Source organism: Engystomops pustulosus, chromosome 3, assembly GCF_040894005.1.
Source record: "Engystomops pustulosus chromosome 3, aEngPut4.maternal, whole genome shotgun sequence".
Taxonomy (NCBI): Eukaryota; Metazoa; Chordata; class Amphibia; order Anura; family Leptodactylidae; genus Engystomops; species Engystomops pustulosus.
In genome coordinates this window covers 111331954-111620311 of record NC_092413.1, presented here as the reverse complement: position 1 = coordinate 111620311, position 288358 = coordinate 111331954, and the positions used below count along the sequence as shown (strand labels likewise).

The window sequence follows — 288358 nt, the reverse complement described above, 5'->3', positions numbered from 1 at the left end:
GGTGGAATTCTACATTAACCATGTTATCCAGTGTTTACCAGCAGCGCAGAGCGATTGTAGACTGCCAGATGTCAACTTCCACCAGAACTGCTAGTCAGGTCAGTCAGCTTCCTCAAGTCTACAATCAGGAATGGACGTGGATGTCTGATATCTGTCAGGTGCTGAGTAACTTTGAGGAGTCAACACAGATGGTCAGTGGCGATGCCGCCATCATCAGCCTCGCCATCCCGCTGCTTGGCCTGTTGAAAAACTCTCTGGTCAGCATGAAGTCGGAAGCTTTGCGCTCGTCACAAGAGACGGGGGAAGAAGATTCCCTTGTTGATAGCCAGAGCACCCTCCGGTCTGTTTCTCAGCACGTATCGGAGGAGGTGGAGGAGGATGAGGAGAAGAATGTCGTCGAGACAGAAGAGGGGACCATTGCTCAGTCCTTATTAAGAGGAAGAGGAGTTGGAGGAGGAAATGGAGAGTCAGGCCAGTGAGGGGAGTGAATTGTTGCGCGTTGGGACTCTGGCGCATTTGGCAGATAGACATGCTAGGCTGCCTATTCCCGTGACCGTCGCGTTCAAAGATTTTTTTCAGCACCAATTACTGGGTATTCACTCTCCTGGACCCACAGTACAAGCAAAATCTTTCCACTCTCATCCCTGTAGAGGAAAGGAGTGTGAGAGTGCATGAATACCAGCAGGCCCTGGTGCACAAGTTGAAACAGTCTTTCCCATCTGACAGCATTAGCTGTATATAAATAAAGTTTTGTTTTTTAGAATGCAAGGATGGGGGCCACTGCAGCTCAGTGCAGCGTCAGACAGGAGAACAATATATCCACCCGACCCTAAAGTCAGAAGATTCAAAGTCATGTCCAGGGGCAAATGGAATTGTGTACACCAGGACTAATAGAGACAGATAGGAATTATATCTGTGAGATGCTTTATTTCTGTTAATAACAGTGAATTAGAGAATGTGTTATTTTATTATCCTGAGTATATTTAAGAATTTTGTCTTCGTGGAAATACTCCTTTAAGGCTGAGTCCCATTTTTTGTAATCTTACAAGCGTCGCTTTATATGGTTATAACTTTTGAACAATTTAACTTACCAAAGTGATTTTGTTACAAAATATAAAGGGAGCCACATAAAACGAGAAAACCCTTAAAGTGTGCTTCCTGGGTATTACAGGACTTTAGGTAAGAGCACTAAATAAATAAATAAATATCAGAACCAACTAAGATAATATGGACATGGTTTTCCTGATTAAGGCAAACCATCCTGTATATAAGCTCACCTATGCTGCTAGAGGGGCCTTAGATCACTTTTCCCTGCTTTGGGATTTCTAGGTTTCCGCACAGACTGCTTTAGATGTAAGAGTGTACTGGTTTCCCTTTTGTGTCTTGCATTGGCCTCTTAGTGGTGAGGTAATCTGATTTGGATCCATGATATATTTCATCTCTTTTATCCTTTGGTCTTTTTAACAACATTTCATATTATATTGACTTGATTTCAGTGGAGGTCATTGTATACGTTAGAAAATTTCTAAATAAAGGCCCACATTTACGAAAGGCTGTGCGCCAGTTTTCTGTCGGACTTTGCACATTCTTTTCAGTACAGTCCTGGCATGAGTATTTGAGATTGTGGTGCATGCAGCACTTTGGGGCACACGCTGCACTATGCCTGATACACAAGATTCGGTACTGAAATGGACGTTCCAGTGGTCAGTCGGACCACATTTAGCATGCAAAGTCCAACAGAAATGTGTTGCACTCCCATGTTAAAGATGCACCAAAAACAATGGTGCGCATTGCAAGAAGGGCCAGATTCATGAATAAGGAGTGCCAGAAATCATGCCTTTTGCACTATAAAAGGGCAAACTACACATAGTGCAGCTTGCACTGTTCTTCGTAAATTGATAAATGTGGACAAATGGGGGTGAAATTCAGATCTAATTCTGGTCTAATTTTGTTGGTACACATTCACAAAAGATAAGAAGAGAAAACCCATCTTAAAATTTATTATGCAGTACAGAGGCACCCCACATGTGGATGCTACTTGTTGTATGGGCGCACAGCCAGGTGCAGAAGGGAAGCATAGCCATGCAGAAGACAGTTTTGCCCAACAGGATTAAGCAGTTTTAGTTGGTTCTTTTTCACTCTTTTGTGAGCTATAAAATGTCACCATGTGCTTATTTTTTGTGGATTTAGGTTAATTTTTCAGTGATACTATTTTGGGGTGGATGTGCCCTTTTGATGAAAATGTATTAACATTTTTTTGTGGGGGGAGTAGAAAAAACATTAGTTCTGTAATTGATTTTTGAAAATTTTTTTTTTGGTGTTTACTGTATACCCCAAGTCATATTTTACATGCATAACATTTCTTTTTTTTAGTCTATAGAGCTGGGTGAGAGCTTGTTTTTGCAGGACATATTGTTGTTTGCAATAGTAATAATAATAGTTAATAAGTTTATTTCATCACTTTTTATAGCATTTTTGTGGGAAAGGATAGGTAAAAATCATACGTGATAGTTAAAAATTCTTGATGTAAAGCCAATAACGATTTAGTTTTATTTATATGGGTCTTTATCAATGCAGCGATACTATATATGTGGGGTTTGTATTGTGATTTTCAGTTTTTAATGTTATATGTCAATTTTATATGTACTTTATATGTACTAAAGGAACTTTAGGAGCATTTTACTGATTTATTAGTTAAATTTTAATTTGAAAACATTTTTATTTCCTTTTTTATATGCCCCACTATGGGACATGAATAAGCCATTGTCTGATTGTTTGTTCATTATAATACCATGCAATACCTATCTATTGCAGGGTATTAGAACAATGCCTATAAGGTCCTGTCTGTGACAGGATCATACAGGCATTTACTATGGACAGCCCCGGAGTTCAGATCCTGGGGTTTGCCATAGCAATGATCAGCACTCACTGGAAATGCTATGGGTGTTGCCAATGGTGGGGCTTAATGGGTTTACATCTGTGGCCGAAGCTCAATCAAACTGCTCTGGCACAGTGGCAGTAGTACTGACGATTAGTCCTAGTCACCACGCCAGTCCCATTTGCCACTGCATCCCTGAGAGTTCTCTCCTCTCACAGAATGGGCTGAGTGATCTGTGAGATAGTAAACCTAACTTTGATTGGCTAGGACTTGGCTGGCAACCAGTTCAGTCAACCATTGTTAGGTACTAAGGAGATGGGGATCAGGTGTCCCTCTGCATGCATAGTAGTTCCTGAAAAGCATGCTGCATGTGGGCAGGCTGAGTGGGCACATTCTCCCTGATAGAGCCAATGAGACACATCTTGGAAGCAGGTGCACATGCACCTTATTGGGACAGGCACTTTGCATCACTCCCAGAGAGAGTCAGCTGGAGGGGGCACCCTTATGAGTAAAGTGGTGATGGCCCCAGGGCACCTGCCCATGGAGCACTCCATATAATCCGTCCTGCTACTATGTCTGGTTTGTAGAGTTGCTCTCTTTTTCACGCTATGTATAAGTGCCTCAGGCTCTAGTGATCGCTGCCTCCTCCTCGCCCTGCTCCGGCAGTACAGTGTTGATGTGAGAGGAATCTGACCAGACTGGAAGACCTGCCCGACCATAATCAGAGCTTAGTTTATGGTCACATCCCAAGCTAACCAAAACACACAATAGAAATACTTATAGAGACAGATACTAGTAGAAAGTTCAGAAGCCATATGAGAGTGTATATAATCCTGTACCCTGATAATTTAACCACATTGTCAGCTCTAAATTGTTAGAACTAGATCATAATGGGGTTTATTTACTAAGGGTCCCGCAAACCGCACTTTAGTCAGATATTCTGACGTTTTCGAATTTGCGAAACAGGCATTTAGAAGGGGATTTTGGCGCATGCAATCAAATTTTGGCGCAGCGACGCCGGCTTTCATGCGACACAAATCTGGGGGATTTAACTTGAAAATTGTGTCGCATACAATGCCCTTACATACACCGGGAGGACGATGGGGAACTCTGGGGGACCTGACCGGGGACGGAAATCGGGCGCACAATCTTATTTAAGTAACTTAAGTAAATGTGCCCCAATGTGGTAAATAAATGTGCCCCAATGTGTCTGCTTAAAGAGCAATAGGAGCTAAAAGAGCAATAAAACTGAGTAAGATTGTGAAGTAAAAGGTTAAAATTATCTTTATTGTGTTAACATCACTAGAGGATTTAAATTTGAGAAATTAATTTAAATGGAAAACCCATTTACAGAGCTGTATTACCTGTCATAGAAAGCAGAGTCTAATTCAGATGCAACATATAAATTAAAAAGGAAAAAATTAAAAAATGGAAGAAAAAAGTTAAAAAATAAAAACATTCAAAATATCCCCCTTTCTATAGAACACAAATAAAAATAATCAAACATACTCATAAATTCCTTCTTACCAAGTGCCCTAGTGATCCAAATAATATTTTAACATAATAAAAACTAAAATAAACCATCAGGACAGACCTGCCCACTCACATCTTTCAGGAGCCCTTGGGCCATAAAAATCTAATAGACATACGCTAGACCACGCTCTTATGAGTCATGAGCAGACTGCTAGACATCCACCAGGGCAGTTCTGCTCCACCGATACAACTCCTACTGCATCTGTCTTGAGGGACCCAACCTGCATGGAACGCTACCTGCTGCATACCACTCAGAAAATCGAAATCTGGTAGTATCCCTAGTAAAACGCCGTTGGAGTCTTCCCCAATGCAACAACCAAAGGATATTACTGTTCCAACCATGTCCCCTCTAACTGATGGTGACTCAATAGCCAGCGCAGAGGCAGCCAATATTGCCCAAAGCAACCTAAGCCTGAACTACCAATTGCAGGCAGCAGAAGTGGCCACAAAATTAGCCCCAGATATCCAGAAAGCATTTATATCTTCAATGCATGCGGCTATCCAGTCCTTACAAAATAGCATTACTTTTTGTCACACACTGAATAAACTACAGTAGGCCTGAAATGGGTCTAGAGCAGTGATGGCGAACCTTTTAGGGACTAAGTGCCCAAACTCGTTTTATTTATTGCAAAGTGCCAGCATTCAAATTTCTTTCTCCATTCTCTGTCATAGATTTCAATCGTATCAGTATTCTGAGAACACCAATATAGTAGAACGAAGGAGGACAAATTCAGGTTCCCCTGAATAGGAAGTATTTTCTGGCCTTGAGCCGGAGCTACAATGATAATCCAGATCTGCCCACATCTTCTCATTCCTCCTGTAGTCTTAGGCAGCGCTGAGATAGCACTGAGCTCAGCAAGTCCTGGGCTGTCTGGGAATCCAAAAAGATACTTTGGTGATGGCCTGAGTGCCCACAGAGAGGGCTCTGAGTGCCACCTCTGGCACCCGTGCCATAGGTTCGCTATCACTGGTCTAGAGGATGTCACGTTGAAAACTAGGAGACTTTCAGAAAATTAGATGACATAGAAAATGTAATAATCTCCACCTTCCTGGCCTACCAGAAGTAATTAGGCCGAATGACATCCAGTCATTTTGTGAATTGGATCTCCCAAAAGCCTTGAGACTTAAAGGCAACTGTAGAGTGGAGGGGGCACAGCATCTGGGGCCTGACCCAAAGCTTACAAACTCACAACTCAATGTCAGATACTTAGGGACCATGCGATGATAATGACAAAGTGGACACTATCAAGGCGTTCTGCCAATGAGCTCTGCACATGTTCTGCAGGTCCACGCTTCTCCTAATTGAGGAATACTCAGCAAAAGTTTAAAACTAAGGAGGGCTTTCAGCTTAATATGTTCTGCATTGGCCCACAGAAGTGTCCTCTTCCAACTGGCATTTCCTGCAAATTTCCATGTTTTCTACGATGACGACTTGATGGTAGTCTACGTCTTGCCTACAGAGGCTGAAAACTCCTTGATGAAGCATCTAATTCTCTCATCTTCAGCGCAAAGCAATGAGACAGCGTTTTTGAAGCATGGACTCTCATTCCTCCTCCCCTGGCCAAGTTCCTTGCTTTATACTCTTGACTATTACAATCTATTAAAATCCACACCATAACACATGCTCTGCACCCCCATATAAAATGAAAATATGGGGGGAATGTGAATTGACTTCGTGCCCCCCACAAAAGAACAAAAATCTTAGGTCATCTGGGGCAAGCCAGCCCTGACATAGTGCTATTACAGGAAACCCATTTAGAAGAAGCTGACTATTTTTAAGTTTAGAGATTCTAAGTGGGTCAGGTATTGGGCTTTATGATTTCATAAATAAGATTTTACCTTATTAAATGGAATTGTGGTTGGGGATGAAAGCCTAAAGTTGTCATTATTCGCTGATGACGTCATACTGTTCCCTCTAAACACAAAGCACACCTTCAAAGGGTTCTGAGAAAACATTACTCATTTTAGATTTCTTTGGTGGTTTCCACATTAATGTGGAAAAAAGTGAATTCCTGGGTCTTTTACCCACACCACTTAGAACAGAGGGTAACTTATCAGAATTGGGCATCAAGAATCACCTCTCATCTGGAGATCCACATTGGCTCCACATTGACACCCAAGCCTATTTACCCACTCATCTACCCACCGATGATCACTAAAATGGTAACAAAGCTTCATCAGTGGCAACAATTAACACTGACCACTCTAGGAATATGTCATCTAATTAAAATGATCACCGTCCCGAAGTTGCTCTACCCACTACAAACCATCCCTGTATTACTAAGACATTTAGACTTAACATGGTTAAAGAAGGCCTTCAACTTTCGGGTAAAAGGCCACGCATAATGTTACAAAGAATTATGTTTAGTAGATTTGAGGGAAGCATTAATATGCCAAACTTTAGGGGATACAATCTAGCAAGCCTCTTCAGACTTGTAAAAGACTAGATTCACAACACAAACAATTACTCCAACACAATCTTGGAGTAAGCTCTGGCAGCTCCCCATAACCTGATAACCCAGTTACATACATAATACTCCAAATGGCCCTCCAGTATCAAAAACTCACTCATGGAAAGAGAAACCATATAATTTACCCTGCTGCTCACAGAACGGGAACTCACAACCAGTTGCTCCCTAAAAGGATGTGTGACTTTCACGTACTACATCAGCTACATCATTTTCTATCCACAAAAGTCAGATATTACAAGAGAAGCCTCTGAAAACTCATTCACATCATTGCTAGGGAGTAGCCAAAGTACTCAAATCCTGTCTACCCTATACTGGGATATAAAAAAAATCCTTATTCAATAAAACATCACAGAAAGTGGGCAATTGCTTGGCCCAAATTCCCTGATAGAAAAATCACTGAGAGCATTCATATTTACAGGATAGGCGTAGTAGTACTTTGCTATTCCTATATATACAGTATAGGGGTAATGGTAGGTCATCTGCCCATATATACAGTGCCCATATATACAGTATAAGGATAATAGTACTGATCTGTGCCCATATATACAGGATAAGGGTAGTAGTACTGATCTGTGCCCATTTATACAGTATTAGGTTAATAGTACCGATCTGTGCCCATATATACAGGATAGAAGTAGAAGTAATGAGTTGTGCCCATATATTCAGGATAGGGGTAGTAGTACTGATCTGTACCCATATACAGTGCCTTGCGAAAGTATTTGCCCCCCTCCCCCCCCAGAACTTTTCTACTTTTTGCCACATGTCAGGCCTCAAATATAAAGTTATAAAATTGTAATTTTTGGGTGAAGAATCAACAACAAGTGGGACACAATTATGAAGTGGAACAAAATATACTGGATATTTTAAACTTTTGTAAAAAATAATAAACTGAAAAGTGGGTCATGCAATATTATTCAGCCCCTTTGCTTTCAGTGCAGCGAACTCACTCCAGAAGTTCGGTGGGGATCTCTGAATGATCCAATGTTGTCCTAAATGACTGATTATGATAAATATAATCCACATGTGTGTAATCAAGTCTCCGTATAAATCCACCTGCTCTGTGATGGTCTCAGGGTTCTGCATCATGAAGACCTAGGAACACACCAGGCAGGTCCGTGATACTGTTGTGGAGAAATAGAAAGCCGGATTTGGATATATAAAGATTTCACAAACTTTAACCCCTTAAGGACGTAGCCAGTTTATAGCTTAAGGCTCAGCCCCATTTTTTCTATTCTGACTTGCGTCACTTCATATGGTTATAACTCACTTTAAGTAACACTATTACTTATCAATGCAATTATGAGATAGTTTTTTCCTCACGTTGTACTTCATTTTGGTGGTTAATTTTGTCTGATAAGTTTTGCGTTTATTTCCAAAAAGAAGAAAAAATGATGAATTTTTTTGAAAAATATGCCATTTTCGTAATTCAAAATCATAGCTTTTTCCATATTTTCAGAATTTACTATTTTGGGGGATAATTACTGTTTGGAATGAAATTTTACATATTTAATATTAAATGTATGTATGTATCTATGAACCCATTTAAAAAAAAGATCAGCCAGTGAACCCTCTTCATACATCCTTACCGCATTACGGGGTACATGTGTGGTTAAGTGACAAAATGCACTGCAAAGTTTGATACCCAATGTGCCCAGAGAATGCCATTACTCATATGTGGTGGTCAACTTCTGTAAGGACAAGCAACAGGCCATTGAACGGAAAGAGCACCATTGCAATGCAGTGCAATGCATTGCATTTGCATTGTCAGCTATAAAAAAAATATTTTTTTATTAATGTGGACATTATTTTTGAGATGTTGCAACTTAATTTTCATATACATCATTTTGAGATGTGTAAAGCCTATTGATGATATTTTATTTACTCTATTTTGGATGTTTAGGAATTTTGCCCTTTCATTTTACCATGAAAATAATAAATTATCTATATTCTATGGTTCACTACAATTACAGCGATGCATCATTTATATCGTTTTTTTTTATATTTGCCCAATTTTACTGCATAAAAACAAAATCGGAGAAAATCTCATTTGTTCTAGCATCGCTATCTTTTTGAAGCATAACTTTTTTATTTTTCTTTGCTGTATTTGACCAAATCCAAGGGCAAATATAGCAGCCTCTAAGGATGAGGTGTAAGAGTGCTGAGCAATCAGAGTGAGAAAAACAGCAAGAGTAAAGATGCACCAGGATACATATATTAGTAATCCAAGGCTGGAAGCCCTTCTCCATATTATCTCTACATGGCAGTATCTAACTTTGAGGCCAGATTGGATGGCCATGGGTACCTAGGAGCCATGGCCCGGGGCAGCCACCAAAACTCTCCATATTATAATCCATTATTGCTGTCATAAACATCCGATTAACATTAGAATTTAATTTTAATTTGCTTTATAGGAGGTTTATAGATTTACCATATAATAAACACATATGGAAATTAATGAACTACATTAACTGTAATGGGATATGTTAGGTTCTCAGTACAGGACCCAGCATTTTACCAAAATGCTATTGTTGTCTCTGGTATTTTTTTTAAACTGTGTGCAAGGAGCCTCTAACACTGATACCATGTTTGCCCGAAAATAAGACAGTGTCTTATATTAATTTTTTAACGTAAAGAGGCACTAGGTCTTATTTTCAAGGGGTGAGTTATTTTTTTCCATGACCAAAAATTCACATTTATTAATATACTGTAGTCATGTCATCATATACATCAGAATAACCATCTGAATTCCATAAAGAAAGTCTTGTGACTTTATTTCCTTGTACAACATCCTTATAACTCTCCAAACTGTGTGCAGTTTGCAAAATTTTTCCATTTCCGTTTAGAATTATTAGTTTGAATCTCTCATGTTTAGCAAAAGGACTTACCTTCAATGAGCACTTTTTGTCCAGGTAGCTGCTTATAACACATTTGTAACACATTTGTCAGTGATTCTATCCCATGTTATTTAATGACTGCAACTAGGTCTTATTTTCATGGGAGGCCTTATATTTATAAGCTTGAAAAAAATTGCACTTGGTATTATTTTTGGAGACAGGATATGTGCATAGCCTAAAGCAGTGGCGGCGAACCTTTTAGCGACTAAATGCCCAAATTGCAACCCAAAGCCCCCCTTATTTATCCCAAGGTGCCAACCAAAAATTAAAGAAGTAACATATTGTTGCACTGTACATGGAGAATTGTGGGGCTAGCAGGAGGACCTCCAAAGATAATTTGGCCCTCTCCCCACATTCTCCGTCTTCCTACAGTCACAAGCAGCCAAGTAAGTATCACTTTAAAATATCACTGAAAGCAGCATATTTTAAGTTGCTTGGAACTGCAATAAGATTCTTTAAGTACTGTCTGATGTGATGGAGTGGTGGCCTGGGTGCCCACAGAAAGGGCTCTGAGTGCCGCCTCTGGCACCCGTGCCATAGGTTCTCCACCACCGGCCTAAAGTATATAAATATTACTGTAGCAAGTAGATGCATGCAGATTGATAGACTAATGCAGATACATGGCTCATGGAGCCCTAACACAGGAGAAAGATAGCACATGTCCTATCTTTTCCCCGTGTACAGGGTGATACGGTGCCACATGTGTGCTGCGTCGCAACACTCAGTGCGTCCATTGCCAGCCTATGGTGATGTATGTACAGCTGCAAGCTTGTGGCCCTACATACATCCCCTTATGGTCATGTGAATATAGCCTCAGTGTTTGTCACAAATCTTTTAAGATGAGTTTTATGTAAGGGGTATTCATTGTAATCATTGTACAGAATTAAGTATGTTAATTAACAAAAAAAACAAAGGATGCAGAGGACAAAAAAAAAAATAATGCCACCATGTAGAACAAGTTACCATTTTCGCTCAGACACGTGGTAGACCATATAAGTACTTACAGTATAATTAAATCTGATGGCTTACAGGGGACGTCTCTCTTCATTAGTACAGTAGTGCCTGGTGGTGTACAGTGGAATCCCAATATTCTCTACAGTATCTCTTATAGCCCTGATGTTGCTCCCCATGGTTTTGTAGTCCCCTTGCAGAAAAGTACCCTAGTATAGGTCTTCCTTACCCCTTGTATAGTGTCTCTTAGTATAGTGTCCCCTAGTATAGTGCCACCTAGATTAGTGCCTTTTAGTAAAGTATAATGTTTTATAATAAAACATAATATTTTGTTCTCTTTGTATGGTTCCTCAAGATAGTGCCCTCTAATCTAACCCCTCCAGTATAGCGCCCTTTAGCATTGTGTCTCCAAGATCATTCCCACCACTTTAGTTCCTCCAGGATAGTGATTCCTAGAATAGTATCCACTAGGACAGTGTCTCCAGTATAGTGTCTTCTGGTTAGTGTACTAGGATAGTACCCCCAGCATAGTGTCCGCTTCAGTAGTAATACTGAAAAATAAACATTACTTACCAAACCTTGATCCCTAACAGGCTCAGCACAGGCAGCATGATACAGTTTTAGCTTCCTGCTCCTGATGTAGCTTAAAACATACGATTGGCAGAGGCGTCAAGTGTGGCCCCTTCTGGATCACCTGTTAGTGACCTACCCTAGGGATAGGCCATTAATAGTTTTAGGTAGCACATTCCACAGTTTAGATAAAATTAATTGAAAAGACACAACAAAAGTGCAAAAACAGCAGTGTCTTCAAAAGATGGCACTCATGTAAATTACTCATTTAACTACTTGTTCATTCTAGCAGTATTTGTGCTGAAAAAAGAAATATTAAATATGTTTTTGTTAGCTTTTTTAAACATTAATATGCTAGCACACTTAAGTTGATAAATATATGTTACGCTTTTGGGGTGAGCTCCTACATTATTTGTCATCTGTGCTGGTAGTGTTAGACAGACCCAGGGGTTTGGTAAGGAGCAACACACAATTATTATTTCATAAGAAATGCAAGTATTTACTTATGCGAAGATATCAGGGGAGGTAACAGGTAAACAGGTATTACATAAGATTATTTTTTTACCCATTGTTTTTTTTAAATAACAATTGATTCCAGTCTGTCGTAGCTAAGCATTATTTATATAACACATAGTCACCCAAGGATAACAGTGCAAAGATATTGGCCAAATGGAACATTTTATTTGTAATACATAGCGAATTTGAAGATTGGCAGTAGGACTAATGCTTCATTTCCATAGGTTTGTAAATAGTTTTTACATGATACAAAATTATCATCATTGTTATTGTCACTATGTATTGATTTTCTGATCATATCATAATGTGGTTCTGTTGATTATAAAAGTTGTAACTCTTTCAGCTTGCCTGTACTGGGAACTAAACATTACAAGTCATTATAGCAGGAGAGATCTATGTGCCTGTAAGTTAAGATGTAGTATCATCTATCTATTATAAAACGTGCATAACCTAAGATGTGACTGTGAACAGTGATGTTGCTTACACTGCAGCTTGTGTTCAGAGCCATTCACATACAGCCAGTAAAGTAATGAAGTAGTTCTTCTAGGATGAACTTAATCTTTTATAGCTCCTGGACTGAGCAGAATTGTGTCTGGTGCCTTACAGCAATCACTTGACCCTATGCCATGGCATTTATGAATTTATGAATGATGAAAACAATAAATGACTTCTCAGTACTAAGTGATTTTACAGATTCATGGGGATGGTGTCCTATAGACAACTGTAATGGAGCAATGTACATATAGCATAGATTGTGTTTGTAGTATAATAATTATAGCAGACAGTTTGGATCACAGTGTTATAATACTTATTGAAAATATTTTATTGCTGCTTGTAATAATGAAAGTGAATTAATCCTATTAGCATCCAACAAATCAGCAATTAACTTATCCCAGCCAGCACATGGCAGTGATAGCATAGGGTGGTACTGGAGATAATGAGATCCCGAGCAGCAGGGGCATCCTCTGACACTACACTCAAGGATCGGGAGCAGCTGGGGGAGGCCACTGCAGTGGGTTCTACCTACTGCCTATACAATACCCTGGGACATATATCTATGCTATATCATAATAGGGTTTACAACAGCTGTGTTGTGTGTTCACATTGAACTGTGCCGTATATAGAATACACATTGGATATCAATGTTTTATATTCAATACACATTATATACCAGACTATGCATACTCAATGTATATTATAGATCAAAATAGTACAAAAATATGTGTCATAGGTAGATGGTATAAGTGTTGTGTCGTCAATATAGAGCAAAATGTCTAAATGTATGCAATATTAAAGAATAATTTTCTATAATTTAATTTATTTTAATCATTAATTTTATTATATAACATTCATAATTTGATACAGACTTTATTCAGTATATACTATATCCCAGCAAAGCATCTTCTATTTCACATGCACTATATATCCTAATATTCAGATACCGTGCACTGTATGTTCGCTATGCTGTATAATACATTGCACTGTAATAAGCAGTGAGGTTATACACGGCTTTTGTCATCTGTGTCTTACTAGTAAGTTAGTTATAACATTAAGGTCCCATTTACAGGAGATGGAATATGCGCCATTTGTCCCCTCTAGACTCTAGTTTTCCAATTTAATTAGGGTAAAATATTCCCAGAGCTAATAATCTTGTCTGCATATCAATGACAGTTCCTCATTGTAGGACTAACAAGTGACATTTGCATATCCCTAGTACAATTTCAGCCAAGTCGAGTATTAGCTCTGTTAAGGTAAATAAAATAATGAGAGCTGGATGTATGCAGCAAACAAGAAAAAATCCGCAACTAAATCCAATCTAGTAAGAATAACTCAAGAGTACACAGACATGGATCCATATCATGCAGCATTTGTGTAATTTCTCTAGGTATTGATGATGATGATGATGATGATGATGAGTGAAAGACATTCATATCCGCGAATGCCCTCCATATATCTGAATACATATAAATTTATTTTTCAAAGCAACAAAGTCTACCTACACATTCATATTCCTACTCTAATGTAGCGGAAAATAGCGGATTTTGTGTTTTGAATATTTTAAATGCTTATGGTATTATAATTAATTGTTCAAACATCTGGTAAACGAGCACTTGTATATATATATATATATATATATATATATATATATATATATATATATATATATATATATACTCATTTTTTGCAGAAAAGATATAGCCCCAAAATTAATTTACCTTTTGAGTTACCTTATCTGTTGTTTTTCACTGTCTCTCCATTTAAATCATTTAAATGTTACAAATGAAAATTGCATCTTCTTACACATCATACACGCCTCTATATGATTTTGTTTATAATGTATATATATATATATATATATATACGTTCACAGGCAGGTGTGCTCAATGCTATGGCCTTAAAAGGTGGGAAAGTCCTCATGTATAGATGACAGACAGATAGGTGGATTGATAGATATTTGTTCTCTAGTGATCAGGCATTACATATCACTTAGAAAGTTTCTATAGACGTTTATTCAGAACAAGTGTTAAGGGTGGTAGTGAACAGGGCCTGGGGTACAACAGGTGGGTGCTGCCTCCTTACTGTCATAGTGCGCTGTATGGAAGCCTTTCAGGTCAGCAGGCATTCACTGGAGATAACTGGATGTGCTGTACATTCATGAATTCATAGTAACAAATAAAACTCTGTGTCTTGGTGAAATAAAGGTAACATAAAACAGTAATATCAAAGCTCACACACTGCACAGATAGAGCAGGCAGACACACACAAGTACCTGAAGTGCTCCACAGCCTGAGCAGTGCCATGGCATAGCAGGAGGGCACAGTATATACCTGCACTTCTTGACCAGCACATAGAAGGAGCATGTAGGGTTTCCTCAGGGAGGTCCATATCATGAATCTCATCCTACCCCCTTCCCCTGGGCTGTGCTGACGTCACGCTCCTCCAGGACTGGGGAAGAGCAGGGCAGCGCTAAAGTGGGCACAGGGCGCATTTCCCTCCTCCTCCCTAGTGTCCTGTCACTTGCTCCTGTCTCCAAATTATTCTAAGGGCTGCAGCACAAAGTCACTCAGTGCATTCAACTTCCCAATCCCTCCAGAGAGCCAGGCACTGCCTAGTGTCACACTCCCTCAGCTGTTAGCCCCTCACACAAGTCTAACAACCTGGCAGTGAATGCTGAGACCACTGACTGGTACAAGGAGCATTGACACTTGCTTTGGGCACTCACATATATTTTTGTTGGCATTGGAAATATCTGATAAAATCAAGACCAGAACAAAAGACAAAGACATTGATTCTTCTTTTCCTTGAGACTTTTAATTAAAAATTTCCAAGTCCTGACTGTGGTGTTTGGAGGATGCTTGGACTGTCCTGGAGGGGAGAGCACTGAGCTCTGGAAGGCACCTGTCACTGGACCTTGCCTCTGGCTGCTGGACCTTCTGCCAACATGAGTAAACCTGCCGGATCAACAAGTGGGTAACGCATTCTGCTTTGTATGAATTCAATAGAATATGTGTAGATAGATAGATGATTGAGAGATAGATAGATAGATAGATAGATAGATAGATAGATAGATAGATAGATAGATAGATGATATATAACTGATAGATGATTTACAAAGGATATATAACTGATAGATTATTGATATATAGATAGATAATTGATAAAGGATATATAACAGATGGTTTATAGATATATAACTGATAGATGATAGATAGATAGATAGATAGATAGATAGATGATATATAACTGATAGATGATTAATAGAGGATATATAACTGATAGATCATTGATAGAGAGATAGATAAATAGATAGATAGAACTGTACCTTCTTAGAGCAGCTGTTGTCATGAACACTCATTACAAGTTTACTTTGAGACTTTTGTGATAAGTTAGAATAGTTTGTGCAGAACAAGGAGGGATTTGACAAGCGCGAGCATAATGAAGGGAAAGCGGATTTGAGCTCAGTCTATTGCACCCAGAATGACTAATGAAACAATGCTAGAAACCATGGATAGCAGAGCAGAAAACAACTTTAAAGTCACATTGCCCCTAATCCTGGATGCAGGCTCCATACACTGCGACTGATTGTGTATAGGGAAAGTCGCTGCAGCTAATCCTCAGCACAGGTTACTGGGGAGAAAGACACATTCTTCTGGGCAAGTGTGCCAAAAGTCATTTGTGCTGGTGCAATCCTTCTCAGGGGATACATAGTCATAGATTCAGATAATTATTGAAAAATTTCAGAGATTTATTGTGGGTTTTTTTTTCTGTAGAAAAATAAGTACTGTGTTCTATATATGTTTAAACATATATATTTAATTAGTAGATGAACACACCAAGTCTTTACCTTGTGTTGCCAAACTTCATAACAGGCAATCGCATAGACGGATAAGTTGATAAAAAGATCGATAATATAGATAGAATATAGACATCGATAATGTCTGATTTATTTTTCAAAATGTCAAAGTAGATAAATGTAACAGATATAATTGTTTTATACATTAGATTCATAGGAGTATAAGATATGGAATAGATAAGAGTAGAATATAAATGGAGTAGAATAAAAATTATAGATATATCGATGCATACAATACATACAATAGAAAACAGATATACAAAGCAAAAATAGGTTCATGGTTAAAAAAAAAAAACATTAAAAAATACCTATCTAGATAAAACTTTTTGGAGAAAGATGACATAAAAAAAGAATGAAATTGATACATTGTTCATAAATAGATGAAAAAAAGTAGTTAGATACATAGATAATGCCAAAATAGTACATATAGATACATAGCTAGATAGACTGACAAATGACAGGGTTGGGACTAATGACAGAGTGCCCAGGTGCCCAGTGTAATTGTGGCCCCTATAGTCCAGGCTGGCTGAGTGTATAGTTATGTGAACTGATCTCTGCCTGGGTGGTAATAAGAAGCCAAGCTGCAGTCCCTTCTACCCAGACTAACTTCTTTCAGCAGCCTCTGATGGTAATTACAGTAATCTAAGCTGCCATATATCTTTAAGCAATTATAACACACAAAAAGTCCCAGGGCTCCCCTGCTGCGGGATGTTCACAACGGTTTCCCAGTTCAATAAAAATCTGCTTTCTCTGGTTGTACTGTCAAGACCATGCTGCCTGGAGGAAGAGATTCTGCCCAAACACAGGCCTCCCCTGAGCCTAATGAATGACCCTGGGTCACAGTCACATGGTTGGCACAGCTCCTAGCACTATTCTTATCATCATGTTCCCCATTTTTTTGCACTGAATATAGTGTTCTTCATTTCTACACATTCCTCTTTAATACTATTTGTGTGTGGTGGACCACTCTGATAATATTCTGTCTATGGATGTGATGTGATGCAGCAGTCATGTTGTAATGTGAGTGTGGGGTTCAGAGGTGGAGTCTGTATCAGTGGATGCTAAGCCTGCAGGAGGAAGGGGGGTGAGTGCTCTCCCTGTTGGCATTGTGTGATACCAGAATTCCCATGCTACTCTTTTTGACGGGTCACTGGTGAATCAATAGGTAGGTAGCAAAAGACCTTGTAATTACACATGAATATAAACAGGGGAATTTACCATGTACTGCCAGTGCCAGGGGTACAGCATACCTGGGGACTGGCACATGGCATCTGGCCCTTACCTGCCCCCTGTGAAAGTAAGCTGAATTATGACTAATATTAATTGTAGGAAAGTAACTTCATAGCCCCCCTCACTCCCACCCAAGCTTAATCCCTCTTTCCCCTGGCCCTGTTGTATATAGCAGCTGTCGGGTTTCATTTAGTAGGAGATGTGGCAGCTTGCGCTGGCTGGAGGCAGTCAAACCACATTCAATGGGGAAATCATTAAGTTAACACTTTATGTAATGTCTCCCTTGTTGTTCCCTGGGCATTGTTTTACCCCTACTCTCCACTCCATGCTGCCCCCTTGGGAAATTGAGTAGCTGTCAAGTTATCAACCCGGTTCCTCAGATGACACCTTCCCATAAGCCTTAGATATTGCTTCACTTGTGCTAGACTAAGGGTTCTCACACGTACCCCAGAAATATGCCCATTCATGTCGTGCCCGTGTATATACACTGTGACCAGGTCTTAAGTTTCTTTCATTTCCTTTATTTTTAGGTTATGTATCTGCATTATCTATCTTCCCACCCCCCCATAGAGAACTATTGTAAACTATAGTGACAGTAGTACAGTAGTAGTATAGTCACTGTAGTACAGTAGTAGTAATCACTGTAGTACAGCCACTATCTTGCATGTTACTGCTTCATATTCTTACATTCTTTTAATTCTCTGTGTCTGTTCATATAAAAGATGAACAAAGTCACATAGCAATTAATCAGGTACTTTACAGGTTGACTATCCACTTTATAAATATTCCACGATGAGATAAAACTCATGATGAGATAAAACATAAACATGGACGAGTGTGTGTTTTATATGAAATTCATGAGAGAAATAGATAGATACATTTGAGATACATACACCTAGATAAATAGATGATATAATGATATATAAATAGATAAAAAAATAAAATAGCGATTGATAAATATAGATAGATCTGTTTAAAATTAATTTACTCGATGTACCGGTAAAACTTAACTTTATTTGGGATGTTTCCAACTATCCTATTGCATATTTATACCGTTGCTCCGTCTATACCGAAAATTTGACTTATTTTTTAAGAAATCGAACAACGATTCCTTCAATGTATCCTATAAATATCGATGCACATTCCTGGTAAACTTCATACGTGATATCAACCACCTGCAACATGGATTCGTTTTGATAGGAGTCACACTTAATGGGAAACTTTAAAAGTTTGAATGCCAGTTAATGAAGGAGGATTGAATGTAGGAAGAGAATATTATTTATTTAAATTAGTGTTTTGTTTTTCAATAAAAAATTCATGTTGAAAAGAAAATATAGATTTTGTTAAATAAATTTTACACCAGCCCTGGTGATCAGTCAATAGAATTATTTTATTGTTTTGTATAGTTAATCTCTGCTGTTTATTATATATCTAAATTATAATTATTAAGTAGTAGACTAAAGGCAAGTATCTGTATACACAATAAATATTTTTGTGTAGATTTCTCATCTATCTATCTATCTATCTATCTATCTATCTATCTATCTATCTATCTATCTATATCTGTATATAATATACAGTATGTGCACAATGTATTATACATCCATCTATATATTATCTATCTACAACCCTAACATTATGTTAATGATATATATATATATATATATATATATCTTTATTGTTTGCTGGTTGGTTTAAAAAGTAATAGTAGTAATAGTAATTTGATAAGAAATCAAGGTTTTAAACATACCTGTGAAAGTTCAACTTTAAGCACATACAGCTTAAGTTTTCTACTTTTATTACAGTATCTCCCCTGCACCATGTATATTAATGTAAATAGTTACCTCTAAAGATTATGCATAGAAATCATCAATAATTTAAAAACTGTTTCTTTAGTATTGGTTAGAAATGACACTTTGAGGTAAAATGCGAGCATGGATATGGACGGATACTATTTCAAGTGTTCTAGGAGGTATAATGTAGTAACCAAAATAATACTATAACATGTAATAAATCTAATACCACTTTATAATATCTCCTCTAAAATAATTTAATATGAGCTATTCATACAGAAGAGCAACTGAGACAAAAGTTTGTCCTAAAGTATGAACATGTATAAAAACATACAATTAACTCTTCAAAAGCAAGTGAGAGATAATAAATTGTAGATATACAGAGCCGAATATTTCCATATTTTTCTCTTAGGCCCTTTCCCATATTTTCATGTACCGCTGCATATTTATTATAAAAGTAATTAGAAATTAAGCTGTCGGTCCATACATTCATCACAATAGACCCAAAATAATCTTCATTTGCCATTAAATACCATAAAAATGACTTCCAATAGTAAGTTAAAGTGGTTTTCACATATGAAAACCTATAATTATGGCCTTTTGTTGGACAGTGCTCATTTGCTTCCCATGTATGGTGTTATGCTACCATCACAAACTGCATTAGTATTGTAACATACCTCATAATAGGGACAATCTTATGGGTAGACCATAGTTTTATGGGCAGATTTATAGACTGCATCTTTTAAGCTGAGTTACAGAAAAGATCACATGGGCATGTCATGACTGTGTTACACCAAAATCTTTACTCATGCACTCAGTGATGTATTCTTGTGTGTAAAAATCCAGGAACTGTGGTATTAAATCACTAAAACCTGAACTTCACAAACTTAACTTATACATGTGTATATGTTAGTAAAATTATAATAGTATCTATTTTATTCTTATTTGCATTGCTGTAAGATTGATTTTATCCTCCTTAATTCTTACTATAAGTTTGTTGAATGTACCACATTCACATTTAATGATTCTGTGCACTGCATTAGTCAAAGGCTAGTGTCACAAGTTATGCCATCTTGATGAACTTTATCTCAAACCACCCAGCTGCACTGGACATACTAAAGGGCTATCGCTTACATAATGTTTTAGCTTAGACCAATGAGTGATCACAGTTAATATTTTATAGTACATGGCATTTTAGCATGGGTGGTCCATGTTACTAGAAGAATTCACTGTACTCAGGCTGGAAAGTAAAGAGTTATAACTAAATTCTAATCTCGTGAGCTTGTCAAACAGGCACTGAACCTGGCTGCACAGTTTGTTTAGTCCTTTGTTTTATAGTTGGTGCTTTTTTTCTTGTATTTAAAATACAACACCAAATACATTTTAAGGAAATAAAACGAAGCATTATAACATTAGACCTTATTATGGCTCAGGGCAAAGGATGGTGTAAATAACAAAATAAGCATTGACCTCTACCCTGCTTCCCACCGGTCAGTAATTGGCAGAACTGATGATTTGTTGACGTGACGTCACTTTTCCAGCACTGTACACAAACTCCAGCAAGAAGCAGCATTAGACCATTCTCTGCATGTGGCCCAATTATATCCATTCTCAACCACCCCTTAAATACAGACATTTTATATCTCTGTTATATTGTATGTGTATTCAGCGTATAGAGATGTTTACAATCAGTGTTGTGAAGGCATTTGGAACTGTGTAGACTCCATCAAAGCCTACATCTCATATTCACAGATGTTCAATATCCACAAAGTATAGTGCATAATGCTCATAAATGTTAATATTATATATGGATTTTTTAAATCTATGCTAATTGAGTTACATGCTAGTCCTAATTATTGTTAATTATCACATATTACACATAATTGCAACAGTCTTCTATTAAGCTTTGATGATATTTTGGTTTATTCTTTAGTGACCTGTAAATGTCAAGGTACCATGAAACGTATTATAAATATACTGAAGGTGTGACCTTTACAGGGTAAACCCATCTATATGGCCCATTAGGATACATGGATGTCATAGAAAGGGTTTCTAGGGACCCCACAGTGTAAAACTGCTGTGCAGTGCATAGAGGGAAGTGTATGGTTGAACACAACTTTCCTCTGGGCTGGGGCTACAGAAGCCGGATCAGCTTAATTTCTAACAGAGGGTGTTGTGGTTATTAGGCTACATTCCCACTGCCGTATGGGGGACATATATACGGCCGGCATATATACGGTGTATATACATCCCCCAAAGACGGCAATGGACGGTATGGTACGGCGGGCAACGGCAGTGTGAATGTAGCCTTACTCTACTTTCTGGTACATTTTATTATATACATGCAAAATGTTTATGTGCTAAATATGAAAGATAAAATGAATTACCATATTGTACTATATATGACAGAAAACATTGGGGGAGATATATCCAAAGGATCTGAGAGGAAAACTGTTCTAGTTGCTCATGGCAACCAATCAGATCTTTGTTTTTATTCTAGAAACTGCTGTGAGAAAATGAAAGCTGAGTTCTGATTTTGTTGCTCTTTTCTTTAAGAAACCTCATACAAACGACAGTGGGTGTAGGTCCAGTTCATAGCCCCTACAGAGACCTATTGGGCGCAGGCATGGTGTGGTGTCCCTATGGAGGTGGGAGGAGTGAAAATTGCTCACCCATCCCATCGTCAACTGGCCAGGTGTAACACACGTTCATGTGCACATTGCTTTAATATTATTAGTTATTTATTAATGTACAGCACAATTAATTCCAAGGTGCTGTACATTCAAGAGGAGTTATCATACATTGCAAAAAAACAAGCACAAACAAGTATTAGACACAAAACAAGGCTGAACTAGCACAAGTGGCAGAAGGACCCTCACAGAAAAGACTAATAATATATATGTCAGGGGAGGTGGAAACCCAAAGTGAAGATTCATTAATTTATTATATTAAAATCATTTTTTTTTTTATATGTAACTAATGCAAACTTAATAGGAATATAAAAGCAAAAAAGAATCAAGAGTATTCAGGTCCAATTAAATCAATACTTTATTAAGAAAAAAGACATAAAAATAAATATGAATAACACACATATTAAAAAACATCAGTGATGGTACTCCAAAATGGACTATATTGCTATCTAGACTGATTGAAACCCAGGAAATATATTACAGAAAAAAGTGCAAGTGCAGAATATATATAAATACTAATGGGTAACCATTACTCTTTCAACATAAAAATCATTATGGCACCATGGCCATGTTGAAATTGTGCTCAGTATACATCAACATATAGAGACTAGTTACCCATTCAAGAAAGACTCCTGGGTCCTGGACTGTGGTCAATATCTCCCCATTGTGCGTTTCGCGTTGTTGTCGCTTCCTCAGGGGGCAATAGGAAACTGGTAAAATGACAACAGATGAAATGTGCTGACTTGGTACAAGTTCTGACCCCTTGGTAATTCAAGCACAGAACTTGTGTGCCAGAATCAAAATCTACACCAGGTCTGACCTGGTATACACTTCAGCTGTAAACAGCTAAAATATGCCCAGGTTATAGTTAACTTTCCTGGCCAAGCTAAAAATGAGGTTCTAGGGTTTTCAGTATTTGTTCAAGATTTCCAGTATCTACATAGAGCCATTTCACGAGTATCTGAAAGAAACCTAAACCTGTCCAATCCTAAACATGCAAGCTTAAAGTGGTTTAAAGCATTTATGAGATCTGAAGCGTTCCTAGGAATCTTACTGTACCTACACTTGTTGCAGTTGGCAAATGCTTTTAATCATCACAAACACTGAAATGACAATTAATAACTGGCATCTTAGTCTTTTTTTTTACCTCTTATTTTATAACAACTCATTACAACTTTTTTGGTGAATTTGTATATTTGTGGCAAAATTTGCAACTTTTCTAGCAAAGTTTTCCTGCATAAATCTTTAAAATCCATATTTGGACATATAGAGAAATCACAATTTTGGCACTAATACATACCTCTCCTGAGCAGGCATAGTAAAAAGTCACAAAAACCCAACAGATTCACATGGCGTATATATCACCTTCTAAGATAAATCAAACAAGCCCAAACCCCATATAAAAAAATACTAAATAAGACACAAATGAGCAAAACCCCCTAAGGCTCTTTCTTTTTATCTGTGGTCTAAAATAAAATATAATATTTACTATCTTAGGGCCCTGCATGTGCATGCAGATGGAAGCATTTCAAGACCAGGAAAAGGCTGCAGCTTTCAAAGGAGCACAGGTGCATATACATGGACAAATATGTCTAATAGAAGAGATTTATTGAAAAGTGGTAAACCTTCTAAATCAGAAGGAAAGGCAAGGAAAAAACACAGGAAGATATTTACATAACATAATTAGCTGTATTACAAAGTTTACTATTATCATCTGTAATATTAATTCATAAAAGTGTGTTGATAGTTCTGTTATGCTTTAAACCTGCTTTTATCACACGGCTGTTCACACATAATAGTTAACATCATCATCATCATAAACCACTGGCAATGTGGGCCAATAAGGACGTTAAAAATTAGAGCACATATCACTACCGTTCAAGACTTCTTACTATTACAGTACATTTCTACAAATGGACTAGTAGAAACAAGGTGCCTCATGTTTGGTCAGAAAACTTTAAAAGGGTTTTCCCACTAAAGAAAATTCTCAAATTTCAATCCCCTAGTGATGTTAAAACAATAAAGATCATTTTAACCCCCTACTTTACACTTTTACTCAATTTATTTCTGTTTCACTCCCTAAACTGCTAAAACTCAATGGTGTGGGCGGGAACTCTCTAAGCAGTCACTTTATGATCCATCTAGTGCTGTGAGCTGACAGTGTGATTACATTATCAGGGTACAGATGTATATGCACTTTCATCTGGCTTCTGTACTAACACACTGACACATAGAGAGATGAGACAGATCAGAGATGAGATGATGAGATGCCTATTACACACTGTCAGCTCTGCTACATATGTGTTATCACAGATATGTGCCTGCCTCCTTCCCCTGGATCACTTATCTGCATGTAGTTTATAGTTTGCTGCTTGTCTCTGCTCACAATGTGCTGGCAGGAAGTGATGAGTGTCTGTGAACTCCGTGCTGCACTGCAGAGGCAGAAAGACAATGAAACTCAGCAAGCATGGCCATCACACAGAAATCTAAGATGGCGGCCCGACCCTAAGTCAGAAGTTACAGGGTCGTGTCTAGGGACAACTGAAATTGTGTACAACAGGACTGATAGAGACAGGTTGGACTTAAATATGTGAAATACTGTATTTATGTTAATAACAGTGAATTAGAAAATGTGTTATTTTGTTATCCTGAGTGCATTTAAGAAACTTGTCTTTGTAGGAATACCCCTTTAATGAATGAGGCAGGCATTTTTATAAACCCAATATAAAGATAAAACTGTGATGACCACTGTAGCAGTCAGTTACATGATTATATTTATTACAGGCCGGATCTTGGATATTCCGTGTAAAGTATGTGGTGATCGCAGTTCCGGTAAACATTATGGAGTTTATGCTTGTGATGGGTGCTCAGGATTCTTCAAGAGAAGCATTCGGAGGAACAGGACTTATGTGTGCAAATCTGGAAATCAGGTTAGTATTGTGGTATTTATACAGAGTTTTGGTTGTACCAAGTATTATAAATAATATTGATCCAATATTAAACTGCATTACACTGCAGCCCAAAAGGAAAGCTTTGACACAAGCCCTTGAGTGTAACTGATACATCAACTTTCTGAGATAAATGCAACTGCTTGTTCTTGCATTAGCATTAGCGAGCAAATACAGGTGTATATATTCTTTGTGATAATAATACCACTGAATAAAAATGTTGTAAGATATACTTGATAGGTATATGTGGGAAGCAGGGAATTAAGAATTTGAAATCTATAACCAGCTCAGCTTTTTATTTTCTCATAATGTAACTGGAAAACTACAGTTTCTGATTGACTGCTAAGGATTGTAACATCTCCCAGTGGTAGGAAAATATTTTCTGAAAATTAATAAGGAAGCCCTTACATAAACTCTCCAGTGAAAACACTAGAGCAGGGGTGCACAACTAACTGGCTGGTTATGGCCTGCAGAGCCTTTGGTTAGGGCCCGCGCCCTGTTGTCCGCAGATCCCAGCATATGACATGAGGTAATAAAACATGTGTGCCCTAAGCACCCTAGACCTGGGGGGCTGGGGCTTGCTTTGTGAGACCTGGGGAGCTTGCTGTGTAAGGAGGAGCGAGGGAGCAGTATTATAGTAGTTATATTCTTGTACATAGGGAGCAGTATTATAGTAGTTATATTCTTGTACATAGGGGAGCAGTATTATAGTAGTTATATCCTTGTACATAGGGGCAGTATTATAGTAGTTATATTCTTGTACATATGGAGCAGTATTATAGTAGTTATATTCTTGTACATAGGGGGCAGTATTATAGTAGTTATATTCTTGTACACAAGGGGCAGTATTATAGTAATTTTATTCTTGTACATAGGGAGCAGTGTTATATAGTAGTTATATTCTTGTACATAGGGGACAGTATTATAGTAGTTATATTTTTGTACATAGGGGGCAGTATTATTGTAATTAGAGTCTTGTACATAGGGGACAGTATTATAGTAGTTATATTCTTGTACATAGGGGCAGTATTATAGTAGTCATATTCTTGTACATAGGGGGCGGTATTATCGTAGTTATATTCTTGTACATAGGGGGCAGTATTATAGTAGTTATATTCTTGTACATAGGGGGCAGTATTATAGTAGTTATATGCTTGTACATATGGGCAGTATTGTAGTAGGTATATTCTTGTACATAGGGGCAGTGTTATAGTAGATTTATTCTTCTACATAGGGGCAGTATTATAGTAGTTATATTATTTTACATAGGGGGTAATATTATAGTAGTTATATTCTTATACATTAGAGGCGGTATTATAGTAGTTATATTCTTCTACAAAGGGGCAGTATTATAGTAGCTATATTCTTGTACATAGGGGGCAGTATTATAGTAGTTATATTCCTGTACATAGGGGGCAGTATTATAGTAGTTATATTCTTGTAAATACGGGCAGTATTATAGTAGTTATATTCTTGTACATAGCGGGCAGTATTATAGTAGTTATATTCTTGTACATAGGGGACAGTATTATAGTAGTTATATTATTTTACATAGGGGGTAATATTATAGTAGTTATATTCTTATACATTACAGGCAGTATTATAGTAGTTATGAATGAAAAAGTGATGTCCATCGGCAGCAGGCAAAAAAAGTCAGTGGCTGGTAAAAAAAGGCTTTATTGAAAAAACAATGGTTAAAACAAGGATACTATGGTAGCAGGTTATGCGTTTCAGACCCTAGAGAGGTAAAGCAATGAACTGGTATTTAAAGGAAAAAGAAGTAAACCATTGAGGGTTACGCCCCTTCAATACTCAGTAACAGGTGATGATATTCAAATGAGCTCAGGCACTGAATATACAAAAGATGCAAAAATTATGCGTAAAAAAACAACAGTGTATGACCACAAAGACCAAAGCACTTATATAGGGAGGCAGAGAAAATAATACATTTAGTAAATATATAGAAGGTCACTTTTGTAGTTAAGACCAAAATCTTACCTCCAAAGAGAGACGCGCTATATGAGAATTGAGAACCAATCCATACATACTTGTAAGACCTTCAGACAAAGGAGGAAGCATCACAGTTCTTGACAAAGAGTTATATCGCACTCAAGCTCACATGATGCTGACTGATAAGAGTACCTACCATTGCCTATCTTCTGATCCCACCAATCGCATAAAAAACCAAATGACATCCCTAATTCATGAGGGATTACATCTAGGAATCATTGATACCCGGACTGCAGAATACCTCATTCCCGAGAAACCTACGTGTGCAAATTTCTACATGCTTCCAAAGACGCACAAACAAGGCTTTCCACCAGCCTTTCGTCCAATAGTGTCTTGTACCGGTTCTGTCTTGGAAAAACTTGGAACTTGGTTGGACGATCTTCTACAACGTCACCCATTTGCCTGGCTACATCAGAGACACAAAAGCCGTCTTATCGGCTATGACCGAATTCACATGGAACCCTAAAGATACCTGGCTATCTTGTGACGTCGCTTCGCTTTACACATCCATCCCGCACAGACTAGCATGCCATGCTGTAGCCGATCATCTACAAAAAAAACAGCATGTATTCTGCATCACTACAGGACTACATTGTATCAGTTTTGGCTATTTTGTTGCATAATAACTTTTTTCTTTTTGATGATGTTTTCTATCTGCAGGTCACAGGCTGCCCTATGGATGCTGGCTTCTCCCCATCCTTAGTCAATCTCTACATGGCTTTTTGGGAGGAAAGACACCTATACAATGCCAACAACCCATTTGTTTACATGATAAAATGGTACGGTAGATACATTGACAACTGCCTCCTGGTGTGGCCTGGGCACCGGGAGGCAGTCGTCGACTTTATTTCCTACATCAATGCCAACGATCTTAACTTATCTTTTACTTTTGAACTTGGCAACAATTCTATTTCCTACTTGGACGTCATGCTCACTGGTAACCCGGACGATGGTACAGTTCACACAGCCCTTTACCGCAAGCCCACCAGTGGTAACACACTCCTCAGAAAAGATAGCTGCCATCCAGGTCACATTACAAAAAATCTACCTATTGGAGAGTTTATTAGAGCCAAACGTGCGTGTTCTGACAATATTTCTTATGAAACCGAGGCCATTAATATGACATCTCGCCTACATCAAAGAGGCTATTCTAATTCTGATTGTCTACGAGCCCAAAATATTGTGAACGCAAAACCTCGTTCACACTACTTAACTGAAAAAACAAATAAGAGTAATACTGCCATCTCCAAACCGGTGTTTTGCACTCGTTTTTCTCCTATGTACACTCAAATTGTAAATACTGTAAAAAAATACTTACCCATCTTACAATGCGATCCCACGCTTAATCAAATCCTTCAAGAAGGCATCATGTGTACATCCAGACGCGCTCCGATTCTGGCCAATATTATCTCTCCAAACACTTTCACTGCTTCTACCAAGGGCAGTACGTGGCTATCGTATAAGGGCAGTTTCTGCTGCGGGGGCTCTCGATGCAATATTTGCAAATATATGAAAAAAACATCTACTTTCACATCCGTGTCCACCAATACTAATTACAGCATCAACAGACACATGAATTGTGAAACCTCGCATGTTGTTTATTTAGCTGAGTGTGTTACCCGTAAACTGCAATACGTAGGCTGCACTTACAGGAAGCTTAAAGATAGGCTTTCTGAACATATTACCGGTGCCAACCCAAATACCATCGCCAGCACCCGCAATTTAACAGGCCTATTGAAGCATTTCCGAGACACACATCTGGGAAATATGACGTCCCTCAAAGTGTGTGCCATCGATCATGTCCCTCCACAGAAACGTGGCGGTGACAGGGTTAAAACCTTACATCTTAAAGAAGCCTGCTTGATACCAGACATCCTCTTGGTCTTAACTACAAAAGTGACCTTCTATATATTTACTAAATTTATTATTTTCTCTGCCTCTCTGTAAAAGTGCTTTGGTCTTCGTGGTCATACACTGTTATTTTTTTGCGCATTATTTTTGCATCTTTTGTATATTCTGTGCCTGTGCTCATTTGAATATCATCACCTATTACTGAGTATTGAAGGGGCGTAACCCTCAATGGTTTACTTCCTTTTTCTTTAAACACCAGTTCATTGCTTTGCCTCTTAGGTATGACTAAGGACCCACTCTCTAGGGTCTGAAACGCGTAACCTGCTACCATGGTATCCTTGTTTTAACGATTGTTTTTTCAATAAAGCCTTTTTTTACCAGCCACTGACTTTTTTAGCCTGCTGCCGATGGACATCACTTTTTCATTCATTCTCATTTCATGTGCTTGGAACCGGACCAGCAACCAAACCATCTGTGCACGGCATACACAAGCTTACTACAAACTCAGGGGTGAGCATATACCACTGCATTTTTTGCTTTGTTATTTGTACATTATAGTAGTTATATTCTTCTACAAAGTGGCGGTATTATAGTAGTTATATTCTTGTACATAGGGGGCAGTATTATAGTAGTTATATTCATGTACATAGGGGACAGTGTTATAGTAGTTATATTCTTGTACATAGGGAGAAGTATTATACAGTGTGTGCAGAATAATTAGACAAGTTTTATTTGAGAGGATAATTTTTATTACTGAACAACAACTATGATTCAAACTATGACATCAACCCAAAAGACTCACTTAATATTTTTGGAAGTTGGGGTGTTTTTTTTTTATGTTTCACAATGTTTTTATTAGTTTTTAAACTTTTTTTTGAAGGGGTACAGAAATAAAAAGGGGATGAAGGGGAGATGCACAATAAAAGCCAGTAAGAGCCTTTAACATAGTATCTCTCAGACCCTACTTGGTCTGGTAATTCCACATGTTACAAATTATAGACCCTTTGGGTCCGCTATACGTTCTTTAAAACAAATTATCTCCAATATATGACAGGAGGGAAGGGGAAACACAAATAGGAAAGGAATATCGGGTGGGGAAGGGGGTCCTGTTTGGATGAGAAATTGTCTATCTATATTAAACTCTTGATTGATATGTAATCCACAACTGCCATGTTTCATTAAACAGTGTCATTTTATCATGTACTGTACAATAAAGCTTATCATTAACCATTATCCACATTAGTTTGTTTTTTATCAGTTCCAGGGGAACCATGGCCTTTTTCCAAGAGGCTGCAATCGCAATCTTAGCTGCTAGAAAGAAAAAGGATAGAAATCTCCTCATGGGAGCAGATATATCTGGGATCCTTTCGTTGAGTAAAGCTTGACTGGGGGATAGTGTCAGGTTTATCAAGGTTATCGAGTATAACATGTTATAAATACGCCTCCAGTATCTACGGATTTTTGGACACTCCCACCACACATGGAAGTGAGTGCCCCTAGCACCACAGCCTCTGAAACACAGGGGAGAGTAAGCAGGGGCAGCTTGCGCAATACGTACTGGGACTAAATACCACCTAAGTAGTACTTTATAATTCGCTTCAACAAGTGCCATATTAATAGAAATTTTCGCCGTATTTTCTGCCATGTCCTGCCATTCCCGTAAAGAAAAGGATTTATTTAAGTCACTTTCCCATGCCAGCATATAGCCCAGTTTCCCCTGTTGGTCATTTAAAATTTGATAAATATTCGATAGAGTGTGGGGTAGGTCCGCTGTTTTTAGACAAAGGTCTTCGAACAAGGTATGAACTGTTATATCTTGACAAGAATTTTTCAGATTTTGGAGGAAATGATATATTTGTTGAAATCTGTATGATTCTGTCTCTGGCATATCGTATTTTGTTTTAAAGTACTCCTTTGATCGAAGGCCTTGTCTATCATAAAAGTCCCCTATACGATACAACCCCTTGTCTGTCCACCACTTAAATTGGCCACGTTGAAGGCCTGGGGAGAAGCTAGGATTGTTTAGTATTCTTGCAACAGGAGTATGTGGCGACTGTAATCTATAGCTACGTTTAATTCTATCCCATATCGAAAGCATAGAAGAGAGGAGTGGGCACATAATCAGCGGCCTTTCTCTGGGTTTCAACCAGGGTAGGGCGTCAATCGGTATCTGTGGGCATGCAGATTGTTCAATTTGCGCCCAAAGTGGTAAAGCTACCTTTTTGTGAGAGGTAACCAAAGGTACTAATCTGGAGGCATAATAATATTTTAATATATTCACCGCCCCTAAGCCACCTTGAATCTTGGATGAGTACATCGTTCTAGCAGAGATCCTACTTCTTTTGGGTCCCCAAATGAATTTATTTATGTCTCTTTGAAGGGATTTTAAACTAGCTAAAGGTATATCAATTGGAACCGTTTGAAAACAATATAATAGTTTGGGTAATAGAGTCATTTTTACCGCGGCAATTCTCCCCAGCCACGAGAGGCTTAGGTTTGCTCACCTATTCATGTCCCTTCGCAGTCCTCCGAAGAGCGGGTTATAATTAGCCGCTAACAAGGTGTCAAGAGAAGGGGTTAAAAACATGCCCAGGTAAGGAATCTTATCCTCCTTCCACTGAAAGTTAAAGTTTAGCTGCAAGTGTTTGGCCATATCCGGGGGTACAGATATATTCAAGGCTAGAGATTTATCGTGGTTAACTTTTAATCCCGATATGGCTGAAAATTCCTTCAATATTTGGAACAAGTTGGGAATAGAAGTGAGTGGAGACGATAGCGTCAATAAGATATCATCAGCAAAAAATGCACACTTATGCATCACCCCTCCAACCTCTAAGCCCCTCACATTCTTGTTTGCCCTGATCAGATAGGCCAGGGGTTCTATTGCTAATATAAAAAGTATAGGAGACAGGGGGCATCCCTGACGCGTGCCCCTGAGTATTGGGAAGGGTGTAGATAAGTGACCCGCTATATTAACTCTTGCCGATGGAGAGGAATATAAAACCTGAAGAAGACCTATAAATTTATCTCCGAAGCCCCATTTACCCAGAGTATACCTCAGGTAGTTCCAATCTATAGAGTCAAAGGCTTTATGTAGGTCGAGCGATAGACACATAATATTATCTAGCGGTTGTTTACCCCACCCACTCCTTGCTAAAGAGATTAAATCAATTAATCTACGGGTTTGGTCTCCTGCTTTACGGCCTGGTACGAATCCTACCTGATCGAGGTGAATATAATGTGAGAGAAAAGAATTGATTCTGGTAGCCATAATTTTTGTCAATATTTTGATATCTACATTAATCAGAGATATTGGTCTAAAATTTTTGCATGTGGAGTGGTCTCTATCGGGTTTAGGTATAACAGAGATTAAAGCCTGCAAAGAGTCAGGTATCGGCAGACGTCCATTAAAAATCTGATTGTAATATTTTACCATATGGGGTCCTAAAATTGCACTGAGCTTTTTAAAGTACAGTCCCGTGAAGCCATCAGGGCCAGGTGCTTTAGAGGGCTTAAGATTTTTAATTGCATCCTCAACCTCCTGTAGGGTGATAGGATTATCTACTATTTGTCTATGGGTATGTGATAAAGAAGGTAAAGAGAGGCCCTCAAACACTTCCTCGGCTTTTGCAGAGTCAAATCCATTGCTATTGCTATATAATTTGGAGTAGAACCTGGCGAATTCTGCCACCACTTTCCTCGGATGTTGGGATAGAGCGCCCGATGGAAGGCGTAATCTCGATACAGTATAGGACCTAGGCAGGGGATTAAGGTTTCTAGCCAATAACGTCCCTGGCTTATTCCCTTGAGAGTAGAACCGGTATTGTGACCATCTCAAGCTCCTTTCTGCCGAGGTGGTAAGGCAGAGATTTAACTCTGTTCTAGCTACCTCTATTTCCTTGCTTAAGTCTATCGTAGGATTGACTTTGTGTTTCTGTATTATCTCAATATAAGCTTTCTCCTTTTCTCTTAGTAGCGCATTTTTCTTTTTTTTAAATCTTGCGGCTATTTCCATAAGTTTTCCTCTAACTACAATTTTGTGCGATTCCCAGAATGAGACTAAAGAGTCCTCTACTGGCTCTTTCTCAGTAAAATAGGAATTCACTGCTTCTGTCACTTCTGAAAACATACTAGGGTCAGTCATAATATATTCATTCAAGCGCCACATAAAGTGGGGGGATCTGAACCACATAGGGTCCAAGGAGACCAACACCGGATCATGATCAGACCATGCAGTCGGGACAATAGCAGCTTTTCTAATTTTAGGAATTAGGTGAGGACCTAGAAACATATGGTCTATACGTGAGTAAGTCTTATGTGCCACCGAAAAATATGTGTAGTCACGATCAGTAGGGTGACATGATCTCCAGGCATCTATTAAATTGTGGGAGTGAAGAATGGAGGCTAGCTCAGTACTAGACTGAGATGGGCCACGGAGAATAGAGCGAGGTGCGGACCTATCCAGGGCCTCATCAAGAGCCAAATTGGAATCGCCTCCTACAAACACGGCTCCTTGTAAGTGTGCTGACAGTTTTTGAAACATTCCCCGGAAGAACCGCACCTGATCCACATTCGGGGCATAATAATTTAGGAAAGTTACCTCCTGTTCATGTATGGTTCCTGCCACCAAAATATAACGACCTTCCGAGTCTGCTATGGTGATACGGTGTACAAATGGTACATTTTTGGACATAAAAATACCCACTCCTCTCTTCTTTTCTCTAGCCAACGCTAGGAACACTAGGGGATAGTTAGCTGCCACATATTTTGGGCATGATGTTCTGGAAAAATGCAATTCCTGCAAGAATACAATATCAGCCTGCAACGCTTTATAAGATTTGAAAGCCATTTTCCTTTTAGCTGGCGCATTAAATCCCTGGACATTATGAGATAAAATAGTAAAAGCATCATTAACCATTACCTTTCCAGTATGGGCAAGGCTGACTAGTTCCTTTCAGTGACCCTCTTTCTGAAGGGGAAGAGGTGGGGAAAGACAGGGAAGGAAAAAGGGAGGGGAAAAGACACACAAGATTCACTTTTAGTTTCAAAACTTTTCCAAGTAAACAAACGTTAACAATCTGGATAATAATCCAGAATTCTTCGAGGTCAGGGGAGAACCAGCCCCGAGCCAGCTCAAGGCTGCTAGTCCCTTGTGACATCACAAGAGAGGGCATGCGACCCCCTGAGGCCCAGCGGCCGAACTTAACCTCTGATACCAAACGGAAAACATTACCTATGCAGAAAACAGTGCAATTAGATACTTATGCAAACTAACTACCACCTAGTTGGTGGTCACGCAAACACTTAGACATCAACTAATCTACATTCCCCAGATTAACCATGGGGTTGTGCCCAGTGACTCCTTCTAACTGAATAGAAAAATTATGCGCCCATAATTTTTATCATTTCTTTTTCTTAGCCCCTGTACGCCATAGAGGTTGAAGAGGTGGATCCGAGTCCAATGCGTTATTTGTAGAAGATGAGGAAGACTTTTGATGCTCCTTTGTAATTAGACCAAGCTTCAATAGTAGAGATTCCCCTTCTGTGAAGGTGGTAAAGCCATGTGACCTATTTTGGTGTTGAAAGATTAGCCGAAAAGGAAATGCCCATCGATATCTGATTTCATTTTCCTGTAGCACACGTAGTAATGGTTTAAGTGATCTACGCCTTTGGATGGTTCTCGGGGCTATATCTGCGAAAACTTGAATGTCTGAGTCATATAGTCGTAAGGATTCCGCATCCCGGGACGCTTGCATAACCTTTTCCTTTACAGAAAAAAAGTGAGGCTTCACAACAATGTCCCTTGGTAAGCCGTCCGCCCTTGGCGCTGTCAACGCACGGTGTGCTCGATCAATTTCACTAAAAGGATCAGTCAAATCTGGGATAAGTATCTGAAGCAGATCTTTAACCACTTTAGTTGCGTCTGTATAGGTCTCAGGAATACCTCTGATACGGAAGTTGCCCCTTCTGGATCTGTTTTCTAGATCCTCTATCTTAAGTTGCGCCTCCTCCAATTGCATATATATATCAGCAATGCGGTCACAATTCTGATTCACCCTAGTTCCAGTTTCACCCACTTTATTTTCAATTGCCTCTATTCTGGACCCTATTGCCTGAAAGTCTCCTTTAAGATCAGAAGTAATTTGTGAGCATGCCTTCGCTAATTCACTTTGTAGCATATGTGAGAAACGGGCTAGTAATACATTATCTGCAGAGTACAGAGGGGCTTGCATCACTGTAGGGGCTTGCTGTAGCTCCATAGATTGTTGGCTAAAAATGGCTGCCGCCATAGCTTGGTCCAATGAGGACATAGTGGAGGCCGGGGAGGCTATAAATAAATCAGGGGTATTTGTTATACCTTGGGGGTCCGGGGTTCCACCAGACCCTGTTAGGCTTTCCTCCTCATGGTGCGATGAGGCCGGGCTGTGTGTGTCCCGCTGCTGGGAGTGATGCCTCATGGCCTTCACATTCTGGCGGGAGCGCTGTGCTTCCTCCCGTGCCAGGGTCGGCTGTGCGTTGCCAGCTCCTGTCTCCTTCTTTCTATTTCCCCCGGGCATACTTCCTCCCCCGCGACCTTCCGCCTCTTTTTCCAGCCGGTCTCCGCTCCGTTCGGCGCTTATAATAGCTCTTAGTCGCCGCGGGCCTTCAGCGGTAGCGGAGCTCAAGGAGACACGTCCGCCATTAAGCCCGCGCGCATGCGCTCTCTGGGGTGTTTTTTTAATTTGGCTATCTTAGGAGGATATCTGTTTGTGCAGGTAACATTTACTGTGAAAAATTATTAAGCAACTTAATAAAAAAACAAATATATACCCATCTCACTTGCTTATTTTCACAAGGTAAACCAATATAACAACAGAAAATGTAGAAATAAAGATTTCTGAGATTCAAAAACAAAACCAAAAACAAATCAATTACGAATGTAGCCACCTTATTTCACGATAACTCTCAAAAGCCTTCCATCCATAGATTCTGTCAGTTGCTTAATCTGTTTACGATCACAGCCTCCCAGACACTGCCAAGAGAGATGTACTGTTTTCTCTCCCTGTAGATATCAAATTTTATGGTGGACCACAGGTTCTCTATGGGGTTAAGATCAGGCGACCAAGGGGGCCATGTCATTATTTTTTTTCTTTTAGAGCTTTACTGGCCAGCCACATTCTAGAGTATTTGGATACATGTGATGGAGCATTGTCCTACATGAAAACCTGCTTGAACAATAGGTTAATAATAACAACAGGACTTCTTCCTGTACCACTGCACTGCACACTGACAGCTTGGTCCCTCTTGTGAAATGCTGCCAGCAACCTGTACCATAGAAGGCGGTGGAAGAGAGACCTGGTATTGAAATCAGCAGGACAGGGACGAGAAGACACAGGCAGGCGCCTGTATTACAGTCAGCTCTAGGAGGGGGGGGGGGGGATCTTCAGTAATATAGTCTCCAGTATTATAGTCCATTATTATATACATCTGCCCATTGGTCTCCATTATTATACACACTTGGACAAAATTGTTGGTGCCCCTTGTTTAGTGAAGGAAAAAAACAACAATGGTCAAAGAAATGACTTGAATCTGACAAAAGTAAAAAATAAATAACATTTCTATGAAAGTGAATAAATGAAAGACAGACATTTCTTTTCAACCATGCTTCAACAGAATGTTAAAAAATAATAAAAGTCAAGAAACAGGCCTGTATAGAAATGATTGTACCCCTGAAAAAAAAATGTGAGCAAAGGGACATTAAATCAAGGTGTGTCCTCTACAGTGGTCTGTATATAGGGCTACGCTACTCACTGTGCTGTTTCGTGACATGGTGTGTAACATGCTCAACATGGACCATAGTGAGTGAAGGAAGGAAGGAGTTGTCTCAGGAGCTTACCTTTAAAGGTAAAGATAAGATAAGATCATCTCCAAGCATCTCAATGTTCGTGTGACTACAGTTGCAAATATTATTCTGAATTTTAAAATCTATAGGACTGTAGCCAACCTCCCTGAACATGGCCGCAGGAGGAAAATTGATGACAAATCAAAGAGACGAATAATACTAACTTCTGAAGAGATAAAAGTCGATAAACTTCGAGCTCAAGGAACATTAATGTCTGATCGCACCATCCGTCATTGTTTGAGCCAAAGCTGACTTAATGGGAGACGACCAAGGGGGGACCCCATTGCTGAAAAGAAATCATAAAAAAGCAAGACAGAAATTAGCACAACTACATGTTGATAAGCCACAAAGTTTATGGAAGATGAGACTAAAATCAAACTTTTTGCCAAGGCGCATCAGCTCTATGTTCAAAAGCAGAAATATGAAGCATATCTTGAAAAAAACACATGGAGGAGGCTCTGTTATGTTCTGGGGCTGCTTTGCTGCATTGGAACAGGGTGTCTTGAATCTGTGCAGAGTACATTGAAATCTTCAGACTATCAAGGGGTTCTAGAGAGAAATATGCTGGTCAGTATCACAAAGCTTGGTCTCAGTCGAAGGTCACGAGTTCTGCAACAGGATAATTACCCAAAACACATAGCTAAAACACTCAAAAATGGCAAAAGAGGAAAACATTGGACTATTCTGAAGTGACCTCCTATGAGCCCCTCCTATTGAGCATCTTTGGAAAAGGCCCCCTTCAAACCCTAGACAACTGGAGCAGTTTGCTCTTGAGGAGTGCGTCAAAATACCTGTTGAGAGGTGCAGAAATCTCATTGACAGTTACTGAAATCGTTTAATTGCAGTGATTACCTCAAAAGGTTGTGCAACAAAATATTAATTTGAGGGAACCATCATTTCTGTCCAGGCCTTTTTCATGAGTTTCATTATTTTTTTTAAACCTCAGTTGAAGCATAATTGAAAACCTTCCTTTCATTTGTCAATTTTCATAGAAATTAAATTCATTTTTACTCGTCAAATTCAAGTTATTTCTGTGACCATTATGTCTTTTTTCTTTCATTAACCGGTTCGCGACCGCCCGCCGTGTATTCACGGCGGCGGTCGCGGCGCGCTGCATGGAGAGGGCTCACGGGCTGAGCCCTCTCCATAGCCGGTAAGTCTTTGCTGCATATTGCAGCAAAGGCTTACCGGTAACATCCGCGATCGGTGCTAGCACCGATCGCGGGTGTTTTTACAGCGTGGGCGCCGCCATCTTACCTCGGATCGCCGCTCCCCGTGACGTCATCGGGGGGCGGCGATCCGTCTCCATGGTAGCCTCGGGTCTTCCGAAGACCCGAGGCTATTTCGTTTTAACCCCTTCATTACAATGTGCTGATAGCACATTGTAATGAATGAGTTAGAAAATCCCCATATACTGCCATACTGTAGTATGGCAGTATATGATAGGATCGATCAGACAACCTAGGGTTAAAGTACCCTAGGGAGTCTGAAAAGTAGTATAAATAAAAATTAAAAAAAGTTAAAAAAAAAAAAAATTATAATAAAAAAACCTAAAATTTCAAATCACCCCCCTTTCCCTAGAACTGACATAAATATAAATAAACAGTAAAAATCATAAACACATCAGGTATCGACGCGTCCGAAAATGCCCGATCTATCAAAATATGATAACGGTTTTTCAATGCGTTTAACCCCGTAACGGAAAATAGCGCCCAAAGTCGAAAATGGCACTTTTTTGCCATTTTGAAAAATCTAAAAAAATCTATAAAAAGTGATCAAAAGGTCGTACAGTCCTAAAAATGATATCATTGAAAATATTATCAAATTTCGCAAAAAATGACGCCACCCACAGCTCCGTACACCAAAGTATAAAAAAGTTATTAGCGCCAGAAGTTGGCAAAATCAAAAAAATTATTTTTGTACAGGAGGTTTTAATTTTTGTAAATGTATGAAAACATTATAAAACCTATACAAATTTGGTATCCCCTTAATCGTACCGACCCAAAGAATAAAGTAGACATGTCATTTGGGGCGCTCAGTGAAAGACGTAATATCCAAGCCCACAAGAAAATGGCGCAAATGCGTTTTTTCACCATTTTCATTGCATTTGGAATTTTTTTCCCGCTTCCGAGTACATGGCATGGAATATTTAATACCATCATTATGAAGTGCAATTTGTTACGCAGAAAACAAGCCGTCACACAGCTCTTTACGTGTAAAAATAAAAAAGTTATAGATTTTTGAAGGTGGGGAGTGAAAAATGGACATGAAAAAACAGGAAAGGGCCCGGTCCTTAACCGGTTAAACAAGTGGTATCAACAATTTTGTGCATGTGGTGGATGGTGCTCCAGATAATTATTATGGTCTGGTTTGTCCACTGTATTTGTAGTCTGCTCTGGGGGTCTATATTAGTTATTGTACAAATGCATTCTTTGGTGTCTATTTGTGCTGTACTGTGGTTGTGGCCCTAAAACCGAAAAAAATTGTGCATCCCTGGTCTATAGTTTGGGAGGCTGCAGAGATTACTTTTTTATTATAACTATGTGATGGGAGTTCATCTAATGAACAGGAATAACAGTGATAACAGTTTGTGAGTTTGTTTTGTATAAACATGAGATGGTGACCCCCTTTTAAAATAACAGAAATATATGACAAGAAGACCCATTGGCAGAGAAGGAACCAATTAATTTTCGAAGATGGAGAAATTGTCTGAACGTTATGTATTTGGGGGAATGGGAACATAGAATAAAATATATACTTAGGAGTCATTTAATCATATATAAAGTTATATTTAGTTATTACTAAAATAAGTCAGTCCTCTTCTTACTAAGTTATATAATGTAATGATCAGCAGGTGTGGGCCCACTGTGTCACCAAACCAATTTTTCCACAGATCCCCTGGGTTTCACCCTTACACCTCAGTACAGTGATCTTAATGACATGGTAACCACCTCTGGAACCATTCCCAGTGTTGGTGAAGCCTCCCTCGGCAGGACAGAAATATGGTACCAAGGGTCAAGCAGGATGTAGTTAGTGAGCAATCTTGGTTCAGGCAGAGTTTGTATATAGTCAGAGTTCATGTGATAGGTAAGGAAAGACAAATAAGATACACCTTAACAGCACAGTAGCAAGCTAAGAGTCTTTGCTTGTGTGGTGTCCTGTGAGAGAAGATGCCTTATAAAGCCTATTAGTGCACAAAGCTGGACTTATGTTCTACCGAACTTTGCTTCTAAACCTTTAACAGAAATAATGTGGACAAAGAGTTATCACATTGATATTATCCCAAAATTGAAAAAATAATAGATTAAAATTATAAATAAGAGGAAATTGTACACAAACAGCAATGTAGCAAGCAATAGGGTCGAACATACAGATATGTTAAGTAATAAAAACTATACAACATTAAGGGGAATGTGTTGCCAATTTTCTTCTTGATTTGTATAAATCACATATCAATCCATAGCAATTTTCTAATCTGTTTTTAATTCTGGATATGGATATGGAGGCTTCCATTGTACCCGAGTTCTAGTAACAGCATTTTGTGATACTCTTTAACACTTATCTTATGGCTATGGGCAGCATTTGGAGGTGTATAATTTGTGACATCATCTACAGGCTGTTACAAAAAAGGTAGGGACGGTGGAATATCTGGTAAAATACACATCGAAAAGAAAAACTTAAAACATATGTGTCAAATATTTTTCAAAAATCTATCCAATCATATCAAGTTTGGACTCCTACACCCACCCTCAGGGGGGCAACTTAAAAGTCTTAAATGAGAAACCCTATTTTGTGTTGGATTCCCTAAGGAAAAATTACATTGATTCAATCTGTGATTCAAGTAATTTTTATTGACAGATGGCGCTGTAATCACCGAAAATCAAAATGGGTAAAAACATGTTTAAAAATATCTCAAGAAATACACATTGGATCGGAAAACAAAAAAATATGTGACAATTATTTCTTAAAAATATATCCAACGATAGATAAGTTGAGCCTGTATTTTTACCCCTTGGGTGAGGTGGGGGGAATCTAATTTTTTATGTAGAATCTACATTCAGCATAACTGAGGAACAATGACGTGGATGCTGTAATTTTCTGTTCTATTCGGGTGCTGCTTTAAATTGAGTCCCTGGCTTCTAACACATCAGATAACTTGATTAACTTGATTCCCATCTGGGCATTTAAATTTAATTTAATTCATTTTCCATGAGTAAACATTTCTTTAATTGGATGTTATTAAAGAAAATGTTCCCGTGTGAAGATATTTTCTCATAAATGTAGTCATGTTGTCCCTAAGAACCAAGATGGCTTCCCCGGATACGACCACCTCACATGTTGGCAGCAGTGGCCAGACATGCGATATTGAGCCCTGCCTGACCTCCTGGCTTCAGTGTTCATTACTACATAGCCGCTGTGGTACATGCAGTAACTCCCGGACATTTAATATTCAGAAACCTTTTGTTTCTTTGTGTAATCCCCCCAGCAGAGGTGGCCATATCCAGGGACACAGTCTTGTTTCTAAGGGACCATATGACTACATTTATGAGAAATTATCTTCACACAGGGAACATTATTTTAATGGCATCTAATTAAAGAAATGTTTATATATGGCAGATTAATGAAACTGGATGTGAATGCCCAGACGAGAATACCCCTTTAAGTCTCCTCCCCTAATGATGGAGATTTTTCTTGATACCTACTAAGTTTTCAAATATCGAATACTCTACATTAAGTGCTTGAATTTGGTAACATTAGATAGCTTTTACAAAAACATTGCATATGTCTATTTTCAGATTTTGGATGTGATGTGTATTTATCGAAATATCCTCTTTTTCAACGTTTTTACACACATTTTGATTTTTGTCGATTACAGCTCCAACTGTCACCAAAATTGAAAAAGACTAAGGTTAAGTAAATGTAATTTTCCTGGGGAATCTGCAATAAAAAATGGGGGTTCCCATTTAAGATTTCAAAGGGGGTAGGGGAAGGAGGTTGAATTGGGTTCCATTGGACTGTATTTTACACATATATTTTTAGTTTTTCGATCCAATAGTATTTCGAGAGATATTCCACCATCCCAACCTTTTTGTTACACCCTGTACATCATTAGAAGTGTATGCAATGATTGTGTTTTCTATATAGGTTATCTATAAGTAATCCATTTGAATCCTGTATGTGATAAGGTGACTGCTGCATTGAAAATCCCTGTACAATTAGCAAGTTATATTAATATTTATGTAATGTTAATGTTACAGACCACTACAATGATAGCATATGGTACTTTTTATGAAATATAAATGCAAAAATAATTTCAAAAATCCTCAAGATTATATTTAACATAAAAAGTTGGTTACAAATTAGGTAATTTTGTGGTGATAAGTTCTATTTCTATATAAAATATGGATGGTTAATTGGTAAACCATGTCTTAAATCTAAACGCTCCCAAAGTGCTATTTCCTCAAAGTCATATATCTATACATATATATACTGTATTATTTTAAAATATGATCACCGTAAAATGAACATAGCAGTAAACCAAAATGTTAACATTTAAATCATGAACATTACAAAAGGAAAACTTTTGTTTAGTTTGCTCTAGGGCAGTGATGGTGAACCTTTTAGAGCCTGAGTGCCCAAACTTCAACCAAAAGCCACTTATTTATTGCAAAGTGCCAGCACACCAATTTAAGCAGTAATGTATTTCTCCTTGTTCTTTGACAACTTTCAAATGTTCAGCCTCCTAAAGACACCAATGCAGTTAAAAGGAGGAGGGCAAATCCGCCTCTCATTGTAGGAAGATTCTGTAGGAAGATTCTTTGAGTCCTGTCTGGTGAACTTCATGCTGGGATGATGGCCTGGGTGCCCACAGAGAGGGCTCCGAGTGCCGCAGGTTCGCCACCACTGCCTGTTTTTCATTTTATTTTATTCTTGTGGAATCACCTACTTGTTTTATATAAGCTACTTTTTAGACTTTCCCATGGCATACAAAAAATATGGCTTTTCACAGCATTCAAAGAAGCCTAATAAGTGGATTGTAGTTTCACCAGTCAAAATGATAAATGTAGAAGACATAAAGCTAATGTAAGTATAAGCAATGAATAATAAAGAAATCAAGACGCATTCTTGCCTTTTGAATATATCAATAGTTATTGAGAAACGATCTTACCATACTGGTTCTGTGGTGTATACTTTAAGCTATGTGATACTTATACTGGAAGCTTTATGTTTTGCTTTGCTGTAAATTTGATATCTTTCTCATGTTTCAGCCACACTGAAAGTAATAAATAGTGAAATAAGAACAGCATATGATATGATTGTCAACCATTCATTTCCACAAGTGGCTGTATAATAGGACTTGCAGATTGACACTATGAGTACTATAATGAGTTATTTAAGTATTTTGTTTTACAAATGATAGGTTTATACACGTTTTCAGAAACATACCAAGGTGCATTCATGAAAACTAGCATAGAGAAAAGAGCAAATACACAGGCTCCACACATATAGGAAATTAATCAGCCATGCATACTACAACTATTGTGTGGAAATGTAAAAACTTCTACCACTGTAAAGAAAGTGAACCAGGATATAGTTTTAAGACTTAAAGTTTTAAGAGTATATATTGTAGAGATAGAGTTTATAAATATTGTTGTAATATATTTAATGAATTACTTTCTATTTAAACAATACTCTAGATATGAGTTGCTAATGAAGGTCCTTACATAAGTGTGCAATGGGTACTTGCTGTGTAATGCTCTCCCCAACTCTCCCTGTCTGCTGTATCAGTACAAGAGTCATAGTAAAAGACAAGTATAGATAGAGCCATGGACTGCAGGAAGAGGAGAGCTATTAAGCTGATAAGTCAGGGAAAGCTTGACACCACTGATATTTCTCACCCATGCCAAGGCTGTGTGTATATATATATATATATATATATATATATATATATATATTAACACACCCTTAGTTCTTGACTTTCTTCTATAGAAAAAAATTGTAGGCTAAAATATTTATAAATAAAATGGTCAGCCATTTTTATTAGTGTTTATGTCTATTGATGTGCTTATATACATCATTGGTGTTGTCTGAAGGATCTTTCATGTAGAACAGTTTTTATCCGTAATATTAAAATATGGCAAAGTGCAAGACAATTTGATCAACAAGTTTTAATAAAAAATAATTCTTTGTTCATCATGTGATCACATGATCAAAATGTGGTATTACTATTCTGTAGAAAATTTAAATTTAAATGTAGAAAGTAATGTATGTAATAAAATATATGCTAGTTGACCTATACATATTGTATCCCAGTCACAAGTGCTACATAACTTCCTGAGAAAATATAATGTTTACCACAGCCAGATCTATCATTAATAACAAGAAGATGCTATGCTATAAATTATTTTTCTTAATTTACCTATAAGGCTAAATTCACATCACATTTTCATTAGTTTAGTTTGTTATGGAGAAAAAACCCCGGACACCTTGAACAGATGGTGAACTGAATCCCTTCCATTAAACCATGCATTTCCATTGACTCCCCTTTGTGTATCTGTTCTTTATAATGTCAAAAATAGCTCTGCAGCTAAAATTTCTATTTCTATATTTCTGCTGTAAAAAATATTGGAACTTGGCACCATAATGGTTTCCACTTGGCCTAATATTTTAGCCTTAAGCAGAAGTAAATGTACTGACTGCCAGGTTTGTCTCCAAGGTACATCTTCGGTTGGTATTTATCAAAAAGAAAAGTTTTGCTCTCATGTTCAAATAACTAAAATTATGTTTCTCAGAAAAGGGTTTTAGCCATATATTATGCATCATCCAAAAAAAAAAAAATATATATATATATTTTGAGACAAGAAGTTAAAACAAAATGATGACTGGAGTGTCACTTTGTTAAAATTAAACTATTAAAAGCTATGTTTTCCACCAAAGATATTTTCTTTTTCTGTACAGGGTGGGTGTCCAGTGGACAAGACGCATAGAAATCAATGTCGAGCCTGTCGACTCAAGAAATGTTTGGAAGTCAACATGAATAAAGATGGTAATTAAAATACTTGCTAAACGCCTGGTTCCCATTAATAGGAAACGTGATAATTTCTGGCCTAAATATACAATCATCTATTGTCGCTCATATTACAAAAGGAAAAAAAATCCAATTATAAGATTTTCTTAGCAATCAGCGAGACAGTCACTGGTATCTTTTTACATAAGCAAAATCAAAAGCATTATGCTTAAGAACAGAAGCCTACATTAAAATGATTGACATAGCTCTGGTAAAATATAGATTAATGCCGTTATTTAGAAAAAAGGAAATCATAAGGAAGAAATGTTCTCTCAAGGACACAGTATGAGGGAAGATTTTCGTGATTTTAACCTTTTAATGAACTGAAGTATCTAAGAGCCTGCTCTTTGCATCAATTTACCAAATGAGTTTGATTAGTACTAAGATGATTACTGGATTGATTTCAGCTGTTCAACATGAAAGAGGACCACGAACATCCACCATAAGAAAGCAAGTGGCTCTGTATTTCAGAGGACATAAAGATGTCAATGGAAACACCCCTCACTTTCCATCAGCAGCTTTGCCAACACCTACCTTTTTTACTACTGTTAATCAACTGGAACCCCATAACCTAGAGTTAGCAGCTGTATCCACCACCCCCGAGAGACAAACCTTAATTGGACTAGCTCAACCAACCCCAAAGGTAAGCTTTATATCATGGAACATAGTACGATCTAATTTTAATCCTTACAAGTTATTCTCCAGCCAGGTCCTGGAAGCATAGGGTACAAGGCAAGGCCAAGGAATGAGGAGGAGTAAGTATTCCTTTTTTATTTTACCACTTAGGCTCATTTCACACAACCTTTCCTTCCCTCCATTAAAAAAGTAAAGAATAAAGGTTTAACATATTAATTACAGTAAAAATCTCATTGACATCAATGTCAATTTTTTGTCATCCATTTTGGCAGGTATCCGTTATAGAAAAATTATGGAGGCTGCAGTACTTTTACTCCATTTAGAAAAATTGCATGGATAGCACATACCTGCCAAACTGACCATAATGGAAGACATAAAATTTACATTGATGTCTATGGGATTTTTAACTGATACATTAAACCTCCGTTAAACTTCCATTCTTCACTTCTATAACAGAGGGAAGGAACGGTAGTGTGAATTTTGCCTAATAGGTCTCTGGTTTGTTAGAAAACATTAATTAATTAACCATTCATCAGTGTAAATTGACAAAGAAGTAAAGTACCAGGAGAGTAGCCTCCTTCTCAAAGACCAAGTAGTGGCAGGAAAGATGCATACAGAGTCTTATCTGTATGTATAGTGTTAGGGTTCTGGGCTGCTCAATGTCAAATGATGATTGATCAGTTCTCTTTTGCATCAGATTTGCTGAATGTTAGTAGCAAGTCAGTGTTCACACAAAAATTAGCTAACAAACAAGGAGTTGCTTGTTTGTCGGCTGGTCAGCAGCATAGTAATGTGGTGAAATTATGAGGAACAAGCTTTCTATGAATGTTGGACTGATAAAAAAACAGTAATATGATATATTACTGCAGTGTACAAGTGGTTTATAGCACTATATATATACACACACATATATAAATATATGCTTTTGCTGATAACATTATGGTGTTAACAATATATTTATACAAAGTTTTCTTGTGGTAAGCATAAGTTTATGGCATTGGAAGGACAACTGGTCAATGTAAACATTAAAAGGATAAGTGCACTTTTCTTATAAAGCTTAATCGTTCTCATCAAGATATTCTGAGCTACATCTAAAGGGAAATTCTGATGAAAAATTGAGTTGAATTCATTAATGCATTCTTCATGCTCAATATTATATGAATCAATTGGTAGAGGTCTAGGAAACAAGAGAGGTTGCAACTGCACTTCTGTATAGTTTTCTGTATAGGGTAATTTTTATAGGGGGTTGTAGCACCAAGAGAAGTAAAGACACAATAATAGTTAATGGAATTATAAATCAAGTGCTTACTATTTATGAATAATACTTTACATATTTAAGCTCATTAATATTATTATTAATTTAAAATCAAACTAAAAGTAATGTAAATTTTTTCTAGTATCCACACGAGGTAAACGGAGCTCCCCTATACCTCTATGAAGTTGCCACAGAATCAGTATGTGAATCCGCAGCACGGCTTCTATTCATGAGCATTAAGTGGGCAAAAAGTGTGCCCGCTTTCTCCACCTTGTCTTTACAAGATCAGGTAAGAACTAATTCTTACTTGCACTTTGTTTGCATTCCTTTGTTGTTGTTTTTCACTTTCCCTATATTTGATATTAACTTTTTAACATAAAAATAAAACCAAACTTTAAAGCTACAATTAAATAACTTGAGCTTGTTTTGTATGCAGAAATCTGTTAAAATGCATAGTTAAAATACATTTATTATTTTCAGAGTTAATTGGACGATTTAAACTTAATTGATGGAATTCTGCATAAAGATTGATTTCCGTGATAATGTGGGAGCAGGACTTTCTATGCATTATTAGTTTTAAATTATTTTTGTAGTATAGACTTTGACTAAGAAAAAATACTAACTTGCCAAAAGAAAAAAGAAATTTCCAAATGTAAGTTAAAACCAAGCATCAAATTTAAGGGATAAACAATCAAATACACAAAACACCATTATGTTTCAAACACTATTGGGGAGATTTATCAATCCGTCTACCCCAGAATCCTGGAGTCATATTTCATCTGAAATGCCATATTGAGGCTTTTAGACCATTTTCGGGCAGTTTTCTGACATGTCTGGAAAGGGGTGTGGCCGATCACAGATTCCAAGATAATCAGTCTGTGCATCAGAAATTTCTGACATAAACTAGACCAACTAATAGCTGGTCCAAAGTACAACTTTACTGTTTTAAACTAATCCAGGTTAATCAACCAGCATGCTTTATCTGGCGTAGAATTATACTGTGGTCTTATTCACTGGGCTATTCTCAGATACTTTATTAAATCCCCCCTATATCTTTCTTTCTATGTCTATTACCCAATGTAAGAAAACACATTTGTTCTGCTAATGGAAGGCTACCTACAAATTTGACATAGATAAGAAACTGAACTTCTAATAAAAGTTTGAAAATTTCCAAAAATATCATTATTGGTAGACTTTGATTTTTATTTACTTTTTCATTTACTATCACACTTTATCCTTCCCCCAATTTTAATATTGTACTAAGCTGTATATTTCTGTCATCTAACAGTTCTGTGTAGATTGTGCTGTTCTTTTCATACTGAATATTTGTTTTCTTAAATGAGAAAATGTTGTAAGTAAGAGACAATTTAGTTTAGAGGGGAACTATTGTAGATACAATCTTGTCTGATCTCCGCAGCACATCCTCGATATCATTAACAAAACATAATTGAGGTAAAATATTCAGCTATAAAGAGTTCTAAAGAGCAAGTAGAGGGATTGTGAAATAAGAGCGGTATGCATGGCTGATGTACTTCTAAACCTATCATTCATATATTGTTTGGCAGCTGATGCTCCTGGAAGATGCGTGGAGAGAGCTATTTGTTCTGGGAATAGCACAATGGGCCATCCCGGTTGATGCTAACACGCTACTGGCTGTCTCTGGTGAGGACCGCTCAATTTAATGACTTTGTGTTGAAATTAACATTAAAATACATTGCTGGGAATATGAACAACATGTGAAGAATAACAAATCCCATGTGAACAATAGACCATACCTGTCATTTATAAATCTATATTTAAATGCAAATAATGTTGTCTTGTTGTATTCATAACTGCTTGTATCATCATTGAAATGCTAATCACTGTGTTTGTTATCATCCAAAGGAGTACTTTATTATCATTTTCATAAAAATCGACACAGAAATAGTTTATATCAGGATGACAGATACATGTTAAGTAGAAAAGATTTGCTTAGGATAGAAATGAACGATATGAAAACTATACATTTATATATGTTTTAATTTCAGGAATGAACAACGATAACACAGATTCCCAGAAGTTGAATAAAATCATAGCTGAAATTCAGGCATTGCAGGAAGTGGTGTCAAGATTTCGACAGCTTCGACTAGACGCAACTGAGTTTGCATGTCTGAAATGCATTGTCACTTTTAAGGCTGGTATGTTTCTAATGTATGACATCTTTAATATATGACTAGATCAAACCAATGTGTAAATGTGTATTGTGAAAGTGCATTTGCAATACAATAGTTGATTATGTGCATTACACTCTATATTTAAATACAATATGTATAATTAGCAACTGCTTTCCTTTATTGAACCATATTAGTAATATAGAAATAAATATATAGTAGAATGTATTATGTTTATGGAATTTTGTTAATTATATAGGTCCTGATCCAACAGGACCATGAAAAGTTTCTAATTGTGTCTCAATATAGAAACTGCACTCAAAATGTTTAAATTTTTAGAAACTGGTAAAATGTTAGATACATTTTCCCCATAGTGTTAACTTACAATATTTTACATAAAAACTAGACTATGTCCAAATGTTGCTTAACATGCATTGTAATTCATAAGCCATGTATATATTCAGAAGTAGAACTACATTTTTTAGGTAAAGTAGACCTCATAGTATTGTGGAGGCGTTTATTTTTTAGACGCAGAGGATAGATAAAGTTATGAGGTTGCAAGTTATACATGGAAACCATTAGGCTCCGTTCACACTTGTTTGCATTTGACTTGCATTTAGAAAGTAATTAAGCACAAGCACCACAAGTTTTGCTGGTAGCGATGCCAAACAAATGTTACTTGTCCACTAGCTCTACAAGTAGGGGAGAAACTCCTCCCTACTGTGCTTAAATGGTGTTCCTAGACTACTGTCACTGTCTTTCATCTAGAAATAGGGACTTTTGGAAAATCCAAATGAATTTTGCATCATACACTAAACATTGGTAGGGTACATTACATAAGTATCCTCCCATGTATTGGGGTTGCGTTCACACAATGCATTTGAAGGACATCTTGATATTCTTCACAAGCTCACCACAAAAAAGTAATCCCAAAATGCACATATGTTTCACCAGGAAGGACTTTCCCCCAATGCCCTTCCACTGTGACTCTAAGCGCAATCCAAGCACATTGAGTGAGCAGCTTAAGTGGATGGTGCAGATTAATTTCATGCAATAGATGAACAAATAATTTATTTTCTCATTTGGTGGTTCAGTAGTTGTGTATATATTTGATCTATATTATATCCCTCACCCAGAGTGCCTCCTATATATAGTCACCTTTGGTAACCATGGGATATATTTTATTGATCACCCAGCTACAAGTAATGTTAGTCATCAAATATAGACACAACTGCAGCAACAAAGTGAAATCATTACTGTCATTGCTGTCATAGAAGAGAAATGAACCATAAGAATTGTGTGGAGCAGGGCACTGTGTCCACATAAATGTCTTACAATTTATGGTAACAACCTCTAACCTCTGGTCATTGGAGTCACAGATCCCCATGCAGCGCACACCTCCTCCCCCACACACATCTTTTTTCATCCTACATAGTCAACCATAGAACGCCAGATCCTGGGCCTTCAGTCCTTCAGCGCCAGACAGTGAAAGGAGAAAGCAGAGGAGACATAAGTTGTATCAGTCCTACACCCCATGTGCAAAATGACCAGTAGAATGTAATTCCAGTACCAGTAGTATGTAAGAGAAACTGCATGTTGAGAGTACGGGTAATAAGGTACACATTCATCCAAACCTAACTTCTGCAAAGTACCTTATAACAGCGATAACTTTCACAAAGTATCGGAAAATTATTTTGTTGTTCTTACTCCTGCTCGGTGGGTCTAGATGACACATGGGCTGCCAAGAATGGACCTGGGGTTCCTTTTTTGTAACCAATGAAAAGCGCAAGCTTGTATGTAAGAGGTGTGTGCTTACTGTGTTTGGTCTTTTCTGTGCCTGAATTATTCTCTGCATCTGTGTTATCCTCCTTGTTTTTATCCTGCTCTCTTGCAAAGTTCTTTCCCTAATTCTCAGTTCCACACCAGTGTTCCCTGTCCCACTTTGGTCAGCCGCCACCTATATCGAGTCTACACCAAACGGAATGACAGTTCGGTGCTACTGTATAGTGGGGAAGCAGGGACTCCTTGCTTCATATAAAAATATGACGTTTGGAGCCCTGTTCCTGGCGCTGTGGTGGATCTGTGAAACAAGATACTACACACTCCGTGTTTTATGGACCGCCCACGGCAGTGTGTGGAAGCTTTAAGAAGAATTGCAAAGAGATTTAAATACAGTATTGATTCATACCTCATCCATCAGACTCTGCGCTAGGTATAGCAGATCTGTTCTGTTTGGAGTGCACCTTTAATGTTATTTTTGTCAGTGATGTTCCCAATTGTTGGAAAACTGATAAGGTATTTTTGTCATGATACAACATATCCATATAGGAGCCTTGTTGTTTGTGGATTGAGTTACCTTTAAAACGGCACAATTTTGGGTACATAGAATTTATTGAAATTTTTTTATTAATCCTGTTATGGAGATGAATTAGGGAAAATGCATTTCTGACAGTGTTTGTTGTGTAGTCAGTGCTTTTCTGAAGACACAAAATTTACCACTACTACTTATGTAGTGCAATGTATGCAATACATTGTCAGTATATTTAACAAACAGCCTTTTAGAAACCTTTCTTTTCCAAGGCATATGATGAAGACATACTTGGAGGCCTTCAGTAGGCCCCTTGACTCTACTGATAACTCACCTGGAGAACCAGGTAGGACAGGATTGTTATGCGGAGGTCAATCCTTCACTGCCTCTTCTTAACCTTATTGGTTTCTGGATCCCTAATTCGGTCATTAAAAGGTAGAGCAGTGGAGCAAACAGGTTACACAACACAGAGAATATTAATTACCAGCTTGGAATTTTCTGCCCTATTTTTCTTTTGACTTTGTTACTGTATATTAATTGGTCGATGTTCTTTCAGTACCTACACATAGTGGCTCCGAACTGAGAAGTTTCAGGAATGCAGCGGCCATTGCAGCCTTACAAGATGAAGCGCAACTCACTCTTAACAGTTACATACATACCAGGTAATTATCATTCAAACATAAAGTTAATGGTGGAGATTGATCAAAGTGCATGAACGCGGGCATATGATGGAATCTTTGCCCCCCCTGGCGCTGTCTGATACATTAAGAGGTTTAGGCTTCATACAGGTGGGTATGGCGGCAGCCAAAACTACGGCAGATGCTGGATGGCATAGTTTTGCTCGAAAAACCAAGCGAACGTTCAAGATGAACGTTCATGCGGTCTAGGTAGTCCAGTGGCCCACTCCTTTGCCAGCTGTGTTTCCCTTCAAACCTTTTCCTTTTTCCTTGGCCTGACAGTTCATAAGACATTGCAATTATTTCAGGGCTTTGATAAAGGTCTCCCAATGTCTAATTACACAAAGTGTAATTTTTGTTTCAATTGTTTTTTTGTTTTTTTTTCAGAAAGCAATAATACAAGTAAATGTAAGACATTATGAAATATATGATATGTAGACAAATGCACCTTTTTCAGGCCTCTCTTCTGCTCCCCTCTACCTCCTCCACTGCTCACTTCTCGGCTCAAATCCATTCTGCTACCCCTAGAAGTTTATGAAGTGGAGAGGGGCAGGAAGAAGAGATACCAAGTGAAATAGAAATATAGAGGGACATACAAAGACATTCTGCTGCATATAACACTAAGTTTTGCATCATGTACAAGAGATATACATTAATACTGCACAATATTGCTTAAAAACAGGGAAATCTCATAAAACTTACTGTTAGCCGTAGCAGGACATTGTCCTTTTGTCCATTTCTTTAGATCTTCTGCTGCTTTCCGCTCCCCTCTACATCAATATGTATGTTATATGATGCCAGTGCTAAAGTGTCTTAACTGGGGAGAGATATGAACTGTAATTATAGCAGTTTAGGAGGAAAATAGAAGAGGAAAATAACCTGTGATAAGATGTGTGACAGAGTTATATTTGCTTATACTATTTATTAAAAAAATAATAAGAAACATTGGTTAGTAGCTTGATGTTTCAGTAGATTTTGTAAACTTCTATAGATAGTTACATATTTACATAGTTATTATTGAAAACGGAGAAGGGGAGGTGGGAGAGCTCTTCACCCCTCCCGTCTCCATAGAGAGACGTGCATCAGGCAGCAGCACGATTATGACAGACACGTGTGTGCTCACCATACTGAGCACAATGCACTTCTATGGTGGCCAAATTATGGCTGCCGTTCATACGGCCTCCATATACATTTGTGTGCATGGGGCCTTACACTGTCTCACCCTGCTCCCTTAGCACTGAGATTACAGCAGTAAGTCCTCATTTCCTTTAAAATAGTCCCTACGCAGAAGGTTTATGATCATAAGGACAGGTTGCTGACAGTTATGTCCACCTTTAAGTAGTTCATTATTGCCATACAAACTATATTGTAAAACTATGTTGTACTATATTGTACAACAGTAAGGGCTGTATGGCCCACTTCATATGCAGCATGCCTCAGCTGTATTACACAGCAGGAAGTAAACAATAATGCTTTATAGAGAATGACAGCAAGCATACATTTAGAAAACCATTAGGGCTTGATTCTGAAAGTACTTTTGAAAATGTGTGACTTTTCATCATATGAAGAATAATATTTACATGCTGAACTGGGACAACCCCTTTAAGATTCTAATTTGGGCTTCCAATTGGTAATGCTAAGCAAAGATTTGGACATCAAAAATTTCAGTATCTGTGCGATGAACAGAAATTGCAAAAATAGTAAGAAAGGGAATAAATTATTGAATAGTGAAAATATTGTGAAAATTTTCCTTCCAATAATGATAAAACTTCAGATATACCGGTAGTTATTATTTATTTAATTAAAATATAATGATATTTTCTGAAAGTGAACAGAATTTACTGTAAAGCATATGTAACATCTCTAACACATGTATACTGGTTACCCAGCTGTTATCCTCTTTATATATGTATTTCAGATACCCTACACAGCCCTGCCGGTTTGGAAAACTTCTACTGCTTTTACCAGCCTTACGGTCCATAAGCCCATCCACAATAGAAGAAGTTTTTTTTAAGAAAACTATTGGCAATGTTCCTATTACACGGCTCCTATCAGATATGTATAAATCTAGTGACATCTAACCAGGAACTCAAAGAACTTAATACTTATAAAGAAGACTGACTACAGGCAAATGCCTTACAAAGAAATAAGACTCAAGGACACAATCATTGTGGAGAACATTTGGTGAAAAATAGCCATCATATTGATGTGCATACCGTCAAACTACACCCAGCCACATTATGAAGTCAAAGCTGTTTTGCCTATAAATCCGGGGAATGATTGTCAATACATTTAGGCTCCCAAGTAATTCAAAATGTATATAAAAATAGTTTTTGTCATAAACATAATTGATGTTCCATGTGGACATAAAACAGATAGAAACCATCCCTGCAAATATTATCCCTTAAGCATATATTACAGCACCTCTAAATGTCATATAGAAGACACTTGGAACCATCTATTCAAGACTCCAGAGTTTTTATAAAACATTTTTTTACTTGCACATGTAACAGGACTGTGATTCTATCACGTTAACAGATGACAATGGTAAAACACATACCATGCTGATGCTTCCCTGGTTTCCCAATGATTTCTGTTTGCTGTTGACACAACATTGTCTCCCCCAGTCACTGGCTACAGTTCATCACTAATGACAGCAGTGACCTCATTGGGGTCAACATGTCACCACTAAAGCCAGTGATTGGCTGAAGCAGTGTCATGTTGCACTACACAGTAGCATCAGGCAATTGTTCAAATGATTCTACTTGTATCATTTTATACCATTGTCTGCTGTTGCTTAAAATGAAATGGTAGCACAGCCTTGCACTATAATTAAATCTAGCCCAATATTTGTATTTAATATGCATTAGAATCTATTTAAAAAGTTATTCAATTTTCTAAGTTGATTGAGACTAAAATGGTGGTCAAAAGTGTACTTCTATAGAAGAGACCTTAGTGTGGTGGGTAAGTAATCTGGTGTCAATGATTTTAATGGAGCTGTGTTTTCCAGTGGCACTTCAGAAGAATTGCCAGCAGATCTCTAGAGGATAATTTGATTCATGGATACATGTTTTTCACTTCCATCACTAGAAAATTCATGGTGTTTCTTCAAGCACACAATAGTGTGTCATATCTAATTATACATTTTATATACTTTCATGTTAGCAACCAAGTAAGGGGAAAAGCATTAAAGACGCTGTAACTATTTTCTGATATGTGCAGTTACGTTTCCATGGAGATTTTATTATTAAACAAAGGAACATATAAACTTTTGAAATTATTATTTAGAACAAAATGGTCCCATACAGTTGGTTATTAACTTATTCATACATTCACATATAGACTTCTCAAACATATAGGATGGCGCTGTCCTTAGATACAGCTTAATAGTTGCTTTATGTTAAGTTTATGGTGTGTGATTAGGGTCTAGCACTAAGAAAAATCAGCACTTCAACTATCATAGACAAGTAATATGGTTCTTGTACAGTGTCCTCTAATTGTGAACTTAAAGTTGTACTCATTTCTTTACAGAGAATAAAATATATTGAATTTGATTAATGTATGCTGTTTTAGGATGATTATTTGTATGTGAATATGCGATATACCAACATGTATATACCATATGCGAAGTACCAACAAAAATGATAAATCCAACCCAATTTGTACTTCTGTTTGAAAATTTTAAAATACTATAAAAAACTATAAAGTTGTAACCAATAATTGATAACTTTTACGGCTTAGTTCACACTACGATTCAAACCAAGGTTTCTTACCTTCATTAAAGAAAGTAATGAACGGAGGTTTAACATATTGTTATAGATTTTTATGTGGGGCTCAACCCCCCCCCCCCCATTGCATGGTGACTTTCAAATTAAATATTTCATGGCTCCCGGCACCAGGGAAGAGAGAACGAACCCAAGACGCAGAAATGGTCTTCAGATGCACTCAAATCCAAAAACACAGTCATATATCAAAACGGAAAAAGCAGCATTGGGGGGCGTGGAAAAGGAGATAAGAATACTGTAATGATATTGGCCACAATTAATTTACCAGCACATTCTCGGAAAAGGTTAATAGGCCTTGTTCACAGATATGTTTATACTAATTTCCCTGAGAAGAAGAAGATAAGCTGGCACTGTAATCAAAATATAGAACTAAAGATGAAGGACAGACTGGATTCTCATTAAATGTCAAAGGGAATTAGCTGGCAGGCGAGCAAACAGGTTACATAAAATGAATTTTGAATCATGACATTAACTGGACAGTGCTTGACCCCTGGTTAAATACCATGAAGGGTGAGTGTCATTCTATGTCTCTCTATTCTGATGCTATAGTACAGGCGGTCCCCTACTTAAGAACACCCGACTTACAGACAACCCCTAGTTACAAACGCACCTCTGAATGTTAGTAATTTACTGTACTTTAGCCTTAGGCTACAATAAACAACTATAACAGGTATTAAAGGTGTTTGCAATGAAGGTTTATTGTTAATCCTGGTTCTTATGACAACCCAACATTTTTAAAATCTAATTGTAATGGAGACCAAAAAAAATGTATCTGGGGTTACAATTATAAAATATATAGTTCCGACTTACATACAAATTCAACTTAAAAATAAACATCCAGAACCTATCCTGTACGTAACCCGGGGACTGCCTGTACTCCAATATGAAACTGAACTCTGTTGGATTGAGATTTAAAGTGTATGTTCACTACATGCAACGAGCTTGAGAAAGGTTTTTAACCGTCAAGTAGACTTTATATTAGCAGCAGTTGCCGTATATTTTCTTGTGAGTCAATGTACATTTTATGTCATCCATTATGTTCAGTTAGGCAGCGATCCGTCATCCATTCGTTTAATGAGAGAAAAAATGATGGTGCCTCCTATACTTTTTCTCAGTTTAAAAAAAAAATGCATGGAAAACGAATGCTTGCCGAGCTTACCAACTAACGGGTCACCAACTAACGGGTGACATAAAATGGACATTGAGGATTTAATTTATACGTTAAAGAGGACCTGTCACTCTTAAAAAAATCACTGAATTAAGCAACTCCTAGCGCTATCTCCGATGCAGCAGTGTCACACTGCTAGCTATATTGAAACCCTCCGATAACGCCAGCAAACATTGCTGTGAATTACAATAGAAATGCTGGACCGCGCTCAAAGCGGTCCGGCATATTCATGAGGGGGTAGGGCTAGGGGCGGTGACTGCTGTATGAAGCTTGGCAGTTATCACCTCATGAATGCAATAGGGGTATTAGTTCCTATTGTACTTCGCTGCATTGTGTGCTAGGGTTATCTGAGGGTTCCGATAAAGCTGGCATTGTAACACTTCTGCATCAAAGAAAGTGCTAGGACCTATTTATGGGTGACAGGTCCTCTTTAAACCACCGTTCCTCAATTTTGTCTTTTTAACAGAGGTAAGGTTGGAACAGTAGTAAAACTTTGTTTTATAGAAAAGCTATAATTGTATTGATACATTTTTGGGATGGGAATATCTTTTTACATTTTTGTTTGGGGGTTACAACAAAAAAAATCAATATTTAGGTCTTCTATGGTGTTCAACATATGGAATCACAACTTTTTAATCTGAGGGATTAAAATATATAACAAAAATAGAACAGAGACACCACATTAGGCGTTCATATAACAATAATAATTTGGTCATACAAACACCAGCATAATTACATAATCGGATGTTAAGATAATTAAGCTTTAATTCTGAGATAAGTGCATTGAGAGGAGAAAAAGGGTCCATTAACTGTGCTAGGTATTTTCTGATGCAGTGCTATCAAATGACATTGATGATAATTTTATAAGGTCTACCGCCTTATGCACACAAGGACAATAAGGACCTTTGGCCTCATTTAATTTCGATGTGTGCCCGAAAAGAAATAAAACACTGACATGCGCCAAATATTTACTAATGTTTGTGCGCCACATTGATCTAGTACAGCAAGGAAGCTGACAGCTACTCAGAGACATCACAGTCATGTCCTAAAATGTATATAAATGCTATGTCCCCATAAAGTCATAGTGCCCAGTATGTCCCAGGGCAGAGAAGAGCTCAGCATCAGACAAGATGGCTGCTCACAGAAGATCCAGGGTCGGAAACCTGAAATTGTGTACAGCAGGACTGATATAGACAAGTTGGAATTATAACTGTGATCCTCTAGAACTGCACTACTTGGAGAGATTAGCAGCTTAGTTTTGTTTATCTCCTCATGACTTCCCTTATAAAAGCTTAAAACCTATCATCTATCAACCTATTTGACCTGTCATCTCCATATTGATATATGATTTGATTTTAATCTTAATATGTGAATGTGATTGAGCTAAGCAAGGTGAAAAAAGATTAAAATATAACTTTTAATTAAATACTTCCTAAAAGTCTTTAAGCATAAAATACTTGACACTTGTATAACCATAATAACAAGTAATCAAATGTCTCTCAACCAGAAGAGTATAAACCTTTAAGTCACAAAGATATTGATCAATGTGCACAACCAATTAGGTATCATAGCAAATAGTCAGGACAGCTATAACAAAGGGCAACAAGATGAATGATTTGTGCCCATAAATAGTAGTGCTCACAATGCCAGAACACTCCAGCATGTTTATATATCCAAACAATGGAACATATTTTCGCTGCCATAGAGATAGTCAAGCAAAAAAATGGAATGTTCTTACCAATTCCTGAAGACCCATTGCTGCTTTAATCGGTTCAGGGAGATGGGACATTGTAGGCCCTGACACTGACCTTATTCATGCCCAGACTCCCGACCTTACAAGGACGGTCCACAGCTGTCCCTAAATATCGACTCCTGGAAAGCAAACTGTAATCAAATTCCCAACGCGTTTCCTCCGCTGTACTGCGTATTCATCAGGGGACATAGATATTGTAGCAATCCAAGCAACGCATGGAGATAGTATGGTTACTTATTGAAGTTTACAGCAGTGGCTGCTATACTGAGTTATCCTGGCATAGTGACACCCTGATAGGTGGCTGGCGTGTGCAAGAGTCTACTGCGCATGCCCAGCTATTTAAATGCCATGGCGCGCTCAGTCCGCAAAGCTCCGCTCATTGTCACATGATCGCGTCACATGACCAGTCACGTGGAAAGTTGCCGAACGGATCCCTGTGTGGTGACGCATACGGGGGAGTGTTTTAGTATACACCCACTCAATTAGCGTCACGCCGCAGGGACAACAGAATAGTAAGTGTAACATAATCTCTTAATATAGGAACTTACCTATCAGTGAAGGTGGTCACTGATAGAGACCTATTATGCACCGATCACATATACATTGTGACGTGGCATATGTCAATACATACGCAAAGACTGCGATCACTTGTTGAACACTTTTTTCATGTGATACAATAAATTGATATTGCTAGCAGGACAATATATTAAAATCAAACTAAATAGGCGGGTTTTGGTTCTGAGTTAGAACGGCAAATTACACTTTCCCACAATGCAGTGATAGATGTTCAAGAAGGAATTGGAGTGTGGGGTGTATTGACTAACCCCCTCATACGGGATGGAATAGGTAAGTATTTAATGTCATAGCACACCACTGTATGTAGAAATATATTAATTACCATGTGTAAAAATACATTAATTACAACAAATAACTTTTATAGTGGAGCAAAAGGATGACATTAATTATCACATTAGATGCTGAGATAGAACTATGCATCAATAAACGAGGCGAAACTTAAGGTTTCGTTCAGACCAGCTGGTGCATCTGTATTCAGTCTGAAGATCCATCTCGTCTCGGTTTGTAAAATTTTTTGTCCCAATTCCTGCCTCTTACATTACGCGGTATATGGGTTATGCCATGGAGTACATTTACATTCCCTTGATGACATTCCAGGACATGTCTTGCGACCGATGTATCTCTCGATGTATGTCTAACATCAGCCAGATGCTCACCAACTCTTCTTCTAAACTCACAATGTGTTTTTCCAACATACTCAATACCACATGCACAGGCTATTCTATAAACTATACCGTCAGTTTTACAATTAATGAAGGAGTTGATCTTTATCACCTCGCATGTCACATTGGCCTTGAATTCTTTGATTACCAAGATAAAGGGGCATGCCACACGTCCACTGCTGGCTGCGGACTAGGCGATCCTTTAAGGAGCGACCTTTTCTGAATGTGATAGACGTGCCCTATCGATCGCATCAACAATGTCTGGATCCATTCGTAGGGTATCCCAATGCCAGGAAATAATCTTCCTCACCGCCTCAGAGCCATTGCTAAAAGTAGTTATGAACCTAATGGCATGATCAGTGTCCTCCTTAACTCTTGGGACCAAAAGGTCCTTTCGTTCACTTTTCAAAGCATTTTGGAATGCATCCTTAAGGATATTGTCCGGATAACCCTTTTGCAGGAACCTGTGTCTCAGGTCATCTGCCTGTCTCAGGAAGGTTTTTTTATCCGAACAATTCCTTCGTAGTCGCAAAAATTGGCCATGTGGTATCCCCCTCCTGAGTGGTACTGGATGATTACTTTCCCATCTCAAGAGGGACTTAGTTGCCGTGGCTTTTCTGAAGACTTCAGTCTCAATTCTACCATCGGGACCTTTCGAGAGCAGGACATCCAGAAATGCCAATTTGTCATATTTGATTTCATACGTGAACTTCAACCCAATGTTATTCACGTTTACACTCTGGACAAACTTAATGAAGGAGGATTCAGAACCCTTCCAGATTATTAAAACATCGTCAATATAACGTAACCAAACTTCTACGTGCTCAACAAACTTAAAGCTTTATACTCTTCTGGTTGAGAGCCATTTGATTACTTGTTGTTATGGTTATGACACCTTCAAGTGTCAATGTTGTCTATGGTAATACACCAGTGGTTGTGAAACGATATTTAAAGGAAACCTACCACTTGAAGTGGCAGGTTTCAGATGGAAATACCGAGCACCAGCTCAGGCTGAGCTGGTGCCGGAGCTTATTTTTGTTAGTGTTTTAAACCGCTGTATTGCAGTTTAAAACACTTTTTAAACTTTATAGCCGGCGCAGGGAGGTACGCGCTCGGCGCTTACCATGCGCGCGACCGTGCGCGCGGCTACATAGGAAGTGAAGGAGAGCCGCTCGCATGGTAAGCGCCGAGCGCGTACCTCCCTGCGCCGGCTATAAAGTTTAAAAAGTGTTTTAAACCGCAATACAGCAGTTTAAAACACTAACAAAAATAAGCTCCGGCACCAGCTCACCCTTAGCTGGTGCTCGGTATTTTCTTCTGAAACCTGCCACTTCAAGTGGTAGGTTTCCTTTAAACTGCAATTTGTGAGTGTATTTTATGCTTAAAGACTTTTAGGAAGTATTTAATTAAAAGTTATATTTTAATCTTTTTTCACCTTGCTTAGCTCAATTCTGTGATTTTTTGGTGACTGATACAGCCCCTGTATACATTGGCTATTGTTGAGGGCCCCTTGATCTGATTTGTAATATGTGAACGTACAGAATATCCTTTCCCCATTTCTTCTTACTCATGTGCACTAATCCAGGGTCAGAAAATAATCTTCTGGCGTTGTTTATTGCTCAGGAGTGGCTTGACACTTAAATTGTGACAACTGTAGCCCATGTCCTGGATATGTCTGGTCGTGGTGGCTCTTGAAGCACTGACTCCAGCAGCAGTCCATGTCTTGTAAATCTTAATGTGTGTCAATGACTACCTGATGGACATCTGTCAAGTCTGCAATCTTCTCCATGATTATGTCGCCTACTGAACCAAACCAAGGGACCTTTTAAAATGCTTAGGAAGCCTTTGGAGGTGTTTGGTTTAATTACATTATATACTCAAGTATAAGCCAAGTTTTTCAGCACAAAAAATGTGGTGAAACACCCTAATTCAGCTTAAACTTGAAATCTCACCTTTCCAAAGCCCCCGCACGTCAACTTCTGTCTTCTGAAGCTCAGCCTCCGTCTTCGGGTCCCTGTGCCCTGTGTTGCACACACCATGATGTTAGCCGTTTGCCGACATCATAATGTGTATGCCGCCATCAGCAGACACTATGATGTCAGCAAGCAGCTGATGTCATGGTGTGTGCGACAACGGAGCATAAGAAGACAGATGACCTGCATCGGAAAGGTGAGTAGAGAGTTTTTTTTTAATAGGCTGGGCATGCACATACTAGGGGGCAGGGGCTGGCTTTTATACTAGGGGGCTGCTGGCTATATACTAACTGTAGATGCTGGCTATATACTTGCGGGCTTCTGGCTATATACTGGGGGACATGGGTTGGCTCTCTATATACTGGTTGGCATTTCTCACCTTAGGCTTATATTCGAATCAATCGGTTTTCCTAGGTTTTTGTATTAAAATTAGGAGGTGCCAATCGTTGCTATGGAAACCCTGAGGTCCGATAAGGATCCCAGGGCTGCCTTCAGTAATAGCCTGTTAGGATCGTGCTTACAAAATAATCTAACAGTGCAGCTGTCAGCCTAGTATATTACAATGAACAAGTGATCAAATGATCAAGGAAAAGGGTATTTGTCCAGCGTCCAGGCAAAGAAAAATATTTTTTGTCTTGAATCATAAAATTTCCACTTTATTAATCAAAAAAAGAATTAAAAACAATGGAGACGTCTCATAATGGAGAAGGGATCTATTATGAGACGTCTCTATTGTTTTTAATTCTTTTTTTGATTAATAAAGTGGAAATTTTATGATTCAAGACAAAAAATATTTTTCTTTGCCTGGACGCTGGACAAATACCCTTTTCCTTGGCTGCATATTCTGGTCCCCGCACAGCACGTCCGTGCATCGGCAGAAATCCACAAGACAAACAACAAGAGTGGTGAGCTGATTCTCTTTTTTCTATTGTGATCAAATGATCACTTGTTCATGTCCCACCCTAAGACCAAATAAAACAGTTAAAAAAAAGAATAAAAGTCCCCTTAAGTCCCATCCCATACAATAATCAAATAAAACATAAAAAAGTCAAAATCACCCAAAAGACACAACATATTGGATATCACGTCCATAACAACCTGCACAATAAAATAAAATTGACGCTGAACCCGTACAGGAACACTGTAAAACAAGATAACAGATTATGGTATGGTGAACATCCGGGAAAAAAATGCTAAAAACCATAAACAAGAATTATGTACCTGAATCATGTACCTGAAAAGTGGATCTCATCCACAAAAAAATAATCCCCCATATGTCCAAATTACAAAAAAATAAACATTTTAAAGTCTGGAAAATGTGACAATGCAGATCTGGTCCGAAAGGCACTCCTTCCGTTCTATGCCGGCTATGTGCCCATACAACAGTTACCACCACATATGGGGCATCCTCATACTCTGGAGAAATTGGGTATCAATCTTTGTAGAGTTTTTCATAATTTAACACCTTGTGACGGTTTAATTAATATATTGTCTAAAAAAATTACAGCTTGTAAATTACACCTCCATTTTGTGTAGCATCTAAAGTGAAGAACCAGATTTTTTTCCTCCATTTCCGATATCTATGAAGAGATTGGGAATGGTGGTTTTCACTTTGCATGCATGTATGAATGTATGTATGTATGTCAGTGGAGGTTTGTCAAGAATTTATTTAATTTCCTGCCCTCCAATTGTCAGAATCTTAATTCTGAACAAGCTAGACATGAGTTATAATTACTCAAATTTCTCGAGTACATTAAGGAAATCTCATGGCCCTCATCACATCAACTTGTGGTGCATATACGGACCATATGTGCCAAAATGTGACTTTTTCTATATAAAAGGGCGTAAATGTATGTTAAATTCTTTGGCTCTCACGGTGGCAATGAACTTTTATTGGGCCCTTATGAACTATTTCATGTTCAGTGCAAGTGATCTCTTGCATGGTGCCAGTTGTCATGTTTTAAGCCTGAGATGCCGGCAGCGTGGTGACGTGGTGGTGTCTGCTCTGCTTCTCTAAGAATTAATGCTGTCTTACAGACGCAGACACCATTATTTCCATATTTGCAAGTACTGAATTGCCAATAACTTTTGGCAAGTCCTTAGTGTGAGTTGCAATACCTGAGACCGGGAGAAGTGTCTCAGTTCCTACCTCTACTCAAGGGGTCCATACTTTAGGGGTGTGGTTACACTGCACGGCAGGCACCAGGTAGCAATCCTCTTCGCCAGTGTTCCACAAACTTTTTGTATCTTGCGACCGCCTACACCCAAAATCTTTTACCAGGGACCAGTCCAGGTAACCCTTTTATCATGGTGTGCCCCACAAATAGTCCATATCTAACCCCAACCCATATCCACGGGCCGGAAGAGGAGAAGACCGAGCCATGTGGAGAAAAAGCCAGAGGTAAGTATAGAGGTTTTTTGTTTCAAGGGAGCTCATTGTGGACATTTCTGTAAAGGGAGGCCTTCTGTTCTGGCCATTTTATTGAAGGGGCCATTTCTGTAAAGGAGGATATGCTGTGGTCATTTCATTGAAGGGGGGCTCTATAGTGTCCATTTCATTGAAGGGAGACCTTCTGTTGTGGCCATTTCATTAAAGAGGAGCTCGGCAGTGGCTATTTCATTAAATGGAGGACTTCTGTTGTGGCCATTTCATTCAGGTTGGCTGTGCCTTCGCCATTTCATTTATGGCGGATGGGCTCTACTGTGGCCATTTCATTGAAGGGGGGCCAGTACAGGCTGTGGCGTTGTTGTGGGGCAAAGGAAATTAGGTCTCATGGCACTAGGTTGGCTTGGATGCTGGGGGGACCCTGGGCTGTTCACATGGCCCATGGCTGTTCATGGGAAACTTAATCCGCCACTTCATGTTATGTGGACAAGTTACCAGCAGTCATCTTTAGTTCTGTGCGTCCTTCATAGGACAAAATCAATGGACTGATTAAAGGGCCAGTAGCATTTTAATTATTCGTTAAAGTGTCCATAGCATTTTTGGCTGAGGGTGCGTTCACGCGTTGCAGTTAAAACTGCATCGCAATCAGCTTTGAGGTGGTTTTAGGTGCAGTTTTGTCAATTGAACAGGTGAAAGACATGAACTGAACGAGTGAATGACATTTGTGGAGCAGGTTTCCCCTTCAAAATCAAATTCACTCGTTCAGTTCATGTCTTTTACCTGTTCAATTGACAAAACTGCACCTAAAACCACCTCAAAGCTAATAGCTATGCAGTTTTAACTGCAACGTGTGAATGCACCCTGAGTGGAGCAAAATTCTAAATGACAAATTACATATTAGCTTATATTTGATTAATTAATTGCTTATTTTTAGAGTACCCCTTTAACAGCAAACAAAACCATTCTCCCAGATTTGTCCTGCTTCTTCACAAACTTGCCTACATCAAACGCAGAGTTAAAATGCAAAGGGCAGCTGCACTGGGAAACACAACAGCAGGTTTGCCCACGAAAGAAAGTTCTCAAATCTTAATCCCCTAGTTTTCCGAACATTATAAAGATCACTTCCTGTGCAATTTTACTCAGCGTTTTTCATGGTTAGCTCCTATCTCCACATCATCCCCTATATATCATCCCCTTTTCAGGCAAATCCCATATATATCAACCCATTTTAAAACCTGCACCCCTCAAACTATCAGAAACAACTTTTAGGAAGATTGTTAACCCCTTGAGATCTTCATAGTAATTAAATCAACATGGAGGTGAAATCTGGAATGATCCGATTTTGTTGGTAATACTTTCATTTAGCCCTAAAATTAACACGTATACAAAAGATAAGTTGTTATGCAATTTCTCCCAAGTATGGAGACACCCCTTATGTGGACAATACTTGTTGTAGGGGCGCACAGCGAGGTACAGAAGGGAAGGACTGGCATTAGCCAGTTTCGCCTTACAGAATTTTGTGTTTTTTAGGTCACTTTTTTTGAGATATAAAATTAGTTTTTTACATTAATGTTGCCAGGATGAGATGCATTTTTTTAGTGGTATTGTTTTGGGGTCGCTATGCCCCATTGCTGAACATTACCTTTTTTGTGAGAGGGTTGTAGAAAAAACATCAATGCTGTAATTGATTTTTGACACTACTAAATTTCTATATTTCGTACAATAAAATCTCATGTGTGTAAAAAAAAAAACAACAAATTTTTGCATCACCATTTTCCAAGTAGCATAACTTGATTTTTGGTCTACATGGCTGGATGAGAGATTGCTTTTGCGGGACATTTTATGCATTACAACAGTACCATTGTTGTATTGATACATGTTTTTGATCACCTTTTATATGCGACAATAGGTAAAAAAAAAATAATTTTTGGGTTTTTTTTAAAGTTTTTTACAGTTTTTTTTACAGGATTTTGTTTTATTGTATGGGTTATTACAGACATGGCGATCACACATGTGGTGTTTTTATGACGACTTTCACTTTTTTATTGTATATACAAGTGTAATGTGTAACGGGGCTTTTTGGTTAATTTATTAGTTAGAAAAACTTTGCCTCACTTTTTTTTGTTTTAGTTACTTGTCCGACTATGGCACATGGACAAGCAATTGTTAGATTACTTGTTCATTATAATATCCTGAAATACTGATGTTTTGCAGAGTATTAGCACTGTCAGTCTAGGCATTGGCTGACACACTACCTTAAAGGGGTATTCTCGTCTAGGCATTCACATTCAGTTTGATAAATCTGCCATATGTAAACATTTCTTCAATTAGATGTTATTAACCCCTTAAGGACGCAGCCATTTTGTAGCTTAAGGCTCAGCCCGATTTTTTGGATTCTGACTTGCTTCGCTTTATATGGTTATAACTTTTGAACACTGTTACTTATCAAAACGATTCTGAGATTGTTTTTTCCCCACATGTTGTACTTCATTTTAGTGGTAAATTTTGGCTGATAAGTTTTGCGTTTATTTACAAAAAAAAAGAAAATATGATACATTTTTTGAAAAATTTGCCATTTTCGAAATTCTAAATCATTACGTTTTCAGGCAGATAGATTTACCACCTAAATAAGTTGCTGAATAACATTTCCCATTTGTCTACTTCACATTTTCATAATTTTTGAAATGTCTGGATAATTTATTTTGATGTCACGCGGCTTACAAATAGAATATCGCTTTTCCGGATTTTCAGAATTGACTATTTTGGGGATAAATACAGTTTTGAATGAAATTTTACATATTTAGCATCAAAACCCCCCATATAACCAACCCATTTTCAAATCTGCACCCCTCAAGCTATCAGAAACCGCTTTTACGAAGATTGTTAACCCCTTGAGATCTTCATAGTAATTGAATCAAAATGGAGGTGAAATTTAGAATGGTCATATTGTTCCCTTATACGTTCATTTAGCACTAAAATTTACACATTTCCAAAATATAAAAAGAGAAAACCCACCATACAATTTGTTCTGCAATTTCTCCTGAGTGCAGCGACCCCCCACATGTGGCTGTGACTTGTTTTATGGAGGCACAGCGAGGTGCAGAAGGGAAGGAGGGCGCTGCAGTTGCCAGGATTTTAGTTTCCTCATTGGCCCCTTTTGAAGGCTATAAAATTTTCGCTTTTCCGTTATTTGGGCCATGTGACGGCATTTTTTTTGCGGGACGAGATGCTTTTTCCATTGTTACCATTTTGGGGTTGGTATCACCTATTGTTGAAAATTTAGGAACTTTTTTTGAGGTCATGAGTAGAAAAGCATCAATTCTGTACTGGATTTTTTACTTTTTTTTTTTTTTTTGGTGTTCACCGTATAGACTTATAATCATATTATCTTCATTCTATGGGTCGATACGATTACGGGGGTACCAGACATGAATATATTTTCTTACGTTTTACTAAATTTGTCAAACAAAACCCTAATGTGGGGAAAAATCTATCATTTATGTATTGCCGTCTTCCAAGTGGCATAACATTGTTACATTTTTGGCTACGGAGCTGGTTGATGGCTTGTTTTTTGCGGGACATGTTGTACTTTGCACCAGTATCATGTCTGAGTTTTTTGATCGCATTTTATAGCATTTTTTGTGGGATTGAAAAGGTAAAAATTATAATTTTTGGAGGGTTTATAACAGTTTTTTTTTTTTTTACGGCGTTTATCGTGGGGGTTCAATAATGATTTACTTTTATTCTACGGGTTGTTACGGACGCGGTGATACTATATATGTGGGGTTTTTCACTTTTATACCATGGGACATCTGATTGCTTCTTCATGATAATATTCTTCAATACTGATGTATTGCAGAGTATTATCAGTGTCAGTCTATACACTTGCATAGGCTGGCACTGTGCCAGTAAGATGACGTCACAGACGCCATCTTACTGGTAATTCTTGCAGGTAACTCTGGGGTCCAGATCGGACCCCAGAGTTGCTATAGAAACGATCGGCACCCCCCGAAAACTGTTCGGGGGGGCCGATCGTGGGGGAAAGATCCCCCAGATGCATGTTAGATGCCGCGGTCGCGCTGACCGCGGCATTTAACGGGTTAAGCACCCGCGATCAGAGACGACTCCGATCGCGGGTGTTACACTGGGGTGCCGGCTGTACAGCCGGCACCCCGTGTTTCCCGATGCCGGTTCGGCTCTGATCCAGAGCCGAGCCGGCATAAGCGCCGTGGCGGATATATCCGCCACTGAGCGCTAAGTCACTGCGCTCCGTGGCGGATATATCCGCCACGGAGCGTGAAGGGGAAAAAAAAAAAAAATGTTCCTGTGTGAAGATAATTTCTCATAAATGTAGTCATTTTGTCCCTTAGAAACGAGACAGCTTCCTCGGATACGGCCACCTCTACTGGAGAGATTGCACAAATAAACAAAAAGGTTTTGTGTATGAAGTGTCCTGGAGTTACTGCAGGTCCCACAGCCATCCTGTGGTAATGATCGCTGAATCCAGGGTGTCCGGCAGGACTCTATAGCGCAAGTCTGGCCGCTGCTGCCAGAGTGTGAGGTGGTCGTAACCGAGGAAGCTTTCTCGTTTCTAAGGGACAACATGGCTATGTTTATTGGAAATTATCTTCACACAGGAACATTTTTTTAATAACATCCAATTGAAGAAATGTTTATATATGGAAGATTAGTGAAACTGAATGTGAATGCCCAGACGAGAATACCCCTTTAAGGTCTTGTATGTCACAGACCTTACAGGCATTTACCATGGACAAACCCGGGGTCTTCTCTCAGACCGCGGTGTTGCCAAAGCAACGATCGGCACCCTCGATCCTCCCTGCAGCTATTTAAATACAGAAATCACACTGACATTAAGAGGGTTAACATCCACGATTGGAGCTTACTCTGATCATGGGTATTACACGGGGATGTCGGCGTTAGATTACCGCTGACAGCCCGCAATTGCTGATGCCAGCTCAGCTTCAGTGCATAGCTAAACCGGCATCTGCGCCATACTAGTACGGTGCTGAGCGCTAACAGTGGGAGCGTTAAGGAGTTAAAGAGAACCTGTCACCCAAATTTTCGACACTAGTGCTTGAACAAGCGCCACAGTGTTAGAAGGATAGCGTTACCTGAAAGCTCCGGTAACGCTATCTAGCACTGCGGCGGGGTACAGTGTAATCACCGGACCGCTCACAAAGTTGTCTGACGTATTCATGAGGGTGCGGGGCTAGGAGTGGTGACTGCCGCCTGATGCGTGGCAGTCACTGCCGGCTTATGGAGCGAGCGGGGCGGTCTGGGGGGAAGAGGCAGCACCGATGATTACACTGTACCCCGCCGCAATGTTAGATAGCGTCACCGGATGTTTCCGGTAACGATATCCTTCTAACACTGCAGCGTTTGTTCAAGCATTAGGAGCTGCTTACTTTAGTAAGCAGCTCCTAGTGCCGAAATTTTGAGTGACAGGTCCTCTTTAAAGTTTCCAACCTAATTTGAAAACACAGGACTAGGTAGTAAACACCATGCATGAACAGACAAGTTAACAACCCAGGAAAATATTTCTGCATCTAGACCACAAAACACAAGGAATCGCAAACGCCAGGTGTAAATGCGCCATCAAAGTTCATAACTACTGACAGAAGTTAGAGTAGAGTTTTATGGCACCCAGACATGTAGTGTATTACAGATTTTCATTTTCATTGCGTTCAGCTTTCGCATTCACATAGACAGTGAATGGGAGTGCCAGAGACAGCCAAGTAATTTGCTTGCCAATTTCTGATATGGTTTAATTTAAATTTAATTCAGTATGAGACATGTTGAAGAGTAGCTAAACCCTCCAACCTCCTCCCGGGCCCTGTGCACATAGCTGTGGGAATGAGACCTTATCTGAATAAAAAGAAAAAGTAATCAAAAACATTGTAAATAAAAGATTTTTATTTCCTTATTTTTTAAAAATGTAGACAAGTCATATAAAGATGTTTAATACTTGTATAAAGTAATTTCTTTGTAACATTTATTATAAAGTCTTTTGCAAGCTTGTAGAATTTCATTGTGTAAAGATTACACATGGAGATATATAGAGAATACAATAGCACAGTGGCACATGATAATACAAAGCAGAAACATTCGAGTCTTTGTTAGTGCTAGTTAGCTGCCAAACTAATTATACCTAGATATATATGATAAATGATGTTTGAAGAGATGAAGTGACTGCTAGATTATTGTTTTTCCCCCATAAAAAAATGCTAGTAATCCCACAAGTAGCATCACTGCCAAGGTGAAAGCATTTTGTATGATAAAAAGAAAGAAAGACAAAAAGGCAACTATAGTGAGCATCCATTACAATCAAATTACTGACAAGTGATCTCGGTCCTCAACATAAACATTATTTTATCCAAGTCCTCAGCTCAAAAAGGCGGAAATTGTAGGATGATTTTCCAAATGACAAAACACTAGAAGAGAAGGAATAACAAAACAATAGAACATTACCCACAGACACAAAGGGCGAAAGAAATGACAGCCATAAGATGCTGCAAGTTTCCCAACGCAAGACAACTGCCTTGAGTAAGGACTTTCACATTTCCGTTCCAGAGGCTCATGTCAAGAAGTGGACTGTTCCAGAAAGATCTGATTACAAACACTGCCATCTTTCCAGAATTGGTGTACAATACACATGCCGATAGTAAGCCTTTCTGAACATGTGCTCTTTTCCACCTCTTTTCAGAACATTTCCTGTAGTGCTAGAAAACATGGGCATGTATACATTTGGTTCAGAGTAAGTAATAAAAAACCCAAGTGGACATTACAATTGACATAAGGGATTCCTGTCCAGGCACCCGAAAGTCCAATTTGCGTAATCAGAAACTTTAGTGGCAATTGCACCCAATTCAAGAGCTGAAATTAAAAGTAACATTATAAAGTAATAAAGGAGGTTAGTATGTTACAATTATTACAGCAGATTGTAACATGCCAACAATATAATAAAATTAGGTTTTACAGTCAGAGGATTTTGCTTGCTTCCAGTTGTCAGGCATGTCTTATTTTGGACGGAGTGTAGTTCCGGTCTATAATTTCATCTTGTAAAAACATATGAAGGCATCGTTCGTTCTGTGCCAACGGGTGGCCGGCCACTCTGCAAGATACAAGAAAAAAGTAAATGGTGAGGGTTGAAAGAAATCTACCAGCTCCTAGATCACATTATTGGCTTTCCAGATATACATTTACTATTTTCCTTTCATTGAAGAGAAAACTCGAATTTGGTTTTACAATAATCGTTTTTGTGACCTGGGAGCATGGGCATGTCTGAAGTAGTGCACCTACTTTCTTCTTCCTGCATCTTATGCACTTTAGGAAATGTCAATCATTGTGTAGCAATGGGTCCAGCAAGAAGCTTATTTGCATAAAAGATAACAAATGGAATGGTCTCTAAAATGACACATGGCAGGGGAAAGGCAAGTCCTGAAAGCTTATTACAAGCCCTACACAATTCTGGGTATACTCTTGTAGTAATCGGAACCAGCCCTTCCTGTTCAATGCACATGACAGGAAGTAGGAAGGGGTGAGGGAGCCAGGTACAGTAATGGGAAATTATCTTTTATAAAGTACTGAGTTGATTCAGAAAGCTGACAAAAGGCATTTTTCAAAAACAGCAAAACATAGCCTATTTGAACCTGTCACCAGCTAAAAATGGCAAAACTGGTGACAGGTTCTACACTTGGCACATTTTAACACTAAAGATAACGCCACAATCTGCAATCAATGCAAATTATTACCCAGGCTTAGTAAGCAGTATTGTTCCAGCAATAGGGCATATGTTGAAACCAGGGAGAGCCATTGTATAGCATGTAACTATTTGTTTCAGTGCAGGCAATCTGCATACATTAGCTATAGACAACAAATACAAGGTCAGCAATAAGGAGGATTTGTTTTAACTCATTCCGTGCAAGGATTAAACTGTGCCCCACTGCATTACAGGCTTTTTCTTATACATTACTGAAGAATTTCCTGGCACTTCAGACCGCGAAGATCACACGTACTTGTTTATAAATTGCTCAAGCCCCAGCTTTCTTTCCTCTATGAAAGAATCATCAAATATTCCTTCATCTGCTCTGAATGGAAGCTGACGAAAAAGAGCCTTTCCAGGTAGAGGGGGCACCACAATCTAGGAAATACAAAGAAAATCAACTGTGAAGATGATTTGTTTAACAGCATCTTAAGTGAGTCTTGGCAAGTTGTTTTAGTATTTTGACACTGATGCATCTGATTGGATAGTAAAGCAGCAATACAAGCAATAAATGTAACACGCATAACCCTTAGTGTGCAGAATATCTCCAAATGACAAAACGTTGTTGATGTCAAGTAATAAAGTCATAAAGATGGGTTGCCGAGACCACATGCACATGGCCGCAATGGTAGCCGTCAGATCACAGCCACAATTGTGATCTATTGTGCCTGCTTACAGAGTGGGACGCACACCACATCATTTTGACCAGAAAGGTCTTTATCAAACTTATAAGTCACTGCTTAGGAGCAGAAAAATAGCATGTCTATTTTACATTAAACAACTGTAAACGGGATGATTAATGCCATAATAAAATGTACTACCCGTTTGGATTAATTTAACACTTAAGTACCCTGCTTCCTGCAAGGCTCCACGAACGCAACCGTATTGAGGCCATGATCTGGCAGCATAAACTGTGGCCAGATCAGGGTACCCATAGTGGTCAATTACAAATAGTCACGGAGTGGTTATCATAGAAACCCTCATATGTTTACTTGACATGCCCTTGTGTGTCCAACGTATGACCTTAAAGAGGACCTGTGACCTATAAAAAAGGCACTAGGAGCGGCTTACCAAAGTAAGCAGCTCCTAGTGCTACCACAAATGTAGCAGTGTTACACTGCTAGTGTTATCGAAACACACTGATAACGTTAAGAGACACTGACATGCTGTACAATCGGAACACTGCGTTCAAAGCGGTCCGGCGTATTCATGAAGGGGCGGGACTAGGAGGCCGTGACTAGCACATTAAGCCTGGCGGTCACCACAGGCCTATGGAGTGAGAGGGGTGGACTGGTGTTCCTATTGTACAGTGCGGCAGTGTCAGCTAGCGTTATCAGAGGGTTCCTAGAACGCAGAATTAGGAGCCGCTTTAGTAAGCAGCTCTTAATGCCTTTTATATGGGCAACAGGTCCTATTTAACAAATTGCTACGATTTTTATAATGCAAAAACACAGATAATCAAGTGCAATATGTCCAAGACACCACTATTAACAGGTACATTTCAGAGGCAAATATATGAATAGAAATCTGTAAAGTGAAGCTTATAAAGACATGGCCTTAACGATTACATTTTAATAAAATAATGAGTAAACAAAGGACAAACATCAAGGAAGAAAAAAAAAAAAAACAACCTTGTTCTGGCATGTACTCTCGTTACAGCCCAAACCATACTAATAATCATACTTAATGTGCACATAAATTACCTGGGGAATAAATTAAAGGGTGGATTTCATTAGGTGTCAGCGAGGGATGAGGGTTAACACGCTCTGCAGTGATACCAAATATCCCAGGAAGATATTCACTGCAATACTCTCCTTCAGAGCCAAAAAAACGTCTGCAAGAGCAGGACCCACACTGGCTTTAGTTTCTATCTTTATCAGGAAAGCCCAATTTGTAGGCCTGACACATTTCTTGTCGTGTGCCATTATAAGTGTCTGGTCCACAAACAAAGCAACCAATACATTGTAGTGGGGGGGGGGGGGCATTGGGTGCAGCAGTTAAAAGTAATGCATACAAAAGAAGGCTTACCTTGCTTTCCCTTTCAAGTTCACTTCTTAACCACTCAAAATCACTGTATCTTCTACGGACACTAGATTCTTTCAGTTTAAATATTGGTAGATTTGTCTGCAAAACAAAATATTAGGGGAAAAAAAAAAAAAAAAACACTTTAAAAACTGCCATCAAATTACATGATGGTAGATGCTTAGTACTAACCTCCCTGTCATCTCCCCATCAGCTGTAAGTTTTTAAGTCTTAAGCATGTTTTAGCACGGCTACATTTAGTAGAAAAAAAAAAAAAAATAGCTCAAATATGCAAATCAGCCTGAGGTGCTCTGCAGAGCACCTCTTGGCTCCGTCGCTAAGTAATTTAACCCCTCCAGCCTGACTGGTACGCCTACACAGTGTCAAGAGAGCCAGTGGCTCTCCTTCTGCAATTGCATATGCACGATCATAGCATTCCCTGATCTGCTTTGGGGGTGGAGGGATGGAGAGGAAATGAGGGGGGGCTGGGCCGGACACATGAAGAAAATTACTTAGCGGCGTAGTCAAGAGGTGCTCTGCTCATTTGCATATATTTTAAACGAAATATGGCCGTTCCCCCTAAAATACTATAGGGAAGCCATAAAACAAACAGAAAAATAGAAGACATTGTGGGGGAAATTCCAATACTTTATAATAAGTGTAAGGGAAAAGGGGGGGTGGGATGTTTAACCTCTGCAACCCAACAACCCTCCTCCTTCCCAATTGATAGTTAGACTACATTCAGTTTATAGAATTTGACTGCACAACATTGCTCTGTCAAGAGCTTTGATGACTGCAGCACAATTCTGTTCAAGTGAATGAAGACAGGAAAAGCTGTGTACGTGTGTGGAGCTGGGGGGAGAGCACAAAATCTGCACGATCGAGAGGGTCTCAGACTTTACCAGATGGGTATGTCACTTTAACATATCCATCAGTTGAAAAAAGGAACAGTGTTCATGCACCACAATTGCACAAAACCTGGAATATTATCCCAGCAATGGATTGAGAAATAACACAAAAGTACACATTCTTTATGGATTACTGAACTCTTCAACTGTGAAAACATGAGTCAGGATAAATTACAAGCAGCAACCCCCTCATTAAGATGAAGTCAAACCTGGACATAAGCCGCTGACTAGAACAGATTTCTCTCCTTAAGAGAGGTCACCCAGACCGCAGGATAGTAAATCAGGTATTAAGCACGGTATCAGGTCTCTCCTATTACATCTCTACTGGCTTTTTACCCGACTTCACCTCTATACATCAGCACTGGGATGCAAAGCCTTCACAGATCAGTTTTTTCTGCAGGTGATATTTTGCATTCTAGATTTGCTCCTCTCAAATTACTTCACAAAAGGGGATTAGCTGCTCTCTTCTAGTGACCCTGGAAAGATCAAGCTTGTGAAAACTGTTTAGAAGAATTTTCATACACTCACTACGGAAGTCTATAAAGTTAATCTCTGAAATAACAGATCAAGTTTAAGAGTACAATGCAGGGAGGTAAAAGTACCAATCCAGCTCATTTTACCATTTCTTATTGTGAACACTCAACATATAAATGGTTATACCAACATAAAAAACAGGCAGCAGAGTTGAGATTGGGAAAACGCTTTTATTTATTTCCTACCTACCTCTTAAGTCCCAGCTTCCGCTTCACAAACTGTCATAGCACTGACAAAAAGCACAATGAATTCTTAGGTATTATAAAGCCTCCGCTATCCCATGGAGCAACAACGCTGCACTGAGAGCATGATTGCAGTACACCAATGTTATTACGTGTGGGATTCCTTGCATCACATATTACTAGCACAGTGTTCAATCCATGAAATGCAGCCCCTACACAGTATGCGATTCATGTATCAAACAGTTATGTTTTAGCCCTCAAACTGATCTTTGTGAAAATAGAGAAAATATTGCAATAGACCAGAAATGTGTAGTCTACTTTTGCAAATAATGGGAGGAATTTTTACATCAAGGCTTTTAAAATGGAAACTGTAATTTTAGTCCAGGCTGTTATGTCGGATTTATGAGAAGAAGGATCATGCCAACCCAGACATTCTGGTTGTAAAGGGATTGCTCCATAGCCCCCAAACCAATATACTGTAACAGTTTTGTAAGTCATACAATACAGAAACCAAAAAAAAAAAAGCTTCAGAAGGGAATACTAGAGTCCCTCCAAGACCCAAACAGTGCACTTTAGGTCCGCACACCTCCTCTACTAACCATTCCTTCAAAGTTCACAGTATAAAGCTGGAAAAAGTCTAACCTTTAACCCCTTCCCGCCAAGGCCATTTTTTATTTTTGCGTTCTCATTTTTCACTCCCCACCTTCATTTAGCCATCTTCTGGGGTTAATAACTTATTCATACTTTGGTGTATGAAGCTGCGGGGGGTGTCATTTTTTGCGATTTTTGATGATGTCTTCAATGCTACCATTTTTAGGACCGTACGACCTTTTGATTACTTTTTACTGAATTTAAAATATTTTTCAAAACTGCAAAAAAAAAAAAAACTGATATTTTCGACTTTGGGGCGCTATTTTCCATTACGGTGTTACTTATTACTTATTGGCTATAGAGAGGGCTCAGCCCATGCGCCCTTCTCCATTCATCCGCAGCCGACGTGCAACATACTATTATGTCACACGTCAGTAAGGGATCCATAGGATAGGGCCCAACTTACTGATCAGAAGGCCTAACTTGCCCCACAGACCATGAAAACAAGGGGGTCCATTGGGGTCCCACGTGCCTCCATTAGACCCCTTGTCGCTGTATCAGAGTAATGGAGTAGATGGCTGTGCATGACCGTTTTGCTCCATTAATTTCTATGAAGCAGATGAAGAGCGTGAGCATGGCGCTCTGCAATTACTATCAGCTCCATAGAGATTAATGGAGCAGAACGGTCATGCGCGGTCATCAGCTCCATTACTCGGACGGAGCGATGAGGGGTGAGACATGGAACCCCATGTTTTTGTGATCTATGGGGGTTTGATCACTGAAAGCCCCAACAATCAGCAAGTTAGTACCTATCCTGTGGATAGGGCCTAACTTGTTTGTGAAACCCTTTTAAAAATTAAATGTTTTTCCCCATAACTTGTGATATTTTTGCTCTCCAGAAAGTCATCCAGGCCTCTGTTGAAAATGTACATAGAGTGCGCCATAACAACCTCCTGCGGCATAGAGTTCCATAGTCTGCTGAATCTCCATCTATGTTGATGGTAGAACGTCCTCTCCTCTGGACATAGAGGATACCCTCTTGTCCTGGCCATAGACCTAGGTATAAAAAGATCTTTTGAGAGATCCTTGTACTGTCCGTTCAGGTATTTGTACATTGTAATGAGGTCTCCCCTCAGCCGTCTTTTTTCTAAACTGAATAACCCAAAGTTTAGTAATCTGTCATTCTAGTCCCCCCCATTCCCTTAATAATCTTGGTTGCTCTTCTCTGCACCCGTTCCATTTTTATCATGTCCTTTTTATATAAGGGTTCACAAAACTGTACACAATACTCCATGTGTGGTCTGACCAGTGATTTGTATAAGGGCAAAACCATGTCCTTATGAGAATCTATTCATCTCTTGATACATGCCATAAATTTGCTTTAGCAGCAGCCGCCTGTCACTGGTCACTAAAATTAAGTTCATCATCCACCAATATCCCCAAGTCTTTTAAAGCTCCAGTTTTACCACGTAATTGACTGTTTAAAACATAATTATACTTTGTTTCCATGGCCCAAGTGCATAACTTTACATTTATCTACATTATACCTCAACCATTTCTCTGCCCACTCCTCAAGCTTCCACAAATCCCTCTAATGCTAAACTATCGACCTCAGTATTAATTACTTTACACAGCTTAGCATCATCTGCAAATATTGAAACTTCACTGTATAAACCCTCTACAAGGTCATCAATAAAAATATTAAAAAAGAATGGGGCCCAATGTAACCCATGTGGCACTCCACTGGTAACGTCAACCCAATCTGATAATGTGCCATTAATGACCACCTTCTGTTTCCAACCACTAAATCAAGTGCTTACCCAAAATGCACAGATTTCCCCCTATTCCCAGCAGTCTCATTTTATGTACCAACCTTATGCAGCACTATCAAATGCCTTGGAAAAGTTTAGATATACAACATTAACAGCATCCCCCAGGTCCAGTCTGAAACTTACCTTCTCATAGAAGCCAATCATAAACCCATGCTTATACTGGATTAAAAGGTTATGTACAGCCAGATACTCCAGGATAGCATCTGTAACAAGCCCCTCAAATATTTACCCCACACCAGAAGTCAGACTCACAGGTCTGTGGTTTCCAGGATCACTTTTTTATCCTTTTTTTTATATATTGGCACCACATTTGCTATGCGCCAGTCATGTAGTACCCAGGGGTGTATACCATCCAGGCCTGGTGATTTGTCCATTTTAGGGGTTGTGAGTCGACACCATACCTCTTTCTGGTTTAAACAGTTAACATTCCAAAGATAATTAACATCATTCCTAATTATATCTTCCATAAGGGGATTTTCCCGTGTAAAGACAGTTGAGAAAGAGACATTCAATAGATTGTCCCTTTCCACATCTCCCTCCAACATGACCCCTAGGTTATTCTTCAGAGGGCCCACACTTTCAGTTTATCGTTTATATACTTGAAAAATGATTTGGGATTATTTTTATTCTCCTTGGCAAGATTTCTCTCAGTCTATTTTTGCAGCCTGTTTTTCTTTTTACATAATTAATTTTTCCCCTTCTACAATCCAGCAACTCCTCATCACTACCTTCACATTTTAGCACCTTAAATGCCTCATCTTTCTCGCTTCTTGCTCTAATGCAGTATTAGTTAACCACATAGGCTTTTTCTTGTTTCTCTTATGCTTTTTCCCATATAGTATTTATTTTTCACAAATATTCTAAAAAAGAATACGAGAAAGTCCCATTTTTTTATCTTTGAGAACATTGTCCCAGTTTATGCCTATAAGGTCCTCCCTTAGCTGCTGAAAAATTGCCCTCCTGAAGTTTAGAGTCTTTTTTGCCCCTCCACGAATGCTCATAGTAAAGCGGAATACAAAATCAATGATATTATGATCACCATTACCCAGGTTAACACCAAACATGCAATTTTGATGCCTGTCAGGTCTGTTGGTAAGGATAAGGTCCAGCAGTGCCCCCCATCTTGTTGGCTCCAGGACTAGTTGTGACAGGTAATGGTCTTTTGTTGTTGACAAAAACCTGTTACCTTTGAAGGACCTGCAGATTTCTGCCCCTCAGTCTATATTTGGGTAAGCTGACATCCCCTATGATAAGTAATTCACCATGCTTTGAATCAGCATCCATTTGCCTTAGTAGTTCTTCTGCTGCCAACATTATATTTGGATCCTTATAACAAAAAAAAAAAATAGTAATATTGTATTATTCTTTTTCCCTCCCCTTATATCCACTGATAGGGACTCCACATTTTCATTTTAGTCACGGATGTCAACTTTCAGGGCAGGCTTGAGGCAAGATTTCACATATAAACAAACCCCTCCCCCTTTTTTATTTATATGATCATTTCTGAAAAAAAAAAAAAAAAAACTGTTAGCGAGGCTTTTGGCATTAGTGTACATGCACAGTATAGGTTTTTCCCTATTCCTTTAACTATTCCCCCCCCATGTAACATAACTCTTCCCAGTTCCCTATCTACACCGCCTTTTTGCCCTGTACAAGTGTAGTTGCCCTCCCCGCAGGTCTCCAATTTAAACACTCCTCCAACCTTCTAGCCATTTTTCCACCAAAACAACTGCACCCTCCCTATTGAGATGCAGCCCATCCCTAGTTCTCCATGAACCCAAAGCCCTCCTTCCTACACCAACTTTTAAGCCACTTATTTATCTCCCTAACCTCCCACTGCCTTTCTGGTGTGGCACGTGGTATAGGAGAAAACTACCTTTAAAAGGTCCATTCCCTGAGCTTATGGCCCAAGCCCCTGAAATCATTTTCAAGGACCTTTCACCTACCCCTTCCTTTGTCAATGTGGAACATGACCACTGGATCCTGACCAGCCTCTCCTAGTAATCGGTCAACCTGATCCGCAACATGCCGAACCCAAGCACCGGCAAACAATACACTGCACGATCTGTGACAGATGGCTTTTTCCCTAATAATGGAATCTCCCACTACCAGTCCATGTCTGATCTTGCCTGTGCTCCCATTCCCTTTTTTACTTAAGCAGAGAGTCCCATGGTTGCAAGAGGCCATCTCTTGCAGCATTACTAATGCTGAGCTGATATCCCCCTCATCCACCAACTTGGCTAACTTATTGAGGTGCACCAGACCAGGACTAAACTCCATGCAACTCTTCCCTCTACTCCACATGTTACCCAACTAGCTGCCCCCTCACTCTGAACCTCCATTCTTCCATCCCCACACCCATCTTCCCCAAAGATTTTGTGCTCCAGGAGCAGAAGACTTTGCTCCATATTGTCAATCACCCGCAGCCTTGAAACTTGCTCATTTAGATCCAGAATCTGGGCTTCCAGGTGAGCAATTTTCACACATCCCACACAGCAGTATTCCCCCTGGAACGGCTGTCCAAGGAAAGCATACATGGCACAGGATGTACACTATGTAGCATTGCCACTTATGAAGTCCATTGTGCTAATGGGGAATACAAGAGAAAATAGAATTCACAGAAAAAAAGTGTACCAAGAAGAAGGGGGGGGGGGGGGGGAGAAAAAAACAAAACACAACAGCCGTTATCAATTCAATTCACACTTTTTTAGAAGGAAGTCTGTCATTTAAAACAAATCTAAAAAGATTACCAGTCACAGTGCCTGGTGAGCAAGTGTTCCTGGTTTATTCATGCTTGATTTTCATGGATAGTTTCCTTTAAATCATTTTTATGTACAAACCTACCTACTAGATGGACCTTTTTGACATTACAAACCATATTACTAAATATTATTTATTGAAGCAGCAGCAGCACCACCAATGATTGTTAGAGCATATAGGGATCCGGTGTGGGAAAAAAACTACCCAGAAACAATGTTGCGAGGATTACACAGCTACTTGGTATCAGGGCTCTTTCCTGAAGCCCTCTTCACTGAACAACATTCTTTGTTTTGTTGCAGCTCACAACCAACTCCCCATTCATTTACTTCTAAAATCGAGGCTCAATTTATTTGTAAAATGTACCTGTTACATTATAAACCACGCTGGACGCTACAACGGGAATAAATGGCGGAATATAGCTCTTAAATAATATTTATAATTTGCAGGAAGTCATAGTAAATTGAAAGTCCCCAAAATCCTTCCCTCCCAACCTCTTCAGATGAAGGAAAACAGAGCAAAGACACTGGAAATTAGAAGAGAGTCAAGTGGCACTTTATGTTGTTGCTGGATGCTTTTTAGAAGCCAATGAACATAATGAATAATACTGCGGGGCTTCTTTCATCCTGCTTTACTAGTCATAGACATAAACATAAAGCTGCCTTGTTGCCATGGAGTCTACTTTTATACAGCCATTTCAAGTAGGCCAAGGTAGCCTTGATACAGCTGGGTTTACATTTCCATTAAAATAGTTGTTTGAAAGTTTAAAAAGAAGCTATTCACTTTGGCTTACTGTTTATTGCTTATGTTAATATCCAATTAACTTTCAAAAGGGCATCTCAATGCTGCGAGCATCAGAAGTGAGCTTGGGAAAACAAACAAAAGAGGTGGAATATGTGAAGCAAGAAGCACACTGGGTTACAGCTGCACAACCTCCGAAACCCAGGGACGAGCAAAACAAATAGTACACCCACTGTGCATTTAATGTACCTGGCCATATACAGACCCAGGATACATATGGCTGGGAGAGCTCTGAAATACAGACCCACAAATGGTCCAGCAATGTCCTACAGAGTGCAGGGTCCAAAGAGTAAGATAGATTACTAGGGACTGAAAAAAAAAATAAAAAAAATAAAAACCCCATCATATCTGTATAGCCCAACTGAAAGAGCAGTTGAGCATATACTAGATGGACCAAGCGGTCTTTTCCTTTATGTTTCTAAAAACCACAGTGTATTTCAACAGTTTCAAGCCAAAACCGCTAGTGTCAAAATGTTCCATCTAAGCATCCCCAGGGAGGTGAACAAATTGTAGATGTTAAGGTCACGCTGGAACCTACATCGGTTATATTTGAAGAAGAATACAGCATGCAGAATTATTCTGTGAAAGCATTGGGCACCATGATACACCCCTGTTTCAAGTAATGAGGACTGTTCTAAAATTGCAGAGGAGACTGAACCAGCTTGGACTCAAAGGGAACCCATCACCACATTTCCAAAAATACAGCTGGTGACAGCTAGATTAGCTGAAGCCCAATTAACTGACACCCTTCTTTTAGCTAAAAATGGCTTCCGTTACATCCCCATAAGTCACATTTTATGTTATAATACCTGCCATCAGAAGTGGGCGTGTCATGCTCTGTCGGCCACTCGTATCTTCTTCCCCCCATGCCTTATGCCTCCTTACTATTAAGCAGTTCAAGTTAAGTGACCAGGGTGATGTTATCAAGGGTCCTATACCCTTTACATTTGCAAAATGTACCCCATGTATGTATCGGATCACATGAAATAACAGCATGCCTCCATGGAGGATGGAAAGGAGTAAAGTCCATGGAGGCATGTGTGATGTCATGTGATCCGATACATACAAGGGGTACATTTTGCAAATGTAAAGGGTAAAAGGACCCTTTTAAATGGTAAAATGGTCCCAAAGTACAAGGAGGCCGGAGAGCAATTTCAAGAGACACCGGGTGGTTAGTCAAGAAGGGGTTGGTTTACTGGCAGAAAGCAGAGTCATATCTTGAATACAAGAGTTAGTAAGCTAATTTGCATATGTGATATGGGGAGGACCAACAGCAGCATTGTTGGTTTGGGGGATAAAATTCTGGCAAAAGGTCTTCTTGATGGGGCATCTGTGGCTGGAAAGAACTGGTTTAGTGGAAACCATTTAACGATTATGAGTGCTTGGTTTACAATCCTTCACCCTGGTGGTAGATTCCTTTTAATAAAGTTTAGAAGCAGCAAGAGGAGTTTTACATGCTGTGGGGATCCACAATGGCATAACAGTTATTCCCGGCATTTAACCCCATAATAAAACTCTCACCTTTTGTTTATAGGAGCTAAAACAGCAATAAAACTGAGTAAAATTGTAAAGTTAGGGGTCAAAAAAGATCTTTATTGTGTAATCAAGAAAATTTCTTTTATGGGCAAACCCCTTTAATACTATTCACTGTAGAGGCAAAACAAAAGCATATTATTTTAGCCTGGGTTGTTGCAAAAATGGGCTTTTTTTGAATTTTAATATAATAATAGTTTCCCTTTTTGCCTCGTTCCCTTCCCTACTCAGTTCTTTTTTTATGTACTTAAGTCCACAGGCTTTACATTTAGATCCATGTAGCCAATTGTGACCCTGCCGATCCTGACTGAGCAAATGTAATGTATTTAAAGCGGGCTTTGCATAGGCCTTACTGTTTTTCATGCCTTTATACGTACTTTGTTTCTTATTAAGGCGGTCCCCTTACAACATCCGACTTACATACAGACCTTTGGATGTTGGTAATCTACTATACTTTAGTCCCAGGCTACAAAAACCAGCTGTAAAAATAATAGGTGTCTGCAATTATGATTTATTGTTAATCCTGGTTCTTCTGACAATCCAACATTTTAAAATTCCAATTTTCACGGAGACCAAAATAGTTTTGGCTGGGGCTGCAATTATAAAATATACATTTCCGACTTACATACAAATTCAACTCTAAGAGGGACCTTAGGCTAGGTCAACGGGTTTCTTAGCCGGCCTGACCCAAGAACTGCATTCGCCCCTCGTGCAGGGAACAGCAGTGCCCTGGCTGTCTTTTGACAGCCAGGACCCTGCTCTAACAGTCCGAATAGAAATGGAGTTAACCAGTTAGATCCCGTAGTCAATGTAGTGATCTACGTACCTGTAGGGGGTTCCCTCCCTCTCCTCCAGTCTTCTCCGCTGCAGACCTAATGAGGTCCCTGGGTCTGCCATCAGCATGTGCCTGCTCGGTCCAGCCAGGGTAGCTGCCTGTCAACCTATGCAGATGCATAGGCTGACATTTTAATGCACTGCAATACATGGTTATTGCAGTGCATTAATATGTACTAGTGATCATATAATCATTAGTTTATATGATAGTATTATAAAAACAAAGAGTACAAAAAAAAAAAAAAAAAAAAAAAAAAAAAAAAAAATCAACAAAATGTCCCAAATGCCCCTAACACAAAACAATAAGGTGGGTACAAGTACATAAAAATATAAAAACTTATTACCGGCGGTGAACCCCTAACGGAAAAATGTACTCAAAGGTCCAAATCAACACTTTTTTGCCCTTTCGAAAAACATTTAAAAAATTGTAATAAAAACTGATCTAAAGAACACACAGTCCCGAAAATGGTAACATAATAAAAACGTCAGCTAGTCCCAGAAAAAATTTACACCAACTCCGCACTCCCAAGTTAGAAAAAGTTATTAAGAATATGTCATGGTAAAATATTTTATGGGTGTACAAAAAGTTTTAGTTTTTGGTAAAATAGATTAACACCTAATAAAACCTATATAAACTTGGTATCCATGTGATCGTACTGAACCAAAGAATATATATTAGAGATGCTATTTGGAATGTACAGTGAAAGAGGTAAAAACAGAGCCCACAAGAAAATTGTGCAAATGCGGTTTCTTGTCAATATTACAGCATTTAGATTTATATTTCCACTTCCCAGTACACGGTGTGGAATATTAAATACTATCACTAAAAAGTACAATTTGTTACGCACACAACAAGCCCTTATACATCTGTGTACACATAAAAATAAAAAAGTTAGATTTTTTTTTTAAAGTGGGGATCGATAAACAAAAGGCAAAATGGGAAATGCCCTGTAGCAAGGGGTTAATATGCTTCCCCCCCACCACCACCACGATGTTCCCCGACAGTGGGTTACATCCACATATGGGGTGTCCTCTTACTCTGAAAAAAATGCACCATATATTCCTAGATTCATTTTCTACTTTTATTCCGTTAATTTGGGTAAATTTTGCAGCTAAATGAATGTGTTAATGATATTAGTAAATTCCAAATCAAATCTTCATTTTGTCTGAACTTCTGTAAAATACATGAATAGTTAACAAGCTTCCTACCTGCTGTTTTGAATAGTTTGAGGGGTGAAGTTAATAGAATGGGGTGGTATGTGGGGGGTTTCTAATAACAGAACCTTTAAAACCCCTATAGAAATGAAATGGTCTTTAAAATAATGGTATTCTAAAATTCCCTTAAAAAAATTGGGAGAATGCCGTTTGATTTCTGATCTTTCTAGCATTGTAATAAAACAAAAGGACGCTTATAAACTGACGCTAACACAAAGCTGAGATATGGTAAATGTTAGTAACTAATATAGGTAGTAAAACTATCAATTTGAAACACAAAACATTTTGAAATAGCAATTTTTTTTTTAAATGTTTACCAAATTCACTTTTTTTTCCATAAATAAATTCAATACATCAGCCAAAATTTCCCACAAACTTGAAGTACAAAATGTCATGGAAAAACAATCTCAAAAACTATTGGGCAAGTTAAAGCCTTCTTAACCCCTACGGGACTCTTTTGGCCTTAAGAAAGCGGTCCCATTTTTCAAATCTACCCACTATAAGTGGTTATAGCTTTGGAACGCTATGAGATAACCAGGGGATTTTGAGATTGTACTTCAAATTAGTTTAAAAATTCGGATGATGTTTAGTTATGGAAAAAACCAAAATTTGGAAATATTCTTTATCATCAAAGTTCTAAATTCTCTACTTTTGATGCAGATAGTTATAGCACCCAAAAAAATTGTAAATGTCTGCTTTATGTTGGCATGGTTTTTTAAGAATCCACATATTTTACTAGAATGTTATGAGACTTTTGTTTGGGTGCCATTTTTCAAATTTTTGGGAAAATCACCAAAACTAATATTTAGATAAACCTGCTCAAACTTTTAATTGACTGAGAGACCTAAATAATAGCTAGAATTGTTAATAACCCCATTATGGAAACTACACCCCTCAACGTACGAAAAACCACTTTTAAGAAGCTTGTTAACCCTTTAGGTGTTTTATAGGGGTTAAAACAAAATAGAGTTGTGGTCTACAAATTGTAATATTTTTTTGACAATACATTCATTTTAGGTGGAAAATGAAACATTTGAAATAGATTAAATGAAAAAAGGCTCCAAAGTTTGATACCCAATTTCTCCCAAGTACACGGATACCCCATATGTGGTGGTAACCTGCTGTATGGGCGCACGGCCGGGCACAGAAGGGAAGGAGGCGCCATGAAGAGCAGATTTGCTATATCACATTGTACAGGCTATAATTTTTTATTGAGGACCTATAGGGGCTTATTCTTTTGCCACATGAGATGCACTTTTCTGGTACATAATTTTGGGGCATCTATAGCTAATTGGTGAGATTTTATTAACTCTTTGTTGGAGGAGGAAATGAAAATCAATTTTTAGGAACTTTTTTGTGGGTTTTTTTTTGCCCGTTTACCATACCGTAAAAATAGTATATTATTTTTATTCTATGGGTAATAACAATTACGAAAAGACCTCATTTATAGTTTAAATGTTTTTTCCCCATTTCTACTGAATAGAAAGTAATTTGGCAAAAATGTTAATTTTAGCATCACCAACTTTCATAAACAGAACTTTTTTATTTTTCAGCTTACAGATCTGGTTAAGGGCTTATTTTTTGAGAGAAGGGTTGTTCTTGTTAGTGGTCTTATTTTAGAGTGCGTAACTTTTTAAATCACTTTTTAGAGAGTTTTTTGAGGTTGTTTTTTTACAAGGTTTACTTTGCGGGTCCAATAACGATTGTGTTTTATTATGCAGATTGTCACGGACGTAGCGATACCAAATATGTGGGGGTTTTGGGTATTTTATTACAATTTACTGAATAAAAACTAATTTGGAGAAATTTTTGTTCATTTTAGCATCACCATCTTTTCATATGCAGAACTTTTTTATTTTTCGGCTGACAAATCTGGTTAGGGGCTTATTTTTTTTTGCGAGAAGAGTTGTTCTTTTTAGTGGTCTCATTTTGAGTGCGTAACTTTTTTAAAATCACTTTTTAGAGCATTTTTTAAAATGTATTAATTAAAAATTATCTTTTTTCGGGACGTTTTTTGCGGTTTTTCCCCTGGCGTTTACCGTACAGGTCCAGGTCTGTTTTATTATATAGATTGTTACGGACACAGCAATTCCAAATATGTGGCCTTTTTTTGTGTGTTTGAGTTTTTTTTATAGTTTATTAAGTGTTTTAATGGGAAAGTGACATTTTAGAGGCTTATATTTTAATGTATTTATTTTTTATTTATTCTAAAGTGTTAACTTTTGTGTTTTTCACTTTTTTTACTTTGCATAGTTCAACTTGAACCAGCGATGCTCTGGTTGCTGGTTCAAGTCCAATACTTCTTCATTGTAGAGCACTGTAAACTACAGCATACAGCTTTAGGACCTCATTGCTTAGGTATACAGGCACGTATAGGGACAATGAAAGAATAGGGGCAATGCTCTCTAATGGCAGTTTATGAAAATATATTTAGATTAGGGGGTTATTTTGCACAACGGGTTCTCTTTAATGTTTGAAAATAATGCTTATATCATAGAAAGCATTAACAATCACTGACCCCCTGACTTACCAAAAGTGTCATGCTGGGTGCAAAACTTCCAGAACTGGAGGGGAAGGGGAGATTTTCATGCCTTCTCAGTGAGAAACGTGGCAAAGAAGGCTTAATAAATCTCTCCCTATATAACATGCCACAAAAGTTAATGGAGCACTGGAGCAACAGGACAATCTGAAGTCTTAGTGCAGTACCAAAGGTGGATGCAGTTGTACCAGTCAGCAGTCACAGTATAATGCTCAACTCTTTAGTCAGCAGTAGCAGCCGCTGCCAGTATGCTGGGTCTATAATACAGCACAGGGTGACAGTACTAGGAGGAACAGATCATGTACTGGGGATCAGTCTGCGGGGTCACGTGATAACCGTGCTTCACATCCGCTCCCCCCTGTCCTGGTCACATGACTGCCCACATACCGATACTCTCTGTGTATACTAATACGGACACAAATACTGGGCATGGAGCGCTACTCACCTTCAGTCGGATCTCGTATGTAGTGTAACGGTTCCGGCCCACCCCGACCGTCTGTGCATTGCTCACGTCTATCTCCAGGAAATTGCTTGGCGGCCCGTAGGCGTCGTTCAAATTCTGCGGTTTGCTGTGCAGGCGGCGGGTATCTGCCACGGTTTCTGCCATGTGTCACAGCCGACAGCTAAACTAACAGCGGTACAGAAGGAACGATCCGTGAGGTCCACTTAGCTGCCGGAAGTGGCGGCTCTATCAGGTGACAGAGGGGCGGCGCGAGCACGTGACCTCGGCGGAGCGGCGTCACGTGATCAGTCTGTCCTGATGAGGCGCTGCACCCCCTCAGGAAGTGTCTGGAAAGCTGTGAGAAGGTGTGGAGCTCATGGAAATACAGAGCAGCAGCATGGTGTAAGGGGACAGCCCTCTGCGTTCATATTGCCTTTTTAAACGCAGTACAACAGCTGAGGAGAGTCTAATTACATTGCTGTTGACATTTTTGTATACAGAACGCAATGTTAACACAATGTGTTAGGGAGTGGTCAGACGTAGCGCTGCGTTTACAAATGCAGCGCTAGGGAAGGGGCAAATGCAAACAAGCGGTAACCAGCACCCGGTGTTTTGCGTTAAAACAATACGAGACACCAGGTTCTGGTTACCGATCGCTTGCGTTTCCATAAAAATGCATATGCGATCAGACCATACACTGGCGTTGTAAATGCAGCGCTAGCGGTACGTGTGATTGCACTTTTAACAGTGCATTTACCATAAATATGAGTCCATTTTGCAAGTAACAGATGTACTTTTGTTAATGGACTTCATTTACGTCCAACATGTTACGGCCAGCTCCCTGTAACACCCCTCTGGGTCTGGATGTGGTGCTGACAGTTTACACTGCACTACAATACATTAGTAGTGCAGTGTTTTCACTTTTACTTCTATGTAAAGTAAAAATTAAAACATTTTTAAAATAAATAAAACATAAGGCCTTAAACTAACACATTCACAAAAAAACGCCTAATAAAATTTAAAATTCACATAAACCAAGTACATAAACCATAAAAAAGTACATAAACCAATTCACATATTTGGTATCACAGCGTCTGTAACAAGCTGTACAATAAAACAATCATTGTTGCACCCTCATAAAATAAAAACCTGAGAACCTTTATGGAAAAGATCATTTTTTTCCATTAATACCTTTCACATAAATGTTATTAAAAAGTGATCAAAAATGTTTTTTGCCCCAAAAAGACTGTTAAAAAATACAACTCAAAAAAGGCAATTAACCAGCTTTGTCAACCATAAAATAAAAGTACAGGCAGTTCCCGAGTTACATATAAGATAGGTTCTATAGGTTTGTTCTTAAGTTGAATTTGTATGTAAGTCGAAACTTTATAATTATAACTCCAGTCAAAATTTTTTTTGGTCTCTGTGACAATTGGATTTTAAAAATGTTGGGTTTTCATAAGAAGCAGGAATAACAATAAAGCTTCATTACAGACACTTTTGATAACTGTTATAATTGTTTATAGTATTCTAAGACCAAAGTTGAGTAAATTACCAAAATCCAGAGGTCCATTTGTAACCAGGGGTTGTCTGTAAGTCGGATGTTCTTAAGTAGGGGACCACCTGTAAAATAAAAAGGTATGCCTCTGAAAGGATGGCTATACTAAAAGATATTCTCTCAATTAGTTTTTATTAAAGGACACCTGTCATCAGGTCTGTGTCACTTGTCCTGTCACCTCTACCTGTTGGAGCAGCTCCCAAGGATCCCATCCCAGCCTTTATCTAGTTATTTCATACATTAATCATTATAAAATCATCTATTTTTTATCATGTAAATGAGGCTGGTCACATGGTCAGAGGCAGTGATGTCACCCCTGTTACCCCTCCCCTCTCGTCCCCCTGCTCATGTCTGTGTGTAATGTATAGTAAAGCATGGCTAGTGTGTGCTGCATCTGCTGACATGCTGCATCCTCCTAATATACAGGTGAGAGACACAGACATCAGCTACACATGAATCTGACATGTTCTGCTGTAACATGGCTGCCTGGAGCTGCTGTATCTCTCCTAAACACACACACATGCACACACAGGCTGCAGGAGGCGTGGCCACCAGCACCAGGAAGCACATCATTATACAGCCTCACATCAGGCTGTCAGTCATGCACTGGGGGTGTGGCTGTACCTCCCACTCATGAATAGAGTGGACAGCTTGAATATGCTAATGCTTCATTGGACATTTCACAGGTCATTTGCATACAGCTTTAGGACCTCATTGCTTAGGTTTACAGGCATGTAGAGGGACAATGAAGGGATAGAGGCAATGCTCTCTAATGGCAGTTTATGAAAATATATTTAGTTTAGGGGGGTTATTTTGCATGACGGGTTCTCTTTAAGTTAAATTGGGCAAAAATAAAAAAGCTATATAAATTAGGTATTGCTGTAATCATAGTCATACCAAATATATATTCATATATGGTATGGTATACCCATATGGTATACTTATATTATACCATAAAATATTATTTTTGTGGTTTGGTGAACAGCCAAAAAAAGCTAAAAGTCCTAAACAAGAATTGATGATTTCCATTTTCTCCAAGATATCTAATCAGTATGATGATGTAGCCTGAGCGCCCCAGTATATAGAGTTATAGTAAAAGATGGTAGATGTCCTTTAACACATGTGAAACTTCTAAAGCAGTAATGGCTAACCTTTTAGAGACCGAGTGCCCAAAATTAGACCCAAAACACAATAGCTTTTCCCAAAGTGCCAACACGGCAATTTCGGCAGTAACAAACTTTTTGCTACCAGAATCTTTGAGGTCCAATCCGACCCTGTCCACACCTTCGCACAGGACCAAGCAGCACAGGATGGGTCACTTTAAAATAGCAGGGCACTACTTGGACTGCCTGAGACTGCAGGAAGATGCCATGTCTGGCAAACTCTGTGCCTGGGAGACAACCCGTGTGCCCACAGAGCCGTCTCCGAGTGCCATCTCTAGCACCAGTGCCATAGGTTCGCCCCCACTGTTCTAAAGGGTTAACCACAAGTGGTTTTTCATATGTTGAGGGGTGTAGTTTCTATAATGTGGTAATTTATGGGATTGTATCAGTATTAAAGGGGTATTCTTGTCTGGGCACTCACATTCAGTTTCATTAATCTGCCATATATAAACATTTCTTCAATTAGATGTTTTTAAAAAAAATGTTCCTGTGTGAAGATAATTTCTCATAAATGTAGTCATGTGGTCCCTTAGAAACGAGATAGCTTCCTCGGATACAGCCACCTCTGCTGGAGTGATTGCACAAATCACTCCAGCAGAGGTGGCTGTATCCGAGGAAGCTATGTTTAAATGTTTATATATGGCAAATTAATGAAACTGAATGTGAGTGCCCAGACAACAATACCCCTTTAAGGCTTCTCAAAGTCACTTGAAAGCTGATCCGTTTTCTATAAATACAGGTATTGGCTATTTTCTTCAAAATCTAAAAAAATCACAAACAAAATTTGAAGCCTCATGAAAGAAAAGGCCTAGAAAAAAAATCAGAGCATGCATAAGAAACTATGCCAACGTAAAGCAGACATTCTGGGAAATGTAAGTTATTTAATTATTTGGGCGGTATCACTATCACTATGAAAAGCTCAGAATTTAGAACTTTTGAAAGTTTTTCTACATTTTTGCTAAATTTTTCCATAACTAAATGCAAAAGATACAATCCACATTTTTAAACAAATTTAAAGTGCAATGAGGGAGATTTATCACAAGTATCTTGGAGCAAAACTATTCCATTTGCCCACGGCAACTAATCAGAGCTCAACATTCATTTTCTCACAGCAGTATATAAAATGAAAGCTGAGCTCTGATTGGTTGCCATCAGCAACTGGAATAGTTTTGCTCTCAGATACTTCTGATAAATACCTCCTAATGTGTCACAAGAAAACTTAGCCCCTTAACGACGCAGCCAGTTTGTATGTTAGGGCTCAGTCCTTTTTTTAAAAAAATCAGACCAGTGTCTCTTCCTGTGGTAATAACTTTTCAAAACGTGAGACATTGTAGTTTATGTTAGTAGTACAATTTCTCTGATCTGTTTTTTGGGGGTAAAAATTCAATAATTTAGAAAAATTTTAAAAAATTACAATTTTCATGCTACAGGTGCCCCTGCGACCCATGTCTCGGGTCGCAGGCGCACCTGTGTACCTCCGTGTGGCCCACTGCACCACTCACCCCTCCTGCGGCTTGTCGCGTGCGTCCAAGCCCAGTGGGCACGCGCAGGGTCTGTAAAATTTAAAGGGCCCGCGCGCAAATAATTGGCGCTAGGTCAGCGGCCTTCCCTAATAAATTCCCGGCCCCTTCCTGTGTCCCCTACCAGATCTTTGCGCCTCATAGCCTTAAATGCCCTGATGTTTGATGCCCTGTGCGATTATCCTGATTTCCTGTTGTGACCATGATTCCGTTCCTGACTTTGCTCTTGTGCTGCCCGTCCTGACCTTCCCTACCTCCCCGACTCTGATCCTGTGCTGCTCGACCTCTGCTTGTCTCGACCTCTTTAGAAAGTTATCCAGACCTCTCTTGAACATGTACATAGAGTCCGCCATTACAACCTCCTGCAGCAGAGAGTTCCATAGTCTCACTGCTCTTACAGTAAAGAACCTTTGTTTGTGTTGATGGTAGAATTGCCTCTCCTCTAGGCGTAGAGGATGCCCCCTAGTCCTGGTCGCAAACCTAGGTATAAAAACCTCTTTGGAGAGAGCCTTGTACTGTCCAGTCAGGTATGTGTACATTGTAATGAGGTCTCCTCTCAGCCATCTTTTTTCTAAACTGAATAATCGCAAATTTTGTAATCTGTCATTGTATTCTAGTCTAATAATCTTGGTTGTTCTCCTCTGGACCCGTTCCAGTTCTACTATGTCCTTTTTATACACTGGTGCCAAAAACTTTACACGCTATGTCCTTATCATGAGAATCTATTCCTCTCATGATACATCACATTCATTTTAGCAGCATCCGCCTGGCTCTGGTCACTAAAATTAAGTTTACCATCCACCAATACCTCCAAGTCTTTTTGAGCTCCAAGTTTTGTTTCCATGGCCTAAGTGCATAACTTTACATTTATGTACATTAAATCTCATCAACCATTTCTCTGCCCATTCCTCCAGCTTCCACAAATCCCTCTGTAATCTACCTCAGTATTAATTACTTTACACAGCTTAGTATCATCTGAAAATATTGAAACTTCACTGTGTAAACCCACTACATTAATAAAAATATTAAATAGAAGATGCATCGAAATCACGCTACTTATACAATACTTTCTAAGCCAGAATGGTTCAATACCAGGTTTCTGTTACGAGTGACTTCCACAGACTCTACAGACATGGGGCAGAGAATCCTTTTGAGAGATGTGTTGGGTTAGCGCAGAGCAGGGACCACGTCATTAGGGAGATATCACCAGCCCGGGATTTGAACCCACAACCTCCACACTCCACCTCCCATAAGGAGACAGAGCCACTATCCACTAGGCCAGAGGTCCCCAACCTTTTTTGCACCAGGGACCGGCTTTAAGCTAGACCAGTTTTCCATGGTCCGGTGGGGGCGGGGCTTTGGTCATATGGGGTGGGGTTATGGAGGGGTGGAGCTTAGTGCATACTTATCATATAATTATGACATTTATAATGAGAATGTGATTCAACTTACCATAGGTTCAGAATGAGTGGGAGCACCAGGCTTGTTTCCCTGAATCAGTGGGAGCACTGGGCTTGTTTTCCTGCAACAAGACAGTCCCATCTAGGGGTGATGGGAGACAGTGAAACCCGAAGTGTGTTCCTTATGTCCAGTCTACTCCGTAATCTCGTTTTTGCTGTTGCCATGGCAGAAAACCCAGTTTCACAAAGATAGGATGTTGGAAAAGGAAGCAGAGTTTTCAGTGCTTTGGTGGCGATCCCAGGATATTCAGCCTGGACTTTAATCCAGGATGTTGGGAGATTTGAAGTCTCAAACATACTTTTAAGGCTACCATCATTTGCAATCTCAAGCAATTGGTCTTCTTCAAGCACGGACAAGGTTGATTCACCTGGCTTGTTCACAAATGGGTTGCGAATCCATTCCTTCCTAGTTCCTGGGTCTTTTGTGGTCGGAAAATAGCGCTCAAACTCTTCTGAAAGCTGAGATAGGTGATCATGTACCAGCTGGGAGAATGAAGGCTCAGGCTTGGTCTCTTCCAAAATTCCTGCTAATGTTTGAAACATGTCAAATATCCCTGTTCTCACTCGCAGTACCCACACTTCCAGTTTGGCTTTAAAGGCAGCAACTTTATCTGCCAACTTGAAGGCAGTTGTCATTCTCCCCTGAAGTGACAGATTAAGTTCGTTCAAAAAGTTGAATATGTCACATAAGTAAGCAAGTTTTGTGACCCATTCCTTACTACTGAAATGTGCTGCAAGTGGCGATTCTTTTTCGAAAAGAAATCTATAAAGCGGGTCTCGTAACTCAAAAACTCTGGCCAGTGCTTTACCTTTAGAAAGCCATCTGACTTCTGTGTGTAGGAGAAAACGTTTGTGCGTCCATCTCCTCACAGAGCTGCTCGAACAGACGTGAGTTAAGGGCATGTGCTTTTATGTGATTAATAACTTTAATCACATCTTGCAAAACGCTGTTAAGTTCAGGTGACATTTTTCGGCTTGCCAGCATTTCTCTATGGATGACACAGTGGGGCAGATTTATCAAGCAGTCTGAAAGTCAGAATATTTCCAGTTGCCCATGGCAACCAATCACAGCTCAGCTTTCATTTCACCAGTGCTCATGAATAATTTAAAGGGGAGCTGTGATTGGTTGCCATGGACAATTGGAAATATTCTGACTTTCAGACTGCTTGATAAATCTGCCCCAGTGTGTAGAGTCGCATTCAGACGCAACCTCTTAGACCTGGGTAATGCTATTTCATTAATTCGTCTACTGACAGTGCTCGCTGAAAGAGGAACCTGCGGCACTTTTTTAACCGCAGCCTCTCCTAAAAGTTCCTGGCAAATGTCCTTAGCGGCAGGCAGGATCAACTCTTCACCTATAGTGAAGGGCTTCTTAGCCTTGGCAATGCGGTTAGCCACTAAGAATGATGCTCTCAGAGCAGACACATTTGTTGATGTGGTGGCCTTCAATAATTGCTTCTGTCCTTCGTGTTCGCGTTTTTTTCTTTCAAAAAACTCCAAAGGTTTGTCTTTTGATGCAGGGTGCTTGGTCTGTAAGTGGCGAACCAGTTTTGAAGGCTTCATGGCCTCGTTGGATAGCCGGTCGCCACATATTAGACAGAGTGGGATTGGGGCATGTGAATCGCCAGTTGCGATAAACCCATAATTTAAGTAGGACTCATTGTATTTTCTTTTACATGCAGCTTTCTTTTTTTTTTAGCAGTCATGGAGTCTTCATCTGTCTCATTGGGTCTTTCTTCCTTTCCAAAGAAGCTCTTCAGTGATGTTTGTTTTTTACTCATTTTACAAGGGTTAGAGGTGAAGGCATAGTGAGCCCCTAACACAGAAAGATGGCTATTGCTACTGGAGACGGGCACTGATGATGATGACCACTACTGCTGCTACTGGACACAGCCACTGCTGCTATGAATTTTCACTGTTATTTGCTTTTTTCACTTTAACCAGAAAATCTGCTGCTGGGCCGCACAACACCAGAACACCGCTACAGGAGTCATATGGGTGAAACACCTGACGTCATATCTAGCTTTCCATTAGCATCCAGAGCCCCTCCCGCTCCAACTCGCAGCTAGCAGGAGGGGAAGGAGCGCTGGACACACATGACCTGCTTGTCCCTGCTCCAGCCTGAGCACATTCTGCGAGTAGCAGCAGTGTACATTGAGTTTCTGTGTACAGCACTGCTACTAGCACTGCTATATGCACCAGACAGCACTGTATGGGGAGGATACTGGCGGGACCTCTGTGTACAGCGCTGCTAAGTAGCAGCATTGTACATTGAGCGTCAGTGTATACGGCGCTGCTGCTTAGCAGCGCTACACACTGAACACCGGTACCGGGAGCCGCGTCACTGAAGCCAGTCTGCTGCCCCAGCACGCCCCACATAACATGTTCTGCTGGGAGCGTGTCAGTAAGGAGAGCCTTCCGCCCCACCCCATCAGGAACACACCATGCTGTGCAGGAGGACCACGTCACTAAGACCCGCCCCGTGACGTACAACAGGTACCATGCTGTGCGGTGGAGGGCTGCGTCACTAAGACCCGCCCGACGCCCCACCCCGTCCTGCATAATGTTCTCTGCCGGGAGCTGCGAGCTGTCACGGCTATGGCAGAAAACATTATAAATCCACACAGCGCGAGCTCTGACCAGGCGCAGGGCCGCGGAGCTAGCTGTCAGCGGCGCCGCGGACCGTCTGCCAAACTCCAACGGTCCGGTCCTGGTCCGTGGACTGGCGGTTGGGGACCTCTGCACTAGGCTATGGGCTTAGTGGTTGTCAATGGGAGGATTTTATGTGTGAAGATAAGAGCTTCACTGTTACACTGTGACACAGGCTCAATGCACTGGTATATAGAGAGGGATCTTCTCAGAGATTATTATTATTATTATAGATTAAATTAGAATTGAGATTGTTATTATTATTAAGGAGATTATTATTATTATTATGGAGATTATTATAATTGAGATGATTATTTATTATTATGGAGATTATAATATTTTAAGCATATAATACAGTAAAATAAAATGACAAAACATTCAGACGGGCGTGTGTCTGCTGCTCATCTGCAAAAAATGCGGATGTGATGTCTGTTCAGACCTTATTGTATCCGTTTTTTTCACATCCGTACGACATCCGTTATTTTTACATGTGCAAAAAAAGCTGATGGGTTTCTAATCTACTTCCTGACCTGTCTAGCAACATTTGAATAAAAAAAAAACACTCTGTGTATGGATATCATGCATGTAGGCATGCATGCAATTTTGAAAAAATGGACAGACCCATAGGAAACAGTGGGTCCATTTGCCATCCGCAAAATAAAAGGCATCACACAGACATCACAAATGCCTATCTACATGATCCCTAAATTAGTAAATTATTATCCCTATTAAGTATACCATATATACTTGTGTACAAGCCGAGTATATACAAAAAATAAACTTACATACTCACCCTCCGATGCCCCGATGCTCGTCGCGGCTCCCGATCCTCTTCCTTCAGCTGTATTAGCCAGTTGGCTGTATACTACAGGGGGTTGGCTGGCTGCATACTGCTGGGGGCTGGCTGTATACTATTGCGGCTGGCTGTATACTACAGGGGGCTGGCTGTATACTACAGGGGGCTGGTTGGCTGTATACTACGGGGGGCTGGCTGTATACTACAGGGAGCTGGCTGTATACTACTGGGAGACTGTGACCAATGTATTTCCCACCCTCGAGTCAATAGGTTTTCCCAGTTTTTGCTGGTAAAATTAGGGGTCTCGGCTTATACTCGGGTATATATGGTAGTATTTTATATTAACATTACCAGGACAACCTTTACAACACATATACTAAACTGTCATAAAGCCAGTGCCTGCACCCCCCTCCGGCTCCCTCTTTGCCTCTCTGGGCAGCCCTGTCACACACACCTTGATGTCAGCCGCTTGCCAACATCATAGTGTTTGCCAATGGAGTTTGAGCATTTTTTGTACAATAAAACTCGGCTTGTACTCGATTATATACGGTAACTACAAACAATGTGGAGGACACTATCTCAGAGGAGAGTCGACAGGGCAAGTGTTCTGTAGACACACTACACATACCTTCTGGCAGGGTTGAACCGGTAGTTGAAAATGCATCTCTGCTTATCTTAAACAAGCTGAAGGCAGCCTGAATTAAGGTTGGTTTCTTCACAGCAATGTGTTTCCTGTTCAGGGCCCCAGTGCAATTTGCAAAACTGTGCTGACTCCTGGAATCCCACAGAAATCTGGATCCAGTTTTTAGCAATAGGCTCAGACACCACAGCTATCAATCACAAATAAATTCACAGGTCGTCCACACAATTTGCAAAATGGTAGAAACGCCCAACAAGACCTCGAAATACAACAAGGCTTCAGAGTTCCCAGTGGTGATAAACCTAAAAAAAATTGAAATCAAAAAGGAAATTCCTGAGAAATTTTTTTTTTAAATGTAGCCACAATCGCAGGTCCAACAAAAGATGGTCAAACATAAGGACATCCAAAAGTAGCGACTGCAGGTTCCTGAATTGACCTTTCTTCGGCCTCTAGGAAGCAAATGCCTGTATTCTTCGGTTCTTCTTACAGCCTAGATGGCTGCCTTCTGAGGTGCCTATGAATAAACCAGTCCAGTAGAAGATGATCCACATGATTGTGTGTCATAACAAAAGCCAAAAAATGCCAGAAAAAAAAGGCAGAACTGCAGTGGTGTTTAACAATGCTCACCACAAAGAGAAAATGGAGTCTGGCCGATCAGGTAACTAAATTTAGGGTTGGTTTAGTTATTGACATGTTATGCTTTGTTATATTTTACACCATTTCGGTAATTTTTCACGCTAAAAAGGAATATACCATATATACTCGAGTATAAGCCTAGTTTTTCAGCACAAAAAATGTGCTGAAAACCCAACCTCGGCTTATACTCGAGTAAAAAAATATATCAAAGCTCATCTTTCTGGCGTCCCCCGTTGCTGGCTATATACCTGGTAGGGGGCTGGCTATAAACTGGGGGATATGGGCTGGCAGGCAATATACTGGGCGGCAGGTTCTGGCTATATACCATGGGGCAGGGTCCAACAGGCTATATACTAGGGAGGCTGTGACCAATGCATTTCCCACCTTCAGCTTATACTCAAGTCAATAGGTTTTCCCAGGTTTTTGTGGTAAAATTAGGGGCTTATACTTGGGTCGGCTTATACTCAAGTATATACGGTAAACATTCTTAAAGTTAATAAGTAAAAATCATACTAGACCCCTCTGTTTGAGTATCAGTAATCTAGTTAGGGCTGTTGCAGCCCCATTTTGAAGTACTGTAATATGCTGTTTGAGCACAGGTCACTGCTGCAGCTAATAATTGCCCTCAATGATGACCTCTACACCAATGAGCCACTGCTGCATTGCTGACCATCCCTCAAACAACACGTCACAAGACAACACATCACAAGACAACACGTCACAAGACAACACGTCACAAGACAACACGTCACAAGACAACAGCATAACCTGCTGAGAGTTGAGGTGTGATTTTTACTTTCACGTAATTTAACACGTTGATGCATTTTAAAAAGTAGCTTTTAATTTGAATTGGACATCTAAAGAAGCCCATGTCCTAAAATACCTCTAAATCAAATATCCTGTATTTTGTTGAATACAAAATCCCTGAAAATAATATACATGTTTAAAAATATATTCTTCATATGATTTATTATATACTAGGAAGTTGTCAATTTATTTCTTGCAGGATATTTTTGAGCAATCTCTAAGCTATTGTACATTTCACTGACAACATCATCATAAAATACTAATGAATGAGGGAGACTGTGTCATTGTCTCTCCTTTTCACTGTGATATCATGAATAACCATTTGACAATATACATGTTGGAAATGATTTATATAGAGATTGAGAAGGAAGAGAGAGTGCACATATTTGGCTACAATCTTGAATGTCACATCATAGTTTGCATTGTTAGGCAGAAGGAAACTAAGACAGTTTCAGAAATCAGATGTTTCCATGGAAGATTACTCTGTGATTTGCTTTAATTATTCATGACATCTCACCCTTCCATATTGTAAACTGCTTTAATAGTAGAAGTAGGAATAAACTGTCTCCTTGCTAGCTCATTGTTCTCAAGGAGACAAGCTCTTTATAGAGAAAAGTTATTTGTTATTTAAATCATTTTACTGAAGTTGTTTATTTCCCTATTTGTGTGTTCTAAAAATACTTCCACAATTGTAAGGCATTTAAGAGAAGTTTTTTTTTCTTTCAAATCACAGCAATCTGTATTAAAATTCATTGCTAAATAGACACAGGTGTTGATATAAGTCCTAATAGCAGGGAGCCAGCTTTACAGTTTTCACAGACTGAATCTGTCCTTTTATATTTTTGGCAGAAAAGATTAATGTCTCATTGATTTTTACATTTAGATGGTCATAGTGCAGTATTTTACAATAACCTATTAAAATAAGGATTTTTCATTAAAAAGGTTGTGTCTCCATCTAACATGTCTGTTTTCGTAAATATTTGCTTTCCACATAATTTTACAATTCCAGAGCATCTTTTCTTAACTGTAGTATGTCCTTCCTTTGTCACTCTTCCCAATTGGCAATTTGATAACATTGCTCTCTATAAGGACTCTTTCACATTGGCATTGTTTTTCACGTCCGTGGTTCAGTGATTTCCACTGATGACTCACGAAGCCATTGATTTCTATGGGTGTTTTCACATTGGCTTGTATTTTCTCTGATCCATTGTCTGTGGAAAAAATATTTTAAAAATTAAACCTTCATTTTTTTTTTTTTTTGTGGACACAGAGACAAAATGGAAATGGGACATTACGGAAACAAAACGGAACAAAAACAGACAGAAAGCAACGGATGTGCAACTGAAGCTGAGCACCATCACCAACGTGAAAGAGCCCTAAACCTAACCTGGGTTTATTTGACCAAATCATCTCTATTGTAGATATGTGGATCAATATCTGGTCTTCAAATAAATGGTTTCACATAGGTGTTTTTTTTTTCACTTGATTTTCTTGATTTGATTTGACTTGATTTTTTTCATGTGATTTTTCACTGAACCCATTTTGGCTTATGGACACATGCAGATTGGTTTTTGTTTCCTTGCTTTAGTGATTTTTCACTGATGCCTTGTAAAACCATTATTTTTAATGGGCCTTTTCACACTTATTTTTCCACTGATCCAATGTTGTAAATGAAGTGTGAAAAAGCCCATTGAAAGGAATGGGTCAGTAAGGCATCAGTGTAAAATAACTGAAGCCTGTCACGTGTGCTCCCGCGACCCAAATCTCGGGTTGCGTGCTCACCCGTGCCCTTCTGCGTTCGGCAGCGCTGCGTTCGCGCAGCTTACCTATCCCCACCCCGAGTCCTAGGGCGCAACGCGCCGGCTTCTGAAACTTTAAAGGTCCAGCGCACCGTTAATTGGCGCTGGCCATTTCCCAGAATTCTATATAAATCTGCCTCTCCCTGCACACAAAGACCTTAACTAACACCCTGCCGGATCTTTGAGCCTATGCCATAGAGAAAGCTCCCCTGTGATTTCCCTGAGTATTCCTGCGTTCCTGGTTGTTCCTACGTTTCTGAGTTCCCATGTTCCTACGTTCCTGTGTCCCGTGTTTCTGCATTCATGTTCCCGTGTTCCTGTGTTCCATCTTCCTGCATTCCTGTTCCCATATTCCTGTTCCCATGTTCCTGCATTCCTTTTCCTGCGTACGTATTCCCATGCTCCTGTCCGTTCCTATGTCCCCGATCCCATCTGTCTGGACCTTACGTTGCTGACCCCAGATTGGACTTGACTTTGCATCTGCCTCCTACCCTGACCCTGTGCCTGAGCTGTCTCCTGCAAAGGTACCCCGACCTCGTCTAGTCGCACCTGTGGAATGACCTGGTGGCACCCCGCCGCAGCAAGACCATCCCGCTTTGCGGTGGGCTCTGATGAAGACCAGGTGCCACTTCGATTCCGGTCCCAGGTGTCGGCTAGCACCACCCCCCGCGGTGGTCCAGAGGATCCACAGATCCCGTGCCCTGACAAAGCTAGGAAGATAAAACAAATCTGTATGTGTCTATATGCCAAAATGGGTTCAGTGAAAACTCACTGATGTGAAAACCACATTTGATATCGCCGTATCTGTAATAACCCACATAATAAAAAAATCATTATTGAAGTAGCATAAAAAAAATTGTAAAAAATATTAATTTTAATATACATTAATAAATATCAAATATTTATTTTTGTCCATCTTGCTGCACAGAAAATAGAATAAAAATCAAAAAGTTGTATCTGCTTCAAAATGGTACCAATAAAAATGAAAAACAAAACCAAAACAAAGCATGGACATAGAATTCTACATGGTGAATGACTGTAAGTTCCATGCCAGCGTTTTCTTCTGTCCCTATAATGCAGTTTAGGCTGTGCCAACTTATATGCAATAGCATATAAGTTGCTATAAGCAATACATATATATATGCAATACATATATAAGTGATCTAAAAGGTTGTGCAGACCCTAGAATGGTAACAATGAAAAGGTCAGCTTGTTCAGCAAAAAAATACATCATATACAGATCCATACACCAAAGTGTAAAGTTATTAGGGTCAGAAGATGACAATATTAAAGGGGTACACGGCATAGAAAATTAAATAAAATATTAAACAAGCCTCATACAGCTCTGTACATGGAAATAACAGTTATGGATTTTAAAAGACTGGGAGGTAAAAATGGAAAATCAAAGATGAAAATGCTCTGTCCTGTGAAGGGTTAATATTCTGTGCAGTATACTAGGAATGTACAAATGTGGTATAAATGACATAAAAAGTTGCATTATAGGCTGTTATTTACAACTTTCACCTCTTACTTTTTTAAACTTTGATGTACACAGCTGGACAAGCTGACGTTTCCAGTGATATGTGAAGTGTAGAACAAATGTTTATGTGCATTGAAATTATGATAAATCTGCAATTTGGACGCCATGACGGACGGGGTTCGTTGGTAATACTGAGGCTGTGGTCACACATAACGCGGGGTATGCTGGTAATACTTAGGCTGCGGTTACACGTAATGCAGGGTAATACAGGTAATACTTAGGCTGCGGTTACACGTAATGCAGGGTATGCTGGTAATACTGAAGCTGCGGTCACACGTAACGCAGGGTATGCTGGTAATACTGAGGCTGTGATCACACGCAACGTGGGGTCCATTGGTAACACTGAGGCTACGGTCACACGTTACACGGGGTATGCTGGCAATACTGAGGCTGTGGTCACACGTAACGCGAGGTATGCTGGCAATACTGAGGCTGTGGTCACACATAACGCAGGGTGTGAGCAGCTCCTCTCTGCACCCTCCTTCAAATTCTCCCTGCAGCTTGCTGGAGGGAGGGGACACACACATTTTTAAGGGCCTTAACTTCGGATCTGTGGCACCTAGAATCTCATGTCTCTTTTCCTCTGAAAGAGGAGAGTGCAAGGGTGCCAAGTAACTGGAGATATTAAGTGTCGTCCGGAGTGATTTTTATATATAAAAATCACACACAAATTTCTTGCCTTGAACAAAATAACTTAAAGTTATAGCCCCTTGAAGAGAGGATGTATCACATATGTCCTTGATCATTGAGGTGCCACCTTGTGAGAACATACTGTATACATGCTTGGCAGGGAAAGGGTTAATGCGAGTCCCCTTGCCCCACTGGAGAACTTGATTAACTTAAGTCTCCTCCCCTCTGAAGGTGGGAATTTTTTTTGTTGCCTACAAAGTTTTCAATAATGGAACACTCTACATTAAAGGGGTTTTCCTACAGGATAGGGCCTAACTTGCTGATTGTTACAAGTCCTCCCTATATCACCTAAAATTAGCAGCCAGTGAGGCCCTTTACCTTAATTACAAACGCAGTTCTTCCGAATCCGTCGGGATTTTGCGACGGCCATGCCCCCCGATTTCTGTCGCGTGAAACCCGGCACCGATGCGCCACAATCCGATCGCATGCGCCAAATTCCCGGGGCAATTCAGCGCACATCGGAAAAATTCGGGAAACCCCACGGAAAAAAACGATTCAGACTCTTAGTAAATGTCCCCCATTGTGTCAATCTTTCTACATGGTGCCTTGTATTTCATTTATGACATGTGATCAGTGACATCATCCCATGTCCTTCAGAATTCTAACAATAACAAACTGCACACCATGTATGTGATTACACAAGATCACAGTAGCCTCCATGGAGGATGGAAAGGAGTAGAAGTCCCTGCATGGAATACAGTTTGCTATTATTAAGAGGCTAAAGTACCTGGGATGATGTCACTTTGGTCACATGACATGAACTGTGACCAGTAAGCAGGCATAAGGCATGGGGAGGAGTAGATGGGAGGGGCCGGCCAAGCAGGACACGCCCCCCTCTGATACCAGGTAATATAAGATAAAAGGTGATTTCTGTGGATGTAAGCAAAACTAATTTTAGCTAAAAGAAGGGTGTCAGTCAGTTATTAGAGCTCTATAGGAACCTGCCACTGGATTTACTGTATATGTGCAACCTGTGGATAGGGCCTAACTTGTTTCATGAAAACCCCTTTAACCCCTTACCGACATGTGACGTAATACTACATTACATGCCGGGTGCATGAAGAGGGCTCACGGCTGAGCCCTCTCTATAGCCAGTAAGTCTTTGCTGCATATTGGGGCGGGTGTTTTCCCGCTGATCGCCGCCGGTGGCTTCAAAAAACCCATGCGACACCATCTTTCTGAGGATCGTAGCTCCCGACATCATCGGGGTGCGGCAATCCGTCACCATGGCAGCCTCGGGTCTTTCGAAGACCAGAGGCTTCTTCGGGTTAACCCATTCATTACAATGTGCTATCGGCACATTGTAATGAATGAGGAGTAAAATCCCCGTAGGATCGTACAGACAACCTAGGGTTAAAGTACCCTAGGAAGTCTGAAAAATAGTAAAAATAAAAAGTTTAAAAAAAAAATTAAAAACCCAAAAACTCAAATCACCCCCCTTTCCCTAGAACTGATATAAATATAAATAAACAGTGAAAATCATAAACACATTAGGTATCGCCACGTCCTAAAATGCTCAATCTATCAAAATATAATAAGGGTTTTTCACTGCGTTTAACCCCGTAACAGAAAATCGTGCCCAAAGTCAAAAATGGCACTTTTTTGCCATGATAACATTGTAAACGTCATCACAAGCCGCAGAAAACGACACCTCTCAAAGCTCCGTACATCAAAGTATAAAAAAGTTATTAGTGCCAGAAGACGGCAAAATCCCCCCAAAAATTTTTGTACAGGAGGTTTTAATTTTTGTAAAGATGACCACAATTCAGGGATGACCCGGTCTTCCTATCTGAGTGGAAACGCATCCACTTAGAACACTCACTGAAGCTAATGCGACTGGTGCTGTCTAGAAATGAAAAGGAGTATATCACAGTCACGGAGGAACTCTGTAAAACAAAAACAGAGTTAAGAACCAGGTTGACGGAACAACAGTTTGTAGCCTTCATTAAAAAACTGGAGAAACGCCTGGTACCCATACAAGCCGAAGTGAAAGAAAAGAAAAAAGATAAATTCATAAGAGATAAAAACGACTTCGATAATGGAAATATATTTGACTGGGGAAGTCAAAAACAGCTTAGGATGCGCAAAAGATATCTGAATAAAAAGAAAATTAATGATTACTGGACTACAGATTCGGACTCCAGCGTATCTGATGATAATTTAAGCAATCAACCCCAACAGCCACAACCTGGGACCTCTCAAACTACTGACAAGAACACCCCTTTAGGAAAAGGACGAGGAGGGGGCGCAGAAAAAGGACAAGGCAGAAAGCGGAAACAAGTGTCTTGGAGACAATAACTGAAGAAAACGCAGATGGAGTAGGAGAAGATAACAACGATCTTCTAGTAGTCAACTTGACCGATATTGAACTGAGTCCTGAATGTACATCGATGCTGGCTAAGGGTTTGGGCTTTTGTAGATTTTGAAATCGACCTCTTTAAAGGGGTTCGTAACATTAACTTGAAAAGGTTTTTTTCAATAAACGCATCTAAAAATATAAACAGCACTGCTCAGCCTCTAAAAAAAGAGGGCGAAACACCCATTCATATAGGGCCTCTAGGCTTCATGGTGCATGACCCCCTAGAACCGCAGGATCGAGAATGCCTATTGGCTCTAATGGATCTTGATGACTCACAGATCCACCAGACTAAATCTGAAATAGGGGTAAGCTTTAGAGGGGGGAATAGATCCACGTTCAATCCCCCATTAGTCCCGGGCGGAGCCCTCTTTCAGTTCCAAAAAAGAGTTTTACAGAGCCTAAAAGCCTTAGTCTATGAGAGAGCCCCCGATAACCTTACTAAGGAGGAAAAAGCAGCCTTGAAGTGGCTCAGGGATAATAAGACTCTAGTAGTTAAAAGAGCAGATAAAGGGGGCAATGCGGTGGTGATGACCCGAGAGTACTATAAAAAAGAAGCATATAGGCAATTAGAAAACCCGGACGTCTATACTAAATTAACCTCCGACCCCACTATAAAAATTAAAAATAAGCTCTGCTCCTTCCTTAGAACAGGTGTTGAAAAAGATATCCTAAGTAGATCTATGGCTGAAAAATTACTACCCCCCTTTCCTCAAAAACCAGCATGGTACTTCCTACCGAAAATTCATAAAACCCTGCAGTCCCCCCCAGGACGCCCCATTGTGGCAGGAGTGGGTTCTGTCACCGAGTCTCTTTCTAGGTATGTGGACTGGATCCTGCAACCTATCTTGCAAGAGATCCCCACATACCTGAAGGACACCAATGATTTTTTGCGCAATCTGAAGGACGCCCCCTGGCAGGATGGGTTTACATTAGCCACCATAGATGTGGAAAGCTTATATACGAGAATTCCCCACCAATTAGGGATAGAAGCCGTGCGTAAGGTCCTAGACAATTCTAATAGAGATATGAGTTTTGTAAATTTCATCTGTGATGCGATACATTTTATTCTTACCAATAATACCTTTCAATTTGAAGACACTTGGTACAAGCAGAGAGATGGCACGGCCATGGGTACCCCCATGGCCTGCACTTATGCCAACATATTTTTGGCTGTCCTTGAAGATAAATATATCTTTTCAAAAGAAAATTTGTTCGCCAAGCACATACACTCATTTTGGAGATATGTGGATGATATCTTCATCATATGGTCAGGGACAGAGGTGCAATTCCACGAATTTATTACTTATATTAACAACAACAACATGAATATGTTTTTTACATTTAAAACCTCTAATACAGAATGTGAATTTCTCGATGTCCTGGTCAAGGTACAAAACTCTGCACTAACTACCACTGTCTTTAGGAAAAGTACAGCAACTAACAGTCTTCTGCATCATGACAGTTACCACCCTCAGCATGTTAAAACATGCCCTGCCTTATGGGCAGTTCGTACGTCTTAGACGGGTTAATAGTGACGAAAATGCCTTTTTGTCTCAAGCAGAGGACTTAAAAACAAGGCTACTTAAAAGGGGCTATCCCCCTCAAGTCATTAATGAGGCCTTTCAAAAAGCAGTAGTCCTTAAACGTGAAAACCTCTTGCACCCCAAGCACACCAAACATAGACATAGAGAACATGAGCGTTTTACTTTTACATTCAATTTCAGTCCTGTGGCCCCAAAAATTTAAAATGCAATCCACAAAAATTGGTACATGCTGACTGAAGATCCAGTACTTAGAGACTTAATTACTGCACCCCCCTGATCTCTTTCAGGAGAACTAAAAGCATTAAAGACCACCTAGTACGCAGCCGCCTACCCCCTATACAAAAGAATTGGCTTGACAGAACAATTCCATCTGGTAATTTCTGCTGTGGCCACTGCAAGTTCTGCCCTCAAAACATTAAAAAATGCAAGCTGTGTATAGGAGGGGTTAAAGTATCTCCACGACAATTTATCTCCTGTAAATCACAATATGTAGTATACGTGGTCCTTTGCCCCTGTGGCCACTTCTATATTGGCAAGACCATTCGTCCCCTTAATGTCAGATTCAGTGAGCATTGTCAGTCAGTAAGAAGTGGCAGGGGTGCCCCCAAACTTATCGAGCATGTCAATAGGGTGCACGGAGGCAATACTGGCGTCCCCCGCTTCGGTGGTATCGAACATGTCCCGGTACCACCTAATGGTGGGGATCGCCACAGGGAACTCTTGAGAAAAGAGGCCAGATGGATTCTGAGGACCAATGCTATGGGCCCGCTGGGACTGAATGATAAGAAGGACATGGGGGTGTTCTTGTAATCCTACCTCCTTTGTTCTTTCACTATCTCTATCCCGTGACGGCATTTATCTGCTTTGACTTGCAGGTCCATCTCTTTGCTTGTACCACGTTAACCGTAAGCTGTTATCTTACTATTTTCCTCTGTGCTTTTGTATATAATACATTGGAAGTAGAATTATGTTTGCTGTCCGAACAATCCTGCTATGTGTCTTTTATATTGTATATGTTGCCCTGTCCGCACAGCGCTCTAGTGCATAGTTCGGCTTACTTCCTGCCGCTATGTTCAACAGAGTCTCGGTTGCTGAGAAAAGGGGGGGTGTGACGGTCTTGCCGGCTGCATTAAGAATCAGGTGAAGACGCCACATTCCACAGGCTAGAGAAAGCGCCAGACTGCGCGAAACGGCTGTCGCCTCTTCTGACCCCCTGCTCCTACCTCTGCCCCACTTTGGCTGTACTATGTCGGACTGATCTTAAGTGAGACTACAATAAAGAATAATTTTAATGAGTGAGTGCCGCAAACGTCTTTTTTCGTTATCTACACCCTGTATGCTGAGCACCATCCATATAAACGCTTTTTACTGCCATACCATCTCAGAAGATATGTACTGACTGCAGGCTCGTGGGGAGTGGCGGTAGTGCCCCCGTGTTTTCCGGTTCTTTGTCTGTCATCTTCTAATTTTTGTAAACGTATGAAAACATTATAAAACCTATAAAATTTGGTATCCCCATAATCGTACCAACCCAAAGAATGCAGAAGACATGTCATTTGGGTGTACAGTGAAATCCGTAAAATCCAAGTCCACAAGAATATGGCACAAATGCGTTTTTTTTACCAATTTCACTGCATTTGGAAATTTTTTCCTGTTTCCCAGTACACGTTATGGAATAATAAATACCACCATTTTGAAGTGTTATTTGTTACGCAGAAAATAAGCCATCACACAGCTCTGTACATGGAAAAATAAAAAAGTCATAGATTGTTGAAGGTGGGAAGTGAAAAATGAAAATACAAAAATGAAAAAGGGCTGCGGCATTAAGGGGTTAAATGCTCAAATTTGGTAACAATGACTAGCTTTTTAGAATACAGAATACGTCAGTTTTCAGATTTGATTTAAAATGACCTAAGTCACATAAATATAATTTTTCCTGGGGAATCCAAATCAGCAATAAAAAAAATAGAACTTGGTATCATTGGATAGATCTTTGAAAAATATTTGACACATATATTTTTAGGTTTTCGATCCGATGTGTATTTTGTGAGATATTCCACCATCTCAACCTTTTTGTTTTACCCTGTATATCACTTTGTGCATGCTAGGGCACATTTACTTAAAACAATGCAAACTGCCCTATGTGTGCAATGTGCGACAATAGATTCAGGAATTGTGACGCCCAGTCTTCATGAATCTGGTGCTTCCTGCACTGCTCAGAGTGCGCCAACTTTTCTTAGGTGCACCTTTAACATAGGACATGTGACATACTTCTGTTGGATTTTGCATGTTAATTGAGACTGTGCACCGGAACACCCATTTCAAAGAAGAAAATTTGTTGCGTGAAGAATAGTGCAGCCGCATATGTGTTGCAGACACTTCTTAAATACATTTGCAAGCAGTTTGCACATGAAAGAATGTGCAAAGTCCAACAGAAAATTGGCACAAGGACCTTAGAAAATGTGCCTCGCTGTGTTTTCCCTGGACTGACCATAGCCCTGTGCCACCAGCAAACCATTGTGCCGTACACAGTGTGCGGCACATCCCCAGTGTCACCTACAGAAATGTAACCAGCATACAAGATGCGCTCAGCTGACACATAGGAATTCTGGAGCTTTTACATGGACCAACAATGGTTTCTACAGCCGTATATGGTAGAAACCATATACATGCACAGTCCATCTACAATCATGGCCAAAAGTTTTGGGAATGATACAAATGTTAATTTTTACAAAGTCTACTGCATCAGGTTTTATAATGGAAATTTGCATATACTCCAGAATGTTATAAAGAGTGATCAGCTTAACAGGAATTAATTTCAAAGTCAATATTTGCCCAAAAAATTTACTTTTTCCCACAAAACATATTTCAACTCCATTGCAGGCCATTTGATACCCAATTTCTCCCAAGTACACTGATGCCCTATATGTGGGTGTAACCTGCTGTATGGGCGCACGGCTGGGCATAGAAGGGAAGGAGGCGCCATCCAGAGCAGATTTGCTATGTCACATTGTACAGGCTATAATTTTTTTCTTTTTTTTAATGTGGACCTATAGGGGCTTATTTCTTTTGCCACATGAGATGCACTTTTCTGGTACGTAATTTGGGGGAATCTATAGGCTAATTGGTGAGATTTTATTAACTCTTTGTTGGTGGAGGAAATGAAAATCATCACTTTTCAGGAAGATTTTTATGGGTTTTTTTTGGCCGTTTACCATACCATAAAAATAGTATATTATTTTTATTCTATGGGTCGCCATGATTACAAAAAGACCTCATTTATATAGATTTTTTTATTTTTTCCCATTTTTACTGAATAAAAAGTAATTTGGCAAAAATGTTGTTAATTTTAGCATCACCGTCTTTCATATGCATAACTTTTTTAATTTTCGCCTCACAGATCTGCTTAATGGTTTATTTTTTGCGAGAAGGATTGTTCTTTTTAGTGGTCTTATTTTAGAGTGCATAACATTTTTTAAATCACTTTTTAGAGCATTTTTATAGGGTATTAATTGAAAATGATCTTTTTTCTGGAGCTTTTTTTTTGTTTGTTTTTTAGGGTTCACTTTGCAGATCTAATAACGATTCTGTTTTATTATGCAGATTGTTACGGACGCAGGGATACCAAATATGTGGGGGTTTTGTGTATTTTATTCAATTGTACTGAATAAAAACCAATTTGGAAAAAATCTTGTTCATTTTAGCATCACCATCTTTTCATATGCTATATAACTTTTTTCGGCTGACAAATCTGGTTAGGGGCTTATTTTTTGCGAGAAGAGTTGTTCTTTTTAGTGGGCTTATTTTGGAGTGCATAACATTTTTTAAATTACTTTTTAGAGCATTTTTTTATAGGGTATTAAATTAAAAATTATCTTTTTTCGGAAGGTTTTTGCGCTTTTTTTCTACGGCGTGTAGCGTGCAGGTCCAGTAATGATTCTGTTTTATTATACAGATTGTTACGGACGCGGGGGGTTTTGTGTTTTATTATACTTTATTAAGTGTTTTTATAGGAAAGTGACATTTTAGGGGCTTATATTTTAATGCATTTATTTTTTATTTATTCTAATGTATTAACTTTAGTGTTTTTGACTTTTTTTTACTTATACATACTTGAACTTGAACCAGTGATGCTCTGATCACTATTTTATTGTAGAGCAGTGTAAACTGTCTGAGCATGCAGGCGCATGCTCAGACAGTTTACAGTCAGACCCGGAAGGGGTCTGACTGCCAGGGAGGCCGGGCAGCTCCGAGGCACATGCCAGTCCTCGGAGCTGCCCAGAAGAGGATCGGATCCCCCGGTAAGCGGCACGGGGGATCCGATCCACAGCGCAAACACCCTTACACGCCGCAGTCATGCTTGACCGCGGCATGTAAGGGGTTAACACCCGCGATCAGAGTCGGCTCCGATCGCGGGTGTTAGCGCAGGCTGTCAGCTGTACTAGACAGCTGACAGCCGCTGCTTCTGGTACCGGCTCCGTTCGTGAGCCGGTGCCAGAAGCAGGACGTTATAGAACGTCCCCGTGCGCTAAGTCTCTAGCCCCGGGGACGTACTATAACGTCCTGGTGCGCCTAGGGGTTAAATAGCCCGCCCCAGCACTGCCCTCAGTAATTTTTAAAACCTGGATAACCCCTTTAACTCACTCTGTCATAAAAGCTTTTGTTACTCATAATATGATTGCACTTGTATTTCTGTATGTGATAAAAACATCTGACAAACACACATAAAAACCAGAGGGCAACAGATCATGTGAAAATATAATATTTGTGTCATTCTCAAAACTTATGGCCATGACTGTACATCCACAACGTTATATAATGTTAAAATAAAATGTGTTTTGAATCAGGACAAAGAAAAGCCTAGAGGGCTACACTGTCTGTAGTGATGGAAAGCAGCCAAAAGAGATGGAAAACACAATTTCTAGCTGTTTTCCATAGTAATCTGGACGTGCACTACTCATCTCTACTGACGACTCACTCCTGGCTGCGACCTCTCTGCTCCATAGTAACTAGCCTCGCCCATTCCTACTGCCGCTGTCAGAATTTGTCTCTTTGGCTTTCTAAATAAAGTTATCGAATATTCCAACATGGCGGCTTCCATTGCGCCCTTGGTCTCTTTGCGCTGCCTGTGGACAGTTTACCGGGGTTGTGGAAGGCTGCGCTATACTGTCCCGTGTGCCCAGCTGCCACGTCATACGGTGCCCTGTCTATGGCGTACTGCGACGGGTGAGTGGCCCCGGGAACACGGAAGTGGGACCCGCAGCATATAAAACAATGAATGAGGTTCTGAGAACCTGGATACCGGCTCCTGGGATCACGTGACGCCCAGTCGCTGGGGTGATCGCTAGAGCAGTGAGCCTCCGTGCTGCCGGTGTCACACTGTGTCCTGATTCAGTGTTAATAAAGATGGGTGACAGAGGAACACGCTGTGTATTACTAACATGTTCTAACCTCGCTTTTACAACGATTTCAGTACAATACAGAAACTAAAAACAGTGGAGGACATGTATCTGGGCTTCTACACTACAAAACTGATAAGTCCTGAAATTATTATTATTAAATATTCTTTCCCCATCAGGCGATCTCTACCCCAGGTGGGCATGAAGGAGGTGTGGTTGCCAGGGGGCATTGCTGCACTACCTAGTCCAGGTTATCAGTCACATACAGCAGCCACCCACTGGATACATCAGGAGGCTTATGACTCTTGATGGATCCGCAGTGGCGCACAATAAACCTCCCCAGGTGTTGCTGGTGCAGTATGGCCACTTTTTATGTAGAAGGGCACATGCTTTTTATGGCGTCCTCGTACCAGTGGTGCCGGAGGTTTCTACAGAAACCAAACATTAAAAAACCTATAAGAAAATACTATAGTAATTAAAAAAGAAACAGTTTGGACAGGAAGCAGATGCCAGCATTCCTTTTTGCAGTGCAGTGCAGTGCAGCTGCTAATGGATATTAACATTTCTCGATTTCATGCATTCGGGTCACGGCGTTATCACTTCACATACTGTTTAGGGCAGGTTACCGCTACAGCTATTCACAGACTGATTGTACAACGCTTACAAGGTGTTCAAATGTTCAGTTTTTCAGATGCAGTTTTCGATGTCCAAACCAGGAGTAGAGTAGAGAAGGAGCATCTTTTCTGAATGATAAGCCCTCACCCATTATGATCCACATCTGCTTTTGGCTTTGCAAAAGAAAAACTGAACGTGTGAACGCGGCCTCAGCGTGCAGTCCCACTTCACGTCTAAGGCCCATGACACAAGTGGCATTTTTGTTGCGATTCTGAACACATTGAAAACATATGCGTTTTCAGTCAGTTTAAAAACGACCAAGAGCGCACCGTGCCACTGTACCCTTAAGGATAGAGGGTGTTTTTGCTCATTTCTCGCTTTCCAATTATAACTTTTTCATTCTTCCGTGTACAGAGCTGTGTGAGGGTTTACTTTTTGCGTAAGAAATTTAACTTCTCAGTGATGTTATTTACTATTCCATGCTGTGTACTAGGAAGCTGGAAAACAATTCTAAATGTGGTAAAATTGGCAAAAAAACAGATTTGCAACACTTTCTTGTGGGCTCAGTTTTTATGACTTTCACTGTGGACTCCACAGTGATACCAAATTTATTTAGGTTTTATTGCATTTTAATACAAATTAAAAAAAATGAAACATATGTGTACAAAAAAGTATTCCATCTTCTGACGCTGATAACTTTTTCATACTATGGTGTATGAAGCTGTGTGAGGTGTCATATAGTTGTATTGCAGTATATGGTAGGACTAATCAGACCACCTAGGGTTAAAGTACCCTAGAGGGTCTAAAAAAACCTTTCCTTAGAACTGATATAAAACATAATAAACAGTAAAAATCACAAACATGTTGTATATCCCCGCTTTTCAAAATGCCTGATCTATTAAAATATAAAACTAGTGGTGAACCCCATAACGTAAAATAGCGACAAATGTGCGAAACGCTTCTTTTACACCATTTTACATCACATCAAAAATATAATAGAAAGTGATCAAATGTTGTTATTGTCCTTAAAATTGTAGCAATGAAAACGTCAGCTCATTTCACAATAAAATGACCTCTCACAGCACCGTACACCAAAGTATGAAAAAATTTATTAGCGTCAGAACATGGCAATTTTTATATATTTTTTTGGTACCGGCTCCTGAACGGAGCCGGTACCAGAAGTATCAGCTGCCAGCTGGCTCCTGATCGGACTTTCCTCTAATCGCGGGCATTAACCCCTTGCACGCATGACCGCGGCGTGCAAGGGTCCCGTGCACGACCCCCCCACCCCTCACGGCGCTTGCTGGGGGGTCCAATCCTCCGCTGGCTTCTTCGGGGTCTGCCTGTGCCCCAGGGCTCCGCGGCTTCTTCCGGGAGCTGGGTCCTGCCTTATGCGCAGCATGCTCAGTGTGTTACATAATACAGTATAATACATCTGCATTACACTGTATTAGGTGAAGAAGAGCTTGAACAAGAAATCAGAGCAAGGAAAGAAAAAAAGTGAAAAACCCTTAATTAAAACACTTTTTAATAAAAAGAATTAATAAAATTAAGTTAAAGTCCCCTAAACACAAACATTCCCTATACATATCTAATGAAGTAAAAAAAAACACAAAATCATTAAAAAAAAAAAGCCACATCGGGGCCACCAGAGGGTGAGTAAATAAGTTTTTTTTTTTAAATTCTGGGCTGACTGTATACTACTGGGGGCAGGCTTTATACTACTGGGGGCAGGCTGTATACTACTGGGGGCATGCTGTATACTACTGGGGGGCAGACTGGGGTGGCTGTATACTGCTGGGGTGGCTGTATACTACTGGGGGCAGGTTGGGGTGGCTGTATACTACTGGGGGCAGGCTGGGGTGGATGTATACTACTGGGGGCAGGCAGGGGTGGCTGTATACTACTGGGGGCAGGCTGTATATTATAGGGGGTTGGCTGGCTATATACTTGGCTGGGTCTGTGACCAATGCATTTCCCACCCTCGGCTTATACTCAAGTCAATAGGTTTTCCCAGGTTTTACCAAAATGGTACCACTGAAAAGGACAACTCAACACGCAAAAAAGAAGCCCTAAACCAGCTGTCAACCAAAAAATATTAAAGTTATGTCTCCAAAAACATGGCCATACGAAAATAAATGAGATTTTCTCTGTATTAGTTTTTCTTCAGTAAAATTGTAAAAATATATAAAAAAACTATATAAATGAGGTATCGCTGTAATCGTAGTGATCTATAGAAGAAAGATAATATGTTATTTTTATGGTACGGTGAACGGCCCCAAAAAAGTTAAAGAAGAAAGGTAACCAAAATGTATGTTTTTTTTTCCTACATACATTTAAGATTTGTAAAGTCCATTTAATGTCACAAATAATAAGCCCTTATTTGTCCAAATTTCCCAAAAAATTAAGATTGTATAGCCAATAAAAAGTAACAATGCATAATCTGCTCTCAATGGCGCAGCTTCCCTTTGATGTCCTGGCATGTGCCCATACAGCAGTTTACCACCACATATGGGGGATTGTTATACGAAGAAGAGATTGGGTATCAAATTTTGTGGAACGTTTTGGTATTTTATCCACTGAGAATTTGTACATTTTTTGAAAAATACATTAATTTAGCCAAAAAAATGTTACTTTCAAAATTGTATCCGATTTTGTTTTAACCCTTTTAACCCAACAAAAGGGTTAACAAACTTCATAAAAGTTGTTTAACATACGTTGAGGCTAGTAGTTTCTATAATGCGGTAATTTATGGGGTTTTACTTTTATTTAGGCCTCTTAAAGTGACTTTAAATCTAAACATGGAATCATAAAGCAGACATTCGGTTAATGTTAGTTTATCAAGTTTTTTTTGCTGCTATGACTATGTTCGGAAAAAGTAGAACATTTTCAATTTAAAAAATCGAGACTTTTTTTTCCAAATTTTCACCAAATATCTGTTTTATAAATAAACACAACGCATACCAACAAAAAATTTCAACTAACATGAAGTACTACGTGTCACAAGAAAACAATTTAAAAATCACTTTGAAAAAGGGCAGATTTGAAAAAATGGGTTGTGTCAAGTGGCTTCAGCGTTAAGGGGTTAACTTCCAATTCTTATTGAACCAGGAAATTCATTGGGTGATGAATGAATCAACTGTTTTGAATTTTGCCATTAAAGGACACCTGTCATCAGGTCTGTGTCACTAGTCCTGTCCTGAGCAGCTCACAAGGATCCATCCCAGCCTTTATCTAGTTATTTCATACATTAATCATTATAAAATCATGTATTCTTTATTATGTAAATGAGGCTGGTCACATGGTCAGAGGCAGTGATGTCACCCCTGTTACCCCTCCCCTCTCGTCCCCCTGCTCATGTCTGTGTAATGTATAGTAAAGCATGGCTAGTGTCCGCGCTGTATCTGCTGACATGCTGCATCCTCCTAATACAAATGTGTGATACAGACATCAGTTACACAAGTACCTGACATGGCTGCACCCTGGAGCTGTTGTATCTCTCCTATACACACACAGGCTGCAGGGGGCGTGGCCACCAGCAAGCACATGGAGCAGCCATCACATCATTATACAGCCTCACATCATTATACAGGCTGTCAGTCAAGCACTGGGGGTGTGGCTGGGTCTCCCACTCATGAATAAGCTGGACAGCTTGAATATGCTAATGACTCATTGTACTAATGTACTAATGTTCCATTGTACCATACCTTTTAATAGTTGCATTGTCAAACGATGGACATTATTTGTTAAAAAAAATTTCTTTTATTCTTTCAGCGCCTATCAGTCAATTAGCTGAATCTTCTGTTTCCAACTATGAAATAAACAATAACCCCAAAGTTCATAAAGAATGCACAGGACCTCTTCAACATTATGATCTTCTAGTGAAGGACTGTGTACTAAGAAAAGATGAGCACCAACGAAGAGTCATGCAGCACCTGCAAAGTCTCCATGAGGTTCTCCGTGGTTACAGAAAGGAATCCAAAGGAATTTTATCAAAGGTCAGACATGCAAACGATAAATTGTGCTTCTGTGCTTTTTGAACACATTTCATTTTTATTGCATCTAATATAATAATTGTTCAAATTACATGACATTATGACATGAGCAGTAACTGAATATAGGAAATGATTTTGTACTATTGCCAAAGAAGCAGTGAAATAATTAATGGACGTCTACCATCAGTTTGACTCATGGTAAATGTCCAGCATTACATTCCCCTTTCGTTATGCACTAATTGGAACTGTTTTTAGTGCATAAATAAAGGGCACCTTTGGTAAGAAAATGACTTTTAAAAATTACATAAATGAGCCAGAGGTGCTCAGGATTACATTGTCTGAGCCCCTCTCGGGATCGCCAAGTTTTAATGTATCCCCCCACCACCACTCCCCTTTGCTATCATACCTCCTGCTTCCGGACAGTGATCTAGGATAGAACACCGATCTACCACCAGTCAAACTTCGATCCTAAATACCAAAGCAAGATGTGCTATAATTAAGAATGTTCATCTGACTTCTCAGGTGAAAAGAAAAACACATTCAAAAGCAATGAAGTAACTATTGAATTGGTGCCTATATTACATAGCTTAATTTTTGCTACTTGTAACTAGCACTTCTTTTACTTCAGCTAAATAATGTATTTTTTGGACTATAAGATGTACTTTTTAGCAAGAACGCTGTCTTAGAGATTAGGTGAAGCCCGAACAAAGCAGGGCAGGAGACGAAAACTTACTACTGATGCTGGCACTAGGTATGAGATGTTTGTATGAATAAATGGATGTAGCAGGGCTTTGTCTGTGAGTAATGGGATGTATCATGGCTGAGTGTGTATCAATGGATGTAGTAGAGCTGTGTATGTTTGAGTGAACATGTGTAGCTAGGCTGTGTGTGTGAGTGAATGGATATAGCAGGACTGTGTGTGCATTAGTGAATTGATGTAGTAGTAGGGCTATGTTTGTATGTGTATCCAAAAATTCCAATAGTGGTGAAATTGGCATTTGCACCACTTTCTTGTGGGCTCTGTATTTACGCCTTTCATTTTTCATTCCAATTGCCATATCCCCTTCCAACCTTTGGTATGAAAAATATGAAAATAACTTTTTCATATTTTGTTGTGCAAAGCTTTGTATTGTGTAATTTTTTTTGTAGGATGTGATGATGTTTACATTGACACCATTTGAGAACTTTTTATTTCTATTTTTATGAGTTGCAAGTGTCATTTTGGACATTAAGGCACTATCTTCTGTTATGGGGTTCACTGCCAGGAATAACTGTTTTTATATATTTATAGATCTAGACTTTTGGGATGTGATTTTTACTACTGTATCTACTCGATTATAAGTCAAGTTTTTCAGTACAATTTTTGTGCTGAAAACTCCCCACTTGGCTTTTACTCGGGTATATAAAAAAAAATAAATTGAGTACTCACCATTCTGGTACCCCGGGCAGCTCCTCTTCTTTCTTCATGGCTGGCCGGCGCACAACTGTGATGACAGCACAATTGTGTGCTGGCCGGGCCATGTGCACAAAGCTGTCACTGACCTGGAGTCGGTACCCATGCACATGAAGACAGAGGAGGAGCTGTCGGGGGCGTAGGAATACTGAGTACTCAGTTGATTTTTGTATGTGCTGACGATATGGGGCAGGCTGGCAGGCTATATACAATAATGGGCGGGTTTGGCAGGCTATATACTACTGGGGCAGGCTATATACTACCCTGGGCAGGCTGGCAGGCTATATACTACTAGGGGCTGTCTGGCAGGCAGGCTATATACTACTGGGGCATGCTATATACTACTGGGGCAGGCTATATACTACTAGGGGTGGGCTAGCAGGCTATATACCACTGGGGGCAGGCTATATACCACTGGGGGCTGTCTGGGAGGCAGGCTATATACTACTGGGTGCTGTCTGAAAGGCAGGCTTAATACTCCTGGGGGCTGTCTGGCAGACAGGCTATACACTACTGGGGCTCTCTAGCTTATATACAACTGGGGGCTGTCTAGTTATATACACTACTGGGGGCTGTCTAGCTATATACACTACTGGGGGTTGTCTATATACACTACTTGGGGCTGTCTAGCTATATACCACTGGGGGTTGTCTAGCTATATACACTACTGGGGGCTGTCTAGCTATACACACTACTGGGGGCTGTCTAGCTATATACACTACTGGGGGCTGTCTAGCTATATACACTACTAGGGGCTGTCTAGCTATATACACTACTGGGGGCTGTCTAGCTATATACACTACTGGGGGCTGTCTAGCTATATACACTACTGGGGGCTGTCTAGCTATATACACTACTGGGGGCTGTCTAGCTATATACTGGAGGCTGTGACCAATGCATATCCCAGCCTAGGCTTATACTCAAGTCAATAACTTTTCCCAGTTTTTGGTGGTAAAATGAGGTGCCTTGGCTTATACACGGGTATATGGGGATTCTGTACATGATATGAGCCAAGGGCTCCAGGCTCCATTAACACCTGTAGAGCCTGGAGCCCCTCAGGATTATTTGAATACTATCATTCATCCTGGTGGTAGATGTCCTTTAAGGTGTAGAACTTACATTTGGAGGCTGTTGCTGTGAACCCACAACATGGTCAGAGGAGCTCACAGTGAAAATGAAATAGACCATCTTGAGAAGGAATCCCTCAGAGAGAGATCGTAAATGTTGGTAGTTTCCAAATAAAGAGTTTGGTATAATTTTAGAATGAAAGAATGGACTGATGAGCTTGGAAACACAAAAATGGATGGACAGCCATCAAAGACAACAGTGGTGGACGATTGCAGAAACCTTTTTAGGGTGAATAGAAACCTATACCATAAATAGAAAGCTTCACGAGAGCATAGACATAGGGTTCATCACAAGGTGCAAACCATTATTCTCCCTAAAAAATCCAAAAACCAGATTAGCCAAAAACATCTAAAGAATCCAGCCCAGTTCTGGAACAGCTTTCTTTATGCATTTGAAACTAAAATCATGCTATACTGGAATGATGGGAAGAAGAAAGTGAAAGAATATTTGGAAGCACACCACAAACATGAGAGAGTGAGATACCAGTATGATGGCATGGGCATGCATGGCTTTCATTGGCACTTGGTCACTGGTGTTTATCAATGATGTGACAAAAGATAGAAACATCTGGATAAGTTGATTATGCTTCACAGTACCATGACCCAAAACATACCTATGTATGTTTTTGTGCTTCAGTTTTTCACTCCCCTCCTCTCACGAACCATATCTTTTTAATTTTTCTGTGTACAGAGCTGTTTGAGGGCATGTTATCTGCAGGACCAATGACACCATTTATGTACAGGGAACCTGAAAAAAAAATCAAATGTGGTGGGATTGGCAAAATTTATTTATTTATTTTTTTTATGGACTCTCACAATTCAGCCCAGATGACACCTTTCCTTCTTCCATTCTTTGGCTCATTACAAAATTTATATCGTTTTTTTTTGTTTTGATGGCTTTAAAAACTTAACTTTGCATTAAAAATCTCCTATATTGCCATATTCTGACATATGTCATTTTGTTATATGGAGCTTGGTAAGGGGTCATTCTTTGTTTGATAGGTTTACATTTTCAGTTATACCATTTGTAAAATTGTTGACCTTTGATACATTTTTCCAAAATGGTAAAAAAGTACTAATTCCAACATGGTCCTTATAGCTTAAAGGGGCATTTCTATAAAGACAAGTTTCTTAAATGTACTCAGTACAACATAACACATTCTCTAATTCACTGTCATTAACACAAATACAGCATTTTACAGATATAATTCAACCTATCTTTATCAGTCCTGGTGTACAATTTTGGATGCCCCTAGACCTGATCCTGGATCTTCTGAGTTTAGGGTCAGCAGATGTCTTGTTTTTCTGTCTGATGCTTGACTGAGCTTCTCTCTGGCTCCACCCTTGCATTCCCGGATGAGCTCACACACACACTGAGTTCCTGCTGGCAAACAACTCCAGTTTCTCTGGTGTGAGAAATTTTAAATGTTTCAAGAATCATATTTATTTTACTTTAGGGTGAACCCACTTCCACCTCCCGGGCCCAGATTATGGTAGATTAGCTATCTCTCTTTTACAGAGGATCCCCAGTCCTGGGCCCTTAAACATTTTCCAGGAGCGGGGGAATGGACATCTTTGGATCAATGATCTCCTAAAGGTCCCTTAATGTAAGGTATGACTAAATCCCAGCCTATAGCAACCATGGGGGGGGGGCAGAGGGAGATGTATATTAGGCTATACTGCCTCTGCCAAGTCCCGCTGAAATAGCTCCCGTCCTTACAAGGGCAGTCCCACAACTGTCCTTAGTTTGCTCACCTCCCTGATGCGTTTCATCTTAAACAAGACTCTTCAGAGGGGATTTTGATGTGGTAGAACTAAACGAGAAAAAAGAATGAGGGGCTATTAACATTCTAAAAACACAAATCCTGCTTAGGTGCAGTGATTGTAGTAGCTAACCTTTAAACTCGCCATTTCTACATAAAGCTAGGTGAATCCGGTCGACACTGAGGCTTATTGCCCCACAGTGGAGGAGGCATAAGAACTATTTGATCCTGGGCCTGGACGCTAGTAAGACAAGTCCTGCTCTGGAGACTGGTCTGGTTTATAAGGCAAACAACATGGCGTGGTTAGGTAAAGTCTTCACCTGTGTGACATGTGCTGCCGGAGTTTCCACTGGTTTGTCTGTCCTCATCATGTGATAACTCATGTGACCAGTTCCAGGTTAGAGCTATCACTGTACACATGCATTGTCACACACAGTCAGTAAGGATCGCTCAGTCCACGCGTCTAGGAATGGTAGAGATTATTTATGAATCTCATAAGTGAACTGTAGTCCAATTGGGTTCTGATTGACTCTCCACGAATTTAATTAATCTATCCTTCTCACCCTTCCATAACACGCAGATGTCATCTATAAACCTCAAATCAAACATCTTGATTTTTCCCGAACCAGGATAGAGATTATCTCCAAAGATATGCCCATTGAACAAGAAAAAATTCTTTCTCAAAAACAAAACAACCAATTATGTAAATTATATTGTATACCACGTGTAGACAGATACTATTCTACTGCCTCCAGCACCTTATCATGGGGGATAGAACGGCCTCAGGATCTAATCCGTCCCTCCAGTTGTTGTTCAGGGTGAATTAGAATTTGGATCAGAAAAGATTCTGTCTGATATCTGGTACATTGGATGGGATATGTCCCTGAGGCGCAGATATGGGTCTGTGACAAGGATCTTCATGTTCCACAACTCCTTAGACTGTACCATGACCAGACCATTCCAAACATGGTGGGTTAATTGGTTTTTAAAGCACTATGGAATATGATGGCGCTATGTATATCTAATTATTATTATTACTGAGGTTCCCTTGGCCTGTCAAATTTGTGATCAGAAAAGATTCTGTCTGGTATCTGGTACATTGAATGGGATATGTCCCTGAGGCGTAGATAAGGGTCTGTGAAAAGGATCTTCATGCTCCACAACTCCTTAGACTGTACCATGACCAGAACCATTCCAAACCTGGTGGGTTAATTGGTTTTTAAAGTGCTATGGTATATGATGGTGCTATGTGTATCTAATTTTATTATTACTGAGGATACCTTTGCACTATAACATTTGAGCTGGTGTGTCCTCTGGCCATTATATGCGGTGGAGGAGGTGTTAACTGTATCCTGGTGTTTGAATTGATTAGCACCACACCAGTCTGTTTCCTGCTGCTTAGCTTTGGTACTTCAATAGTTAACCTGCTGTGATTGACATCTTCTCTTTCTTTCTTCTCTGCTGTCTTTGTTGTCCACATCTCTAAATTCTGGTCCAATCACTGTTTGGCCGAGCCTCTGAGATAAAAAAAGAATCCTGCTCATCCTTCTTAGGGTTCTGGCTGTAGAGGTTTGTTCTTCTCCATATTATTCATGTGATTCTGATTATTATTTTCCTGGTATCCTGGCTTTTGGCTTGTGTTTAGACTATTCTACTGTCTTGTGATTTTGTACTACATTTGGCCTCTTTGTTGTGACCTGACTCTGGCGACTAATCTTATCTGTTTCTACTGACTTGTCTTTGTCTTCATGTTTTGCACTTTGGTGCATGGATGGATCATCTTCTAGTCGTCTACCAATTGCTTATGGTGGGCTAGGCAATAGAAAGGGTTAGCTGTGAAGGGTATTAGTCTCATGGCCCTGTGTCTTCAGCCTGTTCCCAGACCCTGCTTGACAAAAAAACTATATAAATTTGGTATGTTGTCATACAGACTCAAAGAATAAAGAGAGTGTGTCATTTGGACCGCACAGTGCAAGCTGTAAAAATGGAGCCCACCACTTTCCCTGTATTTGGAATTATTTTCTAGGTTACAAGTACATGGCATGGAATATTAATGGTGCCAGTAGAAAATTGGCACACAGAGCTTGATTTGACACAGAAATCAAGCTCTCTGTAAATGGAAAAAATAAATTATGGCTTTTGAAAGGAGGGGTGCAAAAGAATCAGAACGGCAAAAACAGAAAAAGATTTCAGTGGCAAGGCAGTTACCGGTGGACTACTCACACCCTAATTAGGCGACACTATCAAGACTTGAAAAGGCAGTACAGGCAGTCCCCGGGTTACGTACAAGATAGGGTCTGGAGGTTTGTTCTTAAGTTGAATTTGTACTTAAGTCAAAACTGTATATTTTATAATTGTAGATCCAGACAAAAAAAAACTTGGCCCCAGTGATAATTGGAGTTTAAACATTTTTTGCTGTACTGGGACCAAGGATGATCTATAAAGCTTCATTACAGACACCTTATAGCTGATTATTGCATTTTTGCATTATTGCATATTACCTGGGACTCTAGTAAAGCATTCAGAAAACTTCACCAGAGGTCAGAGGGGTCTGTCTGTAACTATGGGTTGTCTGTAAGTCGGGTGTCCCTAAGTAGGGGACCGCCTGTACTGTACAGGATTACATTTTTAAAGGAGTTGTCCGACTATTTTGAAAATCTTGCAGGTTTGTTTACAGTTGTACGGAAGCTCTGCTGAGTTCGGCCTCTGACCACGCCCACTCTTCTACATATCTCGGTGCATGATACAGTGCTGGGAATAGGGACAGGTGGGCATGGCCGGCCGGAAGCCAAACTCAGCGCAGCTTCCGTACCCCTGTAAACAAACGGGCACAGACCAGCAAGACAGTGGTGTGTGACACTGGGAGTGATGGAGGAGTTGAGTACAGCTTTCTTTTTTTTAAATGCATTTCCCCATCCCACAAGATTTTCAAAAGATACCTTTAAGTGCCCACTTAGTAACAATGAAAAGTGTGAATTAAGTTGTATTACAAAATTAAAATAATTAACTTAAAAGATGTAAAAAAAAATTATCTGGATATTTTTCCCATCTAGCCACGTCTCGTTTTTAGTGCAAAGGCAGTGAAAAATCTCAGAAACTAAAAGGTTTCTGTACCAAAAGGCACATATCCATGGTCTTTTCATTATTATACAATCACTTTGGCTTAATAAATGCCTCAATGTATGTGTACCATCCACTATCTGAATGTTGCCTCACTGTGCATTTGTTATTCTTCAAGAAATATCATCGGCATTGTCTAAAAAATCATTTTCAACAATTATGTGCAGGGTTTGGGTTATATTGATTTCTCTGGACGCTGAATGATTAGCAAGGTCATTTCTTCTTTGCTTTGTCATGGCTGGTTGACTGTTGCTATAGACAGCCCTGAGAATAAGTTACATCTTAAATCTTCAAGTTATAGAGCAGTAAAATGAAATCCTTTTCAGCATTCCAACTTACCATCCTAATCCTTTGTGGGAGTTTAAGTGATATCATTTTTAAGTATTCTATTTTATATTAAGTATTCTATCTGAACAAAGTTACATTCAGTGAAGTTTGATAGAATCATTGCAATTTCCATTGGGCAGTTCAGTTCTTAATTCTTAAGAAAATGTTCTCAGGCGATGAAGTGGTCTACTTTAACACAGAAGTGTTCCTTGTGGAAAGTGATATAATGCTAGGGCTTTTTCAGGAAATAATTATACATCAAATTCTGGCTAGAATCATCTCTGCCTGATTCTTTAAGAAGATAATGATGGATCCAACAAAAGGAAATCATACATACCGTATATATAAAAAACCCTGCAAGAGAATAATGTTAAACATGGGTGGTTTCTTTTACCTGAAGGGGTGAAATTGTTGCACCACCATGATTTATATAAAATATATATAAAAGATATTTTGACTATTTAGTAAAACGGTGAGAGATTACAGCAAACAGGTGTGTAGGAGTAACCCTGGATGATAAGTTATTAATTGTTGAATCAATAATCAACAGATTGTAATCTTGTAATATTCTATGATATTGGCAATATCATTTGGCAGCAGTGATTCTACAAGACTTTATTAATTGGCAGTTAAAAAACTCTGAAATGGCTTTTGCAGGAATAAAGGGAGTAACCATGCGGTAAATCTCCCGTTCTTGTTCAGTCCGCCGTTTGAGGGCAGTCATTAGCAGTGCCCTCTTGGTTCTTTGGGGTTCTAGCTTTTCTATTTTATTCCAAAGCTGGTTCCAGTATTTGGAAAGCTTCTTCAACATAGATCCGTATAGGACTACTTCAGCATCTGCCTGAGATGATTGTTGACATTTTTTTGTGTTATTTTTGAATATTTTATGGTTTAAATTTCTTTTAAAATATTGAAGAGTCCTTCATTAAATATATCAGATATATCACATTCCTTATGCTGACTGATTACCTTGCAAAAGGATATTGCCTTAATATGAAAAAGTGACCTCAGATGTAAGGTCTTTTTTTTCCTCTTGATTAAGAAAATTATGCACATGCATTTTTTTTCTTCTTCTTTCTGTAATTCTTATCCAGGTCTGATATTTGCATGATGCATAACTATAAATTCTGCTGAACTAGGACGAATAAGTAAAATTATATTTTATGATTGTGTGTCTGACCAAAGACTAATTACCTTCATTCATGATTTCCAATGAATATCGAAATACATATACAGGCGGTCCCCTACTTAAGGACACCCGACTTACAGACAACCCATAGTTACAGACAGACCCCTCTGACCTCTGGTGAAGCTTTCTGAATGCTTTACTATAGTCCCAGACTGCAATAATCATCTGTAATATGTCTGTTATGAAGCTTTATTGATAATTATTGGTCCCATTACAGCAAAAAATGTTTAAACTCCAATTGTCACTGGGGCCAAATTTTTTTTTGTCTGGATCTACAATTATAAAATATACAGTTTCGACTTACATACAAATTCAACTTAAGAACAAACCTCCAGACCCTATCTTGTATGTAACCCGGGGACTGCCTGTATAGTCTATAACTTTTTTTAAGTTGATCGAAGGGTTTGGCCATAAGATTGGTAAAAATACCTTAAATGGTATCCATTTTGAATTGGGGTTTAAAACATCGCGGTTTAAAACACTTTTTAAACTTTATGGCCGAAGCTGCTTCGGCACAGGGAGGTGCGCGCTCGGCGCACCATGCGCGCGACCGTGCCCGCGGCTCTCATTCATTTCCTATGTAGCCGCGTGAACGGTGGTGCGCATGGTGTGCCGAGCGCGTACCTCCCTGCGCCGAAGCAGCTTCGGCCATAAAGTTTAAAAAGTGTTTTAAACCGCGATACTGCGGTTTAAAACACTAACAAAAATAAGCTCCGGCACCAGCTCACCCTGAGCTGGTGCTCGGTAGTTCCCCCTTATACCTGCCACTTCAAGTGGTAGGTTTCCTTTAAATTTAGCTTGTTAAGGGAACATGCAACATAGCACACACAAAAAAGAAAACTTTATCAACCTATTAATATCCTTCTCACCATTTGATCTTAGTTTCTGGTACAGCAATTCCAACTGAGAAAGTGTATTTAAGGAATCTCCTCCTGGTTTCCCTCTTTCTCACAATCCTTTGTTCCTCTATAGAAAGCTGACTGCAGCTGCCTCAGGTCCTGGACAAGGCATTTTGTAGCTCTAGGCGAACACAACCACAGGCCATCAGGCATAAATAATAGTTACAACCAGACATATCACTTTTACATAAAACCTTGTGCACATTAACGTTGCTCCATGTATTTGTATGGACACATGCACACTGCCCTGGTTCCTATTGACTAGTGTATGAGCCACCTGTCTGAACTGAAAATCTCAGAGCAAGTCGTATCCCTCCCTAAAGGGGTATTCCGGGAATATGAATGTGCTATAATTCATAATGCTATAAATAATTAATATGAATATAAAAAAATGTCATTAGTCTCAAAATTGAGCTTATATAGTTTGATTTTATTATTCACAAAATGGTATGGGCTTCCTAAAGTATGCAAAGTTATGGCCGCCACTGGAAACTACAAGTCCCATGATCCTTTAGTTCTCAGTAACTTCTCCCTCCCTCTCATCCTCTGCTCCCAGTGATGATGTAACAGACTGTCCTGCTCAGTTAACATAGTAATGATGTGTAACTGCCATCAGTGCACATTACTGAATGCACTGCAACCAACTGATTATGGCCAAACATAATGGTGATCACATGACCTGCTGAGGCAGTTGCAGGATATGTGATGTGGACATGTGACCAGTGGCCTGTCCTGTGTCTTCTACGTTCGGAGAAAATCAACTGACTGATTAAAGGGCCAGTAGCATTTTAATTCTTCATTACAGTGTATGTCAACAGCATTTTCTGCTAAGGGGAATAATAACTAGTTATTAATTACTAATAACTAATGACATATTAGCTTATATTTTAAGGACCGAATAAATATAAATTATGCTTATTCCTGGGATACCCCTTTAAGTTTGGGGCTCAGGCAGTATCTTCTCTTGTCATCTGGGCTTGAACAGACCTCACATGCTGCTGACACACAGATCACAAACAGCAGACCAAAGATCCATTGGTTGTGGCCTTTGGTATGTACACGTTCAAGTACAAGAATCCTAAAGGTAAAACACATGCAGTCCCGCCCCCTGCAGCAACATACACAGTCTTGGTACCCTGCTGCAACACATGCAGCAGTCCCACTACCCTGCTGCAACACATGGGCAGTCCTGCTACCCTGCTGCAACACACGCAGCAGTCCCGCAACCCTGCTGCAACACATGCAGCAGTCCCACTACCCTGCTGCAACACACGCACAGTCCCGCTTCCCTGCTGCAACACATGTGCAGTCCTGCTACCCTGCTGCAACACACGCAGCAGCCCTGCTACCCTGCTACAACACATGCAGCAGTCCAGCTACCCTGCTACAACACATGCGCAGTCCCGCTACCCTGCTGCAACACACGTGCAGTCCCCCTCCCCCACTGATTATGCCGACAACCCCCTTCCCCCATGGACAATGCATACACACCATTCCCCCGGGGAAGGACATATATTGTTTTCCCAGTGTTTTGTGGCTCAGCTTATACTATGTGGATTGGCTTATACTCTCGTACATAGGGTACCTAAGAGCCATAAAAACGGCAACCTTAATTATTTAAATAATTTTTATTTATTGTAGCTCAAATCTGTATTTAAATACTTTTCAGTCTTTGAGTTGCTCCTAAAAATATTGTCCAGGAGAAGGTTGTCCCTGTGCTTGGTCTAAAGAATGAATTGTAACCCAGTGCAGTATATCTTATAATCAGAGAAACCAGAATAGTTTGGAAATCATAGCGTTTTTGGAACTAACACCTAAAATAAGGCACAGAATTAGCAACACAATGTCTCCAGCTGCAGCGTAAAGCAGATGTTGCACATTTACATCAAATGATGTCTACTAAACACTTATAATTTCACATCTGCTGTATTGTAGAAAGATAGTGTTTTTTATAAAGTAGATGGCGTGTCTATATATACTTTGCCCACCTATTTCTATGTTTCTAATTGTTATCTTCAATTTGTTATTTGGTTTAATTTATAAGACCACTGTTATTCAAATGCCGCTCAGTTCTGCATAAGGTTTGTTACAAAAATAACAACAATATTTGGATGAGGGACACAGTTTAATAAGGTAGAATTTATTTAAACATCTTCCATGAATCCATAGCTTTTGGAAATACAATGGGACATAACATAGTAAAGGCGGTCCCCTACTTAAGGACTTCTGACTTACAGACGACCCATAGTTACAGACAGACCCCTCTTCCCACTGTGATCTTTGGTGAAGCTCTCTGAATACTTTACTATAGTCCCAGGCTGCAATGATCAGCTGTAAGGTGTCTGTAATAAAGCTTTATTGATAATCCTTACTCCAATTACAGCAAAAACATTTGAAACTCCAATTGTCACTGGGGCAAAAAAAAAAATCTGGATGTTCAATTATAAACTATACAATTTTGACTTGCATACAAATTCAACTTAAGTACAAACCTATAGACCCTATCCTGTACGTAACCCGGGGACTGCCGGTACTTCATGCATTGCCTGTGTTTTCTGCAGCCATCTGTGCTCAATTTTTGCTGCAGAAGGGTTTTTTATTTAGGACAAAATATTACAGGCGGTCCCCTACTTAAGAACACTCGACTTACATACGACCCCTAGTTACAAATGGACCTCTGGATATTGGTAATTTATTCTACTTTAGTCCTAGGCGACAATGATCAGCGGTAACAGTTATCACAGGTGTCTGTAATGAAGCTTTAGTGTTAATCCTGGTTCTTATGAAAACCCAACATTTTAAAAATCCAATTGTCACAGAGACCAAAAAAGTTCTGGCTGGGATTACAATGATAAAATATATAGTTCCGACTTACATACAAACTCAACTTAAGAACAAACCTACAGACCCTATCTTGTATGTAACCCGGGGACTGCCTGTATACCGAATGGATCACTGTAAGACTTTATCAGGGACATAACTTTATGAAAGATCCAAGGAAACAGCGCTGCAATGAAGTATAAATGGTTTATTTACCAACAGTGAGAAACACACAGTGTTTCAGCCCCTCCATGGAGGCATTTTCAGGGAACGTAATTTTAAGTGTATAAAAGCTCATTGTTTTGAGCACATAAAACTTCTGATAAATTCCCTTTAATGCAATACTGTGTTTTTCTTGCATTTGTGTTCATGTTGAGCAAAAAATGCATTTTAGAATATTTTCTAGTTTCCAGGTATATTAATAGTTCATTTAGAGAGTATTTATAAAACACTGTTGCCCTTACATTATAGAAATATATGTTTTGTTAGAAAAAGACCCTTGCATCTTCATTCTCTACATCCAGATGATCAGTTCTCAGATGTGTATGTATTAATGCAGTTTACTCTAATAATATTTGCCAGTTAATGAAGGTTTGATCTGCCTATTGTTTTCCATGCATCTAAACAACAGTGATCTTGGCAATTCTACTGCTCCCTCTGGAATCTTATTAATCTGCATCATTTTATGTTGTAGCACATTTTCTATGAAGCTGTAGGTTTAAAGGATTTATAAATATCTGAGTAAGAACCCTTAAAGTGATGTGTAGCGTTTGTCAGTCTATTGTATTACATACTCATCAGCCTTTTGTTTTTCCGTTATTATCATTAATACATGATTTCTGTATGCTATAGCAAACAGAAGTGACTCAAAATGAGGAGAGGAAACCACTTCAAGAAAGAATTGCCACTGAAGAATATCAATTACAGAAGAATGTAACTTGACAGTTGGTGATTCAGACTTCAGGGAATAGTAAAGGAACAGGGTCTTAATTCAATCAAATGTATTATTACTTATAATGACTGGGTAAAAAGAGTTTTACAAGATTAGAAACATGGGTTTTTAACGTTCTCCAAGAAATGGCACATAGTCTTATGGACTTGAGACTAAATATTTGCAAATCCAGCCATCTCCTAAGACAAATGTGACTCTGTGACTAGTCAGTCCTTCATAATCTTCTTTTGATCTACTGCTTATATAAAATGAATAATTATCCTCTGATGCCTGCAGCAATCATGGAGGATTAATCAAGGTCCAAGAATGTTAAAACCAATGTTCCACTGATACCCAACTTGTGAAAAAAACCAAGGTGTTGTCTGGGCGTTTACAAAGAATCTATTTCGCGACTGGGGGCTTACCTCCTCCAGTGCTCTTAGTCCTGCAGCCCTGCCCTTCACTGCAGGCAGGCACTCCGGTTCAGCCCCATGTGATGCATTATCACTTTCAATGTCTATCAGGCAAGAGGCAGTGGTCGGATTGGAGTGCCTCTGCAAAGAAACAGCTACGGCAGTGCCGGGTGGCGCCGTGGGACTATGGGAGTACTAGCGGAGGTAAGAATATTATTTTTATTGTGTTTATAACCCACCGAGCCTGATAAAAATATTTTGTAAAGCCAGAGTACCCCCTTAAAGAGGACCTGTCACCCAAATTTTAGGCACTAGGAGCTGCTTACTAAAGTCACTGCCAGCCTATGGAGTCAGTGGGGCGGTCTGGGGAAGAGGCATCGCCTGATTACACTGTACCCCACCGCAGTGTTAGATAGCGTTACCGGAGGTTTCCGTTAACTCTATCCTTCTAACACTGCGATGTTTGTTCAAGCACTAGGAGCTGCTTACTTTAGTAAGCAGCTCCTAGTGCCGAAATGTGGGTGACAGGTCCTCTTAAAGCCAGTGTGAAAAGTCCAAAAGAAATGTATATAAAATGTCAATGTGTGAACAATCATTTTTTCCCCCTGGAAAACTAACACATAACTGATAAAGAGTGTACACAGAATCATCACATTTTTCAGAAGTGTCTGAGAGAAAATTGTTCTAGTTGCTCATGCCAACCAATCAGAGCTCAGCTTTAATTTATTAAACTGCTGTGGGGAAAATTAAAGCTGAGCTCTGATTGGTTGCCGTGAGCCACTGAAACAGTTTTGCTCTCAGACACTATTATGTGCAGTTCCATTCACCCTTTATTCTTTTTTTCCTCATTTTAGCTTTTCACTAAACGAAAGCCCCCAAAAGGCCTGTATGTGTTTGGTGATGTAGGTAAGTGATATTTTCTTAAGTTTTGTAATACTGTTCTGTTTTGGGAAAATGTACAAATCAAAGCCCCAAAAGCAAAAATCAACACACAGATACACCCAAGAGAAAATGCATGGTTATCACCAAGGGGTGTTACTAGAAATGACTGTTCCTCAACGCAAACTTTTAACTAGGCCAACACCTTTTCTTACACAAGATCCTGCATGTGAAGCTGACAGTCTTGTGTCATAGAAGGCACTGTCATACTTCACACAGGACTGCCTGTTATCTATGGGGGGAGAGGCAGCAGTCCTATGTAAGGCACAGATGAAATGAGAAGATGATGGATACAATTATATCTCAGCTTGGGGATTTTGTGGGGACAGGCAGTGTAAGTATTTAACACATAATGACAAAATAGCTCTAATTCCATGTACAGCATAGGAATCAAGCTCAGTACCTCCATATTAAACATATACACCCTCCTAAATGATATGCATGCCGTTTCTCCAAATAAAATACACTCAGTTATTGTGTTATTGTTAAACTAATAGAATATGAAACAAAAATTGTGCGATTGTGTGAACGCCTGGCCCACCACTTTTCTATAGCATAAAACTCAGGGGTCTGAATTGGTGGAATTTGCTCTCCAATTTACTAAGAGGCCAGAGCCTCTAAGTGGATATGGGTGCAGGACTGCCAGTGGAGGAAATTAAGCTTCGGCACCAGCTCACCCTGAGCTGGTGCCCGGTATTTCCTTCTTACATCTGCCACTTCAAGTGGTAGGTTTCCTTTAATGAATTCCCCCATTGTAAGGGTGGGGGAGGGTGAGATAGTGTAGCATCTTATGAAGCCAGGGTGATACAGGGATGTTTCCCTGTAACAATAAAAGTTATGTTCTAGTATTCCACATAATGTGATTATTACTTCAGGTTGTCTATGAGTTGCATCACTAGTAGGATAAATGTTCAATTGCATTAAGAAATTCACTGAAAGTACCAATACATTATTGTTTTTAATCATTTTAGGTACTGGCAAGACAATGGTAATGGATATGTTTTTTGAACATGTTGAAGTTCAACAGAAAAAGAGAGTGCACTTCCATGGTTTTATGCTTGATGTACATAAAAGTAAGGCATCCTTATTTTCCCTGATTAAGCTATTTATTTTCATTTTTTTGTTCTGTCTTCATTGTCTGTCTTATTTTACAAGAAAGAGTTCACTTGATTCATTATATTCAAGTACAGAAAAGATGTAACAATAATGCAGAAATTGATAGAATAAAGAACATATTAGCAATTTGTGCATATATAGACCACCAGCTAATTAGCTTGTCAGCCATGTTGGGTTCACATATTGGATATTAAGTTGCCATTCAACTAGTATATTCAACAAAATATCATGATAGCGAAGGTTATAGATAAAAAGGTGCACAAACACTTTTAATAGCTGTAAGCCAAATGCTTGTTCCACCATCAGCTAGTTCTCCTGACCCCCTATACAGATACAAGCTAGTTTCAGTTGAGTATATATGCGGTGTTTATGGGGAGTAGAGTATGTGTCAATAACACACTTCTTTGTGCAGCTGAGCTCAATGGAGAACATAGGTATCTGATATTGACACTTAAAGGTGTTGGCCACTTTACCACATGTATTTTTTAATGTGCATGTAAGTGCAGGATATTAGGTAATTTACCAATATACATCTATTCATAGTTCTGTTCCGCTTTCTTGATAAGTAAATTGAAGCCTCTTTTCTTTTGACTCATCAGCCAGACATTCCTGACCATAAAATGGTTGCAGACGGAGGTTCGTATATTCTTATCTGTCCATGGTCAATGGCCCTGCCAGGACCTTATGATAGTTCTGGCAGGGTGATTGTTCATGGACACTTCGAGATAACATGATTCTCTATCAGCAGACATTTTATGGTCAGGAATGTCTGCCTGATGAGGAAAAAGAAAGGAGGCTTTAATTTACATGTCAATAAATGAGAATTCCAGCAAAAAGTTTCTTTTTCAGTAGTGACACTTGTGTATTTACATAGAGCCATTACAAATAAAGTGAACATTTTTAAGTGTTCATTTATGTTAAGGTTGCTGAATATGGCTTCAAGTCAAGGAGAACCCCAAAGTCATTATCTCAGAAAATTTTAGTAATAATCCAAAGTGACCCACAAAGGCTTCCTATGCTTTTTAGAAGGTCCCATAGTCTAGTTCAGTAGGGAAAGACTAAATTACACACTCCGCAAGGAGGGTAAACCACAAAGGCCATTGCTAAACAAGCTGGCAGTTCATAGAGTGCTTTATCAAAGCATAATAATGGTGCCATATCATCTGCGGGTGTAGGTCTACCATGTTTTATCAAGAATCTATGGCTATTGTCATTAGATGAGAGCAGCTAAAGGCTGCTATCAAAGTAACCTGGGCGTCCAGAACACCTCAGCAGTGCCTTCAGCTGTTCTACTCCATGCTATACAAAAGGATCCCCGACTAAATATTGAGTGTATTTATTTTACATACTTTTAATTCTCCAACATTTCTGTGTTCAAAAATTTGTATATAGTTTGTCTTATATTATAATCTAGTTTTCTGACTTTTGGGTTTTCCTTCACTATAAAACATAATCCTCAACATTAACATACATAAACACTTGAAAAAGATCTCTGTTTGTATTGACTCTATATAAGAGTTTCACTTTTTGAATTCAATTACTGAAGAAAAAAACTTTTTTGTGATATTCTAATTATTGAGAAGCACTTGTAATATGTGCATGATATATTATGGTATCTCCTAATACAGCTCACAAAGCCTGGGACATGTCCTATCTTTCCCCGTGTGTATGGCCCGTACGTTGTGCATTTCTATGGAGAGGAGAGTGGTCACCCCTCCTCCTCTCTGTGGTGCCGGACATATGCCAGCCCGGATACAGCCCAGTGGGCATATGTTTCTGTGAATCCAGCCTAAGACCCGCGATTTATGTGAAATATTTAATTTCTTTTGTATTTCCATGATTGTGCTTACCAAATGAATAAAGAGGATGTGCCATTTGGACCGTACCATCAGAGCTGTAAAAATTTACCCCATAGGAAAATGGCACAAATGTGTTTTTTGTTTAATTTCATTATATTGGATTTCCTGCTTTCCAGGACATTGCATGGGATATTAAATGGTGCCGCTAAGAAGTTCAAATTCATAGCTCTGTAAACAGTGTATAACAGTAACTAGCTCTGGAATTTGGCAGGAGGAGAGTAAAAAATGGAAGAAAAACCAAAACCAAAAGGGCATTGGTGATCAGGGGTCAAGATATATAGAAAATAATGTAGTCCATGGTCTTATTTCTTTTGTTTTTCTTAGTCAAGAAAATTAATTTCCTATTTCCATTGTGTTGAAGGCTACTTAACCATTTAATGACATGTACAGGAGGGGTTGTTAAGACTGTATGGAAAGGGATCACGGACAGAGCCTTCTCCATAGAGGGAGGTTGTCTGCTGTCTTAAAACACAAACCGCACCAATCACCACCTAAATGGCAATGGTGAATGGGTACTGACATTTTGGCCCAATTGTTCTAAATATAGCTTTAAAGAGAGACTCTTAGATCCTCAGTACCCCCAAAACCTATTTAGAAAGAGTAAAAACATGCACCAAAATCCGGTCGCGTGCGACACAATCCCTAGTGCGATCCCTGAAAAGTCGTAAAACCCGACGAAAATTGAGCCGCGGGACCTTTAGTAAATAAGCCCCATTATGTGTTTGCATGGTATTTTAAAATACATTGCAAAATAAATCTCAAAATACATCCATGTTCTTACTATCATTAATACTGATGTGTTTTAGGATGCATTTTTTGTGCCTTTCAAAAGGCAATGAAAACGCATTCTATAAATGTGGCCTTAGAATATACAGGTAACATTTCCATGTAACAGAAGATGTGCCCCCAAAATCGTATTTACTGGTGGGCCCTAGACCCCCCCAGTTCGACCCTCGGACAGCAAATTTGCTTCTGCTTTTTCACCCCTGTAGCTGTGGTTGCCTTTTTGTGCATGGTAGGCACCATAGTGTTCTGAATACAAATTTTGAAAATGTGACCTTGAACTAGCAGTCTGATTTGCATATCCATTTAATGATGATCATCTCTGGATTGCTTTATTTATTTGTAACCACAAAGGTATGTTTCTTGTCCTATTGAAGGGCCCCACACATTACAATTATTGGTTTGGCAATGAGCAATTAAAGGCTGCTGTGGTCACAGAAGGGTGAGAGCACTGTGTTGCAGAGAAAGACAAGTTCTCTTGTTTCCAACCCCTTTTCCTACTAGCCAGTTTTTTTCTAGTGTAAGTGCAATTTATGCAAAACCCCTTTAAGTTATTTTTTATATCTCTAAAAACGACCAGTTTTTTTTCTTCTCCGGTTATTTTATTAATGACAGTTGAACCAATGATAATATTCACAGAACAATGATTGTTGAAAATGTTGGATATTAGAAAGAAAACTGAATATATTAAAGACAAACTGTCACCATAATTTTACCCAACAATGCCTGCTGGTAAAGGGTTAGTAGTCCTCCCCATATCACCTAAAATTAGCTGCCAGTGAGGCACTGTACCTTAATTACAGCCATTTTTCTGATATGCAAATTAGCTTGACTCTTATATTCAAGATATGACTATCTATTTTCTCCCAGGCTGCCGAAGAACCATGCCCCCTTATTTTGATTGTGTCCCTCCAAATCCTTGTCCTGCCTCCTTGTACTTAGGGACTGTATGCCAATATTTAACTACAGACATATAATGCTCTTTTTATTTATAGGAAATATTGTGTTAATGGTTCCATTCATGTCATGTGACCAGGCAGATGTCATCTAAGGTCCTATAACCTTTACATTTGCAAAATGTACCCCATGTATGTATCTGATCACATAAAATCACAGCATGCCTGCATGGACTTTTACTCCTCTCCATCCTCCATGGTGGCATGTTGTGATTTCATAGGATTAGATACATACCTTTGCTATATTTTGCAAATGTAAAGGGTTTAGGACCTTAGATAACATCACCCTGGTCACATGACATGAAGTTTTGAATAGTGAGAAGGTATAAAGCATGGGGAGGAGGAGATGGGAAGGGCCAGTCAAGCAGGACACACCCCCTCTGAACCAGGTAGGATAATATAAGGTGGATTTATGGGGATGTAAGGGAAACAATTTTTAGCAAAAAGAGGGTGTCCGTTAATAGGGCTCCAGGGGAACCTGTTACTAACTGTATTCGTGAAAGTATGCTGACGGGTTCCTTTTTAAAGTAATTTTTATATTAAAAAAACACAATCAATCAAAGGATGTTCATTATATCTTCTGTAACATTGCTTATTGTCGAGAATAAAGACATGGGCATTTTTTTCTAATGTAACAATTTCTATTCTTAAACTTGTAAAAGCTTGTTTATCTGTCATTTTTAGGAATACACAGACTTAAGAAAACCTTGCCAAAAAGGAAAGCAGGATTCATGGCTAAAACATATGACCCCATTGCCCCAATTGCTGAAGAAATAAGTGAAGAAGCCTGTCTTTTATGCTTTGATGAGTTTCAGGTAAGAAATGGTTAATAGCAACTGATTGTTTAATCCAATATGCGACTTCTTATGCGGTAACAGCTCCCTGACCAAATATCAAATAAAGAGCCCTGCATCATAAGCATGCCAATTTTGAGAAACTATGGGACCTGAATGCAGTGATATTAAAATACAAATATTCATATGCAAGTTGGCAAAGTGTCCCCTTAATTTTACAAATATTATGACACGGCACCTCACACTCCTGTAGACCTCCTTGTATTGCAACCACCCGTGTCTGAATAGTAATACTGATCCATTTTCTCATAGACAGTGAGCTCGCCAATTTCAATTACTCCTATAGTACTATATGAAATGGCGGGACACATGCATATTCATACACTTAGTGAGGATGGGACCCCTGTTTTTGTGAATGGCGACTCCATTCTTGTGATTGACGAGGGGTCCCAGTAGTCGGACACCACCAATCAGATTGTTATTAAGTATTAGAATTATTAAAAGAAAGCTACATAAGGTTTTATCTGCTGCTGTAGACTAAATTCATCTACAAAAAATGACTTTGTATGAGATATACCTCCAAAATGCAGATTTTTAAAAACAAAGTAAAATTTAAAAATTTGAACAGGATGTGCATACTTTGTGCCAACACTAATTACTGGTTATATATGCTTATATTTGCTATTCATTATGTGGCTCTGTACCAATCAGCCGATGACAGAGTCCCAGGCACTTACACATGTAAATTAACTATTAGATTTTTCTTTTCCCTTTTTTTTTCTTAGTTAAGTGAGTCATAATAGAAAGCAACTCTGGGTCATAATAAATCTTTTCTCTTAAATGCTAATGAAATTTCTCCATTCTCTTCATTAGTAGACTGCCATTAGTGGTAATTTGTAGCCTTCTCTTTTGTTCTACGGTATAATGAATGCAAGATACTAGAAAAAATAAAAAAGTCTATTACAAGAATACATTGCCCATTGTTTTTCTGCATACTTCTCCCGCTCTGAAACAGAGCTGTAATTTTACAGTATAAGTAAGGGGACAAGATCAAAAGAGAGTAAATTGGCAAGCAAGCACATCAAGTGACTCTTGCTTTATTAATTAGATAGCTTTTACAAATCAATTTATTCTCCCAAGGCAAAAGGCATCCGATTCATGCCGCATCAAAACACTACATTATAGCCTCAGGCACATGTATTCAGGATGTTTTTTCTTCATCTCTTTGACAGTTTGGTATATTTCTGTTGCTCATATAATCCAAATGTTATTACAGAGCTTTCCAAACACTAGTTCAGAAGTAATGTTTGCCTCTGTAAAAGGGAAATTGTTACAACTGTAATACGACATAAAGAGCAGAGTTAAATGCACATAAATTGCATGACAATTATCCGAAGCCACTCCATAAAGGCTCTTGTACGAACTTGTATTTTGTCACTTATGTCAAGCGCCTGTTCTGGAGCAACAATGATACCATTGGACTTGTTTATCTGCCTCTATTATGTTACTGATGAGAACGCATCTAGAAATGTTATACTTCCTCACAACATTTTAGCATATTTTCTATTGATGGTTAGGAACATTTTCATTACTGGGCTACATGAGCTTGGCTACACTGGCTCCACGAATTTCTGTTCTTTATTCTGCACATTTTATTGTCCAAATTGTAAAATGAATCATAAATATTTAATTCTATTTGTTTGTTTTTTTTCCTATCAAGCAACTGATGTGACAAACATTGTTGGAACAAAAGTTTGTCTGGCAATCAAATTTCCTAAACTCTTAGAATATTGTAGCCACTGTATGATTTTTCTTGTAACGGCAAAATATTACGTCTTTAAAATAGTTGTCTGGGTATATTAAAAAATGATATATGGTTGTGAATATTTTAAAAATAAAATTTTATATGTTATAATATATAATTATATATATATATATATATATATATATATATATATATATATATATATATATATATATATATTTACCTCTCTCCCAGCTCCTATTCAGCTGCGGCGCCACCTGCGGGGTCTCTGTTTGATTATGGGCAGTGCTTTATAGGTACATGCCTACCACAGCACTATTTTCACGCTGCAGCAGCTGGAACGCACTGCCTGCCTCTGTAACCAAACAGAGATCTGGCAGTGATGGGCGGTGCCGCAGATGAATGGGAGCAGAGAGAGAGGTTAGTATATTTTCGCTTTTTTTTTTCAAGCCCTCCCCCTCCTAGCCATATATAAACATTTTTATTACATCAACAACCCCTTTTAATATATATATTATTTAAAAACAAAAGTATAAATTTTGCTTTGTCCTTAAAACTATTGTAGGTATAAATCTATGTAGTGGTTACCCAGAATCTGACTACACAACAACACATAATAACAAAGTCCATTTATAATAACAATTCCTTTATTTACATAGCGCACACAGATTACACAGCGATACACAAAGCTTGCCAAATCTGTCCCCGTCCACAATGGGGCACACAATCTAATCAACCTGCCAGTAGGTTTTGGAGTGTGGGAGAAAACCGGAGGACCCAGAGGAAACCCACACAAACACAAAGAGAACATACAGACTGTTTGCAGATGTTGACCCTGTGATTTGAACCCAGGGCTACTAGGCTGGATGCTGGGTGCTGTAAGGCTGTAATGCTAACCACTATTCTACTGTACTGCCCATTTGAGCTCCATTTATCAAAATTGTGAATTGTTTTAGCTCCTATCTCTCCCTAGGCTGTTCACTGCAAAATCCCAGGATGTGGGCGGGGCCTGTATAAGCAGACACATTATAATCCATCGAGTTCTTTGGGGTGACAATGTGGTTACATTATCAGGGTACATGTGTATATATATATTTTCATGTGGCTCCTCACATTGTACTAACACTCTGACACATAGAAAGAGAGATGAGACAGATCAGAGATGATGAGATGCATGAGGCCTATTACACAGAGGCTGACAGACTTTTACACTGTGAGCTTCGCTACATCTGAGTTCTCATGGATATGTTCCTGCCTCCCACTTCCACCAGATCACTTCTCTCCTTGTAGTTTGCAGCTCCTCTCTGCTCAGGATGTGCTGGCAGGAAGTGAATCAGTGAAAGTCAGTCTGAACTCAGGGGGCGTGGCTACAGGCTCAGAGCAGAAAGACACAGAAACTCAGCAAGCACAGCCATCACACAGAAATCCAAGATGGTGGCTGGCCCTAAGTCAGAAGTGACAGGGTCGGGTCTAGGGGCAACTGAAATTGTGTACACGAGGACTGATAGAGACAGTTGTGGAATCCTGTATTTTTGTTAATAACAGTAAATTAGAGAATGTGTTATTCTTTTATCCAGAGTGCATAAAAGAAACTAGTCTTTGTGGGAATACCCCTGTAAACCCCTCACAACTCAGATTCATCTTGATCTAAAAAATCAACATATAGTGGAAACCAGATGTTTACATGCACTATATAAAAAGACACGTATGCTTATGTTTTGCTCACTATTTGACAGCTCACTGAAAAAACGGATAATAGGTAAAACTTAACTTTTAATTGGCTGAATTCTGCAAAATAACCCTATCTGACCAGGCCTCATATAGCCTATTACACCTTATTGCATACCTAGATCTACCACTAGGTGTCCTATATTCTAGGGTCCAACACCTCTAGTGGATAAGCTAGGAGGTAAAAGGCTAAATCTGAGACATCCAGCTGATTAATGTACTAGTCTGTGTATATAAATCTCACTATGTACAATATGATATATAGCTATATATGTCTCTTGTAGTGGGTGTACCATAAATTAGTCGGTGTACCATAGATTAGGGTGTACCATAGATGCATTTTTGTTGCACCCTTCTCATTACAGTCCCTTTTCTATATTACAACAGTGGATGTAATCCTTGTGCATAATGCCTCCTCTCTCAGGATTTGATTATCCCAATCCCCTTTTCTTGGCGATGGTCTTACGTTTTCAATTGCCTGGAAGGATAGGACTTTCGGGTCACCCTGATGAAATTGGTGCACATGTTTCGGGATGAGTTTGTCCCTGGCATTTGTCACATCTCCCACATGTTCCAAAATGCAAGTTTTAAATTCGCAAGACGTTTTTCCCACATAGTTTAGTAGGCAAGGGCTTGTGATGAGGTAAACCACACCCTTCGTGTGACAGTTGACAAATTCCTTGTTCTCATAGGTAATACCCGTAGACGTACTTTTAAACTTCTTACTTTGGTAGATGTATTTACAGGCCTTGCACCTTCCACATTTAAAAGTACCTTTTATCCGACACTTATCCAACCACGTTTTCTCAGAAACAGACGGGGTAAGGAAGCTATGGATCAATCGGTCCTTCAAATTCCGTCCTCTCCTGTATGTAACAGATGGAGAGCTTCCCACTCAATCTCTGATGTCCACGTCTTTTTTGAGAACTTACCAGAATTTCTTCAGTATGTTCCTCACTGCTGCTCCACAGTTCAATTCCTCATGACAAAGGCATGTTGGCAATGGAGCACTTTCTATCCACTAGTGTTACTCATTTACGTGGACACAACCAATTGATTGCTGACCTTGTGCTATTCATCTTAGAGCACACTATTTTATGTTTGATGGACGCTTCTTCCACCAGCTCAGAGGTACGGCCATGGGGGAGCCGATGGCCCCAATGTACGCTAACCTCTTTCTGGGCTGGAGGGAGGAGCGTCTGGTTTTTACTCAGGAGATGCCTTTATTGAATAAACCTCTTATTAATACTGTATTGAGCAACTACACCATATAACATCTTTATGGTGGTAAGAGGGATGATGTGCGCCTCGATCTGAGTGTTACTTTGTTCTTTTTTTTTCTGTTGGATTTTACAAGGATCAGATAATAGTCACCTAGGGTTTCATTATCCCGAACCTATGGAGACGAGGGCCTTGTATCTTACACATGGCACTTGATGGAGTTAATGACATTACATTAATTCATATACACGGGGACTGTAATCATAGCCCAACATGACATCTAGTTGTTGTTGTCTTTATTTTCTCCTGATATATATAGTAACATTGTGGGACCAGTATGTGATTTTGACTGAAACATAATGCTATGTAATAGAAGGGATCCTTCCCTCTGGCATGGGTACCCTTCATCATGTATAGATTTTTGGGTATCAGCCATAGACTAGGTTAAATTTAGTAAACTGAACATGCCTGGTCTGTGTACACCCGATTTACCTTTATCTAATAATAATCTCTATATCTGTATACTACCACATTAGCAATCTATTATGTGCAGATATATGTAGGCTGAGAGTCCAGACCGTAATATAACAGATTGTATTGATGGGTGCTGTGATTGTGCATCAGCGATTAGACTGTAAACTTGTCTACATACGCTGACAAAGTGGATATTGGCACTAATGCATCTCTAATTTTGGATTATGCACTAAGTACACAACATGCTATAAGCATACCTGCGGTATAATTGGTTGTTCCGACTTTTCTTCCAATCGGTCTGAAGGCATGTCTCGGATGATACTTTCTCTTGCGGCAGAATACCGCTATCAGTATCAGGACGTGTCTGGAGGGGATTCCCATGTAAGCTCCTCCCCATCCTCCTCCATGATTGGTTACTCGGCCTGAACCAGCAGGCATCATGAGTAATGTCTGGAGGTGGGTGGTATGGGGCGGAACCTTATCCACTATATATCGGCATGCGCTCGTTCGCCTCAACTCGCGGCTGACAATTTAACCGCAGGCGCCCACCATCAGGACGCCGGCATTCTGTTTTTTACTTTTGTTCTACCGTCTGTCTTTCAATAGTATAATCTAGACTCTCCTGATGAAATCAGTGGGAGAAACACGAGATTGAGATTAGGGACTAATCCTGTACAAATAATGGTGGATGAGACTTGTGTCTAAAAGATGCATCCACTTCTGTGTCATTGAAAGAGCATGCACAGTGAGGGATTCTTGAACTTTGCATTATGTAAGCATCCATGGGTGATTAGACATTTATTCTATAGAGCAACAGTGGTTTAGGATTATGCACAAGTATTACATCCACTGTTGTAATATAGAAAAGGGACTATAGTGAGAAGGGTGTAACATAAATGCATCGATGGTACACCCACTAATTTAAGGGCTCTAGCACTACAAGAGACATATATAGCTATATATCATATTGTACATAGTGAGGTTTATATACACAGACTAGTACATTAATCAGCTGGTTGTCTCAGATTTAGCCTTTTACCTCCTAGCTTATCCACTAGAGGTGTTGGACCTTAGAATATAGGACACCTAGTGGTAGATCTAGGTATGCGATAAGTTGCAATAGGCTGTATGAGCCCTGGTCAGATAGGGGGTTATTTTGCAGAATTCATTGGCAGACTTTTATTTGAGTTATCCCCTCTTGAATTTTTATGTGACGCTTTAAATTAAGTTTTACCTATTATCCGTTTTTTCAGTGAGCTGGTAATTACAATTTAAACGGTAATTTATACCAAGAATTTCAGTGAGAATATTTCTCACTATTTGACAGAATAAACTTGTTTCCTGTTTTAGGACAATTAGGATTACCTAAATTATTTAAATTTGCCAAAATGAGAGAAATCATATTTGAAGGCGTTTTTTTTACTTTCTGCAAAGTTAAAAGTTTACATACACTAAGGTTATAATGCCTTTAACCCCTTCTGGTGTAAGCCATATTCTTGCCTTAGGACCAGGCCTGATTTTTAAAATGTGCCCTGTGGCATTATAGAAGGTTATAACTTTGTAATGTTTTAACATATCCAGGGGATTTTGAGATTGTTTTCTCGTCACACATTGTACTTCAAAGTAATAGAAAAATTTTGATGATATCTTTTGTGTTTAGTTAAGGGAAGAAAATAGAAATTTGGTAAAAATTTAGAAAATATTATTCATTTTCCAAGTTCAAAATTTTCTGCTTTTCAGGCAGATAGTCATAGCACCCAAGTAACTTTATAACTAACATTTCCCAGATGTCTTTTATATTGTTGTGGCTTTGTATGCATCCTCTTTTCTAGGTTATTAGGAGGTTCAGAATTTTAGGTGCAATTTTTCTCATTTTTATGAAAATTGTGAAAAACCCTTATTTAGAGGCACCCGCTCAGACTTTGAGAGCAGTAAAACCCCCTAAATTGTGCCATTTTAGAAACTGCACCCTTCAATGTGTGAAAAATCAACTTTAACCCGTTAAGGACCAGACCCTTTTTCGTGTTTGCATTTTTATTTTTCACTCCCCACCTTCAAAAATCTATAACTTTTTTATTTTTCCATGTACAGAGCTGTGTGATGTCTTATTTTCTGCGTAACAAATTGCACTTCGTAGTGATGCTATTAAATATTCCATGCCGTGTACTGGGAAGCGGGAAAAAAATTCAAAATTCAGTGAAAATGATGAAAAAACACATTGGTGCCATTTCTTGTGGGCTTGGTTTTTACAGCTTTCACTGTGCGCCCCAAATGACAGATCTACTTCATTCATTGGGTCAATATGATCACAGGGATACCAAATTTGTATAGGTTTTATAATGTTTTAATACATTTACAAAAATTAAAACCTCCTGTACAGTGTTCTTGCGCTAATAAATTTTTCATACTTTAGTGTACAGAGCTGTGGGTGGTGTCATTTTGTGCGACTTCTGATGATGTTTTCAACTCTTTTATTTTTAGGACTGTGCGACCTTTTGATCACTTTTTATAGAATTTTTTCTATTTTTCAAAATGGCAAAAAAATGCAATTTGCGACTTTGGGCGCTATTTTCTGCTACGGGGTAAAACGCAGTGAAAAACGGTTATTATATTTTGATAGATCGGGCATTTTCGGACGTGGCGATGCCTAATGTGTTTAGGATTTTTACTGTTTATTTATATTTATATCAGTTCTAGGGAAAGGGGGGTGATTTGAATTTTTATGTTTTTTTAATATAATTTTTTTTTTTACTTTTTTTTTTTTATTATTTTTTTTACTATTTTTCAGACTCCCTAGGGTACTTTAACCTGATTGATTGATTGATCCTACCATTGATTGATCCTACCATACACTGCCATACTAAAGTATGGCAGTATATGGGGATTTTGCAAACCATCTGTTACAATGTGCATATCGCAGCCTCGATCATGACAACCTCGGATCTTCGTGTGATCCGAGGCTGTCATGACAATGGATCGCCGCTCCCCGGTGACGTCACGGGGAGTGACGGTCGGAGCCAAGATGGCGGCTCTTTAATGCCGGCGGTGATCAAAGGGTTAACACCCGCGATTGGTGCAAGCATCGATCGCGGGTGTTAGCGACGGGCGTTTGCTTCATTATGAAGCAAATGCCCGGTAAGTATGAAGAGGGCTCAGCCCGTGAGCCCTCTTCATACTCCCCCATGCGCAGCAAGACGTAAGGGTACGTCTTATTGCGCTATGGGGTTAAGAAGTGCGTTTACTCTAGATGTTTCACAGGGGTTAAAATAAAATGGAGGTGTCATTTACAAGCTGTAATTTTTTTTAGACAATGTATTAATTTTGGCCTAAAATTAAACCATCACAAAGTATTCAATGCTGAAAAACTACACAAAGTTTGATACCCAATTTCTCTGAGTATGCGAATGCCCCAAATGTGGTGGTAAACTGCTGTATGGGCACACGGCCGAACATAGAAGGGAAGAAGCGCCATTCAGAGCAGATCTGCATTTTCACATTGTACAGGCTTTAAAATGTTTTTTTGTTTTTAACATAAGGGGGATTATTTTTTATATGGATGAGATCCGCTTTTCAGGTGCATCATTTCAAGGGAGTTCAATAGCTAATAATCAGATTTTATTAACTCTTTCTTGGTGGTGGTCAAAAAAATCATTAATTCTTGTTTATGGTTTTTAGCATTTTGTGAGAAATTTGCTTGTGTTTGCATCGCCATGTAACAATGGGCATAAAATTTATATTTTTTTGTTTAAAGAGCTGTATTAGAGCTCTTTTTTGTGGGACAAGCTGTACTTTTTCTCGGTATCCTGTTGGGCTAAATGTTACTTTTTGATCACTTTTTATGAGGTGAGTTTTTTTGCATAATTTTTACGCCGTTCACCGTATGAGTTCAGTGACAATTTTATTTTATTGTACGGATTGTTACAGACATTATTATACCAAATATGTTGTGTTTTTTTGGGTGATTTTCACTTTTTTATTTTTTATTTGATTATTGCGTGGGATGGGACTTCAGGGGACTTTTATTCTTTTTGTAATAATTTTTTTAATTGTACTTTTTAATTCTAAATTAAGTCAGCCAAGATGTCAGAATTGAAAAGAGAATTGTGGAATTTTCTCTTCTCTGAACAAATCTGGTTCATCCATGTGTACAATTTCCATAAACCTGAAGGTGTCTTGTTCATCTGTACACACAATATATGCAAGTACAAACAAGATGGGAATGTTCAGCCATGATACTGCTCAGGAAAGCGTCTGGTGCTGTGTCCCAGAGATGAACATGTTTTGGTCTGAAATGTGCATATCAATCCAAGGACAAAAGACCTTGTGAAGATGCTGCCTGAAACTAGTGAAAGGAAGTTGTTTTACACAGTGAAACAGTATTGCCTGAAAGAAGCCATTATTCCAAAAGAAACATAAAACTGCGAGATTAATGAAAAGACCACTTTTGGAGACATGTCCTGTGGTCTGACAAAACTAAAATGGAACTATTTGGCCGTAATGACCATTGTTACATTAGGAGGAAAAAGGGGTAAACTTACAAGCCTGGGAGCACCATCTCAACTGTGAAACACAGGGGTGATAGCATCATGTTTTGGGGTTGTCTGGCTGCAGGATCAACTGGTGCTTTGCACAATATAGATGGCATCAGGAGGAAAGAACATTAAGTGGCAATACTGAAGCACCATCTTAAGACATCAGCCAGGTGGATAAAGCTTGGGCGCAAATGGGTCTTCTAAATGGACAATGACCCAAAGCATACTGCCAAACTTGTTACACAGTGTGTTAAGGATAAATAAGTCATTTTAGAGTGGCCATCATAAGTCAGCCTACAAACATGGCTAAGCTACACCAGTTCTGTCAGGAGGAATGTGCTTAAATTCCTACTAACTATTGCGAGAAGTTTGTGGACTGGTATCCAAAATGTATGACTAATCTAACAACAAGAATCGGCAGTGTTGAAGCATTAACACAACTAGTCTGTCATTCCAGAATTTGAAGCATTAAAAAACATTAAAAAGGCATCACATGTTCCAGGGGAAGAGGGGTTTGGTGTTTGGGTTAGGTATCTATATATACAAAATAACAAGGAATGTACATCCTACCGTATGGAGGACGTATACACGGCCGACTTATATACGGCCGATATACGTCCTCCATAGACGGCAATGGGCGCACGGCGCCCAATGGGAACGGTACGGTGCGTCATCGTACCGCTCCGTACCCGGGAAAAGATAGGACCTGTCCTATCTTTTCCCGTAATACGGTGCCGTGCGCCATGTATCTCTATGGAGAGGGGCGGGGGTGAGCTGCGCTCACCTCCTCTCCCCGTGCACTGCCGTTGCCCGCTACGGTACGGGCGGGCAACGGCAGTGTGAATGTAGCCTTAGAGAGTAAGTAAGGTAAAAAAAGTGTCTTAAGTGTTGAATGGTCTCAATACATTACGGGTCCATGTGTAAGTCAGGAATGTCTAGGTCGGCGTCCCATATTAGATAGCCTCAGGGTGCTACAATTGGTGTGGAGGAGGTGGAGGGCTCCCCACTCGTTCCGTCCCCTAAATGGGGGACTTCCTCAGGGTTGTTTGGGTAAGGTAGCTAACAAATCGCCTAAAATTAGCTCCCAGTGGGGCACTGTACCATAATTACAGACGTTTTTCTGTTATGCAAAGTAGCTTTTGTGACTCACGTCTGGTTTCTTTTGTGACTCACGTCTGGATTCTTCTCTCTCTCTCTCTCAGGCTGGCAGTGAATCACACCCCGTTATTTGAACTTACAGCTCTGTGTTTCTTCAAATCCCTGCTCTGCCTCCTTGTACTTAGGGGCTGTTTGCTAATATTCAACTACAGATATATAAAGCACTATGGGAAATATTGTGTCGATTTTTTTTACACAGTGCCTTGTTTTACATACATGCCATGTGACCAGTGACATCATCGCAGGTCCTTTAGCCTTCTAAGAATAGCAAACTTTACACCATTACATGAAATCTCAGCAGCCTCCACGGAGGATGGAGAGGAGAAGAAGTCCATGGAGGCTGCTGCGACTTCATGTGGTCAGATATATGCAAGGGGTACAGTTTGCTATTGCCAAGACACTAATGGACCTGAGATGATGTCACTGTGATCACTTGACATGAACTGTAACCAGTAAGGAGCCATAAGGAGCGGGGAGTATTAGATGAGATCGGCCAGATGAGCAGGACATGCCCCCTCTAATGCCAGGTAATATAAAATAAAAGGTGATTAGTGGCAAGTCCACAAAGACAAGGTTAGTAACCATGCATGATCCTGGCCATACATATCTTTACAAAATAGACTCCTGTTAAAGGGAAGGGGTTTCCCCAGCATATGAACTTTTACATATAAGGCTGGGGGGTGGGGAAAGGGCGTTGAAAATAAAAAAAAGAACTTGCCTCTCTCCCTGCTTCCATTGTTTTAAGATGCTGCCCACCCCTACCATTTTCTGTTTGTTTACAGAAGCCTGTGGTGACATGCACCTACAGCTGCGCTACTGCACTTATACTCATGCAAAAAGAATTAATACAATCAGAAGCTGGCAGTGATGGGCTAATCGGAGCTCTCAAATGTACCACGTATCATATATCAATGTAGCCGAGGGTTGGTCACAGCCTCCCAGTATATAGCAGGCAAGCCCCCATTAGTATATAGCAAGCCTGTCTGCTGTAGTATGTAGCATCTTGTATAAGCCGATGTGGGATTTTTCAGTAAATTTTTTGTGCTGAAAAACTTTGCTTGTACACGAGTATATACAGTAATTTGTATTGAAAGATGAGATTCTTCTCTTTAAAATTACATGGCTCTGTGCTATTTAAGGGAGTTGTCCACCTTCGTCAAATAACTGACATTGTTTGTGCAAGAAAAAGTTTTACAATTTTCCAATACACTTTCTTTATGAATTCCTCACAGTTCTCTACATCTCTGCTTGCTGTCCTGCTATAGTAGCTTTTATCATTCCTGCCAATGGATAGAAATCCATGGTCATGTGATGGACAGGCAGGTGCTTGAGCTGTTGTTACCACAGAGAATAATCACGGCCGTGTGATATAACAGGCTGTGTACATGAGTGTCCATCACATGACCATGGTCAAATTTCTCTCTATTGGCAGTTAACATGGAAGCTTTCTATAGAATGACAGCAAGCACAGATCTAGAAACCCGTGAGGAATTGATACAGAAAGTATATAGGAAAATTGTAGAACTTTTTGTTTCATCGAATAACTGACATTGTGCACCTTTAATCCAAGATAGGGGAATCTGGACTGATCCTTCAGTTCCCCAGAATGATTTCTCTCAGGCAAAAAGTGACTCTAACTTATTTGCTTATAACTTCGGAGATGATTTTTAAAAAAATCTGTAAGAAAGGGAATGCTAAAAGGGACCATACAAAAGGTGGGGAGTTAACTGTTGTAAAAACTGGTAAGAGGATTCCTTTAAAGGAAATCAAAATCACCCACGGGCACTTACTCATAGATCATATATATCTTTCTCCCACTTCCCCCTTCCCCTGCCTGATGTAATATCACTGCAGCACAGGTAGTTTCAGCATAGTGGAGGGGGGAAGTGCTCCTTGCATACTATAATAGCCTGTGAATCTGAAGAAGATTACAGTCACAGTGCCTGGATTTATGAGTAAGTGTCTTTGGTTTATCCCTGCTTGATTTTTATGGTAGATTTCCTTTAACACTTTGTAGTTGTAGTCTTAGTTTCTGTATAAAAGTCTACATATATATAGGGAATCATTATAGATGACTCCACATTTATCTACAGATTATAAAAATGTTTTATAATAGCCAGAGAATTAAGTGGTTGGAAAAGGAGTTTAACCCCTTAGCGTTCTGCGTCGTAGCCGTACTGCGCTGAGTGCTGCAAATAAATCTCAACGCCGGTTCAGCTCTGCACAGGAGCTCTTCCTCTGACATCCCTGGCTAACACCCGCTCCGATCGCGGGCGTTTAACCTGTTAAATGCCGCCCTCAGCGTGACTGGGGCATTTAACATATTTCAGCAAAGAAAAAAAGGAGGGGGAAAATGTAGGAGAAGGAAAGTTGTGAGTGTGATAAAATTTTATCACACTCACAACTTTACTTCTCCTACATTTTCCCCCTTTTTTTTTTCTTTGCTGAAATATGTTACAATAGGTGGTGCACACCGTGAGTGTTTTTCTAAATCTGAACACGTTTTGCGTTTTCATGGGGCATTTAACATGCCTTCCGGGAGTCTTTCCCCCCACGATCGCCACCCCCACACCGTTTTCAGGGGCACCTATCGTTGCTATGGTATGCCTGAAGGCAGTGCCTTTAAGATGGCGTCTGTGCAATTACATAGGCTGACATCTAATACCCTGCAATACATCAGTATTGCAGAGTATTATCATGAACAAGCAATCAGATGATTGCATGTTCATGTCCCATGGTGGAAGTAAAAAAAAAAGTTTTTCAATAAAAAAGAAATTTATAAATCACTAAAAATGCCAATAAGCCCCAAAACATTTAAAGAGACATATAACGCTCAAAAAAATCAAAATCATAACACAAACCCCACGTATATAGTATCACTGCATCCGTAACAATCTGTAGAATAAAATTAAGTAACTATTGAACCCGTATGATGAACGCCGTAAAAAACTTAAAAAACCCGCCAAAAATTATGATTTTTACCTATTGAATCCCACAAAAAATACAATGAAAAGTGATCAACAAAACTAATGTACTCCAGAATGATACTAGTACAACATTTCCCGCAAAAAAACAAGCCATCAGCCAGCTCCATAGCCAAAAAAGTAAAAATGTTATGCCACTTGGAAGACAGCGATGCAAAAATGATAGATTTCCCCCCACATTAGGGTTTTATTTGGCAAATTTAGTAAAACATAAGAAAAAATATTAATGTCTGGTATCCCCGTAATCGTACCGACCCATAGAATAAAGATAATATGATTATTAGGGTATATGGTATACACGAAAAAAAAAAGTAAAAAATCCAGTACAGAATTGATGCTTTTCTACTTGTGACCTCAAAAAAAAGCTCCTAAATTTTCAACAATTGGGGATACCAACCCCAAAATGGTAACAATGGAAAAAGCATCTTGTCCCGCAAAAAAAAAATTTCATCACATGGCCCCAATAATGAAAAAGCAAAAATTTTATTGCCTACAAAAGGGGCCAATGAGGAAACTAAAATCCTGACAGCTGCAGGTCCCTCCTTCCCTCCTGCGCCTCGCTGTGCGCCCATAAAACAAGTAACGGCCACATATTTTAGGGCTAAATGAATGTATTACCGACAAAATTTGACCATTCTAAATTTCACCTCCATTTTGATGTAATTACTATGAAGATCTTCCTAAAAGCTGTTTCTGAGAGTTTGAGGGGTGCAGATTTGAAAATGGGTTGATTATATAGGGGGTTTTAATGCTAAATATGTAAAATTTCATTTAAAACTGTATTTATCCCCAAAATAGTAAATTCTGAAAATACGGAAAATCGATAATCTATTTGTAAGCCGCGCGACATCAAAATACATTATCCAGACATTTAAAAATTATGAAAATGTGAAGTAGACTAATGGGAAATGTTATTCAGCAACTTATTTAGGTGGTAACTCTATCTGCCTGAAAGCACTATGATTTCGAATTTCGAAAATGGCAAATTTTTCAAAATATTCGTCAATTTTTTATTTTTTTTTGTAAATAAACGCAAAACTTATCAGCCAAAATTTACCACTAAAATGAAGTACAACATGTGGGGAAAAAACAATCTCAGAATCGTTTAGATAAGTAACAGTGTTCAAAAGTTATAACCATATAAAGAGATGCAGGTCAGAATCCAAAAAATGGGACTGAGCCTTAAGCTATAAAGTGGCAGCGTCCTTAAGGGGTTAAGCATCTAAACACTTGTATATAACCCTTCTACCCTCTTCCTATCTCTCGCAATATGTGAATAATGAGGATGCAAACATTAAGAAGGCAACCAGTGTTACCAGGTGTAGACACATAATGGTATACTCGTCCACATTCTGGATATCACATTGATGCAATTAATCAGTGTAAATGTTCTAATGCCTGTGTCTTCATTTAGTAAAGAAAATGGTGTGTGTGGTGTCTGTTTGAAGAGCACTCCCTTTGTGCAACATATTGGGCTGTTTGGAGGTTACAGGTTAAGGTCTATTGAGGAAGTGACTATGAACAATTGTTTCAGACAATAATAATACTAAAGCTTTGGCTCGCTATGAAGCTACATGTATTTCAGATAGGCCATCTGCTTTTTTGTTTTGTTCAGTTATTGTATAATAGTATCTGTATCATTTGATTCCACTCAGGCTCAGAGGACAAGTAGCTGACTAAAGTGCTGTAACCTAGTCTCTTCTCATCTTTCACCATTTATACCTAGAGAATAATAGGGATGTAAAACAACATTCGGGTTTTGTGGTATTCATTATGCCGGCGCTAATTAAATGGATCACTCTAATGTTTATGCCGACTTTGTGAAGGAAGCACTTCTAGTCTCTGAAAGAAAGATAATGGTATTAGCTGAGCCTAGACAATATGAGGGTTTAAGTAGATTTTGTCAAATATTGCTACTAACCACTGAAATTTGCAGGATATCCACAATCCTGAGATTATTACAATCCTCCTGACCAATCAATCATTTATCAACATAGAATTTCTTTTTCTCTTTACAACCAGTTTTTGTGCCTTGGTAAATCATGCAGTTTGCTTTTGTTGGCTTATTAGAATAATAATAATAACAATTCTTTAATATTTGTCACAGCAGTGATGAACAATAGTCATGAACAATAGAGAAATGTATCTGTTTAGGCGGTTCAACAAATAGGATGTGAAAAGTTAAATTAGACAGTTTACACAGACTTATTATTCACAATTAGACACATCATATATAAAAGGCATAGTGATGCTGCTAGACTGCATTGTAGGGCAACATTTACAATATTTTATTAATTATCTTACCAGGGCATTTACACAATGGAGTTGGTAATGCAATGTTCAATATTTTTAATTCATATGTTTTTCACCAATTCAATCCACAGTGTTTGCTGTCAGTTGCTCCTTTCTATTACCGTATTTATAATGGCAAAAATAAGGTGACCAGAGCATTGTATTTTCAAAAGGTCAAAGTTTATAAGTACAGTATGGGTGAATCAACTGTATTAGGGAATTTGATTCATATAGATAAACATTGGTATTTTTGGCCCAACCCCTTCAATTTTCTTATTCCATTTTTATAGTTTTTAACATATGGAGCAGCGGTTACCAATTGTCGGGGCCATGGAACACGCCGCCCTGGGCCATGGCAAAGAGCTTAAACTTAAAAAACAAAAACTATACTTACCACTGGCTTCTTCTCCCCATAGAGAGTCGCTGCTGTGTGACTTTATAGTGTTTGTTTGCGCATCCGCAGGAGGATAAGAAGATGGAACCGTGGGGAGAAGATGCCGAAAGTATAGGTTTTTTTTCATGTGGGCTCTGCTTTGGGCATTTAATTAATGGAGGAAGCTCTGCTGTGGGCATTTAATTAATGGGGAAGCTCTGCTGTGGGCATTTCATTAATGGAGGAAGCTCTGCTGTGGGCATTTCATTAATGGAGGAAGCTCTGCTGTGGGCATTTCACAAACAAAATGGAGGAACTGGAACTCTTGATGTTGGAGCGGAAATATGATATAGTGGGTATCAGCGAGACATGGCTGGACAGTAGCTATGACTGGGCTCTTGCTATAGATGGTTATAGTCGTTTTAGAAATTATCATATAAATAAAAAAGGGGGAGGGGTTTGTTTATATGTGAATTCTTGCCTCAAGCCTGTCTTTTGAGATTACATCGGTAACGCAAATGCAAATGTGGAGTCCCTATGGGTGGAGATGAGGGGAGGGTAAAAGAATAATAAAATATTACTAGGGGGTTGTTATAAGGCTCCAAATATAATGGAGGCAACAGAGGAAATGCTGATAAGTGAAATGGATGCGGCTTCAAAGCATGGTGAAGTACTTATCATGGGGGACTTCAATTACACAGATATTGACTGGGGGGCAGAAACATGCAGGTCCTTCAAAGGTAGCAGGTTCTTGTCAACAACAAAAGACAATTACCTGTTGCAAATAGTCCTAGAGCCAACAAAAGGGGAGGGGCACTGCTGGACCTTATCCTAACCAACAGACCTGATAAGGTATCAAAACTACAGTTTGGGGGAACCTGGGGAATAGTGATCATAATGTCATTGATTTTGTACTACGGTTTACTAAGAACGTTAGGGAATGGGCAACCAACACTCTGAACTTCAGGAGGGCAAATTTTCAGCAACTAAGGGAAGACCTTAAAGGCATAGACTGGGATAATGTTCTCAAAGACAAAAGCCCCCCCCCCCAAAAAAAATGGGAATTTTTCTCATATATTCTGAAAAAGTCCTGTGAGAAACACATACTTTATGGGAAAAAGCATAAGAGGAACAAGAAACAGCCAATGTGGCTATCTAGTCTTGTAAGGAAAGCAATAAGCGAGAAAGATAAGGCGTTTAAGGTGCTAAAACGTGAAGGTAGCGAAGAGGCATTACAGGATTATATAGAGAAAAATAAATCCTGTAAAAAGCAGATAAAGGCTGCAAAAATAGAGACTAAGAGAAAAATTGCCAGAGAGAGCAAAAATAATCCCAAATTATTTTTCAAGTACCGTATATTCCGGCGTATAAGACGACTTTTGAAGACAGAAAAATCTTCTATCTGGTCTGGGGTCGTCTTATACGCCGGTAATTGACCGCCGCATGGGACCGCATGGGACCGCTGCATGGAGAGGCCTCACGGGCTGAGCCCTCTCCATAGCTGGTAGCAAATTGCAGGTAGCAGATTGCAGCAAAGGCTTACCGGTAACACCCGCGATCGGTGCTAGCACCGATCGCAGGTGTTTTCACAGCGATGGCTGCCGGCAAAGCTGCCGGCAGCCTCAAAAAGATAGCGGCGCATGGGTGCCGCCATCTTACCTGGGATCGCCGCTCCCCGTGACGTCATCGGGGGCGGCGATCCGTCTCCATGGTAGCCTCGGGTCTTCCGAAGACCTGAGGCTATTTCGTTTTAACCCCTTCATTACAATGTGCAGATAGCACATTGTAATGAATGAGGAGGAAAATCCCCATATACTGCCATACTGTAGTATGGCAGTATATGATAGGATCGATCAGACAACCTAGGGTTAAAGTACCCTAGGGAGTCTGAAAAATAGTATAAATAAAAATAAAAAAAAGTTAAAAAAAAAAAATTATAATAAAAAAACCTAAAATTTCAAATCACCCTCCTTTCCCTAGAACTGACATAAATATAAATAAACAGTAAAAATCATCAGGTATCGACGCATCCGAAAATGCCTGATCTATTAAAATATGATATACACATATTTTTGCTCTCTCTGGCAATTTCTGGCAAAAATCTATAAAAATCTATACATCTATAAAATCTATACATCTATAAAAATCTGTGTATTTGGATAAGTAATTGGCTTAGTGATAGAAAACAGAGGGTCGTCATTAATGGCACATTCTCAGATTGGGTTGAGGTTACTAGTGGAGTGCCACAGGGGTCAGTATTGGGGCCACTTCTTTTTAATATTTTTATTAATGACCTTGTAGTGGGTTTACACAGTCAAGTTTCAATATTTGCAGATGATACTAAGCTGTGTAAAGTAATAAATACTGAGGTCGATAGTTTAGCATTACAGAGGGATTTGTGGAAGCTTGAGGAGTGGGCAGAGAAATGGTTGATGAGATTTAATGTAGATAAATGTAAAGTTATGCACTTGGGCCATGGAAACAAAAAGTATAATTATGTTCTAAACGGTCAATTACTTGGCAAAACTGGAGCTGAAAAGGACTTGGGGGTATTGGTGGATGGTAAACTTAATTTTAGTGACCAGAGCCAGGCAGCTGCTGCCAAAGCAAATAAAATTATGGGATGTATCAAGAGAGGAATAGATTCTCATGATAAAGACATAGTTTTGCCCTTATACAAATCGCTGGTCAGACCACACATGGAATATTGTGTACAGTTTTGGGCACCAGTGTATAAAAAGGATATAGTAGAGCTGGAACGGGTGCAGAGGAGAGCAACCAGGATTATTAGGGGAATGGGGGGATTAGAATACAATGACAGATTACAAAATTTGGGATTATTCAGTTTAGAAAAAAGACGACTGAGGGGAGACCTCATTACAATGTACAAATACCTGAACGGACAGTACAAGGATCTCTCCAAAGATCTTTTTATACCTAGGCCTGTGACCAGGACAAGGGGGCATCCTCTACGCCTAGAGGAGAGGCGATTTTACCATCAACATAGACAAAGGTTCTTTACTGTAAGAGCAGTGAGACTATGGAACTCTCTGCCGCAGGAGGTTGTTATGGCGGACTCTATGTACATGTTCAAGAGAGGCCTGGATACCTTTCTGGAGAGCAAAAATATCACGGGTTATGGGGATAAAACATTTATTTAATTCTTAAAGGTTGGACTTGATGGACTTGCGTCTTTTTCCAGCCTTATATACTATGATACTATGAATGGAGGAAGCTCTGCTGTGGGCATTTAATTAATGGGGGAAGCTCTGCTGTGGGCATTTAATTAATGGAGGAAGCTCTGCTGTGGGCATTTAATTAATGGGGGAAGCTCTGCTGTGGGCATTTCATTAATGGGGGAAGCTCTGCTGTGGGCATTTCATTAATGGAGTAAGCTCTGCTGTGGGCATTTCATTAATGGGGAAGCTTTGCTGTGGGCATTTCATTAATGGGGGAAGCTCTGCTGTGGGCATTTCATTAATGGAGGAAGCTCTGCTGTGGGCATTTCATTAATGGAGGAAGCTCTTCTGTGGGCATTTCATTAATGGGGAAGCTCTGCTGTGGGCATTTCATTAATGGGGGAAGCTCTGCTGTGGGCATTTCATTAATGGGGGAAGCTCTGCTGTGGGCATTTCATTAATGGGGGAAGCTCTGCTGTGGGCATTTCATTAATGGGGGAAGCTCTGCTGTGGGCATTTCATTAATGGGGGAAGCTCTGCTGTGGACATTTTATAAGTGATTGAGGCTGCTGGGTATTCAGTTTTTTTTTTTTGTGGTAAAATAAAGTATAAAAACAGAAAGAAAAACTGAAAATCAGGAGGGGCTACCGAAAAGGAAGGAGCTCCAGAAAAAAGGGGAATTTTAGACTGTGGGCTGCTGGAAATTGTACATTATATGGGTTGGAGTTAGATATGTGGTGTTTGTGGGGCGACCAATTTTTTTTCCCCATGGACCATGGTAAGGGGGTAACCCAATCTGGTCCCTGGAAAAAAAAATGATTTTGGCGGCAGCCGGTCCCTGGATGCAATAAGGTTGGGGACCACTGATTTAGAGGACAATATTGTGTATATAATTGCACAAATTTTAAAGTTGATATTGTTCTTGCAGGTGACGGATATTGCTGATGCTATGATCCTAAAGCAACTTTTTGAAAATCTCTTTCAAAATGGAGTTGTTGTTGTTGCAACATCCAACAGACCACCAGAAGGTAAATATATTTATTTTGTTCAATTGTTACATTTTTTTTTTCTGGCAATGAAACTGAACTCTTGATACACTATTCGGTGTAGTTTGATGCGAGATAGTCTGTTTGCAGAGCATTCATTTGAAATTTTTATTTGTAATAAAATGCTTCCAATTTTGGATCAGAGTCGTTATGGCAGCCGTGTAGGGGTCTCTTTGGCAAAAACTGGTGTTGTAACTGTTATCTGTAGAAGTTCTCTATATGTGACACAAGCGACATAAGCAAAAAAATAACACAATACTTGAGGTCTTTCATAGGAAGAGAACCCTTTGTACCAACAAACTCATACTAAAGATATTGGACAAAAAAACAACACAGTTTTGGATAACAAGCATGTGTTACCTTAGTGCTAACGCCATTGGATCACGCCTTTTTCATAAACTTTAATCTCCTCTTAAGTAATCATTTCTCTTTTTAACATTTTCCCCTTTTTACCTTGACTTTTCTTAGTACAGGCGGTCCCCTACTTAAGGACACCCGACTTACAGACAACCCATAGTTACAGACGGGCCCCTCTGCCCCATGTGACCTCTGGTGAAGCTCTCTGGATGCTTTACTATAGGCCCAGACTGCAATGATCAGCTGTAAGGTGTCTGTAATGAAGCTTTATTGATAATTCTTGGTCCAATTACACCAAAAATTTTGAAACTCCAATTGTCACTGGGGCAAAAGAAAAAAAATTGTCTAGAACTTCCATTATAAAATATACAGTTTCGACTTACATACAAATTCAACTTAAGAACAAACCTCCAGACCCTATCTTGTATGTAACCCGGGGACTGCCTGTACTTTGCAATACATATTAAAACAAAAATATTTTCCTATTTTACCTGGAACAATAAAACTTGTACTATCGTCAAATCGTCAACCACAATACCCACCTTCCCTTGGGATTCCATACACAGGAGATCCCAATCCATGAACTCATAACCTAGATGTAACTTTAAAAAAAATCTGATTATAGTCCAATGTACCTTTGACTCATGCACTTATGAAAGCCGAGTGGCCACCGGTCACAGTGCGTGCAGTGAGACAGCATATTCTCACTGCACTGTGATCTGGTGCCTTAGACAAAAATTGTGCGGTCCCCCTTTTGTTTGTGTGCATGAGGCCTTAAAGAGGTAACACTACTGATATTACCAAATAACCAATAGTTCTCCCACAAGGTGAGTACCAGGGCCCTTTTAAATGAAACCTACCATCACTTATCTACCTATTAAGGTAGATCGGATGGCAGATTCCTTTAGTCTGCCTCGGTCCTATGGCATTTTTACACAGCAGCTTTTACGCAGAGATGCTGCGTAGGAGGGTTCGAATGAGGCTACTGGGGAGTGGAGTAACCGTAGCTTCTAGACTAGAGGAACCAGCCTTTGGCTCTACCTTTAAGTATGATTTATATTTACTGGAAGTAAATTTGAAGTTTTGGTAATATTTAATTTTTTTAACCTTCGAGAAGAGTACCTCATAGTTTACATACAATTTTCCTTAAAGGAAATCTAGCTCCTGGATAACTAACTTTTTTACCAAAGACACAAATACTGATACAGGATCATATCTTAATTAGCCCTAAAACTTTTTTTTTGGCAAAAAATGTAAATATGCAAATTAGTCACGGCGCTCCCTATACTCAAAATTTTGAGTGCTCCCTCTCCATCCTCTCACTCCAATTCTCCTACGTGAGAGTTGGTTAAAAAGCTGGCTATCCAAGAGGTAGATTTCCTTTAAAATAGTATTCTGCGGTGCATTATTAAGGTTATTAGTCTCTTAGTGATGATACTAACGCTTGAAGATATAAACACTCTATCTCCAGTGACAGTATTTGGCTACCATCATTTAGAAAATACACTTAAAAGAGAGCAAGTTACTATGTCCTGATCTTTCATAGTGTTCATTAAATAATAGGATTTGCTTAGGTGCTGTATGAAAACACCACAAATTTTCCTTTTTTTCCTTCTCCATTTGGTTTTATTCTTCAAGTTTTCAAAGAAAAGCTTTAAAAGCCTTGGAGATAAGATATGCTTGATAGTTAGAGATCGGAGGTAAATGGTGTACTTCATTACCTTTTTAATTAGCATCATATTTAAACGATAGTAAAAAAAAATCTCCTCTCAAGATTAATCAATACAGTCTTCTTTCTTAAGTGTCATAGAATAACTGCGGCCTCTCATACTGAAATCCTGAATACATTATGTTGGGGGTATTTTTAATAGATAGCAAAGTTACTTTGGATATTGTTTTAATTTCATCAACTTGGGAAATAGTGATACGTAAAAGGCCAAATATGGCTGGCACTGTAGATGCATAGATAACTGATACTACTTGAGATAGATTTGGCTATGCAAGTATACACAAACCATAACCTTATTGTGGGTTTTTACTTTATTCAGCTGCCTTCTTTCCATGTATATTGTAGAAGTACAAAAGAGGAATGCATCTAAAAATTGATGTCATAAATCTGCATCATCCCTACATTATATGGACAGAAGTGTTGGGACACCGGGTTTATTTATTGAATTTAGGTGTTTCATTCTGTCTCGTTGTTTCACTGCCATACAGTCCGCCTTTACAAAGATTTGTGAAAGAATGGCTGCTTCTATAAAGCTCACAGAATACCTAACCCTAGGATGCCGAGATTCTAACACATTGCCTACAAACAACCAATCTATCACACTATGGGCATTACAGCAACTTCAAAAAAACATTTACAAAAAAAGAATGTTGTCTGTATATACACCACAAATCATCAAATAGACATACTTGTAGAGGTTTAAAACATACAATAACCTTTATTCAAATTGTTACAAACTGTTACAAATTGTTATAGAAATCTTACAAACAACAAAGCCCAAAAAACTATTCCACACACCCTTTTAGAACTTATATATCCACATACGGTAGTATAATTGCACCCGAATACCCCTGGACTGACATAGATTTATTATGGACCTAAACAAGTTGCATATATCGGGCACTGGACCCCAACAAGTGATCACTAATGCTTCATCTTAAGGGTACTTAGATATTCCATGATCAACTTAAAGTAGCTGTATTGAAAAGTAGAAGTGTTTAGGAACTGCAGAACATAATGTGGAAGACCATGTAAAGTTACAGGAGGAATCTAGCAATCTAATGGTCAACACAGGGTTTTGTAACAAATGTATGCTTCAAACTTTGTGCGAAACATGAAGGGAATCCCCCAATGAGATTGCAAATGAAAGGCAGCTACATATTTATGGCTACAAACTGAATTTGAGGTCATAAAAGCTCCTTTAGGGGTAATGTGTAGGTGTCTCAAAAAAATTGTACTTATTCTGTACATGGTGATTGTGTTTCGGGTGACACCCTAACACTATAATTCTTAATGGAAATCTGCATACATCCAGGATTTTTTCCCACAATCTTGGCAGATATCTTTGTTAGTTTTGACACCCCGGCAATCCTGTAGAAAAAATACTTTGTAAAATATGCCAATTAGCCTCAGGTGCTCTGTGTGCATCCGCGGCTAATAATTATGCATGCCTCCTGTGTGACATCACTGGGCTCTCCAGCAGGAGGAGGAGGTGACTTTCGCTGCTGGGGGCGTGCATAATTATTACAGAAAGTAACTCTTTTACAGGATTGTCAATGTTATTAAATTGCTACCACACAAGTGGTAGATTTTCTTTAACCCCTTAGCTCTCTGCATCCGATATATTGGACGCAGAGCTGATGCTGGTTCAGTTCAAGATCTGAGCCGAACCGGCATCGGGAGACACGGGGTGCCGGCTGTGACTGATAGCCGACACCCCAGTGTAACACCCGGAGTTGGAGTGGGCTCCGTTCGCGGGTGTTTAATCTGTTGAATGCGACCACGGCATTTAACTTGCCTTTGGTGGGTCTGCTTCCCACGATCTACCCCCCGCACCGGTTTTTTTTTTGGGGGGGGGGGGTTGCCGATTGTTGCTGCCTGCAGTTAGTGCCTGAAAGATGGCATCGATGACGTCAACATAAGTATTGCAGAGTATTATCATGAACAAGCAATCAGATGATTGCTTGTTCATGTTCCATGGTGGAAACCGTAAAAAAAAAAAAAAAGAAAAAATATTCATGTATGCTATCCCCGTAATCGTACTGACCGATAGAATTAAGATAACATGATTATTGGGCTATAGGGGATTCCAACCCCAAAATGATTACACTGGAAAAAGCATCTCATCCCGCATAAAAAATGCCGTCACATGGCCCCAATAACGAAATAGTTAACATTTTATAGCCTACAAAAGGGACCAATGAGGAAACTAAAATCCTGGCAGCTGCAGGGCGCTCCTTCCTTTCTGCGCCTCGCAGTGCGCGCATAAAACAAGTAACGGCCACATGTGGGGGGTCTCTGTACTCGGGAGAAATTGCAGAACAAATTCTAAGATGGGTTTTCTTTTTTTAACTTTTGGAAATGTTTAAATTTTAGGGCTAAATGAACATATAACCATCAAAATTTGACCATTCTAAATTTCACCTCCATTTTGATTCAATTACTGTGAAGATCTCAAGGGGTTAACAATCTTCCTAAAAGCTGTTATTGATAGTTTGAGGGATGCAAATTTGAAAATGGGTTGATTATATAGGGGGTTTTGATGTTAAATATGTAAAATTTCAATCAATACCGTATATACTCGAGTATAAGCCGACCCAAGTATAAGCCGAGGCCCCTAATTTTACCACAAAATACTGGGAAAACCTATTGACTCGAGCCGAGGGTGGGAAATGCATTGGTCACAGCCTCCCCAGTATATAGCCAGCCAGCCCCTGCCCCAGTGTATATAGCCAGCCCCTGCCCCAGTGTATATAGCCTTCCAGCCCCTGCCCCAGTGTATATAGCCTGCCAGCCCCTGCCCCAGTGTATATAGCCTGCCAGCCCCTGCCCCAGTGTATATAGCCTGCCGGCCCCTGCCCCAGTGTATATAGCCTGCCAGCCCCTGCCCCAGTGTATATAGCCTGCCATCCCCTGCCCCAGTGTATATAGCCTGCCATCCCCTGCCCCAGTGTATATAGCCTGCCATCCCCTGCCCCAGTGTATATAGCCCGCCAGACCATGCCCCAGTGTATATAGCCTGCCGCCGCTGCCGGACAGCTCGCACAGAAGATATACAGGGGTTGCCGGAAAGGTGAGTTTAAAATATATTTATTTTTTTGACTCGAGTATAAGCCGAGTTCGGGTTTTTCAGCACATTTTTTGTGGTGAAAAACTAGGCTTATACTCGAGTATATAAGGTACTTTATTTACGGTATGCCGAAAATAGTCAATTCTGAAAATCCGGAAAACCGATATTCGATTTGTAAGCCGCGTGACATCAAAATAAATTATCCAGACATTTCAAAAATGCTGAAATGTAAAGTAGACAAATGGGAAATGTTATTCAGCAACTTATTTAGGTGGTAAATCTATCTGCCTGAAAACCCAATCATTTTTCTGTTTTTTGTAAATAAATGCAAAACTTATCAGCCAAAATTTAACACTTTAATGAAGTAAGACTTGGTAAAAAAACAATCTCAGAATCGCTTTGAAAAGTAACAGTGTTCAAAAGTTATAACCATATAAAGTGACGCAAGTCAGAATCCAAAAAATGGGGCTGAGCCTTTAGCTACAAAATGGCTGCGTTCTTAAGGGGTTAAACACATCTTCTAGTTGTAACTAGTATTGCTTATGCAAATATGTAAACAATTTATTAACCCTTGTATTTTCCAGACCTTTATAAAAATGGACTTCAAAGAGTTAATTTTGTACCCTTCATTGCTGTCTTAAAGGTAGGCAGAGTCACATAATACATTTTGTCTGTTATGGTTAATTATTTAACTTCTTGTTAAAAGTATATCTATTAGCCATATGTTTAGTTCATATTTAAGGTTATTTTCTGGTAGTTTTTTCCTAATTTCAGTATGGCTTCACCATTTGCTTTACAATGTCTGCAGAATAACTTTAATCTGGTTGTGAATTAGTCTAGTACATTAGTATGCATGGCACTCGCTCCTCTCCCAATCATGTAAATAGAATTCAATGTGTAGTAAAGACATACTCTGTTGTACCTTTCAACTAACTTACAAGAACATAGGGAATGGATGTGGCAAACAAACAAATCATTGTTGAAAAATGCATTTTGTAGGATAGTAGGTTTTATGAGCAAGTTAACTCCTATTTGTTTGAACATGGGTATAAGTGTTGGAAGAATTTGCTGTTTATGCAGAAATAACATTACTATATCTGTATCCTAATCCTATGCATATTTAATAAAAATAGGCTATCCTAAATTAACTTTTGTACAATAAGCTAAACTTAATTGTGAATTCTTGCACTACTTGCACTATTTCAGTGTCTGTTTCAAATCTTCTTCCTTCTGTCTCCTTAGCTGTCACACCCAACCTTGTTTTGGACAGCTAAGGGGTTAAGCTGCCCTGCACGGAGATCTCTCTGTGTAGGACAGAAGCAGAAGGGACCCTGTTGCGGATCTATTGTTGGTGACTGGAATGATGAGTATGCTCGTCCTAATACGCAAAGCACTAGCTGATTTGGACGAGCAAACTTGCACTACAGGGGGCTGGCTGGCTATATACTACAGGGGGCTAGCTATACAATAAAGGGGGATGGCTTTCTATAATACATTATCATTTGCGCTATTGGAGCACCAATGCCGGGCCCCGGATTATTATGGGAGCTCTAATAATGGGCCCTGAAATGGAGCTCTAATAATGCCAATGATTATCTGATGTGTGCAGGGCCCCCAGGCTGCACGCTTTTCCATATACTCTGCAGGTCAGTCTGCTGCTGCATGAATAGAAGGAAATATCCCAGCACTCACGTCTTGCTTCGTTGCAATAGATTTATTAATCAGCAGTCATATGTGTACAGACAGAAAGCGTTTCGGCTTACAAAGCCTTTGTCAACTGCTAAATGCACTTGCTACAGACATAGTTTCATAGTTTCTCCGGTTGAAAAAAGACACTTGTCCATCAAGTTCAACCAAGGAAGGGAAGGGATTGGATGAGGAAGGGATTTAGGGGAAACAATTCTATATAACATAACCATCAATGTTATTTAGGTGTAAAAAGGCATCTAGACCCTTCTTGAAGCTATCCGCTGTCCCTGCTGTGACCAGCGCCTGAGGCAGGCTATTCCACAGATTGACCGTTCTCATAGTAAAAAAGCCCTGTCGCCTCCGGTGATTAAACCTTGGTTTCTCTAAACGGAGACAGTGCCCTCTTGTCTTTTGATTTGATCTAATCTGAAACAACTTACCACCATATTTTTTGTATGGACCATTCATATATTTAAATAAATTAATCATGTCCCCTCGTAGTCGTCTCTTTTCCAGACTAAATAAATCTAGTTGTTTTAATCTTTCCTCATAACTGAGACCCTCCATACCCCTTATCATTTTTGTGGCTCTACGTTGAACCCTCTCCAGCTCCAGGGCATCCTTTTTATGGACCGGTGCCCAGAACTGGACAGCATATTCCAGGTGTGGCCGAACCAGTGCCTTGTATAGTGGTAATATTACATCCCTATCACGAGAGTCCATACCACTTTTGCTGGCTTTAGAGGCAGCTGATTGACATTGCATGCTCTTATTCAATTTATGATCTACTAGTACCCCCAGGTCCTTCTCAACAAGGGACTCTCCCAGATTTACTCCCCCAAGGACATATTTTGCCTTTGGATTATTGGCCCCCAGGTGCATAACCTTACATTTATCCACATTAAACCTCATTTGCCAAGTGGATGACCAAACATTCAGTTTGTCCAAGTCACCCTGCAGCCTATGAACATCCTCCATAGACTGTATTACACTACACAGTTTGGTGTCATCTGCAAAAATAGACACAGTGCTATTAATTCCTACCTCTATATCATTAATAAATATATTAAATAGTAGTGGGCCAAGCACAGAACCCTGGGGTACACCACTCATAACTGGTGACCATTCCGAGTAGGAATCATTGACCACAACTCTCTGGATACGATCCTTCAGCCAGTTTTCAATCCAATTGCAAATGATTTCTGCCAAACCAATAGCCCTAATTTTACCCATCAGGCGTCTATGAGGGACAGTGTCAAATGCCTTTGCAAAGTCCAAGAACACAATATCCACAGCTGCTCCTCTATCCAGGCATCTGCTCACCTCTTCATAAAAGCAGATAAGGTTAGTTTGACAACTTCTATTCTTAGTAAACCCATGCTGGCTGTCACTTATTATACTATTTGATGTCACATACTCCAGTATGTAGTCTTTTACTAACCCTTCCAATACTTTCCCCACAATGGAAGTTAAGCTTACAGGCCTGTAATTGCCAGGCGAAGTTCTAGAGCCCTTTTTATATATTGGCACCACATTTGCCTTGCGCCAGTCACTTGGCACCACACCAGACATTACAGAATCCCTGAAGATTTTAGCCAGCGGTACAGCAATAACAGAACTGAGTTCTTTAAGAACTCTGGGGTGTAACCCATCTGGTCCAGGAGCTTTGTACACATTGATTTTATTGAGCTTAGATTGGATAATGTCTACATTTAGCCAGCCATTTATCACAGGATCCATGACCCGCACTGGCACCACCCAAGTCAGAAGTTCTCTCTTCTATTGTATAAACGGAGCTAAAAAACCTATTAAGTATCTCCGCCTTCTCCTGGTCTCCAGTCACCGATGCCCCATTTTCAGAATAAAGGGGTCCAACCTGTTGTGACCCATTTTTTTTGCATTGATATACCTAAAAAATTTCTTGGGATTTGTTTTGCTATCTTTAGCTACCTGTCTTTCATTTTGTATTTTGGCTGATTGGATTTCTTTTTTACAGATTTTGGTAAGTTTTTTGTAAGTATTGAAAGCCTCAGGTGACCCGTCAGATTTATATTTTTTAAATGCCCTCTTTTTCTCATTAATTGCCCTTTTAACTGTAGCTGTAAGCCACGTGGGGTGTAATCTAGCCCGTCTATACTTGTTACCTATTGGAATAAATTTAGAAGTATAAAAACCCAGGATAGATTTGAATTTCTCCCATTTAACATTAGTATCACCATGTGACAGTATCTGATCCCAGTCTATATCCTGTATTGCAGCCCTGAATTTTTGGAAATTAGCCCTCTTAAAATTCAAAGTTTCCGATTTTCCCACCTGTTTCTGCTTTTTAAAGTTTAAGAGGAAAATAATTATATTATGATCGCTGTTCCCAAGGGGTTCCCTGATACTGACATTTTGGACAATCTCCTCATTGTTAGAAATCACAAGGTCCAACAATGCGTCACCTCTTGTGGGATCTTCTACAAGCTGCAACATAAAATTATCCTGCAGAAAGTTGATAAAATGTCTCCCCTTCATAGATGAAGACGAGCCCTGACCCCAATTTATATTTGGAAAGTTAAAGTCTCCCATTATCACTAAGGTCCCCTCCTGTGCAGCCCGCTCCATCTGTTTATATAGGTGACCCTCTATTTCCTCAGAGATGTTAGGGGGTCTATAAATTACACCAAAAATAATTTTCTCAAAGCTCTCTTGGCTTTGAATTTCAACCCACAAAGTTTCAGCCTCCTCACACTCTGAGACCACTGACTCATTCACAATCGCTTTTAAGTCTCTTCTGACATACAGACATACACCACCTCCCCTCCTATTTGCCCTGTCTTTCCGAAAGAGTGTAAAACCTTGAATATTAACAACCCAATCATGCGATGCATCGAGCCATGTCTCTGCTACACCAACAACATCTAACTGTTCCTCTAATATCAGAGCCTCAAGCTCGCCCATTTTGCCTGAGATACTTCTGGCATTTGTGAACATACAATTTAATTTTCCACAGTTATTTATCTGATTTAAAGTAATTTTACTGGCACATATATCCTCACCACTGTTCTGCAACTTGTGGATCTCCTTATCCACTGCCTTAGGCCCCCATACACAGCCCACATCACCACCCACCAACATAACCTGCCCCCTCTCTGACCTGTCTACCCCTTCAGTGTCTTCCTTTTCCTCCTCCCCCGAGCCTAGTTTAAATACTCCGCCACCCCTGCTAGGATCTTCTCCCCCAGCACAGCAGCCCCCCTTCCACTTAGGTGCAAGTTATCTGCAGAAAACAGCTTGTACCCCAGTGAAAAGTCAGCCCAATGCTCTAGGAACCCAAATCCCTCTGCTCTACACCAGGATCTGAGCCATGCATTTAACTCCCTGAGCTCCCGCTGTCTGCTCTGTGTAGCGCATGGCACAGGTAGGATTCCGGAGAATACTACCTTGGAGGTCCTTTCCTTAAGCTTTGAACCTAGTTCTTTAAAATTATTCTTCAGGCTCCTCCACCTACCATCTATTCTGTCATTGGTACCAACATGGACCACGACAGCTGGGTCATCCCCAGCCCCTCCCAGTAATTTATCCACCCTTTCCACCACATGCCGAACCCTGGCACCAGGGAGACAGCAAACCATTCGGTTGAGGCGGTCTTGGCGACAAATTATTCTATCCGTCTTCCTGATTATAGAGTCCCCTACAACCACTAGCTGCCTTGGCTTACCTGCACTCCCATCCACCCTACTACTAGCTGGTCTGCTCCCCCGGCTGTGAGTGAGAGCAGGATCCGCTAGGGCTGCCATTTCTGACACTGACGTCCTTACATCATTGCACAATTTTGCAATTTTGCTTGGATGTTCAGAGTCAGAGTTGGCCTTCCTTTTCTTTGACCCTTTCCTACCCCCTCTAGTTACAGTAACCCAGCTACCCACCTGGCCCTGCTGGCTTTCCTCTCCACCCTCCACTTCTACCCCGCTTATTGCTTGCTCAGTGAGCAGCATACTCCTCTCAAGATTGTCAATTGCTCGCAGCCGTGCAATATCTTCCTCCAGATCTCTAACACGAGCTTCCAGTAGAAAAATATGGGCACATCTGTCACAGCGGTATTCACCCTCGAACTCTTGCTCCAGCAGTGTATACATGCGGCAGAGTGTGCACTGGAGCATACCACCAATCTTGCTAGCCATATCCTAGTAACAAAACAGTGATAAGTATATAAATCAAGAGATATAAAATGTTTTATTTATCTATGGTGTGAATAGGTCCCCTACTGTTGACGTCACACCCTCGGGAAATCCAGATCGAGGTGTGAGACCATCAGGAGGTGGTACTTCATACATCATTCATTTCACCAAACGTTTCTATGGGTAAGGAAAACAAAGTTATAGGAAGAAAATAAACAGCTCGTTTATATATCTAAACAAAGTCACAATCTGGTTTCATTGAAATCACGATTTAACCCCTGTGGTTCCAGAGTACTCAAAGTATAAACCCAGAACGCTTCCCTGCGTAGCAGGAGTTGTTTCACACTACCTCCTTGTCTCGGCTGTTCAATTTTTCAATTACTATAAACTTAAATTGTGCAATGGTACGCCCGCATTTCTGAAAGTGAAAGGGAATGGGCTGAAACATATCTTTGCATCGGGTCGTAGATTTATGTTTACCGATGCGTTCAGAGATGCGCTGCATAGTCTCTCCGATATAGAAGTAACCACAAGGACACCTGATCAAGTAAACCACATTAGTGGAATTACATGTAAAAAACTTTTTACTTTAAATGGATGACCTGAACGGGGATGATAAAATGTGTCACCTCTCATTATATTCGAACATTGGGCATAATTCAAACAGGGAAACGTTCCATTCTTTCTAGTGGCAAGAAAGGTTTGCCGTGGGACCCTTAATGTGCTGCCAATATCTGCTTTTACTAGTTTTGTATGTAAACTAGGAGCTTTCTTATTGCAGAACAATGGAGGTTTTTTAAATTCTTCTATGTTTGGAAATGAAGTCCCCAAAAGTTTCCAATGTTTCTTAACAATCGTGTCAACTCTCCAATTGAGATGGTGGAAACGATGCGAGAAAACAATCCTTCTCTCCACATCAGTTTTACTGTTACATTGTGCATCCATGGACAATTTTGCTTGTTTTAAAACTCTATCAGGGTAGCCCCGTTGTTTGAATCTTTGTTCCATTTCTTTTAATCTAACCTTTTTCATTTCTGGATCAACCACGATCCTATTAATCCTTTGGAACTGAGACTTAGGTATAGATTTTTTAGTTGAATATGGATGGTTACTTCTAAAATGAAGGATGCTGTTTCTATCTGTCATTTTTCGATATAGATCAGTTTTCAAAAAGCCCCCAACATCTTTCATCAACAATGTATCAAGAAAGCTAACTTGAGCCAGATCGGAGGTAGTGGTGAATTGTAATTCTTCTCTTATAGAGTTAAGAAAAAGAATGAATGAGGATGTGACGTCAACAGTAGGGGACCTACTCATACCATAGATAAATAATGTCTGTAGCAAGTGCATTTAGCAGTTGACAAATGCTTTGTAAGCCGAAACGCGTTCTGTCTGTACACATATGACTCCTGATTAATAAATCTATTGCAACGAAGCAAGACGTGAGTGCTGGGATATTTCCTTCTATGTTTGCTTGGCGTGTATCTCGCCTGTCCTCTTGCACCACAACTACGCGGAATGCGTCCCTACTTATGCTTTGGTTGTTGCTGCATGCAGACTGACCTGTCCTCCCTCTTATCTAAATACCTAGCACTGATTGGCCAATCATTCCGCCCCATCCCTGGCTGAGTGAGGTGCTGACTTGTGGGAATCTGCAGCTAGAAGGCCAGTAAGTGGAAACAGCTCAATATCAGTGTATTTAGTAACCCCCTGTGCTGTGATATCACTGTGATATCACTGATATTGCTGTGATATCACTGTGTATTACCCCCCTGTGCTGTGATATCACTGTGTATTAACCCCCTGAGCTTTTATCTCACTGTTTTAACCACCTGTGCTGCGATATCACCCTGTATTAACCCCTTGTATTTTCATCAGTGTGTTTATAAACCCCCTTTACTGTGGCATCAGTGTGTGTATATTAATTCCCATGTGCTGTGACGTCACTGTGTATTAACCCCAATTTGCTGTGTGTATTTACCCCTATGCTGTGAGTTGTGGTGTGAGGGGTATACAGGGCCGGCTCCAGGTTTCAGTGGGCCCCTGGGCGACAGCGCCTCACTGGGCCCCTTAGCAATGAACTCATGTGGTGGCATTAAAAACGCAAAACCTTAAGATACCAATATTAATACACAGCCCCCCATGCTCCGTTAATATACAGTCCCCCAGGCTCCATTAAGTAATATACACCCCCCAGCCAGAATACAGTAATTATTATACCCCCAGGCTCCATTAATATACACCCCCCACCCCAGGCTCCATTAATTAATATACCCCCCACCCCAGGATCCATTAATTAATATACCCCCCAGACAGGCTCCATTAATTAATATACCCCCCCCCAGACAGGCTCCATTAATTAATATACCCCCTCCCCCCCAGACAGGCTCCATTAATTAATATACCCCCCCAGACAGGCTCTATTAATTAATATACCCCCCTTGACAGGCTCCATTAATTAATACACCCCCAGACAGGCTCCATTAATTAGTACACCCCCCCCCAGACAGGCTCCATTAATTTACATACCCCCCCAGACAGGCTCCATTAATTTATATACCCCCCCAGACAGGCTCCATTCATTTATATACCCCCCAGACAGGCTCCATTAATTTATATACCCCCCAGACAGGCTCCATTAATTAATATACCCCCCAGACAGGCTCCATTCATTTATATACCCCCACAGACAGGCTCCATTAAATAATATACCCCCCCCCCCCCCAGATAGGCTCCATTAATTAATTAAATATACATTATTAGTGGCCAGAAAAAAAAAAAAAACGCTAACTTACCTGAAGGGTTGCACACATCTTCTAAGTGACAGCAGCGTCTACTGTGCAGCAGCAGGGACGCTGGCCGTGTGACGTCATCACGTCGGCAACGTCCTGCACAGTATTAGACGCTCCACGGCAGAAGTACATCGGCCGCGTCGATGTTACTTTGTTATGTGCGCGTCCGCTTGTGGTGCCGCCCCCTGTCAGCTGCGCCAGCACTGTGAGTGCGGCGCTTCTCTCAATTACATTGGCGACAAGTATGCCGATGTAATTGAGTTTTTTATGTTGCCAGTATGTGCCGTGGGCCCCTCTGGGACCTCTGGGGCCCCGGCACTTGCCCGGGTAAGCCGGGTGCTGGCGCCGGCCATGGGGGTATATATGACATATTTGGGGTGCACAGTGTGGTCAGTTGTGATGTGAGGGGTATATATGATATATGTGGGTGGCACAGTATGGCCAGTTGTGGTATCAGGGGTATATATGATATACTGTATGTGGGCTGGGCACAATGTGATCAGTTGGAGTGGGAGGGGTATATATGATATATGTTGGGGTGCACAGTGTGGTCAGTTGTGGTGTGAGGAATATACAGTAAAGACCAAAAGTCTGTATTTTCATGACTATAAAAATTGTAGATTCATATCAAAAGGCATCAAAACTATGAATTAACACATGTGAAATTATATACTTAACAAAAAAGTGTAAAATAATTGAAAATATGTCTTATATTCTAGGTTCTTCAAAGTAGCCACCTTTTACTTTGATTACTGCTTTGCACACTCTTGGCATTCTCTTGATGAGCTTCTTAATCTGACCGGAGCTCACAGTTATTGTAATCTTCTATTCCAATGTATGTGCATATATACGTCTTCCTTCAGTCCATGAAGATATTTCCAACTAAGGATTTCATTGGTAATTAGCCACTGTTCAGATACCGCTGCAATTCTTTTTCCACAAATATCCTCCGTAGTTCAGCTTTTCTATTTAGAGGAAATAAGTATGGACATAGCATTGACGGTTTCAACAAGTAAAAACTTTTTATTCTTGGTTCTACTCACATAAAATCAGATAAAAATGCGCATATAATCAATCCACAATGACGCCAGTCATTGCCCGACCCAGGGTTTCGCCTATCAGCTTCTTCTGGGGCGTCAGTCCTCCCTTACAATTTACTGTATATAGTCGTGTACAAGCCGAGTTTTTCAGCACAAAAAATGTGCTGAAAAAACTCGCCTCGGCTTATACACGAGTCAAGTAAAATATAAATATATATATATATATAATATAATATGTCCGGATCGCTGGCGTGGGTCCCGATCTTTAGTGTGAGGCTCCCGATCTTCAGCGCGGGTCCCGGCGGCTCCTCTTCTCTCTTTTCTCGCTGGCAGAGTCGCGTCCGGGTACACAATATGATGTGGCGGTGTCACGGCTGATGGCGTCATCAGCCCCGACATCGCCGCATCATAGTATGCGCCTGCCGGCAGATCGCATGGACCCGACTCTGCCAGCGAAAGAAGAGAGAAGAGGAGCCGCCGGGACCCGCGCTGAAGATCGGGACCCGCCCCAAAGATCTGGACACCGGAGGGTGAGTATTTTTGGTTTTTTTGGCAGGGGGCGGGCTGTATACTACATGGGGGCTGGCTGTATATTATATGGTCTGGCTGTACACTACATCGGGGCTTGCTGTATACTACTTGGGGCTGGCTGTATACTACATGGGGGCTGGCTATATACTACATGGGGGCTGGCTATATATTATATGGTCTGGCTGTACACTACATCGGGGCTGGCTGTATACTACATGGGGGCTGGCTGTATACTACATGGGGGCTGGCTGTATACTACATGGGGGCAGGCTGTATACTGCATGGGGCTGGCTGTATTCTACATGGGGGCAGGCTGTATACTGCATGGGGCTGGCTGTATTCTACATGGGGCTGGCTGTATACTACAGGGACCTTACTGTATACTACATGGGGGCTGGCTCGCTGTATACTACATGGGGGCTCGCTCGCTGTATACTACACCCTCGGCTTATACTCGAGTCAATAGGTTTTCCTAGTTTTTGGTGCTAAAATTGGGGGTCTCGGCTTATACTCAGGTCGGCTTATATCATCGAGTATATACGGTATACATATCATCAACGCATTCATATTTCCTAAAAAACACAAATGCATTTAATATTATAGACATACCGTAAGACTTATAGAACATATCTACAAATTATTGTTCCCTAACATTTGAAATTCCCTCATTTTCAAACCAATGTGGGTTCCAACCTATAGTCATCTAGCTCTACTATCCACCAATCAAAACATGTACAAGTCAGTGTATCCAAAAACACTGCCATGACACACCTCTAACCTCTCAGCGTATCAGGAGTAACATTACCTGACACCTCCACCATCTAGTTCTTCCAACCTGAAAGATTTATTCTAGCACGTCAGAGCGAGGAAGTTTTTTTTCTACCTCCACTAACAAGCCGTTTACCAGTATTCACACATAGTGATTACACTCATCGGCCACTTCATTAGGTACACCATGTTAGTAACGGGTTGGACCCCCTTTTGCCTTCAGAACTGCCTCAATTCTTCGTGGCATAGATTCAACAAGGTGCTGGAAGCAGTCCTCAGAGATTTTGGTCCATATTGACATGATGGCATCACACAGTTGCTGCAGATTTGTCGACATGGCATGGCAGATTTGTATGACATGGCGCATTATCCTGCTGAAAGTAGCCATCAGATGTTGTGTACATTGTGGTCATAAAGGGGTGGACATGGTCAGCAACAATACTCAGGTAGGCTGTGGCGTTGCAACGATGCTCAATTGGTACCAAGGGGCCCAAAGAGTGCCAAGAAAATATTCCCCACACCATGACACCACCACCACCAGCCTGAACCGTTGATACAAGGCAGGATGGATCCATGCTTTCATTTTGTTGACGCCAAATTCTGACCCTACCATCCCAATGTCGCAGCAGAAATCGAGACTCATCAGACCAGGCAACGTTTTTCCAATCTTCTACTGTCCAATTTCGATGGTCTTCTGCTGCTGTAGCCCATCTGCCCCAAAGTTCGATGTGCTGTGCGTTCAGAGATGCTCTTCTGCCTACCTTGGTTGTAACGGGTGGCGATTTGAGTCACTGTTGCCTTTCTATCAGCTCAAACCAGTCTGCCCATTCTCCTCTGACCTCTGGCATCAACAAGGCATTTCCGCCCACAGAACTGCCGCTCACTGGATGTTTTTTCTTTTTCGGACCATTCTCTGTAAATCCTAGAGATGGTTGTGCGTGAAAATCCCAGTAGATCACCAGTTTCTGAAATACTCAACCAGCCCTTCTGGCACCAACAACCATGCCACGATCAAAGGCACTCAAATCACCTTTCTTCCCCATACTGATGCTCGGTTTGAACTGCAGGAGATTGTCTTGACCATGTCTACATGCCTAAATGCCGCCATGTGATTGGCTGATTAGAAATTAAGTGTTAACTAGCAGTTGGACAGGTGTACCTAATAAAGTGGCCGTGTGAGTGTATATATGGGTATTAAACCATAAAAATACATACCGTATATTCCGGCGTATAAGACGACTTTTGAAGACTGAAAAATCTTCTGTCTGGTCTGGGGTCGTCTTATACGCCGGTAATTGACCACCTGCCGTGTATTCACGGCGGCGGTCGGGTCGCGCTGCATGGAGAGGGCTCACGGGCTGAGCCCTCTCCATAGCCGGTAAGTCTTTGCTGCATATTGCAGCAAAGGCTTACCGGTAACACACGTGATCGGTGCTAGCACCGATTGTGGGTGTTTTCACAGCGATGGCTGCCGGCATAGCTGCCGGCAGCCTCAAAAAGATAGCAGCGCATCATCGGGGGCGGCGATCTGTCTCCATGGTAGCCTCGGGTCTTCCGAAGACCCGAGGCTACTTCGTTTTAACCCCTTCATTACAATGTGCAGATAGCACATTGTAATGAATGAGGAGGAAAATCCCCATATACTGCCATACTGTAGTATGGCAGTATATGATAGGATCGATCAGACAACCTAGGGTTAAAGTACCCTAGGGAGTCTGAAAAATAGTATAAATAAAAATAAAAAAAAGTTAAAAAAAAAATTATAATAAAAAAACCTAAAATTTCAAATCACCCCCGTTTCCCTAGAACTGACATAAATATAAATAAACAGTAAAAATCATAAACACATCAGGTATCGACGCGTCCGAAAATGCCCGATCTATCAAAATATGATAACGGTTTTTCAATGCGTTTAACCCCGTAATGGAAAATAGCGCCCAAAGTCGAAAATGTCACTTTTTTGCCATTTTGAAAAATATAAAAAAATCTATAAAAAGTGATCAAAAGGTCGTACAGTCCTAAAAATGATATCATTGAAAATATTATCAAATTTCGCAAAAAAACTCAAATCGCCACCCGTTACAACCAAGGTAGGCAGAAGAGCATCTCTGAACGCACAGTACGTCGAACTTTGAGGCAGATGGGCTACAGCAGCAGAAGACCACACAGGGTGCCACTCCTTTCAGCTAACAACAGGAAACTGAGGCGACAATTTGCACAAGCTCATCGAAATTGGACAGTAGAAGATTGGAAAAACGTTGCCTGGTCTGATGAGTCTCGATTTCTGCTGCGACATTCGGATGGTAGGGTCAGAATTTGGCGTCAGCAACATGAAAGCATGGATCCATCCTGCCTTGTATCAACGGTTCAGGCTGGTGGTGGTGGGGTCATGGTGTGGGGAATATTTTCTTGGCACTCTTTGGGCCCCTTGGTACCAATTGAGCATCTTTGCAACGCCACAGCCTACCTGAGTATTGTTGCTGAACATGTCCATCCCTTTATGATCGCAATGTACCCAACATCTGATGGCTACTTTCAGCAGGATAGTGTGCCATGTCATAAAGCTGGAATCCGCTCAGACTGGTTTCTTGTACATGACAATGAGTTCACTGTACTCAAATGGCCTCCACAGTCAGCAGATCTCAATCCAATAGAGCATCTTTGGGATGTGGTGGAACGGGAGATTCGCATCATGGATGTGCAGCCGACAAATCTGCGGCAACTGTGTGATGCCATCATGTCAATATGGACCAAAATCTCTGAGGAATGCTTCTAGCACCTTGTTGAATCTATGCCACGAAGAATTGAGGCAGTTCTGAAGGCAAAAGGGGGTCCAAACCGTTACTAGCATGGTGTACCTAATAAAGTGGCCGGTGAGTGTATATCCCATATTATAATTCTCCTTATTCTTATTTATCCCTCAAAAAAACATTTCAATTCAAAATCTATATTCAATCCACCAGATGCAAGGGTACCTAGCTTATATATCCACTGTCCTTCTCTCCTATTTAACACAGTGTTTAAATGTTCACCTCTCCAGTGTGTCACCACTTTATCAATTGCCAGAAATGTCAAATTCTCCGGATTTGGATTGTGTACTTTTTAAAAATGTGCCGATACACTATGTGTCACCAACCCATTTCTAATATTCCTCATGTGCTCCCCTATCCTTGTTTTTAATTTTCGCCCCATTCTAACTATATAACCTAACCCACTTGGACACATTAATAAATATATAACATTGGAGGAATCACCATTCATATGGTCAACAGTTTAATTTTATGACCATTAATTTCCAGATTTTCTTTGTTTTTACCTTCATTTTTCCGATTTTCCCTAGTGTCCCTGCATGGTTTACATTTTCCACAATGGAAGAAACCAGCTAGACTTTATTTTTTGTCTTTTTGGTTTTTTGATGTAGCTACTGGTTAATAGATCTTTTAATGAGGAAGCCTTTCTAAATACAACCTTAGATTTTTTGGGGAGTAGATCCCCCAACACTGGATCCCCACATACAATATGCCCATGTCTTTGTAGAATAGATTTTAATCCTAGGGCTTCCTATGAATATTTTGTTAGAAATATGGGGTTATCGTTTCTTTCTTCTTGCACCCTCACATTTTTTATATTTTAATTTTTCTCTTTGTTGCCCCCTATGTTCTTATTTACCCTCTTTTCCTAAATCTTTCCTTAATGATCTCTACCTGTAATTTTGTATCCTTTTCGTCCATACAATTTCTCTCTATTCTTCTGATCTGACCTCCAGGGATATTGTTAGTCCATTGTCAGTAGTGGCAACTATCAAACATCTATTGGTTTAAAGAAATTCCTACTCTTAATTTTTGTCCCATCTATTAATAATTCCAAATCCAGAAAACTTCTTCGTCTCCCTTCTTATCGGTAAATTTTAAGGGGTGTTCCGGGAATGTGGACGTCAGATACAAAAACTCATGATGCTATAAATAAATGAATTTAACAAAACTAAATGTCATTAGTCACAAAATGGAGCTTAAATAGTTTGATTTTATGATTCACAAAATTTTTTGCCCTCTCTAAAGTATGAGGAGTTATCACCAAGATGGCCGCCACTGGAAACTACAAGTCCCAAGATCCTTTAGTTCTCAGTAACTCCTCCTCCCTCTTATGCACTGCTCCCAGTGATGATGTAACAGACTGTACTGCTCTGTTACCATAGTAATGATTTGTAACTGCCATCACTGCACATTACCTCACTGAGATGACGTCTCACCACCACGCTGGCCATACTGGATGCACTGCAACCAACTGACTACAGCCAAACATAGTGATAATCGCATGACCTGCCCAGGCAGTTGCAGGACATGTGATGTGGACATGTGACCAGCGGCCATCTTCTGTCCTGTGTCTTCTCCGCATGGAGGAAATTAACAAACTGATTAAAGGGCCAGTAACATTTAATTAATTCTTTGTTACAGTCTATGTCAATAGCAGATTTCTGATAAGGGGAGCAAAATTTTAAATAACTAATTACATGTAAGCTTATATTTTAATGACCAATTTTTATATGAATTATGCTGATTCCTGGAATACCCCTTTAAGGAATCTTATAAACTCATCCAATTCAGTACTATCTCCTTTCCATATAATGATGCAGTCTCCCTCCCATCTTTCCATATATAGGTTCGCAAATAAGAAGATTACAATAACTGTGAGCTCCGGTCAGATTAATAAACTTTTTTAAATTTGTATGTTGGATGTTTGGTGGATCCATCTGGAGTTCGTTTTTATTTGTAGCTCTTATTTTGGAAAGTGCAACATCTTTATTTTTATATTCTCTTGATGAGCTTCAAGAGGTAGTCATCTGAAATGGTATTCCAACAGTCCTTAAGGAGTTTCCGGAGATGCTTAGCACTTGTTGGCCCTTTTGCCTCCACTCTGCGGTCCAGCTCACCCCAAACCATCTCGATGGGGTTCAGGTCTGGGGACTGTGGAGGCCAGGTCATCTGGCGTAGCACCCCATCACTCTCCTTCTTGGTCAAATATCCCTTACACAGCCTGGAGGTGTGTTTGGGATCATTGTCCGGTTGAGAAATAAATGATGGTCCAACTAAACACAAACCGGATGGAATAGCATGCCACTGCAAGATGCTCTGGTAACCATGTTGGTTCAGTATACCTTCAATTTAGAATAAATCCCTAACAGTGTCCCCAGCAAAGCATCCCCACACCATCCCACCTCGTCCTCCATGCTTAGCGGTGGTAACCATGCATGCAGAGTCCATTTGTTCACCTTTTCTGTGTCGCACAAAGATGCGCTGGTTAGAACCAAAGATCTTACATTTGTACTCGTCAGACCTTAGCACAAATTTCCCACCAGTCTAATGTCCATTCCTTGTGTTCTTTAATCCGAAAACAAGTCTCTTCTGCTTGTTGCCTGTCCTTAGCAGTGGTTTCCTAGCAGTTATTTTACCGTGAAGACCTGCTGCACAGAGTCTCCTCTTAACAGTTGTTGAAGAGATGTGTCTGCAATGACATGGTTTCTAATCTGAGCTGCTTTTAACCTTCGATTTCTGAGGCTCTCAAAGTTTTCCTAGTTTTTAGGGCTCGCTGATCTTTATTTCTTAAAGTAATGATTGCCACTCGTTTTTCTTTACTTGGCTGCTTTTTTCTTGTCATAATACAAATTCTAACTGTCTATTTAGTTGTAGCTGTGCATCCACCTGACTTTGCACAACACCTCTGATGGCCCCAACCCCATTTATAAGACAAGAAATTCCACTTATTAAACCCTACAGGGAACACCTGTGATGTGAAAACCTTTTTTGGTGACTACCTTTTAAACCTCATCAAGAGAACGCCAAGAGTGTGGCAAAGCAGTAATCAAAGCAAAAGGTGGCTACATTGAAGAACCTAGAATATAAGACACATTTTCAGTTGTATCACAGTTTTTTGCTAAGTATATAATTCCACATATGTTAATTCATAGTTTTGATTACTTCAATTTTTCCTACAATATTTATAGTTGTGAAAAAACAGAAAAATCTTTGAATGAGAAGGTGTGTCCAAACTTTTGGTCTGTACTGTAATAGGTAAATCAGCAGTATAGAAGAATATAGGAAACTTGGTATGTTTTGGGAGCTATGTTAGCTCACAGAATTATCAAATTACAATTATAAGGAAGGGAGAAAAAGAAGTGAAGAGGGAAGCAGAGATCAAGACACACAGGGGTTAGTGCAGATGAAAGCAATTTCTCTTTTTTACCATAGTATTTTATTCATAATAGTACTGTTCAGAGCCATTGTACTTATGTTGCCCACTATGATGTTACAAAGTTTGACCTATGGCTACTTAAAGAAATAAAACCCCTTCTTCTGTGTGTGTGAACAGCAGCTAGTCTTCTTCCACTTTCTCAGGGACTACTTTGAATTAGAGAAAGAGACTGAAAAATGGGAAATGGCTAAGAAATTCATTTTATAACTCACTAAATGGGGAATATACTACTATTTCTCATCTAATTACACATGGTGTATCCAGAATAGTCACCCACAAAGTTGGGTATACGTTAACCACACGTCTAAAGGGTCATTTTACACAGGTATATTTTTGCCATTATGTGTGCCAAATGGTGACATTTATTTAGCACATGTGTAGTTTGCCTGTGTATAGTGCAGAAGGCACCAGATTCAGGATTTCTAGCGCACATTCTTCATGAATATGGTGCCATCTGCACTGCTCTGTGATGTGAAAACCTTTTCTGATGACTACCTTTTAAACCTCATCAAGAGAACGCCAAGAGTGTGCAAAGCAGTAATCAAAGCAAAAGGTGGCTACATTGATGAACCTAGAATATAAGACACATTTTCAGTTGTATCACAGTTTTTTGCTAAGTATATAATTCCACATATGTTAATTCACAGTTTTGATTACTTCAATTTTTCCTACAATATTTATAGTTGTGAAAAAACAGAAAAATCTTTGAATGAGAAGGTGTGTCCAAACTTTTGGTCTGTACTGTATAGGATATATGTACATTGTGGTCAGTTGTGGTGACAGGGGGTATATATGATATATTTGGGGGTACAGTGTGTTAAGTTGTGGTCTAATTACACATGGTGTATCCAGAATAGTCACCCACAAAGTTGGGTATACAGAGTGCCCTTTTTTTTTTGTGTCGCATGAAGAGCGTGCGCCACACTTCTGTCGGCATGTTAAATCTAGCGCACGGTGCGACTGTGCCTATTGGAACGCCTATTTCAGTGCAGAAATTTGTTTCACATGAAGAATAGTGCAGCCGCACCACAAAACTGTTGCGTGCGACATAAATGTGGCCCAGGCACTTCTTAAATACATGTGCAAGCAGTTTGCACTAAAAAGAACTTGTAAAGTCTGACAGAAAACTGGCGCACGTTCCGTAGTAAATGTGTTCCATAATCTCCAATAATATCAACAATAAATCTTTATATATGGTCATCATATTCTACAGCGCTTTTTGGATTTTGCGCATTTACTAACAAAATAGGAAATTACATTGTAATAACATGGTCATATGAAACAGTAGGTATCAGGAACCTTCTTGCAAGAGCTTACAAGTGACACAGAGAAGAAAGTTCATCAAATTAAAGGGAACCTGTCAAGAGATGTGACCCCACTAAATTACTAGACCCCCTCAGGTAGGAGATTTAATGTCCTTTCTGTAGATCCCCCTTTTTTAAGTGAAATCTCACCTGTTTATCTTGTAGCAGGGTCAGTTTTAATGTGATAAAGTCCAGAGACACAGACAGGCTTGATGGCAGAAATGCAGTTTCCTTGCGGCTTTTATTGGCAGCCAAAACAATGCAGCTTTACAGGCAATTCAAATAAAACAAAGCGGGATACAAAAAAGTGATCGTCTGAGCACTAGCTGTACATCGGCAGGTCCCTCGGTAGCTAAACAGTGTACTCACAGCGACTAGTGACACACGGCTGGTTAGCCTTCCAGAGCAATGTCTCTCACACAGAGCTCCAGCCCAGGATGCAGCTCTGGGTTAAAACCCCTTTCTCCCAGTTGCACTTGGTAATTAGGGCTGTGCAGTCTCTGGTCAGTGCATTAACCCTTTACCCCAGGTATGGAAGTAACCTGAAAGGAATATATACGCCATCTATAACCTTTCCAGCCGCTGTCCTACATACCCTCCCCCTCTGCTCAGACCTGTGGGGAGGAGCACTTTGTGCCCCGAGAGAGTGGACACGGGACAAGCATCAGCATTACCTTGCTTAGACCCTGGTCGGTGTTCCACTTAGAACTTATAGTCCTGCAAGGTTAAAAAAAACCTGGTTACCCTGGCATTTTTCCCTTTATTCTGAGCCATCCATTTTAAGGGAGAATGATCTGTCACCAACCTGAACTGTCTCCCTAGTAGGTAATATCTTAGGGACTCAATGGCCCACTTAAGCGCAAGACATTCCCTCTCAATGATGGCATAATTCTTTTCTGCAGAAGACAATTTCCTACTCAGATAAACAGGATGTTCTTCTCCATTGACTATCTGTGAGAGGACAGCTCCCAAACCGACATTAGAGGCATCTGCCTGGACCACAAATTCTTCTCTGAAATTTGAGGCTATCAACACTGGCCTTTTGCACAACATCTCCTTTAACTGTTGGAACGCTTTGTCTGCTTTCTCATCCCACTTGACCAAAGCAGATTTTGACCCTTTGGTAAGGTCTGTGAGGGGTGCTGCAATTGTGGCAAAGTTTGGCACAAACCTTCTGTAATACCCGGCTATTCCTAAAAAAGCCTTTACCTGCTTTTTTGAAACAGGTTTAGGCCATTTTCTTATAGCCTCAACCTTATCCATTTGGGGCTTAATGACACCTCGCCCAATGGTATATCCCAAATATCTGGCTTCCTCCAGGGCTATTGCACATTTTTTGGGTTGGCTGTCAAGCCCGCCTCTCGAATTGAGTCTAACACCCCTTGGACCTTTTTTAAATGCGACTCCCAGTCTGGGCTAAAAATAACCACATCGTCCAAATATGCAGACGCATACTCCTTGTGAGGCTGTAAAATAAGGTCTTTCAGTCTTTAAAATGTAGCCGGCGCACCATTCAGGACAAATGGGAGAACTACGTATTGGAAATGACCATCAGGCGTGGAAAATGCTGTTTTCTCTTTCGCTGCTTCAGTAAGTGGCACTTGCCAATAGCCTTTGGTCAGATCCAAGGTAGTAATGTACCTTGCCGGGCCTAATCTTTCAATCAGTTCGTCTACTCGTGGCATAGGGTAGGCGTCAAATTTTGAAACTTCATTTAACTTTCTAAAGACATTGCAGAACCTAAGACTGCCATCAGGTTTGGGAATCAGAACTATGGGGCTTGACCAACCACTGTTAGACTTCTCTATAACCCCCTGAGACAACATTTTTTCCCACCTCCTCTGAAATAGTCTGTCTTTGAGCCTCTGGTACCCTATAAGGTCTCAACCTTACCTTTTGGCCTGGCTCTGTCACTATGTCGTGCTGTATGACATTGGTCCGCCCTGGCAGGTCAGAAAAAGTTTCTCTATTTCTCTGTAGGAACTCCTTGACCTCCTGTACCTGTACTGCAGACAAGGCTTCTGATATGTGGACTGCTGGTAGTTCATGACTAGCTGGATCTCTAGGCCAACCTTTCTGTCTTTCCAAGGCTTAAGCAAGTTCACATGGTAAATTTGGAGTGGCTTTCTTTTCCCTGGTTGATACACCCTATAGTTTACCTCACTTAGTTTTTCACGAATCTCATAGGGGCCTTGCCACTTTTTGCCACAAAAATTTGCTTTCAACTGTCGGCACTAACACACGGTCACCGTGTTGAAAGGACCTGACTTTTGCAGACTTATTGTACACCCTAGCTTGAGCTTCTTTAGCCTGCAACATGTGCTCTTTCACATTGGGCATTATGGCGGCCATCTTTTCCTGCATTTCACTCACATGTTCAATAAGGCTACGGTGTGGTGTGCGTTCCTGTTCCCAAGTATCCTTGGCTATATCCAATAGCCCCCTGGGATGTCTACCGTATAACAATTCAAATGGGGAAAACCCTGTGGATGCCTGTGGCACCTCCCTTATAGAGAACATCAAGTAGGGCAAAAGGCGGTCCCAGTTTTTCCCATCTTTGTCAATTACCTTCTGGAGCATCCCCTTTAAGGTTCTATTAAACTTTTTGACCAGACCGTCCGTCTGTGGGTGATATACAGACGTACGTAATTGTGCAATGTTTAGGAGATGACACAGTTCTTTGGTGACCTTTGACATAAACGGTGTTCCTTGGTCAGTTAGTATCTCTTTAGGGATCCCTGTTCGAGTGAACATTTGGAATAGTTCCCTTGCTATTGCTTTTGAAGAGGTGTTTCTGAGAGGGATGTCCTCGGGATAACGTATGGCATAGTCAAGTACGACCAAAATATGCTGGTGCCCCCTGGCAGACTTAGGAAGGGGCCCAACCAAATCCATAGCTATGCGCTCAAAGGGTATTTCAATTATGGGTAGTGGGATCAGCAGACTACGGAAGTGTGGTCTAGGGGTGTGTATTTGACACTCTTGGCAAGACTGGCAGAAGTCCTCTATTGCCTTATAGATACTGGGCCAAAAGAACCTCCGCTCTATACGTTCCCTGGTCTTTTCTGCCCCCAGGTGCCCACCCAGTACATGTGAATGGCCCAGCTCCAATACCAAGCGTATGTGGGACTGTGGTACCACAAGTTGCTCCACAACCTCAGTCTGTTTTCCTAACTCTATATAGCACATCATTATTTACCATGAAATGTGGATACACCAACTCTCTACCTGGTTCTTGGGAAACACCATTGATCACCTTTACATTCTTCCAGGCATTAGCTAGGTTGGGGTCCCGCAACTGTTCTGTACCAAAGTTTCCCTTTGCAATTTGTAGGGAAGAGAACCCAGTCTCAGGCGAAGTTTCCTCTGAGGACCTCTAAAGGAAAGTTCTCCATTTCCCTTGGTGCTTCTGTCACCGTGTTTGAAAGTTTACACAGATTTTTCACATTTTGATTTGACCTACACACCTTAGCTTGCTTATTTTCCCACAGATTCCAAAACAGAGGAAAATCACACCCCAGTATGACTTGGTGCATCAAGTCTTTAACCACGCCCACTTCATGCTTCACTGACCCACATGGAGTCTCCAGTTTCACCAAGGCTGTGGGATAGTCTTTTGAATCACCATGTATACACACCACCCCCATCCAGCGGGTCTGAACTTGGTCAGGGTCGACCAGGCTGGCATGCAACAAAGTCACTAGACTTCCCGAGTTCATCAGGGCCATCACATGATGCCCTCCAATCTTGATTGGGCACACTTGCCGCTCACTTACAATGTCTTTTTGGGCAGCATATGAGGGCCTTGCAAAATAAGACCTGCGCCTGCCCAAATCGCAGTCCATGGGTTCAGTTAGTTCTGGACAACTTGCAGCAACATGTCCTAGACCATCGCAACGCCAGCAAACTATCTGTGCCCGAGCACCAGGCTCAGCGTTCCTTTTGGCTTGGCCCTCTGAGGGGACACCACCCTCTTTAACAGACAGTCTCATCCCTTTAACAATAGGAACAGTCTTACCACTGGACGGTTTTCTTTTATTCCCAGGGTTACGCACATCCTGCAGGTACTCTTCTGTAGCGGTGAACCTCTCAATTGCAGAAACCAAATCATCAATGCTTTTAGGATTCGTATATCCAAGGCCACGCTGCATCCTCACTGGTAGGGCGCGGATTAAACGATCAGAGACCACACGGTCCACAATCTGGTCTGTGGAGAGGGCTTCCGGCTGCAACCACTTGTTGGTGAGATTGTAGAGGTCATACATCTGAGACCGTACAGGCTTGTCAGGATCATATTCCCAGTTGTAAACACGCTGGGCTCGGACAGCCAAGGTAACCCCTAGCCTAGCCAGGATTTCCCCTTTCAGCTTTGCATAAACTTTTGCATCCTGCACTCGCAGGTCAAAGTAGGCTTTTTGAGGTTCTCCTGACAAAAGTGGGGCCAACACATCCACCCACTGGTCCTGGGGTAGACTCTCTCTCTCGGCAATCCTTTCAAAGGTACCCAGATACGCCTCAATGTCATCTTCCGGAGTCATCTTTCTTTTGCACCAAATGGCGCGGCGTAGACTGCAACGCTGGAGCTGTTACTTGTCTCTCAGCCAAGACTTGTAACTGCTGCTGGAGGGACTGGTTCAGCTGCTGTTGCTCTCTCACCGAAGCCTGGTGCATCTTTAAGGCTTCCTCATGCACTTGTCTCTGCAGCGTTTGCTTGTTGGAGGTTGATGTTGGACTGCACCAGCTGCTTTATAAGCTCCTCCATGTTTAGTCAGGCCTTTGTCTGTTGCAACCATCCCTTTAAGAGTACTGTCTCTTTAAGAAACTACCCGCATCCTCCACCAAGATGTAGCAGGGTCAGTTTTAATGTGATAAAGTTCAGAGACACAGACAGGCTTGACGGCAGAAATGCAGTTTCCTTGCGGCTTTTATTGGCAGCCAAAACAATGCAGCTTTACAGGCAAGTAATATAAAACAAAGCGGGAAACAAAAACGGGCTCGTCTGAGCACTACCTGTACATCAGCAAGTCCCTCGCTAGCTAAACAGTGTACTCACAGCGACTAGTGACACACGGCTGGCTAGCCTTCCAGAGCAATGTCTCTCACACAGTGCTCCAGCCCAGGATGCAGCTCTGGGATAAAACCCCTTCTCCCAGCTGCACTTGGTAATTAGGGCTGTGCAGTCTCTGGTCAGTGCATTAACCCTTTACCCCAGGTATGGAAGTAACCTGAAAGGAATATATACACCATCTATTACCTTTCCAGCCGCTGTCCTACAATCTATAAAAAATTATCTCCCAAAGTCAGCTTAATCTGACTCCTCTTATCCAATGTTCACATGAGATGAATCAAGATTATTGGTTGCATAAAAATTGACGATTCAGGAGCCCATATCTTCTGTTCTATAGTACCTAGAAACCTGATTTTTTTTAAAAGGAATTTCATCTTTCAGATCACCTGACTGGCTTCTTGCGCTACAGACCAGGAGATTACGGCTGTCAAAGACATAGTTAGGAATACAAATCAAATTTTTTAACTGCTTTAATCTCCGGTTCTGTAGCTCATATGAATCGTATGCTCAAATGCAAATATGGAAGATGAAATTCTTATCTTTAATAAGACACCAGCAGCCTGTTTTTAGGTGCTTTCGAACCAAAGATATGGGCTTCTGGAGTAAAACTCCCCTTGCAAGCACTGAACTTGATTAATCTCATGTCAAATAAGGTGTAAAGAGTCATATTTGGTCTACTTTGGGGGAGACTTTTTTTTTTATAGGTACATGTAGTATATAGCCTGCCAGCCCCCTGTAGTATATAGCCTTCCAGGCCCCTGTAGTATATAGCCAGCCAGCCCCCTGTAATATATAGTCAGCCAGCCCCTGTAGTATATAGCCTGCCAGCCCCTGTAGTATATAGCCTGCCAGCCCCCTGTAGTATATAGCCTGCCAGCCCCCTGTAGTATATAGCCTGCCAGCCCCCTGTAGTATATAGCCAGCCAGCCCCCTGTAATATATAGTCAGCCAGCCCCTGTAGTATATAGCCTGCCAGCCCCTGTAGTATATAGCCTGCCAGCCCCCTGTAGTATATAGCCTGCCAGCCCCCTGTAGTATATAGCCTGCCAGCCCCCTGTAGTATATAGCCTGCCAGCCCCCTGTAGTATATAGCCTGCCAGCCCCCTGTAGTATATAGCCTGCCAGCCCCCTGTAGTATATAGCCTGCCAGCCCCTCTGGTATATATGCAGCCAGCCCCCATGTAGTATATAGCCTGCCAGCCCCCTGTAGAATATAGCCTGCCAGCCCCTGTAGTATATAGCCTGCCAGCCCCCTGTAGTATATAGCCTGCCAGCCCCCTGTAGTATATAGCCTGCCAGCCCCCTGTAGTATATAGCCTGTCAGGCCCCTGTAGTATATATCCTGTCAGGCCCCTGTAGTATATAGCCTGCCAGCCCCCTGTAGTATATAGCCTGCCAGCCCCTCTGGTATATATGCAGCCAGCCCCCAATGTAGTGTATAGCCTGCCAGCCCCCTGTAGTATATAGACTGGCACCAACTGTCCCCAATATAATTCCGTCAGGTCCTCTTCCATACAGCGATGCTCTGGCATTGGCTCAGTGTCCACGCGCCATCTGTCACAGGCACCATGACATCAGCCGCACGCTGACATCATAGTGTGTGCCGATGCCGGCGCACATAGTGGAATGTCAGCGAGCAGCTGACGTCACGATCACTGCGATGGACCGCACAAGGACACGAAACTGCACCATGGTGCATCGCTGTATAGAAGAGGAACTGCTTGGAGGCATCGGAAAGTGAGTACACTTTTTGTTTTTTTTTCTTGACTCGATTATATTATACTTGTTAACTCTTTCTTGTGCGTTAGCAGAGAAAAATACAATTGTGCACATGTTTTTTAATTAAATCGTTAAACACCTTTCACTGCAAATCACCTTTATACTTTATCATACTTTAAAATCATACTTTATTTTATCTTTTTTTTTTTTTTTTACTGTTCCACTAGTGGACTTTTTTCTGCAAGTCTATGAAGGCTTCCGTTTAAGATACCCCAATTAACCACTGTTCTCTGTTATTTTTCTCTATAATGGATGAAAATCATAAAACTCGAGGCCGGTGGGGGGTCCTCAATCTTTATACAACCACTGGGCCCATGATAGCCTTAATCTGCCACTTCCCCTATTCTTGCCCATGTTTGTAGTCCGTGAAGTATTTCAACTGCATTTGGCGTGTGAGCAGACCTCAAAGGTCGATGACACACAGACATGGGCGGACTGGCCATATGACCCACCAGGAGATATCCCGGTGGGCCGATGAGTTTGGGGCTGGTGGGGCCAGTTGAAAAAAAAAAAAACATCAGTAATGTATGGGATACAATTTAGGATTATAGTTGGTAGTCCAGCAAATACATAACTAAATCTAATAAATAAAATAAATATCCCTACATGTAAATATTGATATAAGAAATTTCATAATAACTTAAATATCCAACGCCATACTTATTTATTATTTTGATTTGATTAATGTACCACTTCAGTGATGTATAAAGTAAGCTGCATTCAGTTATAAGAAATACTGATGTAATGTGAAACACTTTTTCTTTTGCTGCTTTTTCCGTAATCACATCCCAGAAAGAACTGTAAGCTAGTTTAAAAGGACTTTTTAAGTTCTTTCTCTCCAGACCTCCATGATGGCTTGTGATAGAGACTTTAATCCAATAAACATTTCATTGAGCTCATGAATAGAAAGCCAAGGGAGAAGCTACAACAACAGTGTTTTGAGGGTCATTTTAACCAGGTGGAGGTCCCCGGGATTTGACAAATGTACCAAGAAATTCCTATTCATTCCAGCAATGTTTATGGGAGCATAATTAGTTTACCTGGACAATCTTCATATTGGCCATAGACAAGAAGCCAGTGCTATTGAAATAATCCAGTGTCAAGCAGGACGGACAGGGCAGGCAGAGGCTGTGAGAAATTCACATAGCTTGTAGCTTTGTCCAAAGCTGCTCTTACAAGGGAACAGATAATTAGATGTAATTAGGGTGTATGAATTGTTGTCTCTTTGGCCTCAGCTTGAATAATTTTGGAAGTAAAAACTGCTCATGGTGTAAATGCTTTGATGTATGAAGAGTCATTGTGGCTTGGCAGTATAAAGGCAGTGTTTTATTCTTTTTACATAATGGCTGCAGTACATAAAGAGTGAATGGGCATTGCAACCCCCAAATCTGCTCAATGGCAAGGACCTCTGGGTTTTCTCGAAACAGAATGTAGAAAAAGTTTTTTTTTTTTCTTGTAGGTAATGAGGGAATGAATGTAAACTCAAATGTGATTTTTTTTCTTTACTTTTAGATGTTTTTGTTCATTATTTAAATGTAGCTGCATTTGCCCTCTAAAGTCTAGCTAAAACAATTTGTAGGATTAATAAAACACTAAAAACAAGATTTAGAAATGAATTCCTTCAACAATTTATATTCATGCTAAGCACAAGCAGCATAAACTGACTTTTCAACTCATAAACCCGAATGTGCTTTTATACAGGGTACACAAACCAATAGGATGTTATTTTATGAGAGTTTTGAACCCCAGCCATTGGAGAGTATTAGAATCCCTTGGCCTCCCCCAAAGTAATGTTTAATCAAGTGGCAAACTAGAGTAGTAGAAAAAAAACAGAAAGTGCAGCCATATTGTTGCCATATTTTTTTTTAATTAGATCTAGCAAGTAAAGGATTACAGTGGCTTAAAAGCTAAAATAAAATAAACAACCTACCTATTAGCAGAGACTTCAATATTTTTGTGATGCAATATTTTATCCCAACAGATCAATCCCATCTGTCATAGATAGCCAAGTCCCGTACTCTACAATCTTTGGTGCTTCCTTAGAATACGTAGAAGGAATCAGCAATTTGTCTGCATAACTGTAGCAGTTATGGGTACAAAAAAACCCTCTTCTCTGAAATCTTGAGGTTTCCAGGGCTGAGACTACCACCACTCTACATTTTATCTCCTATCTCAGTGATGGCGAACCTTTTAGAGACAGAGTGCCCAAACTTCAACCAAGACCCACTTATTTAACGCAAAGTGCCAAGACAGAAATTTAATTTGTGATTTATACTCCCTGCTCTGTCACATCTTTCATTCATAATCGTACCCTGAGGACACCAATAAAGCAGATTCCCTCCAGGGTCCCATAAACAGGAAGAATTGTCAGGGTCGGAGCAGGAGCTATAATGATAATCTAGATCTGTCCACACCTTCCCTCTCCTCCAGTAGTCCCAGGCAGCGCTGTCATGTTAAAATATCTCTGTGCACAGCAAGTCCTGGGCTGTATGGGACTGCCGGAAGATACCTGGAGTCCTCTCTGGTGATGGCCTGAGTGCCCACAGAAAGGGCTCCGAGTGCCACCTCTGGCACCAGTGCCATAGATTCGCCACCACTGATCTATGCGATTGCCGAATGGTAATGTATATACTAACACAAGGGAGATATGAGGCATCCGGGAGGCCTTTTAGGCAGGTTTGTATGTTACCCGCATACAAGCCAGAGCTAGCATATTAGACTGCTTCTTATCCCATCTATCCCTTTCTACTCTGCCAGTGGAGGATAGGAAAATGTTAGAGGGCCCCCTGACATTGGAGGAGGTGGAAATAGCAACACAGGCGATGACAAATCTAATAACAAAGCGCCAGGGGTAGATGGGCTGCCAGCGATGTCAGCAATTTGGGGGAATCCTATTAACCAAGTTACTGGAGGGTTTTAATCGGTCCTTTAAGAAGGGGATTCTACCTCTGTTGTTGCAAGAAGCCATAATTGTGATATTACCTAGGGAGGGAAAGGACCCTCTTCTGTCTGAACTAGCAGCCCCCCCCCCCCCCCCCCAGGTAGGTTACGAATTATCATTTCTAGCATTGCCTGTTTATGTGAAACGTAACCTGTTTACTGTCATCTTTTGGGAGAAAGAGTCAGTTTCTGTTATTGGATTCAAGAAAATATTCTTTTTCAAGCCACCTCATGTTTGTGCTTCTGTGATTTGTAGACCCTGAGATACTGGCAGGTAAATTAATGGCTGGGTATGTGAGCTGCAGATAAAGATCCAGTTCATTCCTTTTTTTTTCTTCAACTCTGTAGCTCACAGAACCACAATTTTGATGTGAAGATGAGATTCTCTTTTTTAATGTGATACCAGAATACTGGCTCTAGCTGCTGTAGGACCCTATATATAAGTGTCTAAAGTGGCGATCCTCCTTTAGCCTCTGAGCTAGAATCATCTCTGGTAAAAGATGACAGTTTTGTGTTCATTTTCACATGGCTTTGAAATATCATCCACCTGAAAAAAAAATCCCTTGACACAAGAGGGAATACTAGAAAGAGGGGGCTTGTAGTTTAATGGGGTAAAATCTGCCCGTGAGTGACTTGTGCCTAGAGTTCAGTGCACTAAACCAGTAGAGCATGCAGATGAATGGGGTGGTCTTTACACTGCCCTACTCATCTTAAGATTCTTTCCCAATAACTTGCATACAGCACAAACTGTAATGTAACATAATGCCATGTGGGTTGTTTACTGCCCTAAAATCGTCTCACAGGTTCCTTAGAAAGAGTCCTAACTATTTCCAATAGAACTCCTTGATATACTTGACAGATGACACCTATAGATTAATGAATTTCTTTTTTCATAACCTCTATGTGATTGCATTGTGATATATTTGTAAGTGTATATATTTTTATATTTCCTGATCCAGAGATATGACCATAATATCAAACTGAGGTAAAGAACTTATATTACTGGCTGACCTTTCTGTTGATATAGCTCTATGGAAATTAAATAGCATTTGTTCGCAAATTCCGGATGAGAAATGTTTGACAGTGTTAGAACATTAGAGTAAATGGGATAATTATAGATGATTGTGCTTTAGATATGGGTCACATACAGTCTCTCTTGCAGTACAACCTAGATCAGCACAAGAAACCTTGCGTTTCTATTGGGAATTCTGTAAAAGCTATTTACAGCTAATACTTGCATGAAGGTTAGAAAGGTTGATGAAGTGATACCAAGTTGTGCCTTACTATTCTCTTCATGTCAGAATGTAATTACCATTGATTCATAAAACTGTCTGGGAGAAGAGCGGTGGTTTATTAATCTGCTGATCAAGACAAGAGCTGACAAATAAAGTACATACCATTGTGAGTCTTGTTGCTTTTGAATGATTGCTCATTACCCTTGAGGTCACGAGTAATTCTCAGCATTGATTCATTGACATTATTTATTGAAAATGGAGTAAAAATTTGCACGATTGCATGACAGTATAAATGTTAAACATTTATGTTTATTCTGGACAATTTGTCAATGTGTTTTCTGTAGTTTATGACAGCTTTAATATATACCCTCTACTATACCTGCTTTGCAGGTTGTGAGGTCAATCAGTTGTTTGGTTACTGAACTTTTACATCATGAAAAAGGTGCTAAAGTTATTTGCGCATACTACTTTGATAATACTTTTTTTCATTTGACCTGCACAGTCATTCAGGGGCTATTACTTGTCTTGAACCATATGATACAACAGTTGGAATTGTCTAATCCACACTGTACTGGACGGAAAACCCAGTGTGGTGATCCACGGACCCCAGATGGTGTCAAATTTTCTCATGGCCTTCCTCTTTTTATATACATCTCTAATCTAATAACATCATTAAAGGGAACCTGTCCTAAATACAGCTCGTGACAGGTTCCTATAGAGCCTTATTAACTGACTGACCCCCTTCTTTTAGCTAAGAATTATTTCTCTCACATTTCCATAAATCAACTTTATCATATATTACCTGGCATCAGAGGGTGTGTGTCCTGCTCAGTTGGCAATTCCCATCTACTCCTCCTCAAGTCCCATATCTCTTCTCAGCATGTCAGGTGACCAGCATGATATCATCTAAGGTCCTGTTACATTTGCAGTCTCTCCCATGTATGTATCTGTTCACATTAAATCACAGCAGCCTCCATAGACTCTTATCCATCTTTCATGGAATTCTACTTCTCTCCATGTAAGCATGCTGAGTTTCATGTGATCAGATACATACATTGTTTCCTGTGATCAGATACATACATGGGGTAAACGTTGCAGATGTAACAGGACCTTTGATGACCTCATTCTGTGCAAATGACTTTAAGTGCCCAGTGATGTAACCGAGCTCTCTCTCAATGTTCCATAGAGCAGAATATCATAGTACTTAGACCTGTCAATGAGGAACAAAGAGACAGGGCAATTCAAGTGAATTTTAATATGTGTGACTCACTTGGTGTATGATTCACAACCGGTGAGTTGCATATAAATTCAAACTGATTTTTGTAACATTGTAGCCGTGGAAAAGAACCATTAGGGATAAGGACAATGCTTTTTAATCATAGTTTTTAATGAAGTCTTTATTTTGGATGGGATAATTTGCATGACAGGTTCTCTTTAACGCTTTCCCTCAGTTCTTTGATAGAAGGAGGAAGTGGCTGTATCTACTTATCAGGTCCATAAGCTCATGGTAGATAAAGTATAGGAGACATGCCTATACTTGTGGTTGTAACGGAAAGGTCATCCTCTAACACACCGAGCATATACCTTCAAAAGCAGATCCAGGACCTTTTGCCAATACCTTCCCAACTTTGTGCATTCCCAGTATATATTGTATGCATAAGGTGTGCATCAGGCATGTTACATCTTGGGCTGGTGTTTTGTAGGCCCTATGTCATTGATGGCAAACCTTTTAGAGACCGAGTGCACAAACTACAACCAAGACCCACTTGTTTATCGCAAAGTGCCAACATAGAAATTTTATTTGTGATTTATACAGGCGGTCCCCTACTTAAGGACACCCGACTTACAGACAACCCATAGTTACAGACAGACCCCTCTGAACTTTGGTGAAGCTTTCTGGATGCTTTACTATAGTCCCAGACTGCAATGATCAGCTGTAAGGTGTCTGTAATGAAGCTTTATTGATAATCCTTGGTCCCATTACAGCAAAAAATGTTTAAACTCCAATTGTCACTGAGGCCAAATTATTTTTGTCTCGAGCTACAATTATAAAATATACAGTTTCGACTTACATACAAATTCAACTTAAGAACAAACCTCCAGACCCTATCTTGTACGTAACCCGGGGACTGCCTGTACTCCCTTCTCAGTCACAGCTTTCATTGATACCAGCCCCCTGGATTATCATTGTAGCTTCCCTCCAGGGTCCCATAAACAGGAAGAATTGTCAGGGCCGGAGCTACAATGATAAATCCAGATCTGTCCTCACCTTCCCACTCCTCCAGTAGTCCCAGGTAGTCCTGTCACTTTAAAATATCTCTGTGCACAGCAAGTCCTTGGTTGCCTGGGACTGCAGGAAGATACCTAGAGTCCTCTCTGGTGATGGCCTGAGTGCCCACAGAAAGGGCTCTGAGTACCACCTCTGGCACCTGTGCCATAGGTTCGCCACCATTGCCCTATGTAGTAACAACAAATCTGAAAATCATTTACTTTCAATGAGGGAAAGTACAGGTGTCGGATAAAGAAAGATGTCCCACTGAGAATCTGTAATTGTCCCTGTAGTTGCCTCCCAAACGGGCATGGAAGCCGCACTGCAGGTCCGTGCACCTGTTTGTTTACATGGGGCACGTACTGGACAGATTACAGAGCTGGACGCCCGGAGGGAACACAGAGGTAATTGTTGATTTTTTTTTAACCCGCCCCATCCCGGCCACTCGAGGGTTTTTTTATACCCTTGAACAAACGCTTTAACACGCCCTCATATAGCCTTGAAAACAAAAATTAAGAAAATAATGGCCTTTAGAAGGTCAGGATTTAAAAATGCTAAATATTATCAGGTGTTTTTTTTGCGGGGGAGGGAGCGCGGCAAGGTGATGTCTTCCTCTGGGTTAACCCTTGTGTAGACATGAAGTTTTTCAGGTTTCACAGTATTTTATTTAATGTTTTCTTCAAGGAATATTGCAACACAGTTCAACTGGATTCGGGAATAGATTATAGGAAACGCGTTCTTGCTGCTGCTGGCAAAATATATTTCCTGTAAGTTCTAATTTTTCTTATTCTTTGCATCACATGGTAAAACTATATTATTGACACACTGGTACTTTTGAATATAGATTGTAGGTATCAGCCTGCTGGCTAACCTCTGAGTTAATAGGAAAATTACAAAGTCTAATAGAAATACTGTTTCTGATGATCTTCTTAAAGGCGTTGGCCACTTTTACCAAACTTTAACAGGATAAATATAACACCCTAATAGGGTAACCCATCACACACTTACCCTGGTAATGTTTGTTGGTAGTTGCTGGAAGTTCACGGATCACGTGACCCCAAGGCAGCGGGACTGGATGGTCATGCACTCATTACAGTATACGTGCATGATCACCACACTCAGTTCAGAAATTGAAGGGGCGTGCCTAGGGCATCTGCACGCCCCTCCAACCACTGATTTAGGTGTGGTGATCACAGACTGGGTGTGCATATAGTTGTATCCGTACTCCCCTCCAACCACTAATATGGTAGTGGTTATGACTTATGGCACCATGCACTCCATCTGCAGCAGGAGGCATCAGGACATGGAACCCTTACCAAGAATCCATGTCTGTCATAGAAGAGTCTAATAAAGATGAGGAGGCAGGGTCTAAAACAGATCCAGCAGAGTGACCGTATGCTGCAATCTACAGACCACCTAGGATTCAAGTACAAGCCCGATCTTTCCAAATATAAAAACAATTATTCCCCAAAATGTTATAGGTGAAAATTTGTTAAGCGCCCTTGTCCTGAGATGACCTGAACTAGCCCCAGGAGGAATCATCACATTTTGTTAGGAAACAGTCTTGTCTCAATATGCTACTCTTCATAAAGTAGCATGGCTGTCCCGTAGTTACAGTACGTACATGGTTATGGATCCAGTGCTCACTAAAGTATTGGAATGATGATATTTGCCGTTCCTTGGCGTTTACCTTTGCTTTTAAGAGAGCACTAGAAACCTCTTCCTTTTCTGTATACTCATAGAATTACTAGCTTTGTTGTGCCTGCACAGCCTCATTACTAGACTTTCACAGAATCGCACAAATGTTTCAATGTATGCAAATAAGGCTAAATGCTCTCCATGCAAGTTAATATTGGCAATCTTGAATTGTATTGTAAAAGTAATGTTTGTGTTTAGAGCACAACATCCCGCTCTGCTCCTGAATCCAGACATATAGGTGTATGGGCAAGAAGCTAAGCAGTGGCAGGCAGCTGTTAGATGCTGCCATTGAGTGTTATTAATCTCACATGCTATTCTTCTTTTCTCTCCAGCACAAGTGAAGCTGATGTGGAGGCTGTCATGGATAAGTTGTTTGATGAGCTGGCTCAGAAACAAAATGATGGTACGTAAGTTAATTTCTCTTGAAAGAGAACACATTTAAAACACAATGCCCAATCTCTACTGACCAATTAATAAGTTCCATTGCTGTCTATGGGTTGATGCCACACTCAAGTGGCAGTCATTGTATCAGCATTTTGTCTAATTTATGTGTTGAATCATGTGCTATTATTCATCAAGCTATGCATTTCCTAGCTGTAAGGGATGAATTTTAGGGTAATTATCCAGACAAGACTGAGCTTTTGTTCCTGTTTCCATAGTAACAAGACCAAGGATTCTGAAAGTGCAGGGCAGGGAGCTGAAGCTGAGCAAAGCCTGTGGATCCATTGCTGACTGCACATTTGAGGAACTCTGTGACCGTGTAAGTGCCCCGGCAACTCTAAACAAGTTATTACACTTGGGGGGGTTTATTTATTTATTTAATTTATTCTTTTTTGGAGAGTTTTGTTTGTGTGAACTGCAATCCATGTTTCTCATAAACATGTTTTCAGATTATCCACTCGTCTGTATAATTATCTTATGATAACATTTGTCTAATTGAAGCAAATACATAACTCTTCCCAAGTTATTTAACCAATGCATTATTGACCACTTATAAGTATAACATGTAGAGCTGTACACAAGAGCACAAAATGTGCTACCAAAGTAGTGCATCATGGACTTCTTTTTGGGCTTCTGTTTGTGCATGCACTTTCTCTAGAGCTAGTGTTTCTAGGGGAGAACAACTTAATATGGAGCATACCACAGTTGGTCTTCTGTTGGAATCATATACAATCTAAAAGTAAAAACTGTATATACTGAGGTAAAATAGGTCCCCATGTGCCTCTCCAGTAAAATGGATTTGTGCTGAAAGCCTCACTGTACCAGCCAACTGTTTGTAAAACTGATTATATATAATCAGTCTACACTCTAACACATTATATGTCTTTTGCTTTGTAAACTATAAATCACAGAACAACTTAAAGGGGTTGTCCGAGTAAAGGGGTAAGTCCTACTTGCCTTCTGGTGCCCTCCGGTATCCAGTGCTGCTGTTGCTCCGGTCCGGGCGCCATGTAAACAAACATGGCCGCCGGAGCAGCGCTGGACTCAGCTTCCGGCCGGACCCGACAACCTTCCGGCCCGCATTCACAATGCTGTGTATAGCGACGGGTAGGCGTGCATGGCCACGGCCGTCCAGAAGCTGAATCCAGAGGGCTTCCGGCAGCGCCCTCCCGGCCAACTTTAGTTTTTTCAAAACTCTCGGACAACCCCTTTAAGATTAGCACGCAGCAAAGCGTGTTAATATCTCAAGTAGCCAAGTATGTATTCAATGCAACCTGTCAACTAAAAGCTATAACCTCATATCTGTAGCAACTATTGTGATTTTATAGTTACCACAGAACCAGAGATATCAGAAGTTAAAGCGAACCCATCATCAGAAATTGACCTAATAAACCTTTATCAGTATGTTGTTAAGCAGATCAGCAGCTTCTAGATTGCGTTGCTTTTATGGCCTAGTGTGGCATCATCCAGAAAATCAACTTTGAAGTGAGATGTAAATTGGTTTTATGCAGTCAAGGAGACAAAGACTTTTACACTGAATTCAAACTTTCCCTACCTCACAATGCCCCCTCCACTATAATTGTTGGTCCTTAGTCCAGGTACATCATTGACCAGATCTCCTAAATTCCAGCGCATGATATCAATCACAGGGTAGAGGTGGTGTTCAGATGTCGGAAGAGCTCGACTTCAGTGTTAAAATCTCCGCCTCCCTGACTTTATACAACCACTTAACATCTCACTTCAAAGTAGATTTTCTGGATGATGCCACCAACCTGGGCCATGAAAGAAGAGTAGTCAAGAAGAGTTGTCCTAGACCTATAAAAAAAAACCTGCTATGCGGCCGGGATAGGGCTGCTTAAAAACATATATACTTAGCTCCATGGTCCCTCACTGTATCACGCACTGGACTGCCCATGCCCCTGTTAGGTTACTGTATCAGCCGCTGGGATATGGGGACAGGTGGATGGTCTGAGCTCAGTTTGCGTGCCATGTAAACAAACGGGCACGGCCCAGAGAGACCTCGGTGAAGGGCACTGGGAGGGACCGCGTAGGTAAGTACAATTTTTATTTTTTTAAGCAGCCTATTCCCAGCCACATAGCAGTTTTTTTAGCTCTCGGAAAACACAATTTAAAAGATGTAAATTTGGTTTAAAAGCCATCCAAAGTTCACAGCATTACAAATACCAAAGTGCATATTTTTAAAATCAACAATAGCCAATCACATAGTAGAATGGACTAAAGGGATAACTCGCCTTCATGACTTTCATGTGCATACTTTCCTTCACATGTGAACCAGAAAGAAAACCCTTTATATGCAGACCAGAATGGAAACTTCTTTACAAGTATAGGCCAAAATCTCCAGAGAGGCATGAAATATAGTAGACTTAAAAATGACTACGAAAATGACTCTTAAAAAATATGTAAATGTGCTTCTCTGCATCACCAGGTTTTAATTTATGCACCCCCCTCCCGATTGTAATCCTGCCTCCTGCTCCTGGCCGAGGAGCTAGGAGAGCGCACAAGTCCCACTTTCTCCAGGCAACAGCCCTCTGAAGTCCCCAGCTGTAAGCAGGAGTTAAGGCGTGCATGAAATAAAACCCTGACGTTGCCTGAGCGCCTCCGGATCATTAACATATTTTTTCAATGTAATTTTTTGGGGCAAATATGCCATTTCTTTCTGCACTAAAAACAGTTCCAATTAGTGCATGAAGAAACAAGCATGTAAGGTTTTGGGAAACGTTAGGACAGTAACTCATTGAACCTGTTAGCCTTGGAGTTCTCAGCGTCAAATCTAAGGATTATCTTTTGGTTGCTGTCCACATTCTCCCAGTCTTCAACTGCTTACCCAAGATACATAAGGTGGTGTTTCCCCCTTCAATTTGTCCCATTGTAGCTGCCAACTCCATCAACCCATTGTCCCAGCCTTTCATTAAAGATCTATTGCAACCTCTGCTGTTATAAATCCCTGGTTATCTGTATTACAGTTGTTGGAACATAAAGCTTTGGAATAACACTATGTTTAGATTACAGCAAATGCTACCACGTTATACTCATCCATTTCACAGAAATTCGCTTTGATCGCTCTTGCACACTTTCAAGCAAATAATGACTTCCTACTTATGGCAGTAGATTTACTATGAACCAAGTGTATTGCAAACTTTGGTCAGATCCATTTAACATGCAGAATCCTGTCATCCCCTTTAAAATATTAAAAGTATTTCTAAAGTTTAACACATTAAGGCCAAACAAATTGTTCTTATTCAGAGAATTTCTTAAGTGAAAAGCAAGAGAGGATACCCAAATGCGTTGCCAGTCTGACACCATGTTAGAAGATCAAAAAGTTGAAACAGACACATATTTGATCAAGGGCACCTAAAAAATTACATATATTATGAACTGTGGTGAAGGATGGTTTCCCTTCTGGTCCAGATTCTGCAAAGAGTTATCTTTATGGTCCACATGTGAAGGATCGCTGCTGTTTTCCTTCTGGCGCACACGAAGGAGAGTTATACCCTTAGTTCATACTGTTATGTAATTGGCAGCTGTTGATTTAAAAAAAAAATTGCACTTTAGTACTTATAATGTTATGATAGAAAGTTCAGATTTAGTTAAAAATACACCAAATATTTGTGCCTGTTGGATGTTTTTTTTTCCTGCTGGAGTAAAAGTTACAGTTTTCATGTAAACCTGATGAGCTGGAACTTGTCTGAAGTTTACTGTACTAATGTACAGTATTACGGCATACTGCGTTCTGTGCGTTCTGTTTCCCATTATACAAGGTGTCCCTTGTTGCAGGGAAGTTTTGTGAATTAGTAGCTGGATATTATTTTTTGTAGACTCTTTTAAGCAAAGTCTTGGCAAAGCTATCATATTACTATACGTGCATCTTGTTTGTGCATTTTTTTTACAAAGGATGTATGTTATTAGTTTAAAAAGAGAGTGTGTTTTAATGAATGCATGAAAATGGTTTCCACTGATAAAGGGAATATAGTTATTCCCTAGTTAATGCTTGTTACATGGTCTTAATTCTTTACATTGATGGAGAAGCCAGTAGATGGATGTCTTATGTGAACACTCAATGTTATAGATACTTGGGCACCAAAATTGCAGAACCCTATATGCAAATATGTAAATATGTAAAGGCACTTATCATTCCAACCTCAGTCGGTGAAGATAGGTTTTCTCTCTTCCGCCCTAGAAGGTTCAGCTGGTTGAAGTGTACTACAGTGTAATAGGATACAGAAAGTCTCAATTGTCTATGCCTTGGGTCATAATTAATGTAAGCAGATGTTTTCAGTATTAAGTGTTTTTTTAATTGCTCACATGGAAAATGTGGAATGTGATAATTGCCATAAGATAGCATCAAAGTATTTAAGCATGTATATATTCCAACTGTGAGTACCGACTTGAATTGGATGGAGAGATGAATGCATCAGCTTCCATGGAATTGGCTACAAAGCAATGAAAAGTATAAATTGACCAATATAAGTTCCAATAGCTCTGAGGGTCTCCAGTATGAGCCGTCTGCTCTGAGGGTCTCCAGTATGGGCCATCTGCTCAGACGTCTCTTCATTTTTGTTATTGTCAGTCTCTATTATAACTAATAATTTTTTGTATTATGTGTATTCTCTGAGGTCTCTAGTGTCCTGTTGTTGCCAGCTCCCGCTGTGCTATCACAGCCAGGGACAGTTTTAGACTAAGTGGGGTGGGGGCAAAATTGTTAGTGGGGCCCTAAATTCTCCAGACATGAAGTTATTTTAGAAGGGGATGTACCAAGAACTCCAGTAACACTATCTAGCACTTTCAGGGGTGTTTCTAGAGTACATCACACACACACGGGATTGCGAAGCAATTTTCACCCAAAAATCAATGCAGGGTATCCAGTATGGCCCCTCTGCTCTGAGGGTCTCCAGTATGGCCCCTCTGCTCTGAGGGTCTCCAGTATGGCCCCTCTGCTCTGAGGGTCTCCAGTATGGCCCCTCTGCTCTGAGAGTCTCCAGTATGGCCCCTCTGCTCGGAGGGTCTCCAGTATGGGCCCTCTGCTCTGAGGGTCTCCAGTATGGCCCCTCTGCTCTGATGGTCTCCAGTATGGGCCATCTGCTCTGATGGTCCCTCTGCTCTGAGGGTCTCCAGTATGGGCTCTCTGCTCTGAGGGTTTCTCAGTTTTTTTTGTCAGTCTCTATTATTATTAATATTTTTTTGTATTAGGTGTATTCTCTAAGGTCTCTATTATCAACCCTGTATCATCTCATTAAGGGTACTTCTGATGCAACGTCTTTCTATGGACCTAGTGTCCTGCTATTGCTAGCACCAGCTGTACTATCACAGCCAGGGACAGTTTTAGACTTAGTGGGGCCTGGGGCAAAATTGTTAGTGGAGTCCTAAATTCTCCGTACATGAAATTATTTTAGAAGGGGATGTACCAAGAACTCCAGCAACACTATCTAGCACTTTCAGGGGTGTTTCTAGAGTACATCACACACACACGGGAATGCAAAGCAAATTTAGTCCGAAAATCTATGCACCCATTTTGTACCATGCAAAGCTACCGTAGAGCTGGATACACACACACAGGCTGGACATGAGCTCTAGTTTAGGGAGTACAGTGCTGGGCCAGGCAAGGCATCTCTTCCAGCATGTCCTGTTCAGGGGTGTACCAAGCCTGTCTGCTGCCTGAGGCGAGCCAAAGAGAGATGCCCCCCCCCCCCCCCGCCCATATATGTAATATTTCAGGGAGTTTCAGGACCAGATCCATAATATTGGTTTGGTGTGAAAATAAAGCAATGCAAAATGCATACAGCGTACCGCCATGTAGTATAAAACGCATACAGCGTACCGCCATGTAGTATAAAATGCATACAGCCTACCGCCATGTAGTATAAAATGCATACAGCATGCCGCCATGTAGTATTAAATGAATACAGCTTGCCACCATGTAGTATAAACTGCATACAGCATATTGCCATGTGGTATAAAATGTATACGGTGTGCCGCCATGTAGTATTAAATGCATACAGCATGCCGCCATGTAGTATAAAATGCATGCAGCATACTGCCATGTAGTATTAAATGCATACAGCATACTGCCATGTAGTATTAAATGCATACAGCGTACCACCATGTAGTATAAAATACATACAGCGTCCCCCCATGTAGTATAAAATGCATACAGCGTCCCACCATGTAGTATAAAATGCATACAGCATACCGCCATGTAGTATAGAATACATAAGGCGTCCCCCATGTAGAATAAAATACATACAGCGTCCCCCCATGTAGTATAAAATACATACAGCGTCTCCCCATGTAGTATAAAATACATACAGCATATCACCATGTAGTATAAAATGCATACAGCTTCCCCCCCATGTAATATAAAATGCATACAGCGTCCCGCCATGCAGTATAAAATACATACAGCGTCCCCCCATGTAGTATAAAATGCATACAGCTTCCCCCCCATGTAGTATAAAATACATACAGCGTCCCGCCATGCATTATAAAATGCATACAGCTTCCCCCCCATGTAGTATAAAATGCATACAGCATCCCCCCCAAGTAGTATAAAATGCATACAGCATATTGCCATGTAGTAGAAAATACATACAGCATATCGCCATGTAGTATAAAATGCATACAGCGTCCCCCCATGTAGTATAAAATGCATACAGCGTCCCCCCATGTAGTATAAAATGCATACAGAATATCGCCATGTAGTATATAATGCATACAGCATATCGCCATGTAGTATAAAATGCATGTAGTGTACCGCCATGTAGAATAAAACGCATACAGCGCACCACCATGTAGTATAAAATGCATACGGAATACATATATACACATATAAACACATACACATCACATACATATACACATTACATACACACATCACATACATGTGCACATTCACATACATATATATATATATATATATATATATATATATATATACAAATTACATACACACATCACATGCATATACACAGATATATACACATTACATACACACATCACATGCATATATACAGATATATACACATACATACACACATCACATACATATATATATATATATATATATATATATATATATATATACACACACATTACATACACACATCACATACATATACATAGATATATACACATACATACACACATCACATACATATACACACATATATATATATATATATATATATATATATACACATACATACACACATCATATACATATACACATATATACACATACATACACACATCACATACATATACACATATATATATACACATACATACACACATCACATACATATACACAGATATATACACATTACATACACACATCAAATACATATACACAGATAAACTTACTTTATTTTCTTTTATTCTCCAGGAAGGTTCTCCAGGAGCGGATGGGGGGAGCGGAGCGGAGTGGAGGGGGGGGCGGAGCGGAAAGGGGGGGGAGCGGAGCGGAGTGGAGGAGAGGGGGGGCGGGGCGAAAGAGGGGGGGAACGGAGCATAGCGGAGGAAGTGGAGGGAGCGGAAATTAACAGGATAATTAACTCCGAGCGGAGTAGAGCGGAGATGAACGGGACAGAGGGAACGGAGCAGAGTGGAGGAGGGGGGAGCGGAGATGAACGGGACAGAGGGAGCGGAGCAGAGTGGAGGAGGGGGGAGCGGAGATGAACGGGACAGAGGGAGTGGAGCAGAGTGGAGGAGGGGGGAGCGGAGATGAACGGGACAGAGGGAGCGGAGCAGAGTGGAGGAGGGGGGAGCGGAGATGAACGGGACAGAGGGAGCGGAGCAGAGTGGAGGAGGGGGGAGCGGAGATGAACGGGACAGAGGGAGCGGAGCAGAGTGGAGGAGGGGGGAGGGGAGATGAACGGGACAGAGGGAGCGGAGCAAAATGGAGGAGGGGGGAGCGGAGATGAACGGGACAGAGGGAGCGGAGCAGACAGGTGCTCAGGAAGATGTGGCGGCCAGCGGGTAAAAGGATGTGCCGGCTGGCAGGAAAGAGGATGTGCCAGCCGGCATGCAGGGGGGGGGGGTGTCAGCCTGGGCGAGCGGTCATCAGGACAGGCCAGCGGGCGACAGCACGGTCCAGTGGGCGGCAGCACGGGTGGGGGTTCCAGCGGCAGCATAGGCAGACTGGCAGCATGGACGGGCGGTCGCACAATGCCGCCCCCTCGTCCAGCAGGTGGCGTGCCGCCTGAGGCGAGATTCTCAACTCGCCTCATGGCAGGTGTGCCCCTGGTCCTGTTACTCGCTGAATTAGCACTAATTCTGAATATCTGTCCTGTTAGCGTTGGCACAGCATTACATGCAGCTGTGCCGCACTGAACAATGTGCAGCTGAATTACATGACGCATGTGGAAGGGACACTCACATGATGCCCCTGTAGACACCATTACATGTACATACATATGCAAAAATTTATGTATGTAACATGGTTGATATGTTTTGCGTTAATTTTTTTTAAACTAGAATTTGACAATTTTTTTGAGAAATTTGAAATTCTACTTTTGAGACTGATCGTAAATTATTTCAAATTCCTTTTATTTATATATAATGTAGACAGCTTACACATCAAATGGAGATTTACATTTTTTCCCAAAATGTAAACATTTTTGAGATTTAAAAAAAAAAAGTTTGAAATATAAATCTTTAAAATCCCCCTATGAATCCACCACATTTTCAAAAGTACACTGTGGAAGATTTTAAACCCTTTAAGCACATAGTAATTAAACCTGAGCCACTTGTGTGGGTTGCCAAGTCCATCTCATGCTACCACAAATGTGAAAGCATCACCAACATTTAAAATGTACCAAAATGGCAGCCAGAAAGCATAAGAACCACTTTAGTAAGTGTTCCCTTTATTTTGAGCAGTGTATTTCCACTGTACACTTTCAGCTCAGCAGAAAAAGGGATCTTCGATTCAGTAGGAGCTAGAGGCAAAGTGTGGAGAGTCACATTTCCCTCACCCTTTCTCTTCGTCCCACCTATCAGTTAGACATTATATGTGCATGAGGAGCCTAGGAAGAGAGTGCGAGATGAAAGACAGCTTATTTAGGTGCTGCAGAGAGATAACTCAATATTCTGATCCTCAGGGGATTCCTGTACTGCCTCTAGCAGAGAGAGACCAATGGCGGGGGGCCCTCTTGGCAATGCGGCCCCTTAGAAAAAGTGGTCAAAGAACTGCGATTGCAGGGTCTTGATGGTGTCGCTCAGCAGCCTACAAAAAAACAAGACCCAATTCAGTTATAGGGACAAAAAGATAAAAAAAGATTATTGCTTGTAGGAGGCATTGACAAATAAACTGAATAATGGGCATTAACATGTTTGTCGTGCTGTGTTTATTGTCTGGTGTGGAATCTGAACTATCTCTACCTGTTGGGGGGGGGGCAGTATTATATTGCTTTTCATTGAGCTCCAGAATATCGAGCTATACCCTCTGATTTCTAATTCCATGCTATTCATTTACAAAAATTAGCCAAAATGTATTTAAAGTTGTCATTCTATTTACATAATTATTTTATTTGTTGATGTGTAGATGTCTGTCTTTTTTACATTGTAGCCACTGGGTGCCAGTGATTATCTGGAGATGTGCAAGGCCTTTGACACAGTTTTTATTCGACAAATCCCGCAGCTGAATGTAGCAAAGCGGTCTCAGGCCCGTAGGTTCATTACTCTCATAGATGCCTTCTATGATCACAAGGTAAGGTATTAGATGTTATTTACTGTTTATAAATCTTCTGTTCACCAGTGTTTGTTCTCACTTAAAGGGGTATTCGCATGAAGACAAGATTATTAAATTTACTTAGAATAGCAAAATAACACATTCTCTAATTCGCAGTTATTAACAAAAATACAGCACTTCAACCTGTCTATCAGTCCTGGTGTTTACAATTTTGGTTGCCCCAGAATTTGACCGTAAATCTTCTAATTATTGTCGGATTCTTCTCATCAATATTTTCTCTTGTCTGCACACTGCAGTGCACTCTGCCTCCTGCCCCTCCCACTTGCATTACAAAACCAGCACAGACACAGGCACTTCCTGTCGGCAAGCAGTGTGCAGAGACTTACTCTACTAGCTACTGGACTCTATGTTATAGGTAAATTAGCAGAGCCGAGAGTTTCATTGTGTTTTATATCCATCTCATGGACCTCATCATCCCTGATCTGTCTCCTCCCTCTTTTTCTATGTGTCAGATACTAATAGAATGTTCAGAAGTTAAATAAAAGTGTATATAAACCCTGTACCCTGATAATCTAAGCACATTGTCATCACACATCTGATAGATCATGAATGAATCATGAAGTGTCTGCTTAGAGAGCCCCCACCCACACTCTGAGTTATAGGAGCTAAAACAGTAAAAAAAAAAAAAAAACTGAGTAAAATTGTTAAGTAAAGTAAGAGGGTTAGAATGATCTTTATTGTTTAAAAATCACTTGCGTTCTGCATCATTTCCTCATGGTTTTTGTAGATCTCTGCTTGCTGTCATTTTATATGAAGCTTCATTGGGAGCTCATTTTCAGATACACTGTACTGCAGCACTGGGGTACCACAGGGAACGGTACTAGCACCTTTTCTGATTTGTGTCTTTACGGCAGGCACTAGATAGGATAGTAAGGAATGCTTCTTGCATAAATTTAGTGATGGTGTATTAGAATGGTATGAGGTAAATCCCCCCACCCCCCGTGCCAATCGTTCCTATGGCAGCCCTGAGGTCCGATCAGGACTGATCTTAAAGGCACATCTTTAAGATCACTCCATCATCATCTTAAAGGCACAGTGTCAGCCTATGCACATGCTTAGGCTGACACAGCTAATACCCTGCAATACATTATCATGAACAAGCAATCAGATGATTGTTCAGGTCCCCTGGCGGAACTAATAAAAAAGTTAAAAATAAATAAAAAAAAAAGTCATTCAATAAAAAATAAATTAGCCCCATAACATATAAAGTGACATATAATGCACAAAAAAGTGTAAGTCATAACACAAACCTCACATATATAGTATCACCCCATCCGTAACAACCCGTAGAATAAAATTAGATAATTATTGAACCCGCGCGATGAACGCTGTAAAGATAAACTATTAAAAACCTGGCAAAAATTTTGAATTTTTACCTATTAAAAAGTGATCAAAAAAAAATCTGTACTCCCGAATGATACTGTTGCAAAGTTACAATGTTCCGCAAAAAAAAAAAGCCATCAACCAGCTCCGTAGCCAAAAAAGTAAAAATGTTATGCCACTTGGAAGACGGCGATGAACAATGATTTTTTTCGCACATTAGGGTTTTATTTGTCAAATTTAGTAAAACATAAGAAATAATATTCTAGTACGGTATCCTCGTAATCGTATTGACACATAGAATAAAGATAACTTGATTATTAGACAATATGGTGAACACAAAAAAAAATTGTAAAAATCCAGTACAGAATTGATGTGAGGCAATTTCCGTAAGCTCCATAGAGATTCATGGAGCAGAATGGTCATGCTCGGCCGTCTGCTCCATTAGTTTGATGGAGCGGTGAGGAGTCCGATGGACCCCTTGTTTTCATGATGTTAAATATGTTAAATTTCATTCAAAACAGTAATTATCCCCAAAACAGTAAATTCTGAAAATGTAAGCTTCGTGACATCAAAATAAACTATCCGGACACTTCAAAAATTATGAAAATGTAAAGCAGACATATGTGAAATGTTATTTCTTACATTGCACACTGCAATACAAGTCCGTATTAATCTGTACAATAAATCTACCGTATATACTCGAGTATGAGCTGGCCCGAGTATAAGCCGAGACCCCTAATTTTACCACCAAAAACTGGAAAAACCTATTGACTCGAGTATAAGCCGAGGGTGTAGTATACAGCCAGCCTGCCCCCTGTAGTATACAGCCAGCCTGCCCCCTGTAGTATACAGCCAGCCTGCCCCCTGTAGTATACAGCCAGCCTGCCCCCTGTAGTATACAGCCAGCCTGCCCCCTGTAGTATACAGCCAGCCTGCCCCCTGTAGTATACAGCCAGCCTGCCCCCTGTAGTATACAGCCAGCCTGCCCCCTGTAGTATACAGCCAGCCTGCCCCCAAGTAGTATACAGCCAGCCTGCCCCCAAGTAGTATACAGCCTGCCCCAATAGTAGTATACAGCCTGCCCCAATAGTAGTATACAGCCTGCCCGAATAGTAGTATACAGCCTGCCCCAATAGTAGTATACAGCCTGCCCCAATAGTAGTATACAGCCTGCCCCAATAGTAGTATACAGCCTGCCCCAATAGTAGTATACAGCCTGCCCCAATAGTAGTATACAGCCTGCCCCCAGTATGCCAAGTGAATAAAAAAAACAAACTTAATACTCACCCTCCAACGATACTCACCTTTGATGCTTGGCACGGCTCCCGGTCCTCGGCGGTGGCTCCCGGTCCTGGCGGCGGCATCCGAACCTCGGTGGCAGCTCCTCTCTTCTTTCTTCACTGGCGGCTCCCGGTCTCTTTGCTTACGGGCGCACTCTATGATGCGGCAGTGTCGCCGCCGATGACGACATCAGCGGCGACAGCGCCGCATCTTAGTGTGCGCCCATCGGCAGATCGCAGGGACGCGACTGCCGGCTAGCGAAGTAAGCAAAGGGACCGGGAGCCGCCAGTGAAGAAAGAAGAGAGGAGCGGAGCCGCTGCCGAGAATCGGGAGCTGCCGCCGAGGATCCGGACACCGGAGGGTGAGTATTATTATTATTTTTTTTTACTCTTTTTTTTTTTTTTTTTTAGTTGACTCGTGTATAAGCCGAGGTGAGGTTTTTCAGCACATTTAAAAATTTGTTGATAGTAAAAACAATGCGATTTTCTCCAATATTGGTTTTACTCAGTGAGAAAAACTATATAAATGAGGTATAACCGTAATCGTCCATTGTCACACAGGTGCAAGTCTCGTTATAACACACATCTCTGATTACTCTCTGTGATCTATGAAGAGCCGCGCAGCTGTGTGACCATTGTCACATGGAAGTCGACATAGAAACTTCCTATTGAATGACAGCAAGCAGAGATCTTGAAAACCCTGGGGAATTGATACAGAACGTATATTTGAAAATGATATAATATTTGATTATATAAACAATATATATTTATTTGCTGAAATGAAAATACCCCTTTAATGGTACCTCTTTGTATTCCTGAGAGAGCCTCAATGTTAGTCTTTTAGGAATAAATGGGCCATGCCTGCCATGTACCGTATTTTTCGGGCTATAAGGCGCACAAAAAAATCCTTTTATTTTCTCAGAAATCAAAGGTGGGCCTTATAGTCCAATGCGCCTTATGTATGATGCGTACTTACAGACAACAGCTGCCTAGAACTGTGCACATGTCTGCCACCTGCTGGTCATTCATCTTTATAATCAGATGCGTCTTATAATGCCGTGCGCCTTATATATGAATCTAGACATTTTAGCAGGCATTTACTGATGGTGCGCCTTATAATCCGGTGCACCTTATAGTCCGAAAAATACTGTATATTGTAGTTTTCAAACTACATTTATGGCCGGGCAGCAGAAAAGTTTGTTTTTATTTTTCATTTTATGGATCTTCTGTTCACACAAACATGCATAACAAAACATTAAGTGGAAATAGAAAGCCATCTAACAAACAAGAACTAACCCCCCAAAAAAGAAAACAATAACATACTCTATAAAGCTGGTGTGTCACCCACAACCACCATAGCTGTTCCTGCTCTACCTCTTAGCCTACTTTCAGCTTACCCAGTTCCAACAAGTGCCATTATATTAATGTGAATGGCCCAATAATGTATATATTCTTTAGAGGTGCATACTGTCAAAGAATTTTAACCACTTGCCGACACGCGTCGTAATAGTACGGTGCGCATCGGGTGCGGGTACATGAAGAGGGTTCACGGGCTGAGCCCTTTCCATAGCCAGTAAACTTTTGCAGCATATTGCGGGTTTCATCCCTTCGATCGCTGCCGGGAAAGCTGCCAAGGGCTTCAAAAAGATGGCGACGCTTGGGGACGATAGTCGCTCCCCATCGGGGAGAGACGATCGGTCACCATGACAGCCTCGGGTCTTCCGAAGACCTGAGGCTGTCTCTTCTTAACCGATTCATTAGAATGAGCGATTTGCACATACTAATGAATTGAGGTAGAAAATCCCCATATTTACTACTGCTGTAGTATGGCAGGATTGATCAGACAACCTAGGGTTAAAGTACCCCAGGGGGTCTGAAAAAAGTAAAAATAAAAAAGTTTTTTCCCTGCTTCCCAATACACAGCATGGAATATTACATATTAGATAATATTACATATTATCATCGCTATGATGTGAAATTTATTATGCAGAAAACAAGCTGTCACAAAGCTCTTTACGTGTAAAAATAATAAAGTTATAGATTTTTGAAGGTGGGGAGTGAAAAATGGAAATGAAAAAACAATCAAATGAAAAAACGGTCAAACAACTGAATTTATGTTTCTGCAGATATCATAAGAATAGTAAGAGGACCACTGCAGGAGACACTGCTTTCCTATCTAACATATATTGTGGAACAGTCTTGGGAAGCAGTTAATTGTAGCCTCTAAAATACATTGCAATGGTTGTTTTAGGATAACATTGTATATCTAACAAAACTTCTGCACCAATTCCCATCTCCACGGAGATAAAAAGATCCATGCTAGGCCTGTTACACTTCTTCTGTTTAAAAGAAATTAGTTCAGAGACAGAATTAAAGCATAAATCACTTTGTGCATAATCCTTAAGTGGGAATCTCCTAAAATGTCATTTATGACAGTTTTACTTAAAAGGGTTGGCAAGTATTTGTTATTTTTTATTTTATATCGGGGACATGATATTAAACTACTTACCATTATATATTCAGATAAGGTTCTGCACCATCATCATGAAATCAGAAGCCATAGCCCTCCTTCAGAAATGTATTCCTGCTCAACAGCCTACTGTTCCCTCCCATATGATGGTCATGTGAGCATGCACTCTTATGAGCAGGTACTCCTCTTCAGCATCCTGTGAGCAATCTGTGACACAGCCTGTCACTGTCATGTCACAGGGGGCTCTTATGAGAAGCTGTGTGCAGGGAGGAAGCAGGCACTGCACCGCACTTCTCCAGCTTCAGGTTTGATCAGTCCTGCAGCCATGGGATGTTCTACTCCTCTCACTGTTTAGTTGCTTCTCCTTCCTCTGCTTATCAAAGCAGAAGCAATGCAGTGTCCTCTGTCCAGGCAGAGGTGCATACAGGTTCTCATAATAGCTGTCCTTGACATTGCAATGACAAGCTGTGTAACAGGGAAAGGAGATCACTGCACAGATAGCTCACAGGACGCTGTAGAGGAGTGAGTGCTCATTGGAATGTATGGTCACATGACCCTCCATCTCCTGCCTTTTTTTGGACAGAAGGAGGCATTTCTGGAGGAGGGCTATGACTTAAAGGGGTATTCCAGGAATCAGCATAATTCATATACAAATGGGTACTTAAAATATTAGCTTATATGTAATTAGTTGTTATTTAAAATTTTGCTCCCGTTAGCATTAAAATACTGATGACATGCACTGTAATGAAGAATTAAAATGCTACTGGCCCTTTAATCAGTCTGTTAATTTACTCCGCGCGTTCCGTTGCAGAGCAGACACAGGACAGAAGATGGCCACTGGTTACATGTCCACATCACATGTCCTCCCTCTGCCTGGGCAGTACATGTGATCACGACTATGTAGTCGGTTGTTTGCACTGCATCCAGTATGGCCGGTGTTTTGTTGATGGCAGTTATACATCATTACTATGGTAATGGAGCAAGAAAACCTGTTAGATGATTACTGGGAGCAGAGCATAAGAGGGAGGAGGAGTTACTGAGAGCTAAAGGATCTTGGGACTTGTTGTTTGCAGCGGCAGCCATCTTGGTGATAACTTTAGAGAGGCCATAAAATTTTGTGAGTCATAAAATCAAACTATTTAAGCTTCATTTTGTGACTAATGACATTAAGTTTTGTTACATTCATTTATTTTTAGCACTATGGGTTTTTGTATGAGACGTTCATATTCCCGGAATACCCCTTTAATGAAAATGGTATAGAACCTTATACAATCACCGGCCACTTTCTTAGGTACACCTGCCCAACTGCTCGTTAACACTTAATTTCTAATCAGCCAATCACATGGCGGCAACTCAGTGCATTTAGGCATGTAGACATGGTCAAGACAATCTCCTGCAGTTCAAACCTGAGCATCAGTATGGGGAAGAAAGGTGATTTGAGTGCCTTTGAACGTGGCATGGTTGTTGGTGCCAGAAGGGCTGGTCTGAGTATTTCAGAAACTGCTGATCTACTGGGATTTTCACGCACAACCATCTCTAAGAAAAAACAGTGAGCGGCAGTTCTGTGGGCGGAAATGCCTTGTTGATGCCAGAGGTCAGAGGAAAATGGGCAGACTGGTTCGAGCTGATAGAAAGGCAACAGTGACTCAAATCGCCACCCGTTACAACCAAGGTAGGCAGAAGAGCATCTCTGAACGCACAGTATGTCGAACTTTGAGGCAGATGGGCTACAGCAGCAGAAGACCACACCGGGTGCCACTCCTTTCAGCTAAGAACAGGAAACTGAGGCTACAATTTGCACAAGCTCATCGAAATTGGACAGTAGAAGATTGGAAAAACGTTGCCTGGTCTGATGAGTCTCGATTTCTGCTACGACATTCGGATGGTAGGGTCCGAATTTGGCGTCAACAACATGAAAGCATGGATCCATCCTGCCTTGTATCAACGGTTTAGGCTAGTGGTGGTGGTGTCATGGTGTGGGCAATATTTTCTTGGCACTCTTTGGGCGGCCCCTTGGTACCAATTGAGCATCGTTGCAACACCACAGCCTACCTGAGTATTGTTGCTGACCATGTCCAACCCTTTATGACCACAATGTACCCAACATCTGATGGCTACTTTCAGCAGGATAATGCGCCATGTCATAAAGCTGGAATCATCTCAGACTGGTTTCTTGAACATGACAATGAGTTCACTGTACTCAAATGGCCTCCACAGTCACCAGATCTCAATCCAATAGAGCATCTTTGGGATGTGGTGGAACGGGAGATTCGCATCATGGATGTGCAGCCGACAAATCTGCGGCAACTGTGTGATGCCATCATGTCAATATGGACCAAAATCTCTGAGGAATGCTTCCAGCACCTTGTTGAATCTATGCGACGAAGAATTGAGGCAGTTCTGAAGGCAAAAAGGGGTCCAACCTGTTACTAGCATGGTGTACCTAATAAAGTGGCCGGTGAGTGTATATTGATAAGTTGCTTGATATGTTCCCCTATATACAATTAAAAGAATATCATAAAGTGGCCGACCCCTTTGCCAGCCCTGCAAAATCTTGTCCCCTTACTCCCAAGTCCACCCTAAATACGTATGTTGCAAAGAGGAGTTATCAAAAATTCCTGCCTCTAGATGTGCAAAGATGTTGGCAACATACCCCAAGAGACTTGCTGGTGTCATTACATCTAAAGGGGGTATTCAAGGGAAATTAATACTTTTTCAACTCTGCTTAATAGCGTATGCGCTCTTCTGCCCTTCCAAACAAATTGGCTTCACATAATAATCAGCTTTGGTATTTCTGGCTGCTCTTGTGTGTCACTGAAAACTTCTCCCACCATTCTTAGGATTCTTCCATCTTCTTTGTTGTAATTGTACACTGATTTCTGTGTCATATTGGTTATCCTGAAATAGTACAGATGTTGAAATGTTATTTAACCTTGTGCCTGACAAAGAAAACATAACAAAAGTGGAATTTTAAAGCAGCATCTATTTATAAAGCACTGAATAATACATACATTGATAATTGTTGTGGTGATTGGATATGCTTACATAACCAAGAGAATAAAATGGTTACACACGTCACATGTAGCATGGAAAAAGTGCACAGTATGAGACTTTTACAACATTACATTACATCACTGGGGTCAAAGTGAATCCACAAATATACACATAGAATGTGCTGGAGGTGGGGATGAGAGACTTAAAGAGAACCCGTCAGGCAAATTAACCCCTGAAAAGACATTTATTTTTATAAACTGCCATTAGAAAGCATTGCCCCTATACATACATTGTCCTTCTACATGCCTGTAAACTTAACAATCAGGTACTAAAGCTGTATGCAAATGACCTGAGATGTCCAATGAATCATTATCATATTCAGTAGTCCAGCTTATTCATAAGTGGGAGGTACAGCCATGATTCCAGTGCTTGTCTAACAGCCTGTATAATGATGTGAGCTATAATGGTATAATGACTTCTCTATGTTCTTCCTGGTGCTGGAGGCCACGTCCCCTGCAGCCTGTGTGTATGAGATAATCCTATACAAATGACTGACAACCTGTATAATGATGTGAGAAACAATGATGTAATGGCTCCTCCATGTGCTTCCTGGTGCTGGCGCCCCCTGCAGCCTGTGTGTATGAGATACTCCTATACACATGACTGACAGCCTGTATAATGATGTGAGGTATAATGGTGTAATGGCTCCTCCATGTGCTTCCTGGTGCTGGCGGCCCCGTCCCCTGCAGCCTATGTGAATGAGATACTCCTATACACATGACTGACAGCCTGTATAAATAAAGTGAGTTATAATGGTGTAATATCTCCTCCATGTGCTTGCTGGTGGCCTGCAGCCTGAGTGTGTATAGGAGAGATACAACAGCTCCATGCACCCATGTTATAGCAGAACATGTCAGATTCATATGTAGCTGATGTCTGTGTCTCTCACCAGTGTGATTGGGAGTACAACATGTCAGCAGATAAAGCACAGACACTAGAAATGCTTTACTATACATTACACACAGAAATGAGCAGGGAGAGGGGTTGGGAGGGGTAACTGATGACATCACTGCCTCTCCCCATGTGCCGGGCGTCATTTACATAATAAAGAAAATATTATTTTACAATGATTAGTGTATGAATTGACTTGATAAGGGCTGGAACAGAATCCTTGTTAGCTTTTCCAACAGGTAGTGGTGACAGGACTAGTGACAGAGACCTGAGGACAGGTGTCCTTTCAGCAGTGCAGCTGCAAAAGCGAAAGGTGAGCTGGGGAGCCAAGTATTATGGAACATCTCGTATTTACCCATTGTGTCTTTGATGGGGATCTGGGGATCTCCATAGCAGGGGGATAATAATAATTTTGTTGGACAACTTCTGTATGGCCCAATTGGGAAGTAACTTAATAAAGGGCTGTACGTGCCTCTAGTCATAAAAGGAATTCTCTGAGGACCAGGAGGTACATGAAAAAATAAGGAGACAAAGAAGCGCTGGCCTCGTGTAATATGTTTAACAAAAACTAGCAGCTAGGTTAGAATAATCCTCACCTTTTGGAACTGCTATGAGCGCCTTGTAGTAGTAAGCAATGTAGCGTATCCTGTTCCAGATGCAGGATCGCAGAGTGACCATGGAAGAGACCCGAAGGAGCAGTGTGGAGGGATTCTGGTGCTCAAAAAAGACAATTCCTGATAGCCAGGGGCAATAAAAATTCTTCGGGTTTGTTGTGGTTTAAAAGGCAACGCGTTTCGGCTCAGTTCATGAGCCTTCATCAGGCATAATAATGCATGTTATATGTCACATATATACACTAAACAATCCAAAAAAAAAGATCGGGAACAGATGGGCTTTGTTATGTCACAGGGACACACTCCCAAAATAAAATATAGAAAGAAGTAATAAAACACCAGATGTATATTATTAAGAATAAACTATTAACTTATAAAAGCAGTCTGTATTTTTAATTTAATATAATGTTTAAAAAACTTGCGGGGTAATTAAGCAACCGTAAGAGGAACAAGGTTTGTATTGTAAAGTGGTCCGGAAGTAAATCCCGGCTCCCGGTAACGTGACCACACGGGATATACTAGAAGAATGGAATGTCAGGCTTGCAGTGAAGGAAGCGTGTGGTAACCTAGTAACCAACCTAGCAACGCGGAGGTCTCGCGTTGAATATGACGATAATAGGAAACTAAGCAACAGTAGGTGCTATACGTACTTTTTGATGCCACTTTCCTCTAGCGGGAGACCCCGCTCTGCACACTACTCCCAGCGCTGCAGCAGTCATAGTACTGCGCCTCTCCTCTATATCTGCTCCTATACCTAGCAATCCGTGCCTGATGAAGGTCTGAATTAAGACCGAAACGTTGCATAAATTGTTATTGGATTGCTTTTATCGATCACATTGGAACTAAAAATAAAATAAGAATTCCTGATTTCACAAAAAATATAAGGAGTGCCAAGTTTTTCTTCATTTGAAAACATTATAAAACCTATACAAATTTGTTATCCCCCTTGTTTGCACCGACCGAAAAAATGAAGTAGACATGTCATTTGCGGTGCAAAACAACTTAAAATCCAAGCCCACAAGAATTCGGCACAAATGCAATTTTTCAACATTTTAATTGCATTTGGAATTTTTTTCCCCCAGTACACAGCAATGGAATATTAAATAAAGTCACTATGAAGTGCAGAAAACAAACCCTCACACGGCTCTTTACATGGAAAAATAAAAACGAAAAAGGGATTAAGCCCTTCCTGACCACCTAGATTTAGCGCTCATTACTGTGAGACATACAGTAACTCCTGAACATTCCATGTGCAAAAACTATTTGTTTCTTTGTGCAATCATTCTGTCAGCGGTGTTCGTATCCAAAGACAATAATCTGGTTTCCCATCCAAGGGCCAGTCCCATCCAAGTCAACATCTGCAAAGAGTTTGTATGTTCTCTCCGTGTTTGCATGGGTTTCCCCCGGGTCCTCCAGTTTCCACCCACACTCCAAAACACACTGGAAGGTTGATTAGATTGTGAGCGCCATTGGGGACAGGGACCAATTTGGCAAGCTTGGTGCAGCGCCGCATAATCTGTCTGTGCTATATAAATAAAGAAATTATTATTAATTATTAACATGGGTAAGTTTATGGGAAATTATCTTCACACAGGTACACTTTTTTGAATAACATGCAATTGAAGAAATGTTTACATATGGGGAATGAATTAAATGAAATGCCAATGCCCAGGATTTTCTTTCTATTCTCCAGAAAGCACACTACAGCCACCTAGCTGGACCGTTATCTGCCGGTAGTTAGTCAATAGGGTTCTATGGGAACTTGTCACTAGCTGCATTTGTGAAACATGTGGTGACAGGTTCCCTTTAACATCAAACATGACTCTCAAAAAGCCTAATAACATGAAGTGGGATTAAAGACCGCTCTGTGTGGCACCAGTGTGGCCAGTTGCAGATGTTCCCTTGTTTTCTGCTCACAGAAGGGTCACAATCTCTTTCTTTATTCAGTGCTATATCCAGGGTATTGTTATCATGCAAGTAAGATGAGAAAATACATAGGCACTAAAGCTAGTCCTTTGGGAGGCCTCTACTTTGCAGTTGGCCACTGTTACAAAACATTTCTAGGGTAAGTTCAAGCCGCTAATAGGGTTACCCATATAGTATTTACCCACGTAAAGTTTTAGTAAGGCCAACAGGAGGGGCAGATCACATGACCTGCTGGCATCAGGACTCAGGACTTCCTGTGACATCCTGGGTTCTGCTGGCTCTCGGCCGATGGCCATCACTGTCTGCAAGCCTCCTCAGTCATAACCACATAATTTACTCATCTCTGGTTCACCACCAGAACTTCGTTGTACACATGGGCCCATTGAATATTTTTATGCTTTCAGCCAAACCCTTTAAGATATAGTATTATAAAGTTTCTTGTATGCATTTTTAATTTTCCAATTTATTGAAAAGTTATTATCTAATTAAAAAATAATTTTGTTTATTTTATTAGGTGCGTGTTGTTTGCTCTGCAGAGACACCTCTACAAAGTTTGTTTATGCAAAAGCTTCAAGATTCTGTGGATGTGGAATCTAGAATACTCCTTGATGATCTTGAAATTAGTCAAGTAGGTGGATGCTAAGCAGTTGACCACATGCAATATTTATCATATTTACACTGGTGCTTTTACAATTGGTGATGGAGTTGTCCAAGATTTCTTTCTTCTAGAAACCGATTCATCTATTTCTGTCATCAATGAGTGTTCTCTGCCGTAAAAAGGAAAACATCACATGTCAAGGATGTATAGAGTGGGTTTATGGGCTGAGCACACTCCATAAACAGTGCATGTCAGCCATGGGGTTCAACTGCATAATGCGATCTGTGTGGTAACCCTCTAACTCAGTGATGGCGAACCTTTTACAGACAGAGTGCCCAAACTACAACCAAAATCCACTTATTTACTGTGAAGTGCCAGCATGGAATTTCATGCAGTAACTTATTGCTACCTGTTCTTCCACATCTTTCAATTGTATCTGCCTCCTAAAGGCACCAATAAAGTTAACAGAAGGAAGGCAAATTCAAACTACCATTGTAGCTTCTCTCCAGGGCCTCTCTGTACAGGAGGAATGGTGGGTCTAGCAGGACAACCTCCAAAGGTAATGTAGTTGAGTCAATACCTTCTTACTTTCCCTCCAGTTCCAAACAGCCAATATAGAGTCACTGCTCTAGGCGCTATTTTAAAGCATCTCTTAAGTTGCCTGGGACTGCAGGAAGACTCAGTATTTGGTGAACTCTGTCCTTGGACGATGGCCTGAGTGTCCGCAGAAAGGGCTCCAAGTGCCATCTCTGGCACCCGTGCCATAGGTCCGCCACCACTCTAACTGCTGCCCCCAAACGCGATGGCGGCACTTAAAGTGTAACCGTCATTCTGAACAAAAAAAACCTAAAATACATAATTCTGCTCCAGGTGTCCCTGGGAATCATTCCTTAAACTTTTTTCCCTCTCGGTCCTCATTTAGTATCTTTTTTGGCCCATGGCAACCATGGTTTACAGCTCTCAAAAAAATACAATCAGTAAGATAGAGGGGCGATGCCTGCCTCCTGTCACCTCATCACGAGCACCATATCTATCTATCTATCTATCTATCTATCTATCTATCTATCTATCATCTATCTATCCATCTCATATCTATCCATCTCCTATCTATCTATCTATCTATCTATCTATCTATCTATCTCATATCTATCTATCACATATCTATCCATCTCATATCTATCTATCACATATCTATCCATCTCATATCTATCTCATATCTATGTATCTATCTAATATCTATCTATCTATCTCCTATTTATCTCCCATCTATCTATGTATCTATCTATGTATCTATCTATTCTCTATCTCATATTTATCCATCTATCTATCTCATATCTATCTATGTATCTATCTATCTATCTGTGTGTATATATATGTATGTATGTATCTATCTATCTATCTATCTCATATCTGATTCCTAGCTATCTCCTAACTATCTAAGTAACACTCCAGCACAGCACATGTGGGCACAGCTTGCAGACTTTGAGAGAGTCTCCTGCCACCTTCTTGTGAGAGGTGATGGGGGGAGGAGAGGTTGCAGTTTCTGTCTGTGTGGATTATTTGTTTATACACAAGTGTAGGGAAAGCTGAGGAGAGATATGAGTTTAGGTGCTTGGTTATTACATTAGTGAGGGCTTCTCCCTGCACATGACTGAGTGCTTGGGCAGTGAGCCATGAGGTAATCAGCTGATTGCAGGGAGAGAGATGGGGCCGTGTCTCCTCCTGCATAGTCTCTCTTCCTTTATGAAGACGGAATGTCCATAGTAACAGCTATCTGAGCAGTCACTGCCATCAGGGGAAGTCTGCAGAATACAAGAGGAAGGAGCAAGATTCGGGTAACTAATCCAATTGCAAAAGGGCTTAAAATTACCTGCCCTACAATATATCAAAAGTTTTTTAAAATGACGGTTACACTTTAAGTGATTGAGTCACATGGACACTGCCATCTTAGATCCGGCTGCCATCCGCATTAATTCATCGGCATTGATTTATCGGTGGGCACTGATTCAGTGTGGGTCCCATGGCTGTCGTAGCAGGATCTGTTAAGGGGCCTGCCGTCAGCAGGCTCTTTTACAGATCCAGTGAATTTACAATATACTGCAATACTTTAGTATTGCAGTATCTTGTATAAGTAATCAAACATTTAAGGTCTAGAAATATATTAAAAAGACAAATCTGAACAAAATTCAAATCACCCTCCTTTCCTATTAACACACATACACATGTTAAATATCACCATATCCCAAAATGCCCGCTCCATCAAAACATTACAGTGGTTATTACTGGTGGTAAACCGCGTAACAGAAAATAGCCCATTTTCACAACGCATATAAATTTGAACAAAAAGTGATCAAAAGGTCCAAAAGTGATTAACAGTGTGGTTACAGCTGTCTGCGCTCCTCTATGGTTGATCATAAACTTATCTGATGATTTTGTTTCTGTGCTTGTTCACCCTAGGATTCATCTGCAGAATTGTCTATGTTCACTGGTGAAGAGGAAGTCTTTGCATTTCAGCGCACTTTATCCCGTCTTACAGAAATGCAGACAGACCAATACTGGAGAGATGGAGACCGAAATCTGTATTAGTGCCAAACCATGTAAATAATACACTACATCACTTTATGGGAAGTAACATTACCTCTGATGTGCCCCTCCACACAGGGACTACATACCATTCTCAGGACCTCTATTTTACAAAAATCTTTTAACATTTCTTATAGAAGGATGTACATCCAAGCTATTTAATTTATATGTAATGGCCACTTTTATCAGTTATTAGCCAAATATTTATTTATATGCATATTATTATTGTGTCATTCTGTGTACCAGGGTGGTCGGTGTTATAATGTACAAGCTGGCAATGAATTCTATACCTTTTCTTACAGAATATCTGTAAAAAAAAACAACTAAAAGGTGGTTATGTAGGTTCTTCATGGTGTACAATCATTGGGAGCTCATCTCTAAAGAGAACCAGTGCTGCAATATATTTATTATAGTTACCGTATCTTCATTTTACTGGGAATATGCCACAGTGCTGAACTTTCCTGTCCCTAGTGGCCGGGGTTAACTGCCAAAGGTAGAAGTGGTAACTGAAATGGGTGCTGCACATGGTGACAATGTAGATTAGAAATCTACACATTGTATTAAAACATCCAACCAAACATTCTTACATTCTGTGATTTCTTCTCACCACACAAACAAGGGAATTGGCTGTGCAAGGTGAAATTCCTGATTTTATGTTTATCCACTAATACATGTAATTGTTAATGTAATTAATCCTTGTAATTATTGATTGTATATATTATTACTTCCAGTTCGCTGCCTCTTTGCAAGCCTTAAAAACAGTAGCATTCTACACTATGGGCTGATATACTTTTTTCTATTATAGTAAAAAAAAAATTTAAAATATGTCAGGAATAAGAAAAGTAAATTTCTTGAATATTTCTTGAATATCTAATAGTCATGTTATTGGGATTTTAACAAAATGAAAAGATGGAGATAGAAATCTTAAAGGCTATTGAAACTTCCTAAATGCACAAGAACACAACTTTCTGTGTAACTCCTTTAGCAGAGAGAGGTTGTACTTTGCAAATCAGGCAGTGGACATTGGGAAAAACTTCCAATCTTCAGAGAAGGACGATATCCTTTCTAACCACTAAAAATTGCATCAATATTTGTTACGTATATGCAAAGTAGCACACTTATTACAGCAGAGGCCAGCTTTAGCTTTCCCCAACACCATAATTCCCAACGTTTCAGATCCAGCAGGACAGTCCCAGGAGGGAGGGTCATCACATGGGAAGGGAGGAGGGTTTCTGTGACTAAAGGCCCCCTGAACACACTCACACTAAACCCTCCTCCCTTCCCAGGTGCAGGGAACTCACTGTGCACACAGGGCCAGATTATAATTTGTGGGCGGCCCACAAAATTTACCAGTGAGGGGCCACAAAATTCCTAGTGGCTGCCCTGGGCAGAGGTAGATATGTCTTGAGCATCCAGACACAGAGGTGAATGCAATGGTGAATCTGGGAACAGTGTATGGCAGGCACAATGTTAGGATGTAATTGCTTCATGGCCACACTCAGAAGCAGAGATGCTGCAGTGGAACCAGGAGAAGTGAGTATTTGATTTATTTTTATTGACATTAGATTTTTATAGGTGGGGAGCAAGAAGGCAACATAAAAAAATATATAAGAAAGGGCTACACAATTAGTGCATTATAGACTGGGCCTAAGAAGTGAGGGAGATACTGAAAAGTTGGGGGTCACATAAAAGTAGACATAAGTGGGGGCTACAGGAAGGAAGGGCTCACTTTAGGAGGCATTATTCACCGGGGTGGGGGCACAGGAACCAGGCATTTTACATTATGGGTGGTGCACAGAAGGGGTACCATTATAAAGGGTGGAGTTTCAAAGGAAGAAAGCATTATACCATGTGGGGTCACCCTACTGGCTGTTAATTCTCTATTGTATGTTACGAGGTGGCATGATGTTACTATGTGCAGGTTAAGGTATGCATCGTTACTAATTTCTGAACTATATGTAAAGGGTAGTAAATTAAACTGCAACCATAACATGGTGCCCTATAAATACATGCAGCCAGTATGGGAATTTTGAACTTTTGAATATCAGTCATAACAAAGCCAGTAAATGTTGTAAAAGCACAATGCCTTTTAATTCTTTTAATATCTTATTGTATTAGACTTTTTAAACTATCCGAATTGCCTCAAGTTAAGGACTGTGAACTCTTCAAGTTCCCTAGTTTCGACTCCAGCTCCACCTAAATAGTCACCGACTCCATCTCTATGACTCCGTAGACCTTTTTTCCTGGTCACTGTAGCAGTGATAAATGTGGGCACTCCTTCCCTGTGCCTTATTCCTCTGATCTGTTGCAGAGGAGCTTCACTACTGAGCATGTACATAAAGCGCAGCACGCATTCACCTTAACTAAAAACCTGAAAGAGGTGCACAACCTGCACCGACAGGCCACATGCAGCCTGTCAAGCCATGAGTTGTGGTCCACACCCTGTTGACAGTAATAGTCCAATGAGCACTCCATAACTAATGGACGCTTTCATTGATGCAGGAGGCCCTGGAGCGATAAGTGCAGCTGATTTGGCCTCTCTCAGGTCACTCTGTGTCCTGATAATGGTTATATGCATCTGGGTAAGGACAAGGAGCACAGCAGCCTAGGTTAGCAGTAGAGGACCTAGGAGCAGTAAGTACTTGTCAGCTGTACTATACTGCTCCGGGTTTCTCTATCTTTCCTGGCACAGCTCTGGTGTAGGTCCTGATGCCCGCCCATACCACCGCACAGGACACAGAAGAGAAGAGGACCCGGGAAAGAAGAGCATTTTTATTGTCTGTTCTGGGGTTTTGTCCAGTGTTTGTCTGCTTTGTGGTTCCTCCCGTATTAGTAGTTTTATACTTTGGGGGTCTCAAGTATCATTGTCTGCTATGTGGTCTCCAGTATCAGTAACTTTCTGCTCCGGGGGTCTGCAGTATTTGTACTTTTCAGCTCTGTGAGTCTCCAGTATTTTTTTTTCTGCTCTGGGGGTATGCTGTAATCTGGGGATCTCTTCATTATTATTACTGTCTGCTCTCGGGCCTGCAATATCATAGTAATCTGCTCTGAAGTCTCCACTATTATTGTTTGCATTGAATGCAGTATTTTGTTGCTGGGGTGATATTCATTTTTGTACTTATACATTTCTGAGGTGGCATTGTGTGCTCTATTGGGCATCTAGGGTGCTGGTTACTGATACTGCCTCTTAAAGTTGAGCAGTGTGACAATATGGCCCTGAATGACAATAAATGTAGTTGACTCCTGGCCTACCGTATATACTCAAGTATAAGCCGAGTTTTTCAGCACAATAAATGTGCTGTAAAACCCTAACTCGGCTTACACTCAAGTCTGTGGAAAAAAAGTCTATGGACATGTGCTTGTTGGCTATATACTGGGGAGGCAATGACCAATGCATTTCCCACCCAAGGCTTATACTCAAGTCAATCGGATTTCACAGTTTTTTGTGTTAAAATTAGGTACCTATCAACAAAGGTATTTTATAAAGTGTGGCCATATTAAAGTATCGTTTGGTGCCTTTTTTCTGTTACTATGGTATATTTCTTAAATAACATGTTTGACTTTTACTTTAACACCAGTATAACTTTGATATGGTTTCTATAAATCTTCATACTGTAATATATAGCAGACAGCCAGCAATATGAAAACTAGACCCTGAAGTCTGCTCCTAGTTAACAGTGATGCTGTTGACCTGTTGTGGTTTAGGAAGGGGAATATTTCTTCTTATAGAAATTGCCTTTGCCTTTGAAATTATATGGAGTCTTAAAGGCTATGCATGCTCCGCTGCGTATTATGGGTAAGGAATAAGAAAATTAGTTTTTCAGAATTAGAAAAGGAAAACTATGGTAGTATACAGTGCTCATTTTGATTACATAGAAATAAAGATTGTTTTACTATATTCGGCTGGTAATAAACAGGCCCCTGTTTTGTTTCATGTACATGCAGCACTCTTTGTACTATATGTTATGGAACAATTTGTGTCACATTTGGCCACATACGATATCATTATTTTAGGCAGCACATTACAGTTTCCAACAGCTGGATATAGGATTGTCTGACAAATAAGCACTTGCCTCATGCAGATTATCAGCCTGTGTAAAAGGTACTTAAAACTGTTTTTTCAATCAAGCATAAAATACAATTATATAAACTGCTCCATTTCAGTTTAATGTAGACCAGAATCTGTAAGAAAACAAACCGCAGATAGTGAATTTGTACCTACCTATTATTTGATATAACATATACAGGTGGTCCCGACACAAGAACACCTGACTTAAAGACAGACCTCTCTGTCCTCTGTGACCTCTGGTGATGCTCTCTGGAGGCTAATAATTTACTGAACCTTATTCCCAGGCTGTAGAGTTATCAAAGATGTCTGCAATAAAGCTTCATTGGTAATTTGTCTTCCCATTGCCAGCCACAATTTTGAAAATCCAATTAAAAAACATTGGGGGTCATTTACTAAGGGCCCGATTCGCGTTTTCCCGACATGTTACCCGAATACTTCCGATTTGCGCCGATTTTCCCTTAATTGCCCCAGGTTTTTGGCGCACGCGATCGGATTGTGGCGCATCGACGCCGGTGTGCATGAGACGGAAATGGGGGGGCGTGGCAGAACGAAAACCCGACGGGTTCGGAGAAACCGCCGCATTTTTAAAAAAAAAAAAGTGTCCCTGGACACGCGCTTACCTTCACCCGGCAATGGGTCGTGAACTCTGGCGGACCTTGGCGGACTTCAGCGCATCAGCAACACCTGGTGGACATCGGAGGAACTGCCTTGGTGAAGTGCCGGAAGACCCGAATCCACCGTAGAGAACGCGCCACTGGATCGCGAATGGACCGGGTAAGTAAATCTGCCCCATTGTGTGGAGTAACACTAATATACCTGTTCTGACTTGCATCCTGTCCGCAACTCTGGACTGCCTGTATGCAAAAGTATTTTCATGCCCATACTTATTTCCAAATATTTATGGATAAGAATGTATTTATGTAAGAATGTTATTTTCAGCTGACTGATGGCTGCACAATAAATCCCATTATATAATTTTAGTTTGTGGTGTTTTTTTTTTTTTAATCTGTAATTTTTATTTTTACTAACTTGGCTGACGATGGAACAATTGGGCATTATTAATTGGTTTTGATGTGTAACAGATCACAAGTAAACACATAGAGCACTTATACATTCCTAAGATGTGATTTTGGCCCATTCTCAGGTGCGATATTTTGGTCTCATTTGACTAGACAATAATCTTCAATTTTTTGCAGACTTGTTTTTGAACAAGATGTTTTTGAACAAATATTAAGGGTGATGCCACACATGGCGTTTTCAGTCCGTTTTTAAGCATGTGTTTTCAGTCTATTGAAAAACACATGCGTTTTGACCAATTTTTGTCAATTTTTCCCAATTATCCTAATAAATAGGTTGTAAGCAGCCAATTGCATGTAAAACAGCCAAAACCAGATGCGTTTTTAAAACACATGCATTTTTTAACAGACTGAAAGCGCTTGCTTAAAAACGGACCAAAATCTCCATGTGTGGCATCACCCTAAAGCATAACTCCAATTTTCGAACAATTTTTTTTTACCAAATTCTAACATGTGATTCTGCCTTTTAATCCCATTACAACTTGGCCATTTTACACCTTCTGCCCTACTATTTGTCTGGATTCCTACAACTGGGGCAGCTTCTAACTTTAGTACAGAATCATTGTCCTAAAGCAACAGATGAGAGGGATGGGGACTGTTTTTCCAGCAGGATGGGGCTGCCTTGGGCCTATTGCCCACAAGCGAGTTTATTGCATCCAACTTGCATCAAACTCACATTGTGTGTTTGCTGGAACGTCCATCCTGGACTTCAGAAACTGGAACTCAACTCTGCACGTCATTTCAGTTCTGGTTGCTGAGCTTACGGACCGGAATTCCAGCAAGCACATAATGCAACTAGATTTGTGCAGGGGTCATAACTCCTCTCCTGGCCAGAGATTTGTTCTTCAGCACTTCATGTCATCACTGACTTGCTTTTTTGATTTTGCCTACTGACCTATTGGGCATGCAGTGTCCTGCTGCTCCAACAGCTTATTGTGTAACGCACTGCTGTCTGACGAAACCCTGCTCCTCTCATCTACTGGCGGAAAGTGAAACAGGTATTCTAGAGCAACTCCAAGGTGCCAGACACTTGGCAAACAATTCTTATTATCTGAGTTCTAGCTTCTTCCCAATGACTGCCACACATGTACCTTGTTACAAGTACGGCTCTGCTTGAGATCACAGAAGAGGCCGGTCCAACAGGTAACTGACTGACTGTGCTGTATTCAACAGCAGAAAACATGATCAATGATCTTCACTCTGTACTGTGATTTTGCCTGTAACTCAGCGACCCCCTCCTCCGCACACACTTCTCCTCCTGCAGTCCCAGGCAGCCAGGTCTTATCGTGATCAGCAATATTGTAGAGTTACATGTCATGGCTGCATGAAATATCAGCGCCCAAGATGCTGCCCCTCCTTATCCAGCAAGGGGTGCCGCCCGAGGCGAGGGGATCAAATCACCTCATGTGAGGTGCAGTCCTGCATGCAAGGTGAGTGTACTGTACATACAGGTCATGTTTGAGTGTATTACTTATTGTATTCAATTGTACCTGCTGATTTGTACAATAGTCTAAGAATTTAAATTAAGTTCTTTCTGCATCCAGATTATGGCCACAACAGTGGTGAGTAGTTTACATTCCTCTGTAACCAGTGCCCTGAGTTGGTTTTGTAACAATACAGGTGCTAAGGTCTTAAAACAGCTCACTGGTTATACCAATCATTTAATGTTTCTTGTGTGGCACCTTGTCAATGATATTATTTTTCACTAAGGGTGGTGTCACACGTGGCGTTTTGAACAAGTTTTTAGTCATGCGTTTTCAGCCCATGAAAAATGCATCCGTTTTCAATTAAGATAATTGGAAAAACCAGACAAAAACGGATGCGTTTTCAAAATGCATTGGGTTCTTAACGGACTAAAAACGCATGCCTAAAATTGGGTTAAAAACGCCACGTGTGACATAACCCTAAGTGGCAGGATTGATTTCTAATAACTGATAAATTTCAGCTGGTGTCACAACTTTCCATGGCTTTTTTTCACCTCTGTTTTTTTTTATCAATACGTTTTTTTCATTGTTACACATACCTTTCTTTATGGACTATGGACATCTATGATTTGATTTCTTTGCCAGTGGATGGGTTGTTATTGGCACCTTTAGAAATATATAAACTTTGAAAATGGATGACTTACTCAATACTAATTCCACTGGCTGTATATCCATCTAAGATGAAGATGAGAAGATCATTTCAAAAAAGAGCTACAGTATCTTTAATGTTGTATAAATAAGGTTTTTCCTTACTGGTCCACATGATCTAGCATGCACTCTACAGGTGCTTCACAGTATAGCTCAGAAAATTCTTCAAATACTGCTACTGACTGTAAGCTTTTGCTGCCACCAAGCTGTCACCGCTAGTAATACTATCTATTTGACATTACATTTGCTACACCAGCATTGTTTTTCAGAAAGATTTTTGATAATTTGCTTTATTTGTAGAGACAAGTTGTATAGCTTTGCGGAATGGTGGCATTCACTGTTGAGAGCTGATGCCAGGGCCCCTAGCGCCCTGTGCCATTTAAAAAGACAACATGTCTGTTTAATTTCATTGACCAGAAGTCGTTGGAGCAAGCACCATATTTTCTGCGACTACAGACCACAAACCTCTGCAGAAGTCAGTCTGCCAAAAAAATTGTTATCCATGTGCAGTCATTTTCTTTGTCAGAGGATGCTGGGAACCCGTTTTAATGGTTTAATTGAGGGGTTCCAAGCAAGCTTTGCTCACCATCCTATGCATGGTGATTTTGTTTTGTGGCTCACGTTGGGCTATGATATATGACATTTGCACTACATTTTTATAGGATTACAGCCACTTCTGGTTATCAATGCTCTCTGCCTATGATGTTATGTTCTAAAAATCCTTTTTGACATTAGCAGTTGTAAGAAATCTTTTGATCTGCATTCATCTTTATTCATTTCTAAATCTTTATCATTTCTAAATGATATGGTGGTTACAACACTATGGGGCACATGTATCAAACTTTTGGCTTGCCTATTTCTTTAACTAAGACTTTTTATGGTGCATGTGCTCATTTGTGACTTTTTTGCGCCTAAAACAGTCTCCGTTCAAAATCTGCAGTGTTCCCTGAATTATCATCTGACTCCAGATGTAAAAGTTGCGACTTTTTAAAAAGAATTGTGGTGCAAATCTATGACTGCCCCTAACCAGGTGTAGAAATTATATTGATAACAAATTGATTCTTTAAAATGTACTAACACCAGATTTTTATCCTTGTTTGGGTCTGATGCTTTTTTCAAATAACTGCATGTTTATTTGTAATATTCATTTGCTTAACTTCTGTGTCTGGGTATGAGTTTTTGCTATGTGGTGCAGTACACATTACTGCCATTAGGAGCTGTGCTCCCTTTGCACTACTCCATATACAGCTGTGTACCCTTACCTGGGTTGTTCATGCATTTTCTCTCCTGGAACTTTTTAGTATATTTTAACCCCTTAATGACTGCTGTATCGCCTTTTTACGGCGGTCATTAAGGGTACTTCTTCTGACGCGTACGCCTTTCTACGGCGGCGGTCCTGCAGGTGCCGGTGTCGGGCTGTGATATCACAGCCCAGACCCGACACTAACACCCGGGATCGGAAAAACACCGATCCCGGGGGTTTAACCCCTTACACGCCGCGGTTAAGCATGACCGCGGCATGCAAGTGTGTCCCCCATGGATCGGACCCCCCCGGTGTGCTTACCGGGGGATCCGATCCCTCCTGCCGCTGCCCCGGGTCCCGACGAGTGACCCAGGGCTTCCTGCTTTTCTCCCCGCCGGGTTCTGCCTTCTTTTTATAATATAATTAAATAAATAAAATAAAAGTCCCATAATCTCCCCAGTAACACATAAAATGCAAATTAAGTAAATAAAACACAAAAACACGTACATATTTGGTATCACCGCGTCCGTATTAATTTGTACAATAAATTTAAATCAATATTGAACCCGCTCGGTGAACTACGTAAAAAAAAACTCCAAAAACATAATATACAATGTTTTATCAAACACCATCACAAAAAATGTTCTAAAAAGTGATCAAAAAAAGTTACGTTCCCTAATATGATACGACTGAAAAGAACAACTGTTTTTGCAAAAAAACAGCCCTCAACCAGATCTGACAACAGAAAAATACAGAAGTTATGGCCCTGAAAAGTTGTCAATAGTAAAAACAATGCGATTTTCTCCAATATTGGTTTTGCTCAGGAAAATTGAGCAAAAATAAGAAAAACTATATAAATGAGGTAACACCGCAATCGTAGTGAACCAGAGAATAAAGATAAAATATTATTTTTACATTACGGTGAGCGGGGGAAAAAAAATGCTAACAATCCAAAATAAAAATTGATGATTTTGTTTGTGTCCCCCTTGAAATAGTTAATAAAATCTCATGAATAAGCTTTAGACTCCCAAAATGAATTATCTATACATTGTATATCATCCCGTAAATAATAATGTAAATGTAATGTTTGCATTACCAAATAAATAAAAATTTATAGGTCGTGTGAATGGCGCCTCCATTCATTCTATGCTCGGCCGTGCGCCCGTACAGAAGTTTACCACCACATATGGGGTATCAGTAAACTCGGGAGGAATTGGGCATCAAGCGTTGCAGTGCGTTTCATCATTTAATTTATTCTGAAACTGTCAGTTTGGCCTAAATGAATGTATTTTCCAAAAAAATTCTATAGTTTCTAAATCGCAGGTCCATATTTTTTAACCCATGTGAAACACTTAAATGGTTAATAGACTTAATAGAAGTTGTTTTACATATGTTGAGGGGTGAACTTTCTATAGTGGGGTAATTTATGGGGTTTTACTATTATTTAGGCCTCTCAAAGTCACTTGAAAGCTGAGTTGTCCCTCAAAATGTGAATTTTGGCAATTTTCATGAAAATAAGAAAAATCGCACCTAAAGTTCTGCACCTCATAACATTCTAGAAAAATGACCGGAAGCATAAAATATCATCCCAACATAAAGCAGTTATTCTGTAAATGTTAATTATCAAACTTTTTGGGTAGTTTTACTTCCTGTCTGGAAACCAGAACATTTCAAACTTGGAAAATGAAGAATTTTTACAAACTTTTGCCAAATTTTCACTTATTTTCAGAACGAAATGCAAAACTTATCACTTAAATTTTATAACTAACATGAAGTACAATGTGTCACGAGAAAACATTCTCAAAATCACAAGGATATGTTAAAGCGTTCCGAAGTTATAACCAATTATCGTGAGACAGGGCAGATTTGAAAAATCGAGTCTGGTCATTGAGCTGAAAACTAGTGTCGGTGATAAGGGGTTAAAGAATCAATTTGTTATCAATAAAGTTTCTCTATTTTATAAGATTATTATTGGCATGGATTTCCCTTTTTTTGTCTATTTTTTTTGTATTTATTCAATAATTGTGAGGGCCACCTCTGACCACTCTGGCATAGTGGAGTTACCTTTATGATTAGGTCTTAAGTGACCTCTGTTATTGTTAGTACTGTCAATCGTTGTTGTGTTCTGTTATTTTGAGGTGTAGAAATTAGCTTGGAACTGATTGTGACTTTTGGAAACTATTTGCTACTTTTGTTATAAAATGTCACAAATTCATTAAAGAGCAGAAGCCAAATGAATCAATAAAATCCACTCAGATACATCTGACCATCAGAAAAGTCCCAAGAAACAGCCCAACTTATGATACATGTGCCCCAATGTTTATTAGGAGCTGTGATGACTTGTAGAACTAACTTTATTTTTATGTTAATGAAGCAAAAGTCCTTCAAGTAGTATAACAGTATATGGTATCAGCAATCAGACTCCCTTGGGATAAAGTAACATTGGGGAGGGAGGGGTCTTAAAATAGTACAATATTTTTTTTCATTCAAAAATGTTACAAATCTAACATTTCCTAGAACTAATATAAAAGTTACTATGAATTAAAATTTGTTATGTGGAAAACAAACTCTATACACAGAAAAATAAAAAAAGATTATAGATTTTTGAAGGTGGAGAGTAAAAATTAGAAACACAAAAATAAAAACGGGCCATAAAAAAGGCTTAACCCAATGACGCTCAGCGGTGGATATATCCTACGCTGAGCTATGGCACTTAATGCTGGGCCGGCAAACGGCATGCATGGGGTGTCAGCTGTATGTCAGTCTGTGACTGGATCTTAAAGGCACAGTGTTAGCCTATGCACATGCATAGGCTGACTAGATAATACCCTGCAATACATCAGTAATGCAGGGTATTATCATGAACAAGCAATCAGATGATTACTTGCTCATGTCCCATGGTGGAGCTAATGAAAAAGTAAAAAGAAATGTTCTTAAATAAATATAAATTATTAAAAATGCCCATAAGCACCATAAACATGTAAAGAGACATATAGTGCGAAAAAAGTCAAAATCACATTACAAACCCCACATATATAGCATCACCTCATCCATAACAGCCCGTAGAATTAAAAAAGATTATTATTGAACCCGCTCAATGAACACTGTAAAAAAACTGTTAAAAATCCACCGAAAATTATGATTTTTACCTATTTCATCCCACAAAAAAATGCAACAAAAAGAGATCAATATGTTCTCTAGTATGGTACTTTTGATAAGTACAACATGTCCTACAAAAGACAAGCCATCAACCATCACCATAGCCAAAAAATAAAAATGTTTTCCCCCACACTAGGTTATATTTAGCAAATTTAGTAAAATGTAAAGAAAAATAAATAAGTATGGTATTGAATAAAGATAACATGATTATTAGGCTATATTGTGATAACCAAAAAAAAGTTAAAAAACCAGTACAGAATTGATGCTTTTATATTCCTGCCCTCAAAAAAAGTCAATAATAGGGCATAATAACCCCAAAATGATAACACTGTAAAATGCATCTCATCCCTAAAAAAAATGCAGACACATGGCCTCAATAAAAAAAACAAAAATTGTATAGCTTACAAAAGGGGCAAAGAGGAAACTAAAATCTTGACAGCTGCAGGGCGCTCCTTGCCTTCTGCAGCTCGCTGTGCGCCCAAAAAACAGCCACATGTCTCTGTACTCGGGAGAAATTGCATAACAAATTTTAAGATGGGTTTTATCTTTTGGAGATGTGTAAACTTTGGGGCTAAATGAACAAATAACCGACAAAATCAGACCTTTCTAATTTTCACTTCCATTTTGATTTAATTATTATGAAGATCTCAAGGGGTTAACAATCTTCCTAAAAGCTGTTTCTGATGGGGTGCAGATTTGAAAATGGGTTGATATATAGGGGGTTTCTAATAATATGTTTTTAAAATCTCATTAAAAACAGTTTATACGATGTTTGATTTTTAACCCCTTATCACCGACACTAGTTTTCAGCTCAATGACCAGACTCGATTTTTCAAATCTGACAAGTCTCACTATAATTGGTTATAACTTCGGAACGCTTTAACATATCCCGGTGATTTTGAGAATGTTTTCTCGTGACACATTGTACTTCATGTTAGTTATAAAATTTAAGTGAAAAGTTTTGCATTTCGTTCTGAAAATAAGTGAAAATTTGGCAAAAGTTTGTAAAAATTCTTCATTTTCCAAGTTTGAAATGTTCTGGTTTCCAGACAAAATGTAAAACTACCCAAAAAGTTTGATAATTAACATTTACAGAATATCTGCTTTATGTTGGGATGATATTTTATGCTTCCTGTCATTTTTCTAGGATGTTATGAGGTGCAGAACTTTAGGTGCGATTTTTCTTATTTTCATGAAAATTGCCAAAACTCACATTTTGAGGGACAACTCAGCTTTCAAGTGACTTTGAGAGGCCTAAATAATAGTAAAACCCCATAAATTACCCCACTATAGAAAGTTCACCCCTCAATGTATGTAAAACAACTTCTATTAAGTCTATTAACCCTTTAAGTGTTTCACATGGGTTAAAAAATATGGACCTGCGATTTAGAAACTATAGAATTTTTTTGGAAAATACATTAATTTAGGCCAAAACTGAAATTTTCTGAATAAATTAAATGATGAAACGCACTGCAACGTTTGATGCCCAATTCCTCCCGAGTGTACTGATACCCCATATGTGGTGGTAAACTGCTGTACGGACGCACGGTCGAGTATAGAATGAATGGAGGCGCCATTCACAGCAGATTTGTATTGTCACATTGTACGACCTATACATTTTTATTTTTTTTGGTAATACAAACATATGAGGGCTTATTTTTTATGGGATGAGATACAATGTATAGATAATTTATTTTGGGAGTCTAAAGCTTATTCTTGAGATTTTATTAACTATTTCAAGAGGGGCACAAACAAAATCATCAATTTTTATTATGGATTTTTAGCATTTTTTTTCCCGCTCCCCGTAACGTAAAAATAATATTTTATCTTTATTCTCTGGTTCACTACGATTGCGGTGTTACCTCATTTATATAGTTTTTCTTATTTTTGCTGAGCAAATTTTCCTGAGCAAAACCAATATTGGAGAAAATCGCATTGTTTTTACTATTGACAACTTTTCATGGCCATAACTTCTGTATTTTTCTGTTGTCAGACCTGAGGGCTTATTTTTTGTGAAAACAGTTGTTCTTTTCAGTCGTATCATATTAGGGAACGTAACTTTTTTTGATCACTTTTTAGAACATTTTTTGTGATTGATGAAAAATTGTATATTATGGGAAGTTTTCCGAGTTTTTTTTCACGTAGTTCACCGAGCGGGTTCAATATTGATTTAGATTTATTGTACAGATTAATACGGACGGTGATACCAAATATGTAAATTTTTTGTGTGTTTTTGTGTTTTATTTACTGTATTTGCATTTTATGTGTTACTGGGGAGATTATGGGACTTTTATTTATTTATTTAATTATATTATAAAAAGATTTAATTTTTTTTTTTTACTTTTACATTTTCTACTTCTTAGCTTGAATAAGCGATCATCCGATCGCTTATTCAAGCCTTTACACTGCAATACACTTGTATTGCAGTGTATAGTGTAAGTAACTGAGCATGCCGCACATTCTCAGTTACTTACAGCCGGGTCCTGCCAGGACGGCAGGACCCAGCGAGAAGAGGAGCCGACAGCCTCGGGTCACTCGTCGGGACCCAGGGCAGCGGCAGGAGGGATCGGATCCCCCGGTAAGCACACCGGGGGGTTCCGATCCACGGGGGACACACTTGCACGCCGCGGTCATGCTTGACCACGGTGTGTAAGGGGTTAAACACCCGGGATCGGAGTTTTTCCGATTCCGGGTGTTAGTGCCGGGTCTGGGCTGTGATATCACAGCCCGACACCGGCACTATACTGACCCGATGTCCCGAAATCTTCTTCTGACGCAGCGCCGTAGAAAGGCGTACGTGTCAGAAGAAGTACCCTTAATGACCGCCGTAAAAAGCCGATAGGGCGGTCATTAAGGGGTTAAGCCACGTGACATCAAAATAAAGTATCCAGATATTTCAAAAATTATGAAAATGTAAAGCATACAAATGGGAAATGTTCAGCAACTAATCTAGGTGGTAAAACTATATGCCTGAAAACTAGATAATTTTGAAAATGGAAAATGTTTCAAAAATATGTAATGTAATTTCCACATGTGTGAGGTAGTGAAAGGTTTTCTTTAAAGAGGCACTTTCAGGTTCCACCTCTAATTGTTAAACATATGCCATGTTGGATTGTCGGATTAAATGCTTACATTTCTCTTAACTGAGGTACTGAGTGAACTTGAAGCCAGTGTAACCCTATGACACGCAGAAAGTCAATTGTAAAGGACCCTGATGAAGGGTAAAAATCCAAAGAGAAAATTTATCAAAATGCTGCAGATACAAAATCTACATTGTATACAGCGCATTGTCTCGCTTGTCTCAGCAAATTCACTAAACACAGGGATTAACCAAGATATGATCTTGCATCAGTGTAGCTACAGCATTCTCAAGGTAATGCATCAAATCAAATGCTAGGCTTCCTTTAAGGAAGGAGTATCTGCTTACTTTGCAGAGTAGGGAAGACCGTTTCTAAAATAACCATTACCAACCAGCTTTTATCATTTTCCAACTTTTATTTGAATAATAAGGACTCTAATCTCCTCAAGTTTCAGCTTATTCTGTTGCATAACTACTGCCGAGGCAGACGTAGGAGCAATGTTATGGGGCCTAGGATGCACAGGTCCATTTTTAATCTATGGGGTATTGACAAAAGGAAGGGCCACTTAACAAATCAGAAGGCTGCTATCAGAGTAACCTGGGCTTCTATACCACCTCTGCAGTGCCATCAGCTGATCGCCTCCATGCCACGCCACATTGATACAATCATTCATGCAAAAGAAGCTCAAGCCATGTTTTGAGTGCATTTACTGTACATACTTTTCATTTGGCCAACATTTCTGTGTTCAAAAATTTTTTTTACAGTTTGTCTTAATTTTATAGTTTTCTGAGATAATGACTTTTCGTTTTTTCTTGGCTGTAAGCCGTAGTCAATATAAACATAACACTTGAAAAAGTTCACTCTGTTTGTAATGACTGCATATAATATATGAAATTCACTTTTTGAACTGAATTTGTGAAGTGTATCTTTATATGTATCTATTTGTGTATAATATATACCGTATTTACATGTTGTATGTTTATTTATGCTGTGTATGTGTGTGTATATGTTGTATATAATGTATGTCTGTGTGTATCTACTGTATATGTGTGTATGATGTTTATATTCTGTATGTGTATATATGCTGTATGTATGTTTATAGTGTATCGGAAGTATGTGTGTGCATGCTGTGTATATGCTTTATATATGTGTATAATTCTATAAATAAATATGTATGGATATGCTATATGTGTATGTTTATAAATATGCTGCATGTATATGGTGTTAATATACTATATGTGCGTGTTTATGAATATGATATATGTATTTGGTATATGCTGTATATATGTATATACTGTATGTATGTTGGTATTTGTTGTATGTGTGTATGTATGTATGCATATTCGTTTATAGATGTACATATGAGTACATAAATGTGTTCATATTAGTTTATACATGTATGTGTATAACTTTGTGTGTATATATGTATATAAATGTATGCATAAATGTGTGTGATTGTATGAATATTTGTGTGTACAAATATGTCTATATTAAAATATAGTAATATAATATATTTAAGTGGAAGGCGCCCAACCTCTCCTAGATATGCTCCTGACTTTATTATTTTCTTTGTGACCTGATTCTTTTAAATGCACCTGTTCACACAGTCATCAGAAATCATCTAGTGCCACCAAGTGTTTACACAGGAAAATAACAGGGATAAATTTTACATCTGTGAAATTGGTGTCACATGTTAACCACACATAAGAACAAGAAAGTGGTCCATGGTTTCACAGACTCTTTATTTAACACCTTTTGTACTGTCCCATTTAAACCAGACAATTCAAAATAGCAGCAAATAAAAATTTCCCCTGGATCCACACATGTGGCACAGCAGAATACAAATCACTTTCTCAGTGTGCCATTTTTATCCGTTTGGTATTCATACAAATGTTCTCACTAAATATCAACTGCGGTATAAATAACAATGTATTTTTATGTAATTATGACAATTTATTATTCTTTACTGTTTTCTAGTTATGGATGAGTTTATAAAAACATACAAGAGATCCCTACCCCTGTAATGGTTTTGGCGGTGTAACTTGACAAAATGTTACAGAATACAAAAAATGGGACCAGCACTGCACAAAATGAAGTCAGGTAAAGAGTCTAAAGGTCAATGCATGTAAGAATAGCTTAAACCAAAAGAAAAAGAAAGGATACTTGCCAAATGACCAAGACAATAAATTCTTTATTCATATATCAAAAACACCACAACATAAACAAGAGAATAAAAACCATTAAAAAATGTGACTTTGTTCACATTTTTTAATGGTTTTTAGTCTCTTGTATAGACAGGTGCAGAAAGTGATTTAGAGTTGTCCGCACAACAGTAAATCACAACCCTGAATGGCTGTCTCAGTGATACAGAATCTTATCAACCCAAATATGGGGATTTGTGGATCGACGTAAAAGAGCAACGAAGGTTAAATTTGATATTAAATTGCCTTAAGGGCACACTAGACAAACAGTACACACTATAGATATATAGTTAGCAGAGTACAAAGTACACGGTAGGACACAAGTATCAGTATGCAGTATGGTAGTTATCTCGGGTGGACCTAATGGAAACAGACAGGCCACACTTTGAGATCCTTCCTGCGCTTGTGATGGTGAATCGTTTCCCCAGGCAAAGACACTGGGCTGCAGGGGTGCTCTGGTTATATTAGGTGAAGTTGGAGAAGTTCTAGCTTCTCAAGGGGAAGTCATAGCGTCAGGATTCTGCTCTCATTGGATCTGGCTGAATTCCTGGATCACATTGATACCAAACCTGACCCATTTTTTATGGTTCCATTCAGAGATATTTGTATCTCGGTGTACAAGAATCCTATAATCTAGTGAGTCATAGCTATAGAATCCCCTTGCTATCCCGAATCCAAAAATGTATTTACCCTTGGGCTGAGTTGGACCATAACTCCCCATAACCAACATATATATTGGTCTGAGATTTTTATAATCCTTTTTCTGTTGCCAAACAAAATGTAGGGAAGCCTTGGAAACGGTCAGTGCCAGGCCAACTGCGAAACTCGTTTGGGGCTAACCCTCCTGTGGAGTTTATGACACTTCTAGCTTTTACTCAATTAAGCTTTTTAAGATGAGGCTGGAGGGAAGAGGGAATTCTTACCAACACTGATGGCCTGGCTATATTTATCACACCCCTTCACTGTAGTTAATGGTCCTGCATCCAGTGAGATCACCAGGATCTCTATGATTTCAATCACATAGGACAGTGGTGGCGAACCTATGGCACGGGTGCCAGAGGTGGCACTTGGAGCCCTTTCTGTGGGCACCCACCACAGAATTTACTAGATAGGATACAAGGCTTCCTCCTGCAGTCCAAGACAGCCCAGGGCGCACCATGCTCAGTGCCAGGACTACAGGAGGAGCGAGAAGGTGTGGACAGAGATGGATTATCGTTGGAGCTCCTGCTCTGGGTCCCCTGATTCTTCCTCTTCAGGGGACCCTGGAGCGAAGCTACAATCCAAATGTCTCCTGCTTTCTATTGTATTGGTGTCCTCCAATATGACTGAAACTTGTGATACAGCATAGATCAATAGGTTACTGCTTAAATTGTCATGTTGGCACTTTGCGACATATGAGTGGGTTTTGGTTGTAGTTTGAGCACTCTGTATCTAAAAGGTTCGCCATCACTGACATAGGAGGAGGCTTTCAGAGTTCCCCACCTTGACTTTAGTGTTGAACTCTCCTCCTCCTTGACTTTATGCAACCAATTTACAGCTCACCTCAAAGTGGATTTTCTGGATAATGCCACCACATTTTAGAATTTTAGGAAGTTTGTTAATCCCTTTATGTGTTTCACAGGGGTTAAAACAAGGCGTGAATTAGAATTTTTTTAGGAAAATGCATTCATTCACTTTGGCTTAAATTACAAAATGCACCATAAAGTTTAATTTCTTCCAAGTATGCAAATATAAAATATTTTCTTGGTAAACTGCTGTTTGGACATACGGCCGGGCATTGAAGGGAAGGAGCACCATGCAGCGCAAATCTACATTGTCACATTGTACAGGCAATAAAATTTTAAATTTATGAGGAATGTGGATGTCATTTTGGTGCATCAATGTTTTATTATTGATTAGGTTTTATTAACGTTTTCATGGTAGAGAAAAGAAAATCATCAATTCCTGTTTTGGATTTCTATCTTTTTTTTTTTTGCTTGCTCGTCATACCATAAAAATAATATGTTATCTTTATTCCATGGGTCCCTGCAATTCCAGTGATACCTCATTTGTATAGGTTTTAAATTATTGGCAAATTCTACTGAATAAAATTAATATTAAAGAAATCTCTTTTTTATTAGAATCGCCATCTTTCCAGAGGCATAACTTCTGTATTTTTCTGCTAACAGATCTGGTTAAGGGCTTATTTTTTGCAAAAAGAGGTGTTCTTTTTAGTGGTATAATTTAGGGGATATACAGTATATACTTAAGTGTAAGCCAAGTTTTTCAGCACAAAAAATGTGCTAAAAAACCTTTACTAGGCTTATACTCGAGTCTATGAAAAAAATCCTCTGTACTCACCTTTTCGATGCCCCTCACCAGGGCTGCCACTAGGAAAATTTGGGGCCCCTGAAGACTGGTTTCCATTCCCACATTGATAACATTATACACAATTTTTTTTTGACCAAAACATTTTTGAGCCATGACAAGCTAGACTCTGCACGTGCCCACTCAGTATATAGACAGCCCCAGCACATGTCCCCTCAGTATATAGATAGCCCCACCATTCCACAGTCAGCAGCCCCCAGTTCACAGCAGATGCCCCCCTTTAATGAAATGTCCACCCTAGATGCCCCCTTTAACGAAATGTCCTGCCAGATGCCACCCTTTAATGAAATGTCCATCCAGATTCCCCCTTTAATGAAATATCCCTCCAGATGCCCCCTTTAATGAAATGTTCACCCCAGATGCCCCCTTTAATGAAATGTCCAGTGAGACGCCCCCCTTAATGAAATGTCATGCCAGACGCCCCCTTAATGAAATGTGCTGCCAGATTCCCCCTTTAATGAAATGTCCTGTCAGACGCCCCCTTTAATGAAATTAGTGGGTACTGTGAGCCCCTCGGGGCCCCCCTTTTGATAGGAAAATGAGGGGGCTCTTGAACACAGTCCCACTAGACCCCTCCATGATGGTGGCCCTGCCCCGGGTCCTTTTCTGTCTTCTGAAGCTCCATATCCCTGTCCCCGCTGAAGACAGAAGAGGACCTGCGGGGGGGTGTCAGAAAGGTGAGTACAGAGTTTTTGGGGTTTTTTTAGGTTGGGTAGTGGACTGCTGGCTATATACAAGGGGGCAGGCGTTGGCTATATACTGGGGGGCCGGAATAGGTTATATACATGGGGTAGGCACTGGCTTTATACAGCGGGGCTGCTGGCTATATACTTGGGGCAAGGGGCTGCAGACTATATACAGGGGGGCAGGCACTGGCTTTATAAAAGGGGCTGCTGGCTATATACTAGGGGGCTGGCTATATACTAGGGGGCTGCTGCCCATATACTAGGGGACTGGGCTACTGGCTATATACTAGGGCATACCTCCAAACTTTTCACAAAGAGAAAGAGGGACATAAACGCCCCTGGTCACACCCTTAGGCATGCCCATGGACACAACCCTAGACACGCCCCTTTTTCATATGCACACATTTACAATGATTGCTTTCTGTCATGGTGATGTACATTTAGAAACACAATTTAAGTGGATAGGGGGGAAGGGCCCCATTCCAGTGATAAACGTTGTTTTAAACAAAGGCTGATCACAGCTCTTCTCCTGTGCTCCTCATTACATAATTATTTATCCCTGTTTGTGTTGGCTTCTTCCTTCCTCTTTTGTTCCATTTCCCTGTAGCATAGCGGGAATGTGGAATGTGTAGCAATAGGCGTGCCTAATTATCTAACGAGGAGCGCGGATAAGAGCTATGTTTATAACTGGGCCCTCCTGAAGATCATAAATATAAGATTGCCGTTTGGTAAGTGACCCATGCTAAAAAACACTTTACTAACATGGTTGATTTCCTTTAACCCCTTACTGACATGTGCGTATTAGTACATCACACATCGGCTGTGAGTGAATGGAGAGTGCTCACGGGCTGAGTCTTCTCCATACCGGCAACACCCGCAATTGGTGTTAGCACTGATAACGGGTGTTAACCTTTGGATTGCCAACTTGTGCTAGGTGGCAGAAGTATTAAAACACAATAAAACCTATGTAAAATTAAATATTCCATGATTGTACCGTCTTAAAGAATATAAAAGACATGTCATTTGGGGTGTACAGTGAAAGCCGTAAAATCCAAGCCCACAAGAAAATGGCGCAAATGCATTTTTTCACTAATTTCACACTGTGTCATGTAGAATTGCTGCTTAAAGGGGTTTTCCCACAATTTGAAGTTAGGCCCTATCCACAGGTTAGGGCCTAACTTGCTGATCGGTGGGGGTCTCAGTGATGAGACCCCCACAGATCACGAAAATGCGGATGGGGTCCCAGGTACCAGTTTGCAAGCTATAGCAAGGGCACAGGAATGCTCCCAATGACCATCTCTGTTGCTGACACACCCCCTTCATGCCCCATGGAGATGCTGTTAAGGGGAAAATAATTGCAATGCCTCGCGGTTTGCAGGGCATCGCGATTATTTTGCAACTTGTACATCAGAAAACTGAAGTTCTGATAAATCTCCTTGGCTGCTGCCACACGTTAGCGCTTTGATTTAGTTTAGAAAACGGAATCAAAGTGCATGGGGGTGTGCCACAGCCGATCACATATGCGTTTCTATGGAAACACATGCGATCAGTAACCAGCAACCGGTGTCTTGCGAATAATCCGTGGCAGCCCACATGCACTTTGATTCTGTTTCTTAACTGAATCAAAGTGCTAACGTTTGGCAGCAGCCTCACACTGACCTTTAGCATGATGTGAGTGGCAGGCACTACATTTACTGTTCTCCTTCACCTTTGCTGTGGGGCCACTCAGTGAGGCAGAGGCTTCAGCTATAAGGGAGAGGGGGACACAACTCTGGTGAGGCAGCTACACACCTCTCTGCTGCTGCCATGATCAAATGCCAAACTCCCTCCTCCCTGTACCTCCACTACTAAAGGAATTAGCCTGGAGCTGCAGAGAACGTTTTCTCCATAGCAGCCTCTTCTGGTTCTGTGCCCCAAGGTTATTCTCTCCTCTTCTGTCTGGGAGACATCACGACACACAATGGGAGGCAGGGCAAGGCTCGGTGAGGAGGAGGGTCCGGTGCTGACTGCTGGCTGCCTGTGTGAGAAGACTGCAGCAGTCAGGCTGTTATCGTCATCCTGCATGTGGTTCTGCAGCACATGTGCCATGACCAGGAGGCGGGACTCTGTCCCAGGATCCGGGGCAAGAGACATTCTGCTCGGGGATTCCGCGATTGGAGAGTGCTGCCACCTCACTAGGGGAATATAAAAACCCCTTGTGTGCACCACATGGTCTGAAGTTCTAGTCAGCAGTGAGTGAGGAACAAGGTCTAGTGTGTAGCTCCTGCAGAGCTGGCATCCAGACATACTACCAGGAAGCAGAGGTGTCAAGAGACTAAGCCCCAGAGCAGAGGTCCACTGTCCGGACTCGGCACCATCTACCAGCTTGGCCTGAAGCTATTACCAGGCTGTGAGCAAACCTTCCTGTGGACCAGCTATCTCCTACCAGCTCTCCAGCCTGCTGAACCTGCTGATGTTGATGTTAGGCCGTTGCCTGCTGTTCGAGTTTGAATAAAGAACAGTGAGTTGACTTGCACAACATACCTCCGTGTGATCCCCGGATCCAGCTGCTTCACCATCACAGGTCCCCATTTCTTCTTCACCTAGGTATTCCTATATACACCTCAGGGGTTGCCACAGGGAGAAACCTCCTTCATTAGCCTCTTCCTCTACTTTTCTTGCACACACCACATGCTGGAGACCTGCCAGGCTGTAGGCCCGTCCTCTGTTTCCAATACCAAGCGCCGTGACCATAGGGTGCCCAAGGCCGCATAAACAAGCTACTCTGGTATACTGGGCCCAGCTGTCTAAATCCATCAAAGATAGGCTAGGCTCCGGTGTGGGATGTTACAAATGCATTTCTCAAATCCATTTTCACAGTTTTTTTGTGTTAAGAATAGGTGCCTCGGCTTATACTCGGGTTGGCTTATCTAGGTATATACCAGTGGCGTAACTACCGCCGTTGCAGCCATAGCAGTTGCTACGGGGCCCATGAGCCGCAGGGGCCCGCGGCGGCTCATTCACAATGGCTGCACTGCAATTCCCAACCCAATCCAGCCTCCGCCCGGGCCCTGCTATTCAGCGCAACGCTGTCTACACAATCTTCCCGTCCCCTCTCTGTTCCTGCCCCTCTGTTCCTGACCTGCCTCTCTGTTCCCGCCCCCTCTAATTTTCTTACCCAGCGCTGCGTCGGCTGTCCGGTCCGCCCACTGTCCGTAGCTCCTCCAGGCTCGGCTCCTCCAGGATGCACTGCGCGCCCCTTGTCATGTGATTGAAGCCACCTGACGTCACTCACGTGACCAGAGGCGCGCGGTTTACCATGGAGGAGCTTGAGGAGCCGAGTCGCAGACACAGGTAAGAAGACTCGATCACCGGAGGGTGAGTATATAAGTTTATTATTTGTAAAGGGAGGCTGCTGCTGGGGCATTTTACTTGTTAGGCAAGGCTGCTGGGGCATTTTATTTAAAAAAAGAGGCTGCTGGGGCATTTTATTTAAAAAAAAGAGGCTGCTGGGGCATTTTATTTAAAAAAAGAGGCTGCTGGGGCATTTTATTTAAAAAAAGAGGCTGCTGGGGCATTTTATTTAAAAAAAGAGGCTGCTGGGGCATTTTATTTAAAAAAGAGGCTGCTGGGGCATTTTATTTAAAAAAAGAGGCTGCTGGTGCATTTTATTTAAAAAAAGAGGCTGCTGGGGCATTTTATATTAAAAAAAGAGGCTGCTGGGGCATTTTATTTAAAAAAAGAGGCTGCTGGGGCATTTTATATTAAAAAAGAGGCTGCTGGGGCATTTTATATTAAAAAAAGAGGCTGCTGGTGCATTTTATATTAAAAAAAGAGGCTGCTGGGGCATTTTATATTAAAAAAAGAGGCTGCTGGTGCATTTTATTTAAAAAAAGAGGCTGCTGGGGCATTTTATTTGAAAATGGAGGCTGCTGGGGCATTTTATTTGAAAATGGAGGCTGCTGGGGCATTTTATTTGAAAATGGAGGCTGCTGGGGCATTTTATTTGAAAATGGAGGCTGCTGGGGCATTTTATTTGAAAATGGAGGCCGCTGGGGCATTTTATTTTGAAAAAAGAGGCCGCTGGGGCATTTTATTTGTGAAGTAGGTCCTTTTAGGTGTTTGTTGCATCATTTCTAACCCCTTATTGTAATTACTTTTAAAACTGTATAATTACAATTAAAAAACCCTATATATGTTGTATATGTTCAAAATGGGCAGGGGGTGGGAGGAAGTGCTGAGGTCGGCGTGGGGATGGGGGGGGGGACGGGGCCCAGGCAAAAGTTTGCTGTGGGGCCCACTCATTCCTAGTTACGCCACTGGTATATACGGTACCTTTTTTGCTCACTTTTTAGAAGAATTTGTGTGATGGGTATTTATGAAAAATAATATTTTTTGGTAATATTTTTTTTTATCCCGATAAAGTTTTTTGTGTAATAAATTTCTCTCATCAGGGGACCAAGTGAAATGAAAGCATGAAGTGCTGTAAAAGCTGTTGCAGTGTCAAACAGCCTACATGCTGATCATGCCCAGTGGGGACTTGGCAGCAATACTAAACCTCAGCCATCAGTAAACAGCTGAGCTGAAAGCTCAGATAAGAGATGTTGGGGCAGGGGATGCATGTTGGCAGGACTAGGAATCTATCAGCTCTACTTCCTGCCATCTACTTCCCCCGTGTGTCAGGTAGCTGCTGGGCTGTTTGAAGTCAAAGATGGGAATATAGTAGTAAAGAACTGCATGTCACTCCACTGGGTGTGCAAGAGGGTGTTCAAGTAGGATACCGGTCGGTTAAGTATAATAATAATAAAAAAAAACTTGCCACTCAATTTGATGAAGAAACAACACAGAATTTTACTGGTATTCAAAGTATAACAATCCAAATTCATGTAACGTTTCAGTCTTTACTATAGACCTTCTTCAGACACTAAGAGTGATCATAAACAATATAGAAATTAAGTGAATCGTTCAAAAAATCACAGGTATAATTTACATAGGGGGATATTTATCAGGTCCTCTGCGCAACGCCAGTAGCGCAGAGGCCCTGAAATAATCGCAAATGCTAGGTTATTGCTAGCTTTTGCGATTATTTGTCCCGATCCACCACCTTCACGCCAATGGGGCTTGAAGGGGGGGGCGCGGCCGGCCGAGCGGAGGGCGCACCTGCGCACTTGCTGCTACCGGCGACTTTTCATATGGCAAAGCCTCTTGATGTATCGGGTTGCGAATTTGCAGCGGCGGGGCTATCAAATGCTAAATATCCCCCAAAAGGAATAATATAATGCAATGGGAAACATACAGTGCAGAATAAACATATGGTACATAACATTATCATATAGGGATGTTGGAAGTCACAATGAGGAATATATGAGAAGTCCGGTGTAGTGGCACATGGCCCACAAGGATAGTCTAGACTGGAAGCCGGGATTACAATACCAGTAAAGCATAAACATAATTATGAGCACACATAATCAGAATTAAAAAGATGGACATGTGTAATAATGAGCCAACATAATCGGTGGTGCACTTGGAGTATACTTACCGGATTGCAAGGTGTGGAAGAGGGTGATGATGAGCTGCTGTGCGTTGAGAAGCAGTAGGAAAAGCAGCAAGTACTGCTGAGAAGAAAAGCCTGAAGTCAGATGAATCGGTGGCATAATATGGCGTCCAGACCGGAAGTTGGTCACGGGAAGTTCTTGCAGTACCCCTGTTGTCCTTGTGGGCCATGTGCCACTACACCGGAGTATCCACTAATCATGTCGAACTGTGTGCATGTTTCTCTATCTCCGAATAAGACAATCGTAGTCTCATATATTCATCATTGTGACTTCCAACATCCCTCTGATGATGTTATGTACCATATGTATATGCTGCACTGTATGTTTCCCCGTTGCATTGTATTATACCATTTATGTCCACATAAATTATAGCTGTGATTTTTTGATTGATTCACTTAGTTTCTATATTGTTTATGTTCACTTTCAGTGTCTGAAAAAGGTCTATAGTAAAGACCGAAACGTTACATGAATTTTGATCATCATACTTTGTACACCAGTAAAATTCTGTGTTTTTGGATCATCAAATGGATTGTCAAGTGTTTTATTATTATTATTATTTAAGATGGGAATATAAGCTGCTGATAAAGATCCAATTTTCACCATTCTCTTTAACTACATGTGCAACATCCCCCACTAGGACCTAGCCTTTTCTTGGGGCCTGGAGGCAGCCGGGGCCCAGAATACCGGAGCGGCTGGCGGTTGTGGCCCAGGCACGCCAATGTCACGATGCTTGGTATGGGGACCAGAGGGCTGTCCTAAAGCCTTGCAGGTCTCCAACAGGTGGTGTGTACAAGAAATATGGAGGGAGAGGCTGATGTACTGCTTCTCCCTGGGGCAACCCCTAAGTGTCTGTAGGATGAGTCCCTGTGTAATGGATGGGGAGCCGTGGTGGTAAAGAGCCGTATCCAGGGATCAGTCGGAGGCAATGTTGTGCAAATTAACTCACGGTTCTATATATATATATAGGATAAGGCGAATGGTAGGACTATGGTAGGTACGATATATCATTATAATGATATGAAGATCAGGTTATTGTGTAGAGGAGGCACTGACAATATAACGTTTAGTGTGAGTCAGAGGACCTATGGTCATATCATTGAAAACCCCATAGTAATATGTAGGTTCGAAAAAAGATAGGTAGTAGAGGACAATACAGCATGGAAAATGACATAGAGTAAAGGGAAGAAATGGTGACACAATGAAGTCCAGAGATAAAATGATGTGGAGGAAAACAGGTGTAGATCTAAATACATTTGGTGGTAGGATATAGGTGAGAATTCAGATGAAAAATGTATGGAGTAGTAATACTTACTATTTAGTGTAGTCTGTTGAGAGGCAACATGTGTGCAGGGCCGGGTCTCAGCTACAAATGGAGTCAGCGCGGCTATAGAGCAGGTCTGGGCATGACCGGAAGATAGGTAGAAGGTAGGCATGGTAACGTGACGCCACATACATGGCTTGTTTTGAAGAAGATCACATTTCCAACAACAAACTATTTCAGCAATCCTCAATATACTGGCGTCACTATATATTAATGATGTGTTCTGCGTGTGGAGGGGCTCATTGGATTCTCTACAATGCTTTCACAACTACTTAAAGTCTATCACACTTGACAGTTTATCCTACACCACGATATGCACCAAATGAACTTCCTTGACTCTCTAGTAGTCTAAGATTCACAAGGAAGGATTTCCATTGACCTCTACGTGAAACCAACTGACCGTAATACGCTATTGCATTTTCAGAGCTCACATCCACCAAAAACAAAGAAATCATTACCTATATCACAGTTTAACAGAGTTGACAGAATAGTCACCGATCCCCAAAAAAAGACAGAGAGATTGACACTGAAAAAAGAAGTATCAATACAAAGGCAACAGACCTGAAAATAAACCCAAACGTATACCATTAATTCACCATTACTACCCTACGTCCCCTCTCTTGACAAGAACAATTAAAAAGCACTGCCCACTACTCAACAAACAGGCCTACATTAACATCCAGGAGTTTCAACTCCCTCCCCTCATCTGTCATAAATGCACAAAAAATTTGAGGGATAAACTAGTACGAGCTGATATTGGCAGTTTTTCTAAAAAAAACTCAGCAGACATTCCTTTCACTCCCAAAAAGGGCACATTCCCCTGTCTTGACTGCTGCCAATGTTCTAAAGTCATCCGCTGTGAATATTTTTGACATCTCAGGACTGGTCAACATTACCCAATCCAGGGATATTTTACCTGCAATTCTCGCTTTGTGGTATATCTTCTGAAATGCCGGTGTGGACTTTTATACTGGGGAGAAACCACGAAAGTGAAAGATAGGATAAGCAAACACAAGTCCACAATACGGACAAATCAAACCACAGGGCGCTGGCAGGCTGTATACTACAGGGGGCTGGCAGGCTATATACTGGAGGGCAGGGACCTACAGGCTATATACTACAGGGGCTGGCAGGATATATACTACAGGAGGCTGGTTAGCTGTATGCTACAGGGGACTGGCAGGGTATATACTACAGGAGGCTGGCAGGCTGTATATTACAGGGGGCTGGCAGGCTGCATACTACAGGGGGCTGGTAGGCTGTATACTACAAGGGGCTGGCAGGCTATATACTACAGGGGTCTGGTAGGCTATATAGTACAGGGGGCTGGCAGGCTATATAGTACAGGAGGCTAGCAGGCTATATACTACAGGGGGCTGGAAGGCTATATACAAGGGGCTTGCAGGCTATATACTACAGGGGGCTTGCTGGCTATATACGCCAAGGGGCTGACTGGCTATATACTACAGTAGGCTGGCAGGATATATACTACAGGGGACTGGCAGTCTATATACTACAGGGGGCTGGCAGGTTAATACTACAGGGGGCTGGCAGGCTATATACTACAGATGCTGGCAGGCTATATACTACAGGGGGCTGGCAGGCTATACACTACAGGGAGCTGGCATGCTATATACTACAGGGGCTTACAGGCTAATACTACAGGGGGCTGAAAGGCTATATACTACAGGGGCTGTCTATGTGGTGCGGGATGCCATAGTAGGGTTATTGTCATCAGTTCTTATAAATGTTTTCAGCATTTCCTTATTGTAAGCTTGGTGTAGTGCAAACACTTACATCCTTAAACACAGCCCAGCCACCAGCAGAAGCCTGGGAAACCAGGGGTAACTCTTATACTACCCCTAACCACAGCCCAGCCACCAGCAGAACCCCGGGAAACCAGGGGTAACTCTTATACTATCCCTTACATTAATGCCCTGAGGTAACGTCACCCCTGCAGCCCCTGTACACACACCAAGAGCCGAGCTCTAGCAGAGAGGGAGGGAGAAAGGGCTTAGTTTATCCTTTGTTTCACTGTCCCCGCTAGTGATTACAAATTCCCTTATCCCACAGTATTTCTATGTAGTAATAGGTGGGCCCCCAAAATCAATTTCACTGGTGGGCCCCAGGCACCCCAGTCCTACCATGGAACCACATATTGGAAGTGGCCATCATGGGTATTTGCTCTGTCAGTGGTACTTGCCAGTAACCTTTTATAAGATCTAAAGTAGTGAAATATCTGGAGTTACCCAACCTATCAATTAGATCCTCAATTCGAGGCATGGGACATGGATTAAATTTTGATACTGCATTCAATTTCCTAAAATCATTGCAGGGTACCATCATGTTTTGTGATAAGGACTATAGGATTAGACCAATCACTGCATGATTCCTCTATAACTCCCAGTTTGAGCATCATTTGCACTTCACCTGCAATTGCCTAATGCACTGTACTCGCTCTGCTGCTCTGAAACACTGTGACAGAAAGACGCCATGCTGGAGCTAAGTAGTCCTGTGCGGTGCTCTCTCAATTGATTAAAATATTCTGTGGAGCAGGTTGGTGTGCTGCAACGCATTTATTTCTTATATATAAAGTTCCAGCTGACTGGCCACACCCCCTCTGCTAGCCACCACAGGGACCGTGTCTGCTATGCCTACAGTCATGGCCAAAAGTTTTGAGAATGATACAAATGTTAATTTTTACAAAGTCTACTGCATCAGGTTTTATAATGGCAATTTGCATGTACTCCAGAATGTTATAAAGAGTGATCAGATTAACAGCAATTAATTGCAAAGTCAATATTTGCCTAGAAAATGAACTTTTCTCCCCAAAACACATTTCAACTTCATTGCAGGTCTGCCTTAAAAGGAGCAGCTAACATTGCTTCAGTGATTGCTCCATTAACACAGCTGTGGGTGTTCATGAGGACTGGGCTGAAGATCAATCTGTCATGATTAAAGAGAACACGTCGGGCAAATTAACCCCCTAAACTCAATATATTTTCATAAACTGCCATTAGAAAGCATTGCCTCTATCCCTTCATTGTCCCTCTACATGCCTGTAAACTTAAGCAATGAGGTCCTAAAGCTGTATGCAAATGACCTGTGAAAGGTCCAATGAGTCATTATCATATTCAAGCTGTCCAGCTTATTCATAAGTGGGAGGCACAGCACCACCCCCAGTGCTTAACTGACAGCCTGTATAATGGTGCGAGGTATAATGGTGTAATGGTGCTGGTGCTGGAGGCCACGCCCCCTGCAGCCTGTGTGTGCATGTGTGTGTGTATAGGAGAGATACAACAGCTCCAGGCAGCCATGTTATTGCAGAACATGTCAGGTACTTGTGTAGCTGATATCTGTGTCTCACACATGTGTATTAGGAGTATGCAGCATGTCAGAAGATAAAGCACAGACACCAGCAATGCTTTACTATACATTGCACACAGACAGGAGAGGGGAGGGGTAACACAGGTTACATCATGCGGAGACTCCTGGAGCAAGGCCTGGTGTCAAGGAGGGCTGCATAGAAGCTTCTCTCCAGAAAAAAACATCAGGGACAGACTGATATTCTGCAAACGGTACAGGGAGTGGACTGCTGAGGACTGGGGTGAAGTCATTTTCTCTGATGAATCCCCTTTCCGATTGTTTGGAACATCTGGAAAACAGCTTGTTCGGAGAAGACAAGGTGAGCGATACCACCAGTCTTGTCTCATGCCAACTGTAAAGCATCCTGCAACCATTCATGTGTGGGGTTGCTTCTCAGCCAAGGGAATCGGCTCCCTCACAGTCTTGCCTAAAACCAAATCCATGATTTAAGAATGAACCAGAATGTCCTCCAAGAGCAACTTCTCCCAACCGTCCAAGAGCAGTTTGGTGATCAACAATGCCTTTTCCAGCATGATGGAGCACCTTGCCATAAAGCAAAGGTGATAACTAAATGGCTCAGGGAACAAAGCATAGAGATTTTGGGTCCATGGCCTAAAGACTTCCCGGATCTTAAAGGACACCTGTCATCAGGTCTGTCACTTGTCCTGTCACTACTACCTGTTGGAGTAGCTCACAAGGATCCCATCCCAGCCTTTATCTAGCTATTTCATACAATATTCATTGTAAAATCACATATTTTTTATCATGTAAATGAGGCTGGTCACATGGTCAGAGGCAGTGATGTCACCCCTGTTACCCCTCCCCTCTCCTCCCCCTGCTCATGCCTGTGTGTAATGTATAGTAAAGTATTGCTAGTGTGTGTATGTCATCTGCTGACATGCTGCATCCTCCTAATATACAGGTGAGAGACACAGACATCAGCTGTGAATCTGACATGTTCTGCTGTAACATGGCTGCCTGGAGCTGCTGTATCTCTCCTAAACACACACACATACACACACAGGCTGCAGGGGGCGTGGCCACCAGCACCAGGAAGCACATCATTATACAGCCTCACATCATTATACAGGCTGTCAGTCATGCACTGGGGGTGTGTCTGTGCCTCCCACTCATGAATAAGGTGGACAGCTTGAATATGCTAATACTTCATTGGACATTTCACAGGTCATTTGCATACAGCTTTAGGACCTCATTGCTTAGGTTTACAGGCATGTAGAGGGACAATGAAGGGATAGAGGCAATGCTTTCTAATGGCAGTTTATGAAAATATATTTAGTTTAGGGGGGTTATTTTGCATGACGGGTTCTCTTTAATCCCATTGAGAACTTGTGGTCAATCATCAAGAGAAGGGTGGACAAACAAAAACCAACAAATTGTGACAAAATGCAAGCATTGATTATGCAAGAATGGACTGCTATCAGTCAGGATTTGGTCCAGAAGTTGATTGAGAGCTGTCAGGGAGAATTGCAGAGGTCCTGAAGAAGGGTCAACACTGCAAATATTGACTTGCTGCATTAACACTTTCTAACTGTCAATAAAAGCTTTTGTTACTCATAATATGATTGCACTTGTATTTCTGTATGTGATAAAAACATCTGACAAACACATATAAAAACCAGAGGGCAACAGATCATGTGAAAATATAATATTTGTGTCATTCTCAAAACTTTTGGCCATGACTGTAGTAGTAAATATGGTGGCAGGTAAGTTCATTATTTTTATTTTTTATTATGGTGGCAGGTAAGTTCATTATTTTTATTTTTTATTATTTTGAGCCATAATTTAATTCATTACAAGGGATACAGTGAATAATATAATAGTTTGTTTTTCCGTTCAAATTTTTACTTCAAAATAGTGAGAAATTTTGGTTGATATATTTAACATTTATTTATGAAAAAAGGTGAATTTGGTAAACATTATGAAAAAAAATAGCTGTTTTCAAATTGATAGTCTTACTACCCATATTAGTTACTAACTAACATTTACCATCTCGGCTTTGTGTTGGCGTCATTTTAGAAGTGTCCTTTTGTTTTATTACGACGCTAGAAAGATCACAAATCAAACAGCATTCTCTCACATTTTCAAAAATATTTTACAATCAATTATTTTAGGTACCATTTCATTTCTATAGGGGTTTTGAAAGTTCTGTTAATAGAAACACATATCACCCCGTTCTATTAACTTCACCTCTCAAACTATTTAAATTAGGTAGGAAGCTTGTTAACCCTTTATGTATTTGACAGATATTCAAACAAAATGAAGGTTTGATTTGGAATTCACTAATATTTATTATAAATACGTTCATTTAACCGCAAAATGTATCCACATTAACCGAATAAAAGTAGATAATGCATCTAGGAACATATTGTACAGTTTTTTCTGAGTAAGAGTACACCCAACATGTGGATGTAACCCACTGTCAGGACACATGGCAAGGCGCGGAAGGGAAGGGCAATAGATTTCAGGTGCCATGACATGTTTGTAGAGCCCCTGGGGCCCCGTTCACATGTGGCAGATAGAAACACAATGGGGCTCATTTCCTAAGGGTCCGCACTTTGGTCAGATAGTCCGACGATTTCCGATGCTGCCGTGCTGCATTTAGCAGAGGATTTTGGCGCACGTGACCGGATTTTGGCGCATCGCCGGCTTTCATGCAACAGAAATGGGGCGGGGCAGCCGTCTGACGATCCGACTTATTTGGACTAAGCGCAGGATTTAACTTTGAAATTGTGTCGCAAGCACAAGCACTTACATGCACTGGGAAGAAGATGGTGAACTCCGGCGGACCTGAGCAGGGAAGCAGGATATCGGGCGCACAATCTACGTGAATTGCGGCAGAGTTAATCTTTCGTCAAACATTCCGGATTGGGGATCGCGCAGGGACCAGGTAAGTAAATGTGCCCCAATGTTACCAAAATATATTTTCACGAGTGCCTTTGGATTGCACTTCCAAACGTAACCTAAATGCCACGTGTGACTGTGGCTTCAGGTATCACAAATACTTATTCCAGAGAATTTGTAAACTTTTTATCATGTACTATCGGGCCATAGTATGTGTACTATGTAAGTGTACAGAGCAGAATGATGGCTTATTTTCTGCGTAACAAATTGTACTTCCTAGTGATGGTATTTTATATTCCATGCCGTGTACAGGGAAGTGGAAATACAATTCACAATGTGGTAAAATTGACAAGAAACCGCGTTTGCGCAATTTTCTTGTGGGCTCTGTTTTTACGCCTTTCACTGTACAATCGAAATAGCATCTCTAATATATTCTTTGGTTTGGTACGATCACAGGGATACCAAATTTATATAGGTTTAGTAGGTGTTAATAGATTTTTCCAAAAATTAAAATAACTTTTTCAGTTTCATACTAATGTTTTCATTGCTACCATTTTGGGGACTGTGCGACCTTAAGATCACTTTTTGTTATGTTTATTATGTGTTGCAAAACGGCAAAATAGTTTAGATTCGGACATTTGAGCACATTTTTCCGTTATGGGGTTCACTGCTGGGAATAACCGTTTTTATAGATTGGACATTTTGGAACGCGGTGATTTTTTTTACTTTTTCCACTTTTTTTATTATTTATTGTTTTATATGTGTTTGGGGCTTTTGAGACATTTTTATGAATTTTATTTTTTGTTTTTTATTTTTTGCGTTTTTTAAAAACTTTTTTTTAAATTTTCACATTAGTAGTGTGATCACTAGTTCATACAAATGCACTGCAATAACCATGTATTCCAGTGCATTAGAAGTGTCAGCCTATGCAGCTGCAGATCCAGGGACATTCATTAGATCCCCGGGTGCCCGGCACTGAAGACGACACCCCGGGGTGCTGGTAGGAGATGGAGGGAGCACCCCCTCCCTCTGAAGTTACATCGATCGACCACAGGATAAAAGGGGTTCTGATCCGGACTCTTAGAGCGGGGCACTGCTCTTCCCTACACGGGGGGCCTGTGCAGTCCTTTGATTAGGTCGATTGAAAAACCCGTCGACCTAGCCTGAGGCCCTTTAGTGACCGACTGAGAAATCCGTATGGGTAGTCACTAAGGGGTTAATTGATGTGCATTCTAAATTGAAATATAAGGGGGCACAAAATGTAAAATAATTAGAGGGCATTTTATTTAAATTAATTCCTTTTTATCAGTTACCAGTCTTTTAATACTAGTCTATATGTGTTGTTCTTTAAAAAATGCTGCCAAATCTTGTCAATGTAGAATTCTCAATGTAGCCACTAGATGACCCCATAGCACCTGTCTTCCATCCACTATGTGAGACTTGTGCTGCATTCATTTATCTTATTTGTTTTTATCTACACTTGGAGCAGAGATGTAGCAAATGATCGTGAAAATAAAAGGCAGATCTTTTTAAGTCAATTCATCAGAAATAAAAGTAATTCATGGCTGCATTTTGTGTATAACCAAGTGTAATATAAAGAGATTTTTATGTTCAATCATTTTATTAAAGTCACTTTTAAATACAAACTGTAAATAACCAACATTCACGTTTACAATGTAGACAACATAGATACATACAGGTTACAAAACCAGGTAAGAATATATCTCCACTTGACCATGTGCAGGTTACCTATAAGGGAGTGTTATCATTGGTATTTCTATGTCTATCAGATTTGTGGATTTTGAGATGCATGCTGTCCCGTGTCATCCTAAATGGATCCCGTATCGTTTTGAATAAGACCCCGTAATTAAGTTGTAGAGACGAGAGGAGGGGCCGTGATAGCCTTTCCCATTAATGTTGGACTGTGTAGTGGTTTTTGGGAAGTTGACTCTCGGGTTTGTCAAGTAAATTGTGCTACAGCATGGGTCCGGCATTTGTGAGTATATATATTATGGCTTGAGGACCAAGCGGAGAGTAAATATATAAAGAGATTTTTAACATTTATTTCTGTAAGTTTTCCCTGCTACCTGTCTCTTATTGCTTTCCAATGAACTAAATGAAATTCTGCATTACAAGAAAAAAAGAGTTATAGTTGTACAAATTGTACTTTAACCCCTTACTGAGTACTAGTACGGCGTGCCGGGTCCTGGTGCATGGAGAGGGCTCGCGGGCTGAGCCCTCTCCATAGCCGGTAAGTCTTTGCGGCATATTGTAGCAAAGGCTTATCGGTAACTTCCGTGATCTGTGCTGGCATCGATCGGGGGTGTTTTCCCACCGATCACCACCAGCAATGCTGCCGGCGGATACATCGCCATGACTTCGGAAGACCCGAGGCTGTTTCGTTTTAACCCATTCGTTACAATGCACATTGTAATGAATGAGGACGAAAATCCCCATATGCTGCCATACTGTAGTATGGCAGTATATGATAGGATCGATCAGACAACCTAGGGTTAAAGTACCCTAGGTAGTCAGAATAATAGTAAAAGTAGAAAAAAGTTTTTAAAAAAAGATTATAATAAAAAAAACCTAAAAATTCATATCACCCCCCTTTCCCTAGAACTGATATAAATATTAATAAACAGTTAAAATCATAAACACATTAGGTATTGCAGCGTCCAAAAATGCCTGATCTATCAAAGTATCAAGTATAATAACGTATAACGTATTTTCACAGCGTTTAACCACTTGGAAAATAGCGCCCAAAGTCGAAACTGCCACTTTTTTGCCATTTTGAAAAACATAAAAAATTCAATACAAAAGTGATCAAAAAATTGTACAGTCCTAAAAATGACAGCAGCTCCGTACACCAAAGTATGAAAAAGTTATTGGCGCCAGACGATGGCAAAATCCAAAAAAATATTTTTGTACAGGAGGGTTTAATTTTTGTAAATGTATGAAAACATTATAAAACCTATACAAATTTGGTATCCCCGTAATCGTACCGACCCAAAGAATAAAGTAGACATGTCATTTGTGGATTTTACAGTGAAAGCTGTAAAATCCAAGCCCATAAGAAAACGGAGCAAATGCGTTTTTCCACCATTTTCACTGCATTTGGAATTTTTTTCCTGCTTCTCAGTAGACGGCATGGAATATTAAATACCATCACTATGAAGTGCAATTTGTTACGCAGAAAGTAAGACATCACAGAGCTCTTTATGTGGGAAAAAAAAAGGTATAGATTTTTGAAGGTGGGGAGTGAAAAATGGAAGGGGTTCATAAGGAAACCATTTAATCAGGAAATTTTCTCGCAGGATTTGGTATTGCAGCTTTTACAATGTGGTCCAAGACAGACAGCGTAAGTGTAAAAAAAATGTTTTCCCATGCTCCACATATTCTGACATCCATAACTTGTACCATGGCACAATTTTCAACCTCATTTTTAACAATAGCAAAATTTTTTACATTTTACATTGTGCCCCAACACAGAAACTATACATGCAATGGCACACATTTATCAAAACAAGCGCAAATTACACTATGGGGCTTATTTACTAAGGGTCTGCAGATCACACTTTTGTCAGATTTTTGAAGATTTTTAGAGATTTGTGCCGCTGTGACAGGTATTTAACTGGGGATTGTGTTGCACTCGATCTGATTGTGGCGCAGCTGCGCTGGTGTTCATGCAATAGAAATATTCAATAACATTGAAAATGTCATCAAAAGTCACAAAAATGACACCACCCAAAGCTCTGTACACAAAAGTATAAAAAAGTTATTAGGGCCAGAAGATGGCAAAATCCCCCAAATTTTTTTGTACAGGAGGTTTTAATTTTTGTAAATGTATGAAAACATTATAAAACCTATACAAATTTGGTATCCACGTAATCGTACCGACCCAAAGAACAAAATAAATATGTCTATTGAGGCGTACAGGGAAATCTGTAAAATTCAAGCCCACAAGAATACGGCGCAAATGCGTTTTTCATCAATTTCACTGCATTTGGAATTTTTTTCCTGCTTCCCAGTACACGGCATGGAATATTCAATACCTCCATTTTGAAGTGTAATTTGTTACGCAGAAAATAAGCCATAAAACAGCTCTGTACATGTAAAAATAAAAAAAGATAAAAAGATTTTTGAAGGTAGGGAGTGAAAAATGCAAAAACGAAAAGGGCATCGGCAGGAAGGGGATAAAATTGTGTTGCAAGACAATGCACTTACATGCACCAGGAAGAAGAAGGTGAACTTCGGCGGACCTGAGCGAGGAAGTGACACATGCATGATATCGGGTGCACAATCTTAGTGAATCAGGGCTGAGTGCATTATCTTTGGATAATAAACTTTCGGTGAACTCCAAGGAATGGGTAAGTAAATGTGCCCCTATATATACACTGGGTGCCCAGTGGCTCGTTGCCAAGGGGGAGGGGACATGCTCACTGTCAAAGGGGAGGGACATGCTCCCCTTGTCTAAGGGGAGGGGGACATATTCGATTCCAAGAGGGAGGGGGACATTCTTGTTGTCTAGGGGGAGGACATGCTTGCTTTCAAGGTAATGTTTGGGGCAGGTAAGGGGCACTGTTCGTAGTAAATGTGCCCGAATATGTGCACAGGTCTCCAAACTTGTCCTACACATCCCCCGCAACACACAGTACTATGCAAACAAAAACAAAATGCAGTTAGAATTACTGGCTGCTGAAAGCTGGCCCGTGCTCTGTAAGCTGCTTAGAGTAGGTGTATTTTAGCAACCGCATAAGCACAAGTTTAAAAAAACACTGAAAATAAATCAGGAGACCACAAGGAAAAAACAACACGGGAAGATAGATACAGTGCAAAGGAGAAAACCAACCTTGTGGCAGAAAAATTGCTCAATTTTAAAGTTTTTGCTCAATTTTAGGTTCAATGGTATCTTAGAATTTCCTGTGCAAAAACATCTCAAAAGGGCAGAAATTGAGCAGATAAATATATGTGTGGCCAATGTAGTCTATTTGCACAGAGCACACACAGCTGATACTCGCATTGGAAGGCATTAACACTGCACATACAATGGACTATAAATCAGACTGTTGGAAACAGGCCAGTCTAACACATAGGGGCAGATTTACTTACCCGGCCCATTCGCGATCCAGCTGCGCGTTCTCTGAACAGGATTCGGGTCCGGACGGGATTTATGAAGGTAGTTCCTCCGTCGTCCACCAGGTGGCGCTGCTGCGCTGAAAAGCATCGGAACGCGCCGGAATACACCGAGCTGGACCAGGTGAAGGTAAGCGCTTCCCAAGCGACACATTTTCGGTTATTAAATGCGGCGGTTTTTCCGAATACGTTGGGTTTTCGTTCGGCCACGCCCCCCGATTTCCGTTGCGTGCATGCCAGCGCCGATGCGCCACAATACGATCGCGTGCGCCAAAATCCCGGGGCAATTCAGGTACAATCGGTGCAAATCGGAAATATTCGGGTAACACGTCGGGAAAACGCAAATCGGGCCCTTAGTAAATGACCCCCATAGACTTCTGTACAAAATCCTGCCTAAAAATAAATCTCTGGCTATGAGGCTAGTTTGCATCCCACGGAACATTACACTGCATTTGAAAAACAATTTGGCCAGTTCCACACCTTTTTATGCAACATCCGAAACGTTCATGTTAATGTAGTTAGGAGTTGTGCAAACTGGGATTGATGCAGATTAAAAACGATTAAAACATGATGGTGGCACCGTTAACGTGTGCTGCATCTATTTACGTGCTGGGCAGCTGCCTTCTTCTTAGGGGTCTGCAAGCGCCATTTTCTGTGTGTGTCCACAGAAGCATGGCAGTGGGGATTTAAAATGGCCACCTCCAGAGGCAGAGAAGTACAAAATGGTAGCCCACAGAAGAAACTATGAGGGCAGTCTGCATCTAACGGAACACTGCACAGTTGGATCCCTTGGAAACTGGGACCATGACATCACAAAGGACCTTGTTCTGCTGACAGCTAGGGCTGTCTCACTGCTCATACAAGCTCTGCAGTGCTTCAAGGAAGCAGCAGGAGATGCTGTGCATTAGGGCGGTCATCTCCCAGCTCATGGAAGCCCCAGCAGGGGTAATGCCCCGTGCCAAGAAAGCTAGACTTAAGGAAGATTTAAAGCGCATAGCAGACCATAATGCTAAAAGCACAAAAGTGGAATGCGTCTAAGTAGGGTTATGGCAGCTTCATTTGTATATATTTTGGGCCAATTCCACATGTCTGTTTGCGACATCTGAAGTATTCATGTCAATTAAGTTAGGATTTGTGCAAACTGGGATTGATGCAGATTACAAAAGATTAAAATGTGATGGCAGCACCCCTGCCGTGTGCTGCATCTATTTACCTGCTAGGCAGTTGTCTTCTTCTTAGGGGCTTGCAAGCGCCATTTTCTGTGCGTGTCCACAAAAGCTTGGCAGTTTAGATTCAAAATGGCCGCCCCCAGAGGCAGAAAAGTACAAAGTGGCTGCCCGCAGAAGAAACTAAGGGGGTAGTCTGCATCCCACGGAACACTGCGCGTGTCACAGTTAGGTCCCTTGGTAACTGGGACCATGACATCACACAGGGTTTGTTCTGATGGCAGCAGTGGCTTTCTCACTGCTCATTCAAGCTCTGCAGCTCATCAAGGAAGCAGCGGGAGATTCTGTGCGTTGGGGCAGTAATCTCCCAATTCATGGAAACCCCAGGAGGGTTAATGGCCCATGCAAAAAAAATCTACACTTAAGGAAGATTTAAAGTGCATAGCAGACCATAATGCTAAAAGCACAAAAGTTGCAAATCATGTTCTTTTGCATGGGACCAGATGACCATCCCCTTTAGTCCTGCAGACAAATATGTTTCAGGAGCATAATAGCGGCAGGGCAAGTCACAATCTAGACGTCCCCACCCTCAGCTTTCTCAATGCATGAGCAGCTTGCCTCTGTCTGCTAAACATCAGTCTTTAATAATCCAGTTAAAAGTCACACTTTTGCTTTGGAAGGAAAGGTCTATATCTAGGGTAAGTGTCTACCTGGGTGTTCAACTTGCTTCATGGAGTGCATTTAGCTCCCTACATCTAACTTATTGTGCCAGTGTCCTCGACCAGCCTTCTAAAGTGGAACGCGTTTAAGTAGGGTTATGCCAGCTTCATTTGTATAGCATTTAGGGCCAATTCCACATGTTTTATTGCGACATTTTAAGTATTCATGTCAATTTAGTTAGGATTTGTGCAAACTGGGATTGATGCAGATTACAAAAGATTAAAACGTGTTGGCGGCACCCCTGCCATGTGCTACATCTATTTCCTTGCTAGGCAGTTGGCTTCTTCTTAGGCGCTTGAAAGCGCCATTTTCTGTGCGTGTCCACAGAAGCTTGGCAGTAGGCATTCAAAAAGGCCCCCCCAGAGGCAGAAAAATACAAAATGGCTGTCCGCAGAAGAAGCTATGAGGGAAGTCTGCATCCCACGGAACACTGCGCGTGTCACAGTTGGGTCCCTTGGAAACTGGGACCATGACATCACAAAGGCTTTGTTCTGCTGGCAGATGTGGCTTTCTCACTGCTCATTCAAGCTCTGCAGCGGATGATGCTGTGCGTTGGGGCAGTAATCTCCCAATTCATAAAAACCCCAGAGGGGTAATGACCTGTGCCAAAAAAATCTAGACTTAGGGAAGATTTAAAGTGCTTAGTAGACCATTATGCTAAAAGCACAAAAGTCGCAAATCATGTTCTTTTGCATGGGGCCAGATCACCATCCCCTTTAGTCCTGCAGACAAATATGTTTCAGGAGCATAATAGTGGCAGGGGAAGTCACAATCTAGATGTCCCCACCTTCAGCTTTCTCAATGCAAAGTAGCATCAGCCTGGGCCACTTGCCTCTGTCTGCTAAACACCAGTCTTTAATAATCCAGTTAAAAGTCACACTTTTGCTTTGGAAGGAAAGGTCTATATCTAGGGTAAGTGTCTACCTGGGTGTATGACTTGCTTCATGGAGGGTATTTAGCTACCTACATCTAACCTATTATGCCAGTGTCCCCCACTAGCCTTCTAAAATGCAAAGCGTCTAAGTAGGGTTATGCCAGCTTCATTTGTATAGCATTTGGGGCAAATTCCACATTTTTTTTGCAACATCTGAAGTGTTCATGTCAATGTAGTTAGGATTTGTGCAAACTGGGATTGATCCAGATTACAAAAGATTAAAATGTGATGGCTGCACACCTGCCATGTGCTGCATCTGTTTACCTGCTAGGCAGTGTCTTCTTCTTAGGGGCTTGCAAGCAGTGTTTTCTGTGCGCGTCCACAAAAGCTTGGAGGTGGGGATTCAAAAAGGCCGCCCCCAGAGGCAGAAAAGTACAAAATGGCTGCCCGCAGAAGAAACTATGAGGGAAGTCTGCATCCCATGGAACACTGCGCGTGTCACAGTTGGGTCCCTAGGAAACTGGGACCACGACATCACAAAGGCTTTGTTCTGCTGGCAGCTGTGGCTTTCTCACTGCTCATTCAAGCTCTGCAGTTCATCAAGGAAGCAGCAGGAGATGCTGTGCGTTGGGGCAGTAATCTCCCAATTCATAAAAACCCCAGAGGGGTAATGGCCCGTGGCAAAAAATCTAGACTTAGGGAAAATTTAAAGTGCATAGTAGACCATAATACTAAAACCACAAAAGTCGCAAATCATGTTCTTTTGCATGGGACCAGATGACCATCCCCTTTAGTCCTGCAGACAAATATGTTTCAGAAGCATAATAGCGGCAGGGGAAGTCACAATCTAGATGTCCCCACCCTCAGCTTTCTCAATGCAAAGTAGCATCAGCCTGAGCCGCTTGCCTCTGTCTGCTAAACACCAGTCTTTAATAATCCAGTTAAAAGTCACACGTTTGCATTGGAAGGAGAGGTCTATATCTAGGGTAAGTGTCTACCTGGGTTTACAACTTGCTTCATGGAGTGCATTTAGCTCCCCACATCTAACCTATTGTGCCATTTTCCCCCACTAGCCTTCTAAAGTGGAACGTGTTTAAGTAGGGTTATGCCAGCTTCATTTGTATAGCATTTTGAGCCAATTCCACATGTTTTTTTGCAACACCTGAAGTATTCATGTCAATTTAGTTAGGATTTGTGCAAACTGGGAATGATGCAGATTACAAAAGATTAAAATGTGATGGCTGCACCCCTGCCATGTGCTGCATCTATTTACCTGCTAGGCAGTTGTCTTCTTCTTAGGGGCTAGAAAGCGCCATTTTCTGTGTGTGTCCACAGAAGCTTAGCAGTGGGGATTCAAAAACCCACCCCCCAGAATCAGAAAAGTACAAAATGGCTGCCCGCAGAAGAAACTTTGAGGGGAGTCTGCATCCCACGGAACACTGCACGTGTCACAGTTGGGTCCCTTGGAAACTGGGACCATAACATCACAAAGGCTTTGTTCTGCTGGCAGATGTGGCTTTCTCACTTCTCATTCAAGCTCTGCAGCTCATCAAGGAAGCACCGGAGATGCTGTGCGTTGGGGAAGTTATCTCCCAATTAATGGAAACCACAGAGGGGTAATGGCCAGTGCCGCAAAATCTAGACTTAAAGATTTAAAGATTTAAAGTGCATAGCAGAACACAATGCTAAAGGAACAAAAATTGTGAATCATGTTCTTTTGCATGGGACCAGATGACCATCCCCTTTAGTCCTGCAGACAAATATGTTTCAGGAGCATAATAGCGGCAGGGCAAGTCACAATCTAGACATCCCCACCCTCAGCTTTCTCAATGCCTGGGCCGCTTGCCTCTGTCTGCTAAACACCAGTCTTTAATAATCCAGTTAAAAGTCACACTTTTGCTTTGGAAGGAAAGGTCTACATCTAGGGTAAGTGTCTACCTGGGTGTATGACTTGCTTCATGGAGTGCATTTAGCTCCCTACATCTAACCTATTGTGCCATTGTCCCCACTAGCCTTCTAAAGTGGAACGCGTCTAAGCAGGGTTATGCCAGCTTAATTTGTATAGCATTTTGGGTCAATTCCACATGTTTTATTGCCACATATGAAGTGTTATTCTCAATGTAGTTAGGAGTTTTGCAAACTGGGATTGCGTCAGATAATAAGAGACTAAAATGTGATGGCTGCACCACTGACATGTGCTGCATCTATTTACCTGCTAGGCAGTTGTCTTCTTCTTAGGGGCTTGCAGTGGGGATTCAAAAAGGCCGCCCCCAAAGGCAGAGAAGTACAAAACGGCTCCCTGCAGAAGAAACTGGGAGGGTAGTTTGCATCCCACGGAACACTGCGCATATCACAGTTAGGTCCCTTGGAAACTGGGACCATGACATCACAAAGGCTTTGTTCTGCTGGCAGCTGTGGCTGTCTCACTGCTCATTCAAGCTCTGCAGCTCATCAAGGAAGCAGCAAGAGATAATATATGTTGGGGCAGTCATCTCCCAGCTCATCAAAACCACAGGAGGGGTAATGGCCCATGCCAAAAAAGCTAGACTTAGGGAAGATTAAAAGCCCATAGCAGACCATAATGCTAAAAGCACAAAAGTCCCGTATCATGTTCTTTTGCATGGGAAAAGATGACCATTCCCTTTAGTCCTGCAGACAAATATGTTTTAGGAGCATAATAGCTGTAGGGCAAGTCAAAATCTAGACGTCCCCACCCTCAGCTTTCTCAATGCAAAGTAGCATCAGCCTGGGCCGCTTGCTTCTGTCTGCTAAACACCAGTCTTTAATAATCCAGTTAAAAGTCACACTTTTGCATTGGAAGGAAAGGTCTATATCTAGGGTAAGTTTCTACCTGGGTGTGCAACTTGCTTCATGGAGTGCATTTAGCTCCCTACGTCTAACCTATTGTGCCATTTTCCCCGACTAGCTTTCTAAAGGGGAACGTGTTTAAGTAGGGTTATGCCAGCTTCATTTGTATCGCATTCTGGGCCAATTTCACATGTTTTTTTGCTTAACCTGAAGTATTCATGTCATTTAGTTAGGATTTGTGCAAACTGGGAATGATGCAGATTACAAAACATTAAAGCGTGATGGCAGCATCCCTGCCATGTGCTGCATCTATTTACCTGCTAGGCAGTTGTCTTCTTCTTAGGTGCTTGTAAGCGCCCTTTTCTTTGCGTGTCCACAGAAGCTTGGCAGTGGGGAATCAAAATGGTCGCCCTCAGAGGCAGAGAAGTACAACATGGCTGCCCGCAGAAGAAACTATGAGGGTATTCTGCATCCCACGGAACACTGCAAGTGTCACAGTTGGGTCCCTTGAAAACTGGGACCATGACATCACAAAGGCTTTAATCTGATGGCAGCTGTGGCTTTCTCACTGCTCATTCAAGCTCTGCAGCTCATCAAGGAAGCAGCGGGAGATGCTGTGCGTTGGGGCAGTAATCTCCCAATTCATGGAAACCCCAGGAGGGGTAATGGCCTGTGCCAAAAAGCTAGACTTAGAGAAGATTTAAAGTGCATAGCAGACCAAAATGCTAAAAGCACAAAAGTCGCAAATCATGTTCTTTTGCATGGGGCCAGATGACCATCCCCTTTAGTCCTGCAGACAAATATGTTTTGGGAGCATAATAGCGGCAGAGCAAGTCACAATCTAGACGTCCCCACCCTCAGCTTTCTCAACTTGCTTCATGGAGTGCATTTAGCTCCCTACATCTAACTTATTGTGCCATTGTCCCCCACTAGCCTTCTAAATTGGAACACATTTAAGTAGGGTTATGCCAGCTTCATTTGTATAGCATTTTGGGCCAATTCCACATGTTTTTTTTTCCACATCTGAAGTATTCATGTAAATGAAGTTAGGATTTGTTCAAACTGGGATTGATGCAGATTACAAAAGATTAAAACGTGATGGCTGCACCCCTGCCATGTGCTACATCTATTTACCTGCTAGGCAGTTGTCTTCTTCTTAGGGGCTTGCAAGAGCCGTTTTCTTTATGTGTCCACAGAAGCTTGGCATTTTAGATTCAAAAAGGGGTAATGGCCCGTGCCAAAAAATCTAGACGTAGGGAAGATTTAAGGTGCATAGTAGACCATAATGCTAAAAGCACAAAAGTGGTGAATCATGTTCTTTTGCATGGGACCAGATGACCATCCCCTTTAGTCCTGCAGACAAATATGTTTTAGAACCATAATAGCAGCAGGGCAAGTCACAATCTAGACGTCTCCACCCTCAGCTTTCTCAATGCAAAGTAGCATCAGCCTGGGCCGCTTGCCTCTGTCTGCTAAACACCAGTCTTTTATAATCCAGTTAAAAGTCACACGTTTGCTTTGGAAGGAAAGGTCTATATCTAGGGTAAGTGTCTGCCTGGGTGTGTTGGGGTGGGATTTAAGATTATCCTCTTTTAGTGTGCCTTGGCTGCGTGCTTCTAATCAATAAGCATGCAAAGAAAGCATGCAAAGAATGACAAATTGCTGATGCAAGATTTGCTAATGCTGTTACCCAGGGCAAAAATCTGCACTGCACAAGCTTTATTTGGCTTCACAAAACTATATAGAAATTATGAAGGAAGCAGAAGGGGGCTGAGAATTCCCAGCTCGTATAGTCTCTTGATTGGAGAACTTCCCTGCTGTCGCACGTTGAGGTCTTATTGACATTCCTTAGCTTCAAAACTGTCTCGGCGCCATCTTGAGTTTATTGTTTATTACAGTACATTTTAGGAAAATAAGAAATGTAGAAATTACAGGATTTGATCTATCAGCTAGGTTTACCTTAACAGTCCCCCCTAAATCCTGGAATTTTTCTCAGCTACTCTTAGTCTAGAAGGACCTACAGATCTGCCCATATGTGCTTCGCTCTCCTCTTCACCAGTTGGATGACAGCGGACCCCTGTTGGGTGTGCCCCCATTTAGTGGACTTTCATATATCGGAATCAAATCTCTACTCTACCTCTCCCTACTCCAGGGGGGCTGTTTGATATGTTTCAGGGGTGGTTGATCTCAGTGGGATAACTTCATTATGCAAATTTAGGTAACTTGAGTAAGGGGTCTACTGATACCCATGATACTTGGTGAACTTGATGAGGGGGACCACATAACACGCAATAAATGACAAGAGCAAAATCACAATCCCTAATATCACCCCCACTTAAAGTAAAACCTTCCAATCCCCCAACTACAGTGAGTTTCTCTTGAGGTCCCTGGACAGTCCTTCCATCTTTTCAAGTGCTAGGGTAATGGATCCATAGGTGAGATGTCATCCGGGAAGTACATGCAACAACCCGCTCCCACCATCTTACAGACTCCTCCCTTCTCAGCAAGGGTCATGTCCAAAGCCATGCGTTTCTGGGAAGCATCTCTGATATAATTCACAAATCTCTGTTGATTACAATAAAAACAGTTAACCCAATCCACATTTTTGCTCATAGCTATCCGGGGAATAATGGACTCTAGACCTGTCCATATATGATTGTGGGCATTGAACTCATCTGGGACCCCCCTAGATGCTTCCACTGTATCTATATAAATGTTGTCATATAGTTGCTTCTCTCAGACCTTCAGAATCCTTTGGGATTCTCTACCTACGAGGAAGGAATGCACAAATTTTATCACAGTACACTCACCTTCCCAGCCTTTAGGCTTGACCTGGCTCTCCTATCCCCACAAATCCAGTACACATCAGACACTGCTAATATAGGGTTACCTTGTCTTGTTGCACCACCTGTAGGTAAAGTCTCCTACCCTGGGGACATCCTGGTCAGCACTATAGATACAATGATAGTCATGGTTGGGGTGTCCCTGAGCATACAGTCATTCAGAAGAGACCAGCTAGCAAGAAGAATAAGTAAGTTTGCAAATAGAAAGCTTCCCTTTAGCTTCACAGACGTGGCGCTGGTCAGCAGGACTTGGAAAGGACCATCGTAGCGAGGCTCCAGACTTTCTCTCTGGTGTCTCTTTACCACCACGTAGTCTCCAGGCTTCAGGTTATGCATCCTGAGGTCTCTGTCTGGATCTGAATAAGGAATCAGAAACACTTTTGCGCACCTTTTTCAAGGCCTGGCTCAACTGTATGGTATGTTCCACCTGGTTTCCTGCCATCAGCTATAGGGTCTGTGGAAAGTAAAGGCCTAGTCTGGGTGCACAGCCAAAAAGTATCTCAAAAGGGGACAATCCCATCTTTCTGTTAAGGGTGGTCCTAACTGAATGGTGGGCAGCAGGAAGGCACTCGGGCCATGGTTTCCCTGTTACTTCCATGGCCTCCTGGATCTCGAACATTAAGAGTGCCTTTTAGTCTTTCAATCCCACCACTAGCTTGGGGATGGTAAGTGGTGTGCAGGGCCTGTTCTACACCCTGTTCTACAGACAAGGCTTCAGGTCTTTACCTGTCCAGTGAAGTGGGTTCTGCGACCGGACTCTATGGTCTCTGGAAATCCAAACCTGCTGAAAAAATCTCACTCACCAACTTCTTGGCTGCTGCCCTGGCAGTAGCCTTAGTCGTGTGAAAAGCTTCTGGCCACCCTGGAAAGAGATCAGCACGTATTCCTATGTACCACTTTTTGGTAGCTGGATAAAATCCATCTGCAGTCTCTGGAAGGGATACAGCAACTTTGGTGTCACCTTCTGTGGGGTCTTTACCACCTTACCCGAGTCATGGGCACAGACTATACAGGCTTTCACTAGTCTAGTGACAGAGGTAGTAACGCCCGGGGCAAACCACTGATGGTTTATGAGCACTAGCATGGCCATTTTGGATGTGTGTGTGTCCGTGGGCCACTTGACTTACTGTCGGGTGCAGGGCTCTGGGCAGGCACACCCTCTCTCCCAGCATCCAGGCCCCATCGGCATCTGGGCTCCAGCTTTCCTCCACACTTCCTTCACTGCTGATGACTCTCGGACCACCAGGGACTGGAACACCTGTGGATCAAACTTTTTAGTTCAGAACTCACCGCTGAGACTTCAGGACAGTCTCTGGAATCCATCTGTGCAGCTGCCTCTGCCATCCTGTCAGCCACATCCTTGTCCTAGGCCTGTGGAGTTACCAAATTGTGTGTGCTTTTACTATCCCCACCTCTTGTAGAAGTAAGTGAGCATCCATGAGCTCTATAATCAGCGTGCCATGCTGAAAGGGGGTCCCTGCAGAGGTGAGAAAATCTCTAGCCTTCCATATGGGTTCATAGTCATGTTTAGACCCCAAAACTATACCTTGAGTATAGATGTTTCCCCTGTTACCTTCCACCAGCTGTAGCGCTTCCCTGAGTGCCGTCACTTCACCTCCTGCGCTGACCTGTGTGGAGGGAGTGGTTCTGCTTGTACTACCTCATGTGCACCACTGACCACTGCATATCCAGTGTAGAACTGTCTGTCTTCTCCAGCAGACCTGGAGCCATCTATGAGAAAAAACTCAACATCTGGGTTAAACACACTTCTCTCGGTTAACCCCCCCCCCCCCTTCTTAATTTTGGAAGACTGGTGACAGAACGGCAGGATTCAGAGCTGTGCACCTTATCAGTGTGACGGGGCATCAGGAGTGCAAAATAAAACAAAAGGTCTGGTTCAGTGGGGTGTGCCTAGGGCCAGGGCAGACAGGATTTGCCAGCTTAGGGCTATGGAATGCATCAATTGCCTCCTGACTAAGGGCAAATGGGGAAGAGGCAATTCAGTTATCAAGGGGCAACATCAGGCTGGAGGCGGCAGACCTTATCCCAGGCCTGCAGTAGCTGGCCAGTCCTAGAAACATGTGAAGAGGCTTAAGGCCTCAGGACAAGGGCGTATTCTGGACTGCCAGCTTTCTTTCCTCTGTCAGGTATCTTTCTGTAGCTGAGAAGCAGTGGCCTAGGAATACCACCACCTCCTGGCAATACTGGAGTTTGTCTCTGGAAACTTTGTAACCTTTCTGGAACAGAAAACACAAAATGCATTCTGGCAAACTTGCAAAATGGAGGCACATAAACAGTAGGTCATCCACATACTGTAAAAGGACAACATCCAGTAAAGGGCTAATCTGCCAGTCTACTCTCTGTATGGCCGTGGAGCACTGGCTGGGTGAGTTTTAACCCCCCCCCCCCTTGTGGGAATCTGCATCAGGTATACTGGAATACTGAACTGGTAAGGGCAAATAGGTACTGGCAATCTTCATGTAGGGGCACAGAGAGGATAACATTTGCCAAGTCAATAACAGTGAATAATATGTCACTCTTGGGGACTGCTGCCAGTTTGGGCTAGTGACCACTGGGCTTCAGTACACTCATTGGCAGCTTGGAAGTCATGGACAATCCTTCATGTATCCAGCTGTTCTTTCTGGGTCTTTTTCTTGACTGGGAATGGGTTAAATCATCACTGGGCTAGCAGGGGAGGAGCCTCACATAAGTTCTTGTGCTTGCTGACTTCCTCGTTAGTTACCACCCCACTTGTCCGACCCTGTTGGGGCCGTCTCCATTTCCTAGAACGTGTGCAGTCACCTCAGTTATGTCTCCTCCCCCCAAGTGGAAAAACGCCCCCTTGAGCTGGGTCGTCCGGGATCAAAACTTTTGTCAGTCTTAATTTGGCGTGGTCTGTGAAACTACCGACCCTGGTCTCTGTTCCTCAATCAGTCTTATTGTTCCTGTGGAACTCCTCCATGACCGTTTGCTTCTCCGCTTTATCTCATCCAGACATATAGAATTCTTTTAACTATCTATAAACTTCTGGCCAGACTCCAACGTCTCAACAAAATCCAGGTACACTTATGTTGGTTTTTATTCATAAAGGAATAAAAGTCAGTCATAGGCTCTGTAATACAGTTGGGGGCTCGTTCTTGGGGTACACAGCAGACATCATCGGCATTACGTGGCTTAAACAGGGCTTGTATCACAAGCAAATTCCTTCAAGTCTTTTTTTTTAAGGCTGTCAGAAAAAGGAGCAGCGCTGTGCCCCAACCTTTCGTAAACAAGTTCAGCATTCTGTGAACGTCCATGTCAGTTCTCACAGACGCAGAGCCCAGCTGCATAGCTGTCCACACAATCTGAGCCTAGTTAACTCTTTAAACTCCGGAAAGCAGGTACTAAAGACATTGCAACACTTTTTATAGTAATTTTTCTCTAATTGTCAGGATCAAATAAGTTTTAATTAGACCATACTGAAACAAACAACCTCCCACACTCCAAGATCCATATCAGAAGTCTGAAATGGTGAGATATCACCTGCCGGTGTTTATTTCAGACACCTGCCTAGAATCCCGAAGGGTGCTCAGCTGCCAACCTACAAGAAAGCCCCAAAACCAGCCTTTATGGCTGCCAACAGAGTAGAGTCATAGGCAATTAACTTTCAGGGACTTGAAGGGAATATAACTGCCTTAATATTGGCCGGGACTGAAGGATGGTAGGGCATGTCATCTTGTCTAACCACCAGATACAGCGGTGGAGTCTGCATTCCAGACGCCATCTTTCCCTCCTGAGGAAAATATAATTAATTTTTTTTTTTCTCAAATTCTTTCCACATCAAAAACTTTGAAATGACCCTTATCGCCTGTCTCTTTCATGGTCACTCTGAAGGATTCCTGTCACTCTGTCCTGGTCCGTCCGTCAAAGTCAGAGTCTCTAAGTGTCTGTTTGCAAATCTGATCAAGTTTTCTCACTTGTACAATCATCAGATCATCTGACACATCCCAAAACTTTCAAACTTTCACTACTACTTTTTATTTCACCGCAAAACTACCAGCCCTTCTGTTCCATCATATCAACTTGCACTTTTCCATCAGTCCTACTTAACTCAACAACCTTCTGTCTACTTACATCAAGCCAATCTTCTGTCTGTGCATCTTTCCCTTCCCTGCACTGAACTATCGCTAAAGCACTGATGGTTTCCTCTGGGAGGATGTCCTTTCTCTTCCGAAACTGCAAAATTTATCCCAAGACCCTTACCGTGCAGCTGCTCATGGCATAAGGGCTGACCTTCAATCTCCCCGATCACCACTTACAGACACTTAGCTCACTGCATGTCAGTTAGAGGTTTATCAGAAGGTCCCCGCTGTCACAGGTAGACCCGCGACCCACATCGCAGGTCGCGGGCTCACCCGTGCCTCTCGCTACTCGCAGGCGCCGCGCCAGCTCGTCTCACCTCTCCCCGCTCCCGAGTCCTGGCCTCGCTCCGTGTGCGCGCGTTCCCGTGCCTTAGGGCGCGCGGCACTTCTAGAAAAATTTAAAGGGCCAGCGCGTCATTGTTTGGAGCGCGGTCATTTCCCATGAGGCTATTTATATCTGCCTCTCCCATCTAACCCTGCCGGATCTTTGTGCCTCACAGCCTTAGAGAAAGCTCTGTTGCGATTTGCCTGCGTTCCAGTGTCTCCTGCGTACCTGACTTCCTCCGTGTTCCTGTGTTACCTGACCTCCTCCATGTTCCCGTGTACCAGTGTTCCTCCATGTTGCTGTCGTGTTTGCTGTGTTCCCGTACCCTTCTGCTTGGACCTCCTGTTGCTGACCCCGGATTGGACTCTGACGTTGCATCTCTGCCGCCTGCCCTGACCCTGTGCCTGGACTGTGACCTCGAGCTTGACTGCTGTTTCTGTACCTTAACCTTGGCCGCCACTGCAGACAAGTCACGCCTGAGGAAGGACCTGGTGGTACCACGCCGCAGCTTGTCTAACCCGCTTTGCGGCGGGCTCTGGTGAAAACCGGGTACCACTTAGACTCCGATCCCAGGTAGTGGCTTGAGTCATCATCTGCAGTGGTCTAGTGGATCCACATCCCGTAAGCCTGACAGTAAGATCCGGCCATGGATCCCGCTGAGGTTCCGCCTCCTAGTAAGCCTGATCTCGCTACCATCGTGATCCACCAAACTCGACAGATTGCTGCGCAACGAGATCAGTTGGAACAAGTTACTGCCATGCTGCAGCAATTACTTGCTAACCAGCAACAGATTCCTGAGGTTATCCCTGCAGCTTCTATTGCTCCGGTTTGTCCTCCCGCTGCTGAACCCAGACTACGGCTGTCCATGCCCAGCAAGTACGATGGTGACTCCAAGATGTGCAGAAGCTTTATTACTCAGTGCTCCCTGCACATAGAACTTATGCCGTCCCAGTTCGTCACGGAGCGATCTAAGGTGGCCTTTATAATCATCCTTCTCTCCGGGAAAGCCTTGGCCTGGGCTACACCTCTTTGGGATAGGAATGACCCAGTTACAGCTTCTCTTGCGGCCTTTCTGTCTGAATTTCGCTCCGTGTTCGAAAAGAACAGGCCCGGGCCTCCTCAGCTGAGTCGGCCTTGCTGAATCTAAGCCAGGGGAATTCCTCCATGGGGGAGTATGCAGTCCAGTTCCGCACGCTGGCCTTGGAACTCTCCTGGAATGACACAGCCCTGTCAGCAGCTTTCAAAAAGGGTCTCGCCTCTCATGTGAAGGACGCTCTGGCCGCTCGTGATCTGCCGTCTACTCTGAGTGGTCTCATCACCTTGGCCACCTGGATAGACGTGCGATTTAGAGAGCGTGCTGAGGAATCACGCCTCGAGCAACCTCAAGTCCGTCCTCGACGCCTTCCCTACCTGGCCCCGGCCTTCCAAAGACCACTCCAGCCTCAGGTCATACCACCCGCAGAGGAGCATATGGAGGTGGACAGAGCTAGACTCTCCTCCCAGGAACGCATCAGAGTGCCGGTCCCGCTGTATGGGGGCCTCCCTGCCTGTACCTGTATTGGCCTCCTCTCTGTCTACGAAGCCTTTGGAGGGTTTACCCACGTGCTACAAGGCCTCGGAACTCTCCAGGAATGACGCAGCCCTGTCAGCAGCTTTCAAAAAGGGTCTCGCCTCTCATGTGAAGGACGCTCTGGCCGCTCGTGATCTGCCGTCTACTCTGAGTGGTCTCAACACCTTGGCCACCTGGATAGACGTGCGATTTATAGAGCGTGCTGAGGAATCATGCCTCGAGCAACCTCAAGTCCGTCCTCAACGCCTTCCCTGCCTGGCCCCGGTCTTCCAAAGACCACTCCAGCCTCAGGTCATACCACCCGCAGAGGAGCCTATGGAGGTGGACAGAGCTAGACTCTCCTCCCAGGAACGCATCAGAAGGCGCCAGGGTAACCTTTGCCTTTATTGTGCTAGTCCGGAGCACTTCATCTGGTCCTGTCCTATCCGTCCTCAGCGTCCGGGAAACGCCAGCATCTAGGGTTTTCGGGAGAAGCGTCCCTAGGTGTCTGCCAAGCTTCTCCACGTCTGATGATTCCGGTGCTTCTCAGCATTGGCGCCAGCCCCCAGATCCAAGTCTCTGCTTTCTTGGACTCCGGTTCTGCAGGGAATTTCATGGATGCCGCTCTGGTCTCCCGGCATCACATCCCAGTGGTTTGCCTTGAGAAGCCATTGGTCATCTCATCTGTAAGTGGCCAGATCCTCTCAGACCCAGTCCTGTACTGCACCAAGCCTCTGTTCTTGCAAGTCGGAGTGTTGCACAAGGAGAGACTGTCCTTTTACGTGATACCTCTATCCTGTTGGGTCTTCCGTGGCTGCAGCTCCATGCTCCTGTTCTCAATTGGATAACAGGGGAGATCCTTCATTGGGGTCCTGAGTGCCGATCCCGCTGTATGGGGGCCTCCCTGCCTGTACCTGTATTGGCCTCCTCTCTGTCTACGAAGCCTTTGGAGAGTTTACCCACGTGCTACCAGGACTTCTCTGACGTCTTCTCTAAAAAGCAGGCTGAGACTTTGCCACCGCATCGACCCTACGATTGCCCTATTGAGTTATTGCCGGGCACTTCTCCTCCCAGACGCCGGGTGTATCCACTCTCCGTTCCTGAGACCACTGCCATGTCAGAGTATATACAGGAGAACTTGCAAAGAGGTTTCATACGGAACTCCTCTTCTCCTGCGGGTGCAGGATTCTTCTTTGTTACCAAGAAGGACGGCTCCTTGCGTCCTTGTATTGATTATCGTGGACTTAATAAGATCACGGTTAAAAACCGCTACCCTCTGCCACTGATCAGAGAACTGTTTGACCGCCTGCGCGGTTCCAAGATTTTCTCTAAGTTGGATCTTCGCGGGGCTTACAATCTTATTCGTATCCATAAGGGAGACAAATGGAAGACAGCATTTAACACCCGAGATGGTCACTTCGAATACCTTGTGATGCCTTTTGGATTATGCAATGCTCCAGCTGTCTTCCAGAAGTTTGTCAATGACATCTTCAGAGACCTTCTGTATACGTGTGTAGTGGTCTACCTAGATGACATCTTGGTGTTCTCTCCAGATCTCAAGACTCATCAATCTCACGTACAGCAAGTCCTGGGCCGCCTTCGAGCCAATTGTCTCTACGCTAAGCTCGAGAAATGTCTCTTCCATCAACGGAGTCTACCTTTTCTTGGTTACATCATCTCCGACAGGGGTCTCCAGATGGATCCTAGGCTTCGCAAACTACTACCGACAGTTCATTCCTCATTTTTCTACTCTTGTTGCTCCCATCGTGGCACTCACCAGGAAGGGCGCTAATCCGCGCCTTTGGCCTCCAGCAGCTGAAGAGGCCTTTGCAAAGTTAAAATCCGCCTTTGCTAAAGCTCCGATCCTTTCTAGACCTGATACAGAGAAGCCTTTTATCTTGGAGGTGGACGCATCTTCTGTCGGTGCAGGGGCTGTGCTTACCCAGAAGGGACCCAGGGGCCGAACACTTCCGTGCAGTTTCTTTTCTAAAACTTTTTCTCCTGCAGAGAAGAACTATTCTATTGGTGACAAGGAACTTTTGGCTATCAAACTTGCCCTGGAAGAATGACGATATCTTTTGGAGGGTGCTCGCTATCCAGTCTGTGTTTACACGGATCATAAGAACCTTTCGTACCTCCAGACAACCCAACGTCTTAATCCCAGGCAAGCCCGTTGGTCACTATTCTTCTCCCGCTTCAATTTGATGATCCACTTCCGACCCGCAGAGAAGAATATCAAGGCTGATGCCCTTTCCCGTGCCTCAGATGTTGTTGGAGAAGAGCCGGTTCCTCAGTATATCATCTCTCCGGAACAGTTGGTTGCAGCCGCTCCTGTGGATCTTCGGCAGCTTCCCCCTGGCAAGACGTATGTCCAACCTGCTCTGCGGAAGAGGATTTTGTTTTGGGGACATTCTTCCCGCCTGGCTGGGCACCCTGGGGTGCAACGCTCCGTGGCCCTCATTTCCAGCTACTACTGGTGGCCTGACTTGGTCAAAGATGTTCGGGACTTTGTGGGATCCTGCCCCTCCTGTGCTCGAAATAAGCCTTCTCGTCTAAAAAAACAGCCCTTCTTAGGGCTACAATAACATTTTATTTTACTTTTTTTTGGTTTGCCTGTGGCTGGGCTTGTTGCCATTAGTAGTGCAGCTAGTACCATATTGTGAGTAATTTGCAGGGAGACTTAATAATAATAATAATAATTCTTTATTTATATAGCGCACACAGATTACGCAGCGCTGCACAAGCATGTCAAATTGGTCCCTGTCCCCATGGGGCTCACAATCTAAACAACCTAACAGTATGTTTTGAAGTGTGGGAGGAAACTGGAGTACCCGGAGGAAACCCACGCAAACACGGAGAGAACATACAAACTCTTTGCAGATGTTGACCTGTGTGGGATTCGAACCCAGGACCCCAGTGCTGCAAGGCAGAAGTGCTACTCACTCAGCCACCGTGCCGCCCTACTACCGTTGTGTTTAGCTCTTAGTGACACACATATCCACCTTAAACACTGAAGTGGGACAATTTATTAGGGATTTGATTTGAATTAGGCACAGTCTTCTGATTTTTTTTTTTTTACGTTTATTTCTTTTTATAACTCAAAGTAATCTGGCAAAGCAGTGTGCTTTCAGTGTAGGCTAGAAAATAGCTATAGGAGAACCCCAACGGCTTACTTAGGCCTACAATAGCGTTATATTTTACTTTTTTTTGGTTTGCTTGTGGCTGAGCTTGCTGCCACTAGTAGTGCAGCTAGTACCATATTGTGAGGAATTTGCTGGGAGACCTGCGACCGTTGTGTTTAGCTCTTAGTGACGCACATATCCACCTCAAACACCGAAGTGGGACAATTTATTAGGGGTTTGATTTGAATTAGGCACAGTCTGCTGATTTTTTTTTTTACGTTTATTTCTTTTTATAACTCAAAGTAATCTGACAAAGCAGTGTGCTTTCAGTGTAGGCTACAAAATAGCCATAGGAGAACCCCAACGGCTTATTTAGGCCTTCAATAGCGTTATATTTTACTTTTTTTTTTGTTTGCTTGTGGCTGGGCTTGCTGGCATTAGTAGTGCAGCTAGTACCATATTGTGAGGAATTTGCTGGGAGACTTATGACCGTTGTTTTTAGCTCTTAGTGACATACATATCTACCTCAAACACCGAAGTTGGACAATTTATTAGGGGTTTGATTTGAATTAGGCACAGTCTTCTGATTTATTTTTATTTACGTTTATTTCTTTTTATAACTCAAAGTCATCAGGCACAGCACAAAATCCAGTTGTGTGCTGTCAGTGTAGGTTAGAAACTAGCCATAGCAATAGGATAGCATCTTTTTGTTTAAAAAAAAAAAAACACAAAATTTTTTTTTTAAAGTTTACACTTTAATTTGGAAAATGTTTAACTCGAGGGCTAGAGGTAGAGGACGAGGGCGTGGACGTGGGCGTCCAACTACTGCAGGGGTCAGAGGCCGTTGTCCTGGGCGGGGTGAGACACCACCTGCTGATGAGGGAGCAGGGGAAAGCCGCAGAGCTACACTCCCTAGGTTCATCATGTCTCAAGTTACTGGGACTCGTGGTAGAGCACTGTTGAGGCCAGAACAGTGAGAAGAGGTGATGTCGTGGATTACAGACAATGCTTCTAGCCATTTGTCCACCAGTCAGTCTTCCACGCAGTCCACCCATGTCACCGAAAACAGCACTCCTCCAGCTCCTCCACCTCAGCCTCCTTCCCCCCAGTCTGCCCCCTCCCAGCAAAATTTGGCATTTGAACCGGCATACTCTGAGGTACTGTTTTCGGGACCCTTCCCACAATCACAAACCACTTGTCCGGTTGCTGCTGAGCTATTTTCCGATGCCCAGGTTTTCCACTGGTCGCAGTCTGTGGGTGATGATGACATTATTGACGTAGTGGAAGAAGTGTGTAAAGAGGTGTCGGACGATGAGGAGACACGGTTGTCAGACAGTGGTGAAGTTGTTGTCAGGGCAGGAAGTCCGAGGGGGGAGCAGACTGAGGGATCGGAGGATGATGAGGTGACAGACCCAAGCTGGGTTGATAGGCCGGGTGAACACAGTGCTTCGGAGACGGAGGCGAGTCCTATAGCAGAAGAGGTTGGAAGAGGCAGTGGTGGGGCCAGACGGAGAGGCAGGGCCAGAGCTGGTGCATCAGCGCCAAATGTTTCCCGTAGTCAAGCTCCCGTGGCGAGGGCTAGATTTTTAGAAGTCTGGAGGTTCTTTAAAGAAACACCGGATGACCGACGGACTGTGGTGTGCAACCTGTGCCAAACCAGGATCAGCAGGGGTTCCACCACTACTAGCTTAACTACCACCAGTATGCGCAGGCATATGAATGCTAAACACCCCACTCAATGGCACCAAGCCCGTTCACCTCCGGCCGGGCACACCACTGCTCCTTCCCCTGTGTCATCTGCTAGTCAGCCCCCTGCCCAGGACCCTGGCCCAAACACCTCCCGTGGGAAAACCCCATCTTTGCCTCCACGATCCTCCACAGCACCCACCAGCGTTCAGCTCTCCATACCCCAGACGCTGGAGCGCAAAAGGAAGTATAGTGCAACCCACCCACACGCCCAAGCCCTCAACGCCCACATCTCCAAACTGCTTAGCCTGGAGATGCTGCTCTATAGGCTGGTAGAGACCGAGGCCTTTCGAAACCTCATGGCGGCAGCCGCCCCTCGGTATTTGGTCCCCAGCCGCCACTACTTTTCCCAATGTGCCGTCCCAGCCCTGCACAAGCACGTGTCAGAGAACATCATCCGGGCAGGGCCACTATATATCGCTGACGGCACATTGGGTTAACTTGGTGGAGGCTGGGACCGAGTCTGACCCTGGGGCTGGTCATATACTGCCGACGCCGAGGATTGCGGGGCCTACCTCGGTCCAGGTCTCAAAGGCCTACTATGCCTCCTCCTCCTCCCACCCCTCCTCCACCTCCTCCTCCGAATTACCATCCGTGGGCATGGCGCCATCAGTCGGTAGCTCTAGGCACAGCAGCAGTGCCATTGCTAAGCGACAGCAGGCGGTGCTCAAACTGCTGAGCCTAGGCGATAAAAGGCACACCGCCCAAGAGCTATTACAGGGCATCACGGCGCAGACTGATCTGTGGCTGGCACCGCTGAACCTGAAGCCAGGCACGGTTGTGTGTGACAACGGCCGTAACCTGGTGGCGGCTCTGCAACTCGGCAGACTGACACATGTGCCATGCCTGGCCCATGTGTTAAATCTGATAGTTCAGCGTTTCCTCAAGACATACCCCAATCTGTCTGATTTGCTCACGAAGGTGCGCCGCATCTGTGCGCATTTCAGGAAGTCTAGCACAGATGCTGCCACTCTCAGGGCAGCGCAGCGCCGCCTCCAACTGCCCGCTCACCGACTGTTGAGCGACGTGCCCACGAGGTGGAATTCAACATTAACCATGTTATCCAGAGTTTACCAGCAGCGCAGACCAATTGTAGACTGCCAGATGTCAACTTCCACCAGAACTGGTAGTCAGGTCAGTCAGCTTCCTCAAGTCTACAATGAGGAGTGGACGTGGATGTCTGATATCTGTCAGGTGCTGAGTAACTTTGAGGAGTCAACACAGATGGTCAGTCGGAAGCTTTGCGCTCATCACAAGAGACGGGGGAAGAAGATTTCCTTGTTGATAGCCAAAGCACCCTTAGGTCTGTTTCTCAGTGCATATCGGAGGAGGTGTAGAGGATGAGGAGGAAGAGGAGGAGAATGTTGGCGAGACAGAAGAGGGGACCATTGTTCAGTCCTTCACTGTTCAGCGTGTATGGGCAGAAGAAGAGGAGTTGGAGGAGGAGGAAATGGACAGTCAGGCCAGTGAGGGGAGTGAATTCTTGCGCGTTGGGACTCTGGCGCATATGGCTGATTTCATGCTAGGCTGCCTATCCCGTGACCCTCGCGTTCAAAGAATTTATTCCAGCACCGATTACTGGGTATTCACACTCCTGGACTCACGGTACAAGCAAAATCTTTCCACTCTCATCCCTGGAGGGGAAAGGAGTGTGAGAATGCATGAATAACAGCAGGCCCTGGTGCACAAGCTGAAACAGCATTTCCCTTCTGACAGCGCTAGCGGCAGAGGGCGTACTTCTGCAGGACAAGTAGCGAGGGAGAGTAGGCGAGCAGGCAGCTTGTCCAGCACTGGCAGGGGTACGCTTTACAAGGCCTTTGCCAGTTTTATGTCACCCCAGCAAGACACTTGCACCTGTCCCCAGTCTCGGCAGAGTAGGGCTGATCTTTACAGAAAGATGGTGAGGGAGTACGTAGCTGAACATACCATCGTCCTAAATGATCACACAGCTCCCTACAACTACTGGGTTTCAAAGCTGGACATGTGGCACGAACTGGCGCTGTACGCCTTGGAGGTTCTTGCCTGCCCTGCCGCTAACGTGTTGTCCGAGCGGGTTTTCAGTGCAGCTGGTGGCATCATCACCGATAAGCGTACACGCCTGTCGACTGATAGCGCTGACAGGCTGGCGCTTATCAAGATGAATAAAGCCTGGATTTCTCCGAATTTTCATTCTCCACCAGGTGAAAGAAGCTCAACCTGAATAATGTATGCACTCCTCCTCCTCATTGTCCTCCTTCTCCTCCTCTTTGTACACTAAAGCAGAGGAAACTGGCTATTTTTTTGGCAGGGCCAACTGGCTCTAGCTATAGTACTCTATGTATTTAATTTTTCTGGAGGGCCACCTACCCGGTCCTCTGTTTTAAACAATTTTTGGGAGTGCCACATACAGGCACTCAATCTATTTAATTTTTCTGGAGGACCACCTACCTGCTCCTCTGGTTTGAAAACTTTTTTGGACTGCCACATACAGGCACTCAATCTATTTAATTTTTCTGGAGGACCACCTACCTGCTCCTCTGGATTGAAAACTTTTTTGGACTGCCACATACAGGCACTATCCAAATTAAATTGTCTCCATAGCAGCCTCCACACGTCGTCTTTTTAGCTGCCTCCACACATTGGGGCACATTTACTTACCCGGCCCATTCGCGATCCAGCGGCGCGTTCTCTGCACAGGATTCGGGTCCGGCTGGGATTTAAGATGGTAGTTCCTCCGCCGTCCACCAGGTGGCGCTGCAGCGCCGAAAATAATCTTAACGCCCCGGAATGCACCATCTCATAGAAGGTGAAGGTGAGCGCTCCCCAAGCGACACATTTTCGGTTTTTAAATGCGGCGGTTTTTCCGAATACGTCGGGTTTTCGTTCGGCCACGCCCCCCCCATTTCTGTCGCGCGCATGCCGGCCCCGATGCGCCACAATCCGCGTGCGCCAAAAACCCGGGGCAATTCATGTACAAGCGGCGCAAATCGGAAATATTCGGGTAACACGTCGGGAAAACGCGAATCGGGCCCTTAGTAAATGACCCCCACTGTCTCCATTGCTACCTCCACACGTCATCGCCATAGCTGCCTCCAAAAGTCGTCCATATAGCTGCCTCCATACATGGTCCCCTTATCAAACGAACTGTCTCAGGCAGAATTTTGGGTTGTTTTCATGGCTTCCACATCAAACTTGTTAACTTTGTCGCCACCCTGCTGTGTAATCCACAAAATATACTGGCAAACTTTTATGATTTACCGATATTATTTCAGCGCTTCTTGCGCATCTGTTTACATTCCCCTCACCCGCCATAACCCAAACTTATAAGAACACTACTACACTTGATCTTATACAAAAGGTTCTTAGAAGTACTGTTTGGGGAGTAGCCTAGAGACAGGGGCTTGGATTGGCGAAAGCTCGCCTGGCAGCGGAGCGCCAGCTCCATCCCAAGATCCAACTAACATAGTTTTAACTGCAGCACCTTTAATCTACTACTAGTTCACTACGTCCATACATGGTCCCCTTATCAAACGAGCTGTGTCAGGCAGAATTTTGGGTTGTTTTCATGGCTTCCACATCAAACTTGTTAACTTTGTCGCCACCCTGCTGTGTAATCCACAAAATATACTGGCAAACTTTTATCATTTACCGATATTATTTCAGCGCTTCTTGCGCATCTGTTTACATTCTCCTCACCCGCCATAACCCAAACTTATAAGAACACTACGACACTTGATCTTATACAATAGGTTCTTAGAAGTGCTGTTTGGGGAGTAGCCTAGAGACAGGGGCTTGGATTGGTGAAATCTCGCCTGGCAGCGGAGCGCCAGCTCCATCCCAAGATCCAACTAACATAGTTTTAACTGCAGCACCTTTAATCTACTACTAGTTCACTGCCTCCATACATGGTCCCCTTATCAAACGAGCTGTGTCAGGCAGAATTTTGGGTTGTTTTCATGGCTTCCACATCAAACTTGTTAACTTTGTCGCCACCCTGCTGTGTAATCCACAAAATATACTGGCAAACTTTTATCATTTACCGATATTATTTCAGCGCTTCTTGCGCATCTGTTTACATTCCCCTCACCCGCCATAACCCAAACTTATAAGAACACTACTACACTTGATCTTATACAAAAGGTTCTTAGAAGTGCTGTTTGGGGAGTAGCCTAGAGACAGGGGCTTGGATTGGTGAAAGCTCGCCTGGCAGCGGAGCGCCAGCTCCATCCCAAGATCCAACTAACATAGTTTTAACTGCAGCACCTTTAATCTACTACTAGTTCACTGCCTCCATACATGGTCCCCTTATCAAACGAGCTGTGTTAGGCAGAATTTTGGGTTGTTTTCATGGCTTCCACATCAAACTTGTTAACTTTGTCGCCACCCTGCTGTGTAATCCACAAAATATACTGGCAAACTTTTATGATTTACCGATATTATTTCAGCGCTTCTTGCGCATCTGTTAACATTCCCCTCACCCGCCATAACCCAAACTTATAAGAACACTATTACACTTGATCTTATACAAAAGGTTCTTAGAAGTGCTGTTTGGGGAGTAGCCGAGAGACAGGGGCTTGGATTGGCGAAAGCTCGCCTGGCAGCGGAGCGCCAGCTCCATCCCAAGATCCAACTAACATAGTTTTAACTGCAGCACCTTTAATCTACTACTACTTTACTGCCTCCATACATGGTCCCCTTATCAAACGAGCTGTGTCAGGCAGAATTTTTGGGTGTTTCACCAGATACATAATGGAACTCGACCCATCTGTCACCGCCATGCTGGAGACCTGAAGTTGCAATCATAGCAGCGCAATATGGATTCCCCATACTGTCGCTCTTAATCATGGAACCATTTCCGACAAAACAATTAAAAATAGAACCGCTATCTTATTCCACTATTCCTAGATTAAATATTCAAACGACCCCGTCTGCTTTGAAAATTATAATTTTTTCAAAGTAAACGCTTCTGGTCCCCAGGCCCATTTTGGGTGGGGAGGAGCCGAGAGACAGGGTCTTGGACAGGCGAAAGGTCGCCTGGCAGTGGACCGCCAGCTTCATCCCAAGATTAGGCAGCCTCAGAGGCATCCATGCATGCTGCCCCTGCTGTTTCCTGTCCATTTTGCCTCCACGATCCTCCACAGCGTCCACCAATGTCTCCATGCGCAACTTTCAACTCTCTATACCCCAGACGCTGGAGCACGAGAGGATATGCAGCACATCATCCCCTTATCAAACGAGCTGTGTCAGGCAGAATTTTGGGTTGTTTTCATGGCTTCCACATCAAACTTGTTAACTTTGTCGCCACCCTGCTGTGTAATCCACAAAATATACTGGCAAACTTTTATCATTTACCGATATTATTTCAGCGCTTCTTGCGCATCTGTTTACATTCTCCTCACCCGCCATAACCCAAACTTATAAGAACACTACTACACTTGATCTTATACAATAGGTTCTTAGAAGTGCTGTTTGGGGAGTAGCCTAGAGACAGGGGCTTGGATTGGTGAAATCTCGCCTGGCAGCGGAGCGCCAGCTCCATCCCAAGATCCAACTAACATAGTTTTAACTGCAGCACCTTTAATCTACTACTAGTTCACTGCCTCCATACATGGTCCCCTTATCAAACGAGCTGTGTCAGGCAGAATTTTGGGTTGTTTTCATGGCTTCCACATCAAACTTGTTAACTTTGTCGCCACCCTGCTTTGTAATCCACAAAATATACTGGCAAACTTTTATCATTTACCGATATTATTTCAGCGCTTCTTGCGCATCTGTTTACATTCCCCTCACCCGCCATAACCCAAACTTATAAGAACACTACTACACTTGATCTTATACAAAAGGTTCTTAGAAGTGCTGTTTGGGGAGTAGCCTAGAGACAGGGGCTTGGATTGGTGAAAGCTCGCCTGGCAGCGGAGCGCCAGCTCCATCCCAAGATCCAACTAACATAGTTTTAACTGCAGCACCTTTAATCTACTACTAGTTCACTGCCTCCATACATGGTCCCCTTATCAAACGAGCTGTGTTAGGCAGAATTTTGGGTTGTTTTCATGGCTTCCACATCAAACTTGTTAACTTTGTCGCCACCCTGCTGTGTAATCCACAAAATATACTGGCAAACTTTTATCATTTACCGATATTATTTCAGCGCTTCTTGCGCATCTGTTTACATTCCCCTCACCCGCCATAACCCAAACTTATAAGAACACTACTACACTTGATCTTATACAAAAGGTTCTTAGAAGTGCTGTTTGGGGAGTAGCCTAGAGACAGGGGCTTGGATTGGTGAAAGCTCGCCTGGCAGCGGAGCGCCAGCTCCATCCCAAGATCCAACTAACATAGTTTTAACTGCAGCACCTTTAATCTACTACTAGTTCACTGCCTCCATACATGGTCCCCTTATCAAACGAGCTGTGTTAGGCAGAATTTTGGGTTGTTTTCATGGCTTCCACATCAAACTTGTTAACTTTGTCGCCACCCTGCTGTGTAATCCACAAAATATACTGGCAAACTTTTATGATTTACCGATATTATTTCAGCGCTTCTTGCGCATCTGTTAACATTCCCCTCACCCGCCATAACCCAAACTTATAAGAACACTATTACACTTGATCTTATACAAAAGGTTCTTAGAAGTGCTGTTTGGGGAGTAGCCGAGAGACAGGGGCTTGGATTGGCGAAAGCTCGCCTGGCAGCGGAGCGCCAGCTCCATCCCAAGATCCAACTAACATAGTTTTAACTGCAGCACCTTTAATCTACTACTACTTTACTGCCTCCATACATGGTCCCCTTATCAAACGAGCTGTGTCAGGCAGAATTTTTGGGTGTTTCACCAGATACATAATGGAACTCGACCCATCTGTCACCGCCATGCTGGAGACCTGAAGTTGCAATCATAGCAGCGCAATATGGATTCCCCATACTGTCGCTCTTAATCATGGAACCATTTCCGACAAAACAATTAAAAATAGAACCGCTATCTTATTCCACTATTCCTAGATTAAATATTCAAACGACCCCGTCTGCTTTGAAAATTATAATTTTTTCAAAGTAAACGCTTCTGGTCCCCAGGCCCATTTTGGGTGGGGAGGAGCCGAGAGACAGGGTCTTGGACAGGCGAAAGGTCGCCTGGCAGTGGACCGCCAGCTTCATCCCAAGATTAGGCAGCCTCAGAGGCATCCATGCATGCTGCCCCTGCTGTTTCCTGTCCATTTTGCCTCCACGATCCTCCACAGCGTCCACCAATGTCTCCATGCGCAACTTTCAACTCTCTATACCCCAGACGCTGGAGCACGAGAGGATATGCAGCACATCATCCCCTTATCAAACGAGCTGTGTCAGGCAGAATTTTCAGGTGTTTCACCAGATACATAGTGGAACTCGGCCCATCTGTCGCCGCCATGCTGGAGACCTGAAGTTTCAATCATAGCAGCGCAATATGAATGCCCCATACTGTCGCTCTTAATCATGGAAGTCGTCTCCATGGCTGCCTCCACATGTCGTCCCCTTATCAAAAGAGCTGTGTCAGGCTCATTTTTCGGGTGTTTCACCAGATACTTTATGGAACTTGGTCACTATGTCGCCACCATGCTGTGTTATCGACTAAATATACCGTCAGCCTTTTGTTCACATAGGAAATCATTTCAGCGCTTCTTGCTCACCTCCTTTGGTTCCTCTCTGCCACCCATTGGTTTGAAGCCTGAGTCCATTTAGGGTATGTCGCCATGACACTCTCTAGCCTGCCGCTGCCTCTGCATGCCATCCCCTATAGTGTCAGGGTCAATTATTGCATGTTTTAGATGCTATCTAGCCTCATTCGGTCACTCTGTCACTCTGTCATGGCCATGCTTTTGCCCATAATTTTGGCATAATGGTACGATTAAGCAGCCTCAGAGGCATCCATGCATGCTGCCCCTGCTGTTTCCTGTCCATTTCCGTGGTGTTTCCATCCTTTTCTGAGGTTCCCAGGTGTTTGGCCAAGCTTCCCTGTGCAGAGCCTTGGTCCCCTTGAAAAATGCTCAAGTCTCCCATTGACTTCAATGGGGCTCGTTATTCGAGACGAGCACTCGAGCATCGGGAAAAGTTTGTCTCGAATAACGAGTACCCGAGCATTTTAGTGCTCGCTCATCTCTATTATATATCTAATCGAATGTTCGTGTGGCCTACAGTATGTTGGCAGAACTACACAACAATTACATGACTGTATTTACGGCTACACGGGGAATATCAAGAAGTGCTTTTTAAAACATGGGCTCTCAAAACATTTCGCCTTCAAACACCATAAAAATGAAAAACAAATACTAATCAGCCCCATAGATCAGATAAATACAAATGTCACCAATGGATACCAAGCCCTATGTCGTAGGGAGGTATATTGGATGTACAAGCTACGTACTCTGAGTCCCAAGGGCTTGAACGAAGCATAAGAAGCAGTGGTGTAAGCTGAAGCCCGATGCCAGTTCATCCAAGTTTCATTCACGCACGACAGTCTTTTGTCCTTTTTTGGCCACCGTAGTTGATATGTTGCACTAAACTCCATCCGCTCCAACAGTGCACCGCACCATCATTTCCGCCCACAACTGCGTCACAACGCGCCAAAATGCGCCCCAGTAGCGGTCCACAATTAAGTCAGGCAAGAATAAGAAATCTAACCTGTCAAAATATGTCTTTTCTATATAATAAGTTGTATGTCCAAGTATGATGAATTGTACTGAATATAAGTGTAATGTATGCCTTTATATGTTTACAAGTGTATGTACGTCTAAACAATCAAGTTGCTGGAGAGAAAGAAAAAAAACAATGACCTCACTTCCTGGTATGTATTATAAAACCAAACAAATGCTTATTACTGTGCACATAGATCTGACGATTTTTATTCATCCGATTTTATCTGTATG

General features: G+C 40.9%; 3 protein-coding genes and 1 long non-coding RNA gene across 4 annotated transcripts; 2 read left to right on the top strand and 2 right to left on the bottom strand.

Annotated features, from left to right (window-relative positions):
• Positions 1-14779: 14779 nt before the first annotated feature.
• NR2E1 (nuclear receptor subfamily 2 group E member 1) lies at positions 14780-55196 on the top strand. The gene is made up of 9 exons (XM_072141837.1): positions 14780-15280; positions 24665-24810; positions 44531-44618; positions 45047-45282; positions 46673-46819; positions 48096-48192; positions 48558-48707; positions 51545-51650; positions 53584-55196. Exons 1-9 carry the CDS (start codon positions 15256-15258, stop codon positions 53744-53746), a joined length of 1158 nt encoding a protein of 385 aa, XP_071997938.1. The 5' UTR covers positions 14780-15255; the 3' UTR covers positions 53747-55196.
• Positions 55197-69884: 14688 nt separating this feature from the next.
• SNX3 (sorting nexin 3) lies at positions 69885-88334 on the bottom strand. The gene is made up of 4 exons (XM_072141835.1): positions 87945-88334; positions 73780-73875; positions 72005-72129; positions 69885-71100 (listed from the first exon to the last, which is right to left on the bottom strand). Exons 1-4 carry the CDS (start codon positions 88104-88106, stop codon positions 70995-70997), a joined length of 489 nt encoding a protein of 162 aa, XP_071997936.1. The 5' UTR covers positions 88107-88334; the 3' UTR covers positions 69885-70994.
• A 23830-nt stretch (positions 88335-112164) lies between these two features.
• On the top strand, positions 112165-227025 carry AFG1L (AFG1 like ATPase). Its single transcript, XM_072141834.1, has 13 exons — positions 112165-112328; positions 116891-117114; positions 132008-132059; positions 133064-133165; positions 137491-137621; positions 158235-158334; positions 164093-164151; positions 196020-196102; positions 197366-197436; positions 197693-197793; positions 207055-207195; positions 219310-219423; positions 221851-227025. The coding sequence occupies exons 1-13, from the start codon at positions 112190-112192 to the stop codon at positions 221977-221979; spliced, it is 1446 nt and encodes a 481-aa protein (XP_071997935.1). The 5' UTR covers positions 112165-112189; the 3' UTR covers positions 221980-227025.
• Positions 214936-219561, bottom strand: LOC140121792 (uncharacterized). The gene is made up of 3 exons (XR_011854184.1): positions 219487-219561; positions 216852-216972; positions 214936-215208 (listed from the first exon to the last, which is right to left on the bottom strand). It is a non-coding gene; the product is annotated as an uncharacterized lncRNA (long non-coding RNA).
• Positions 227026-288358: the final 61333 nt, after the last annotated feature.

Bases quoted from the DNA above. Each gene is read 5' to 3' on its own strand.
- NR2E1 (XM_072141837.1), top strand. From the start codon at position 15,256: ATGAGTAAACCTGCCGGATCAACAA. The intron at 24,811-44,530 runs GTTAGTATTGTG...TTTTCTGTACAG, and splicing joins TGTGCAAATCTGGAAATCAG to GGTGGGTGTCCAGTGGACAA. The intron at 46,820-48,095 runs GTAAGAACTAAT...ATTGTTTGGCAG, and splicing joins CCTTGTCTTTACAAGATCAG to CTGATGCTCCTGGAAGATGC.
- SNX3 (XM_072141835.1), bottom strand. From the start codon at position 88,106: ATGGCAGAAACCGTGGCAGATACCCGCCGCCTGCACAGCAAACCGCAG. The intron at 72,130-73,779 runs GTAAGCCTTCTT...TGTATTTCCTAG, and splicing joins AACTTGAAAGGGAAAGCAAG to ATTGTGGTGCCCCCTCTACC. The intron at 71,101-72,004 runs GTACGTGTGATC...TGTATCTTGCAG, and splicing joins CTTGAGCAATTTATAAACAA to AGTGGCCGGCCACCCGTTGG.
- AFG1L (XM_072141834.1), top strand. From the start codon at position 112,190: ATGGCGGCTTCCATTGCGCCCTTGGTCTCTTTGCGCTGCCTGTGGACA. The intron at 196,103-197,365 runs GTAAGTTCTAAT...TTTTCTCTCCAG, and splicing joins GCTGGCAAAATATATTTCCT to CACAAGTGAAGCTGATGTGG. The intron at 197,437-197,692 runs GTACGTAAGTTA...CTGTTTCCATAG, and splicing joins GGCTCAGAAACAAAATGATG to TAACAAGACCAAGGATTCTG.